The 272252-nt window shown below is 39.7% G+C and overlaps 3 protein-coding genes across 6 annotated transcripts; all 3 read left to right on the plus strand.

Moving 5' to 3' along the window:
- The first annotated feature begins 30614 nt into the window (after positions 1 to 30614).
- SPATA13 (spermatogenesis associated 13) lies at positions 30615 to 189348 on the plus strand. Of its 4 annotated transcripts, none has more exons than XM_036404148.2 (13): positions 30615 to 30641; positions 144556 to 146352; positions 159349 to 159711; positions 162884 to 163028; positions 171585 to 171721; positions 172301 to 172480; positions 173560 to 173745; positions 175834 to 176013; positions 176646 to 176878; positions 179264 to 179393; positions 179924 to 180296; positions 184068 to 184142; positions 185370 to 189348. In XM_036404148.2, exons 1-13 carry the CDS (start codon positions 30615 to 30617, stop codon positions 185549 to 185551), a joined length of 4008 nt encoding a protein of 1335 aa, XP_036260041.1. In that variant the 3' UTR covers positions 185552 to 189348. The 4 variants fall into 4 exon arrangements, with proteins under 4 accessions (XP_036260041.1, XP_036260042.1, XP_036260043.1 ...); XM_036404150.2 differs by lacking the exon at positions 30615 to 30641 and adding an exon at positions 142732 to 142784; XM_036404149.2 differs by lacking the exon at positions 159349 to 159711.
- A 5318-nt stretch (positions 189349 to 194666) lies between these two features.
- On the plus strand, positions 194667 to 198850 carry LOC118699912 (complement C1q and tumor necrosis factor-related protein 9A-like). Its single transcript, XM_036404146.2, has 3 exons — positions 194667 to 194866; positions 196786 to 196848; positions 197767 to 198850. The coding sequence occupies exons 1-3, from the start codon at positions 194701 to 194703 to the stop codon at positions 198570 to 198572; spliced, it is 1035 nt and encodes a 344-aa protein (XP_036260039.1). The 5' UTR covers positions 194667 to 194700; the 3' UTR covers positions 198573 to 198850.
- A 1358-nt stretch (positions 198851 to 200208) lies between these two features.
- MIPEP (mitochondrial intermediate peptidase) lies at positions 200209 to 266108 on the plus strand. Its single transcript, XM_036404174.2, has 19 exons — positions 200209 to 200400; positions 203348 to 203521; positions 205353 to 205441; positions 206463 to 206549; positions 207520 to 207583; positions 209266 to 209448; positions 212086 to 212242; positions 212686 to 212734; positions 213365 to 213425; positions 214066 to 214118; positions 228121 to 228274; positions 229189 to 229266; positions 230251 to 230455; positions 233234 to 233343; positions 238448 to 238522; positions 244154 to 244273; positions 258081 to 258202; positions 259013 to 259086; positions 265867 to 266108. Exons 1-19 carry the CDS (start codon positions 200224 to 200226, stop codon positions 265959 to 265961), a joined length of 2127 nt encoding a protein of 708 aa, XP_036260067.1. The 5' UTR covers positions 200209 to 200223; the 3' UTR covers positions 265962 to 266108.
- Positions 266109 to 272252: the final 6144 nt, after the last annotated feature.

The following is a 272252-nucleotide window of genomic DNA, read 5'->3' on the forward strand; positions in this document are numbered from 1 at the left end:
CATCCAAGATGGACCAAGCAAAAATCCACCTGATGCATTCCACAGCAGCAGGTAACCATTGTTTACATTTTGTTTGTGAGGCTTCAGCTTCTCAGAAGGGAAAAAAATCCCAAGAACGGATTTTCACAAAAAGATGTCTACGACAATCCTCCAGTTTCTTCTATTCAGCAGATGCAGATATGTATAGAATCTTTTTCTATTCCTTGTCAGCAATTTCCTTTCTGATGTATAGATGCCATCATATAAAATAGAATATATAGCAATCAGTCTATTTCCTGTCTCTCTAGACTGATGTATTTATACTCCCAGACAATGTAAATGACTGCAGGCTCCCTGAAATCATAAGGGCAATGTTGATTTAGAATGTTAGGTCTCCAGACCAAAGCCACATGTGGTCATGCTGCAATCTGCCAAGGTATTGCAAGCTGATGCAATAATTGTGCAGGTGATTTTGATTATACTCTTCTCCTGTAGATAGTGGTGGTGATAATTAACCAGACAACAGTCCCTCTGAGTTACTGATCTATCAAGGGTCATTTCAGTGCTGAGGTGTGCTTAGGTGCTGCATGTTTTCCAGGCAAGACACAAAACTGGTTTTGCATTTATCATAACTGTTCTATGAGGAAGTGTAATGCTAATGAAATCTGGTGTTCTACTTAGATCCCAAACTGGAAAATTGCCACTCTGCCTATTTGAAGGTTTGTTTGCTTTCTGTGCACTGTTCTCCCATCCGGGGTTGAGAACAGGGTATATTCTTCTTCAAAACTTGATAAGTACCTCTAAATTCAGGTTGCATGACTTTGGCAGCACTACCATTTTTATCTGTGCTGGGTAACATGAAGTGAGAGATTGTTTTACTGACATTAATGTTCAGTGGAACTGGAGCAGCCCAGTATAAAAATGAATATTAGTTAACTAGCAGGTGTTAGGTATGAGTAATGAAAGAAATGTGGGAGGCAAACTTTGCCCACTCACTTTGTGTAATACTTGTATCTTTGCAAAGAATGGCCTCTTTGTACAGGCACAAACCTTGCATTCATTTCCTGCTCTGATCTTATCTAGAGAATTTCAGTGACCCTGATATGCCATTAAATTTGGGTACCTATGCACTGAACTAGTCCTTCCGTTTTTATTCATGTCTTGGAATTACTGGCCATCCCATTTTTCTCCTCCACAGACAGATCAACACCCTGTAATATCCTTGGGCTGCTTTTGTGTGTAAGTTGTAACACAAAGCAAATGTGATCTGGTAATAGCAGTCAGAGCTTTTGAAATGGAGCACAGTGTAATGTGATCACACGTGTAGCCAGACATGCACTGCTCTCAGCCTGCAGCAGCCTCTGAGGTTTGCTGTTTTAAAGGTACAAAGACTGTCTGTCTATGGCCTACCTATAATCTATAGCCTAAATACTATCTATCTATAGTCCACCATGCAATGCTTCTAATTTACTCCTGCAATATGGATTTCCCCACAAAGAAGGGCCATGGTTCTCAACTCTTTGGGTAGATGTGCCAAGAAAGAAACAGTCCAGACCATTTTAGTATCAGTGTATGCTGTTCGATACACTATTATCCAGGGGTTTGCATACCTCCAAGAATGGGGACTTCTCTGGGCAACCAATTTTAGTGTTTAGCTACTCTACACTAAAAAAAGAAGGTTTTGCATGTTTAAATGAAATTTCCTGTATTCTCAATCTCTCATCTCTTACAGTAACTTTTTTTTTCTAGGACAAATGTCTTTTCCTTTGACTTAGCTAAAATGAATTTGCCCAATGTTCTAAATATCACTAGGAGCCAGGATAAATGCCTGTTTTCTTGTCCTCAAGAAATCCCTGTTAAATTTGAATACGTGGGAATAATCTGATGTACTGCAGTCAAATTAATTTCTGCCATGATATCTCAGGTTTAGCCATAGAATTGACTCTCTGCTTTCTCTAATTTAGATTAATGCATTAATACATTCTCTCAATTATCATGACATGTTATGTTTAAAAACACATGGTAAGATGTTCTATTTACTTATAATTTTAATATTAGTTCATGTTTCTTTTATTTCCTTGCTAAGTGTTGTAGTTGTTATTATTAATTTCTTTATTTGGCTCCTACATAGATTTAAAGGGGTATTTGCATTCCAATGGGTAAAACTCAAAACTGCTTTTTGGGCATCTTTCTTTCAGACCAGGTTTTTAATGGACTTTACTCTGAAAAACAAAAATAAAATAAACATCCAAACTGAATATTCTCACAGATAATCACAAGAATGGGGGTTTTGGCAAAAAAAAGTGTTTTATAATATGCAGACTTAAAATGCTGCTAAAAATGTCAGAAGAAGAAAACTTCAAAGTACCTCATGGTTTTCACTGACAGAAGTGAAAAACTGCTGGCTTCATTGACAGAAAAGACAAACTTCAAAGTGGATAGTGATCTTCAAAAGCCAGATGCTCCCAATGTACCTGGTCTGCAAATGAAGAGAATTGATATCTTTCCTTGGTTGTGAACCTCTCTCTTTTATAAGCACTAAATTGTCTTAGAAGCAAAAGTAATAAAAGACAAAGCACCAGACATGCCAAAATACCATCAATGTAACTTTTTATTCAGTTAGTTCCAAAAAAAAATTAACAATATTTAAAACAATATTTTTCACCTGTTAGGTGCAAAATATCAACCTGCTCACATGAGCTGTAGTAGCTTCCACTATTAATTAAAATAATTAATGTACCCATCAATACTCCAGGTCATAGGCTCATGTTTCTTAAGCCAAAGAGCAGGGAGTCAGATGCTGCAGCTTCCTCTTAAGAGTCTTTGAGGCTTCTATGTGGATGGTGCCTGACACACACTGCTGCAGTCCCACACATCCATCCACTGCTCTGATCTGCAAGCAGAGCTTCTCTCCCTCATTCAGAGAGATCTTTTGCTATGATCAGCAGTAAGCAGTGAATGCCTCCATTGCTCTGGAAATGTAGTGAGAGATGGAATAGACATGATGCAGGAAATGTGCCCTTTGCAATTTTTATAAGAACACATTTTTGTTGATAAAGAACCACATCACAAGAAAGATGATTGGTTTTAAGGCATGGGCTTCCTCTTGATCCCAGGAGCTGTCTGGATTAGCAAATTCAACAGGGCCTGGAAACTGGCTTGAGCTCTGTGACTTTCCATACCATTTACTTGTCAGCTGTTGGCCCTTTTTCCATATTTTGCTAGCAAACATCTGCTCAGTTTGGCAATATTCAGCTGACCCTAGCGTGGCTGTCATTCCTTCAGGGAAGCTGGTAGGTGTGTGTGTGCTGTAAGCTTCTGCCTACTGTATGTGCCAACTGTTTGTGATAAATCTGTGAGAGGAAAGAAGATGGGATGATTGGTGTGGCCTTGACTGTTTTTTTGTCTCTGATCTGCATTCACTGCTGGAGGAGGAGCAGGAGAAAGTGCAGGGCAGAGAAGCAGCTTCCTCTTGAACCTACAGCAAGATATAATTGCTTTCTATGAAAGCGACAGGAGAGAGGAGAGCTATCTGACCTGAGGGATAGTGTTGGCAAAAACCTATGAGAGTATTAACTGCAGGAAATTATAAGATGATTTTTATCTGCCAGAGCAGTCTGACTCTAGAGGAACTTTCTTCTAGAAGTCATGAGGGCAAAAACCCAAACAAGTTCTAAGACTAAAGTTCATAAAACCATCTCACACTGGCATGGTTTCCTGTGACAATTAAGAACTGGACAAGGTCTCAGCAGTTTCCTTTAAGCCTGTGTTGTGCAAATGCAGAATGAGTCTATGCAGTGATTGCATGATCCCTGTGAGTTTATTAATCTGAACGACTGCTGCCCATGACCTTCTCATTTGTCTTCTCACAAGGCTGCAGTTGGAAGTTGCTGTGTGCTGTTCTCTTCAAGAACATCTTGCAGAGACACACTGTGCCTTCTTTCAGGGAAAGTTTATAGATGTTCTTTCTTTTTGCTTGTTAAGATCACAGTGAGAAATGTTATAAATAGCTTAAACTTGTGAAGCTTGTTCAGAGAGCTTTGATAGCAACTTCTTTGTGGAGCAAGGCTACCAGATGAAAGCTCCCAGATCTTGCTTGTTTGCTGAGGTTGTAAAGTGAGGAGATTTCATGCGAAATGTAAGACTGCTTTAGAAAGGGGTAGTTTTAACACAACATAGATCCAGGGAGTTGTAGATTCCAGCCTCTTAAAAGAATTGATATGTTTCTGTCCCAGAAAGACTAAAAAGAATGTCTGGTGCATAGAGGCAGGTTTGGAAATTGCAGAGAGTAACTCAATTCTGAGTTAGTGCCCATCACAGTGACCTATGCTCCTGGCTTTGTGTAGGTGTGGAAATGCCAGTGGGAGGATAGCAAAGGCTTTTGTGCCCCCCTTAAGAATCAAATAAAAATCTTCCACTTTTGATGCTTTAAAAATTCTTGGCTTGCCCTATGACACTGAGTGCATTGTATGGAAAGGTTTTCTTCAGGAGCACACTCACACTCCACCCACAAATTTTTTCACATTTCAGAAGCTACGGTGCAGATAGATTTATGTAAATAGTGATCATTATTTTGTTTGCATTATATGATAGGGAAGCAGCATGGGAACACTTTTGGAAAAATCAGCTCTTCAAGACTGCTTTAGCATGGATCCTTTCCAAAGGGCACAGTCCTTCAGGAAAGGGCTGCTCCAGTGTGGGTCCCACTGTGGAGCCACAGGTCCTGCCAGGAGCCTCTTGCACCATGGGCTCTCTGTGGGCTGCAGTGTATCTTCATCACCATGGTCCTCCATGGGCTGCAGGGGTACAGCCTGTTGCACCATGGTTTTCTCCACAGCCTGCAGGGGAATCTGCTTTGGTACCTGATGCCCCTCCTCCTTCTTCACTGATCTAAGCATCTACAGGCTTGTTTCTCTCAAGTTTTTCTCACACCCCTCTCTCACAGCTCCTACGCAGCATTTTTTACTTTTTCTTAAATGTATCATCAAAGTGTTGCTAATGGACTCAGCTGTTGCCAGCAATGGGTCCATCTTGGGGCCCGATGCAACTAGTTCTGTCCATCATGCGGACAGCTTTTGATCTTCTCTTATCACAGAAGTCATCCCTGTACCTTCCCTGCTACTAAAACCTTGCCACTTACACCAAATAAAAACTGCCCAGGGATGTATTTCAAATGTACAGAATCTGAACATGATAAAGATTGTTTTCAAAAAAGTGTGACTTTTTGCATTGCTTACAGAAGGACTCTGGACACTAAAATTGTCCAAGGGCTGCCAAGATCAGCACGATTTGCAGGTCCTTTGAGTGTGGTAGGGAGGAAGTGCCATATGGAAGTGTGACTCCCCAGCCTAAACAGTGTTTGAAAGGCACTGTTTGCTGTCCCACACCCTGAGATCTCAGCACAGTGATAGAATCACAGAATATCCTGTGTAGGAAGGGATCCACAAAGATCAATGAAGTCCGGCTCCTGAGCAGCACCATCCCCAAGAGTCACACCATGTGCTTGAGAACAGAGTCCAAATGCTCCTTGAACTCTGTCAGGCTGGTGCTGTGCTCCCTTCCCTGGGGAGCCTGTTCCCGTGGCCAACCACCCTCTGGGTGAAGAACCTTTTCCAGCTATCCAACCTATACCTCCCCTGACTCAGCTTCATGCCATTTCCTAGGGTCCTGTCACCAGAGAGGAGAAATCAGTACCTGCCCCTCTGCTTCCCCTTTTGAGATAGTTGAAGACTGCAATGAAGTCTTCTCCCAGTCTCATCTTTTCCAGGCTAAACAAGCCAAATGACCTCAGCCCCTCTGTGTATGGCTTCCCTTCCAGACCTTTTGCTGTCCTTGCAGGTCTCCTTTGGGTATTCTCTAATAGCTTTTTATCTCTTTACGCTGTGGCACCCAGAACTGCCCCCAGCACTCGAGGTGAGGCCTCCTCAGAGCAGATCAGAGCAGAGCAGAGCAGAGCAGGACAATTCCTCTTTTGCCTGGCTGCCAGTGCTGTGTCTGATGCCCCCTAGGACATGGGTGGCCCTCCTGGCTGCCATGGCACTGCTGACTCTTGTTCAGGTTGCCATTGACCAGGACCCTGATCTCCTCTCCATGGCTGCAATGTAGAGTTGTGATGTGCACCTCTAATATGCTGGACTCTGTTCTTCCTGAGTGAATGCAAGAGGAAATTTGTGAATATTTAAATGAGTGAGTTCCCAGAATGAAACCTGCTACACAGATAAAGGCTGAAGTTTAACTTCCCCATGGCAGGCATTACTGATTATTTGTAAAATGGTGCTCAGTGTGAGCATTCTTCAGTAATAATAGCACTGACAATGAAAAATATACTTTAAAGTCTGTCAGTCTTATAATTCAGTTCACCCTGTGGCAGCAGATTTCCAGTTTGAGCTGTGAACCGGCAAGCTGCTTTGCACAGATCTCTTATGCAGAAAGAGTGGTTTGCAAGTCTGGGGCCATATATATTTAGAAATGAGGGAACAGGTTTTGACAAAATTTGGAATAAATTGGTCATTTTTCATGGGTCTCAGCACAACTTAAATAGTAAGTAGTATTGAAAAAGTACTGCTGGCTGGGGAAATTACATGGAGCTAGCTCTCCTTTGTATGAAAGGGAAACATACAAAACAAGTATGGCTTTTTTTGCCATATATGCATATATTTTGAAACAATGTATTCCACTGAAAACTGCAATTTTGTAAGTGAAGCACAGCTAGAATGAAATCTCCTTTAAAGTAGGCCCTTGGCAGGACAGAAAAAAAATTTCACTTCCTATGTGTTTGCTCGGGATAGATCAACTCCTCAAAAGACTGTTGGCACCATTTCCAATTCAAAAATAATCTCCGATTTCCCATCCCTAAGGGATTAATAGGGATGAAGCCTGGGTCCACATTTCAGTGCATTTCATATCAGCCCTGGCAGTAGAGAGAGGGTGAAAGATCAGGCTTTTAACCTGCCTCTGAGCAGTTCTTGGTGAGTCCCCTTGACTACAGGCATGTGGCAGCTGCCCATTGTGGAACACCCTTCCTGTGTGCCCCACTTCAAGCAGAGGCTGGCATTTGCAGTCTGGGGATGCTGGTGCTTGGAGGGGCACAGCTGTGGGGACAGTGCACTCTGCATCTGTCCTTGTCCTCTCACCATGCTGGCAAGGCCTGGGGTTCCGTAGGGGAATGTCCACAAAACTCTAAAAGGTTTGCTTCAGGCACAAGACAGTGCCTTTTTTTCATTTGTTCCCTTGCTTCGGGTGGTGATTTTTTAACTCTTTGTGGCCGCTCCAGGAACTAACTAACCTTGCAGCCTGGAAATGCTGGGAAAGATAAGATCTTGTGGAAAGGAAAAGAAAAAAAAAGAAGAAGAAGGCAGAGAAATAGGTCCCTGTGTTCATGCAGGGTGAGAGGTTTTGGGGCACAGGTGGGGAGGGAGCCCATGACAAGGTGGTGGGTGGCAGGTGCACAGGGAGGGGCTGCCCTGCCTATGCTCTGTGCTGCAGCACAAAGGCTCTGCCAGGAGCCCACCGGCGGAGTGGGTGGCCATGGAAACCCTTCAGCAGCGCTGCCAGCCTGAAAGCCAGAAACCCAACCCCATCAGTGGAGCCACCAGCGAGTTTCTGGGGTTACCGGGGGGCAGCAGTGGGAGGGAGGGCCCCAAGCCTGCCAGGAGCCCCAGGCTGCCCTCTTGCTGCATGGCTCGATCGGCCTGAGGAAATGCCCCGAAGCAGCCGAGTGATTTTCTGAGTTAACTGAATTTCCTTTGACCTTGGGTTTAAAACGTCCGACTCCTTTCCAGGATGCTAATGAGGAAACACTAAAGGACTAAACACTAAAGGAGGGGGAAGGGCTTCTCTTGGCCGGTGTTACTCTGGCACAGACTGGATGTCCTGCAGTAGATATTAATAGTTAACAGGCAGGTCCCCAAGCACCAAAAGACCCAGGGAAAAGCTGCCATGCTCCTCTGTGAAACTGGGATATTTCTTCTCCTTAAAGAGACTTGTTAAACTGCCTTAGAATAACTCAAGCTTGACAAAGTGGAACTAATTTGCCTTCATTTTCCCAATCTTAAAAAACAACTTTGAAATCAGAAGGATTTTTGAGGCTATGATATTCATTATAAAAAGTAAAGCATAAACCTGGATTTTAAGGTATTAAGTGTTATATAAGAAGTTGTAACTCTGCAGTTTGTGGGATGTTGAAATATCTGCTGGAAAAGCAAAGGATGCAGGCCTCCTCTCTGCCAAGGGTGGAAGTCACCCCTGTTCTCAAGTGGGCAGCAGAATTGTTAAAATAAGAGACTGTCTCTTTTATTAGAGACACTCTTCCAAACTGCTAAGCATGTCCTAGCCTGTTTTGATTTTGAATGACATATTGAGGACTGGATATAAATCCAGATCTCTACCTCTTTAAACACCACTGTTAATATCAGTTCTACTCTCTTTATTCCAGTCTTTTAATATTTTCTTTTTTTTCTTTGAGGACAGCATTTTCAGAAGATAATTATTTTTATTTCCTTGGTTGATGCTATTCTATTTTAGCCCTTTTTTTTCCCAAATGGAGCAGAACTGGTAGTTTCACTCTGCACAATTAGTCTCTGTTTCAGTGATCAAAAATAAATCTTGTCATCATTTTTTATTCCTACATCAGGAAAGGGTATGTCAAATATAGAGAATCAGTTCAGCATTTGGCTAACCAAGACCAGATCCCAACCAAATCAACATTTTCCCACTACTGAAAACATGCTAGAATAACCTTACTTTAATATAATTAAAAGCATCCACCTGCTTTTTAAATAAACTGATATTCTATATTCCTTTCATGAAGCATGCCATTATTACATATTTGTGTTGTAGCTTTTAAAGACCACAGAAAAGACTGAACTTTGTTAGTGCTTCTTGTGCTCAAAGGTACTGCATGGGAAACACTTTGTAGCTGGTTCCTGTTCCTAAGACCTACAGATCTGCGCAGGTAAAGAGGAGAAGATAAAACAGATACAGAGAATTGAAATGAGATGACCCAGCCTCACATGATTCAGTAGATAAGTAATGAAATTCAGATCTCATTATGTGCAGGTCTGTACATTCCTGGTACATTGTACCTATTCCAATTCCTCAATAACAGTATGGCTTCAGTTCAAATCTTTCTCTTTGGCATACTTTGTGTCTGAAGTTACTTGAAAAATACCTGATTGAAGTTTTAAGATGGAAACATCACATTAAGCACTGTCTGGACTGACTTTAACCTTTTCATGCAGGAGCATGGTATCACAGCTGCACATACTATTGTGTGAGGAGTGTTTTCCCTTGGAGAAACATGTCTAATTACATACCATGTCTTCTTTTTCCTATAGGTTTCCTATTAGGTGACCTATAGGTCCTAATTTTACTGCTACAGAAATGAGCAATCTTAAAAATGAGGAATTTCCCCACTGATTTCAAAAGATTTAAAATACTAGACTAAAGGCAAATTATGGAAGAGTTCGTGTGCCCTCAGCATGCACTTGGCAAAAAGGAAAGAAGTCGTAGGCACACAGCATTAGATCCAGTTGTCAGCACTAAATTTGAGGATTTACCTTGGCTTCCACCACCACACAGTGCAGCACTGACCCTTAGGAATTCAGCATTAGTGCAGGGGGGGTAACATCTCTGTAACGTCCCTTACACTGCAAAGGAAGGGACAGAAATCTGTTCAACACTGGCTGAGAAGGGTTACTGAGTTCAGGTGAACTTCCATTCTCATCATGAATGATCAAAGAAGGATCTTCACTATCAGATTTCAGGGGTACAAAGCACTAAGGTGTGTGGACTGGGGTTCAAGTAATCAAAGAGGAAGTCGACTTGGGGTGGGTTTTTTTGCACTCTCTTAAGCCATTAGCACATTCTGTGACTCAAAACCAATTTTCTGATCTGTTGCTGTCTGGAGAGATGCTCTGGCTTTTGGAATGATGAGGTCCTCCTGCCACTTACCTGTTTAATTTAAGTGATTACTATTTTTTAAATGTAATTGTAATGTAGATGTTGATAAACCAAAGAGTAGAAGCTTTTGCAGATTACTGCAAGAAATATCGTGATCTATTAGAATTTACAACATTTGTCAGGCACACAATAAAACAACTCCTTATTGGTTATTAATTCTTGGAAAAAAGAACTGTAATGCCAGAGGTGCTCAAATCCAGAATAAAACCAGAAGTATCTTTTTCAGCTGATTAAAACAGCTTTCTGAGGAGGAATTAAATCCACAAGGAGGTTTGGAAGTGAAAGTTTCCCTCTGAATTAAAGCGTGATAGCGTTCAGGAGTAACAAATACTTAATTAACATGGGGTGGATGCCAGAGGCAGTTATTTTAAAAATAAACCTGAAAGCAATCACAGGAATTCTCTTAAACAAAGCTTTTCTGTTGCCATTTTCTGAGAACATTATCTCATTGGCCTTTTTGGTAGGCTGGCATCACAGGGGCATCATTCTAATTGTCATTTAGTAGAAGCTGTATTTTATTTCATTCTAAATCACTTCCACGAATCTGTCATCACCTAAGCTTGGCATTAAAGAGAATTCAAAATCAAACAAGTTTCTCAAGAAAAAATTGTCCTTTGACAGAACTGGGGCTTCCAATGCATTTTAATTTTTCTGCAGACTGCATGATGTGGAGAAAGGGGCTTCTCTGCATTGAGAGCTGATTTCTTATCAAACAATTTGTACAATAGTTGATGTAAATGTTCTGGGTGAATCTACACATTTAGTAAATGTAGTGATAAATGAATTTGCATTTGCAAATACTGCAGAAGATCGAGAGATGATGATAGAATAATGCCTTTGTAAAAATCAGATTTTCTCATGTAATTGTGGCAAGTACAAGTAGACAAACGGTTCTGGCTCTTCATAGTGGTCATGCTAGAGCAGCTCCTGCCCCTGGTCAGGCCAGGAGCACCTGGAGCCCATTTCCCAGCTGAACTGTTCTAACCATTGGATGGGGTGGCAGGACCACTGCTCAGCTAAAGATGGTTGAGCAGATGCAGCTTTTGGTACTTTTTAAGTAGTGGAAAACCTCCCTGGTTTTTTTCAAACAGCAGGGACTCTTTGACATCTATACTTTTAAGGAAGAGAATGTCAGATCATATCACAAAGCCTGTGTTCAGGAGTACAAATAACTTTATAATCTTACTGTAGTTTTAGAGGCTTCTGCTTTTTTTCTTATCTATTTAAGCCAACTACCTATTAAAGAAGGCGGTTAAAGTGTTGTGTCTATCAGGACAGTAATAATTTTATTGTCTTCTAGGTAGCTGCTTAGTTGTTATTAATTTGATTAACATCCTTTTTATTAAACACATAAGCCATAAATTAAACATATGCCAGTTTAAAATACACTTATAAAATTAATACATTTTATTCAATATAATGCAATGTTTTAATATTACATATTTAGTATATAATTTTTCAAGAAAAAATGCTGCATATTTTTAATGTGATATGCTTATCTCTTGATCTTTAGCATTCTTTTGAAAATAAGCATTAATTAACATTTTCATTGATCTCTGTGTCTGCACAGATGACAGAAGAGATATTCAGCCAGTGGGACCAGAATCTGACCTACAACAATCAGGTCAGTTGCTGTTAGCTTAAGAATTTAATTTTCTTTTTTTCAGTTTTATAACGTTCATATAAGGTAGCTTTGAGCACAGACTCATATATTTAATTTTAATTAACAAGCAAATGTTCACACAGTTTTTGTTATTAATTTTAAATTCTGTAAGCCAGGTGTAAATAGGATTTGTAAATCTGAATGACAGAGTTCTCTGATGAGATATCTATAATCCTTTTACCTTGGAATATATTAACATTGCTTTGATTATAATGTATGAATACACATCATTATGAGACATCTCTGCTTCACTAACAGGCACAATTATTTGGCTTTCTATTCATGTGTATCACGTAATACTGGTAATGGTTTTCAGTCCCTTATTCCTCATTACAACACACTCTTTACTCCATATCTTAATACGTCAATGTTAGTGCAATGTGATCTCTTTATAATGTGAAGTGATTCAAAGGAAATGGAATAAATTTCAAATATATTCACATAAAATCAAGTAATCGTTTCTTAGATTTATGTGGCCACTAGTCATACCAGCCACATCTAAAAATTACTGACTGGTACTGTGTTACTCAATTATTTAGTTATCCATTCTGGACTTAAGGATAGCTGCCTTTGATGTGTCTAATCCATCCATGGGCAGAACTAGAAGATTTTGATCTAGCTCACTTCCAGCAATTTTGATATCCACTAATATTTAGGATCAAGCTTATGGATGCCCCCAACTAACTTAATTACATGCACTGCCCTTTCTGATTCTGGCTACCTTTTGCAACCCTTCCTTATTGTAATTACTTCATATATTTAGGCAAGGTCACATGTTATGTATTATGCCATCTGCAGATGTCCTTCCTTTGAGAATGTAACAGTATCCTTTTCCATCATTCTCATTAATTTCAGAGGGACACCTGCAAGACTCCAACTCTCACGGGGTATGAAGGCAAATGGAGGGAAAAAATATGTCTGCCCCCCCTTCCTCACATAGGCAGAAGTTATAAATATACCTCTCATTTCTTTTCTGAAACCGCTGAGGTGGACCAAGAGCAAGTCTCATACAACAGAAGGCAAAGCTGGTCTGTATTCTGACTTTTCATCTTCATTACTTTACGCTTCTTTTGGAAGGACAGGTGGGTGTTGGTCTGTTACTTCCCTTCCTCTACCTTTGTGGAGCAGCTACCTGTCCTCCTCTAGAACTCTTTGGAGACTTGGCCATGTCAGTTTGTTGCAGCTTCTTGACCCTTTGCAGAGCAATGATACTGAGAAAAGGGGACAGGAGTCACAGGGGGACACAAAATCCAAGAGGATGCCAAGTTCCCCCAAACCAGATGGCAGGCAGTTTGTAACAGTTCTAGGTGGCAGGAGAGGCACCAAGATGTCACTCAGTATGACTGGTGCAGATCCCAGAAAGCCACTTCTGATTATTAGCACAATAACAATGCTGAAAATTGGACTACTTGTTAAGTTTTGTACACTCAGCTAAGAAGGAGGAAGAAAGACTGTGGCACCTTATTTTAGAAATGTAATTACCACTTGCAGGTTCGTCAAGTATTGCATGTTTAGAATTGGAAAATATATGCTTGACAATACTGCATATCTACAGATATATATTTAAGTTCTTCAACGTGAAAATTCTAAATAATGCTTGCAAAAACTTCTTAGCAATTCATTCAAATCGACTCAACAAAGCACAGCTAAGGCTGCAGGATGGGAGTTTGCAAGCAAGATGTTGAGCATTGTGTGTGGCCTTGTACCAATCACTGGGGGATCAATCTCACATGTGACAGGCTGCCAGCCTAAGTAAGAAACATTGATCACTGCCCTCCAAGTGCTTTGGGAGCCAATTTCCTACCCAGCTGGCAGACCACCCATCCAGTCTGTTTCTTGCCAGTTTGCCCAGAAGGAGCTGTGGTAATGAAGTGGTATAATGGGCTGACCTCTCTCTTCCTTCAGTAAAAAGTAAAAAAGTAATGCCAGAGCCTCTGGTAATCATGCTGTGCATGCAGCATGAAGGAAGAAGGGCTGTGTGGGGGTTTCCGTTGGGGCAGTGAGTGCAACTCCTGACAAATGCAGTAGTGTCCGTATAATTTACATATGATTCCTCATATTATGCTGTTCTTATGTTCATTTTTGTGTGACATCTGAGCCATGGAGTTTTCTTTACACAAACATTCACAGAAAGTTAAATTAATCATGCAAATAAGTAGTGTTTCATAAGCCTTTATTCTGAATTTGCACTTAAATGGATGGTTAAATTGGCATCCAATTAAGAAACATAAAAAAAAAACCAAGTGGCTTATGTAATTGCTTGGAAAAATATTGTTCAAATTTTCAGTGTTCAAGATCAATAAAGAAAAAGTTAAAATCACATACATAGAGCAACTTAAAATAATTTCCATATTTGAGAAAATTAATATTATTTGGGTACATTTCATAACATAAGAGGACTACCTAATTTTCTCATCTGTTTTTTTTAAAGACAGGGTATATCATTAAATGCTATATAAAAGAAAAAAACCCCAAGCTTTATTTTTTCTTTTCTTTAGTTGCAAAGGGCTGTGAGTAGTATTCTCTTAATTAATATGCTTATGGTGCAGACCAGTGAGCTTTTAGTCTTTTGCTTAAGAACCTAATTTTACAGCCTTGGAGTTTATCTGACCTTCATTGTATAAGAAATAGTAAGAATGTATACCTTATATTTCCCAAGTGATACAGATTCATTTTCATGAATTCTATGAATTATAAATCCATAAACAGCAAGAAATATATTTCAAATGCATGCTTACAGGCACTCAATTGCTGATGAAGTTGCAATTAGGAATCTGACAGATGAGAGACTAATTCCCCAGAAACAGGATTTCTTCCTTCTTCTTATTATGAACATAGCATATGGAGGAAACAGATATGAATATGCCAGATGAATAAATTAAGAAGTCTAGGATGAAATAGAACAGCTGGAAACGTAACTGGTGATAACGAAAGGCTAATTAGCTCCAATGAGCAATTTTCCACCTGGTTTTCTATTAGCCATATAGAAAGAGGAGCTAGAGAAATTGCATGGTGTGCATTTTCATTCTGAAATTCGATATGACCTGCTGTTCTACCTACATGGTAATTGGAAAATGATTGTCTCTTGTGGATATAAATATTAATGTGACTGATTTGCAAAAATCCTTTAATTTTTTTCTAAGCGCTGACTTGGCTTTGTACATTCATCATCTTACTGGAGATGTGAGTAGTTCTTAATTTAATAGATATTTGAAATGAAGAGTCTACTTCTAAGAGTATTTTTGAATGCTAAAGCTCTTCCTCTGATACTCTTCATCAATTCTGACTAGTCTGGTATAGCCTGCTATAGCACTTCCCAATCAGCAGTTTCAGATTTTTGTCCATAATCCCTGCAGCTTTTGACTATTACTTAAAACATCATATGCAATGAATAATGAGGTGTTTTTTTCCTGAAATAAGTAATTTAAAGAGTACGAAAGGAACATTAGGTGCCCTACATAAAGCTTTTCACCTTATTACACATATCTCTATTTATTACATTAAAAAACAACAACAAAAAGCCACATTGTTTTTTATACATATTTCTTTCCTTCTGTATTTAGGATCCTTTGGTCCTTCAGTTTGTTTGTCATCACATAAGAGATTGAGTTCTGAATTCTCTCTTTTAAAGAGGACTGAGGCTATGAAAGCTTGGGATTAAACATCCTCATATTTCATTCAGAAGTAAAAGTCAGAAGATGGACATAAGGAATGAATGTCATCTTTCCTAAATTTAGCTGCTCAGAAGGGAGCTGCTGTACTTTTAGTGAAAAAAAGGGATTAGTTCCTTTCTTGAGTTTTTTTCTTTTTAGATGCTTCAGATGCCTGTCCTGTTGATAAGGATGGCTAGATGTAATTAGCCATGTAAGTGTGGAAGTTGAGCAAACTAAGTAATACAAATAGAAGATGTGATGGTTCACCTTCTGCCTGTTTTTCTCCATTAACTAGCAGAGGAGTCACTGAGAGTGTGGTCAGTCACTGGAACAGGCTCTCCAGGGAAGTGGGCATGGCACCAATCCTGTCAGAGTACCAGGAGTGTCTGGATGACACCCTTAGTGATATGAGTTTGTTTCAGGCAGTCCTGCAAGGAGCAGGGCATTTGACTTGATGATCTTTATGTGTCCCTTTCAAACTGAGATATTTTATGATTCAAGAATGCTATGACTCTACATGACTAACTTAGGTTTAGGCAGTAACATTTAGAAATTCCAAAGTCAGGTTGGGTGAATCCCACCATACGTTGTCTAGGAAATCAGGGATATCTTTCCATTTTGAGAAGAGTGAGCAGAGACATAAGGCTGAGGTACTTCTTTCCAGTCTTGCATTGGATGCTTACTTTTGGCTTTAATAAAATACTGAAGTTTTACATCTAACTGAAGCAGAGTCTTCAATTTTTACAAAATCAGTATGTTCCTAAACATTGTCTTGCCCCTGGGACGGTAGAAAGTCCATTTGCTGAGAGGCTTAAAATTTACAAAGTGTTTGTCTTTCCTTTGTACAAGTGGTTTCCCTATAACTCATGTCACAGATATTTAATTTTTTTCCTGCATTCTTTTTTTAAAGGAAACTGCCCTTAAGGACCAGTATCTAATGATCTCCTTATGCTAAAATGTCACTTTTATTCCCCTATAGCAACTGTTTGTACTTTGGGATTGTGGATAGGAAAGGGAAAATATTGACATGGGAATTCATGATATTTATATGATCAAAGACACCTCCATATACAAGACAAGTCAAAGGAACAATATAATTTTTATTACTTGCCACAACAAAGGCTTTTAAAAATAATGAACTAGAGTTGTCTTTTTTAAAAGCAGAAAACCCTCCAAGCCCCGGTAATTGTCAAAGGTATGGTATTCTGTTGCTTATTAATGAGACTTCTGTAGAACAAGTTCTTGCCAGGGTTGTTTTAAATCTTGACATTCTGATTAAATTTTAATTTTATTACAGTAATATATGAAAAATTGACTATAACAGTCAAAATATAATTTGTGCAATGCTATCAAATGCAGCAAATGCATTTACTCTAATGCCCATAAGAGATGTTACAAAATTTGGAAAAATAGCAAGTAAACTATTAATAAATATTGCTCTAGTAAGAAGAGATGTGCCAGTAATGATAATAACAATCTCTAAATGTATTTCTGAGAAATGTGGCTATTTAAAAGATTGTTTGACAGAAAATATGGGGTAAAGACCTGTCATCGTTCCGACAGAAAATATGTGTAGTTCATTTTATATAAATCTTTATCAAAAAACATAGAAACCTTGATACCTGAAATAGCTCAAACCCCAAAAACTGTACTTCTTGAGATGCTTCCTGCTGAGGAACCATCTGATTATGGTAAAAAAATTTTGAAAATAACTAAATGCTCTGCAGTTTAGGCATAAAAATAACTGGCCAAGGATATTTTGTTTTCTTTTATCCTCACCTCTTTGCTGATAGGAAGCAGTGTGATCTGAGGAATAAAAGGGAAATGCAAAGTAACACTAAAATTAGCTATCACTTTTACAATGTGGATAAAAAGGTGTCAAGAAATATTCCTTTGTTGATCTTAGGTGTCTCAGAGTAAAACAAAGAAAGAAAGTTCCTGCCAGAGATGTTGTCCTAAATGTTTAAATTTTGTGATGGATTTTATTGATCTGGATTTGTATGTGCTTCTTTCTTTAACTGCCAATCATGAGGCAAAAATGTTGATGAGTTCCTTGCTCACATGATTGATGTGCATGCTGGAGTGGGGGTTTCTGTGGAAAGCCATCATTATTGCTGGGAGATGCTTTCTTTGGCTTCAGACTTTGAGGAGCAAGGAGTCCCTCTACGTACTTCGGTTTGCAAGACCTCATGACAGCTGTCACTGGGGCAGCATAGGAGAAAATTGACGGAGGAATTAACTAATGGAAAGAAAATTTCTAAAAGCACAGCAAAGTTACAACTCTGAGACGTATGGGTTGTATTTTTCTAAAAGTTATAACAGCAGGAAACCTTGGGGGCATGGTGGGGACCAGGGTTCTGCAGGGCAGTAGAGCAGGGCCTGGCAGCTCTTCTGCAGTGCGAGCCAGAGTGCTGAAAACCCCTGAGGGGAATGGACGCATGGCCCCGGGAGTGTGTGGGACGTGGCCTTGGGTCCTGGTGGGGCCTGGCCACTCTCCCATAGCACTGGACACCTCTGAGGGAAACAGACTTGTGGCCCCAGGAATATGGTGGGAAGTGGCCATGGGGGTCCTGGTGAGCCTGACAGCTCTCCCACAGCACCAGATACCTCTGAGGGGAATGGACTTGTGGCCCCAGGAATGTGGCGGGTGGGAAGTGGCCTTGGGGGTCCCACGGGGCCTGTTGGTAACCACAGGTCCCTGTCACCTTAGTGTAATCCCAGCATAAAGGAAGCAATTTGCCACAAAGAGCAGTGGTTTTTGTTCGTGTTTGGTAAGTAGTTTTTATTTTATATCATGTTTCTTTTTTTAAATAATGAATTTTTTAAAGCAGGGTGTTGTTGAAGGTGTACTGTCTGTTGGTTAGGCAAAAAACAAAGGCAGAAGGAGTGCTGGTGATGGGGCTCTCCATTAATTGGGTCTATTGCTTTCAACACTGGAAAAATAGTGCTGTGTAGTGGGAAGAAGGAGAAGGGGAATGCCTGGCACCTCACTGTGCCTCCTGGTGAGGCTGGCACAGGGATGGAGGCCTGGAAATGGTGACTTAGCAGCATGATGGGGCCTGTCTGCAAAGCCCAGGGAACAGGAGGGAAACCATGGTCTTTGGCTGCTTCCTGCAGGGTTGATTTTCATGACTTTAAATCGTTCTGAGTAACATGCTTCAGGAAGAACTTTCTAGCAGCTAGGTGTTCAGATGTATTTTGCACTATGAGAATATGGGTTGTGGGCTAAAATTTCTGTAAAATAATGAGCTATTTTATGAACAATCCCACAGCTGTTATTCTGACTTCTGTTGTTCAGGTAGAATATTTCTTGTTCAAGCAGCAAATGCATCACATATGTTTGAGAATGTATTTATGATGAGTGACAAATTCAAAACCTAGTTCTGATTCAAAAGAAGATCCACACCACATTGGGTACTGAACATTGTGGTTTTCTGCTCTTAAAGTTGTCTGGCATGCAGCAGCATATGTATGTATATACAGTGAAATATGCACAAGAATACATATAATTACTTGTATTCTTAACCAACCAACCTCTGCTCTGTCCATATGGTTGAGACTATAAATGCAAGACAACTTGTGGAAAACGTGTGAATACCATTTATTTCTTAAGCTAAATACAGTTGTGTTTGACTGGTGTATGTTTTGCCATCTCTTGACTCTCTTTGTACTTTTCATGCAAAGAGTGAGAACAGCCAGGCAAGAAGTTGTGTGTTTGAAATACACAGATTTGTATTCTCTCTGTACTCACTATGGTATTTCTGCTTCTGCCTGAATGGGATGCTCAGTTTGAGAGACAGGTGGAGACTAAATGGGATTGAAGAGACTTAGGAGTGTTTAATATATTTCTACAGCTATTTGCCTGGCAAAGATGATGACGTTCAATTGCATGCTAATTTCTTTGCAAAGCCAATAAAAGAGCAGATTTTTTTTTCTTACAGAAACTGACTTAGAAGTATAGCAGTGTAGACTGTTTTTGTGGGTTTTGCTTTTCTTTTCTTTGTTTTTAAACTGATATCACATAAAACCTAAGTTACCGTGACCTTATCCTACTCCACAGTTAAATGCAAGAGTAGAGAATTTTAAGGACAAGAGGTGACGGATTACGCAGGAGGGTGCCAGAACTCCTATTTGAGTGTATGATTTGATGAAGAATAGAGTAAAGCAGAAGATGGGCAGTGGTGAGTAGTATTTTCTGTACTGACAAAAGGAAAAATTTCCTTGGTGAAGTAAAAATGTCCTGAGAGATGACATTAGCTTGTGAATAATATGTACTCTCTGTAACTAAGATTGGTTGAAACATAACTTGTCTTTGACTATAAAGAATTTAGAGAAATGAGAAAAAAAATTAGAAGAAATTGATTTAGAGAAAATGTAAAGAATTGACCACAAATTGGTCATATTTGAAGCTCGAGAAAAAATTTTGACTTCTGTGAAACTGACTGAACAACTTATCTTTACCATAATGGAAACAAAGAATTTCAAATCTGTTTAAGAAAAGAATGTCATTTGCTTCTGGAATCAGTAGAGAGAACAAAAGAAAGCACAATTAAGAGATGAAATTTGTATCTTCTGCAATGATATACAGAACAGAACAAATTAATCTTTGACTGAGGTTAAGAAATGTGATTAGACATAATGTTGTTGAAATTCTGCTGCTTTGCCAAGGACGAGTTTTAGCAAACCTCTGAGGCAATAATAAAAATTACAACGTGCAGCTATTGCAGGCAGGGATTGAGGGTGCTCTTGCACAGATATGGTGTGCATAAATGATAAGCCATAATGTTTCAGAAGTGACAGTAGGTAATGATTTTAATTTACTTTTGTCTCAATTATATTTTGACATTCTACTTAATCAAACTGAGTTTTATTTAACTTCTATCTTCTGACAACTGACCTGCTTTCTTTTCTCTCTCATTCCCACATAAAAACAGATGGGTTAATGCACAGAAGCTCATGGCCAGCAAAGCTAAATTAGCTTTGTCTATTAAATATTTTCAGAGAAAAGCAGATACTGCTTAGTATATCAAAGACAAAGAAATAATATGATTTCTAAATAAGGAATTCAACAATAACTGCAGCCCTCTCATTATAACTGTGCATATGGTCACATATAAATCCACACTCTGTACCCAGCAACTGTGATGTCAATGCCTTGATTCCATTAAGAAAGATGAGAGATGATCAGGGTTGAAAACAAATGAGACAGTTATGGTCTAAAATGCATTGTCTAGCAAATAACCATATGCTTGCTTGTAAGTTCTTCAAGATAAGCATTCTCTTTTTGTTCCTGTACATCTAGCACAATAGGAATCTGTGCCATGACTAAATCTCTAAACACTACTGCAGGAGAAATAATGATAAGCTGTACTGAGGGGGATTATTTGTGTTTTGGAAAAGGCTATCAGTTAATTGTTCATCTAAATGTATTTTTAAAAATTCCCTTCTCTGTTCTTTGTAATTTTTCTAATAATGCCAAGGTAAGTTTGCAAAGGCTTCTTGTGAAACTGCTTGTAAGTGATCACTGAGAATAAGAGTATTTCTTTAAATACACCCAAAATGCAAGCAGTTATTTGAAGCTGGACTGTTTGTATGATTTAGTGCAGTGATGCATTACCATTGTCTACAGGACTGGGACATCTATTATCCAAAAAAATTTCAATATTTGAATAATTGCCTTTATTACTCATGGTTTTGGTGGTTTTTTTTTTGGTTGGTTGTTTTGTTTGGTTTTATTTTTTAATTAATGGTACAAAATATTTGATGTTCAGCTCAATTTAATAATTAGAAAATATAATGACTGATACATTAGCTTTTGTAGCTTTTCAGTCAGTAGACATTTCTCAGCCTGCCCAGCTGAAATCACTTTCAGCTAATTGAAGATTTTCCCACTCCATTTAGCTGTTAAACCCTGGCATATGGCCATATGGATCTTCCTAGTCAAACTGATCCTCAGAGGAAGCAAGCGGTGAAAATAATGTTGAAACAAAAAGAAAATCAGGTTCAAATAAGGTGAAGAAATTAGAAAGCATCAAATTAGAAATGCTGGAACTATCCTCCACTTGTCAGAATAGGAGAGTTTGATGGAAACAAAGAGGGAGCTTTCCCACACTACCTGGCAATGTGCTGGGAAGGAGCACTCCTCTGTGGAAAAGAACAGCACAGCCACATCAGGATAGCTGATTAACCCTTGGATAACCATGTCTCTGTAATTGCCAAACTACAGTTGGTTGTATGATGCTACTCAACAGTAGCTGAAACATTGCTTAGACGGCAATTAAACATGGTACTAATAATAGCCTGGGGTTCCTTTTGAGAGTGGTGGGTTTTTTGTTTTTTGGGTTTTTTGGGGGTTTTTTTGGTGTTTTTTTCCTTTCATTTAGAGAAGTTAGGGAAGTTAAAATCACATAGACATCCCATAGGAAGATCTCATATGTCAAATACATTGTTTCTGGCCAAAGGAAATCTTGTACATCCAGCTTCTTAGCTACCTGGTATTGAATTAGACAAGGCTTCTTGTGAAAAGCAATACCCATTATACATTAGCAGAGTTTTCCTATTAACTAATTAACCAAACTGCTCTATTTTTGGAGGGAGAATGTTGGTACACCTTACTTCAATAGAACTGCAAGATCTGCACTTGAGTTTTGCTTTTGCTGCCTCTTACAGTAACTTTGTTGTGCTGTAGAGAGCTTGTGCCTCATTGTTTTTCCCTGGAAACAGCAGTAATTTCCTCACTAATTTGAAATTAGTTTAGGTCTGGAGTGATGCTTTCAGTCTATCAGATCAGGAAATTTATCCCTCCTTAGGTGGAGAACTCCATGAGAACTTCAATGATTTTAGTGCTTCTTTGTTTCAGTGCTGTTAATTAAAAATAAAACAAAATTAAAAAGGCACAGTAGGAATTGTAAAAATTATTTCAGAGGCAACTGAAACCTGACTTTATCAGTCTTATTCTCATATTTTTTCTACTCTATTTATGTGCCTTATTCAGGGATGACAGAACTGTGCTTTGAGTAGACACAGAGGCTGCAGGAAAGGAGGTTGCTTGCATTAGCGACCCTATTATTGGACTGAATTTCATTAGCCTGTATTGTGGATCCTGAATAGAACTGAATATATTTTCTTGATTTTCTTATCTTGTGGAGAAGATGTGTATCTTGGTGAAATACTCAGCTTTAGTTTACTTCAGATATAAGATTTTAAGACAAATTGCTATAAAGATGTTGAAATACTGTTGGTGACGTACATGTGTCCCATTCATCAACTTCCCATTCAAGAATAAGATTTATTATGCCAGGGCTGGGTTGTTTTGAATGAAATCACACTTTAATTAAATAGTTTCTGCTAGTTCAAAGTAGAGATCCTGAGTGTACCATCTGTTACAATGTCTGTATATTAAAATTATACTCACTAATTACACTGTGCTGGTTGGGTGGGGGATGGCATCAGAACCAAATTAGATTTAATAAACTTAGAAAAAAAAGTACACATTTAACATAAAAAAAGCTTCAGTATAAGAAACTAGAAACTGGTATGAATAATACCAAAATTGTTTTTCCCCTATAAAAGGCTGTTTTTTAGTATTGTCTAAAAGGTATCTTTTCATCAAGCTTGATAATACAAGTCCCCATGGATGACTGACAGTGTGGGATGCCTCCTGGCCTCTGTAGAGATCTGTGGTGAACAATTTAAGAATGAATATTCATAATGTTTTTGTTACCTTCTGGCATATTTTGTTACACTGTCCGTATGAATCCCAAAATTGGGTTAATCATCAGCTGAAAGGGGTTTAATGATCTGAAAATTAATTAAGAGCTCTCTAGTCATGCATGTACTGTATGTTTTCACTGGACTTAATTTACTGATAGAAACAGGCCTATTAGGATAATTACTAGATTCTGTAAGGAAAGCAGTCATAAACAACATTTTCCTGATGCAAAAGACTCATGAAATTATACTGCACAATGTAACTTCACAGCTTAAACTCAGGTAACTGTTTTGCTTGGAGAGAAAGAGAAGCATATGGTATATATTTGTCAGCAGATGTGCCACTGACATGGTGATTTCATCAATAAAAATGTAGGCTGCTAGGAAAACAAGGTAACTCAAAGGGCAGATGGGAATGATAATATCTGAGAGGAAATGGCTTTGAGAATTCAAGTGAAGTTTAAAATTTGAACTAATAGCCTTAAATACATAATAGGAAGAAAAGAAAGAAAAAAAACCTTACAGAAAATTCCCTAGTTTCTGTGGTAAAATACACAGATAAAAGTCTTCAGGGAAAGAAGACTGAGGAGTTTTGTCAGTGATGTTAGTGTGGTAGAAAGGAATCAACCCAGAGGCTGGGCTTGGGCTTCCCTTCCTCTGTGTCAGCAATACACCACAGGAGTCTGCTGTGCCAGAACAAGGTTGCATTTGATCCCTCATTTCTCAGCTTTAAAAGATTATCTCTTCGCTATATTCCTGCTCTTTAAAACAGGAACTCGCACATCCAGAGGGGGTGCATATATTTTTTCCTTTTTTTCTTTTTTTTTTTTTTTTGTTAGTTTATCCCTTAGAGGTGTAGTGAAATTCTATTGACTCTTCTTTGTGGTTTAAGCTTTGATTCTGAAAACATGTGCACAGACCTCCATATGCAGAGTTTATGAAATAAATTATACTGGCAGTATGTTGCTACCTCTTGTTGAACAGCTTTTAAAACATGGGATGCTTATTAATGTCTAAAACCATTGTACTACTGGTAGGGAAATCTAGTATCAGCTCCAAGTCCTATAATTTGGAGCTTTCTGGTTGTTACAGATGTTTTCACCTTGGGCTTTTCTCCTTTTTTTTTTTTCCCCTTCTTAAGTCTTTCCAGTCTGGGCAAATAGGTCCTTTTATTCTTTGGGTGTTTGACTCCCTCTGCCACCTTCACCCAGTTATTTTATTCTGTTCCTGTAAGTCCTTGTTTTCTCATTACTCTATGCTCAAATACAGCTTTTCCCAGTTCATCAATAAAAATAAGTTGTAAGAATACAGGAAAGGGTGTCCTCACTTCTGTACAATCACAAAATCCTATGCTGGGGCCAGACAATCCACCAACCCCGAATTTCATATGTATGTCTCAAAAAAAGAGCTACAAGGGATTCTTAACGAGAGCTCTTGAGAAGACTGTAACATTTTTCATGGTCTCAATTTGAAAAAAAAGAAAAAAAAATAAACTGTTTTGATTAAAACTTCCCACCAAAAATTTCAGCTGAAGACAGGTCTCCTGTGTGGGAGCTCTCTGCCTCAGCAGCTGACCAGCTGGCAAACACTGAAGCGCTGGAAACAGCCTCCCAGGACAGGCAGTATCACAGACATCAATTCTAGCTGCCAGCTTCATTGCTCTTGCCTGTGGTAAAAGTGTTGTTTGTGCCATTGCAGCGGGTGCAGCCAAGTGGAGGAAACTTCTCTAGGGTAAAGGATTTTCACATGAGAGCTCCTCCGGCCTTTGCTACTCGAATTGAAATGTCTCAGAGCAGTGTTAGTCAGAGAACACTTAACTCCAAGCAGTGCTGGGAAGTGTGCAGCCCTCTATGAGCAAAAATAATTTTATGGGTCATTATTTTGTTTTACAAAAGGCTAAGACAAAAAGAGGCATTTCTAGGCTCCTGAGCTAGACAATGTGGAAATCTAATCTCTCTTAACCTGAACTCTCAGAACTATTAATTCGATCCAAACTGTGCCACATAATTATGTTGGCTATTCCCTGTGGTGCTACACTATCTGCAAAAGACACTGATCACGTGAGTGTAGCACTTTGAAGCAATTTTGACCTGTATTGAAAATTGTTGAAGCTTAACTAATTATCTAGCAAAAATTCAAAAGGCGAAAGCTCCTCCTCCAACTCTACATTCCTTTCCTTCATAGTGAAATCATGAGTGCTTGAATCAATGGAAGTTTTGCTACTGGTTTCTGCAAATGTAGAGAATAATTATGAGTTTTTACTGCCTTCTACCTCTTTTCATTTGGCTGGAAAATTATATTTTGCAGTAATTATTTGCTAAGGCAATGAAAACTTCAGTTTCCATTTCCCTTGAGGTGCCATGAGAAGTTCTTCTGTGTAAATATTACATATCTTGGCATTTGTGGGGTTGATGTTGATGTCTTTCCTGAATTTCCAAGCAGGAGGAGAAACTTAAGGGTGGCTTTTTTCTTCTGATTGCAGAGAGGGTGAAAGTCAGGTGCCATTTTCACTCACTGTCTTAGAGTCTAACATTGCCATGTTTTTCTTTCTTACACTTTCATGCATTATATAAAAGTAATTTAGAAATTGCCAAGTGGACAAAAACAATTGCACTGGAGATTTTTCTTGCAAATAAAATTGTGATAATTTTCTTTGAATTCTCCTGGTTGATCATGGGCAGTGACTACACAGTACGCTAACTAGAGACAAATGGAAGAAGATTTTTTCCCCATAAGTTCTTGAAAAACAAATTATTATTTTCATTTGCCTCGAGACAACTCCTTTGGTCTCAACTGTTTATATAGATAGGAAGATTTAAACCTTTGGGGCAGATCATAAACAGTTTAGAGATTGTGTGTTCAGCTGTGTTTTTTACCTTTTGAATCTGTATTGAAGAGTCAGGGAAAAAAGTTGTATTGTTTTAGTGCTGAAGTTTCAAAAACAAGTAACTGAAAGATATTTTATCAGTTTATTACAGAGATAGAAGCAGATTATAAGTAATCTTAATTAAAAGTACCTTTAGAAAAAAAAATTCATTTGTAAATATTTTTAAAGGGGGAAAAAAAGAGGGAAATTCAGAGAAATAATGTTCATTCTTACCTGACTAAAATCTGATTGTCCTTTCCTCAAGGGTTTTAAACACCTAACACAGAGTAATATGTGCTGATAGAAGCTGTTACTCTCTTGTGAAAGAAAACAAAGACACATGCACTAATCATCTCCAAACCATCAAGTTTATACCTGAGCAGTTAAACACATTTTGTTTGCCCCCATGCTGCTCTGCAAGAATTTTCAGTGCCATGAGCCCCACTGAGTGGTGCTAGTTCATGCACACACTTCTGGATTGCATTTATGCACTTAATTTTTGTATAATCCACAGGTGTTGCCCTGAAGGGAGGTTTTGTATCACCTACAGCTGCTATATTGCATACCACAGAGGTGTGCTCCAGCACTAGAGTTTTCCCATCCAGTCTCTAGCATCCTGGCTAATTTGAAATGCAAAACTGGCATGCAATAATGGGCTTAAGATACACTAATTTACAATTGGTTGAACAAAATTCATTTAGATTAATACATACCTTATTCAAAGCTTTTGGTTTCTAAAAATTTTATACAAAAACTATTTTGGCACATTTTCTGCTCAATGTCATGCTTCACACAGGCACAGGGATGAGAGAGGAGTGTTGAGCTCCTCTCAAGAGCCAGCACACCACTGGCACACAGGGTCAGGATGATAGGGGTGGGAGCAGGGAGCCAGCTGCCTGCTGACCCCCCTCCTTTTTAGCTGGGAGCTGCATCCTCCTTACCCTGACCTCAGGAAGGGACTGACAGATCTCCAGGCTGGGAGGCTTGGGGAAAAGGCAGCACATTCCTCATCCTTCTCCAGGGAGGAGCTGGGCATGCCGTGTCATAGGGCATTCAGGAAAACTGCTTGTCTTTTAAAAGCTGGATCTAGCTATATGTTAGCTTGGAAAATATGCCTAGTGCTGCAAAGCACTTGGTGATTTATTTAACACATTATTGGTGGGGGACTGCCTGCTCAGCTTGTTACATAAGTGTTCTCTTGCATGCAGAGCCCATTGGGGTCAATCAAGGTCATGGGAGCAGTTTGATGTGAGTGGATGTGACTGGAGTTCATTTGTTGCTGCCTCCTCTTGCCCACTCCGGAACGTGGCAAAGCAGATCATGCTTGCAAAAGAAAAATCCATTGCAGGAATGGGAGCATGCAGCATTACCTAGACACACAACACCTGTTGTTAATGAAGAAGCCCATAGGGCATAATGTGGAGTGTTACAATCACTTGCCTCTAGTAATTTTGATTTTATAAAAAAGAATGTACTAAGAAGGGCGGTGGTGCTCTTTCCACAGCCCATGCACCTTGTGCACCACAGATAAATACAAGCTGGTACATTTTAAATGGCATCCTTTAAACTTGTTAGCACTTTTCTATCTCCCTTCTTGTGACTAAAGAACTTTTCATATCAGAAAAGCTCACAAGAGTGTTAAATTCAACTTTTTTAAAGTCTAATAAAGCAAGTGCATGCTTGCTTGGTTCTAGTGCCTGTCAGATCAGCTTCAGAATTACTGTGGAAATAGATTAGTACTGCTACAGTAACTCTAATTCTTTCAGCTCATTGGCAGGTTATAAGGTATGCTGTGCATAAAAAAAAATACCTCCTTTCTGCAATAAGAGATCTGAACCCAAGATCATTAGATAATATTATGTACAGGATGACATCCCATCTTACTGTTAGCCAACACTCCCTTGGAAGATGACTATACCTTGCAACAGAGCTTCCCATCAGCTCTCTTCCCAGTCCTGGATGTATGGATCTTCTGTCCCAGGACATGATGATATACCTTATCCAGAGTGCCAAATTAAGATTGTATAAATTAAATGAAACAAGAAATAAGCAGCAGAATTAATTCACATAGCTAAGTGATAAAAAAGCGCCAGAAATCTTCAGTGAAATGTATGGAAATATATATATAAGAAAAGACAGTTTGAGCTCTCAAACTTAAGTCAGGTGTGAAAAATTCCAGGGGAACTAAAATGCACAACTTCAGTGTATAGTAAAACTCATGAACTCAGTAAAAAAACTAATTTGTTTTGTTTCCTCCATTCAGTATCCTCTTTTAAGAGCTCACTGTTCTGTAAGCAGTAATTACTGATTTCTGTTCCCACAGAGCATAAAATATTATCACTGTGTTTCTGCTAAAGTTCTCTTCAGTTCCCTTGCTGCCAACTGTAGCAATTCAACTACACTAAAGTCAGTGTAATGATTCATGGTCTTGGTTTTGCTTGGAGATTTAGAACTGACAAAAGGCTTATGTGCTTGAGAGTTCCTAAGGTTTTTTCAGCTTTGGCGATCAGTTGCATTTACACACAGTCCTGTTTATATCCTTGGAACATTGCAAACTACAAGACGATTGCATTACAAATACAAAGCAACATTGGTTCAAAAAAATGGTGTATGCCAACTGAAATTACTGAGACCACACTTTTGCTCAGAGTCTTGTTTCAGTAGCTTTATTATTTCTTAAACACCAGAAAGTAGCTTGTATGTAGACCTGATGTGGCAGCTGGGAGGTTGCAGTGCAGAGATCGCCAAGTTTGGCTTGTGGTGAATTGGCCTGAATTATTCAAACTCATGAGTGGCTTGATAGAAACCAACCATTGCTTTCTCTCTTCCTCCTTCTGCCCTCCCTTGACTTTGCTGGTTCCATTGTTTATTGGTGTCTCAATCCAGTCTGCCTGTGACTGGTACAGATAAGCTGGGTTGCCGGGTTACAGGCAGGGAGCCATAGGGAGTGAAGAACAGCTCTGCTATTGTCCCTTTACTAGAAATTAACTATAGTGACGCAAAAGAATAAAAGCTGTTCATCAGTTTTAATGTTCAGTGATCTATGTGATAGCTTTAACCTAAAGAAGATTCAGCAATTACAGTGAAATCATTATTTCTGATTGAGATCTTCTGTATTTATAATTCTAAACCTTATGTAAGGTTTGTCTAGTCCTTAATGGTAATGTGGTGTTAATGTCAAAATTATTAAAACTGCAAAAATAAACTGGCAGACTAGCTAAGATCCTATACTGTGAGTGAGACTTTCCCTGAATTGCAGAAGCTGTATTTAAATGTGTCAGATGATTTTCATGCCTTCTTCATTAAAGCTCCAAGGCATATTCAATATTCTTAGGTTATTTTCTTAATTTTCACTATGTGGGATAAAAATCAATGTTAATTAGCATAGTGCTGAGTTAAAGCCTGGAGATAAAAATCCTGCTGTGGTTCTTTAGTTAGCACAAGTGTAAAGCTGAGAGGTGCTGTTCATAACTCAGGCTTTATTGGTCTGATGGCAACATCTGTACCCAGTGCATGGAATGGGACAAGGCTCTCTGTCTGCAGGGCAGCTAGTGAGACTCAGCTTCCATTCCTGCAACTAAGCTCTCCAGCCCCCCTCCCAAGCCTGGACATCTTCATCCACAGTGCTTATCAGGCATTATTCCTCTGCTGTCTCCACTTGGTGTGCTGAAAGTAGGAGCTGGCTTTGACCAAAGTCAGGCCCCTTCACTTGCTGGGGCTGTGCATGCCAGTGCAGTTTCTAAGGTGTTTTAATCAGAGAGTTAAAACATAAGCTTCTTGCAAAGGAGAGGAGGAAGAAGAAAGCAATAAAAGTAAATATTTTAGATGATTTTCAGAATGGGGAAAATGCTATCCTGTTAATGCATTCATCTAGTCTAATAATAAATGCCAGCATTTTAATTTATTATCAGATATAGCGAAGCAAATGTCAGAGTAGTGAACATCTGCACACTATCAAATGTTTTTCACTCAGACATAGTTAAATTCTTGATGGCTTTTTGAGTTGGAAGTAAGAGAATAGGTAATGTTATTGTTTTGCAAAACACCACTTAAATGGGCCTTTTTAAATTTTTCATTAATTTTCCAAAAAAACACCCAAAATCCCCAAGTCATCCAGCATAAATGGACAGTTTAAAATAGTATACTTATTGACCTAAACTTGCACAATGAAGATATCATTATTATAAATAGCCTAGAAAATATGTCTTTATTTGTTGAGAACCTGACATAAAACAAATTGTATCTTAGATACAAACTAGAACACAATTGCTGAAACTCCAGGTGTGTGACATTTGTCTAATCCATGATGAAAATGGCAGTAACTGATCTCAGCAATATTGTTTTACCCATTGTGTGCTGGCTCCAGCATTCTAATATGGGACCTATTCAGGCACTCATGCTTACAGATTGTATCTCATTGATTTTCAAGCCTCCTATTCTTCAGGAGAACATTCTTAAAATGTGACATAATCTCTCTGGATAAATAATAAGTAATCTGATTTTTTGGGTCTTCTAAAGCAATCCTTGACAAAGAGAAAAATCAGTCACTAGCAGCAGATGGGATGATATGTCTAATATATCCCTGCTTTCTCTTTTTTTCTGCGATTAAGTTGTATGTAGACCTCTTGAATATACAGTTTTCCATATAAAAAGCTGCTATTAAGGCCATGAAGAGATTTTCAGGGATTAGCAAGTACTGCCTGCAACTTTCTGCATTATTTAATACACTCTCCCTATTGCAGTACATTGACTAGTTTCTTTTGTGTCTTTCCAGAGTTTCTCCATGAAAGCCTTCAGTACTCCCAGCTTGGTAAGAAGAATCATTTTTTTCCCATGATACTTAGCCTGTTGATTTTAACAGAAACACACTTTTACTGAGCTTGCAGATATGCAGAATGTGTCTCAAGAGCAATGAATTTGCTCAGTCTTGGCATCTTCATTCTTAAGAGCCTTTTCAAAATGTAAATTAGAGACCAAGCCTAAAGAATCAGAAATTTTAGAGCACATGCTAATTGCAGAAATCTGAGATGGTTGCTCTGAATGGTAGGTTGTCAGTCAGGCTTGCATTAATGTGAGCTCTGAGGATTTGTATTGCTAGCTTAGAGTAACTCAAGAGGAAGCACAAATCTTTTCTCTCACAGGGATGGTAGAACGAACTCCCAACTCTATCTACTTCCCCCTGAAGCTCTTTTAATTATTGTGATCTTGTTAGCATAATTCAACAACTTTAAAAATTAATTTGATGCAGATCAGTTAGAAACTGAAACAGTGTTTCTCACACTGCAAAATTACAGCATTACACAGAGATCTAAATTACTGGGAAGCTACTGGGTAATCCAAGGCTTTTGAGGCTTTTTCAGATTACAGGATTTTTGAATCAATAAATTCTCATATAAACAAATTGACAACCTAACCAATACCTCAAAATCCTGCAGCTAGTGTTTGCTTTTTAAGCTGTAGGGTTATAACTAAATATATTTCTATGGAGGTGCGGGGGATGTTTCCTGAGCAAGTAATAACTTTTCAGTTAAAGAACATTTATATTTTAGATAGATTAAATATGTTCAGAGTGTTGCATTTGAAACAGTAATTTTTTGGAGTTCACTTGAAGGGAAACTGTAGTCTGATAGAAGAGTAAATGAATTGAGAGAAGTGGTGCTGTATTCAATGCCTCCAACAGGCATGGAAATCACTCAGCAGAGGTCTTTGTATTTCTGTCCTACAGTGAGGTACAAGAAACCCAGGATGTCATGTCTTTACAGCAACAGGAGTGTCTGAAGGATTCTTTGTCTGTCCTGCAGGTGGAAGCAGGATGTGATGCTGCAGGGCTGGCTTTTGCTTAGGCAGTTCAGCATTCTCACAGACCAGTTCACATGCCAAACTCACAGCCTTGCTTGCAAGTTTTCAAGGCTGACTTGTTGGTCTTGAATATATTGCTTTATTATCATGACAAGGACGTTTCAAGAACTGTGTATTGACATAAGGAAAAACAGGGTATTCTTACCAGCTGATGGCAGAGTGGAGAGTTGTAGTGCAGCTGGTTTGCCTTTGCAAAGAAATAGAGGTGTGAAAATTTCTGGGAAAGTTACAATAGTAGGCAACAGCAGGAGAAATTCCAGGCCTGATTCAGAGCAGGCTACAGACTGCCAAAATGCTCTCAACATCCTTACCATGCTCTTTGAAGAATTACAAAACCAAGAACAAGATAGATCAGTCTGATTTAAATCATACAGGGAATGGCTTAAGCAGGTTTGGGAATTCTGCTCTCTGTCTCTGTAGGATTATAATAAACCTTTCTATCAAGTTTCTTTCTTAAACTTGTCTCTTGTAATGAAGACAAAGAACACAGTGGTTGGTAGAACAATACAGACATCATATGTCTGTAATGATGACTTAAACAAGCTCTGGGAAACAACAGTACAAAACATCTACTGGTGGAGGGAAGAAGGGCATGTCTCTCACATCCAGCAGATGTACTAAATAGTTTCACTGTCTTGTACCAGGAATGTCTTCACAGACTTAGGTTCTGTGACAGGAATTCTTTCACCAGCTCAGTGACTTTCTTTGTGTAAGACTGCAGAGTAAGGTTTTCCAAAACTAATTTGGCCCAACTGTAAGCCATATGAGTTTTGTCTTTATTGTATCTTGCCGTGCCTGAAACTTCTAAGTACCAGCATGTGATTTTACTTCATCACAGCAGTGGTACATGTGAGATTTTGTGCCCTGGAGTGAGAGCTGGGAAAGGTACTGATGTATGTGGAATTATGCAGTACAGGAGAGAGATCTAGAGATATCTGCTATGCACAGTGCACAGGTGGTGAGAACAAAGGTAACAGCAGCAGAGACTATCAGAGGATCTTTAATGTTGAGAGTGTGTTTATGTTTGTGCCTTGTGAGACTGCCACCGCCAGCTGAGCTGCACAGTGGGGATGAAAATAGCACATGTATCCACGTTTGGTGCAGCTGTGTTTACGACATCATCTTTAAGTCAAACCCTGTCTTCTTGTTTCTAGTAAGAGTAGTTATGCAACCACTGCAGGAATGGCAAGAGGCACAAGACAGGAAATGTTTCTGATGAGGATAAAAAGTGAATTGAGCTGGCAGAGAGTTTTTCTGGCTTATAAGAAAAGTGAAGATGAGATCCTTCCAGCATCATGCTGATGCTGAAAAATGTGTGCAGGAAAGAAAAATGAGAAGTTGGAAGAAACAGACAGAAAAACAGGGAGAAGGATGAGACACAAAGCAAATTAGCTGGGGGTGTAAATGAGGCCTGGAGAGATGGCTCAGTGTACATTAACAAAGAACAGCATGGGAAAGGTGAAGCAGGATGGAAGAAATTTGGGTCAGACTGGGCTGAGAAAAGAGTGGGAAATTAGAAATAAGATTTAACATGGTTTGCATGTTGCTCTGTTGATCCAAATATCTGGGCAGTGAACTCTTTGACAACAGTCACTATCTTATTACACAGCAATAAATGCTATCCCACCTAGACATTTCCTATCTGTTGCTAACACAGAGGACACTGTGCACACCTTTGACCAAAAGCCACAGCAGTTCTTGCAGATAATCACCTCAATTCTCCATTTCCAGGTATTGATTATCAGGTAAGGACAGTAAAGTTGAAACTATAATGACTGGATTTTCATTCCCAGTCTTTGTAGTTTTATGGGGTAGTTTAGGCTACTCCAGGCACTTCAGCATTTCCAGCAAAGGGGTTCTAGACTAGGGATGGGCAATAATTTTCTACCAGAATCTTTTATACTTGCATCCCTATCTCAGAATTTGTAGTAGTTTGGGGACTGATGCTACCACTCAGGTTCTTTTATTCAGCCTGTAAGTAGCAAAGACAACTTTCTTTTCCTGATCAAATCATTCCCAGGGACATCTGGAAAACCATGAGACAGATTTCTTGTCTATAAATATTTAGGCAGAGCATCATTTACCTGATGACATATGTGTGTTGTATATTTTTAGTGGTACATTTTTATCCATGTACTAACTATGCACCTGAACTCTAATATGTTTTCTGGTCTGTTGCCCTTATCATACTTACACTTTAATGGATGAGATAAGCCACACTACAGGTATCTTGTGTAAACTTCTGGTAGTTCTTTGATGGCCTGCAGACATCTTGATCATTAGTCCATTACTTATCTGCTTATCAATTAACAATCCCAAGCCATTCAGTTGAACAGTTTTGGCAATTCTATATACAAGCTTCTTGTGCCTAGTGCCTACTTTAACACTTTTGTAATAAACAATTGTATACCCCAGACTTAGTCCTTGAGCTGGAACAAACCATAGTCATATCCCAGAGGCCAGTGCCTGATAGTACTTAATACATTTTAAATGTTATCAGGTCTTAGGAAATAACATAATTTTTTTTGTTTATTTCTATTTAAAGGAGTTTAGAATTCGTAATGTTTTTTTGACTGAAAAATTTTTCCAGAGACCCTTTTCTACCACTGACAGTGGAAAAAGTGACAGAACAAGCAGGATAAAAACCTTTTCCAAAGTTATAGAAATAACTTGTTCAAATAAGAGTTAACATTTCTGTTGATTTTAGTTCTGCTGATATGACATAAATGTGCTTTGACGTATTAATTCTCCATAGGGTCCCAGTCATCTTTCTAACATATATACTGTCATTTACTTAATTCAGCTGCTAGTGGCATTATTAACCTTCTAAGAACATGACACCAGATGTCTGGTTTCAGAACAGAGCTGTTTTGACACACAGGTTCCCTCTTGCACATGCTGTGCAGGGAAGGAATAACGCCTTGCAGGCAAAGAACTCAGCTGAGCGGTGGAAGGTGTCTGGATTCCCCTCTATAGCTGCTACAAACTTCCTCTATGGCCACAGGCAAGTCAGTCTGTCAAAAAACACAAGTCTACACCTCACCAAATCCTTTTTTCCCACTGGGTCTCTCTCCCTTCAGCAATATGACAGCATGGCTCATGGACCTACTTTTGGAAATACATGAACAGGAGACTTTCTGCTCAGTCTGTTGAAGCTCATGGCCTTGAGTTAAACATCATAGCATGACAGCAGAAAGGCATTGTACAAGAAAGAATCCTAACCTCTAAAAAAGTTTCAGAAAGAAGTGGGAGGGAAACACAAAGTTGCAAAATGGCTTATTTTAGCTCCTCTACCAGGTCAGCAGTAGGGAGAGGAACAAAATCGTAGTCTGTGATGTGTGTTGTTACTGAGCTCACTTTAACAGCTTCCCAGTTAACATATGGCTTGTTTCCTCTCATTTGAATTGTCATACATGTTTGTTTTTTATATAGATAACTGGTTTTGTATGATCTTCTTAAACAGAATTTTACTTTTTGCCCCTGCACTCTGGTGTGCATTTGGTGAACAAACAAGTAAACTCAGTATAGGAGAAAAGTGCTGTGGTGGATTTAAATGGGAAATCAGACTTCATAAATATAGCATGGCACTGGAGTCAATGACTGCATGAAAAAGAATGATTTGATTAGTTAAACATACTTTTCCAAAAGTTACTTGATATTTTCCTGTCTTACCAGAAGCTCTTTAAGGACCAAAGTGGTTAAATAACTGATTAAGGAATCAAAGAGTTATGAATAAATGGTCAGTTTTCATGATAGAGAGGTAAGTATAATCTGGATTTATTACCTGATGGATCAGACAATAATTATGTCATTGACACCAATTAAACATCTTTCAATGACAAATTAAAAGGAGTAGGGTGTCCCAGTGGGGGCAACAAAACCCAGCGGTCTCAGGCTTGGCCACCGCTCTTGGAATAGTTTGGAATAATCAGGAGAGGGCAAATAACCTCTCACCTTACTGAAGAAATGGCCTACTGAATGTCCCTTTAGCTCCAGACCTCTGTGTCATTAGATGTGCATTAAGATAGAGAAGTGTCTCTACGAGAAAAATGTGTTCAACTTTAGGCTGGAAATGAATAAACAGAGTGAGGGAGTGACAGTAATGTATGGAGTTACGAATGTCATGTGGAGGTGGAATAGACAAACATGATTTAGTGTCCAATGAAATTACCAGGTATGCAGACAAGAAAATATTCAAGGCTGAGTACTTTATTATACAGTCCCACAGTTCAATTACAGCACTTGTTACTACACAGACACTATAGCACCCACAAATGTCAATGGCTTTATGAAATAGACAAAGTCAGAAGGTCCATCCAACATTGCCAATTTGGCTTTGGAATGTGTGAAAAAACTATGGTAAACTTGCCCACATCTTTACTTTTTCCAAAGTGTCCAGCAAAGGCCATCCTAAAAATCTAAAGGCTGGCTAGGCAGATCTTTTTGAACTCTAGTGTCTGTTTCTGTATTCTTACAGTTACTGCAGACTCGGGCCTTTGGTATTCTGGTCGGTTTTAGTTTTATGTGTTTATTCACTGAAAGCTGCTGGAGACAGAGATTTCTCTTGCTCTGTGCATGTACAGTCTCTAATGGAGACGGATGGGTCCCTAATTGTTCCCCGGGGCTTCATGTGCTACTTTCATACACATTATAATTAAAAGTTAGGCAAGAACCAATTGAAAATGTGCACAGTAAACAGAGAATCTAGTTTGACATGCTCATCCCTCAGCTAAAGCTCTGCAGTTATTTACATGGAATCCTGACACACTTTTTCCTTCCTCTAACGCTTCTACTTTCACAAGACTCTCACTTAGAGCTGCACAGTTCTGTGTCCACAAAGTACATCCTAACTAGCACAAGGCACTCTGCCTGCAAGATTTTTTCTTCAAAACCTCCCTCTCATGTCTTCCAGTGTCCCAAAGATACAATGTGCCATGGAGGAAGGGAGAAGATAAGTCCTAGCACAGAACCATTCCCTGGCTCTCCCAGAGATGGCTTCTCTGTCTTTTTCTTTCTAGTGCCCCTGTCCAGGAACATTCCTGCTGATAGTATAATGTGAAGCGCCTTTGTACTGAATAACAGCTCATGCTGAAACATTCAGAAGAGTTTGAATCACTTGGTAGTAGAGCATCAGCAGCCAACTCCAAACCAATTTTCCCCCAGCATTCTGAGTAGGCTCTAGACCAAATATCAAGCTAAAAAATAATCCCTTTTTAATGTGCGAGATTAGGTTTCCTTTGGTAACTCAGTGATGGTACCAATCAGGCCGTTTTCTAAAATACACACTGACATCAATGAGGGCTGTTGACTACAAAGATATATGGATAAGAAAGATTGATTTTATTGCTTAGAATCTGATTTTTGGGTTTTCTCTTTGCCATTAGTACTGTTTTTACTATGTATTTGAGCAAAAATAGATTGGTTTCACTTTAGTTTATACTGTATTGGCTTTGAATAAAATCTGGATTGTAAATATTTTATATTTACAATCATACATATGAAATTGTATTAGAAAGGTATGTGTTGTGGTTTTAAAGTTCATTTAGACACCTGTCTTATTATTTTTATAAAATCTTGGATTTTGCCAAGTATCAAATTTAGTGAAAGAATGGGCAGATGGTAACTCAGTTATATTTTTGAATAACATTGGTTTAACTTGAAGCTCTGCATGATGCTTCACTTAAGCAGACTCAAAGGCAACAGAGGTCTACCTGAGTGGAGTTATCCAGAGTACCACGCTGGAGGTAGGATGTGAAAGGTCTTCTTTGACAGCAGCCATGAATGTCTCACCAGATAAGTCTTAAAAGGACCATCAGATAGGAAATACAGTGTAGCACCCTGCCAGTGAATTTTGTTAATTAAGAACAATGCATTGTTTAGACCCAAGGCTGGGAGTGCTGCTTTTATCTCCCAAGACAATGTCTTGTTTGTACAGCTGGGGAATGACGCCATGTTACAAAGACTGCCTAGCACAGAACGCATTCCTTGCAAATGCTCTCTGGCTGTTACACTTTAAGAGGTGAGCTTAGAAGAAGATAGTATTTATCTTAACACTGGACATTCTGAAGGGGAAAAGAAAACAATGAAAAGCTCTTGAGCATCTCAAAGTCTGTTGATCAGAGACTTTTCAATGCATTTTTCCCTCTTGAAGATGGTGTCCTTGAGCCTGACCACATGCATATTCCTCTTGCTCAAGCAGGGTTTGGATCAAATCCCTGTCTTTAAAGTTGATCATTGATTCAAAATTAGAATGACTGGCTCCAAGATGTGCCTTCATTAAGGACTTCTCTTAAACTTGCTGAGCCAGTAGCCCAGAATTGTGACTTCTGCCACTTTGCATTCAATCACCTTTCTTTGTGTTTCCTTGGTTACCATATGGAAGAAAATTTGCAGCAATATTGTGGTGGAATGGGAGAAAAGGAGGATTTCCTAGAAACCTTGTCTCCTTTACAACAGTTATGAAGAATATACTTGGCATGACATATTTCTTGAATCATAAATTCAATGTCTGTTTTACTCCTGGCATAACTTCTAGCTGTTGCTGGTACATATGATTTACTCAATGAACGGTGCATTGATCCTGCATTACTGTGAGCTGACTGTAATGGAGCATTTTCTTTCACACCACCAGAAGGAGCTATTGAATTTTAAAAGCCTTTCCCTCAAAGCAGGAACTCCTAGCACAGCAGAGCAACCAATAGAATAATAGAGCAGATACACTGTCTTCCTTGGAAGTCAAGCCAAAGAGCAGATTCTCACTTAGGATCTGCATCTTTTTCTGATTCACTGTGTTATAGAATCAAAACTGATTTTACAGGGTTTAAGATCCAAAGAGATGGGAAATCTATTGAGGCAGGTTTACCCATACATTTTTCCACAGAGAGTGTAGAACCTATCATTTTCCATTAGGTCACAGCTCCAAAACGTTAGGCTAACAGACCTGTGAAATACTTGAGAGCTAATGGCAATGTCCATAAGGATAAATGAAACCTGAAGTTTATCTTATCCATACTGACTGGCAATCAAAATGCATTGGCTATGTGTTGAGTGTTTTCTGAGGTGATATGAAGATGTGCAATTATTTACTGTGTCTCATGATGAGATTGATAAAGTGAGGCATGACATTTATAGCCTACCTTCTATGAGTTTGCTCTTTATATTTGACAAAAAATTCCATACATTAACAGAAAAAGTATTATTTTGCTTTGGCCTGTCTTCCATTTATACCTTTTTTGTCTGACAGCAGCCTGAAAATCTGTGATGATTGTTTGAAGGTGTTGCATTCTGTGTGTGTGAGTAGCTTTGAATGAGTGTTTAAAATAATGTTTAATTAATTCCTAATTAATAAAATACCATTTGTCACGAAGTTTCAATTTGGAATGTGCTATACAATTTGCCAAGTCAGTGTTTCCAGCATATTAAAAGAGTACTTGTTTTGAACATGTGTATTATGCATGTCTTTGGATTGACACACAGTGAAAATGTGTCTGAGGAATAACTTTTTCTAAATACCTTCAGGCAGTTGTTCAGGCTGATTGATCTCAGCACGGGCTTTTCTTTATGTTGACTTTCTTACTTTATAATGCAGTTGTTCTCATGACACTCTGCTAGTACTCAGGCATAAGTTTGGGCATATAAGCACAATAAATCAAGTATTGCTCTGGGAAGCTTATAGTACAAATGGTTACTAGATATGAAAAATATATAATAAAGTAACAGGAGAGCAAGGAGCAGGGAGGAACTGAAGGATAGTGGTGTGAAAAGGAAGAAAAGGTATATTGACTGGGCATATATATTTTGGAAGTCTCATATTTTGGGCTTGCTCTTTGTTTTTTATACCATGATAATGTCCAGTGGCCCTTTTCAGGAGTGATGATCTTGGGCTAGATATTTTGCTGTGCTGAGGTGGAAATTGAAGGTGGTTCCTGTCTGAGATTTAATCTGTGTGATTGAGATCTAGGAAAAGATGGTTGGAAAACGATTACAAAAATAGGTACTATAGGCAATGAGTTACATGTCAAAAACTCTTTATAAATTTATAAATACTTTTACTTTTTCTTTGTAACAGTAGCTCACAAAGATTTCTTCTTCCAAAAACCAGATCAACATGCCCTGTGTTCTTTTTCTTGGGAAGTGGGAACTACTTAGATGTGGCTATGCATCTGTAATGACCTTATACCCTGACTATTGACAATTTTCTGGAGTTATGGGGCTGTTGCTTTTATTAAAATCGGAAACAGCCACCAATCTGTGCTCAGCAGCACAGTGGGCACTAAGACCATATCAGCCAAAAAACCACATATCATTGTGCTATGGATTTTCATCCCCAGAGCTCTGTCATTGTAGCACAAACTACCAGAGGACCTGTCTCAACCTGAGCCTGATTTTCTGCAACAATCACATAGGAATAACAGCATCATTAGCACACAGAAAACAGTTTCCAGTCTTGGAAACTCAATCTTTTCTCACAAAGAAAACTTTCTCCATTAGATTGTCCATAAACATACACTTTAAAGAAAGAAAAATAGCTTTTACTGAATTAGAAAGTTAGAAATAAGATACTTCATGTTATTTTGCCTCTCCTACATCAGCTGGTGCTTGAATAGTCCTAAAAGAACCTAAAGGCACAAGTAAATGAAAGCAGACAGTAGGAAGTCAGTTGCGGAAAGAAACATCTTTCACTGTGCATGAGTCTCTTTAGAAACACACAAATATGTTACTATCAGTATATATTTACAGGGACATCATTTTTATTTTATCCAAATGAAAATAACAAATCTCCCTTATGGCCTAATCACAGGAAACAGATAACTTCTGTCTGTTCAGTTAAACCTGCCTGAGTGACAGCATATATTGTTCTGTCCTTAAAAAAGGTGCATCAGATCTGTAGGCCCCTATGAAATTCTATTTTCCTGTTGTATTGAGGTTGAGGATATTTGGACACTGGGTGTTTGGTTTGTTGAACTTCTTGGAAAAGATCCTGGTACTGGGAGTTGAACTATGGGGTTCCTTTGTTAGGATTTCTAATAATGGTTTTGTGCTGTGGCTTTTGTCCCCTGTAAACTCTGTGGGCTTAATTTTTGCCAGTGCAGGCACTAATGTACAGGAATCCAGCCATATGCTGTCATCTGCAGGTTTGGAGCATTCCTTGCCTCTTGCATGATGCTTGGCTTTTTCTGGCCACAGGACTTAGATTATTGGAATAAATGAATATTTACCCAGTCAGATTGTCAATACACTTATGACTCCCCTTGGTGAGTCTAATCTGTCCAATGTCAGTGCAACTTTTGGATGAGTAGGTATTTGTTGGCAAGAAGAAAGGGTTTGAAGTCTGGCCTCTTTCCAATATTGCAAAATGGTTACTCACAGCACAGTTACTGACTAGTAGAAGGAAGCACATTCAGGACATTTTGATGGCCTCCTCATTCAGGAGTGAACATCTGTCCAGAGCCACAGACCAGACTCACAGAGCAAGCAGGAGAAAGTCAATGCATCTTTGAACTTGGTCAAAACACTCAGTAGCAGTTTTCAATATTAATCTCCGGTTGCATCAGCATTCTGAAATGTCAGTACATACACTCCCTCCTTCCAGTAACGCTGAGAAAAAGGTAGTTTCAGACAGTTGATCACACCTCTGTTTCTCTATTGGCAAGGGAGAAAATTAGGTGACTAATGAACTAGAGACCTATTTTTGAAAAGATGAATGTAAATAGGAGACAAGTTACCCAAACTAAGTCTCTTCTTTACATGTTGATGCTATGATGTGATGGTGTCAGTGAGAGATGACTGCATCTGCTGTGCCCATGGGGATAGTGTTTCCCTTGTTTAGCATCTCCCATATCCTGTAGCACAGTCTGTGCATGCAGTCAAACACTATTAATTGTGGATATCATGCATATTTTCTCTTTTTCCTTTCTTCTTTTGAATTTTCCTTTCCATGAGGGTAAATGTGTCTCAGTAAAAGATGTGGAAAAAGTACTCTGAAGCAGGCTGAGGATCCTAAGGTCATACCTTTTCTGTCCTGTCCTGTCCCGTCCCTTTCACCCTATTGCCCTAGTCTTCAGATTAGACCATCTGTGAATCTTGTTATCCAGCACTGTGCAGAACAGAGTGTTTGACTGATCCCTGGCACAGCCAGTGTGTTGCCTTGGTGGTTGTGTGGGATGAAAAAAGCACAATACATGCCTTTTCTGTCTGAGACTTGTTTATCTGCGCAACATCCAGGCTGCTCTGGGAGAGCTATCCTCTTGGTGATTGCTGACAATCAAAAACAAATCAAATCAAGGCAAAGTTAGAGAAATTCTCCTATACAAAGAGCTACTCTAAAACAAAGCTGCATTTTTGTGGTGCGTTGTCCTGGCTCTGTGTGAGTCCTGTAAAGAGACAAAGGCAAGCAGGAAGGAAATCTCAGCTGCTTAGTAAATGCCCTAATTTAATTTATTTTCTGCTCCCTTCCCCCACTCAAACTGTTCTGCTAACCTGTTAGTCCCAACTCAGACAAGTAAGACCTGCTAATCTGATTAGTCCTGACACAGAGGAGCAGGGCTGCTGGGAAAAGCTGGACCCTTACAGCTGTTTCAGGCTTCAGCTCCGATCATAACGTTATGGGGTAGCTGAATGTATAGTGCAGTGTGACAGAAGCCTGCAGCATGCACACAAGTGAGCAGTGTGACCGTCACTGAAGATTTCTGCCCTGGGTCTGAGGCCACTGGAATATAAACCATGTTTCGTGTCACCTTCAATGTAGTGACAGAGAAAGTAACCTTCACCTTGGCAGCCTGCCCCTCCGCCACATGGAAGGTAAGCTCAGATATGCATAAAGTAAAAAGGTCGATGGCACCACAAAATGTGCTTCTAAACATTTTTCCTAACCTTAGGCCATGTTTGAGATGTTTTAAGGGGAACAATAATGTTTTAAGGGAATTGCACTGCAATGCAACATATGCACAACTGGTTGGAATTAGACTACATGGGTCTGGTTCTAGAGAACAGCTTACTTGTTGCATTTTAAAGTTGTTCTCATTTGGCTTTTACAATAGCCAAATTCATAGTCATTCTCCTTATTCTGGTCTGGAAATGCTACTTATTTATATTAACAGCAAATCTAGAGAGATATATAAACATAGCCTACTCATTTCTGTAAGGAAGGGACACTGTTTTAAGAGAGCTTTCAAGTTTTCTGTATAATTTAGGGGTTCTAAGCATTTGTGAAATGTATACCATGATATGATAAATTAGAGCACAATGCACCTCTATAATAAGGGACTAAAAGAAAATATGTATGATAATGCATTGGGTTGAGGTTGTGATAGAATTTGGCAGAAGTCAGAAATGCTTTGCACATTGGCTCCTTCTCCCATCCATCAATTCAGTTCACATCTTCACCTCCTTGAGACACAGATTCCCACCTTGTCTTGAAGACAGTGGTATGGTTGGGTTGAGATGGGAACAGGTTCGTTGCCTTTCCTTTCTCTTCTGGGAGTGTATACTTTCACTGTAATGCAGCTGAGAGAACAGGTAATATCTTCTGAAGGGTTGCTTTAAAAGCTTCCTTCTATAATTTGTTACTTACAGAGCAGTTACTGTAAGAACCTCATCTCTGTTATTAAGCCTTTCAGATGTGAGACAATTATGAATATCTAGTTACAGTGCCAGAGTAATTCCTCTTGCTCTAGCTGTCCATGATTCATTATGTGGTGTAAGTAGTTTCATATATCTTTACTGTATAATTTTCTCAGTCTTGGACCTGTCTTTTCTCTTGACTTGTGAGGTAGACACTGCCCAGAAGCTGTTATTAGAAGGTCTTAATGGGGCTGGTACAGTGTGGCCCCGGCCAGACCTGTGCTATATGCAGCACCATGCACTAAATAAAAACCTGTCAACCAGGGCAAAGTGTGTTTGGAGTAAAATTCATGTGAAATGAATTTAACCAGGTGCTTTCTCTCTGGGGGAGGGTTTATGGTAATATTGCTTCAGTTTTCCTGTTTATTAGTAAAACTTCGTTTCCCAAATGTGTATTTATTAGCTAGCAATGAAAAGATCATTTCAACACAACATAAAATGGCTTTACATATGCTTGCTAATTGTGCGTTAAAGATTTTTCTGCCTTTATATCAGGACTTAGAACTCTCTGCCTTTAGATTGCAGGGCACTTCAAAGAAGGAATTAAAATGGAAAAGGATCCTGGATCTTACCTGGCTCATGGACTCTTGGAACAGCAAATAGGGGTGCAAATATAACCCAGCTGTGTGTTGCATTTCAGTGATCATTTATGTTAGACATGAGTACATTGTAGTAAATGCCTCTGGAAGAAACTGGCAAGTACTGAAAAGTGCACCCTAGCATGCCTTTTCTTTTCTCCAGCTCTACTCTTATTTAGATAAATTAAATTATTTGATATATGCAGACATAAGTAAGTGCTTAAAATTAAAAGCTAAAAAAACCCTGTAGTACAGTATAACTTTGTAAAATGTAGTACATTTATTGATGAACTAAATAAAAAACAGGTAAGAAAGTAGGCATAATTATATGAACAAAACAAGATGGGATGCCAGGCCAGCAGAAGAGATGGCTTTGCAGTAGAGCTTACATAATGCAAAGTTAATTTAGAGAAAGCTTTGTGGAAGGAGTAAGTGTGTTTTATTGGCCAGCTATTACAGATGGAAAATATCTGACATGGTTTCAGATGCACAAGCCTTCTATTTTGACAGTAGGAGGCTAATGAAAGACTGTTCCCCCACAACCTCACTTTGCTTATGTCCTTGTGTCAGCCAGAAGAGCACTGGTATTGCAAGTTGATTTAAATCCTTTAAAGCTGAAAGAGGTCGCATCTCTACTGGAGGAGGGAGGACAGGGATGTCTCCTTTCAGATTGCTAAGTCTTTGTCTTCAAGAGTAAGTGCCCCAGTCTGCAGATAACGCCGACACCTTCTGCTTTTCCATACAGCACAGCATGACCAGCAGATGAGTCTTGCATGGTGTGGTGGATCAAGGATGCTGGGGCAACTCTGTAGCACATTTCTTGGGGGTGGGAGGAGCAGAGCAAGTTCTGTCCCAAATTATTACCTTTCTACCATATGCTATGCAGTGGTAGTGTTAGTTTCCCTTAGAAATTAATTTCTGATTAGAAGTATTGGTGAAAAGTATTTCACCCTATTAAAATTATCTGGAAAATATTAATTCAATGATATTTTAATGAAAAAAGCCACAGTATTCCTGCTCCAGATATTTCAATCTTTGAAGCATAAACCCCACTGCTTTTGCAATACATTATTTTGAAAACCCAGTTTAATTAGAAGTGGGGAAGGGTATGGACATGGGACAACTAGAGGGAAGTGACAGCTGAAAAGGGCTCAAGTTGTCAAGCAAAAAAGGCTCAGATTTGAACGTGGCTGTTCACACAGGCACCAGTGCCTGAAGGCCAAAGCAAGAAGAATCACTACTATAAACTTGGAGCATCTTTATTATAAAGCCTGAAGGAGGGGAGTGGGCTGCTTTTTCTCACCTCTCTGGGTCACTCTGCCTCTACTCATTTCCCTGCTCCTTAAAGAACAGGCTGCTGGTACTTCTCGATCTGTTGACAGGTGTGTAGCGGGCCAGCAGAGCAAAGGGCTGAGTAATCTGAGATGTGCGTGGGTTACAAAAATCAGGCTGCAGCCGCTATCAGCTTGGCCAGAATCCCTCTTCAAAAGGCTTTTCAGGTTTTGCTCACTTGAATTACTGTTGCATTTTCAATCAGTTGCTGCTAATGTTTGGGGAGTCTTGTGTTGTGCCTCTTTGTATCCTATATCTGGCTTTAAGAGCAGATAACAAGATCATGCAGCTATTGATATACCTACAAACTCCTACCACTCATTTCCTAACCTGTGAACAGACAACATGCTGCTTAGATAAATGCAATTCACTGGGTACCAGCAGATTTAGTTACAGAATGTATTTGCTCATGGAGGCTTAGCTATGCTTGAATCCTATTGATTTTCTCTTACTGTTGGTGTTTTGGCTTTGTTGAATCCTGTCTGAACTGTATGGGAGAAAGCAGCAAAAACTGCTGGTTTGTGGCTTTCTATTCAAGGCCAGGAAGTTCCCTTGATGGGGATCAACCTAACTGGGGGCTTTCGTGCCAAATGATGCTGCACTTTATCTCCCTGACATGGACAGATAAATGAGCTGGGGGCGGCTTTGCAGTCAGTTGGAGCCTGACCCGAATGCGCATTGTTGCCAACTTTGGAAAGCTGCACAATGGCCCTGTCTCCCGGGCAGTTACAGCCGTTGGGGCAGGGACCTGTCGCCTGGTAGGCTGTTAGGAAATAATGATGTTAACCCCTCCCTAAGGATGTGGGAACAGTGTTCAAATCTTGCGAAGTGGGTAATATCTGTGATAAGGAAAGCAGAAAAATTGGGGCCTTAGCGCTCATTTTCTTTCTGCAGCAAGTTGAACACAGTGCGTCAACATGAAAAGGACTGGTGGGGAGGTGGGGTGGGAGGCGTGGGAAGTACGCAGCAGCACTCAGCTTTTCTGGCTCAGATTAACCTCCCCTGTTGCTGCTTTGGAAACCTCAGTCAGACTTGCATAGAGCTACAGTTGTCTGCTCTCTTCAGCAAGAGCAAGAGCACATTACTGAACCATCTCTTACTACTTTGTTGTCATAGTTCCTAAATACACCCCCAGCATCGAAAACCACCACAGTAAATACAGTACAAACAGAAACAGGCTGATCTATGGATTTAGTGCATGAAAACAAAGGACCAGACCGTGAGCAGAAAGGACATAAAGTGGTGTCAAATATCATCCTCATGTGATGGCACTTGAAAGAGCAGTGCAACATGCATGAATGCGGCACGTACTGTAATGGATTATTTGGTGTTGAATTCACTGTAAGGTCTTGCATTGGTCCAGGGAGCTGGTTTGCTCCCCACATCCCCTTAAAGCTGTGGAGGCAGTGGAGATGAGGAGGCTCAGAACTCTGGGGGAAAATTTCATCTTGTTCTTTACTTGGGCCTTGTTTTGAGCTTGTAGAACAGTACATTTCTCCTCGAACAGTAACCACAGTTTCTAACTGTTAAACATAGAGCTGCTAAACAGTTCCAAATCTAACTTCCTTGAAAAAAAATTAAGAAACTTGTATTGCTCTCAGTTTTAATTTTAAACGTTTTTTGTTTTTTACTTTGATTTTAAAGAGTATTCCATTATATACTATTTTTTGCCTATACTGTTTTCAATTGTACCACCAGATACCTGCATATCAGCTTCTATGAACTTTGTTCAAGGTTCACAAGCATGTGTGACGTGTCTCTTTATTTTCCCTGATCGTGAGTGCAGACTCACATTTTGTATAGTTGTTACTTCTGGATGCACCTCAAAGGAGTTTAATGAAGTCCCTTCCCTCTATACAATGTTCAGAGTCCTGTAACAATTTATGGCCCCAAATACTTGTCTCAGTAATGCTGAACACCACTTCACAGTAACACAACCGCCTCTGGGATTATGATGACTAATTTGGGAGCTACTGCTATAGAAGCAAGTACTTTTTGAAGTGATGACTTACTAATATTTCCAGTAACAGTCTCAGAGCTTTATTTCCTTGAGCCATGATGAGAGATTGAGATTTTCTTCCTGTCATTATATTTCTGGGAATTCTATAGCTCCACGTCTCCTCAAAGTTCTTTCTAGCACAGATTTGCACAGCTTTAGAGAGCTTTCTCCCGCTCTCTCTATTTTTCATTATGTATAGCACATCCTCCTTTGCTAGCTTTTGTTCCTCAACAAAAATATCAGTATTATTTTAACCCCCTACCAAACCCTTGCATGAATGGATCAGCAGGTTCTTGTTAAGGGTTCAAGTAATGCATAAAATCAAGTCTGTGATGCTCCTTTGGTCCCCAACTCTAATTCACCAGCAGATGGTAGCAAACATCGCCTTCCTTGCGAGCTCCGCCTGGGCATCAGTGAATGAGGAAGGGCCGGGGTGCCTCATCGGAGTAATTTGTTTCCAGCTAGAAGAAATAAGCTGTAAACAAAGTAGTTGTGCAACTCGGAACAAGGAGGATAACCACGGAAACCATGGAAATATTGCTGCATTCGGGACAGAAGAACTAAGTAGAGGTCAGAACAAACTCACTGCAGTGACTTGCACTGAATGGCATGAGAAGCATTTTAGTGTCACTGTTATTCTCGTAGTGACAAAAAGGAACCATTATTTGCAATGTAGCAAATGAGCAACATTCAGGGAGTCACGATAAAATTGAAACTGCTCTGGGTCAGCTCTGCCCGTGTATGTTGACCCTTTGTACTGAAGACATGGAAAGTTCAGGAAGGCAACTGCCTTACTAAAGGCAGTTTCTAGCCATTTATTTGGTTTTATTCTGAGATATACCACTCTGGTCCTTTTATATTTGGTATTGGCTGCTAATTACCACTTACTCTTTTCTGTACACTTCTCTTTCAAATGGCTTGTTATGGCAGCAACATCTCAGCTTCTTTTTCCCAGCAATGGCTAAAATGACAACAATGGAAATGAGACATAGAATGGAGAGAGGGACAGGATAAAGCACAAAGTGCTAAACTGTGGTGTAATTCCCATATGGAAATGTCTCTTCACTTATAAGACAGTACAGTATAGATCTGGGCAAACTATTTGTGGCAAATCATTGGATATTTTTTGCCTATACTGTTTTCAATTGTACCACCTCTACTTTCAACTATCTAAATAAAGATTTGAAATTCTTTGACTTCTTCATTCAAACACTGTTTAATTCCATAAGCAGTTTTTGGGAAGCATTTCCTTTGTTCTCATTTCTTCATCAATAAGTGTTTGATGACGAAAATCTAAGAGTTGCCTGACTGCATACTGAAATTGATTTATATGTTTATTTACTGGAAATAAAAAAAAAACAGTTAAATATAATTTAAAATAAGATAATGGCTTTTTATGGGTATAAAAATTATTCCTTCTCCAGTGCTTACCATATCTTGCGCCAGAAAACTTTTATTGGTTAAACTTTTAGAATAGAAAGAGAAAGGAAGGACATCAGTTACCGTGTTGTGCTGCTCCTTTCACAGGATGACTCGATCTGGAAAGATCACTGAACACAAATGGGACTGGCTATACCTCTGTCAGTGCTTATGCCCCATACCTGAGGATTTCAGCTGAAGCTGTCAGGATTCTCCTTTGGCCTTAAATCCTCCTATTTTCTTGCAACAATCAGAAATACCTGAATACTTCTGTGCCTTTGGCTGGTATAACTGGCCTGAGTCCTTTTATCTCCATTGGCAGGAGTCAGTGGTGTAATACTGTGTTGAACTGCATGTGCAGGGTACAAAGTCCTCCCAGTGTGACAACACTTGTCTCCCAGAGCTGTGCTATTGACAGAGGTGATGATCAATCAGTTCAGGGACAACCCAAATTTTTGCTTTGGAGTTTTTTGCCCATATCCCTTGCAAGGAGATTTGCCGGGAATGGCCTGGACATTAGTCGACTCACAACCTAATTTGACAGAGACAGAACTGGAAGAGGGCACGTTACAGTATTTGAATGTCATGGTTTGGCAGTATGGTAAATCTGCCTTCAGGGACCCTCATGTTTCATCAGAAATGCCATGGCCATCTGAAGCCAAGCTTTGATTTAACATAAACTCACTGCTCATTCAAATTTGTTCAAAACCACTGATGGATCTATTTTGTACTATCAGGTTTTATGCCCAATCAGGTACAATCTGTCTGTACATTTCTATTCTTATGCTTAGATCAAGGAACATCTGCTTCCCACAGCCATCATAAAGCCTCCATAGGAGGATGAAACCATTACAGAGCTTAAACTCTCTCCTGTGTAGTGCATTTAATCTGTCTGAACTGCAGACACCTTCTCAACTCTGGTCAAATCCATTTTATACTGTTGGTGGTGCTTAGATACACCATCATGGAACCACAGCCTAAATGCAGCCATACAGAAAGCTGGTGTCAAAACTGTGAAGTCACATCTCTGCTTGACCACGTTTGCGTAGCCAATCCACATAAAGTTGGATGTGACCTTTTAAAAATATTACACTCAAAATGTCTGTATTTGCCAGTTATCATCAGTGCTACCTTTAGTCATCCTTTACTGGCCTGATGACATATTAGGAAAGGAGATCTTGTAAGATGAATCTGGATAAGAAAAAGGAGGGAAAGAACAAATGTGAACTGAAATTTGTCACTGGAGAGGATGACTAGAAACCCACTAAACTGCGAGTGGGAATTTCAAGGTTCTTGTTGAACACGAAGAAGAGTTGCTAAGAGCTCTATGGAGACTGGAAAATATGATGGTGCAGCACCAAAACAAAGAGGCATGTGTATGGGGGAAGTTTGGGATTTATCTTGTAGAAGTTTGGATTCTGATCAAAAAGAATAAACTTTATGTGAAATACTGATTTGATGACAATACATTATGAAATTATAGTGTAGCTATGTGTTTTGCCCATGGGATTCCCTTTCTGTTCCAGTGCAGATGTTTAGGTCTTGGTAGTCATAGTACTGCTGGGGTGTTATAACTCACTTAGCCACTTTGTGTCTTATTTAACAGTATGAGAAGGTCTTCTTGCTATTACTGTTACAAAATGAGCAGTTGCAAACTTATTGCAGCATGTAGAAATCTTCTTCCACAATGGTAATTCATTCCTCTTTATATAGTATCCATTGTCTTAGCACAATTAAAATCATCCTAAGTGCTTTACAAAATATAAAAAGACATGGTCCTGGCCTAAAGTGCTTTCTGCTTTAGTTCAGACATGACAGAAGACATGTGAGAAATGAGTGAGATGGTGCAGGGATGAGTGAGAGCCAGAGTTCCTCTAAAGAGAGCACTCTGGTGTGATGTTTATATAATCCAAACATTAAATTGTGTCCATCCCCCCTCTCCTTTTTGAAGTTTGCATAACTTTTTTCAGAAGCAATTGTTGTTTGACATTAACTGGCACTGCAAGAGTTCTGACTGATGACAGCTTCATTTTTTACTTTTGATAAGAGCTCTTATGAGTCGCATTACAACTTGGGGCATTAAAGAAATATGTATCAATTTATCTTAATATGTCATACTGTAAATCAGAGTGATTTACCTGCTGCTTTAGAAGAACTTCAGCAACCCCTGCAGCAGGGACAGGCACTTCAAGTGCTTGGGGATGGGCAGTTGAGAAAACACATATTGCATACATCATTTAGCTCCCAATATGGCCATAAAATGCAGTAGAGATATTTCCTGAGCTGTACTCTGTTCAAGTTTCTTATAAGGCCATCAAATTCTAATCAGACTAGTAAAAACCCCAGTGGTCTTTGCAAAACTGGTCTCAACAGCAGGGAATGTTTAGTGGTGTCTTACTGCTGCATTGACAATAACAGCTCTTCTCATAAAAAGTATTTCCTGGCAACACCTCCTCTCTGAGAACCAGACAGAAAACTGTAGCTTGAAAATCTTTATTTACAGCTGGGGAAAAGTAGTCCTTTGCCTTAGTGAGCTTCTGGCAGTTACTGAGGTTCTGCAGCGCAATATTCATCTGCTTCCCAAGGAAACTGGCCAGATTATCCGTGTGATTGTGGATCATACTGTGCTGGTTCCACTGCTGTTACTGATCCTGAGGGTTAGGAAATGCAGGATACTGCATGGATTTCCTCATTCCCAAGACAGGAATGTGTCCTTCCTACTGGCCATGAGGTCTCTCTGTGATCAGAGAGGAAGGGTGGAACTTCCTTAGACAGGCACTTTGGGTTCAGGGACAGAGGTGACAGACAGGCACATCTAACTCTCTTGGAAGAACTGTGCCATTTGCTTCCTTTAAGCATCCCTCCCTCTGTCATCTTTGACCAGGCAGACTTAGACCAGTCTATTGATTTAGATGTGATCAAATCAACATCCTAACACCTAGCACTTTCCAAGGGAGGGTTTCAGAGGGTTGTATTGATGGTGGCAGTGGGTATTCACTTAAAGTTAATGAAGAGAGATTTACATTGTACAGTAATCAGCAAGCAGCTCTGTAAGGGTGTTAGATTGGATCACCCTGGTGGTCACTACATCTCCTTTGGCTCTGGTTTCCAGCACCCAAGGTGAATGATGAGACAAACCAATGCAGGGGTCCAACATATTTATCAAAATGCTCTCAAAGTCCCATTGTTTAATTCCATATGGAATTTAATTAATTAGAGGATCTGAACATTATCCAGCAGCACACTGGCCTCCACTGGCCAGCCTCAGGCTTGTCTTGTGACAGCTTTGCAGGCTCTGTCTCTCACAACCAGGTGGTGGAAGGGAATTGCAGGCAGTGCTGCACCTATGCACAAATGAAGTGGAATTTTTTAGCAAACATTCTCCACTATAAACTCATTCTGCTTGTTTTCCTTATTTCCCAGTCTAAAGTTGGGACATTTCACCTCTCTGTCATTATCTGTTGTCTCATTTCCAGGTTGAACTAAACTAAGGAGAGCTATACACCTTCCACTAGTGCTGTCAGCCCTGTAGCAGGGAGGGGTGCTGCTGGTCCTGCTCACATGACACATCTTTCAGTAAAATGGTTCTGGGAAGAAAAGCTATGCTTGAAAGAGGGAATTCAAGTGAGCAGAAAGTTTTCCATTTAAAATTGGCAAATTGCTTGTTAAAATGAATGAAACAGTGAACTGTGCATAACTCAGGGTGTAGAGTATGTGATGTGACAGACTTCTTGTGACCTCTTTTCTGTCTTGCTGCCCTTTGGGCAATAATATCACCAAGCTCTGCAAGAACACTGTAACTCCAGGTAAGCTCAAAGATAAGCTGAGAGGCTTTCACCATTTAAACCTCTTTAGAGTCCTAATGCATTAACAGGAGATTTACATAGTGCAAAAGTTACATAAACTGTCCTTTACAGAAAAGTTCTCTTTCATTTGAGTGCCAAAATTTTACTTCTCTCTGAAAGCAAAGGCATTGCATTGGCATTTAACACTATGGCTTCTGCTTCCCTCTCCCAGGGCTCTGAAGCTGTGTTTTGGAAGATTGATAACGTGTCTGTGTGTAGTCTGCAAGTTTGGCTTTGTTAAAGAGTATTAAGGTATATAGAGTTTGATACTTTCTTTGGTTCAACATTAAACCAAGCATTTCTTCACTATTTAAAGCTGCCATTTTGACCTTTATCACTGTATTAGAAAGCAGCAGCTAGCTCAGCTGTTTGCAGGAGTTGTTTGCCTTCTACGAACTCAGATTATCTGTTCCAGTAACACTCTATTATTGTACACCATAATAACCATTAACTAGTAACTCTTCAACACAATGAATCTCTGTATTCTGAAGAAACTAGAGCACTCAGTGGGTGCAGTGCCCATTACTCAAAAGGATTTTGGACCAGGGTTTGTCCCTCAATTACAGAAAATATTAACCATATGGAAACTAATAACACAGAATTCTCTTTAGTTACCAAGTGCTTGAAATATCCACTAATTTTTCATAAGAAATAAAAGGTCTTGGCAATTTTCTCTCAGCGTTTTTCAAGAAAGTGGGTAAGTGGGCACTAATTACAGGCTTTAATGGCTGAAGAGTCTCGTTAAAGAAGATCCATGAGGACCAACTGTCTGAGTTAGGAGACACAGTATTTTCACTTCTGTAAGAAGGCTACGAAGGTCTGTGTTTAGCCTTCTCTTACTAGACAGAGTCCTTGGTGTTTTTAAACTATGGGCCTGGCATGCTCTGCAGGTGGCCCAAAACCCCTGGTCCCTCCATCATCTTCATAGGGAGGCAGTGGATGCCACCTAATCATATTTTACCAGTGAAAGCAATGTGATAGTTCAAGGCCTGGAGGGGCAAGGACTTGTGTACATTAGAGTCTTATCTCAACAAATATTCACTAGGCATACAGAGAATGGACCTTGATGCAAGAGTGGGAAAGATTCCCAGATTCCAGGTTAGTTATTGTCAAATATCAGATTTATAAAGCAGAATGACATTTCTACCTGTAAGAAATTCATTTGTGCAGAAACTGAAGGACTGTCTGTCTCAAATGATGGATAATCTGAGCTACTGTGTTTCTGGACCTAAAAATGTTACTAATGAACATTAGTCATGAGGGTGACTAATGTTCTTTTTTGTGCCAATGTTTAGCCAGTCTGAAAAGATGTAGATTCAGTAAATGATCTACAGACTTTGAGACTCTGCCCAGTTCTACATCCAAAGCTCACCAGCAAGAGGGAATCCTTTATCCCACTCTCAAGTAAGGAAATAATGGAGCGAAAGCATTAAAGTAATAAGACAAAAGCCTGGCTCTACCCAGGATACAGAAAAGTATTCAGCTGATTTTGAAATCTGGTCTCCTCCTCTCAGTTGCATTGCATACACTGCAAGATAACTCTTGCCTTAAATGGAGGAGACCATTTATAACATCCATAATTTAGAAAAATTCAGACATAAAGCATCATGTATAGTTCAGTAACATGACCTGAATCACTTGGAATTTCAGCTGTAAAACTTAGAATCCAAGACTGAAGACTGAACTATTCTGATGAATTTATTTTCCCCAATTAGAGATCTCATAGCTTGTGTTGTGGGCAGTTCAGATTGTTCCACTCATTATGCTTTGTAGTTTTGTCAGCAGAACAATTTACTGCAGCCTGTCCATGTGTAGTGAATCTATAATGAATTATGGAAATTTGCTGTGAAAGCCTGATCTTTTCCAAAGTTTGTTTCATGGTTTCCCAGTACTGCTGTTCTCATACACTTCAATGGTCTAGGCAGAAAGAAGAAAGAAGTAGTTTCAAATATTGTTAAAGAAGTTCACCTAAAATCTATCTAGACACATGAAAACTCATCCTTACAAAGGTATTATTTCCTTCTGCCTAAAGCAATGCAAATATTACACTAAAAGAAAACTTTGGAGAACATAACAGGCTACTCATTATGTTTTCACCAAGGCAATTAGAGTTCTTGCAAACATAAAAAGTGTTTAAAGTTGTCTGCTGGTCCGATATACACTGCACAGCATGTGGTCACCATTAATGTGGCCTCCAAAAAGCTCAGAAGTGTGGTTATGTTTTCTCATATATCCTGAGAGATGGTTTTTATCTCAACAGTTGTATTAGTGAGATGCATTGGCAAGGTATTGTAAATTGAAAGATTAATTCTGAAGCAGATAATTAACTGGGAAGGGAATCCTCTGACATTAGCTTATATGGCCTCTGATGGGCACAGGGTAGAATATCTCAACTGGTGAAAGGATACTGTGCTCTGGACATTTGTGATTTGATATAAAGCCTTATAAATCAAGAGAGAAGCTTTCCAAACTTTGGATCACTCTCTGATATCTGATTCAATAACAAGTCAAGCTGGATCCATTTCCTAAACAAAACCACTGGTATAGACAGATAACAAAGGAGCTTCTGTATTTTTTTAGGCAAGCAAAAAGGGAGAAGATTTATTTCAGAAGCCTTGAGATAATGTCTAATGTTCAAAGAATCAGAATGGGTATGCAGATACATCATCTTAATATTATTATGACCACAGTATGTTAAAATTTTTATGACAGTATTCCTTGATTTACTGACAGCATGGTCAAACAAGAAGCACAGATCCATCCTCTTAAGTTACGTAGTGACTGCAATGCAATTTAAAATCCTTTGCTCTGAAGCTGATTTTAGCATATATGTTTACAAGACTTCTTAAGGGATTAGAAATTTATCTCTTGGCCATTCTCTTCTTCCAGATAAAGGGATGGTCTTCAGATTTAGGATGCCCAGGTTGGACCATTTGTGCTTCTAAATCTGTCATGGGACATTTAGAAATCTGTGAAATCAGACCTTAATAAAGAAGCAGAAGTTACAGAGCTAGTAATGGGACAGGAGATGTAGAAATCTACAGTGCCATCTGCACTGAAGACCTTTGCTTTTCATAATGTAGCTGTGTCAGTGCAAACCCTTGAGGTTAATGAACCATTCCCTGGTGCTGTTGTTAATCTACAAGAGCAGTTTGCAGCATTGGAAAGTCCTGTTTTGCTACTAGGTAAAATCCATGTATATGAGAGGTTTGCTAGCACCACAAGTAGGCAAGAATCATGCTGTTTTGGTACAGGGGGCTGGGTCATTTCCTATCCTAAAACTTCCTGGTTTTAAAACACATTTTGTGTTTTAAACTTACAACAATTGCCCGTTGAATAACAAAGAAGAAAGCAAAAGGGAACTCACCTAGTCTACTTACAGCATTACTTGATTTGAAGGCTAAACAAGCTATTGCTTGAATGTTGCAATATTGCAATGAAATAAACCTATCAAATTGGGCAAGATTTGTATGCTTGTGCAGGGAGAGGAACAGATTCACTACTGCACTCACCTCTTGCTTCAGAGTTGCAGACTGAATTGTGATGAACCACAGCAGAAACAGTATCGGGGGCAAAAACGTGGGCAAAAATGCTGACCTTTATAGCATTTGGTGCATTCTGCCAAATCTATGCATAGGGGTGTTTTAATATTTACTTATCATGGTAGTGTTTTATGTTCACAAAATATGTTCATAATGGAGCTGTATTCTGTTAGATGTTATCTATGTAGAAGTGAAGAGTTTCTGCCCTAAAGGATTTGTAAACCAAGAATTCTAGTTCAGTTTAAATAGAAGTTATTTAGTAAGCAAAGCCTTTGGAAGTCTGTTTCCTGCTTATATTTTGTAGTGATTTCTATATTTTCATATATGCTGGGAAAGAAGTTTCCTGAGCTCAAACAAACTACTGACCAGCTTGTCTGATAGCTGCTCAATATATTTATTTCCCAGTGACCAAGGTTAATTTCACCTGGGGCTGGAAGTTCAGGAGCTTGGCAGGCTGGTGCTTGTGCTCCTGTTAGCAGAGCTCCTCTAGATCACAAAGGGAACTCTTGTGGAAGCCAGACAGCATCATCATGTTTCACCCCTGCTATCCAAGCCAGCAGCAAATTCATTTCGTTTAGAGCCAAGAAAGATTTTGCCTATGGTGGGGAGCGGGAAATTGTTCTGTGAGTAATTTTAAATGGTCTTAGTGTCAGGGATTTTTTTTTCTTTTAAATCCCACAGTCTTGGTTTTTAGGAAATTCTTTTTGCTATTTTATGTAGTTTTTCCTTTACTGAGCCCTATCATTATGTCTATACAAAAACTACCTGAATGTGAAATCCTAAAGCACTTTTTTATGCAGTTTATTTTCAAAATACTTGAAAAAATAGATTTTTGAACAGATTTTATTATTGACCCCTGAAACTATTAAAATCAGTACCAACTGCTCATGAGTTGGTCCTCATCTTTGTAAAGACTATACTGCTAGGGTTTTTGTTTTTTCTTCTATGATCTTTAGAACTAGCTGACACCTAAATTATTTAATTGCAGCATAGATTGTGTAGAAAAGTGTGGAAAACATTAGCAATGATCAAGGGACAACTTACTCGACTTTCAGTAAGAAGACATTTTGCTACCAGATGTGTTCATACTCTTTGCAAATGTACTTTGAGGATTTACTGAATATTACTTGCTTTGTAATTATGTTTTATGAACTCCTGAATAAGAGATTTCCTTTAACAAGACTTAGGGCCCATTACAGTAGAGGTACAGCTCTATGAATTTACAACATGCAAGTTTTCCACCAAACTGGGGATGGCTCAGCTCCTGTCACAGAAATACAATTTGGCATACAAGGCTAAGCCAACTCTGCTTTCGTCTGTCTTTAATGCAGTGGAATTGTGATATGTTGGATCAGTATTGGTGAACTGGAACTATCACTGTACGGTGGGTGATTTGAACTCATTGGGTTGGGAGTTGCTGCAGCCCATGGTGCAGCAGAATCCTTAAACATGTGACAATGCTGTGTCTTTGGAATATTTCCCCTCAGGAAATGTTTGGATGCTTTTTGTGAACAGGTGCTCTGCAGGAGTTTTGTTTCCAGTGTTACACCAAAGAATAAACACATATTTTCTTTTTCAGGTACTTTGTTGCTTCTGCATTTGTTCTTTAATAAGGCTAGAAAGGGCAGAGGAGACTGAAAACTAAACAGACATAGTATATAAACCTTTCTCTTTTGCCACACCGTAAAAATACCGGTTTCAAATCAAGTTACAAATGGTCCTTTAAGACAGATTAATTCAAACCTCCTCTCTCAACCCTATTAAACTGTCATCTTCCCTGGAGTGGGGATGGGCACTAATCAAACGCACAGATCACAATGACCCTGGTCATTGCGTGGGAGTTGAAAACCCATCTGATGAAGGGCTTGTGAATGACCTTTCGCTTTGTACCGGGCTGCATCGCACTCTCCAGTCAAATACCCATTTAATCCTTAATCTAGTGCAGGTGAAGTTGTTTACTCGCCCCGCGCTGCGCGTGGGAGCCCGGAATTCCCGGCAAGAGGGAGCTGTGCCCCGGGCGAGTCCCCGCGGCTGCAGGGAGCGGGAGCATCGCTGGAGGGCGAGAGGGGGAAGCGCTCCGCGCCGGCACGGCCGGGCCGCTCCCCTGCTTTTCCTGCTGCCCGCGGCCCCGATCAGACCTGTGTGCCTGCCTTATGTGAGAAACCTCGGCTTGCTTCACAACCTCTGAAGCAGGTCTTATCTTGGGTTTTTTTATGTCTTTCTGACATTAACAGTATGAATTCTTCATGAAGTTCTTCTCTTGTTTAGCTTCTCAAAGAAGAGTCAATGAGTCACATTGAGTCACTGAAGCATTGCTGGAATTATGCTTCTTAGACATTAGAAAATGTCAGAACAATAACAACATTTCCCCTAGTGTTTTTGGAAGAACATAAAATATGAAGCCCATTAGTTTAAATAATTCTGGTATTGGGTAATTGTACTGGTGACAGGTTTTACTTTTTCCTTGATGCCACATGTTGCAAAGCTAAGTTGAAACAGTAGGAAGACAGAAAGAAAAAAGTAGCATGGTATCCTGTGAACACCAGCGGTATCATTATCTTCTCTTTGTTTTCAGAAATAACCTAGTGAAAGGCTCTTTCAAAAGCTAAATGTCTTTGTTGAATCCTTTCTCTGAATCTATTTACCAGCTCAAAAGACTTCAGCCTAAGAATCAACACAAAACCCTGAAGAACAAGGACAAATGGGACAAATTTCTGCCTGTGCTATAATGTAGAACAATTTTTAATTTGTGCATTGCCAGGAGATGAGGTTTTTGTGTTTATAAAGGCCAGGATTTTGGTACTCTCTGAAGTCCTGAAGATCTGTTTCTGATCCCTTCATTTAGAACATATTAAGAAGTGATAAATCTGTATAATTTGCTTTAGAAGTAGTAGTACATTTTAAAAGCATTCTGAAATTATTTAGCTTATCAGTAAATCAACTGAATGACATTTCTACTTCTCTTTGCAATTTTTTCCCTGCAATTAAAGGACTTTATTTATTTTATGTGACTCCCCTTCAGAGTTTGTACTTCAGTTGCTTTTAGACAACCTCTTAAAGGCAACAGTAGTCTGAGCCTTACATTTTCCATCAAACTTCTGACTACATTTGAAAAAACTAACTTCTACTAATGCTGACAGTAGGATCCATGTGTATTTTTCAGTTGAGTATGCTACCAGTCCCTGTAGAGGTGATGTTTCAAATTCAAAGCCAGAGTAACTACACTGTCTGCATTATTTGTTCTTCTTTCACCCTAATCCAGAGCGATGGTGAACAGATGCAGCATGTTTCTTTTGATCAATGATTTCCTGTCCTCAAAGGACCTTGTGAAATTGCCTCTCCTTCCCATTTCCAGATGGTCATTCAGAGGTTCAGTTGAATTAGGTTTTGAAAACATTAAATGTTGTCTCATTCCGTTCCCTGTGATTATATTTTTATTACTTTTATCAAAAAGGCTTGCTGCACACTCCCTGATCTGAACACAGACAGTTTTTGTCTGGGACTTGGATGGCACCACATCCAAGTTGTCCATGAAATCTACCTGATACATTTGCAGACAAATTAGTCATGAAACGTCTAGAATTTATAAGAGTATTTTTTGCTCAGGGCAACTTTATCTTACTATATCTCAGGGTTTTCAATCCTTCCTGTCACAAACTAGTGGATACCTGTGTGCTGAAGCTTTGGTGTTATTAGCAGTAGATATAAGACATACATTTTGGTGGTCCAATGGTTTTGTTTTGCACGTTGACTTGGAGAAAATGCTGGCAGCAATACTTAAAAAATTTTTCACTTGTAAGAACTTCACCAGCTATCAGTTTTCTATTTCTTGTCCACACAGTTTCCATAGAAAGTTTGAGATGTGGATCACAAGAATTGGCTTTGACAGGCCTCCTATTAATGTTTTTCAAATGTGGAAAACTACAGAGGTCTCTATTTCTCAAAATATTTCCATGGATCATGTTCTGATTAAAAATGTATGTATCCTATTATGTGCATGAGCTGTCTCGCCTGAGATGTGAAACTTGTGACCTACTTTTAAAACAGCCCTAGTGCAGTTTCCCAAGTTCTGCTGGACTCTCTTTCTCAGTATCTGCACCAATTTCCTGCCCTATGCTGGAGTCTGCTTTGGACGTGACCTGCTGCCCACAGTAACTCTTGCTGTCATCCATCTTTATGTTGGCAAACTTCCACTTTATGCCAACATTCCTGCAAGAACAACTGAAGAATGACACTGAATCATAGTCACCATAATTCTTCCTCTTTTAAAGAGATTATTTTGATAACCTGGAGCTCTGGACTTCATGAAGCATCTGGATGGCTGGACCCTTGCTCCTCAGCCTTTGGTATCTGGATGATTTCATGAATCTGATGCAGAGTTGAGCTCATTTATCTTATTCTTCCTTGTGTTCAGGGTTTGAATTGCTCTGTGCTACTTTTCACTCCCATTAAAATCTCTCAGTTATTTTCTCATCTGCTGCCACAATATCAGAGGGAATTAATATTTGATCAGAGTAAACTGATAAATCTGATATAAACTATCAGAGTAGTTCTGGACACAGTGTGGTGCTGGCTTCTCCTGCCCTTGTTATATAGCAATGTGTACTAAAAGGGTGGAGTCTGCTTGCCTACCTGCCTGCCTCAATACTCAAGGGACTGGATAGGTACTTCTGTAGATGGAAATGGACCATATCAGCAGTGCAGAAGAGTGGGAATGGGACAAGGAAAAGCCTGGGGAGAGGTTTAATGGAATACAGGGAGACTGGGGAGAAAGGAGCTGTGAAGAGCTTGGAAGGGTCCAAGGATTAGTAAGCAGAGAGCTAGAGGTGTTATGTGAGAATATAATTGAAGAGAGAGAAGGATGAGGAGGAAATCTGAAATGGTGAGAGTTTTTTGGTGAAAAAAGGTGGCCAGAAGTAGGTACAAATTGCTACAAGAAGTGAGGGAAAGGAACTTCACTAAAAGATGGTGAAGTACAGGGAACAATGTAGTACATTGAGAAGGATCTTTTCTGTTTGTGTCCTCTCCCTGGACAGGAGATGGTACTGGAGGCCCTGTTACCTCAGCCAGCTAGAGGAAGAAGAATGCCTTTCTGTGAATGTGTAGACTTTAATCTTGGTTAAGAGATCTTTCTGTGGGGAAGTGGGGGACCTTTCTTTTTAAAAGCTTACTGTAAAAACCTGGTGTGATATGATGATTTTATGTTGATCAGAAATTGGCAGCCACAGTCTGGTTTATTTCATAGTGCTTGTAACTTCTTGATGTGCATCTACAGAAGAAAGACATTTTCTGCCTCTGTACCCTTTATGAGTTTATTTTAAATTAAATTCACTAGGCTCTCCAAAGATCATTTAAGAGATCCTGCCATGCTTAATGTGGCCCCAGGTACATTATCACATTAGTTACAATCTCTTGATTAGACTTTGCCTTCAGTTCAACTACAAGCTCCATGGAGAAAAATTCTTGTAACTGACTGTATATTGATACTGAGAATACATTTTGTCAGTTTTTTGATAAAAGTTCTATGTGTACCTTAAAATTTGCTATCCCAAATTTAGTAGAATAATAACAAAACACAATTAACTTAGTTGATCACATCCACTCCAACACAAAATTATAATGTTCTTGTAGATAATTATTTCAAGTAAAAGTTCTGTCAATGAAATTTAGAGGAGATAATAATTTGTCTTCTCATTATTAGTGCAGGCCTCATCACATTTGTGTTATTTAATATTTTAGCCACAGTAAAGAATTTTTTGAATGTCCTGCTAGAAAAGAATTAATGTATTTGTGTAATAAGATGAAAATGGAATGCTTGGAAATATTAATTTTTCTCACATATGCTTATAAATTATACACGTATGGAAAAAATAAGGAAATCTATTATGTCCAGCAGCCATGCCATAAAATGATTTCCATCCCATCACCTGGAAAAAATACTTTCAGTTTAACACTTTTTTTTTTGAAAGTTTTCATTTTTCTGTTCAGAAAATTGGTTATTTGCAATATGGCAATTAAATCCAGGTTGAATGCAGCTCAACATACATAGTCGAGATGTATGTAAACTTCACATTTTAAATTCAGGGTTCATATTTTTTTCAGTAAATGGAATTTTATACTAGACTTTTAAAAATTCTCACATCAAATGGTTTAAGTTGGTTTGCTGGGTTTATTTTGCTTTTAGTAGCTTAAGCTCAGAGAATTTCAGAAGAATTTACCAATAAGGATGCATTTGTTAATGTGGGAAAATAGTATTATTCTGCTTAATAGAGAAGAAACACCTGCACAGAGTAGTTCAGTTTTGAATTTTATGTGCAAAAATATTTGTATGTGTGTGAATCTGTAGCTCTTTCTAGATGCACCAAATAAGTGTTAATGTTATCTCTAGGCTAGAAGCTGTTAATTAGCTCTGCTATGCCACTAAGTTCCAGCTCTGTGTCTGATGAGTGAAAAGGATATTAAAGCACTAACCTAAGATATTGAAGTAGTAAAATCCATTTGTGAAAATCATCATTGTGACACATACTTTTATTCCAAAATAACAGAAGCAAAATAGTTCTGTGTAGTGTAGCAGCACAAATGTGCTGTTCCTTCACTTGGGTAGCCAGTTATCTCCCGCCACTGCAGCTCTGATTCTGCTGGATTTCCACAGCTCCTTATCACAGTAGCCCTCCAAGCATGCTGCAGAGCTCCAGATCTCTGCACATGGGGACAACCCTGTGAATGGGCCAGCAAAAGGAAACTTAAGGAATGCTTGGTAAATTGATTCAAGAAAGCCAACATTTCTCGGAGAAAGATTTCAGATCGATATTCAGGTCTGGTCTGTGGTAAGCAGTGTCCATATATTTGCTTGAGCTGGAGAATGAGAAAACATGTTTTGTGCATTGCTTAAGTTCTTGTTTTATTGTTTTCACAAAGATTATGCATAGTCAGAACCTTAGAAGCTGATCAGAAATGTTTCTTGTGTAAAGGTACACACCATTTTATCAAATCTATGTTACCTAATAGTCCTATAAATTGTCTGAGATATTATATAGATGTCCTAGGCTACAGAGGAACTGATTTTGGCATTTCCTAGAAATCAGATAGAGGAATTTTATTGTTGCTGGGGGTCACTAGAGAGTGTGTGCTCCACACAAGAAGGTGTTTCCTTGCAGGTAGTGGAGGAACAGAAGTTTTACCAGTATTGCACACAGCAAACCCTCTGGTTCATCCAACTGATCCCATCCTTACCTTGCTGCTGACAGCATTGCTTCCTTCTGGGCCCCTAGTTTTGGAAGAATGGGGGACAGGGCTTTTTGCCTGCTGTTGTTTGAACAAAACCTAATAAACCAGGCCCTGCCTCTCCAAGGCGAGACTTAGCAAAGAGTCTCTGCCTGTGGCACAAAGTTTACTAATTAAAGACTTTGCCCAAGTAGCCAAGCTGACAGACAAGGTATTAGTAAAGTGCTGCTGTGTTGAGCAATTCAGACTAAGTGACCAAATTTCCCCCAGGAGGTGCAGAACAGGTTTGTGAGGACACACTGTATCTGACCACACAGCAGCAGTGCCAGAGCAGTATTCATTACTGGAAAGAAAAAGATGATGCATTTTTCCAGCACAGCACATGGATGGATGGGACCATGGCCTTTCACCCTGACATTCTCAGCAAAAGTTGCACTTTATGTAAGTGACTCACAGGACATGCCAGCTTCGGTAGTTAGGAAACGTGTCTGTGCCCTCTGGCTTCATTAGAAACCAATAAGCAGAACAGTAAACGGACTATGAGTTTTTGGCATTTTGGGTAAGGTTGCTTTTAAAATGTTCTTCTGTAATTGAAAGGAGGACATGACTCACTTAGCAGAGTTACATTATAAATGCTGGCTTGAAAGTGCCCCATAATAGCGCTTTTCATTGCAGGCTCTCTGCTTGCAGGGCTGGGAAGAGTACACCCTGCCACTCAGACCTGTTGTCCTTTTTTCCCTTGTTAAAGCAATGCTTTGATGCTGGCATGCAGACAGCTGCAAACTTAGTAGGGCTAAACACCAGTTTCCTCTGATCAGATTCTTTGCCAGGGTCTTTGCATATTAGCTCTCAAAACACCCACAGGAAAGATCTCAGGAACAAACAGAAGCTGTAAGTTACAGTCGCCTGTAATTAGTAACAGTGTTATTGTCACTTCAGAGCACAGCAATTAATTTGTCAAGGATGGAGAGAAGTCTTTTGTTCAGTAATTTTATTAAATGCAATTTAAAGATATAAAAAAATCTATAAGATCAAAGTGAAGCTGTTTATCAGACTCCTTTGTTGGCCAATTTCTGACCCAGTACAGTTTTAGTTCCTGTTTATGTTCTGTGATGCTGTAGACTGCAAACTCCTCCATGTGGTTTTCCACGTGGAGGAGTGAGACTCATATCCACTTTGCCCTACTAATACATTCAAGGCTTGGATTTAGAGAGCTGAGCACTTCAAATAGCCCCTAAATGACACTCAGTGGTCTTTACATTTGCAGTTGCATTTTCCTGCTCTGAAAACCTCTCCTTTCAAATTATCTTTGAATTGTCAGATGACTTCACTGAATTTGTCTCATTAGGTAAATGGTTCTGAAAATTACCTTCAGTGACATGACTAGAGATTGTGCCAGAAAGCAATGGGTAAACCAACCACAAAGAAGGATCAATTTTACCTTGCATTTGAGGTGAAGATTGCTAAGATCTGGAATTGAAACATGCGCTATTTACTGAAAATCCATGGTTATACTAGAGGTATATATACACTATATACCACAAAGAACAAAGCCAAGTCAGTTTTCCTTATCTAAGGTAAATCCAATACAATTAACAAACTTAATTTGCATGTTTCATTTAAATAGCCAGTTACTGACTAGAAGCAACAAATTATTTCAGAAAAAGCACACAAGTAAATGTATGTAATGTAACTGCAGAACCTAATGAGGTAAACAAAAAAGCACTAATCATAAATGATTAGCAATATGTCAACATTATGAATTAATTTTTAATAGGCAAAGTTTCCTGAGCAAAATTTCTTACATAAGATTTGTATTCCCAAAGCATGATAATTTGTAACCAGATGCTCAGTGTTATTGATGATGATATGAATAACTAGTAAGCCCTTTGGGAGAGTATGGGAATAATACATTAAAGAAAAAGGAGTGATTTACAGTGTGCATGAAAAAGAAATTTTAGATTATTTCTCTTCTACTCTGCTCTTAAGAGGTTTTCTACTCAGCTCAGCACGGGGTTTTGTCAAAGGTTCAGCTATCACCAAACTGGCATAACCATTCCCATTGTGATTCAACACTGAAAGGAAAGAATTAATGTAATTTCTGATCTTCTGTGCTCTGTGTTCAGAACAGTTTTAATGATAACCACAGAGCACTGATGCATGGAATGTTGTAGCAGTAAGAAAATTAGGAAAATATTTGGGATGCAAATATTTTTAAAAGTGTATCTCATCTTGTTCTACCTACCTTGGAGGTAGATATTATGGATATGTTTGGTTCAATTTGAACAAAAATTCCAGCAAGGGCTTGAAAATTTCAATACCAGAGACCACACTAGTGAATTTTTTGCTTGAAAAACCATGTTATTTTAAAGAAGATATTATAGATGTATTGATGTCTTTCATTGTCTGTTTGGCTGCAGAATCAAATTCTCTCTGTGAGTTCTGATCAAAAATCAAAGCTGGTTTGGGTTGAAAGGGACCTTAGAGATCATCTAGTTCCAAACTCCCTGCATGGGCAGGGACATCATCCACTAAATCAGGTCTACAGGTCTTCAAGGCATTTTGCAAGATAGCTTGAACAACTGTAGAGTATGGAACCTGGGTGAGAGCTGTACAAATACAGGATGCTTGAGGAAGTGCCTGAAGGGACCATTGTGAGAGGGTTTGAATTAACCTAGAACTTGAAGGGTTATCTTCTCTTCGGTTCCTTTTCTGTTTGCTTGATCCAATTTTAAATAAAGTCTTTTTAATTTTTATATTAGTCTCTTTCTCTTATAACATGTAAGTAAGTGCTACAATGAATTCCATGGCCTCTGTAGTATATTAAAAACTTAAATAAAATTATTTAGGTTTTTAATATACTACAGAGGCCATGGAATTCATTGACAAACTGGGATTATGTAAAGATATCATCTTTAGTGATTGCCTACATGAAACTGATTAAAAATCCAAGAATCCCCAAATGTGGTTTTGTATCCTGAATAAAACCCTGAAATGAGAACACAATAAGCAATTTTGAATTTAGGCAAAAAACCATATTATATCTGGGATATGTACAGTTTTGTTAGCTCTTTCATTTACTGAATTATCTGTTTGTACTGTTGTATTTTGGTATTGTGGGTATGAACCTTCACAAAATGTCTACAGCCCAATGTCTTTTTATATTACAAAAATTTCCACATTAGTTTAATTGTCCATTCGCTATCATTAAGATGAAACAACATACTCCTCTCTCTCTCCCCTAAATATATATGTTCAAGGAGTGAGTTGCAAATTATGAGACACAAAATATACAAAATATTAAGGGGAGAAGCACTCTATAATGAAGAAGGTGTTAAAAAGTGTATAATTAATTCATACAATGTTGTTGAAAACTCAGGTCTCCAGCATTAGATTCTTTTTTGCCCTTGGTTTTCTAGTGATGTTTTATTGCAAGGATTGGAATACAGCCTGGTGGAAATCAAAACCTGAATTTATTTAAGATTTCAATGAAAATTCTATTGGTACAGTTGAATGAGAACATGGCCTGAAATGCTTTTTGAAACGAAATACTGGATAAAATGTCTCTTCCTCCTCTGAAGAAAGATTGCTCAATTAGGTTATGTGTTGAGTAATACCAAGTGTGTTGAGAAGCTCAGAAAAGAGTCATTGATTCCAGCTGAGATTAATTCCGAGCTTCTGGCTTGCTTTGAGTGGTGATCTCAAAGTGAAACTCAAAGGTCTCATACCATTGTGAAGCCAAAACTCAAAGGTCTCATACCACTGTGAAGCCAAAGCATGAAATCTGTTTATTCAGACCTAGAAGAACTGAAACTGCTGCTTCTTGTACAGCTGTTTCACCCATCTTTCTGGTTTAGTGCCTTTGCTCATCGATAAACAAAAATGGAAACTGAATCTCCTTGGGCACTGTCTGTTTTCTCAACTGTCCCCTATAATGTCTCTCTACTGGTTTCCTTAGTTTCCTTAGGTTTTGACCAAGCACCATGAGCAGAGATCAGTCAGGGAACAGGACAATGTGTGGGGCACGGTACTGGGTCACTTGGGAGCTGGCCTGTTGTTGCGTGACCAGGGACAGCATGCTGCCCCCGGCACCGTTCCCACCGGGAACTGGGGCTGCTAAGTAGACTGATGAAAGTCACTCCAGTTTGTCCTCAACCAGGTTGAGGATTTTGACATCTAGTGTGTCACCTGCCAGAAGAATACCTGTTTTGCTGGCAACTGGTGAAAGGGAAACACAGGCCCTCGAAACCCATTTCTTGGTAAGCAAAGGGAAAGCTGGTTATGATTGATTTTATTTTCAAGGGTAGTCAGCTAGGCACTCTCACACTGCTGTTTTGGACATTAAGAAGCTCCATAGTGTTCTGCTGTTTCATTTAGTCTTGCTATTAACAAGTTTTATTGTGCACTCCTGCTCAGTCCGTGTTTATAGGAGGCAGAAACTCTGCCTCGTGAACTTGTCCTTAAAGCCCTCCAGAAGGCAGTGTGAGCAGGGAGCACTGAAACCAGAGGTTTCTGCATCACAGAGACTGACTGTAGCTAAGTACATATCAGCTCTTGTCTTGCTGGATCTTTTTTGGGAAGTGGGAATCAGTCATAAAAATGCTGCAGCTTTGGACAGGAATCAATAAAACAACAAACATTGTGCTGGAGGCACTGAGCGTGATGTAACAAACATGTTTGTTGGGGAAATCTTCTGTTTCACATCTAGAAGAGCTATATATGAGGCAGCAAACTCTCTGTAGATTGAAAAATAATTTTATGATGAAGGAACTGCATGAAAGTCAAGTGAATGGCAACTTGTCCTCATTAATGCACTTGCAGTACTTGGAATAACAGTAATGATTATTAGTCTAGACCTGGCAAAATGCCAGCTTACCTGCCTGCTTTTTTTGTTTGGGGAAGTTATTAAATATATTGCTAAAAATTGTTCTCTAATGCTACTGCAAGTATGTCTCGTTTCACTCAAGAAAATGTTGCATTTCACTGAGTCAGTAGTACTCTAATACATGTATTTTTTCACAGTTTTCATCTAAATACTGCACATAGCCCATTATAAAGTTAAACTGATATGAAAAATGTGAGGTTGATCCATTTCCAAAGAGATACTGATGTTTTTGAGGTTGGACCCCAAAATAGCTAAGAAATCTGCAACATTTTAAAGTAGGAAAATTGATCACATTAAGCTATCATAAAAATGCCAAAACTCATCACTGAATGGTAACAATTTGCTAACTAGTATTCACATGATAAGAAAATTCTTTCCTTTCCAATTGATTCCTCTAATGATGAAGAACAAATGAAGCAGAAACACGTATCACCAGCAAAATTAGACTCCCTGTGGGAATGCTTAGGTGGTCATAACTTCCCATGGCATCACATTTCTAGCAGAAAAGGTCAGAACAGCAAGGCATCTTTGAGATGACATGTTGAATTGAGCTGTAAAAACATTTTGTTGTTGCTTAGGCATGAACTCTGTTCCATAATCAGAGATAAATTGTCTCAAGTCTTGGCAGCAAGGAGGGATTAGGGCTCCAGAATGAGCTGTAGCAACCCTGTGCCCAGGAGATCTCTCAGTGCTGGCTGGGCAGGGGGCCTGGCTTAGGCCACCTTCTTACTGCAGAGTAGCCCTGCATGTGTCATGGCAAGGCAATGCTCTTCCACAGCCTTGTGCGTTCATGTCGTGTAGCATCCACCACTCTTTGCTCACCTGCCAAATTTAGGACAGTTTTCCTGGCACACAGGAAAATGTGAACTGTAAAAGAAGATCGTGAGAAATAACCCCAAACTCCCAAACACCCATTAAGCCTTTAAAAAAACAAAACAAAATCCTTTGAAATTGTCTGCAAAGATTCTGTGGACACTGGCATTATTTGCACACATTTGATTTTGCTTTTGGCCCAGATGAAAAGTAAACACCTGAGTTTGTAGTGATTTTTAATTTTTTTAAAATATTTTTTGGTGAATGAAAACATTTCTGGAATTTCTTAATATCAGTCAAACTATCCATGCAACCCCTTTTACTGTGATTGCGGGTTTGTACAGGTATTTTTACCATGCACAAAGATATTTTGCAAGCAGGATATACATTGCTAATGAGTTTTAACTAATTATTTATTGGCCAATCAATCATCAGTGTAGTGGAGAAGTTAGCCTCTGTTGCACTTTGGAACTGTCTCTTGCTCAGTTGCCATCTGCAAGTGCTCTGCTTTCTTTCCTTAGGGTTTTGTGTTGGTTCACTATTTTTTCTCTCACATGCTTCAGTTGTTTACTCTTACCAATTATTATTCAATATTTACATCTCCCTCTGTGTTTTCACCTTGGGTTTTTTGGGTTTTGTTTTTAAGCTTTAGCTCATGTACTTTGTAAAACCTTAACAACTATTTTACCAATAAAATTAAACTGAGGTCATACAGCCTGGCTCCCAAGCCATACTTCTGATAATAGATGGCTGAACCCTGGGGCCACAGGTTTCAGCTGCAGCAAGATTTGTGGGTTTTGCAGAGCTGCCTGCACAGCAATAGTTGATGATTAATTTTTTAGTCTTCTCTATGATTTCATGCTTTTCCTGAACAAGATGCCTATTGGGACCTCTCTATTTTTTGGTCTGGTTAGATCTGTAGCACAGAGTTATCCTTTGAGTCTGGTATGCTCATGCTCAGCAGTAGTTACACACTTCCAGAATGAAGATGTTCTAAAGCTTTTAGCTTTACAATGAGCCATATAAAAAAACTACCATAAAGAAAGAAGAGTGTTGTTTGTTCTGCTGAAGATGATCATCCTCAGTCAGAGTTGGCTTTAACCAGGACAGGACCCAGCTTGAGGGAAGGTATAGAGAAGACATAGATATTCTTTTCTTAGAGATACACAATGAACGGACAAGATGCCATGGCAGAAAGCTGTAGCAAGGAAATTTAACCTAGATATGCAGGAAAAAAATGTGTACACTGTTGAAAGAGAGAGATAATTAAAGTATTGTTGTAGGTTACGAAGAGAGACTAGAATTTTCCTTCTCAAAGCTTTTCATGTGACTGTACAAGACCTCAAGGAAACCAGTTGAGTATGGAGTTAGTTCAGCTTTGAGTAAGAAGCTGGAAGAGAGCTCTCCATAGTTCCCTTCCAAGTTAAATTCTTCCTATGATTCTGTGCTGATACATTACATACCTTACCTCAGAGTCTTTTCCTTTTTTTGTCCCTGATGAGCTGTTTAACAGGAACTTGAAAGATAGCACATAATTCATAATTCTTCACCAAATTGAGAAGGGCAAATAATCCAAAATAAAACTAGTCCTTCTGACTGTCAGATTTCAAAGTGGTGGACTGATTCCAGCTTTTGAATCCTGCAGTCTTATTCAAGCAACTCACATATCTGTGCATATTCAAATTCTCACAAATTAATACTGGGAATCTAGAACTTGATTATCTAATTAAAGTTTTGTTTCACTCTGATAAATTGCCTTATTTTTAAAAGCCATCTGTGCTACAGAAACACAGATGCTAAATGACCAAAACCCCCTCTTTTTTGTCCTAACTTTGATTTAAATCTTTAAACTTCAAAATGCCTTCCTCAACCAGTACTTGACCACCCCAACCCTACCACTTCCTTTGTAAAGCTGGGCATGAGATGATTCTCAGTAGATGATTTGAAAAATGTTCTCCATGCACATGTTCACTGATGTGTTTTGCTATACCCATGTAGGTTAAATTTCTTTTTTTCAGTCTACTAAACAGACATTTTGTGGTACAGATTTGACTTGACAAGCCCATTTGACTGACAGGACATGTCTCAATCTGGAGTGAGGCAAGAGCACTGGGATTCCAGGAAAGACACTAACTTCTGTGGAGGGCCACTGGATGTACACAAACACCATGTTCCTGCCTGGCTTTTCACTGCCTTTAGAGAGACTGATATTCTTCTCTGATCCTTTTCTAATTGCTGCCTAAGCTATTGTTAATATTCATGTGTTGGCATTCCAAAGAGAGCATAATAATAACAACAACATTATTTTTTCCTATTGTATGTGACCAACTTGAATATAAGAATTATTACATTTTAATATAATCTTGATATTGTCACTGATATCAAGCTTATAGTCTTCATCACTTGTCACATCATCCTGCATTCTATTCTAATACTTAGCCTAATTTTTAGGTGTGATTTTAGTGGGTGTTTTGAGAAGGAACCACTCTGTCACCTGGATACAAGGGTGACACGTTCCTGTAGATGATGTGTTTTGTACCAGTTACCAAGAATGTGTTGCTCTAAAATTTTTGTGCTGTTCTGATAATTGCACATTAATTCCCCGGAAGTCCGTGCTTTACATGTGACAATAAAATTTTAGCTGTTACAATGATTTCTATTTGATGTTCTAAAGCCCAGGGAAAATAAACATTAATTTAACTGGACTTTGTATTATATTCTGTGGAAGGGATCTCACCTAAATATCTAAAATGAATTAGACACTGAAATGAATTAACATAAGCTGATTTTCTGGGTTCTCCTTCCCATCAATATGAGGAGAAATGCATCTCCAGAAGCAGATTCAGACTCCTGAATCTATATCTGTGGGAAGAATTCATCACACTTGCTGAACATATTCTCCTTATGTAAAACAAACTGTACATTTTCTTATCTGAACAAGATCTACATTATCCTTTAATTTAAGCATCTGTTTTTGTTTTAATCTTTAACAGTGTCACCTCAGAGAGAGAGAGATGAGTTTGCACCACTATAAACCAATGATTAAAACTTTCTTCAAAATCTGATTTATTAATCTGTGATGGTGCATGCCCCAACAGACTGCCTGCTGAATCCCTTCTCTTCACTGAATGGCAGATCCAGCCCAACATTAAGTATCAGCATACTTTACCTACTGATGAAAGGTAAAGGTTCTTTAAAAGATCTTCTATAAGTTTAAATCAGTGTTAGGATATTTTCCATCCTTTTTGTAAATTTTCTAGGGGCACACATATTGAACTCTGGTGTCTAGCTTCACTTCCTTCCTGAAAGTCCCTCATACATTTTTGTTCAAGGTGGGCTGGTGTCTGTCCCCAGGAAGCAGTTCCTGTCTGCATGAACCTCCTCTTTACTGTGTACTGAAGGCTCTGGATGTGCACAGTGATCCCAGGTGTGCAAGGCCTCCCCAGCATCAGCCTGTGCTGAAGTCTTGTCCACAAGACTGTCTGGACCCAGCTCTGGCACCACTGCAATGCTGCTGTGGTTGTGCATAGAGATATGAAAAGTGCAATTCTTCCGGCAATTCTTCACTTCCCTTGTGCATTAAAGGCTCATTCATGAGCCCTGCAGTTTGCACCAGGGTCTAGGAGTACACTGTGTGGGAAAGAGCCACCAAGGCCACACAGGGACACAAACAAACAGAATCCAGAACCCTGAGACAGTAACACTAAACTCAGAATCCAAGAAAGTCATCAGCAGAAAGCAAAACTCAGAGGAAGGAATTCATTATGAACAGCAGAAGAGCCCGTGGGTTGCTGATATGTTATCTTTGCCAGCCAACCTGGCTCACCAGCATGCTGAGTCTGTCTAAAAGGCTGCTGATATGCTCAGCTTGCCTTGTGCCCACAATCAGTCCCTCCAAAAGCCTTCTCAGACAGCGTGAGAAAAGCGTGACCTGACTCATGCAGAGCAGGGCTACTCCCTGGAAACTTGAATGCTCCAAAATCTTACTCTAGCTGGGAGCCCTGCTATTGTCTGGGAGCTGAGGGGTGCCAGGACGGCCCGGAGCAATCTAGTGAGGAGTTAATTAAAAGAAAACAAGTTACAGTTTCATCTCATTTGCTGAAGAAGGTGGTTGACTCTTTGTTGCACTGGGCTGCCAATGATTTGCTGTGCTGGGATGAAAGCCCATCCTCTTCAATCATTCCCCAGCAGAGCAAAATTACCAGTGTCAGGAAAACTCATTTGGTGGCATTAATCAGAATGGATTAAAAAGGAACGATTTCTGAGCTGCCCTGCAAGAATAGCTGTGGGACATCAAAGAGGGCCTGTGATCCACAAAACCAGAAGACTGTGTCTTCTGCTTTAAAATATTGTAGTGAGCCAAACATTTATTGGAATGACATGCTAACTGCATTGTGTATAAAAGCACTTCAGTGTTTGATAACTTGTGTCCTATCTCCTCCGTTGTAATATTATAATTAGATAAGTAATTATTTGGTGTATTCAGGTGCTTCTGTTAGAAGAGTTTAATGATCCATTAAAAATCTTAGACTGCTTCTTGATTTTAAGTAATGCTGGGTAATGGCAACCACAGAGGCTATTCAATCCATTAGGAATAAATGCATTGCTATATATATTATAGCTGCATGCAGTTACTTTAAACATGAATGTTTCCCTGGCTACTTTGAAAAGTATGTTTCCTCTTCTAAGAAAAGAAAAACCAGATTATGTGTAGAATTGTGGTATTTTATGATCCAATAATTTTCTTACCTTAAAAATCTGTTTCAGATTTTTTTATTTGAATTTGCTACATAGCAATGTATTTGACAAGAGTAAAAACATTTTCTTCCAAATCCAGAAAATCTGAATTGTCTATAGAACTTGGAGAAAGTACAAAATATCTCACACTGGTTTTTTGCTTGAAGAAAAAGAATGCATGTACAAGCTACATATATAGTAGACATATGTGACATGATTTTCAGATGCAAAGTGAGACAAATATGTGTCTTTTCAGATTCTTTTCTACTTTATGTAACATCTCATGTCTACTACAGTCATGTATATGTCATTGCTGAGTGGAAACCACTAGTTTGTACTTGAGAGACCAACAGAAACCCTAGATCCTCAGCATCTCACTGTGGTCATTACCATATTGTCATTAAAACAGTCTCTTGTAGAAGTTCTTAGGGCTTAGTAGTATGCAGGTGTGTGAAAAGATCAGCTTGATGCTCAGTACTAATCAAAGAACCAACCAACCAACTAAGTAAACCCCCCCAAATAAAATGTTAATAATTGCTAGGAAAGGAGAAAAGAACAAATATTGTGATGCCATTGTATTAAAAAAATTCCATGCCTCCCATGTCAAACCATGACAGCTGTGTAGAAGTCTGCTCTTCCCAGCTCAAAACTACACAATGCCATTGGAAATGATCCAGAGGCAAGTCACAAGAATGTTCAAAATTATGCAGTGGTTTCCATGCAAGGAGCAAATAAATTAGGATTCTTCAGTCCACAAAAAACCCCAAGCAAATGAAGGGAAGATACAAGAGAAATCTATAAACTAATAAATGCTAGGCTTTACTAGCAATTAATGTGATAAATTAATCTAATATGATAGGTTTAGAATAAAGGGGGTGATTTGTCACCCAACATGAGTTTAACCTGTGTAGTAGTTCTGTCATAGGATGTTCCAGTGTGGTGGTTTGACAGGAAATGTGTTTTTTGGGATGCTGTGTTTTTGGCCAATGGATATTCAGACTTTAATATTGGCATTTAACCTGACCATTGAGACATGGACACGCCTCTGAGAACACGGAGTTAAAAGCAGAGCTCTCCCCTGGGAGGGTTCTCTTGGGTTTCCGGCGGGAAAGAGTTCGGGTCTCTCCCCCGGCCCAGCTGCTGGCTGGGCAGGGGGAGGGGAAAACCATGTGGCCGAGAGAGGTAGGCCTGAGCCCCGGGGTGGAAGGGTGGAAGAGAGAGAAAGAGAGAGACACCGGGAGCCACCGGGCAGCCCCCCCTGAGAGACACAGAGAGTGAGAGAAAGAGAGCCGCTGCCTGGGACTGTAACCTTGAGACTTGATAAACATGGGCCTGCGCCGGCAGCACGGCTGGGACGGAGAAGAGGGGGGGGTTCAGCCGGCCGCTTGTAAGAGCTTTTAACCCCTTTTTAGAGAATGAGAACTTTACAGATCATTGACCTTTTCTAGAAGATAGAGTGGAAGATGAGGAAAGAAATGGGCCAGTGTGAGAGAAGTCTGGGCAAGTGAGAGATAGTAGAAGAATAGAGAAGAATCCTAGTGGGAAGAGATGATAGAGTGGCTTTTGCTGGACTCTTTTTGTATAGCCATGGACAGAACCATGTTCCTTGTGATACAGAGACTGCATTCTAGGGGGAGGCAATGGCCTCAGAACCAAGAGGGTTCAGTGTTGATGCCCCTCGGCCCCAGGGGGTGAAAATATGGGGGGGACAGGTGTCCCAAAGGAGAGATTGTGGAGACAGGTGTCCCAAAAGAGAGACTGTGCCTTTTTTGGAACAGAACAGAGCATCCTTAAAAAAGACAACCCTAGAAGCAGTTCTGGTCCATGTTCAGTGGTGAGAGCACTGGACATGGAAAGGAAGAAGTCACGACGGCAGATGTACTCCGGGCAGTGCCACGAGTGACACAGAAACACACGAGGCTTCAGCTGTGTTTCCAGGAGAAGCCCATGGCACAAGAAAGACTCCTCTCCTCTTGATGAACTGAAGATTGATTGTCTAAAAAGTGGTGCTGGACCGAGAGTTGGTGATTTGAAGAACCAAATGTATGGTGTTGGAAATTTGGTGGGGGGAGGAGGAAATGCATTTGTGAGGTTTTCATTTTCCCTGTGTGTGTTCCTTTTTATCTGTAGTTGTAGAGTAGTTAATAAAGTTCTGGTTCTTTTTCCCTAAGTAAGAGCCTGCTTTGCTTATTCCTGGTCACATCTCACAGCAGAAACCAGAGAGAAAGTATCTTCATGGAAGCACTGGCATTGTGCCAGTGTCAAACCATGACATCCAGATATTTCAAGTTTCAAAAAAAAAAAATCAAAAAATTCAAGAGAAATCTATGAAGAACTGTTACATATGAAACACTGCTTCTGTCTGATGAAGACCCTGAAGGCTGGGAAGTATTCTGATGAATTTCTACCATGTGTTTGCTGGAGTTTTTGCAAATTTTGCTAGACATTCACTTTTGGCTAGAGCCAGTTGTTGAACTAAATAAAACATCTTCTTGTCCCAGTACAGCAATTCTTCCCTAATCTGAATTAACTTGCAGTCTAAAAGCACTGAAGCCTCAGTGTGGAGCACACATGGGGAAGGAGGGAATGGGACAGCACAGTTAGGTGGGCATGGCATGAGGCTTGAAGTGCTGTCCCAGGGAATGCTGTTGGGAAGGTTGGAGCATCATTAGGTCTTCTGGCAAAATTATATTCATGTAAAAGGCAGATTTTCACCAGGAGAATGAGATACTTATGCCAGTATGGCTAAGACTGTGTAAGGTCTTCTTTCATTTATATGAATTGCAGAAACTGACACAGCTTTTGATTACTGAATTACTATTTTAATTTTTCTAATAAATAATGTCCACTTTAGAATTCATTGGAAAAGCTGCTTACTTGTTTTGCCGTGACTCCTTCAACTGCAGCATTGCATAAAAAGACAGAATTTGACTCACATATTCTGATTTGGGAGCAAGTGTGAAATCTATGTGGCACTCAAGAAACACAGGAGACAAGTGTTCAGTCTTTTACTCCAGAGGTACTACCTGCAGTGTCAGAGCAGCAGCTCTGTGATGATGCCTCACAAGGTTCAGGACAACACTGGAAAGATGTTTGTGAACTCAATAAGATTTCATGGTTTGTTTGCTTTTATTGTCTCCACCCATGTAGGATCTGGACATAGTGTGAAGGAATATATCATGTGGGAGGCAAGGAAAAGGATTGTAAACAACCCTACACAGGGTGATTAAAAAGTTGTTTTCCTTTGAAGCAGGCCTGAACTTCCAGCTATACAAGCTTTGGAGACCAATTCAAGCACCAGCTTTCAAGAATGCCAAACTACACATCTCTACTACTGGTTGTTGCATTTAGGGATAGTCTCTATGTAGCCCTTCGGAGTCCCTGAAGACTTTCATTCACATTGGAACATTTTAATACATCAGAAGTGGTAACTTATGGCATGATTTTTTCACATTAACTCACCCCAATCTGCACCCTTCCCTGTGAGTAGGGAATGTGAGCAAGGTGGCTGGCAGACATTGACCCTGAGATTTTTATTCAAACTGATCTAACTTCAGTGATAGAAGATTCACACCTTCATGTGAAGCAATGGACAATTTCCTATCAACTGGGCTGTGCTGCATCACTAAACCTAAAAAATATTTCCATAGTGCCAAACAGGGTGGATGAATCAGACCATTTCTGGAATTGTTTCTCTGGAAAAGTGTTCAGTACTTAGAGATTCCCTTGCCTGTGGTATCCCATGTGCATTTGTTATCCCTTTCAAATAATTGAAAATCAGCCTGCAATATCAAGATGAACAATTGTCCTCTGTAACTGACACTTTTCAAACCGTATCTTTTTTCTGCATCTTTGCATCAGAATACAGAATCAGTGATCCAATGTCTGCTTGTAGGAATGGCAGGAATAAAACAGTAGAGGTGCTCCCAGCTTCATCTGAACCAGATTCTATATCTAATCAGGTCCTATTTAGTTGCAAGTTATCACTTGATTACTGAAACCCATTTTACTGTGATGCAGCAGCTCATTTTATACAGAAAAATAATTGCTTCAGTTTCCAGGGCATTCAGTCTGATCCTGCCTTTGAACATTCATGAATAGTTCAAGGAAAAAAAAAACCACTCTGTTTTTGTGGGATTGGAGTCTCCATTTTATCCTAAAAAAAAAAAAAGCCATTTAAATGGATATATTTTATTTCCCCTGCTCTGAGTCTGAATCATCCAAGGAAGGGATGAGTCAGTGAGCCAAAATGATTTTGAAGAGAAAGCTACCTTTTGAAAGGGATGACTTGTAACTCTCCCCACAGAGGTGTATGGAAGGGAGGAATAGCATACACTGACTGGGCAGTGCTAACCCCAAAATGCACATTTACATTGCAGTGGCTGCTGTGACTATAACTTGTGTAAGTGGCTCTAACTCCAAAAAAGAGTGACCTCCGTTGCTGCTGTTTGGGCTGCTGTGCTAGCAAAGTGCTCAGCAGGAAGCTGCTCTCTGGCAGCTTAGGGTGGGCTTTGTAGCCACTCCTGAACTCTGAAACAGCACCAGTTACCTATGGGTAAGAGGATCCAAGGAACTCTGCCTTAGGTGTGTTCCTGCCAGCCCCGGTGAAACAGGGCAGAGCTCTGTACCGAGCCTGTCTGAAAGGCCTTTGCTCCAACAATGCTGGGCCAGGAGGCACTGAGTGCTGAGCAGACAAACGCCCTTTGGAGTTAATGCTTTTTTGATGCTGTTGCATGCTGTGGGAACTGCATTCCTTCTCTATGTTTCATTTTTTGATCCCAGAGGAACCTGGGGGATTGTCCATTAAATAGGAAGTTCTCTCACTTCAAGATAATTCTAAGTATAGCAGGCATACACAAAATTTTAGAAGGGACCATTCACCAAAGCCTGAAACATAGTTCTGAGTGTGGAAGGATGTGCAAGAGTCTCTGGAGGTCTCTGGGTCAAGGAAAGACTGGTTTATTTCTCTACTCTGCTGCAATGTTTGTGCATGAGCTGTGGAAATAATTTGGGCTGGAATTTGTGAAAGCACTTGGCTCCCTAAGGACACAGATTTAAGACTGCCATCCATGCAGTCTGGAAGAAAAAAGAAATTGGTAGAAAGAAATTGGCACAGGCAGCTGTGTTGGTGAGAATGGGGAAAAGAGGCTGTAAGAGGCCACAGAAGAGCTCTGCTAGCTTCTGTCTCGCTCACATGTGTGTGTGCTGTATGTTCACCATTTGTGAAGATTCACCTGGATTACCACTCTTCTTCTAGCACAGAGGAGCCCCAGGGAGAAAGATAGCATGGATACTTTCCAGAACAGTCTCCCAGATGTCCAAAAAGTTTCACAGCTGAGAGCCTGCCAGAAAGTTCAGTGCTTGTTGAAATGTCTGCCATCCTGCTACAACCTAAGGTTTGCAGGAGCCTTTAATGCTTACATGTAAATAAACATATATACATTACATATATATGTATATAAAAATATATAAACCTTCATTATTTCAGAGGACTGCCCTCAATGTCTATGATACAGATTTTTCAGCATTTTTAGAAATACACAAAATAGTATTGCAGTATCTGCCAACCTGTGCCTGGGAAGCTGATTGAACAAGCATGTTCCAATTAGTGTTTATGAAAACTGAGGACTTAACTGGGATGTTTTCTATGGACAAGTACAGCAAAAACATACTAAGGTCTATTACCAGTGCTGAAAGGATGAAGTGCGACTCAACAAAGGAGCTTGGTCAATGCATGAATTGGTAAATAAATGATTGGTGTAGCTGTGGTGCCTTTTAATAAATAAACCACTTGAGTAGAAGAAAAATTACTCTGAAACACAACCACAGCACTTTCAGGAACACTGAATGCCTCCTTCAGAAGTGATTTATCAGCTTCTTGATTTTGGTATTTATCCTCATAAAAGAACAGTAAACACTTTGGACTCTTTTGGAAAAATCCAAAAAGATGTTTCTGTATTTGCCATATGCTAGCCCAGGCTTTTGCTGCATGTCTCTTACACCAGTTCCAACAAGCTGAGGTACTGAAGAGGGCATTTCTTGTTTACTTCCCTGGAAACAGAAACAGTGTTTAAAAAAGCTCTGGCACTTGAGTACATGGCTCCTAATTTTAACCCACAAACAAACCACTCCATAACTGCTTGGATGACAAACTGTGAGGAAATGCAACATGTGACAGCCTGGTTCATCTGCCTCAACAAGTGTTTTGTCCAGTTTTCTAAAAATGATGGCTCCAACGACAGGGAATGGGCATAAGAGCTTCCCACAATTCTTGGGATCCAGACAAGCAGAGCTGAGGAGCTCTGTGAGTTCACTTGCCTGGTGAGTGAATTGTGATGTCTCCTCCAGCCTCGCTCAATGTCAGGGCTTTGGACTAGACTGGTCTGCCACTAAGCAACCTGGATTCTTTGCACCAGAGCTCCTGTCTGGGATTTGAAAATCTTCCTGTCTGGGGCTTTAAATGAAGCAAATATGAAGCTTTTCAGGTTTTTTGCACAATGCATTTTTCATGAGAAAAATCTTAATAATATTCCTCTGCTATTGTGGGAAGGATTTCAGGCTTCGACCAGAATGTGGCTGAAGGGAGAAGCAGCAGGGGCTCCTTTACACAGGGGCAGGACACACTGATGCAGAGCAAAGGGAGAGGGATCCTGTGCTGCTGTAGCTCCTCTGGTTGGAAAATGAACAAAATTGAGACAGTGTGTGATTCTGCATGCACAGGTACACATCCATCCCTCTCTAGGCTAGAAAGCATCCCATTTCTTGCTTTAGGGGATTCAAAGTCCTACTTTAAAAGGACAAGAAAGTATAATTTAATGCAGAGATCCTCACTTTCTCTGTAACCTGAATTTTTAAGGAGAGATTTCAAAGGGGCACACTCACATTTCTCATTTCTGTTGTCAAATGAAATGTAAAAATGACAGCAGGATGTGTAAATTTTTTACTTAAATTATTCCTGTGATAGAAAGGATCAACCCTCATAGTCTAAAAATTATAGTACAGGAACCTTTGGCATGCATTAATAATAAAAAATTAAGACTGCTTCAAATACTTGAAAGAGACATTTGCAGAGCCAATCTTAGAAAAAGACAAAGGTTGTGTGATTTATCTGACCGCCTAAAGATAATGCTATTTGCACAAGTATCTGTATTGAACAAATCCAGAAAAAATATTTATGAGAAAAAAATTTCACAAATGTTTTCCTCTTACTGTTGAATTTTCTGTGGATTTGTTGTATTTGTTCTCAATTTAAAATTTATTTACTTGGAGATTTCTAAAGATAACCTTTCTTCTTATTCTTTGTTGCTCAGAAGAATTCAGTGCATCAGTGGCTCCCAGACTCTTCTGAGTGAGCCTCCCACCCACAGTCTCATCTTCTTCCCTGCCCCCTCCATTCCCAGCAGCTCTGGAAGTCTGGGAGATGAAAGAAGGGGGAGGTTTGTACCATAAACCATCTGGCAGCAGTTGTTTTTGCTGTCTTGTGTCACTCTGTGCCCCTTTGCTATTACCTGAAAGGAGTCTGCCAGCAGCGCTGGGGCCTCTGTGCTCCCCAGCCTCGGGTGCAGGGGGAGGCAGTGCATGGCTCCGGCTCCCTCCCTCGCCCTTCCTGAGCCCAGCTTTCACCCGGTGCTCCGTGCTGAGGATCCAGGGTGCCTGTGTATGGGGGGACCAAGGGAATAAGGGCTACATTCTGGTTTAGAGTGGTCTTGCTGCTGCTGTAAGAGCACTGTTAACATGCCAGAGCTGAAACGTGGGGAGAACACAGCACAAGAATGATTTTTGCCACTCAGGTTTATTTTATTCTTTTCCTGAGTTTCTGATCATAACTCTTAAAATCTGGTTTCCTATAAAGCACAGTCTGAAATATGTTCTCTGCATAAATCTATTTATCAATATAATTATTTGCACTAATTCCATGGCTGCATATGTACCTTGACATTTGAATTTATTTTGGTTTTGACTGGTAGGGATGTAATTTCTTCTTTTTGAAAGTTAGGCACTCATTTTAAAATTAGTGTAGTGCTTCCTTGCTTCTTGCCTTTGCCTGGCGATTCTCCTTGGCTTATAAAGTTTTATGGTTTGGGGATTGTCTCTAGCCTTCTGTCTGCTTATGAATACCACTGAGCTGAATCTGAATAGAAAATTCTAAGGGCAACTATAGCACAAGTATTAGAGTAGCAGTCACAGCAATTGCTACAAGAGCTGTAGAAAAAGAACATAACAAGAAAACACAGTTCTAGCCTGTTTATGTGTAAGTAAAAATTGCTGTGTAGCTTTTTGCAGGGTTTGTGCAAGCTGAACTCAGGTATTACATTTCAACTAGATTATGGAGTGAATCAGTTAATAGATGGGGATGGTACTTAGACTGTATTAATGAATTATGCTGTTTGGTGGTTATATAGGAAAGGATTACCAACCTCATGAATTTTATCCAGTGTGATTGATTGCCTGACTGTTTAATGTGAAGTCCCTGATTAGTCAGCCTCCCAGATGGTTTTTCTCTCCACTTACATTTCTATTAAGATATCCTTTATCTATTTATTTTTATATGATTTTTCCACTTATATTTTCTTCAGCAAAGAATTCTTTCCTCCTCCCAACCCCTTTTAATTAATTCCAAAGTTTAAATGACAAATAAAAAAGTGCTAGATTTGAAAACTCTGGTAAGCTGCAAGAGGACTGACAAAACCAAAGTGCACAATGTCTTCCCCACACTGTGAGGCACTGGAAGATAAATGCAAATAATCTACCATCTGTTTATGAGATGCACATAGGTAATAATTCTAAAAACTTTTATGGCATGATATGAGTTTATTCGCCTGGGTAATTCCAGTAAAGTAAATGGAAATATATACAGCAGTAAAGTACCTCAGAGTAAACTTACACACAGGCTGTGTCAAGCAGGGAAAAGTCATGGGCTTACACACAGGGTCCCAGTTGTGCCAGCCTGTCAGGATGTTCCCCTGTGTGGGTCAGGGGCAGACAAGCCAGCACTTGCTGTGCACCCAGGCAGTATGCATAAAGCACTTGTGGGAAGGTAGGAAAGCATAATGGCATGGATGTGGTCAAAGCATGCCACTTGACTTCATGGCAAGAGACCAAACTCTGCCACTTTGCTGTACTCAAAAAATGTATCCTTAGGGGCCACTGCTGTATAAAATATAAATATATCCTTAGGGGCCACTGCAAAACCCACGAGATCCATGAAGTTCTGTGTTCACAGGTAGGTTAGGTGTCTGTGTCAGTTTTCATAACTCTGCCTGTCCTGAGTAGTTGAAATTATGCTCTACTTAGGTACATTTTTCAAATGTGATTTTGTTTTTTTCTGAGCTTTCTGGAGCTTTTTGAAACTGTCCTGCCCTTTGTCCTCATTCCTTCCTGCACATGGGCTTTATGATTCCCAAAAGCCCCAGCTAGTTCCCTGAGTGTGGCTTCCCCTGTTGATTTTCCAGCTCCAATATAGAGAGAAATCAGGCAACTTGGACAGTGTAAAAATTTCAGATATATTTTGTGATGCAAGGTAGTTGGGCTGTGGGGTTTAGTTTACCAGTGATGATTCTGACCCACTTCTCAGGACGAGAATGGAAAAAACTGTTCTCTTTGCTGAAACTACTAATGAACTAATGTCTTTTTACAGAGAATGGACCTTTTCTTGTTCTGTTCCACTTTCCTAAAAATATCATATCGAGTCATAATCATTAATGCTTTTCAATAAATACAGAAAAATATAATTAAATGTTCTTATTACAGGAATAGGTATACTTGTAGAGCCACAGGTCTTATTAATTACCTTCCTGTAAAATGTTAATTCTGTACCAGTGTCACATGCTGAAAAAATACCATTAAGATTAGGGGGTTTATATAAAGTAAATGCAAAATAAACCTGTAAGAAAGACATTTGCAGAAGTAGAGCCTAGAATTGCTCATCTGAATTAGCAAAGAAGAAATTAGATTATTGGGAGCAGTGAAAGACCTGGCTCAATATTTTAGCATCTCAGTTGCTTAGTGTTTGAAAAACATTTATCTTCAATGCCAGTTATGTTTGTTGCCATACAGTCTCAAAAACCAAACTGATACATGCTTTGGATTGAACCTGTAGCCCCAGAGGAAGCAGGGTTATTTCCAGGTACTTTGGAAGATCTCTAATAGCTGGTCTGGCTGCATAAAATCAGGAAGAGTCTGAACATTTTTTAATTACTTCTCTGCAGAAAGAGTGAGCCATCAGCCTTGTTTTAATCCTCTTCCTGGGTGAATGAGCTTATTGCTCTGTTAAATGGCCAACACAGGGAGAAATATTGTGAGCAGGTCATATATTCTCTCACAGCTATCGATGTGATGAGCTGGAAAACAAGCTCTGACACTAAGAAAGATGTTGTTCTGAAGAGATTTGGAATCCCAGCCCAATCCTAAGGTCTAAGGCAGTTTCTAATGATGTTGGTTGCTTTTATTATTTAGTACTTTCATACTGTTCATCATTATTGTATTTTACTTATTCCTTTTCTAAGAGTAATATCAGATCACTTGGATAAAGTGATGAAGAAGATTTGTTTGTAATGCAGAGGGTTCATAGTAGCCTGTCACTTTACCATGGTACATTTCTACCCGTGCATGTAAAAATAGACACCAAAAGACTATAAATTAAAACTATAGAGAAAATTTTTGAAGGAGCTAGAAAAACTTCATATCTCAGTGTTGTTTCCCTTTGGTATCAACAGGCAGGCATACAGGAGTCTTCTTAGTAAAAAGGTTATGGAACTATGGCTGCGTGAATATTTAAGAAGGGAATTAAAATAAGAGAGAAATGGATACTACAATTGACAAGATATTTCTAGGAACTGGTAATCTTCCTCTGTATTACAGAGGAAGAGATGCCAATTTTGCATAGTGTATCATAAGATAAAAATAACAATCATTTTAAATAAATTATTTGGTACTAAGAAGAATGTCTTAACTATAATTTTGTTCTATTTTATAAAATTTTCAGTGCTCCCTACAGAAAAGATAGAATTTGCATATCTCTTAGTCAGTCTTTGACATGACTGACATATTTCATATATGTTTTCTTTTTCTTTCATTCTTTCCCCTGATAATCAGTCAGTGGTGGCAAAAACACTGTCATTGCTATTCTTTTAATGGAATTGTCACACATAATACAATAGAGGAACTTTAACTTGTTTCAGGAAATTCTATATTGTTTGAAAGCTCAGAACTTTGGTTTCATCTATTTTTTTTATTTGTAGAAGACAGCTCTTTAATACCCAGAGTGTTAACACACATCCAGTTCACAAAGCATGAATTTACCAATACATATCATACATATCCCATGCAAGTTTTCTTTCACAGTTCAGACAGTCCTAAAGAACCAAACACATAAATTTCAGACTGAAGAACAGTGTTAAATTACTCTATATTTAAACCAGAATGTAAAAGTTCTTTTATAATGTACTTAAAACAACATAGTGAAATTAGAGGAACATTTTCAAGAACAACATATGTTAATGTCTACCCCATGAAAACACAGTTCCAGATTACCAAATTTGAATGACACCCAATTTACAAGATCTTAGTCCATCAAAGGTCATCAATCACTCTCCCAAAGGCAGCCTTGCCTGAGGAGGTTCAAAAGTTTTCAGAAGAAACATTAATTAGTGATGGGATTGGATTCCTCATCAAGGCACTATTTTTCTTCACTTAATTGCTAATGGACACATATAAATCCCATTTGAACCCGCTGAATCTTTGAAATACTGTGGGAAATAGTTTGGAGCATCAAGATCACAAGATGACCCAGTGTTACCAATTCCTGGCTGACACAGTGTAACAAACAAATTGATTTTTTTGTTATGCTCCCCCTAAAGAAAACGAAACTTATATCCTGAAGGTCCACCTTCCTTACTTTCCAGAGCATTACTGAAGATTATTTGCTGTGGGCCTTGTGGGTCTTGCTGCCTTACACAACAGGAGGGGCAAGCACAGTGGATGGGCAGGATCCCTGGAGGAAAGCTGGCACAAGAGGACCCCACTGTGAAGCAGCTCCTCAGTCTGTCTCAAAACTAAACCTAGACAGTCAAGGATCATTCATAATAGAACTACAAAATTTCTTCCCTTTTCCATGACAAAGTTTGACTCTTCATACAATTGATATGTTAGAATTGCACTCCTCATGAGTTTGAGGAGCAGGAGAAAACCTGTGTATAAGTTTCCCACGGGGATACCTGGATTGTAAAGGAATGCTAAGCAGTGCTGCAGATAAAATAATGTATTTAATTTTGACTCAAGAGTTGGAAAAATATGCCCTCCATCACTACAAAAAGAACTCAAAATTTGGTAAGGTATCTTCTATCCATCTTGGACTGTTTCCTTATTAAATGTTGCAGATATTACAAATGGTCCACTGGCAATTTAATTACTGATGTATACTAAGGCAGGTCAGGAAACACATTATTCATAAAGACAATTGCTAAAAAGGTACATGGTCCACTTCAGCTTTTTCACTATTGCTGAGGCTGTTGAGGATATGCTGGGAAACTAGTATCTTAGCAGTGCAGAAAAAGGTAGAGAAACTCACAGGTTTTGTTTCCCAGGCTATGAAAAATGGATAAAATTTCTATTTGCCCAAGTAAAATTGATAAACTCTGAGCACCTTTACCTGCACAATTGCTTTTGGCAGGAACTCTGGAAAGTTTTAATGGAAAAGGACTAGCATAGCTGCAGGATCAAGAGATGAATGTCTACATGCTCTTTCTGCAGATAATTGAAAACATGTGCCCAAAATGATAGACATATATTGAGCATTGTTATTATAGCTTGCTTAAGTAGAAAAGTAAAATAATGTCCATTTACATACATTGCCTGTACATTGTAGGGAAATAAACTTCACATTTTGTGTTCCTGCCTCTTTCAAGTTAATCTTCCACAAATGTGAGATAGTAACTTTCACCAGGAAGTGAACTCAGATGTAATCTTAGGATATAGTTAATATTTTTTTACTGAGTAAATTTCCATGGAAAAAAAGATATGGGAAATACTAAAAAATATGAGGAAAAAAAGATTCTGGAAAGCAAAATATTTGAAATAAAATTAGTTTTAATGTAGTTAGCTAATTTAATCTGTATAAATGACTCACAAAATCAGCAGGGTTTCTTCAATTTAGAAAAAGGGATGAAAGGCCATTCGGGGACTTGCAGGTGATGATCCTTTCTCACATGTTATTATACTTGTAAGCAACTTCCTCATACTTACAGCTGGGGCACTAAAATATGATTATGGTACAGGTGAGAGTATCTTTCTGCATGTTATAGCAACAGTGCAGGAAAATACAAGTATCTCACTTCTACTCAAAAAATGCCAGACTATCAAACTCTGGGAGCATTGTTTTGAGCCTTGCTTTTCACTCATGTATGATGAGTGCTTCATCAAGCAGCAAGCTATGGCTTAATCATTAATCATGTGCATTTTAATAATCCTAATTTTAAAAATTTGCATATCTGGATAGTAATCAACAATAGAAAAACATTGGGAGTGTAAATGGTGCTTTAATATGTGTTGCAGAAGAATATTCAGCGATTGAGATGTGCTTCTTTATGCAGTCATGTTTGGAGGGTTGAGACAAACCCTATGAGGCTGCCTTTTGCTAAAAGACACTCTGGTGGAGTATTTTGCTCTCAAAGCCCAGAACTTCTGGTTTTTTTCTAAGTGCTTTTATGCCATTAAAGTTCTTGACCTTGACAGTTCTTGAGTGAACATAATCCAAGACACACTACACTTTCTGACAGCCTCTTTTAACAGGCATTCCAATGCATTTTTCATACTTCATCTTTCATGCAGCCTTAATCATCTTCTCTTGAAAGAGAAATGATACTGCTCACCTACGGCATTTCTAAGTTTACAGTTCTTTGTTTAAGTTCTCACTTTTTTAGACTGACAGTCAATTTCTAAGGAGATAATTGGGTTCTAGTTATGTAAGCTTTGTGTTACTTTTTAGGAGGTTTGATTGGGGTTTTTGGGGAATTTGGCAGTTACACAACTTTTTAATATTTTTAGGAGCTTTGGTTTTACTTTTTTGGGAATTTTTTAGGCTATCTGCCAGTTCTGCTTTGTAGTTAAAATTATACAGTAGTGTTACAAAAAGTACCCTAATGATGTGTTTGAAAACTACACGGTGTCAGTCAGTTCTGTTTGCAAACTAAGTCAACATAAGATTCCATAAGGAATCAGCCTCCAAAGTGATATCATAAAGATTTACCTGGTGTCAGCTGAGCTTTAGTTTATTGTTGTATTGGATGAGGCAGTACTCAGATGTGCAGCATTTGTGCACCACACTGTTCTCACACCACCACTCCCATAAAGGAATTTAAATGTACAGATTCTATACATAGCGCTGACTCTTTGGGGTTTGGGCAGTTGTCAAGAGAACTTTGAGCTACCAAAACCTGTCACTGTCAGATGAAAGAAATTGGCTATTCCTGCCTCTGGCTGCTCATTTCTGCTCCAGGGCTGTCCAACCACTGAGCTAGCACAAGTTTCTTTGGCCTTACATTGGAGTGGACTGATGAAACATTCCAGGTAAAATTATACTGTCCAAAAAGCTATTTGGGAACAGCTTTGGTGAACTGGGTGAATTAAATTGAACAATCTTATTTGACTCAGCCTATTAAGTGCAGTAGATAAAATGATTTCTACAGGAGCTCTTGCAACTCCAGTAATTGAATATTGATATTAAAAAAGCACAGCCACTGGTCCCTCTTCCAGCTCTGTGCAGCAGGGTCATAATGGGTGGGGAGGGGGACATGGGGAACCATCTCCTGACTACATACCCTGCAAACGCTGTTCATGGACACAGAGACATTCATAGGTATCTGCTGATACCTGCAGATGGTACCAGTGTGCTCCATGAACAAGTGCTTGCCACACTGGTTAAACAAGGGTAACTTCCCTCACATTTATTCAAGTGCAATTAAGCTGCACAGGAGGAAGAAGGAGCCAGGCTTTGGCTTTCTTCCCTTCCAGCATAAGCACTGGGAGTCCTGCAGTGATCCTCAGAGGTGTGGTGAGCCTGCTGCCTTCCACCCTGCAGGGGCACAGGTGGTGATGTGCCAGCGGGGCTGGTTCTGGCAGGGCAGGGACGGGACTTGTTTCACGCACACACACGTCTCTTACGGTGGCCTAACGTATTCCTCCAGGGGCTTTGCCAAGACTAGTTTCTTCCTATAGACCTCTGGTTCAGGGAATAGGCAATAAGTATAATTAAAACTGCTTCTACTTATTTCCTGAGAACTGAGCCTCTCTAGCTTCCAGCTGTGTTCCCCACTAGAAGATGTGCCAGCTGAAATTGCAAATGTCTTCCCTACAGCTGAAAAGGTAGAAGAAATCATTGTGTCTCAGTATTGTCTTTCTGCTCCTCTGTCTTTCTGCTCCTTAGGAACCTGAGAACTTTTCAGGGCCGCCAGACCTCTAAGGTAAGCCTTATGGTATCCCAGCACAGCATCAGTATAAACTGAATTCCTCAGAGTTTTGTTTGGGTGTGCATGAGTTTGTCCTGTAAACCTGCCTGCTCCCTTACTCTTTTGAGGAAAGCTTGCACTGGCTTTGGGTGAAGTGCTCTCCTGCTTGGTAATGGGCTGGACCCATGTCCCAGACAACTCTTGCAGGGCACCATCCTATGGATAACCATGGCTCTGTGGTGTGGGACAGGACAATAGCCCTTCCCATCACAACCACATGAGGAGGCATGAGGACCCAGCTCGGAGCCCTCAGTGTCCCTTTCTTCCTTCATAGCTGTGTGTCCTGGCAAAGCTAGGCTTTGACAGGTCTACCACATCCACTGAGTTCAGAGGGAGTGTCTTGCTTCATGCTCAATATGATTTCTTCCCAGCATGTTTGTAACTTGCTGCTGCTGTGAATTTCAGAAACCTTACTTTACTCCCCTGGAAAAAATAATAAAAACAATCAGTCTCTATTAACATACAGCAATTCAACATCCTTTTATGAGCTCACTGTAGGAGTTTAATTAATTAAGGATGATTCTGCATTCTTCCCAAGGAAGATTGGCTTTTTTGTTTTCTTTGTCATAAATAGTCTCATATGTTGGAACATTTTGGAAAATGCCAAGGAAATATGCTTCCCTCCCACTTTGAGAATATTCTCCCTCAGCATTTTTGTGTCTTGTTTTTATTATCTTGGCCTCCAGTAAAAATCTTAAGATAGGCATGATTTTCAAGGAGAAGGCTTCTGTACAAACAGCCTTCAGTGCATGTTAGCAGATTTAACAAAAGATTAAAGATAAGATTAATAGGAAATATGAAAATAAAAAGCTAAATCAATGCTGCCAATATTTTCAGGTCCAAATTTTTGGACCTTCCTTACAATAAAAGTATATCTGCTGAAGTGGTGCACCCTTCAGTTTTAAAAATTATTTCAATATAAAATTAAATATTCTATTCAGTATAAAACATTACTGCTTATAAGATTCAATTCTAAAAAGAGGAAGTGACAATGGGAATCGTGTCACAGCTGAGATCAGCTCTATAGGAGTAAGAGCAGGACAATAGTCTCTGGTGACAGGAGAGAAAGAACAGGATTATGTAAGAAGAATCCAGATTCCAAGACTGCAGATTTGGGCCCTCTGGTCCTGTTGGCACTGTAGCAGAGCAGTAGCAAGGACTGTGGTGAGGTTCTTCCCAGAGCCCAAACAGCCTTTTCAGATCCATCCTGACGAGGAAAGCCTCTACTCTTCCTGCTCAGTGTAGCAGAGAGAAACTCTCCAGCCAAACCCAGTGAAGCTGCAGAGCCCTGCTGGGGGGCATTTTTCATCTACCTGCCTTGTTTGTAACATGTCTAACTCTTGCAGTGCCTGGTTAATCTAGCATTTGAGGGTAAGTGCTAGGCAGTGAAGTGCACAGTACCAGTGCTTTTCAAGAAAAGTAGGAAAAAGAAGGACTGCTAAAAACTGGAAGCACAATTTCTATTTCTTTAACAGTCACAACTTCATCCATATTTGTGGGTGTACAAAAATCAGAGAAATAAGAAGCACCATGTACTAGTATAACAAGCCCACCTCCTGCCCACTGTGTCTCTGCCTGTTCTCCCAGCAGAGAATGCTGCTTGGAGGAATGCAAGGTTGGCACAGAAGGGTCTTGGAGGAATGCAAGAAAGATCTACTGTGTGCAAGGAGCATGCCTCAGGAGCACGGCAGTGTGTCTCAGCAAGGCAAACGAGCACACCCTGAGCACCGTGCTGGCAGCAGGGCTTTACCAGCACCCATGTGAGCACATTTTCAGATGGCTTGGACATGTCTGAGCAGCTCTATAGGCAGTGCAACTGCACTGTTACCAGTGCTAAGCTGAGGCATGTAGTTCCTTAGTTTTACAGGCCTGAAATTTCCTTCTGATAGGAAATCCTGTTACCAAAGCATGTCTCTGAGACCTGGGGCAGAAAGAAAGCCAGCTTGAAGGAGCATGTCTTGGCAGTCCATAGCTACAGTGCTTACCTCGGGATGGGTTTTGGGGTTTCCTCCTCTACCCTCAAGATTATTTGTGATTTTGTACTTCAAGCATCCAAAGTAAGTCATAGCCCATCTCAGGTGAGAGAGCCAAGCTTCTGGCATCAGGCAATTAGACACCCTCAGGCCTGCTCCCCTCACATCCCACAGCTTCTTAGATTCTGGAACAGCAGCCCAGCTGCATTAGGAGGATCTTCCTACCTCTGTCTTCTGCAGCCTGTGGTAATGAGGATTGTACAGGAGATAAAAGATATGAATGTGTGTTCTACTTGGCCAAGGGATGCAATTAGCTGTCTTAAACAATTAAGGTGAGAATGGTTTCAGGAGACAGGTTACCTGGTCTAATAGATGAGTATCATTGAGAGGCAGAAGATCACTTACTTCCATTACTGACTTTATGCCAAACCCACCAGTTATTGGGCAGATTGTAGACCCATAAACTCATTAATCCATGAAATTGAGATGAGATGAGATGAGATGAGATGAGATGAGATGAGATGAGATGAGATGAGATGAGACACCCCAAATAACTTCTTGCTGTATAAATTAATTAAATTGTCTGGCAGACAAGTCTGAGAAATTGAAGGGGTAGAAAGGACCACTTTAATCTGGAAAGTGGGTGAGACCTTTCCTTTCAACAACAGCAGGCCAATGTATTAGGCTTACAGCTAAATCCCACATTTCCATTTCTGGCGAATCCAGCAGCCACAGATGGGCCACCCTTGGCATCTGGAAAACTTTTAGGTTGAACAGGAAGCTGAGTGTGGAAATGCTAAAGAAGATGCAGAAACTCCTTTTTTTTTTCGCCTTACAAACTTAAATTTTGCTTACATCCCATTTTAGACATCAAAATGGGCTTTATTTTGCATTTGCCTAGTTTCAGCTTTGAGACATTGATTCTTATGCTTCTGCTGCCAAATTAAAGGCTCCCCTAGTTCTTGTGCAACTCCTTTCTGATAAACTAAATAATTTGATCCCTTTAAGTCACTTACTGCAGGGCATTTTCTCCAATGCTTTTGAGGCTTCTTTTTTGTGGCTTTTCCAATTCAGTATAATTTTCATCCTAAGTCTTCTCAGAACATTTGTAAATTATTTTGTTGTTCATTAAAAATGCAACAAAACCCCAGTGCACCCCTGGAGCAACTTGTTACTCTGTGATTGACAAGGCACTAATCTGAATCCAGAATGTTTTCCTATTAAACATATACAAAGTCTTTTTGTTCCCATACTTCAGTACATATGAGCAAACCAGAAGCAAAATAACAGTCTGAAAACATCTTTGCTTCACAGGGAAGATCTGACACCAGAAGACACAACTGCATATGCAGTTCAAATGCATTGTGATTTTTCAGGTGTTGCCTGGAAGCTGTTTTTAAATGTATTTTTGGGAGACACTTTTGAGTATGGCAAATTTGTACAGTTAGTCATAATGATACATATGCCCATAGAATTAAAGCTGTGTGGAAATTAGCATTTTCTATTTTTTTGCTTGTTCTTGGTAAAACCAAAGTATTTTTCACAGTCTTTTTTATTTAAAATGAAAAATGACATCATCAAGACATCATATAGATATCTGTTCAATCTAGTGATGCATGTATTTACATGCAAATGTCTGCATTTGGATAAAAACTGAAAGCATAGCACCAAACCTTACAACACAGACAAGATCTCATTTATGAAAGATGCTGACAGTGTCCTGGAATTCCAGGTGCAAAACCCCTAAAGCTAAATTGTTGGTTCTCACCCTTATGCATTTAGGAAATGCACAGGTGCTTTTACTCTATTCTTCACTACTTCCTGGTATTTTCTTCCACTAAAGCTCTTACACAAAGTGGTCAAATGTTTCAGTCTCTCAGTCTTTCTCACTATCTAAACAATGCTGATATTTTTATCATGCCCTCTTGGTCTTCTGTGTTTCAAGATGATACACTGGGGCTTCCCGAAGTCTTGAGATATATTGCTATTAGTAGAGCTGGACGTGACTATTCAGCTGCAACAGAAATTTCCCTACCCCTGGGTGGGTGGGAGAGGCTTTGGGAGAGTATGGCTTCTGCAAAAATCCCCTCCAGGAGATTGGACTTGCAGGTGACTTGCTGACTGTGAGTGTGTATCTTCAATGAAAGGGAACTTCACTGGTTCTGCTTATGCTTCCCGGCCTGCCAGCAGCACTTCTGTTCTTGTTCTGCTGAGCTTTAACTCGCTGGAAGCGTGACTTACATTGTGTACATGTAATCTATGGAACTTCCTTGCTGATAAATGCCAGAGATAAGGAAGTGCCTTCTCTGCAGTCTGCACATGATGTGCTGCAGCACTGCCTGCTATGGCACTTCCCTAATGCCACCACAACATGGTTTCATAATAACAGATTGTTTCTTGTGTATTTTCCTGAAATCAGATAAAAGCCACACATGTCCATATCCATGTCAGACCCTGCTTTGTTGTCTCCATGTTAAATCATAGCTATGGTTTTGCCAGGTGAGGAGAACACATACTGGAATCTCTAACTCAGTTGGGTTTGGTGTGCTGTGAGACCTGATTTGGGTTTGTACCTCTTAGTGTCCCACTAAATCAAGGAACTTTTAAACTGGCAGTGTTTCTGTGCTGAAAATCCAAACCAGACACTTTTAGAGTTACTGACTGGTATAAATTATGCTAGGCTGATCTCAGCACCTGATTCTGTGTTCATATAGGTCTTGCCTAGACATAGCCATATTTCATTTGCCCACACACCTGACTACACACAGTGTGACCTTTATTTACATTATTTATGGCTAGCCCCACAAATGATAAATTCTGGCTCTATCTCAGATATTCATCTGAGCAGTGAGCATCTAAAAACCAGCCCTGCAAGACAGCCAGCCATCTGGAACAAGAAAAATTCATTTCCAAGATGTAGAGACAAAGCAACCTCCATACATCCTTTCTGGAGTGCTGGCTCACAGCCAACAATAACTTTTCTATGTAATGTATTGTGAAATGTTTGTGGTTCTGTAGTGGTGTTTCCTTTTATTATTTTTCTCCTGGTTAGCTATCTCCTTGGTTGATGAGGATTTAGCCCACCTTTGTAGAACACGAATGATATGCAGTAAAAGGCTTATTTTGGTTGCTTATCCACTACTGTTTGTCTTTTTAAAAAGTGATTCCACTAGTGATCAATATTGTCTAATTCACTGTCTGAAACAAATATACAGAGTTGAGTGATTAAAATAGTAAATTAATCTATTGTTCAGAGCTATCTGAAGAAGTAGAACTACATCTAAGATTAATTTTATTCAGTATTTCTCTTAGTACATTTGCTTTTCTTTTTTCTGTAGAGACTTGAAATACTAGCACCAAATTGTCTGAAGCATTTATCTCTTGCCAATAAAACTATTGGTTCAGACCTAGTAAAACATGTTCAAGCTTTTCCAACACAAGCACTATGTACTTTATGAAGTCTAAATTAGGTTCTTTATTAAATCAGCACTGGTTATATAACCACTGTACAGTTTCATTAAATATGGATTATTATCAAGAACATTCTTTTTGGAGAATTTGCAGGCTCCTTTCCAAGGCGAGCAGACTAACTGGAAGGAAGGAAATAACTGTTGATTTTTCATATTTAAATGCAGTGCATTTCTGCTTGGGTCATGTTTCATTTGAATCTGTCTTCTGAGGATGTTGAGGAGGTACTCTGAGATAAGTTCATCTGAATATCCCCTAGATGGATTTCTGAGCAATTCTTTAGAAGACTGGAATTCTCTGATACATCTGATTATTTTATAGCTCTTGCTGTGCTTAAGGTTCTGGGTAACATTTGTACAGTCTGGTCTTGGGCATGTTCCTTGCAGTCCCAAAGCCTGATGACCTTCAAGGCCACACACAAACCCTGCGCACAAAGCCAGTAACTGTTTCTAGGAAACAATGAAGCAACCTTTTTTTTTACTCCAAATTACTCACCAAATTTTTGCAGCTGACAATTCACACTGGATTTTAGGTTTTTTCTTTAAATTTGATTTTCTACGGCTAGATCCCTTGTGCCATTTTCCTGAGACAGCTGCTGCTGTTTTTAAGATGTTAGGAACATCAAAGTATCTCTCCCATCCTATTCTCCACTATCTTTCTTCCCTCTTCTTACTGTGGAGCCAGGAAGTGCTCATCTCACTCCAGTACTTGGGGACTGTATGAATTTGCCTACTAGAAGACTATGTAGACTAATCTTGAAAATGTAGATAATGGAGGTGATGTAAAGCTGGAATCCGTGGAAAAAACTGTGCTATTTCCTCCTCCCTTAACTCAAACTAATTCAGCATTTAGTGGTTTTTGTAGAAATTAAATTTTCAAAATTGATTTATTTAAAATGTTTGCCATAAAATACTATCAGCAAATAATTTCTGGAAGTAAACAATATCATACTTTGGTATCAAACTTTCTGACACTGCATTTCAAGGCATGAATTCAGTAAAAAACTGGTCCTTGAATATTTATGGTGCATAAGACACTAATGGTGTCTATAAAAAGATGTTTATAGAGGGTGAAGGCATACTGGATTCTTTGGTGTATAAGCTGTGCATTACTGAGATGTTTTGCTTTTGCTAATAAGAGAAAATTCCCAGGTGATAGGAAATGCCATTTTGGTTAGGACTTTCACTTCTTCCAAGGTCCAGCATTACAGCAATAACCAATTTTTCATATTGACCTTCCTGCCTTTAAAAGTCATCTTCTGCACAACAGTGTGGTGACAGGAGTATTGCCATAGGCTGTTTGAATGATTCCCAGTTGACTTGGTTTTGTAGGCATCATAAATCTAAGTATGTCCCAACAAGGATGGGAGAGAACAAGGATAACAAGGGTTTACATCATTATGACATCACAATGTCACCAAAGTGCTCACCAACCTCAGCTCGAAGTACATATGGGGAAAGGGAGAGGGAAGACATCTAAGGGAAAAAAGGAGCTGCAACCTGTATTATAACAGCTCACAGAGTTGCCAAAGGCAAAAAATCGTTCTATTTAACGTCTCAGAAATATTGGATTCAGTAGTTGTTCTCTATATAAACCTTCTGTTCATAAGTAAATGAGTTTTTATGGATATAGTAATGATCAAGTAGAAGCACTTAGTCTCAATACACTCCAGGTGCCATTTCACAGCAAACAGGTAAAACTATTTCTATTGTGTTGTATTAAACCTGTAACCCTCAAGGAATGGCAGCAGCAAGGTATCAGTTCCAGGAATATATAAGATTTTATCCATACAAGGAATTTTGTGGTTTTAGCACATACCAGCATGTCTGTGGTGTTTTTCAGAATGTGCAAAAGCTTTTGTTTTAGTATAAGTAATTTACACTCCTTATGTTTAATGATGATATAGACCAATCTTCTCCAGGAATTGAGTTTGCAAGAGATGTAATTTAGAATTGGATGGAGAATTGCAAGGAAACAGAAGAGCTAATAATTATTCCTAGAAAAGACTTTTTACATGACTTTGGTGATATAAGGACCTTTAGGCTGCTCTAATGTCAGTGAAAGGCAGTCTGGAAGCTGGAATAAGCTATGGTGCAAAAAATTCTTCCTGTTAATGACAGCTAAAGCCCCGTGTGTTTTCAATTGCACAAATGCCAGGACTTCCATGAGATATGACTACCACATTGTGTAAGAAGAATATAGTTTGAAATGAAAGAACAAATGAAAACTTCAGAGAAGAGGGAACATGTCAAAGAGCAAGAAGTGGAGGGGTCAGTGCATGGAGAACAAAGTGAGAGATTTCTCATATGTGGGAAGAAAAGAGAGGACACTGGCCTTCTCATCTGTGCATTTGCACTGTAACCCTGACTTTCCCACGTTTGATCCTTTCTCCCTGTGCAAATTTGAATCTGTGGCAAGGTTATTAACAAACACGTCTCTTATTCAGTCATTCAGAACTTTTCTGTCATGTAGCATTACAGTGACACAAAATCGGCATAAAAAGAAGGAATCAAAGCAAAGGATGACCAATTCCATTACAAACTTCTTTGACTATATGAAGAACAGGATGCAGCTCAAACCCCCACAACTCATTCTAGGCTGGAGGTCACTTGAGCAGCATACAAGATTTTTAGTTTCCACCCAACTGAGGTTGTTTTCCTATGGGTACAAAAGGAAGCCCAAGAATCTGAAATTTTCTGGAAGTGAAAAGCTCTTATTGAATGAGAAACTACACTCTATCCAAAGGGATAATCTCCAAAAATTCTGTATGTAGGTGGGTGAACATTTCCACCCATCTCTCCAAAACATATGAACAAATGTCTGAGGTTTAAGAGTTTGAATCTCAAACAGATATTTGAAACTCCATTGTTGTTTGAGACTCCATTGATGTTTATGACTCCCACTTCAAGTACTCATAATTTGCTCTGTGTTAGGACAAGGGGGCTTTCACAAGTGTCATGATGAAATAATAATTTAACATTTTATCCAGTGTGTCACTGGATGCAGATTTCTAACACTTAAACTAAGGCCTTGCAAAGCCTTAGAACTGGTATATTTGTCTTTTGGTCTATAGTTCCTCTCTGACTGCTCACCATAAATTTTGTGAAGGGTGGAAGGGCTGTATTCAAGCCTATGATATCATTGTGTGTTCTTTGCTGGGTACACTGTGATATGTGCAGTTTGCTGACCTGGGATAGGGCTTATTTGGCAGAATGATTGCTCTTGTAGTCTGATGAATCTCTGATGTGCTTTCAGTTTCTGCAGCGCTAGATTACTTTGGAGATATTGTTGCTCAGAACTGAGCATCTGATCTTGCAAAGCAGAGGTATATCTCCTAGGAGATGCTGAGGCAAAACATATTTTTGTGGCAGTCAAAGGCACATTTTGCATTTTTGCAAAGTATTTTTGTAATAAAATTACTATAGTAATAACATACTAGTTATTCTAGTTCTCTTGATTTTCTGAATTTTTTTATTACTACAGACCTCCTGAGACAAGAGAAGGCTTGGTATAAAGCAGTTTGTAGCTATTTTGTCTTGGGGAATCTCAGTATTTTCCACAGAGCAGAGCAAAATCTACTTTAGGGAATATACGCCTGTTGAGAGTAGCATGGGTATCATTTCATCTTAATTACATGTAACCTGCAGTAAGTACAGACTTTTTCTTAAGAGTCTAACCAAATCCCACTTTTCTTTAGCTCTATTTCCTACAGCTTGGGTGGTTTTGGTTTTTTTTTTTTTTTGTTTGTTTGTTTTTTGTGGGGTTTTTTGGTTGGTTTTGTTGTTGTTGTTGTTGTTGTTGTTTTTGGGTGGTGGGGTTTTTTTGTTTTTTTTTGGGGGGGGTTGTTTTGTTTTATGTAGTCATACATAGAAGTTGTTTCCATTGGAAAGTTATTTTTCTTTCCAGGTGGGAAAGGGAGCTGAGCTGACTTTCCCTACATCTCCCCAGTTGCTTGTCTCCTCTGGCAGCTGAAAGGCAGCAGAGCTCACAGAGGGGACAGTCAGGAAGCTCATTGCAGTAATTGCTTTGGAATTGTATTGGTTTGGTGTAATATGAGATGCTCCCACAGCTGGCCTTTCCAAATTCTTTAGAAGTAGATCCTTGCTCCTCAGGGATCTGTAAACCACAGAGGAAAACCACTGCTTAACTAATCGGATTATCAGCTAGCTCACTTGCATGTAATACATATCTAAACACTGCTTAATTTGGGATATTAATTACAGCCTGCACTGAAAGAATATGCATAAGTCTTTAATTACATGGAAAGATCTTCAAATTGGTGGCTGGAACTCTCATTTCAAGGGTTTAAGAAGCTGATAATTGCTTGTGATAACCATTTTACACTGTAAACAGGTTTTGGCAATATATTGGCAAAGTACTGACTAATCTGAGTTATGTTGCCAAATGCCACCCAGATGGAACCCAAAACAGCCTGCAAACTTGTAAATACAATATTTCCTCATAAAGCTTCAACATTGTCCCGTTTGTTGTCTTACATATCTGACTGACTATGACTGAGCTCAGGCTAACAGGTTTTTTTCATTCTTAGCCGTCTTTATTATAACTTCTTGTTGTGCAATGTAAAATGTGAATCCCTTTATGCTCTGGGCTGAACCAATGAGGAGCTGTGCACAGCAAGTTTGTTCATGGAATTAGTAGAGTATCTGTAATATATACAATGAAATTTATCTCTCAGTTGCTGGTTAAAAAATACCAAACTGTATTGCTTCCAGACTTGTGAATGTTCTCATTTCAATAGCATATTGGATGAATTCAGTACTAATTAGTGAAACTAATAAAAAATTAATTATGAATCTGGTAATCAGTAAAAGATTCAAACCTCCTGTCATAGTCTACAAGTGTAAGAAAAATTGCAATATTCACAGAATATAAACCTAGCTATTTTGTCTGCCTGCAGTTGTCCAACCTTCACCAAATTAATACAATCATCAAATTAGTCCTTCTAGAATATTTATAAATATTTCATTGTTTACTGTTGTACTTCCCTGTACTTCTCCAGGATGCAACAAACTTCTCTCAGCTGAGGAAAATCCAACAGTAAATATCACACAAATGACATGAAGATTTCTGTCTGATACCTAATATCTAGACAATGTGAAAGTCATAGCAAAAAGAAGTAAATAATATCCAATGTAAGCTACATGCATAATTTTCTGACATAAAAACCTTCCTAAATACAAAAATACAATTTAGTAAATCTAATTAGTACAAATACATTTCTTGACATATCAGCCCAGCAACTATATACAGAAACTCTTCTCTCAGTTCTGCTCTGGCCCAGCCCCTCTGTTTTGAATTCAGTAATAAACTAACAAATCTGCTGTGTCTATTCTTGCTATAGGTGGGATTTTCAGGGCTACTTAGTTTTACCTTCCATTGAAGGTAATGGCAGTATTTCTCTTCTAATCGATTTAAATAAACCCAGGCCAGCATGGATTATCCTCAGAAATCTGACTGTGCTTGTTATTTGAAGAAGCCACACTTAACAATGAGAACTAGAAAGAACCCTATATAGACTAAGTTGTTATTGCTTCCCTCTGTAATTTTTACTTTGACACTTGGCAGTAAAGAAATGCAAGCACTGCTAGAGCTGTAAAATAGTCCTAACTGGCTGTTTGACACCTGGCAGTGATAAACTCATAGAGTAATCTCTCTAATGGCTTCTTCAAAGCAGTGAGCTCCTGTGATTCTCAGGTAGCCTTGCTTGAAGCCAGGGGTGGCACACTCAGCAGAGGAGGTGGAATGGTAAGGGCCTCTAACAATGATCATAGACATTTTTCAGCTAATTCAAAATCTACAAAGAATTGATGTTGTCTCTGAGGCAAGCAACAACTGGTTTCAGTCTTGTCATAAATACAGTACCTTTTCAAAAAGCAGGAGACCTTAAATTGACTGGCCTACAAGTTCTACATTTACCTCTAAAGCTTTTATCAGTAATGCATGGTCATTTTAAAGTAGTTGACTTCACATTGTAAACCACTCTCTACTGGTATAGTTTGTACTTGCTGCCAGAAGGGAAAAAAAGAGGCCCCAGCTGAACTACAGCTTTGAAAAAGAAGCAATGCAAATTAGCCTGTGTTGCAGTCTCACAATTAAATGGTTCCTGGTATCTGGTGTGGCTTCTGAGCACTTAATGTGAAGGCATCTGTCCTACGCTGTCTGCATAACATGGATACTCCCACAACCTCTGGAACTCCTCATTGAGAGTCTTCTGGGAAGCTTTCCTCCTGTAGGGACTGTATGAACAGGAGTATTTCTAAATAATCAGGAAAGCTAGAAATGACCTCTGGAACATGTGGAGGTCCATAATCCAGCCTCCTGCTTGAAGCACCTCCCATGAAAGCAGGTTATTCAGCGCCTTGTCCTGTCAGCTTCTGAAATCTTCAAACATGGAGGTTCTGCCACCTCTGTGCAACCCAAATCCTCATAAAAAACCCTTTATTCTCTATATTGAGTCAGAATTTCTTCTGTTACACATTATATCAATTTCTTTTGCTTCTGCTGTGCATATTTGAGAATAATCTGGCTCTGTCTTCTCTTCAGTCTCCCATAGGTAGTTAAGACAGTACTAATTATCCTTTGTAGCTGTACCACACAAAATAGAAAGGGAACCTCTTCAGAACTTCTCCCCAGTTCTGACATTGTGTAGAAAAGACTGAAGACTTCAGAAACCTTGAGAAAAGGAAGAAAAAGTGGGGAACCTGGCTCTGGGATTCTTTTCCGTTACAAATTTTGCATGGAAAAATCATTGAGTAATAATGTATCAGTGGTACTGTGAGCAGAGGCTTGGAAGCTGTAGAGTCATTAAGATGTGCAGTCAGACTTCTTCCTTTTGCTCTCTCTCTTTTCCTTTTGCTCTCTCATGAATCTTTCCATCACTGCATCTTTCTGCAATGGCCCTGCTAGGGGGAGAGAGGTAGCTAACCACCATAAGGACTCGTGGGTTGAAGTGTTTGCAAAAGAGCTTTGAAAAAAAGGAAGTCTAGTTAATTTTTACAGACTGCTGTGTAATAAAAGTGTGTTATTAAGCATGTTGGTCATTAGACTGATGAAACAGTAAATTTGAAGGATTCTTCTGCTCTAGGCATACAAACTGAGGATGGCAGACAGCCCTGCTTAGCCTCATGGGTTTAGAAAACCAAAGGCAGCTAGATGTCTGCTAGACATCATAAAAAATAATTTATTTCTAGAAATGTCTTTTTCTCCCAAGTGACAGGGAATATCAGATGCTACTGAAATGAAGCTCATGCCATGAGCAAGGGGGGCATTACTAGAAGGTGCAGATCACCATGAATTTGCAGCAAAAAAACACCCATGTTGCCTTTCTTAGGGGAAATGAAACAGCTAGAGAGGTAAGTGAAGAAGGAATAACATGGAGGGGGCCCGTACAGAGGAGAGAGCAGCTCTAGGAGATGTAATGAGAAGGAGGCTATGATGGTGTGAAGAGAGAGGAGAGGCAGAAGGGGACTCACTGGTCTATGAAAGATGTACCGAGCTCCCTGGCTGTCCAGACATTTCTGCTTTGAGATCTTTGACAGCTGTCCCTCCTGTCTGAAGACAAATCTTCCCAGCAGGCTGTGAGCATATCTGGAGGGCATAACCCCAGCTTCCAGTGTCCCCCAGTGGGCCCCTCTCCCTGCAGATTTCTTGGCTGTGTGGGGGCACCTTTGCCTGTGTCCATTTCTTTTCCTTTCTGTCTCCACAAGCTGCTACATTATGCACCTGTTTAGCACCTGTGACTCCATCAGATATCTGGTATCAGGTTTTTTCCATCCACTGTGTTTTGAGAACAGCCTGCCTTCTGTGTGAAAAGGACAGGAGGTGTCTCTAGTTTTAGATGTTGCTCCCCACATTTGGGTGCTGTAGTGCGGGCAGCAGGAGGAATTTCTCCCCTTACGACTATTGTATCTCCAGCCAGCTAGACTTCAGACAGGGATATCTGGTTTGCCCAGAGATATCATTAAATGACTCCTTGTTTAATGCACACATGACTTAAGGTGATAGGATGGTTTGCTTCAAGATACAAAAATAACAATTGCTTTGAGCTGCCTGTAGGCACACACCTTTCCCAAACTACCATTTAAATCTTACCCAAGGAGGGAATTTAAAAACACCTGTCAGTGCGCTGCATTTTAAATTAATGCCTGTGAAACAAACACTTGGTGCACAGAGCTCAGTACTTAACCCCTGATACAGACTCAATGACTCAGTAAGCCAGAAAACTGTTCTGAAGGCACAAGGAAAGAAGCTGATGGTCGATCCTAAATAAATGTAGTGACAGGCAAGATTTAGGCTAGTAAAAGTCTGTGCCACAGGTGTAAATGGGTAGTGTAAGTCTGTGCTACTGTCCAGTCTTCCATCTCTGCAGAAGGTGCAGAACTGAGCTTCACCAGGGCTGCAGTAGCCCCTAGTTAGCCCTGGAGAGCATCATAGGTGCTTTAGAGCTGGTCCTCTGAGTTCTTCAAATATCCCAGTGGTAAATCTCACACAGCTGTGTGTCATGCAGAGTCCATATCATTTGGATTCCTAGAATCCCAAAGAAAGATCTCAGCTGCCTATTCTGTACTGTCGAATGCCAAGGGGAACTCTCCAGGAAAAGTGCAAGTGCACAAAGTCAGCCTGGAGAAATCAAACTTCATGAACTAAATATATATATTGTCTTGAAAAAACCAACTTTTCCTACAGACAAATGTGCACTTAATATGTTGGTTGTTTTTAGAATAGCTCATTTGACAGTGCTGGATTTAATGATTTTTTCTTCTCCAAGCTTTTGACAGTTCACTGTAAGCTTTGAATTCTACCCCATAACCATAAGACGTCTCAATAAAAGTCAGGTAATTTCAGAAATAAAGATTCACTGAAGGGACAGAGAAGATTCACTCAAGAGACAGAGTTTAGCAGCAAAGATAGTGGTCCTTCAGAGACCCTCACATCAGGACATTTATCTCTTTCTCCTTCACTTCTGCACCATGGGTTTGTGTTTTTCACAGAGGGCCAGATTGCACTTGCTTTTTGCACTGGTGTACAGGGAGGTTTCCCTTCCACACCTATATAATCCCATTTCTGGTCAAGTAGGCATCCTTTGGAGTAGCAGTCCCAGTCTCTTGGCATGTTTTTCCTCAAACAGTTTGCATAATGCATTTTACCATCACATTTTTTCTATTGTGCCTCTTATAGTGGCCTTACAGGACTATAAACCACCTCAGAGGATTTGCTGAATATAATGTGCTAACTGTGAGGCTCACATAATTGTCTCTGGTTTCTCACTGCTGAATCCGTGCATCTGTAGCTCCACTGCAGCCTTTCCTATCCTCTGCTCCTGTATGCAGGATGCAGATGATCTGTGGTCCAGCAACCTGCTCCCTCTTGGGTAAGAGGCAGCGAGCAGCAGAGAAGCTGCTGAGCTCTGCCACACTTTGGGGTCTGCCCCTGAGCCAGGTGCCATGGTCAATGGGCTGCAACTTGAAGTCAAGCCACAGGCTCCAGGGTGCTCTGTGACCAGCCTCCCATGCTCCCATCTTCACAGCTTTAGCAGGGAGCTAATATTGCTGTGTTCTGAATTTCTTAGGCCATAATTATTTTTTTTCCACTCACTTGAGAAACATGGAAAGACAAACCGCATTGAGGCTCTTGAGGCTCAGCAAGAGTAAGATACAAGTTTTACATTTTGTTTTCACTTGTATTATAGTAATTATGTAGTCCATGTCACACTGCAGTCTCAGAGGCAGTTCAGAAGACCTGAACTGCAGAGCTGTCTGTATTTGAAATATTCCTGGATGTGTAATAGACTATATCTCCTGAAACAAAATGCCAATCATATTGCTACCCATGCCTGCTACAAAAAGGCAAGCTTTTTGCAGGATGCTAATGTCTCATCCTGCACAGCTTGTTCTGAGGAGGGTTGGGGCACAGGAGCGCAAAGCTCTCATTATTGTCTATTACCTAATGCTAAGCATGCAAGGGGGGAATCTGCTCCTCTGTAATCAAGACCAGATGACAAGCTGTCTGACCTGCAGATGTCTGAACAGTTTGCTCTCATTCCACAACATACCTTGCAGGCAGTTGTAATGATTTCCCCAGAAGTCTGCTGCTGCACTGTGTATAATAAGGTAACTTCACTCAATTTGGAATTAGACATTTAGAATATCATCCTTCCTGAGCAGAGGCAAGAAGATCTTTGTTACTTTTGATATCTGAGCCACTATATCTAACCAAAATATCTTTAATTGATTACTTAATTTAAGTCATCTTCAATTCAGAGTAAGAAAGCCAGCTCTCTGTATGTTAGATTTCTACAATCCCTGTAGGACTTTGATGTTGTGTTTTTCTGTAGCCACATTCCCTCTGGAAATGTGGGATGTAATAAAAACTATTTTAAGGAGAAGGAGAAGAAGAAGGTATATTTATGTTTCCTCATATATCTTCACATCTTACAGATGCTGCAGTTCCATACTGAAGCAGTGTCTGAGAGCCACCGTGGTTTTGGAGTGTCACAAATAGCTCTGGTGCATTATCATTAGGTGTCAGTATTAAGTTGGATCATGATTTGCCAGTAGATGTGAGGAATGCAAGTATGGAAGTATTTTTGACTCTTGGCTATTAGGAAGAGGACGTGTGTGGTTTATATCTATTCTGGCCCTGGAAGGGCTGTTCCTCATATGAATATTTTCTGCCTGGTTTGCTCAGCTGGGGCTCTTGGTCCCCTCTGGCAGCTCCCAGTTCACTTCTGGGACAGCTTGTTCTGCCTGAGATTTTGCAGGTGTTCCCCAAAATTTGTGGCTCCAGGGGCTGAGAATAAGACAGACTGTATTACAGAGAGTGCCTTCACCCTTTCCTCAGAATTTCCTACATCAGTGGGAGTAATAAGACTGTAAAATCTAAAACAATCCACAAAGAACTGGATAATTAAAATAACCCAGTGTTATGGGACTGGCTGGCTCAAGCCACAGCAGTCTGAGCAACAACCCTTTTTATACCTTCACCTGGCTCCAGGGCAAAGGAAAATACAAGGGAATGTCTTTCAGTCTTTCCCTTTAATCTTTTTCCAATTGTTGCTGGATTTTGCATGGGTTTCTTGGAGTGTTTGCTCAAGGTGACACAAGATGAGTGTCACATCCCTGGGGTGTAGGTGTGCAGTGTGCAATGGCCGGTTGCCCTTCAGCAGAGGAGGTGGAAATGTGAGTAGTGGGTCACTGCAGAAAGATGTCCACAGGCCAATGACCATATCAGCATGTCCTCTCAGTGTCACTGGGCTTAGAAGGGGCCTTTCCAAGCCTGGCTGCCACTTTGAGGCAGCAGGGGTATATTTGAGCTGCCACTGCTGGCATTATCTTTGCTTTCTAAGATAAAGAATTTGATTTTGTGGCACAGTCAAGTCTGATACTTCTCACAAGTGCTACATTCAATCATTATTTATTGCTATTGCTTATTATTTGTGAAAAGCTGGCTTTGTGCCCAGCATTTTGATGAATTCTGACTCCTGTCGTTATTGATTCTATAAGAAATATGATGAAATGGAAAGCAAGTTTTTTGTTAGTGAGGATTAAAAGATGCTGTGAAGCAAAGATGAAAGGACTGTTGTCACTCACATTTCCATCTAAAACATGAACTGTTTGTATTTATAATGGGATACCAAAGAACCATGCCATTAGTAACTATTAGGCAGGAAGATGCTATAGTGGCACATTTGCTTCAGCTTTGTTAACTTCTTTTGGATGAGAAAATAATGTGTAAATTTCCAGTGAAGCAGTAAATAACTATCTACACTTATTTTACTAATGCTAAAGTTAGTTTCTGCTAGCTCCAGACTCTGGAGAAGGCTGCAAGGCAACTGTGGATTTTGATTCTGATCTCCCAGGTGATTTCCAGCTCAAAGCCCTCTCCTGAATCAGTCATGGTCTTTCAGCATGTCACCATCTAGATGCAGGTTTTTCACCTTTAATGTCTTAGAGCATAATTAGGCAGGCCTGGATTTATCAGAAATGCCAAAAAGTTGTTAATTCTTATTCAGCCTTCCCTCTGCCCTCTTCTGACTGCCATCCCAGTCAGGACTGAGGGCACAAGTGACACCCAGGCAGGAATGGATGTGATCCAAGAGTTCATGAGGAAGCCCAAAACCTTCCCTCATGTCCAAGGCAGTTTTGAGCAGCTCTTCTACCTCCAGAACCAGAGTACAAAACCAGAGACCCAAAGACAAGTGAGATGTTTCTCCTGACCCTATGGCCAGAGTGGCTCAGTGTGCTGTGGTTTGGAGTTCTGCTAAATTGCAAAGGAAAACTGGGATTCAGCTAATGGAGTCCCTGTTATGTCCAGGTCTCAAATGTGCTTCATCCCCTTCATAGCATCTACAGATTCAGGGCTGCATCTGACACTTCCTATTGACCTGGCTGCTTTTCCTTTGTCTTCTGTAGATTTTTAGGTTCTGCCTCATTACACATTAAAAGACCTATATCCTCCTTTCACTGACCCAGGCTTGACCTCATTTGTCCAGGGGCCCTCTCCCAGCATTTGGGGGATGGAAACCTGCATTTGGGAATTGCTGTCTCCCTGTGGCTGAGGGTGGCACTGGTGTTTGTGCCTGCATGAGGCAAGCCTTGTTTTTCTTCCCTATTACTTTCTCTCCAGCTTAGTTGACTGTGTGCTCCTGAAGACTTTGCGGATGCTTTTTGCATAGACGTGACTATATGTATGCATAAGAGAGGGAAAGAGGGCAAACACAGCTGTCCTCTGAGCCCCAAACACTCCCAGCTCACTGTGCAAATGGTGCCTGCAGCACTGATGGAGGCAGGGGGGAGAAGTGTGACTTCTGCTCCCAGCAAGTGTCCCTCCATCCACCTGCAACACTGCAGAGGGAACACACTAAGGAAAACATGAAGCAGGTTAGGATAGGTAGTAGGAACAAAGTTTCAGTGCTCTTTTCCTGTTATTTCCTAGGGAACTAACTGCTGCTGAAGTTCAGTTTCCAGAAATGTAGCTGCGATTGCAAAAGTGTATTCCAATGTACATCACTGTGTTTCTGTCTTTTGTTGGTATACATAACCAGAACCGAAACACACATCTGTGCACTGATGTAAAATAGTGGGAGTCTTATATGAAATTATTTACAAAAGGAAATTACTCCATGACTGTCCTTTCTTTGAGCTGTTTTCTGCTTTGACCAACTACACTGCCCTGTGAGTAAGGGTAGGTGAGGAAAAAGCACATTTCAAGAATGGGTTAGTCTGTGCCTGAAGAATAGTTTGCATGGGTCTGAAAGGTAGGTGTTGTCAGAAGTCCTTCATCCCACAGAAAAGCCTAAAGCTCCAGTACAGCTCAGAGGACTGGAGTTTGTACAAACAGGAAGGATGCTGGCTGGCAAACTCTGCATCTTATTTTCTAGGTATAAGCAATGCCGTGTTTTCTGAAATCAGCAAATATTAGCAAGAAATTCGGGCTATTTGTGTCCAAAGTAATAAAATATTATTTTGAAATGGGCCACTTGGCCTAGTTCAAAAGAGGCAGAAGTATTTTTATTTTTAAAATAAATTATTTTTATTGTAGTAGTTAAATTAGAACCCATGGAGTTTCAGAGGGTGATAATTTGAACTATCCTTTTTAAAGCATCAGAGGAATCTTAAGCATATTTAATGTTTGCTATATATAACAGATCTGTGTGATTTTATCTGAGTCATCCCCCTCCTACTTGGATAGCTATTTGTTTACTTAAAACTAAAACACAAGTCTCTGGGGGAGCCATTGCCATAATCACACTTTGGGTGGTTTGATTAGTGCAGTCACTCCTCTGAGGCATCTGAACAGTGTAAATTCTTGTCCCCACTGGTAAACACCCCAGGGTGTGCCAAGAAAGCCAAAGTAAATGGCACTAAGTTGAGAGTTTTAAAAAATTTTCTTTCAAAAAAAAGATGATGTTGTCCCTCTGACAGTAACATACTTCTCTATAAAACCAGGGTTTTCTGTGTAGCTTCCTGTGACTTTATAAAAAGTACATGCTGAGCTCTTTGCCCTTCTACAAATAGAGAAAATCATGTTTGTAGGAGGCTGAAGTCTTGTGTCAAGTGACATTTGGTTGTAGCACCAGTGTGATTATAATCCAACAGCCACTGTATTTGACTCACTGACAGCTAAACTTGTGGCCCAATGCGACGACTGTAGGAGCCATGACTGCTACTTAGCAAAACAGGGTGCGAATGCCGCTGGGGCCCTTGCAGCTCAGAGAACTATTCCAGCAAAAGTCTGGAGTGAGCTTTGTGAAGGCTAGGCTGAGCCGTGTTTTTTGTGAGCAGGGATTAGCAGGCATTGTCAGCCACTCACAGAGGGGCAGAAGATAAAACCCTGATGGGATATGCTCCACAGATCACAGTGGCTTTGCTGACCTTAAGGAGTTACAGAGGGTGAATTTCCAGAGGACCAGAAGGACAGCAACCTTGTCTTCACACTGGTGATGTTACCAAACTTTGCAGGGATCAACCCCTCTACTAAACTTTTATGATCTGTAAGAGGTTCTGCTTAACTTTCCTTAATAGACCAACATTTCTACAGCACTTGTCAACAAAGTAATTAAGTACCTCCACATAGGAGTAAATGTCTCTAAATAACACAGTCCATTTAATTTGATTTTGGACTTGCTGAATACACTCACACAGTGGGATGTCAGTACAGGTGCAAATGGTAAATACAACACGCACAGTGTGTCACCCATGTCAAAGTAAACATATTTCTGTTCTGAACAAGGAACCACTTTGTTCCCCATACCTGCTCCTGCCCTGAAATGCCAGCAGATGAGTTGTGGCCCTATTCTGGGCTATTTGGTCACAGATGTTGTCTTGCCTTGCCAGTCTCCAGGAGCAGACTGGTTGGGAAGCCAACTTCTCACCTCCAACTAAAAGCTGGGGCTGGAAAAGAAAACATGGCTATAACTCAATAATAGCCATCAGTGAACAAGGTTATGTTCAGAATAATACTGTCCTGGCAACCAAAGAAAAAAAACAACAACCCAAAAACCAAAGAAACACCCAAAACCACAAAAAACCAAAATTTCTCCTGACTTTCTTGGCATCCTGGCAGTGTAATGGCTGTATTGGATGGTGGCTGTACCCTGCTGATGTACTGAAGTCTTCCTGCAGTCCTGAGGTTCAAAGATTTCTCTGGGTAGTTCTAAACAACTCTTCTCCTTTGGTCCCAATAGGCTTGCAACCATCTGGGCTGCAGATCAGCTGTGCAAAAAGCTCTGTGTTTCTTGCCCTGGTGAACAGATAAGAGTAAAGGTCGACAAATTCAGATGAAGCAAGAAATAGTGAATTCCAAGGACTCTCCACTCTGTGCCATAGCTTCAGCTGCCAGACATTTAAACTCACAGGCTATGAGCAAGAGATGGCATGTAAAATATGACAGGTGGCCAAGTTTATTTAATATGTTGGCTTTTCCACTGCTCTTAGCACTGTTATCAGAACACTTAATTTAGTTACATGGAGCAACATGGAAAAACACTGGCAAACATAAAAGAAAAAGCTGCTTCCAGGTAGCTTCCAAATTAACTATTAGTCCCTTTGCATTGCTGGAAATCTAATAAGGCACTGATTACATATAGGAGTAATGAGTTTTAAAATATGTTCAGCTTCAGCTTTTACATACATATTGCTCAAAAAGCCTTGGGGCAGGAAATATGAAGTCATCTTGTCAGGATATCAGCACAGATACTACGAGGTCTTTTGAGCTGGCTCCTCAAAGGCTTTCTGTATATTCCCACATGGCAGCTGGGAAAGGGCCAGCTCTGTGCTTGGGAGTAATTTTCCTCATTCTTTTGGGATGGGACCTCTGTAGCAAGAATATGAGTTAATTAGCCCTCCAGAATGAGATAGTCCAGCTAACTGGAGATTCTGAGTAAGTCAGGTCATGTGGCAAGACCTGGGGAGCATGACAGTAGCCACCAGCTGAGGTCCAGCAGGTTCTGAGAGGGTTTGCTGTCCTGACTAGTATTCCCAGGAGCCTGAGTAGCCAGGCTTATCCATGCCAAAGAGTGAGATTTGCTTTGTGGAAGAGAAGACTTATTTAAAGGGACTTAAATGGACAAATTAGATATGCTTCCCACAGCCACACACCACCCTTTCCTCCTGTGGTTGCTTGAACACTCAGTGCAGCATGACTAGAAAGTGCTGTAGCTGCCTAGAGCATGAAGGTGGATGATGGTCAGCTCCTTGTTCTCATGTTGGCTTGAAGCTGTATATAACCAGACTAGGAGCCTGGGAGCACCTCAGACTACAGCATCCTCTGCAGACACAGGCACAGCATGATTTGCTACTTTCACTGGAACTCTGGCTTTTAGAACCTTCGTGCCCTGCCCTGCCTTCTGGCTATTGATTAGGTTGATTTCGGGCAAGAGTGAAATCCACCTTCTTCATCCATTCTTCCTCTCATGTCTCTTCACCGTGCATCTTTGCTGCTTGCCTTGTTGCCAGCTCTGGCACTGCTCCAATGACAGAATAAGAATAAGCCAATTCAATTCACAAGAATGGCAGAGAATTAAGTCAGGACAAGTAAATAGGGAGAGGGAGGAATGTGGAAATGGGGATGAAGGGAAAGGGAAATTGGTGAGGAGGACAGTAAAGGCCTTCTTTCCATGGCAGCCAGATTTTAACTTCATTCAATGGTCAGAGGTTACTGATGGAGTTGGTATCACAGCTTGGGCTACACGCAGATACATTACCATTTAAAAAACAATATTCCAATATTGATTGATTGGTGCTGTGTCACAAGAAGGCTGTGCTTGGGAAAGCATACAGCTTCCAAGTCCTGCCTGTCTGAGCACTTCTCAGCCAGAAGATTCATGGCTAGAAGAGGAAATCCAAAACTGTCAGTCAAGGCAGGATGCAGGTCTTTCAACTTGTTGTGTCAGCTGAGCAAGAGATTTGAACACTAATGTTGGGAGACCTTTGAAAGGATTTTCGTTTTTAGAAGGCAAACTACCTCTTCAAAATGTCATGCCTTTCTGTAAGCAGACATTTAAAAAGTAATTTGAAATCACTCCCACAAGTGTTCAGCCCTGTTTGAAACATGACCAGCTACAACAACCTGCACAGCACAAAAGCCAGCAGAGAGGAGGCAGAATGTCACCCTATAAGTATCTGCTACAAAATATAATACAAAAAGAAGTGACATTCCCCAAATCCTTCTGAAGAAAAGCGAGGGGTGACTGCACCAGCCTGCTATGGTATGCTGGCACTCAGGCTGGTATTTGACACTCCCTGAATTTCCTTCCTCCTCTACGCAGTTGTATTTCATTAGCAGGCAAGTGCCAGCGGGAAGAGGAAGCTGATGTCAGCATCTGTACCTGGGCTGGAGTGGAGCTGGTGTAGGCTTGCAAGCAAAGAAGTCAAGAATCACCAAGGTAACTTGGTAAATCAGAAGGCAGGAGCTCAAATGAATGTAACAAGGCCCGATGAAAAGAGAGTAACTAATCTTCCACTGGTTTTCCCGATTTTTCTCCTACTGTCCTCTGGCAGTGCATCGAGGTACAAGTATTGCATCATCTGAATGGATGCCTTGGTGATTCAAAGCTCCCAGGTCCCTGAAGGGCAAAGGAGCTGCACAGCAGCTTTAAACAAATTAACACTTTCCTGGGACTTGTGCCTGTCAATGTCAAGAAAGAGCTTTTCCTTGAGAGGAGATGAAAGATCCCCAGCATTGTGCAAACCACCCATCTATCCTCACCACAGCTTGTAAAGTATGTGCTGGGACAGATCTCAGGCTCAGCTAGGAAATAGCAATAACAGCTATTGTTCAGGGGAGGCTGCAGCTGACCCATGTTAAGATGTTAGTGTACACTGAGCCCTTCTTTCCCTTCTTTCCCATCACAATGCACTCCAGCCCAAGCATGGTCTGGGTTCCTGACTGCATGTTCTGAATGCTCCATCACCTGTATGAGCTGGTTCATTTCACAGGCTATAAAAAACAGGGAAAATAAAAAAAGCGTTTTCTGTCAGTTAAGTAAGCTGAACTGGTTCATCCAATTGTTCAGAGGAACAGTGGCGTTGGCATGAGGAGGGGGCAAAGACAACTGTCCAGGAGCAAGAGAGGAGACTCTGCCCTGTTTCAATGGTAATAAAGCATTAAGGCATGCACCTGGTGAAACCTTACCCTCTGATGCAATGATATAATTGCTCATTTCGTCATTCCCTGGCACACTTCTGTGAAAATGATCTGTACTAGCTCAGGGATTTTCACAGGAGATTTTTTGTTTTCCAGATCATTTTGAGACTGAGGGGATACAAAAGGTGCCACCCTGTTGGCAGGTCTGAGGAGGCTGTTCTCTTCATGGAAGTGTGAGAGGGATAAAGAAATAACCTCTTAACCCTGTTAATCTGTGGCCTGGACAACATCTCTAGCTGTGTCCCAAGGGTACAGTCAGGCAGTATATCTGAACTGGGCTTAAAGATAACTGCTGCCAAAAAGTTCCAGGCAGCCTCTCCCCTTTCCACTTGTGTGCACTCTTACTATTTCCCTTGGAGCACCACTGATGCTCATCTTGAATCTGTGGTGAGCTGGTGAAGGAGTGAATACAGGGCAAAACAATCCCACAGGAAGAAAATGAGGATTTTTCTACTCATTGAGAGGGATAGATCAGGTATTGGTAAAGTCAGACCAACTCCAGCTCCAGCATAAAGAGGACAGCTGTTTCATCACCAGCTGCTGCTGTGAGTGGCACAGCATCATCATCAAGAACTGTAGGCAGCAAATACATAGCACTTGCACCCCCATTTGAATACAGGATGCTTACCTCATCAGCCATGGTCTATTTGCTGTAGCTGATATATCCACAACTGTTGTATTTAGGGACCACAATCAATAAAGATCAAAAATAAGAAATGCTAAGATACTTTCCAGAACACCATACTGAACAGAGGTATGTGCACAAAGTTTAGAAAGCTTGAGCAAGTGAAACAGCCACAAAATGAGCTCAGTTCATTGGCCTGCTTTGGGTAAGGGGCATCCCTTCAAAAACCAGGAATTTCAGCTTTAGCTTTTTAGAGTGGACCACAAACCTTGTTTGTTTCCTTCATGCTTTTATTCTGGGTTTTGCCTTTTCAGTTTGCCTCAGTATTTTGTGGCTTTTTGTGAGCTGTGTCTGCTGGACTGAGTAGGACCCCAAGGAAATAATTCTGTGAAACTCTATTTATGGCCGGAGCACCTAGGAGGTCAATCCTAAAATGGGAAAGAGTTCTCAGCCCCAGCTCTGACAATCTGCTAATCCCTCCAGACACTGTTGAAAGGATATTTGAGACTTCCATTGCTGGACATAAATCAGTATCACATTCTATAGCAGAGTTCAAGAATGCCTATAGAAAGTTTATGATTTGCACTAAGGGCTTTGTGGGTTCCTGTGCTTTCCTTGTACTGTTTTGTTACCTATGGCTAAGGCAGTACCCAAAACTCTCACCCCACCGTGCATCCCCCAGCAAATAGGTCTTAGGCACCCATTGCAATGTAAATAGATGCCGAATACGTGACCAGAATAATTAAGCTTTAAAATTCTAGCTGAAAATCCATTGTCACACAAAACGGACCATACAGATAAGAAGGAGGTAATGAGAACAGCCTTTTACTGTCTGCACTTAACCATAAATGCTGGCCAGAATTCAGGAAGGATTAGGTGTTTCTACAGGAACCAGAGCATTTGCAAACATAGCACTAAGCAGCTGCTAATGGCTCTGGGCCAGAGCCCATTTCTTGGGTTCATTCACTCCTTTCCTTTCTGGAACACCGTTACTAAAGGCCGTAGGAGTTTTCTGCCATCTCATCAGTGCAGAGGTTCATCTTCAATAGCAGGTCTAGTAAGTGTGCTTGTGCAACCTTCTGTTATCTTATGAAATCCTGTGGATGATGTTGTCAAATTAATACAATTCTTAGTTATCTATGTGCGGTAAGACAATCTAATTATTATATCATTTTTAAGTAAAAAGTGCAAGCAGGTTATTTTCACATTTTGGTTAAAAGTTTTCAGAAAAACAAAGCTAAACAGACTTAGCACAAACGATATTGAAAAATAATATAGAACATATGCAACTTCACGTCCAACCCTTACTCCCAACTGATAGCTTATTTCGTGGATCTGGGCTCAATTTACAAAAAGAAGAGTGACTTTAGTACTTACAATTTTGCTAACATTGGAATATTTGTTTGGTATGCACAATGTACAGAAATAAATCAGTTTAACTTCTCGTATATTTTATCGTTTTTTGTTAGATGATGATACATTATTCGAAGTTGAGTTTTTGGGTTGGTGAAAACTCTGATTTCCTATAGCCAGAGGTTTACAATCTGTAGGACAAGGAAGGAGTGTTATCCCATTTGACTGGGAGAGGTCAGGCACAAACAAGCTTAGATGGAAATTTAAAAATACAAATAACCTAGAGAAACTGGGGGCTGCTGTTCTGCTGCCCCACTGCACTGCCTACCCATCTGCCTGGACTGCATCCAGCAGTTGCACAACTGTAGCCAGGTCAGCTTAACAAGCTGATGAAATAGAAAATGATGGCTTTTGGGTCCATTGGTTTTCAACTGGATCAGCCCACTGAACGGCTGCCTCAGTTGCCCCAGCACATTTGCAGTGCAAAGCAAACACAAACTGGTGGCAAGGGATGCACGGAAAAGATGAGGGTGACTCTCACCTTGAGCCTTGCTGCTCAGGTGCAGTGTCAGACTGAGCTCAACAGCAAGTCCAAAGAAGATCTGGCCAGAAGTGTAGCTCCTTCCCACCACCTTGGAGCCACCAGAGGTACAAACACTTTCAATAGTTCCATGGGTTTCATGAATGGAGCCAGAGTACAGGGTTAGTGGTCCACCCTTTTAGACCTGATTTGAAATGTATTAAAAACTGAACTAAACCTTATCTACTGAAAATATTTTGTTGTCATATGCACACATACAGCAGACCCAGAGCTTTACAACAGAGCTTTACAAACTTCATAATACCTACCAGTTTCTTAAAACATATACAACATTTAAAATAGCACCTATATAGTTGTATGGGGTCAATATATGAGCTGGTGATAATTTGAGAAATATGTACTGGTGCTGGGACTATATTTCAGACTCTATCCTTAAAAAAATGTAATGAAACGTCATCAAAGGGTGTGACTTCCAAAGCTATGAATGCACATTAAAGCTTCTCCTTTCTTTCCTCTTTTCTTTTCTCATTTAAATGACAGCTCTGGAAATGATTCTCAGTTATTGCCCGTAAAAAGATGTGGATTAAGAATTTACCTGATTTTTTTGTTTCGTTTTGTTTATGTTTAGTTTGTGTTGTTTTGTTTTTGGAGGGGAGGGGAGAAGAAGATGAGCATGATGTGAAGAAAATGAAGTTGCCTGGGTATTGAGGGGAAGGTTATGATCAATTGTAATGAATTTCAAGGCTGGAGGAAAATGCTAGATCTCTCACTCTATGTGCTCTGCTGCTTCCGAGCTTAAGCATACATTTAACCCGGATCAGAGAGAAAGTCGTCTGTAGTAAATAACACACAATTAGACCCTGAAAGAAATTTGTAAATCAAGTAGTTTTTAAGGCAACATTGAGTTAAAACACCGAAACGTTGCTTGTAAGACTCTTTTCAACTCGAAATACCAAGGTTCGGGTTTTGTTATTTTACTCCCCACCCCCATCCTTTTGCAACTGGGGTCAAAAAAGCCCTGCAGGGTAGCATGGTTTGCACAAGCCTGCCAGGCTGCTCCCTAAATTACCAGTAAAAGGGCTGGAAATCTGCATGCAGGTCTGTGTAGGGTGGCAGCAGTTTGGATGAGGGGTTGCATTAAAACCCATTAAACCCCACGTGATCCCTGCAGCACAATTCTCTTTTATCTTTCTTCTCTCCACTGCCCGGAGACTAAAGAGCTCATCTCCATAGGGCTCATCTCCATAGAATTGGGAAAGCAAGGTCTTCCAGAGGCTTCACTTGTTTCTGACCCTTTGCTCTTTCTCACAGTATCTGCTGTAGTTTTACAAATTTAGTTGGGAACTTTTAAAATATTTTAATCATCTTTGAAGAAATCAGATAAATATATATGAATAAGTTAGGGGGAAAATACAAAACATTTTGTGACCTCCTGAAAAGTTCCTAAAATTTTGCTTCACTTGGGTATTAGAAATGGGCTGTTTATCTGAATAATGATTTTTTTCCCCCTTTTACTTGGTGTTACATTTCCTTCAAAGACTCGTGGAAGTCCTTAATGTTATCTGCTGTAATGAAGCAACCCCTTGGTCTGGGTGGGAAATCTAGAGTATAAACGTCCAGTCTCTTTATTTCTTCCTCGGACAAATAAAACCACACAAACCAGCACGTTGCACGGGATAAATCTTTTACATAATGAATTGTTTTATGCAGAGGGCTTCTGAAGGGGGCAAAAACTTAAATGTGGTTACTATGTCAACAAACGACGGGATTCAGTAATTTTTCTCAAGGACTTATGTCTACAGAAGACTGGGGGAGAATTTATGGAGCGTGTTGTGCTGACACCCTCCCAGCTGTTCCTGCCCCCGAGCGGAGCAGGCAGGGGAACGGCTCCGGGGGCGGCGGCGCCTTCGGGACCCCCGGGCGCTTGGAGGGCTGGGAATCCTCACGGAGGGAAAGCCGGCTGCTCGCAAGCAGGGGCGGTTCGGGGAGAACGAGAGCGCCCCTGCTTTTCTTCCCGCTGAGCGGAGATCCTTACGTGATTTTTGGGAAAGCTTTGTGCATGCAAGCGTCTGCTGCGCTTTCTGAGGAGTCGGCAGAACGGTAAGGCAGGTATTTTCTTTCACGAGTTTCCTTTCGTGCTCTTTCCCTGCTCCCTTGTCAAGTTACGAGCGTCCACCAGGCATCCCGCTCCTCCGAGCGTGACCGCCGCTGCCGTGTCCCGGGAATGGCTCTGGGAACACCCAGGGGGGAGCGGGGCTCTGCGGGCTGCCAGGCGCGCCCCTCGGAGCTGCCGTGTCCCGGGAATGGCTCTGGGAACACCCGGGAGGGAGCGGGGCTCTGCGGGCTGCCAGGCGCGCCCCTCGGAGCTGCCGTGTCCCGGGAATGGCCCTGGGAACACCCAGGGGGGAGCAGGGCTCTGCGGGCTGCCAGGCGCGCCCCTCGGAGCCGAGCCTCGGCCCAGCCGTGGGGCTGTGCGGCTCTGGGGTCCCCTGGGACTGCGGCCCGAGCAGAAGTCTGAAACCTAGTCCACGCTCGAGTGATGCTATCCCCAGTTTGGGGTTATTTGGGGGTCGTGAGCACTTGTGTTTTTTGTTATTGCATGCATCAGGTCTTGTATGTCCGTGTGCTCATTCCTGTTCATGTCTGATCTCTCAATATTAGAAATTAGTTAGGATGCCTGAGAATAGTATAAGCTGCTGAGGGGATTCAAGTGTTGTCTGGGACATGAGGAGATGTGCTGGAATCTGCACATGTGTAGCTGGAGTTGTTTTGTGCAGATGCTCTACATCCTTCTCCTGTAGAGCTGCCCATGGCTCATACCTCCTTTTCCAGCACAGATCTCTGGCAATTCCCCCACCTTATCCTTATGTATCACAGCTAGTCTCATTTGGATAGTTAGCTCATGGGATTTTGAAATTCATCACACAAGCACATTTTTTACTGTGAAAGTGAAGCCAGTGTGTAGCATTTTCTGCTTTCTTTACACCCACAACCTCAGAGTCTTAAAAAGCTTCTGCCTCCTCAACTCTCTGAAACAGAAAATAGGGCCTCATGTATCAGACCAAAGAATAACCATCTCAGTGCTCCTGTAGGAAAAGAACAGCTGTGTGGAAAGATCAATAAACATCACCAGTTGCTTCAAAAGTCGTAAAATGGAAAGACTCCACAAAATAAAACGTGTGGCAGGAGACCCTGGCTCCAGACACTGCAGGAGAACTCCTGGGAAATGCAGTAATTAGTGGGAAGTCTCAGACTTGTTTTCTTTTAGTGGTTCCATGCATAAAAATATTTGGTTTAGAAGATGAAATCACAGTGGCAGGAAGAAATACCTGTGTGAAATGAAACTTGTTTATGCTTAATGCACTGGAGAAATGGTTAATGAATGGTTTATGTCAGTGAAAATAAAACACTCACAATGTTGCCAAGGCCACAGACCTCAGGTGAGCTGTGTATATGCTGGCTGGTCCTGTGAGCTGAAAGTGTCCAGGGTTGCTTTGGTTTTTTTCACTCTTTAAACAAACAAACAAACAAAAAAAGTGATAACCTGTTCCAGTGATATTTTCTTTTTTCTACCTGCCTTTTCACATTACTGTAGCTCTTTGTTATTCTAGCTCTTCACTCCTTTGCTTAATCGGCACATTTCCATAAGTTTTCCTTCATTGCCAAGAGAGAAGAATCATTTGGTTAGGCCCAGCTTCACGTGATGGCTCTTTCTTGCCTCTCCAGGTCACCACTTGGAGGCCCCTCTGTCATTTTCGCAGATCTCTCCTCCCCACCCCTTGCTCTCCTCAGCCACTCAGGATGTGATGGTCCTTCCTCATTGCTTTCACATCTCCTCCAGCCCGGTCCACTCCTGCTCTTCTGCCTGGATCCTGCTGCTGCTTTCATGCTCACATTGGCCAGCCTGTGCCACCTCCTTCCAGCTCTGTCACCACCTGGGGGACTGTTGTTTTCCCTGAGAGAACCCTGTCACAACTACTTTCCTAAAGAATGCCACAGGTTCCACAATAATGCCTTGTAAAGGAGAAAGAGCTGCCTGGGATTCTAGATTTGCTGCCAGGCATGGTGTGCAGAATTCATGCAGAACTCTGAGTCTATTTACTCCATGCAAGTGGCTGTAGAAGTACTCAGTGATTCCCCTGCCTGTATAGAGCTTAACAGAAGGGTTGCTTTTCTTCCCTTCCCCTTCACATTTCCTCTTGAAGATTTTTGACAGCTGTGTGCCCCTGAGCTTGGGCCTTGAGGTGTGATTGAGAGACAAATTAGGTTTTCTAAATGGTTTTAAAGCTAAATCCTAAAATTAGAATAATTTGTGTTGTGTAGGGGGTTGAATACATGTGAAAACTTAACAGTAGAATAATGGCAGTAACTTAAAGCTCTTCAACTCACATTGTAGGGATTTGCAAGGGGATTGGAAGGAGTGGGTTCATTCTCCCCAGATACAGTGCTTGCTCCATGCTGTGTGCCAGGGCAAACAGTCCCCAACAGTTTCCTGCCCCTAAATCATCACAGAGAAGCCTGCAGTCCAGCAAAGGTGGACACCAGTGTGTTATGTCACTATAACAGTATTAGTAGTAGAGTGAGCCTGGCTGACTTTACTGTAATGGTCAGTGGTGTGCTTTGGGCCTCACTTCTGCAACCTTTTGCTCTTATGGGATCTCATCCAAAGCTCTCTGAATTCCCATTCACCTTAGCGGGCTTCCACTCTGCCTCACTGCAGCTGATATCATAGATAAGAGCTCCAGGACTGAGTTCTTTGATTCTGCCTGAAATTCGTTATAAAGTTCTTCTAAGATAAACCCTGAGTATCCCTTCATCCAGATAGCCAATAAGGATATTAAACAGGGCAGGCCCCAATAGTGAGCTCTTGGAAACACCACTGTTGGCCATCTGCCAGATGGATGTACATTCATCACCACACTCTGGCCTCAGAGCCTTTACCCAGTAAACAGTGCACCTGTCCATGCCATGAGCAGCCAGTTTCTCCAGGAGAATGACGTGGTAGACATAAAATCGTGTGGTGTGGACACACTGTGTGGTGTGGACACTTGTCATGCTCTGAAGTAAATTCATTGTTGGAGATACAGGAATCCCCAGAAGCTCTAGGAGAGCCAGGTGTTTCTGCCTATGGACAGGGATTTTGTCTCATGGACACGATGGGCTATGCCCCACATCCCGTTTGCAGGATGTGCACATGCATGGCAGCAGCATGCCTGAGGGTCTCATTGGCTCACTGTAGCCTCTGGTAGGCTCAGTCATGGGTTATGTAGAAATCCTTGGCAAGTGGTCTAATTCCTCCTTTTCTAATAAGACTGCATTTTTGGATGGAAGAAGGTACTGTTTGAGCAGGTAAGGCTCATAAGGGAATGTAAAACCAAGTTAGTTTTTCCGTGCCCTCTTCTTTCATGCCCTTAGGTTAAACAAATTGATGGGCATAATTCCTGAAGACATAGAGCACCAAATATGCACTTTTCAGTGAAATGAGATTTCTTTGTCGACATTATAAGTCCTTTCCAAAGGCTTTTTCATTTTTGTTGATTAGTACAATCAGCAAGCAAATCTCGAATGAATAACAATCAAATATGCCAAAGTTGTGAGTGGCTAATTGGTACTTGTTGCCTTTCTTCCAATTTGCAATGGCATTCCTGATAGTGGCATAACATGTTATCTGTTCTCAGAGGGGCTATAAATCTTCCCAGAGAATTACATATTAAATTACAAGTTTTTGTTTTTCCTCTCACTGAACACCAACATGTTGTCCCATGAGGTTTGAAAAGAACATCGTCTATTTACTGTATCTGTTTCAGTCCCTGTTTCTCCTGCAGTTTTTGTCTTCTAAATATAACTGTCCTTTAGATTCCAACACACAAGGAACAGAGTGGTTTGCCAGTCCTTGATGCCACTTTCTCTGCATATTCTGTTTTCAGAGTCCTAGAAGTGCGTAAGCAGAACTCATTTCCAAGAATTTATGAAGCTGGTCTGATAAACTAAGGCTGTTACTCAGAAAAAAGTTGGTGCCTCTTAATGAGTTGCATGAGTGCTTTTCGTATGCAATACTTAAAGGGGAAGGGATAAAGGGAAATTATTTATGATAAATTGAACCCTTTAATGTGACTGTAGCAGAAATATTTGTGGTTTGTGATGCTTGAAAAATTATTATTATGAGCAAATGAAGATGCAGTATTCTTGTCTATTCCAAGTGTAAAAGACATAAGTGTTTATGGGAAAATCTAAGAGCTGGACACCATAATGCTTTTCCTGCCTGCTGTGATATAGCAGACTGCCATACCTGTATGTGTTCCAGCTGAGGGGAAAAGGTCAAGGGCTGCGAGAAGGACTTGAATAAGGCCATGGAGGGTTTTAATTAGAGGATTTTAACAAGCTTCCCAACCAGATGAGAACTACATCTGTGGCTGAGCTCCTGCAGCAGTACAGAGCAGCAGCAGCAGCAGCAATGCTCATGTGCTTCGTGAAGCGTGGACAGCTTTTGAATGGCAGTTGTGTAATGAATTGATTTAGTAGGGGGCAGGCTCAAGACTCTTTTCTGCACCTGTCAAAAGCAAACCCATCTTCAAGGAAATCAGTGGCTATTTTGTACTGCTGGGACAGCAGACAGATCATTTGCTCATGGAGAGACCTTTAGTTTTATGAGCCAATATATTCAAAGACTAGCCAAGACAATGTAAATCCCCACCATGTAAAACTAGCAACTCAAATTGCACAGCCTAACCATTGCAATGTTATTTTAAGGCTTTCTGGTCTGTTTTAGACTTAAGCAAATTATCTGGCACAGCTGACCAATTAGTAAAGTGAAACAAAAAGAAAAATCACACAAGTTGGAATCTGGTGATGAAGAGATTTTATTTCTAGTTGTGACAGGTTTACCACTCTATTTAGAGATTTAGTGGCTGGCACCACTTATTAAAAGAAAATAATTTTTTTTCCTGTATGAAATTGTTCTTCCCTAGCATATTGTAGAATTGTGAAATGCTGAGACAAGCATGTAGTCAGGGAGTCAACCTGGGCCATGTTGTGGTCTTATACTGTATTAATCTAAGAATGCTCTGATGGATTACTGTATTCACACAAGGACAAACATGCACATATGATCTTCATGACAAAACACTGGTACCAGATGTGGTAGGCAGGTAATGAGAACATGAAAGGTATTATGTTATATTGGTTGTAAGTCTTCCCTTTGACCTTCCTGGAAGGGTTTAAATAGCTCCTGCGTGTTAAACCCTATGTGCGTGAGGAGAGGTGTGACTTTGGATCTCAGGGCTTTGAGTGCCCATTTGAGCAGCTCTGTGCTGGGTGAGGCAGAGACTGGAAGAGCTTTACAGCTGTATTTGTATGCTTTGCCTATGAATTTTGGGGGAAAAAGCAAGCCAAATTGATTCTTTGGGCCATCAGCTGAACCATACTGACCTTCTGTAAAAGAATCCATGAGGAAAAAAACCTAAATACTTTTTGCTTTCCCCCTAAAAACAAAAATGATGCAGAATTCATTATTCCTCTATAAAACCAGGTTTATTCCTCTATAAAAACATGTTACTCTGCAATAGCTGTGTTTTCTGTCACTGATTCCTGGTCTGTAGCTCCATACAAAACAGACCTGTTAAACTTAAGACAGGAAGAAGGAGTCATTGTTGATCAGGGAACGACAGCCCTGCATCCCTGTAGAGGCAAAGGCCTGTTTAATTACAGGCTCAGTGAGTGATCTCTTTGGGCCTCGGTGTTTGCCCTGACTGCCACATTCATAAAGACCACCACATCACTTTTTCCTCTTCCTGATTCTTCCCTGATTGATCCCAGAAATTGCTTAACCTTCTTCTTTTCACTGTGTACAGCTACCACTCCTCTTTACTGTTGTCAATTTCTTTATGGTACATGATTCCTCTTCTCATGGAACAGAGCTCCCCACATCTCAGCTGATCCTGCCTTCAGATTTGACTGTAAAATCTTGTGAAGTTCAGATTCAGACTAAAGAGTCTGTTAATTTCCCAGGCAAACTTCCTCCTTTACAAATACAAGCATAACATTTTCTGTTCTGTAGTCACATGGTTATCAGTCTGTATTTAACCGTCCCTGCTAATGCACATGAAATGTCTTATTTTGGTTAGTGTTCTGTTCTGGGAGAGAGACAGTTCTTTATATTATTTGGTCTTTTGAGAATTTGATTTTGCTGTTGTTTCAAAGTATTAACATTGTATGTAGGTATGCAGTTCTGGAGAAGTTGTTTCACTTGTATTAGCTGGATAATTTTAAACAGAAGGAAAATTGTTTATGGGTCTGAAACCTCCAATTCATATTAGTCAAATACAATGGTGATCCATTAGGAACACAAAACATGGCTTACTTTTGCTACTCGAAGTCTCATTACTTGATGCCATGACAACAGATTTTAATACACATTATTGTGATAAGAAGAGATACTTGTCACACAGTTTTAATCAAGCTCCAAGTGCAGTGCAAATTTAAGCAGCCATCTGTTGAACAGACAGAGCCTCCTAAATCTCTATGTACTTATACTGTTGGCACAGAGTGCCCAGTTAACAAAGAAAGCACCTATATCATTAAGGTGAATTATATGTCTGAGGTATTACATCATTTAATATTCCACTGTCTCTTTCCCTTCTTTGTCTTCCTGGAGGCAAAATGGAAGAGAAGAAGAATGTTATGCCTCTTGCTAATGAAAAGCACCAATTTTTTTTTCAAAATCCATCTTTGTTCTAAGATCTCTGTTCAGGACACTTAATCCTTGAAACAGTCAATTATCTCAGCACTGCTCTCACCACATGTTCCATAGCAACCTTTGATTTTGAATTTGACTAAATTTTGAGCATGCTTTATGAGAATATTTTGAGTCTTAAGTAGGTTGATCATAAGTGGATACAGCAGTAATGAAGATCTTGTTTTGATTAGTTCTTTGATCTAACAGTTCCATTGAGCCTGAGGTTCAGCAGGAGAGCTGAGGGGTACTCAGCACACAAGAACTGCAGAGAAAGGCTGGTACCTACTGTGTCAGCAGGTCGTTTATCCTGGCTCCAACCAGGAGCAAATTCAATCCCTGCTAATAAGCACAACTTCCTCCAAGCTGTGTGCTGGCTCGTGCACGAAGAGGTGAGAGATTAACATTTGGACAGTATCACTTATGTCTGAGATGTTTGTCTCTGTGTCACATCTGCCCTCTCTACCTGACTCAGCTGGGAAGTGCCTGACCTGCAGTTACAGTGCAGTCTGTGGGACTATTGCTTGGCTTCAAGGCAAGGCTCATTGATCTCACTTGATGTTTTTGTTACACAATCAGAACGCCATATTTGGCATTTCTGTATTTTTTTCATGTTTTTATTTTGTGTTATGGAAATGCTTTGTGGTCTCTGAAAACACACTGGATTTGGTTAATTTTGTTACACAAATTCGAGAGCAGTTTAACCATGATGTAACCTGGCTTTCCAACACAGGGCTTACCTAACATATGCTCCTGGCTACCAGCACTGCTATTGGGAAGCCAACTTCCCACTGCACAGGTAGCATCCAGTAAGAGTTAATAGGTGTGGAAGAACCAACTCTCTGATTTAAAGCCAGCTCATGTCTTTCATTCACCCAAACCATCCTATTGGACTCACCCATTGAACTCCAGATAAAAGTAACTTTGACTTTAACTACTAGGGCCTATCAGCTGCACCCTATTTGCTTTAATATGTAATTGATCATTTATCTTGGTTACATTTATAATTTGTTTTCTGATTAAATTAAGGAGTAGAGATTTTCACAAATTAATTATCCGTGTGATTTCTATTTTATTTGTAATCTATGGCTCTAGATTAAATTTGCCAGCACTGCTTACGTATTCTGAAGGTGTTCTCTTTCATATGGCTTCCGTTTCCTGGGATGAGAAAATAAAGGAGGCTTTCATGCACGTGTGGCAATAGAAAGTAAGAGTCTGTTGTAATGTTCAAAGTTCAGATGTTCAGCAACTCACCCAGGTACCCTCTTGAGGCAGCAGCGCAGAAGCTGCTCAGCTTAGCCCACATTTTGTCAGTTGTTTTCTTCTTTCTAAGGAAGAAAACTTCTCTACAAAAGCTTCTGGATTCATTTTTACCATGCTTAACATTGCTATGATGAGAAGCGCACTTCCTTATTCTCTTGTATTTTCAACTAGGTCCTAAATATGGTAATTTCATGTTTTACTTCCATATGGAAGAACTGCAGCTAAGAGTTTCAAATAAAGCCAGGATCTGTCCCTGCATTAATACAATTGCAGAGACTGAATTACAACCATAATGCTTTTTCCAAGAAACAGATAATGCTGCCTCTGGGCAAAATGTGTGAGTAAAATCCTTCAGTCAGTTAACAGACTAAATAAACTGTATTTAAATAATAATGATAATGATAATAATAAGAAGGAGGAGGAAAAAGAGGAGGAAGTTATGCTAGGTTGCACCAACTAAAAATAATCAATGCAAGATTTAAAAAGGAAAATCCTGTACAGAAACCTTGTTTAAAAATAAGTTTCTGAATGATACCATCAGTTTGAGATTTGGGCTACTAAGGGGAAGAGTTTGGCTGTTTATGTTACTACAAAATTAATGTTTGAAAGCTGGCTTTTATAGATTACTGGGTTTCTGCAAAGTTCTGTCGTGGAACTTGGAATTCACTCAGAGCCAAAACAGTTTTCTTTTGTTTTTGTCACTTGTCCTTGCTTATGACAAGGGTCAGCATTTTTAAGTACAATGATTTGGAACTGTTTGAAGTAAGTTATTGCCTTGTTCCAGTGTGTTAATCAGGACCTTGTAATTAAAAGTAACCTCCCAACAATGAACTTGGCACAGTGCATGGTTTGTTGCTGTGTTGTTTAAACATTTGTATGTTGCTGATGGAACAGCTTAGTGATCCAGGAAGAAAATAGCCAAGTTTGCTAAATACCTCACTGTCATACACTCGTGGAACACACTGGAGAAAAGGTTAACATGGAATTTATATTTCCTGGTGCACTGGCTGCTGAGAGAGAACAAGTGAATTTTGGGGAACTGGTGGCATTCATCAGTAGGGCTTTGACTTTCCATCTTGTAAGAAAACGGACTTAAATATGTTACTTAAAAACCTGAATGACAGCATTCAATACAAGAAGCATGTAGAGAAGCAAGAAAATAAAAGATTGAGAACATCATGCTTCTAAGGAATTAATTATTTGTTTATCATTTATGTATTACAGTCACTGAGATTTTAAAAAAACAGGAATCCCCTCCTAATGGTACAAGAAGCAAGTATGACCACCATTTAAATATTTAGGCAATAGTCCAAAAACCTTGCATGTTTGCCTATATGTTTTCTTGCCAGCTGTGCTCTCTTTTCTCATTTTCTCCTGGCAATCCATCCTTCCTGTTTGTTCAATACCCATATTTGGGAGGCTGGAGGCACCCAGCTCTCGGCAATCTGGCACAACTAGGTTTTCAAATAGACATGGCTTCATCTGGGCAGGAGATGAAAATCAAACCAAAGGAATATATTTCACTTGGAGTACGAGTTAGCTGTGGGAAATAATTATGGGAAATTCAGTGAAATATGAGGATATAGAATCCAAAGAATTAATGCAAACAGAGAGGAAGCAGAAAAATTTGTGGAAAACTGCCCCAAGAGGATTGGAAAAAAGTGTACTCTGAATGCAGCCTGTGATTTAGGAAGACTCTAAATTGTAGACTCCCAGAAAATGGGAGAGTAAAATAAAGGGAAATTTTTCTGTGTTCATCTTTTTTCTTGTTCCTCCTTAAGCCACCTGGATAGTTAGATCGCCTTTTGTCCAATTTAATTGGACAGCAGGTCCTTCCTAACAATTTTCTCTTGAGAACAAGATTCATAACTATGGCTAAAGATTTTGTCCTGGATATTTCTCTATTTATTTCCAGTGTACTTTTTAATTTTAGTTTTAAATATTGACATGTTATCTGCTATGTTTCACAATAGATATATTTATTGTATTTTATTCTATTAGCTGCATTTTATCTGCAGTGTAAGGAACTATCTCATTTATCCTGTTAATACTGCATTTGTACATAATGTACTTGTTGAAGGTTTTACAATCTTCCCTATGAAGCAGGGTCTCATGATTGAAGAACATACATTAGCAGGTTTTGCTTTTATGGATGTAATCTACTGTGTCTTTTCTGCATGAGAGCATGAAAAAGAGAATAAGGAAGAGAAAAATTGTAAGAACCTTTTCATCCTGTTGCAAAGAAATCAAACTTTTAGGGTGGAGGAAAGTGGTGTTTTTTGTACACTGACACTAGCAGTGTCAAAACAGTCACTCCCAAGTCCTAAAAAGAAAATTCCTGTGCTGAGAAGTCAATTAGTACATCATTTTACCTTGGCAGCAGCAAGGGAATGCAGAGGCATGGGCTGAGGAATTAATCTTCTGAGAGGCTTTAAAATATTGTTAAAAATAAACCAGGATCACTTAAAACATCTTGGTGGTTGTTAATCTGCTCCCCTCTACATCTAATGTCCAGGCCTAATTGCCTTGTATGACCTGGTGATGAATTGGTCTTATGAATAGTGCTGTGCCTGGATTACTTTGCAGTTGCTAACCTAAATATTTGCAGGGGGAATTGCCCTTCTTTCAGAGCCTGCTTTGTATTGTATTGTGTGGGGCTGTTAAGACTGAGAAGTCTTAATGTAATTGATACAGCAACATACAGACATGCTTACTTTTGTCTTCTTTTCTTTTTTTTTTTTTTTCCCAATTTATTTTATTGCTGTTTTGCTGTGTTCTGATCATAGTAGAAGATTCAGCATGAACTGTTGGTAGGTGAACTGTGTATTCCATGTTTCCATATTTTTCAACTGAGATTTGGAATAGCAAAAGGTAGTGGAAGAAAGGCCTGAAAGACAACTCTTGTACTTGTGGAGCGTATACAGCATGGGAAAGATATATTGTTTTGTTGACATGTCCAAACTCAGGTCACCAGTATGAAAATTATACTGTGTGTTTAGTGTCCAAGCCTTCTTAAGACTTCTTAGCTTTGGTTGAGACTGCTGGCAGTGGTTGCAAAATGCAACAGTAATTTCCAGAGAGGAAACAGTCCTCTGAAAATGATTTCCAACCAGGAGCAATCAAAGACAGAAATTCTGCAGCTGCATGAATATTACTAGATGTTAAACCACCTCATGATGGAAATCCTGGTTGTCAGGGGCAACTTAAACCATTCCCATATTCACCAGAAAGACAACACTGCAGGGCACAAGCAATCCGGGAGGTTTCTGGGATGCATTGAGGATAACTTCCTAACCCTGGCAACTGAGGGGCCAATGAGAAACAGCACTCTGCTGGACCTCCCTGAGCTTACAAACAAGGATACATGGCTGAGCATGTGAAGGCTGGGAGCAGCTTTGGCTGCAGTGACCCATAGTGATGGAGTACAAGATTCTTAGAGGAGGAAACAGGACAAATAGCAGGATCACAGCCATGGGATCGAGACAGCAGGCTTTGGCCTCTTCAGGAATATCCTTGGAAGATTTCTATGGTATAATATCTTGGAGTCAAGATAGGTAGTCAAGATTCTTGACTGGCAAGAATCACCTCTGGAATGCTCCGGTCCTACAATCAGGAAATCAAGCAAGGATGGCAGGAAGCCTGCATGGGTGAACAAGGAACTCCTGATAACTTAAACATAAAATGGAAGAATACAAGAGTGTAGTGGGTTTACATGGCAGGGTTTGGTCTGTGGGGGTTATAAGGTGGCCTTTATGAATAGGAATGAAGAGCTGGGAAAGTATAGGTTAATCTGGAGCTCAGCTGAGTCCCCAGGAAGGAGGTGGATCAAATCTTCATGGAAGCCATTTCCAAACGTATGAAGGACAAGAAAGTGGTTTGGAGTAGTCAACGTGGATTTGCAAAAGGGAAATCATGCCTGGTCAAGCTGATAGCCTCCCAAAACCAAAATGACCAGCTCCAAGGACAAGGGGAGAGCACGGTCTTAGCAAAACTTTTGACACTGTTTCTGATAACATGCTTCCAGGCAAGCTGAAGAAGCCTGGACTAGGCAAGTGGATAGTCAGGGGATGTAAAACTGGGTGAACCACTGGGTTCTAAGATGTGTGATCAATGGCATGAAGTCCATCTGGAAGCCGGGCACTAGTGCTGTGTCTCAGACACCTGTGCTGTGGCCAGTACTGGTCAACATTCTTGATGGGACTGCACCCTCAGCACGTTTGCAGGGGATATAAAACTAGGAGTAGTACCTGTTACACCAACTAGAGCATCTGACATATGATGAGAGGCTGAGACAGCTGGGATCATTCATACTGGGGAAGAGGATGCTGAAGGGATCTTATTAATGTGCATAAATACCTGATGGGACTGAAACAGTAAAGAGGATAATGAGAACAGAGCCAGACTCTTCTCACTGGTGTCCAGTAAAAGGGCAAGAGACAATCTGCACAAACTGAAATATAGGAAATTTCTGAAATTGCTGAAATACTGGAACAGGCTGCCCACACATGTTCTGGAATTTCCATCCTTATAGACTTCAAAATATTATTTAAAACTTGACAGGACACAGCTCTGCTTGCCTGCTCTAGCTGACTCTGCTTTGAGCAGGGGAGCTAGATCAGGTGATCTCCACAGATGTCTTCGAACCTCCACCCTTCAGTGAGGGGGGCTGGAGTGGATGGTATCCAGAGGTGTCTTCCAACCTCAACTCAGCCTGCTATTCTGTGAGTTACAGATTGACTGGAGATCAATTTGTGCAATGTAGTATTATTTGCATTTCAGTTTCTCCTAAAATATCAAACAACAAAGATATATTTAGTATTTTCTTCATTTTCTCCCCTCCCAGCACCATAATCAAAATCAATATTTACATGTCAACACTCTAGATGTGCACCCTGATGGGTGACCTGAGACCAAGAAAATTGCTTTGACTTAGCTTTTTTAATAATCTTTACTTACAGATTTATAGAAGCAGGGGAAAGTCCCCTCAACTTTTGTGGACCTTGTGTCTGACTCAGAAAGCTTAATGTTGTAAAAGCCCAGTCTTGCATGAGAAGAGCATGGCTCTGAGGAGTTTGCTTCCTCCTTTTTAGTGAAGGCCTTGAGCATAAGCCAGACATTGTGGAGTTATAGTTCTGTCTTTATCCTCTTTATCCATACAGTTAACTTTCTTGGTACTGGGATCCCAGCAGAGAATTCAGCTAAAATGAATTTAACTAGAAATAGAGAATTCCATAATGTATGAGTTTCAGATTATTGCATGAGACATAATATGAAGCCTTGTACTTCATTATAAATTATTAATTAGGTTTTGAAAATTATATTGGATATGTAAACCTATTATTAAGGAAATCTGCTGGCATTTCCAATTTTAAGAAATTAATATGGTATTGCCATTAAAAATTCTCATTTTGATTATTTGTGGAATAACTATGAGAACTGCAAGACAGAAATTAATTTCTCTTTGAATTAATGTTCTCTTGCATTCACAATTGCAGTTATTCTTCACCTCTTTCTAACTCAGAAAAATATGCAATTGAAAGTCGATTATATCTTCTATGGAGAAAAAGGGAAGATTGAATCACATTCCAGCAGATTTTCTGTAACACAGAACTGTGTCTTCTATACAGGGATCTACAGGAGAGAGCTGTACACGTCCTTCTGACTGGACAGCCGGGGGGGGCTCCATATTTCTGTACGTGGTGCCAGGCTCTCGGGATTCACGTGGGTCTCTGGGAAAGTGGAGCTGCACCCCCACTGAATGCCAGGCAGGAAAAGCAGGGAGGCGCGTGTCCCTGGCGCATTTCTGGCAGGCATCTATCTGCTGTTCCACACTGTTCTGCCACTGGGATAGCTCCGCTCCCCACCAGCAGTGTCTGCTGCACACCCCATTGCCTTCCTGTGCCACTTCGCAGCCCTTGGAGACATAATTGTACCTTTGAGTTCTGCCTCTTTCATCTGCTTCAGTATCACCAGGTATGATTTTGGCATTTGGCTCTGCTGCTGACACCTGCCAGTACTAGAGCTGCGTGATAAAGTTTTGAGGTTCCTTGTTATTTTCACTTTCACAGATATGTATTCACTGCGTACCATTCTGGGTCATCCACTTTGTCCTTGCTGTCAGGTGCAGCTTGCTCAGGGTAGATTCCAGCTGATAATAACCAGATCACAGTCTGCACCATATTTAACTGGAAGGCTTTGGTTGCAACTTCAGATTATTTCTGCCTTGTCTACTTAATTTTACTTTCATCAGCACACTCCCAAACCTTACCTTTTTATTGGAAAATATATAGGAATGCTGCATACAAGACTCTTCAAGACAAGATTTTAATGAAATGGTCCTGTAAATATTCTTCCTTCTGTGTTACAGTTATTCCAAGTGCATGTTTAACTTGCTGATTTCACACACTGCTGTGCAGCCGTTTGTTATACATTAACTTAAGGCTCAATCCCACAAGGTACTGACTGTGGATCATGCTGAGTCCCTTTTCCTCCCAGAGGCATTTAAAGGCTTACAGGGGGCTCAACAAACTGAGCCCAGAATCCAGGCAACAACAGGCTCTTTCAAAAAACCAAGCAGGTTTTCTGGAACAAGGTTTGTACTAGAACTGGACAATATTTTGTGCAATGGATTTTCATATATGCAGATTAAATATTATCCAGAAGAGCCGACATTGTAGTTAGTAGCTGCTGGAAGGCATAACCATTTAGGTGTATATGGCGGTAATTAATTTTGTTTTATAATTATGGTTTTATTAGTTTTTTCCAGTTAAGTGCAAAACCATGACTGAGACTAATATCAAAATATCTAAAGTTTTGTGTGTTGGCTGCAGTGTGGTTTGTCTCCCTGTTAATGTGTATATGGTTTTCAGAGTTGCAGATAATCTGTGCAGTTTATCTAGCAAAGCCATTTGCATTATTCTGTGGAGCTCACACACTACGCAACTGACTGCTTGCACTCTGTGACTTCAAGGAGATCCCACTGGCAGTGTCATTGGGGGGCAAATTCCCTGGCATTACTCCAGCTTCCTGGACCCCACCTTCTTTGGGCAGAAGCCCATGCAGCCATAGAGCTGAGCCATTGGTGGCTGTGTGTACTGGTGTGTCATCACTGATGGCACTGGGCTGGAGCGCTGTCCTCCACTGTCACTCAGAAATTTTGAAAGGCAGACTTTGCCAAAGGCTACTAAGATGGTCTGTTGTGTACATTTTGGGAAGCCAGGAGAAATATGGAGTGACTATATGTATCTTAATGTGATCATACTACAGTGTAGCCTGTGCAAATTACAGTATTAAGTATTATCTTTGTACAAAACTTTTTTCAGGAGAAGACGGCACAGTTGGTCTGTGTTGTATTTGGCATTGAAAAAGTGTTGTAACATACTGTTTCTAAAAAGCTGTTCTCACTGTTTTGTATGCAGATAAAAAAAATAATCTCCCATTGTTTGCAAGGAAAAAGACAGGACCTGAAAGCTTTAAGTAATGTGGTTTAATTCCATCTACAAACAAGGCAAATTACTTCCAAAATGGCAGCTCCTGCCTTTCCTGCTAGGCAGGGAAGGAGATACTCTTTGATTTCACCTGCAAAGAGAAATTCAGAAATACAAATAAAACCTGAATTTTGCTTTTAGGCTTATACTTAAGGCTGACCAAAGCCCAAGGCACAGTTCTGCTCTAAGAACTGTTGGAGCAGTCTCACTTTAATTCAAATACACCTGTGCGTTAATAAACATATCTTTTTAAAATAAACAATCACGCTGTTGGCCTTTGCCCTTACTCCCCCAGTTTAACTATTAGGTGCACACACATTTATTGTAGATTATCTCTTGAGATCAGTGTGATTTTAAGCATGCAACAACAGAGAATCACCTACTTAAACCATTTGCAAGATCACAGCTCTAGCCATGCACTCTAACTGAACTTGCGGTATGAAATCAGCTAGTAAACTGAGGATTAAGCAACTTGCTGACTGCCAGTTTTCTTGGAGTAGTGACTGTCAAGTTGGCTGTTGTGCTTTTCTAGGGAAATAAGCAAAAAACCCAAACAAAACTGAGCTTTTAGGAGTCTTTGGTAAATTAGAGAGGTTTCTCTGTAACTTTAAGCATAATTAGCTAAGCTAACAACTTAAAAGTTAAGAGTTGTTTACTCATTAAGGGACGTCAGGAAATAGGTAGAAGTTTATGAGAACAAAAGTGGGTTGCTGATGCCAGTGAAGTATTTTCCAAAGCTCTCAGCATAGGATGAAAGCATCACATGATTCCGTGTAAGAATACTGCAGCAAAAAGTAGTCACAAATACTCAATAGCCTCCCTGGGAAAACAGTTCCTGGTTTAAGTGAAATGAGCCTGGACTTGGTCGTATGCTAATTGCTTTTCATTACTATGTGTTAGCAAAGCTGTTTAATACTTGCTATAAAGCCTGGATTTCACTCTCTCTCATTTAATACCAGGTTAAATCTGAACTAATAAGCTCTCAAAAGCTTAGAGGTTCCAGTAAAATGAGATTTGGCTAAAAATTGCTTGCTGGTTTCTACTAGTAACAGTCCTGTAGCATTCGTGCTCCAGGCAATGAGAGGAGCAAGACTCAGAAGAGAGAAAAGAGAATATGCTTCATTGGGATGCTGAATGATTTAGTAGAAGTCATGGTGTCTTACTGTAAACCTTAGGAAGGGGTCCCTAGCCTTTGGAACAGTGAAAGATGTAGCAGTCAATTTTGAATAATTTCCAAGTTTTTATTTGTATGATGTACTTTGATTAAGTGTTGGAAAATCAAGCCATAGAATACTGTGCATGGAACAGCATGATTGTTATTTCAGTGTTTCTCAGGCAGCAGTATCTGTAACTCTGAGGGCTGAACACTGAGCAAGAGCTGCTTATGAGCTGAACAACAGCAGGATTTCTCACAAACAAAGAATCTTTTGGCCTGGTACAGTGAAGTATAAAGATGATACTTCAGCCTGCTGATGCTGTTACAAAGGTGCATCTCTGGCTCCTTGGTTAAAACAATTATTCTGGAATGTACTGTCTGTGGCTCTTTAGGACTTTCAGAGTTAAAACTTTCATGTAAGTCTTGTAGCTGCTAGGAAAATTACCAGATGCTGACAGGGGGTGTCAGCAGTGCCTCAGCTGAACATATGCTGCATATGGTTTGGCTGCAGGCACAGACAGGGAGGCCCTGTTCCCTGCTGCTGCAGAGGCTGGTGAAAACAGGCTTTAAACCAACTGATTCCAGCACAATACTAAATATTAGCCTCTATGCAGTGTTCATCCTACCAATGAGACTAAGTAAACTACTCAAGTATAGATTGGCCTGCCAAGATTTTTGCTGCATCAAAAAAAGAGTTAGGCAACATCTTTACTGAGTTATTTTACAAATGGTTGTTTTGAGGTACACAGTAATCCTGATTGCTGTGCATTGTGATTATATTTGTACTTTTTTGTGGTGAGGCTGGAATTGAAACTGAATCAGAGATTGAATACAAAGCAGTTTAAAATGTCTATTTACCGTAATGATTGATCATAATCTCTGACACAACAATGCATCATAAAAAATTATATTAACTGTTTTCTGGAGAAAGTATTTCCCCTGCTTTTCCAGAGAACACAGTGAAATATACTTACTGTTTGTGATGTTGCCCCAGAATTCAGAGATTATTTGTGTCTCCTGTATGAACCTGCTACAGGCACCCACCCAGCACCACCACTCACATACCCACCTCCCACCCACACATTCTGGCACCTGTGGCAGAAACACAGCACATGGGGAATTGCTGAGGGCAACTGCATGTTTCCCCAGCCCCTTCCAATACACAGCACTCTTGAGAAGATCCTGAGAAAAATTTCAAGTCTGGACCCATTTCAGGAGTCCTGTTGCTTGTGGAAAGCATTTCCACCCTCATTCCCGCACTTCCCCCCCTGCCCTTGGATGCTTACTTCCACCTCCTGCCCAGCAACAGCTCGGGTGCAGCCAGGGGAGCTGCTTCAGCTCACAGCCTGGCAGGAAAAAGCAGAAGGCATGTCCAGCATCTCTCCCTTTAGGTGGTAGCTTGCTCTTAGATTGGCAGGAAGCACCTATTCTACCTTCATCCTTAGAGACCAAGTAGATCAAAGGAGATTATGTGAACAGGATCAGGTGATCTGTGGGGAGCAACAGCATCTCTGGGTCAGTGTGTGGTAACAAGACAAAAAGGCAGCCACTCCTTTCCTGGCATAGAAATGAAGTTTGCTAAATTATGTAATGAAAGGCAAGAGGTGGGAAGAGATCAGGCTCAGGTATTCAGTATTGCTTAGATAAAAGACAGACCCTAGGACAGGAATTTGTGCAAACTGACTCCCTTTCGTACTGGAACTGGAAACATGGCTCATATTTCCAGCTTAGTAGTTTAATTATGTACCCCAGAATGTTGAGGGTATGGCTGGTAAGGTTTTCCTCAATTGATTTTCTGAACCTGAAGCATAAGGTCTTTTTAAAAATGACAGTGTCACTGACAGGAACCAAAGCAAAGACAGCTCACCAACATAAATTAACTTTTTCAGTAAGCCTATGTGTAATCTTTCAGGTTCAGGGCTATCCTGTGCTCTTACAAGACATAAATTATTAGCCAAATCTGCAAACTCCAGTTTAGAAGATTAATGGACCATCATCAAAATAGTCAGTTGAATCTTGAAACAGCCACTTGAATCTGAACTCCTTTCAAAAAATGGAATTTCGAGTTTGTCCTCTGCACGGGTAGATAATGGATTATTTTCCCTATGTGTACACTTTTTATAGCTATCATCATTGTAAGCATCAAAGTGCCAGAGGAGCATTGATGGATTGGTCCTTGCAGACCCATAGGTTATAAGCACTACTCCTATCATCACATATTTTACACATATGGCACTTAAGCTGAGAAAAGTATGCTGAACTGCCAAGGTCGGAGAGAAACAAAATCCAGAATCTGTCCTCTCCAGCCCCAGGGAAGATGTCATAAAGATATCTCTCCTGCCTGAAATGGGTGTTTCCTTTTTCTCAGATAATTTACCATTACTTTTGGTGGTAGAAGAATACAGAGTTGTTTTACTACTAGTTATAGGAATAGGGGTGTCTGAGCCAATGGCCATAAAACTTGGTGCACTGCTTCCAGTTCCCCCACTTCAGGCAGTTATGTAATTTGGTAGCATAGATATACATAACTAACTCCATCTCAGGCTACTAAAGCTAGAATTTCTTCCTTGCTGTTCTAATAGGAAGGAAGTTGCACGACTACAGAGTTCTGGTTTTAAAATAATCTGATTTCCTATCAAAATGTGACTAACTTGTGCAGCTGCCACATCTTACAGAGGCAGTCAATATGTGTTATTTGTATTGATTCCTAGAAACAATTGAAATATTACAAAAAACATAAGACTGAAAGAGATTTCTTTGAGTATACCGCAGATAAAAAGTTCTAATTTAATATGTACGGGTCTCTTTAAAACAACTTTAAGTAAGCTAGTCCAAAACTTACACATTTTTGTCTGATTCTCTGTCCAGACAAATTTTCAAGTGAGTGGCATTGTGTGTTTTCTGAATCTTTAAAATTAGGTAACTTCTTTTCTGGACAAAATGAACAGACAGTTTGCTTAATGTGATCATCCATGCTTTAAAAATATTCTTGAGTTTAGTACTAATAATGAAGAAAATTAGTTACTACAACAGCAGAAAAACTGAATGATGACTATTAGATGTAGGTTTGTAATTGCTTTGAAGTTTTCTGGCAGGCTAAATTCAGAGAACAAATGTTATTGAAAAGACCAACCACATAAATGTTGTTGTAGCCCTTGTCACCTGCTTTGCTCAGATTATTCTTTCCTTGCTTTTCAGATCCAAGCAAGTAAATTCAACAAAAAGTAGAAATTGACAAACTAAAGGTAGAATTAGCAAGATGATTTTTTTTGTCTGAAAGAAAAACATGGTGGAGATAGTAATTAAACCATCTAGCACAAGAAATACAGCCATGAATGCTAATTTTTCTTCAGACTGTAACAAAGATAGCAAGTCTGTAATTTTGGAGAGAGACTAAATAAAGAAAAGTATTGGTACTAATTGAGAAATAAATCCCAAGCAACTGTGTAGTTCTTGAAGGCCATGAATCAATACTACCTAGGAACCTCCTAACAACAGGATGCTCCAATCATTTCCACCAAGTGCAACCTGTTTGTTTTTTTCTTAATCTTACTGAAATATTCACTGTTCTGCTCTCATGAGCTTATCAAAAGCTGTAATTGTAATTCAGGGTTTTTTGCTCTGGCCAGCACAAAGGTACCTAAGGTCTGCAGCCACACTGTAACCAGGTGGGAATTTCTGTAATGTCACACTGGCTAATTATTCTGTTGACCTGTTATTTTGTTATAATAAGCATGAGAAGCAAGATGATCTTATGTATCTTTGCACAATTTCTACTACTGAGCCATCATTCCTAACACAGTCCACTACCTGCTTCACTTTTCTAGTATCTGATGGACACTGTGCCTCTGCAGCACTGTTGTATCTGTCCTCCTTTCAGCGCTGCTCAATGATTTAAGTGAGCACTGAGTGCTGCTTGTGATTCCTCCCTGAGCCCAGGGAGAAGCATCATCCTTCCAAAATCAAATAAACCCACATACGGCACGGCCCCTTGCTATGGCTCACACACAAAAATTCTCCTCGCTTTCACTCCAGCCTCTGGAGTGAAATCACTCATTAACCCACTGCAGGTGGTCCTCAGCCCACAAACTCCTCAAGACCCTTTCTCTGTGTATTTATTTTTCCATCTTTTTTTCCCCCTCCTTGTTGCATAACAAAGTGCCTTCATATCCTCAGGTAATTTTGGAAGAACAGTTTTGAATAGGGAAGAGAGGATGGCAGGGTAATTAAGTGGGTGGGGAAGAAGGTTGATAAAGAGCTGCTAATAGTCACTTTTACATGCTATTATTTTGAGCAAGGAAAATAAATACAGAATGGCTGCAGAGCCATCAGATTCTGCAGTGAGTGTGACATAGGAAAGGATGGCAGCTAGAGCAGACCAGGAAGAGAAAGCAAAAGGCTGCAGAGTGGACGACTCCCAAGTATGAAATCTTGCCCGTTCTTCCCAACTAGTCCATATCACTTTAATGTACATCCATCTAACAGAAAATCTAACATTTTTCAAGAAGAAAATGAAAAATATATAGTGAAGGGGGGGGGGGGGGGAAGAAAAGAAAGAAATTCTTGACTAATCTCTTTTCCTTCCTATTTCTGTCAACTTTTCATCTCCACAGTCCTTTCTCTTCCTACTTCTTATACTTTGTGAGACACAAAATAAAGGTGCAATTCAGCCTTCCTAATTGGTAACTGGAAGTCTTCTTTATGTTAAAACACAATAATCTGTTTATTGGAAACTGCTCTTCTGTAGTACCAGCCATCTCTCCATGTCATGCTGTCTGAATAATGCCTCTTGAGGATGGGGAAGAAGAATAGCATCGCAGTCAGACCCCGTGGGGTTATAAATAGCATTCTAGCAGCCTGAAAGGCTGAAGCCATCATTAAGTTGCATGCAGCTGTAGTGGTGGGTGAGTAAGAGCAACTCAGAGATGGGATAATGGTAACCTGGTACACAAGGGTCATTTTTCATTGATGGCGTCACTCCAGTGGGTTATTGTGCTCTCTCTAAATTAGGTCCCTGTGTTTAAGAGAGCTGAGCAAGCTCAGCCTTGCAAAGCACATTTAAAAGAAGATTAGAGGGGAAAACAGTTTGTTGTGTATTGTGATTTATACCAAACTGTGATAAACTTTTCTCACTTGGGTCAGTAATTGCTTTTATCAGCAGCGAAGTAAATGCAAGCAGGAGCGCCTTTAGGAAGCTGCACACCAGCCTCATGCATGTGGGCAATGGGGACTTTCACTGGCCAAATCAGAAAGTTGATGCAGCAGTTTAGCTCAGGCTGTCCTTTCAGTGTTTTTCTTAGCAATGTGATTAATTTTGTCACCTTGGACGTTTTCAGTGCCAAGACGACAAAGGTCTTGGCTTTGGAAAATCTGTTTCCATTTATTAGTATTAATTTGCTTGCAGAGATACAAAAATGGAAAAATCCTACCCTAATTTCACATCGTTTATATATTAAAAAAAAACCAGATGAAAATAATTAGCTGCCTATATTAGTTTGAGCTTACATACACAAACATACTACTATTCACTCATTTCTAACTAAAAAAAATTGAGATCTTGTTCCTACTCCCAGTGAAGTTGTTGGGGGAGTTGCCTTTAACTTCAATAGATATATGACTCAGCTCAATTCCCCCTGTGGGACCTGTCAGTATGTAAAGATTCCTTGGGGGTTAATTGCTTGCAGAAGAGACTTGCCTGGGATCTAAAAGGAAGGTGCAAATTGCACAACTGGAGCCTTAGTTATGTACTGCAGCCTGGAAAAGACACTGTCATTTAAAGCAAGGGGATCTATTTTTCCAGCAATTCTGCATCTTAATAATTACATTTGGTCATTCATTAATTTAGCGTATATCTTAGAGAGTCACTTCCTTTGCCATCTTGCCCAGTAGCTGTGGAAGTAGGACAAGTGCTTTTATGTTTTACTGAAGTTATTCCTTTTGGCTTTTTTTCTTTGTACTCTATTTCAAGAGTCCTTTGTAAAAAAAATAAATTACTACTTTGAAGCAGACTTTTAGAAAGTATTTATAAAAGAAACATGAAAGAAATAACTGTTGCAGGAGTGGAAGAGAGGATTTCTAAACTAAGTAGATAGAAGCATTCTTATTCAGACTTTTCAGATTTATGTATGTGACTTCATGATATAAATGTGCCCTTTGCTATTCTGAAAAATCTAAGAGATGTATCACTACCAATTAAAAGCTGGGAGAGGTTGTTCCTTCATCTTTAAAACTCTATATTCATTCTCCCATGTCACATTTTTTGTAATCCTTTCCCACCTGTATTACACTTGGAATAATCCTTCTCACTCCTTGTCACATGTGCCTTAAACCTCTTTTAAAGAACAGACTTAGAGCTTCTAAAACAAGCATTTCATTTTTGTTGCGCTAAGTGTGATGTCAAATCACTATTAGAAATCTCACGCATGTACCAATCTGGGATTTCTTCTGGAAGTTCCTTCCTTCATAAATTGCTGTACTTGGTCAACCATAACATGTACTGCTGGCACTGCCTCTCTGCTCACTGCAGCTTTTGTTGTTCATCTGGAGGCAAAACATTAGTCTGTAAATAACAGAGTATATAGCTCAGTCTTCCAGAAATACCCATGCAAGTGTTACGGATTTGTTTGCATTAGCAAGGATTCTCAATGGCAAGTGGTAATAGTACTCTCATTTTGCTTTTTTAGGATTGTAGAAAAACCTTAATATAGGAAGGACTAATCTCCTGAAACTTTGGTTTGTAACTTTGAGGAAATACTATGGCTTGTATGAAACTGAAAGGGTTTAAGTTTATAGCTGGAAAAGGGGTTTGCCTTTTTTCTCATGGCAGTTCAGTTGATAAATTCTGTTTGGCATCAGTTTACTAGACCTTGGTGTGATGACACTTGAACACTATATACAATTTATCAGCCTTCAAAAAAAAAAAATCAGATTAAGAAAAGATTTTGTTAATTATTGGTCTCCAGTACACGAAGTTAATCCTGTTCTCAGACACACTCTTTAGTGCACTGCATCCAAGTTTCTCTGAATAGTATGCACATGTGGAAGGGCTGACTGAATCAGTGAACCTGCAAGATTTAGAAGAGGGTTTTACTGCACTACCAGCAGAAAAGCTATGATGAACAAGTCTGGAAGATTAAAACTATTTACTTTCAGAAACTTGACAAATGTCTAATTGACTAGATACAGTTATAGCTGAAACTGCAAGTTTCTAAGTATTTTCTTCCTTAAATGTAGTGACATTTAAAAAATACAACATGCAATATAAATTCTTATTATCTAAAGTGAGTTTTAGTGTGGCTTTCTAAGGAAATTAAGTTTTTGTGAGCACTTTGTTAATCTGCCAATACCTTCTTTGATAATTTCTAGCTCTTCAAGCCTGTTTAATCTGTTGATGAACTTCAACTACATTTAAAAGATGGTTTCAGATCTCAATTATCAGTTATTTTTTAAGTTTCCAAAACATTGATGGCTGGATAAAGGAAAGACCCAAATTAGTGGCTCAATTCAGCTCAACAGTTTTTTGTGCTTTGTCTTTTTGTCCAGCTGGTCGATTGAGGACACCTGAGGAACTGAAGGTTCCTTTCTCTGAGAAAGCAGAGGTTGTGGATTAAAATGTATACTCCGAAGGAGTGTGATGCATATACCTTGGATATCTCTGGAAAGAAACTTAAAGGAACATAGGAACACAAACCCATTGAAACTTGGGGTTGAATAACGCTATTAGAAGTTTTTAAGTGACCAGCACAAATCCTTACAGATATCAGGGAGGCTCTGCATTTATTTCTTCTTTGCTTCCCATGCCCAGCACTGTAAAGCAACCACCTTGCCCCCTCATTTGAGTCATTATTCCAAACTCACTCCTTCCATGGGATGTACCAGAAAGCTGTGGCTGCAAGAGCAGGGCTGGTGGCAGGCTGTGCCTGCTGCTGCTGACTGCTGGAGACTTCTGTGGTCACTCCTAGTTATTTGCTACCTCATTTGACCTGCATCCCTTAAGCCCATTTGTTTGCCTCACCCCCTAACTACACCTTGCCTTTGAGAGTGTGTCTGTACTGCTCTCCAGAGAATTAATCACACTGCATGTGCAGTCACACCAGTCTCGGAGGAGAGGCACTGGGCCTGATGGCCTTTGCTAGTTCTTTAGGGCATCTGCTCTGCCATCCAGTCTGTCTTGCCCCAATTTCTCTGGTATCTTACCTGAGCTTCAATAAAACTGTTGAAATTATATTTACAGTTCCAGTCCAAGTGTAGAAATATTTTTTTGAACAATAAACTTTCTGAGCAAGGGCTACCAGTTTGTACATGCCTTTGCCAGGAGTCACGACACAGGGCTTTTAGACACTGTCTTACAAATTTTTCCTTGTAGTATACGAACTCTGTTCAGATTGTGCATAAAACGTTGCTTCTGCTGTTAAGTTTGACGAATAGCAGCAAGCCAAAAAGTTGTCCAGGTTTTGGACAGAATTCGAGCCTGGGAACCAAGGGTGAGTTTGATCAATGAGCCGTGCAAACTGCACTCGTGAGCGGGGCATACGGACCTAGGGACGGAGAGGCGGGGCGGGGCACCATCCAGGAAATTTTTAAGCTCTTAAACGTGACCATCGCTGCGCGGCCGTTTGTTCCTCCGCCGGTGGGAAGGCAGGCAGGCTCCTTGCAGCGAGCGGCAGCGCCGGAGCCCCGGCGGGAGGCAGCGGGGCGGGCGGAGCGGACCCTGCCGGGCGCGGGGGCGGCTGGAGCAGCCCCGCCCCGCCGGGCGCCGCTGCCATAGCGATGCGGGAGCGGGCAGCGGCCGGGACGCGCGGCGGCGGCGGCGGGGAGCCCCGGCTCTCCCCAGGTAAGGGCGCTGCTTCGGGGCTGCTGTTGCGGGCTCCACGCTACGAGCTGGGTTTTTAATCTCATCTCGTTGTGTTTGTTCTCCCGTCTTCCCCCCCCTCCCCCCCACCCGCGCCCCTTCTGCCCGCTCAGGTGCAGTTTCTCCCAGAGCCGCTTTCTCTGGGAACTTCTCTGCCGAGAGCAGCGTCTTGTGCTCGTTTATCGTTCGGTGTTTTCTTTCCGCGTGGAAAGAGCGGTACCAGGGCTCAAGGGCCAGCCGAGGGTTGGGTGGCCGGCGGGCTTTTGTCCGGCCCGGGTGCCGCGGCGGCGGGGCTCGGCCCGGCTCTGCCCTGCCCTGCTGCCCGGCAGGCTCCGCCGCGACCCCGTCACTAGCGGGGATTAAAACTGCGGCGGGGGATGTTCCAGGCGTCTTGCTGAAGCGCGAGTAAATCCTTTTATCCGCAGAGGAGCAGAGCCTCGCAAAACTTTGAAAGTGCGCGCAGGAGGAGGGAGCAGCCCGAAAGGCAGCGGGCAGGGCTCCGCAGCTGCCGCGTTTCACGTGGAGGTGGGCACTGGCTGTGCGGGTCCCGCCGGGCGCTCGGCGGTGTCCCCGCGATGGAACCCCCGGCTGGCTCCTGCACCTCCTGCCGCTGCGCCTCCGCCTCGCCCAAGCCCCCGTCCCCGCTGCTCTCCCAGCCCCCGCGGCCCTTGCGATGGGAAAGAGACAAAGAAGGGTCCGGGGTCTGCCGCCTTCCCCAAAGCACAGCTACGTTCTTTCCTTGTTTCGGGTGAGGGGGAAATTCCCCCTGCCGCCCCCATGACCCCGCCGACAGTGGCAAGTTTTCGAAGATCCCACTGTCCCTTGCTGAAAGAACCGTGTATAAGCTTTGTTTTTAAGGTGGATCCAGCTTCAGACTGGGCATCCCAGTGGTTTTCGGGGCATTGTTTATCACGGTGGGGAAAACGTCTGCCTGGCTAAGACCCCTGGCTGGGGCAGGAGACACATGGCTGGTGGTCCCCCCCACAGCTTTCCCAGGTACTAGAGTGTGATCTGGTCTGCTGGATCTCCCAGGCTCAGCTGAGGAGGAGATCCTGTACAGCATGTCCCAAACGCTCTAGTCACTTTCAGGTTTAAGTTCTCATTTTGTTGTCACCATAGCATAGGGTGGCTTCTGGATGTATTGCTTTTAATTCTTGTTTTCTTTTGTAGGGAAAAAGACTTTGCTGTGCACTTGATGTAATTTCTTAGAATTTTATGTGCCAGGGGACAGACAAGTCAGTCAAGTGTCACACAGCCTTCCAACAGAAGCAAGTCTAGGAAAAATTATGTCTGTTTTCCTCTTCCTTGCCTCCTGTTTGAGAGTTAGGTGTCCCTTGATGAACGTGTTTTAGATGAAAACCTCTCATGTGTCTTGGGGCTCAGTGCTGAGCACATGAGAAGGAAGACTGGATTGGTGTTACTGGGAGTTTCTTTCTCCTATGTGCATATGAGGATTGTATTTACTATTGTAAGGTAGCTGTGCTAGTCATAATGAATTTATTAGCTGATTAGCATTAGAGAAACAAGTACATATTGAAATTATTCTGGTCTCTTAAATTGCTGACAAATGCAATTATACTTTGAGGGAGTGACAAATGCCTTCTCTGCACCCCTGCAACACACCTTTGTTCACCATAGAGAACTCCTTCATTTTGTTTGTGTCTTTATTTCCTACAATGTAGCTGAAACTTCTTTTAGTAGGGGACTTTGTAAGAAAACTTTTTAATGTTGGCTTTTTGTTTTCTTGATGCAGGCAGCACCACCTGAGGAGCTCAGCTCACCCAGTCGATGTGAAGGCAAGGCAAACCAAGATGCAGCAGATGATGGGGAGGCAGCAAGGTCAGCTGGTGGGGACTGCAGTGTTGCTTTGAGCTACCCCAGCCTCCACCTCCATGCCTACAGCATCGAGAGCATGACAACATTTCCGAATGTCTGTGGAAATGGCACCACCGTTACTTGTATAGTTATGGATAATAAAGAACCCCAAAACCAGACTACCTGTGCCAGTGATAATGGGAGACACAGCACCGACAACAATGTTGAGGAGGAATTTCAAGAGGACAAGCTCAGCCCTTCCAAAATCATGCGCTTTTTCACCACCCCTCGGAAACGGGCTAATTCCAGCTCTGACAGGCCTCGTTCTCTGGTTTTGATGGGCAACTCATCCACGTGGAATGCCTTTTCTTCTATCAGAAAGATGGGATCTTTCAAGAAGCTGAAATCTTCAGTTCAGCAAGGAACTCAAACAAGGGAATGCTCAGACGTTGTAAATGACAACAGCATAGGCAAACATGGTTCAAATGGAGCAGTGGTTCAAGTTCAGACTAACAGGTATTCCTATTCGGGGCCTCTACATGATTTCCAGAATGCAGTGGATGGTTTGGCTTCTGACTGCTCTGATGTGGAGGAGAGTGATGAGTCCTTCCTGAGGAACACTCATCGCTCACGTAGCATCAGGCGGGCTTACGGAGCTGGCCGCATCAACTTGTTAGACACAGATAAAATTCAGAGTCGCCACAACTGTGTTAGGCCAACGTCACCTGTCATTGCAGAGCCAAAGATCTGTGAAATTCTGGTGAAAGACTCCGAAAACAACAGGATCATTTATTGGAGAAGCAAAAGTTCTGATAATTTGAACTTTCTGAAGAAAAGCTCATTCAAACGGAAGTCCACCTCAAACCTTGCTGATCTGAAGGTTGCAAATGAAAAACAGATACCAGCAAGGACTGCGAGTGTTCCTTCTGCTGACTCCGACAAAAGTGATGGAAACCCTGAGAGGCGATCCAAGCGATGGAAGAGCCCTATCAGAGCAAAGGATTTTGATCGAGTTTTGAAACTCGTCAGTAACGTTACAGATGTTGCAAGGAAGAAGGATGGCCCCAAGAACGTGGCTCCTTCTCCCAGTGAGCTGTCCCAGAGAACAAGGTCAAACAGCAGGCTGCACGATGACTACTCCCGCAGGGTTTCCAGCAGCACGGACCATGACAGGAAGAGATGCACCTCCTCAGTATCCAGTCCAGACTCTTCCTTGCCAGGAACACCTTGCCTGCAAAGCCCTGTGATTGCTCAGGATAAAAAGGCTGAAATGAATGTAGCTGTCATGGAGGATAAAAGCCCCAGGACGTCATCAGGTATCCCAGACTCTGATAGCTTTTCACCTACTCTGGATGACATTAGTCCATTTCCCAATGAAGTCTTTTATTCGGACTCAGATGAACCAAAAGCTACTCAGCAGTGTACAGATGAAGCTGAAAACCTTCATGTTCCAGTCAGGCCAACTACTCCAAAGCCTCAAAGTCCAACTGCAGGGAAGGTCAAATGCAGTATGAATTTCCAGTGTCCAAACCATCACAGCACGTTGTCACTGAGCTCATCGGAGAGCGAGGAAAGAGTTGAGGTACCGGGGCTGAAGCTGGGCAGGAATCCTGTTTGCTTCCAGGATTCAGTGAAAACTGTGTATTATGATGATGGAAATGAAGACAGTGGCATAAGCAGCCACTCTCAGCTGAGCCTCAATTTAGCCTCTGGTACTGAAGAAAAAAAGGAAGAGGTAAGAAAGAAAGAAAAATCCTTCAAAAGTGATGTATATTCCCTGTTGGGTTTTGTCTTTATTAATGCAAAACAATGCAAAGTAATGGCTGCTGCAGCTTGTTATTGCTAAAATATGCTGACAGCAATTATTTCCTTTAAATATTCTCTTTGGATGCTAATGTACAATTATTTTTTCTTTGCACATTAATATCAAAGGAAGTTTTGGCAGCAAAGGTATTCATGTATGTTTTCAAGGGCAGTTCATTGCACCCTGACGATACACCACCTTGTCATGTGGCCTTGTCAGACTTTACCAGCCTGAGCAGGGTCTGACTGTGTTTTCTTCACAACTGAAAGGTCTTTTTAATTTTAAAGCGTCCGTGTATTCTGAAGTAGTGTTGACTTACTGTAAAACCCTTCGCCTGTGGAAACCTTGCAGAACATGGTAATATTTGTAGAGCAGTGGGGTGTGAAAGACGCAGTACAGAGGTTTAAGCATTCATTTGTATCCAATGTTTTCCCTGTGCAGTGATGACCATACTGAGGGTAAACTGCTTGCTTATTCCTTTGCTTGCCAACTGCAGACGGCAGTACTTTAGACACTGGGCTGAGTCTTTTGCTACTGTTGTTTTGGTGAAGACACGGTTGTTCTCACTGCACCTTATGAGTGATTTCATACTCTCAGTGAATGGATAAATGGATATATTGCAGCACCTCTGAGGTAAATTCACATGATAACACTGTGCCCCCACCTAAAATATGGTGTGAGTTGGCACCAGAGAAGTTGCAATGATTTGGTAGCCTTGGTGAAGAGCTGTCAGACATACCCTGCATCTGTCTGAAGCAGTGAGGCTTAGCTCAGCCTCAGCTCACTGTGGCAAATATCCATCTGGATCTGTATAAATATGCAAGTCATTCACAGAATGAAGCTGACATATCTTTTAAGCCACCTCAGTTTGACTATAGTATCTTAGACCTTAGGTATGAGATAGGCAATGCAATGCTGCAGCTGCACAAGCTTCAGCCTTTCATGCTGTGAGGTTTTAAAATGTCTGTGAAGCTGTCCTACTTTTAAAGGCTTGGCACAGTTTTTGCAGACTAACTGTAAGTGGTTACAGAGCTTATCAGTATTGTCCTTCTGCTGGAGAAAAGTAATTATGTTTACTGTTGTGTTTGCAGCAATGGTAAGATTGAAAAAATAAACTCAGTGTGTATAAATGTCTGGGCTCAGAGTTTATTCCTCTTCTGGAACCACAGAATTACTCTAGCCATCCATATTTTCCAAAACTCTCACTTATATGCAAGGAGAAGCTTTCACACTGCCAGAAGAGGCAAGAGTCCTAGTGTGGGTAGATGCCAGTTGTATTTCTCAGGAGTAAAATGGGAGGTGGAATTAATGCTACTCATCTACCATCTAGTGGTGAGCTGCCATCATGACCCAGAAGAAATTAATCTCGTCCTTCCCCTTAGTTCCCAACAAACCAGTACAGTTTTTACATGAATGTGTGTACTTTGGGTGGATAAAAGTTACTGCAGTTTTTAGTTTTAACACCACATTCTGTTATTATCTAACATGTAATTTAAGCTTTCTCTTTATATTATAACATTTTTTAGGGTAATTGTGAGTGTCCTTTAGTGCTTGCTTCAGTTGTCTAAAATACAGAGTGTGCACTGGTGGCAGCTCTGGGTTTGTGTAATGGGCAGGCAGGACAGGATCCATGGAATGGATCCCAGCAAAAGATGGAGGAAGTGGTGGCCAGGGAACAGGCTCCTTGGCTGTAAGACCTCACTCTGCTGTGAGCACTGCCTGGAGCCCCTGTGCTTCATAAAAAAAGCTGTGGCATAGCTGCATCCAGGCAGACCTCTCTTCTAATGGAAAAAGTCAAAATTTTTGGAGGTGGTAGGTGTGGGTTGGAAGCAGGAGCTTCCAATAGGGGATCACTGGGCTCTCTTGAAACTTCAGAATCCTCTGTGCAGGAGAGGGTCTGCTTTTATCTTGCTATACAAGGGGTATAAAGTCTGTTATTTCTTTTTTCCATGCCTGTTTCTCATCTCATACACAGCCTAAAGCTGTGGCACTCAGAGTGACTGCAAAACAGGTAGAGTGGTATGGTTTCTTCCTACCATTTCTTTGGAGGATTCAATTTCCTGCTTTACAGCATGCTTCCCTCAGCATGGAGCTAGCTTGGCACCAAAGATACTTATGCCAGGTTATTTTTTAATTGGAATTTATTCAGCCTGTAGGCACTTTTATGAATGCCACATACTCACACAGTGAGGTCACTGGGGTTTGAACTTTTGACTACAATTCATTTTTACCTTACACCTCAGCATTGCAGAACTGTACCTGCCCAGCAAGTTGTTCTGTGATGGCTGAGTGCTTAGTTCACTCTCAACAATAATTTGAGAAGTAGTGTGGAGCCATGAACATCACACATTTTCAAAATTTTGTCTGAATCTTAAATACACTGTGTTGATGGACAACTCTGCACTGTTTCCATGTTTCATGTATCTGCCTTTCTGTCCAGATTTCATGTATAAGCCAGTATGTATTCCAGTACAGCCACTAAAGCTTTAAGACTTACTTTGATATAAAGCTTAGGAGGTCCTAACCAGTCAGGCTTAAATAAGTTCTCTTTTCGGGACTAGCTGCTGTAGCTGGAAGCAAGTATAGTTTATTTCCTTACTCACTCATCTGACAGATTAGTCAGCAAATGAAATCTGTGGAATTTGGACCATCTCTATATTTTCCCAAATATGGAAACTAAATATTTCTACCTTATGTTTCCCCACTACTGTAAAGCTGATTTTGCAGTATTCCTGCAAGGACATCTATTTGTTCATCAGAATTGATATTTTGCGTTGGTTTTTTTTCCTTACGTGATTGAGTCTTGAGTTCCTGTCACTTCACTTTGTTGGTTTCACTAAAATGCAAGATTTGATCGAAGCAGGGGAGATTTCTTGGTTTTTGGTCCTGACAGAGGTTGTTTCCCAGGGAAGAGCTAATTAAGTGCAGTGTGGATCCGTGCCTCAGCACTTCTGAAGCTACAGAGGTGTGAGTCACCAAAGCTCACCTGTGACATCCCATGCTTTGCCACTGTCTGCTTCATGCTACTGTCATTTATATTCAATATGTTGCTTTTAAATAGCATGAAGAGATTATTAAGTACAAGCTTGTACTTGTTTGGAGTGTTTCACATAGTCTTTGCTTTCATGAAGGAAGAGCCCCATGTCACTGGAATAATGAAAACTTAGTCTGTTTCAGACTGGCATGTGTCAGCCACTAATGCTGCCTGAACAAAACACTGTTCTGAATTTGTTACAAAAAAGTAAGAATCAAGTTATTTGACATTTCACCTAGTCTTTCACAAACTCTTAGATCATCTGGTATTTAGGTTGCCTTGCTGGCATCTGGCTTCACAGTACACCAGACTTTTTATTACTTGAGTACCTTATCTGCATGACCATAGGTGCATGATAAATTACAGTGAAGAGGTAACTCTGCTGTAATTACGATTGAGTCACAGTTTATTTGCAGACAATATTTTACATGTTCTAAGACCTGTCTGTCAACTCATTTATGTTCATGCCATATAAAAGTCACTGGTCCCAGCTAGTCCAAATTATAAAGTGCCCAGTGCTCAGTTGTTGGCAGAGTTGAGCTGGTTTGTCCTGGACAGGGCTCTGAATATTGAGCACACAGGGTTTAACTTGGAGGACAGCTTGTAAAGATGAAGAGGAAGAAGACCTTTAGGGGTGGGATACAGAGGACTCAGATATGTCCTCACTGTTTGTCCTCACTATTTCTAGCTTCAAAATGTGTCCTCCTCGTGAAGGACCAAAGGGCAGTAGCTGGATGTCGTCGTGTTCAGTGCCTGCAAGGAGCAAGCAGTAGCCAGGATCTGAGGGTGATCATCTGTAGTACATGCCTCAAGTTCCTGAGTGCTGTGGGGTTGGGTATGAGCACACCTGCTGGGAGCTAGCTGCTTTCAGCTCTCTGAACTCTTCTTTGTGGATTTATTCACCTCTGGTTCATCTACATGCAATTTAGAGTGTAGCTTAGTCAACCTAACGTGTATTACTGCAAAAATGATAAACTGTGAGGGATAATTAGGTGAAGTAGTGGGGGAGATTTCTTAAACTGGGTTTACTCCTAAGGGGCTCGTAATGTGGAGTGAGGGCTCACCACTCCAGTGGCACTCTGGTCTCGCTGACTATAGCGCCTCGGGACAGAGCAGCAGAACCCTGACACAGGGTCTGAACAGCTTCTTACAGAAAACAGAGGTTTCAGTTAGACCAAACAACACTGGATTTGCACTAAACTCTGAGCTGCTCTGCACAAGTCAGGGTGCATTCACACAATGTCCCCACAGTCACTCAGTGAGTGACTTCCAGATGCATTTGCCCAGAGCTAGACTAGAAACCACTGCTCATTGCTAAAAACCTAGATTGCAGAATCCATTGCTGCAATAATGCAGCAGGGAGTCCTCAAATGACAGGAATATCTTCCTATAGCAGCAAAAACTCTTTCAACTCCCAGCAGCAGAGCTGTCATCCCTTGGGTGCAGCCCATAATCATTTGTTGCTGTATCCGCTACTAGGAGAAGAAAAACAAAGCAGTCGTGACAATAATCTGAATTCTGGATTGGCTTGAATTTTAGACCAAGTAACTCCGCAGTTCATAATAAAATTAGCCATTTCTGAAAACTGTAGGATAATATAGGAGTTGCTGTCACCCTCTCAGAAATGGTTTGGATGGTGACAGGGAGAGCTCAGGTAGACTTCACTGCAGTTAGCCTGGGGCAAGCTGCACCCTTTTTTTATTGCATTTGTGCACCTCTGCCTTTCCAGAGCGTCCCATATTTGACTCTGCTGTAGCTGTCCAGTGGCACCTCAGTAATACCCAGGTGTTGCTCACCCTGGGATCAGGAGTAATAAATAGTGCCCCAGAAAGTAGAACAGCACTGTTCCCATGTGATTTGGTTTCTTACATAAACGCAGTGTTGAGTTGTTGGCACTGAGAATCCATCTCAATGCTAGGTGGGTGAGATTTCCAAAGTGAGCAGAGGCAGCTGCAGAATCTCCCCTGAGCCACCTGCATTGTCCCTTTCTGATGTCTGGAGGCTGCCATGTTGCTGGTGCCAGGATGCTGTGGCAGGCTGGGAGACCAGCTGAGTGTTGGGGGAAAGCCCAGCAGCCTTGCCCCCACCCCATTCTCTGGGAAGTAATAGTTGGCAGAGCTGCTGAAGGCAGCTCCACCCGTCCCAGGCTGGGGTTTTTGTCTGCTGCTGGGACTTGGGAGGGCAGGATTTGGGCTTGGGCAGGGACAATGAAGCTTTGCTCTGAAAGGGTGGAGAGAGTGAGGAACCAGAGGACCACATTTTGGGGAGACTGAAAAGAGGCAGAGGCTTCTGGCTTTTTAAGTTTTGCTTTGTTAACATGAAGTTCCACTTCCAACCTGTGGTTGTCATGTGGCTTTTGAGATCAGCCAGTGGGTATTACAATGATAGCCTGAAAGAAGAAAAAAAGTCCTTTATTTTGCCCACATGAAGGGCATTTTCCCAAATAACAGGAAATTTATATATTTTTTTTAGACCTGTTACTTGTTCGGGGGGGTTCTGAGTCAATTCAGAAAATACGTAGGGATTTATTTAGGATTTATTAACATCTATACATCTAAAAGAAGCAGAGAATATGAATACCCCTTCACTATACACTACAAGTTTGCAGTTCCGGTTCAGATACTGAAGGAAAGAACGGGCAGGATAAGAGCATCATCCACCATCCTCAAGTACTGAGTCACCAAAAACCTAGAGGAAACAGTTTTCTGGTTTTAGCACATTTGCATTTTTATATGAGTGATAAGACTATTTCTGCAAAGGAAGTACATTTCCCTGCAAACTCCTCCCCTCTGCCATTCGGAAATATGTTAGCTGATTTGGATTTGGAAATGAATTAGAGGAGAGGATGAAGGAAATCCTGGAGGCTGAGGAACAGATCTGAGAATCATGAGATCCGCTTGTCATTTCCAGTCCTGCCCTATGCTTCTACACAACTTAAGTGCTTTGTATCTGTTCCTTATCTGTGAAATGTGGATATTATCAAGGTGAACTCGCTAATCTTGGTGAAGCATATTGCTGAGAGGGAAAGCTTTATCCTTTATCATTGATTGCGATAAGCAGGCTTTCAAGGATCAGGTTAAATGAAGCAAACCTGCATTAAAAGGCCTTAGAAAATAGATGGCTAAATTTTCTTTGTATCTATATAGCCTGACCACTTAATGTGGTTTTATAGGTGTATTTGTTAGTTAGAATACCAGAATTGCTTTGGTGTTCACAGATCCCAAGCAGAAAATTCTATATTTTTTTCTCAATTTTTAAAACGTCTAAAATTAGTGTTGCACCACAGCAGTTTGTGTTGCTAATGGGGGTTACTTTTACTATGTCACAGGGCACAGTGATTTTTCTTTACTAAAATGCATAGTATTTCCTGCATCTATTCTGTGAGCTTATACTGGTGTAGTGCAGTGGTATTCCTTTAGGGAGTTCCCCTCAGAAGCAGCGCTTTGCAAAATTTTCAGCTGTGGCTCCATACAATTTTTTTTGAGGGGAGGAAGGGGAAAAGAAAAGGGAGCTTATCCTCCAAGCAGCTAAAACTTATGTAAATGTTGGCCGTAGTTGTATTGCATTGATTGTTTCTGCTTTGCTTGTGTATATAAGTGTAATTTAAGCGGGCTTTTTTTGTAGTTGTTTCATAGATTGTGTTTTGCTGTCTTGCAGACCACTGGTCGAATTGCCCTTGATATTCTAGAGATAGATAATCCATTCATTTATGTGGGGTCTATTCAAAGGCTAATTAAAAGAAAGATGTTAGTGGCAGAGGAGGCAGAGGGATGTAAAGAAAAAGAATATAGTGCAATTTGCATTTAATTATAAAGGAATAGATGGAAATTTTCTTGAATTGGACTGGTTTAATAATTCTTGTTTGTTTGTGATTGACGATGCAATTACTGAAAGTGTGCTTTCTTCTGCAGTAAAAGCAGTCATTTCCATGGTAGCTATTGCTGTGGTATCACTGTTGGAAATTGTTGCTGTTGGATCAATAGGGGATCACTGGGCTCTCTTGAAACTTCAGAATCTTTTTATAAAACCTAGAAAGAAAGCAATAAATAAATTTCCTCTGGGATACTTTATTTATCCAGAGTTTCATAATCTCTGTGTCTGTCTCAACAGTTTGCAAAAAAAAACCAAAGTATTGATCATGACCCTGAAACATAAAACAAGCTTTTAACCTCATTTAGTATTGGTGATAAATGAACTTCAACTAATGCTCTCCCAACTGCTATTTATCAGCAAGAAAAAGTGCAGCGGTTACTTTTTATCATGTACCTAGGTGGAGACATGTCCAGACTTTTACTCTGTTAGGTCAAGGTGGTGAAATAATTTATAGCTACTAGGTCACAATCCCCTGGCCCTTTTTATATTTGGTGGCTTGTATAAACTGAAAAGCACTTCTAATATTACTGCTGAGTTCCTAAGATTTGGCAGTTACTGTCTTATACAGAAATAATAGCTGTTTAATAGTCACCAATTATAATATGTTATATAGCTGTCATTGCTAGTGAGAGAAATTTGTACATTTTATATAGACCCCTAAATATATGCAGAAATGTATATTCTTGATCAAAATAAAAAGATACCTACATGACCTAGCACAAGTATTCTGATAGTTTCAAGCCTTGTCATTTGCAGAAGAGCACGACTGATTACCCATCAAAACTTTTCACTGAGAAGATGTAGTAATTGTGTTCTCAAACTTCTCAGCCTACTCAGGTTTTCCTTGTTACTTATTCTCAGTCAGAATCATTATTTGTTTAATTTATCACACCTTTCAATAAGTTGCATTTGGAAATTAATGTGCATTTCTGTAAAGACATTATTGGATTTTGATTATCTGTTTTCTCTGGTTTAGAAAAAGGCAGTAGTAGTTAGCAAAATTACATTTCAGCCAGGCAGCTCAAACATACAGAGATAACAGAAGAAGAAGTATTGCAACTTATTGTGTAGCTAAGGAAAACAAACAAACCCTCCCCTCCCAAAAAAAAAAAGAAAAAAAGGAAAAAAAAGAAAAAGAAAAAAGCAGAAGTGTAGTCAGGATGCTCTTTTCCCTGGGGAAGAGGAATGCTGGGGGTCTTTGTCCAAGATGTACCTACTTGTGCCTTCCCAGAAGATTACCAGATAGGGAAAACTTTTCAGGAGAGAAGTGTCCCCTTATACCTTTGTAGTTGTCTGTATGTGCATGTTATGGAACATCATTGCATTGGGAATGTAAAGGTTAAATTTTGAAAATCCAAGTAGGTAACAGTAGGGGTTGAAATGCAGATTAGTGGTCAGGGACTCTCAGCAAAGTACACAGTCATCAAGACCTTTATAAAAAGTGGGGATTTTAATTAGGGAGTTTATCGGCTAAACACATTGACAAAAAAAAAATCACCCAGAGCTTGTTTTTTCTTTGCTATCATGGTGTCAGCCCTCAAAAGTGTCCCAACAGCAGGAGGCTGAACAGCAGCATTTTCTGTTGGGTCAGACTTGTAGTTTGGAGTTTCTCTGCAGCAGAGAATGGGGTCAGGTATGGAGGATGAAGGGTTATTCATGGTTGTTGTAACTGCACCAACAAAAGTCCTGCCATGCAATTTCAGGTACTGGCAATTTCTTTGTCATATCACTGATAAAAGTTGCATCCACCTAAGCAACATTTTATCAGCGCAGTGCAATTCAGATGTTGTGCTTCTTGGGCAGCACTTCCTCTGAAATCAGTTTGAGTGCTGAATTTATCAAAAGTACACAGTGGTCTGAGTAATAGCTGGAGAACCGGGCTCTAAAGACTAAGCTAAGATTTCAGTGATTAAGCACCTGATGCTGATGTTGCTTACCTTGGTTATTAATGAGTACAGGGAATGCCAATAGCAGTCATGTGCCATTAAATGGAACAGGGTTGTACCAGTGCCAAGTTGAGCTGAGTGAGATCATGATCAAGTCCTTGAAGTTATTGTAGCTAGATTGGGAAATCAGTCTGGGCCCAGGCATGGGAGGAGTTTGGTCTGGCTGGGCACAGACTCTGTGGTGTCCTTGTTTACCTAGGAGCAGCCTGGGAGAGCTCCCACTGTAGCCTGCTGGGTGTTGTCAGGGGGTCCTGGGGAGCACAGTGTTAACAGTGCACCTGAATGTGGCACCTGGAGTTGAGCCCAACTAAAAATAGCTGACAAATGAAGTGAGGGGCAGCTATCAAAGACAGCTGCACGCAGCTGGAAAAAACCTCGTGATGAAGCTGCACATTTCTGGAGCAGGAACTATGGACCAAGCAGGGCTGTCCACAGCACTGGGGAACATAGTTGTAGCTCCATCTAAACCCACCTGCAACCCAGCTTGACACCTGGGTCCTGCCTGGCTGGTCACTCAGTAGGCTTGGCTGATGCTCTTGTTTAGAGGCTCAGCTTGATTCCTGGAACATAAAAGATCCTGCAGTGCTGGAGATGTCATGACAGGCTTCCCTTTGTCCCCAGGGGCTGCTTCTGGATGGCCCATGCCTCCCATAGGTCCTGTGTCATACTTGCATGATGCATGGCACGTGGAGATATCTTAGATTCCTTTGGACATTTGAAATGGCCCTGGGTGTTTATGTTCAGGCAACAAAATTTCATTCTAGATTTCTCCTGGCTATGATGACAGCTTTATTATCTAGTTAATGTACAGACAGCTCCATTGCAGAATTGAAATTAAAATGCAGGAATCTGCAGCTAAGAGTGACATATTGAAAGGGATCAATAGCGAATATATGTGTAATCTGTATTGAAGTGGATGTTCATTTTAAATGGTTGTATTTATAGATACAGTGCTGTCAGGAATGAGGAAAGCAGTTGAAATACAATGATTTAACTAGTTTGCTGTTGTAGGAATTTAGTTACCCAGATAAAAAAAATTCATTTGCATCAGCACAAACAAGCTGAGCTGTTTGCATTTGCAGTCTCGGAAGAAACCTAACTGAGGATACAGACTAAAAGGCAAGATTAATTATCTTGATTTCTAGTATTGGTGATCCTGTGCTGTTGCTAGACTAACAGGTATGAATTCTGGAAAATCCAATGTGGTTTAATCTTAGATCTTAATTTGTCAGAAATCTCAAAATGCCTTGAAATTTTTGACCAGCACTTAAAATGCATAAGCCTGTGCATAAGATTTTGATTTTCATCCTATATGAAGTACCATGTGTATCTCTAGGCATCTGTAGATGTTCCCGGTAATAATTGCACAACATCAACATGCTTTCACTTATAAAAGATTCATTAGGAGAAGGTGATTTGAGGTCAGCAGTGGTGCACCAGTATAAAGCCAGTCACAGCTGGAGTACAATTGTTTCCTCAGAATTTTTTCCTTGATGTCAAGAATCACACTTAAGCATAAGTGACTGCAGTACTGGAGCCTAAGAGTTGTGTACTGGATATTTTTATTCCTGCTAGTGAGTGGTCACTTGATAAGGTCCTGCTTGAGCAGGCCACTTAGAGGAATGTGAGATTATCAGTCTGGCTTCCCCTGTTTTTTGCAGTGACAGGATTATGCTTTCTCTTTTAGTATTTTTCAGTGTAGTTTATAGATCTAAGACTAAAAACACACATCCTCTCAGCATTGTTTGTTGTACAGCAGAGATTAATCTGGCTGTCATTTGGATCACTACTTAAGGTGGAGTCTGCAGAATGCAAGCAGTCCTCTGCAAATGTTATTGCTCAAGATAAGGGTGTAAGCAGCAGATTATGAGATGACGTGTGACGTGTCCTTCCTCAGTCTAAAAGTACAGGATCATGGTATGAACTTTGCCTGACTGGTTATGCAGAGAGTGTGCTCACATTTGTAGCTCTTATGGACGAGACTTTGCGAAACAAAACCATAAAATGACTCTCATGAGCTCCTTTCTCAGTCACTGCATATGTGGAGACCCTTTACCTGTGTCTGATTCTGAGGTAAGAACCTTATTTAACCTGTGACTTTGCTGCTCAGTCTTGGAGGGGCTGTGCTTAAGGGACAGCTTTGCTGAAGCTGTGTTAATGCACCAGCCGGGGAGTGACTCTCTGCTTCAATTAAATGTGCTGTTAAAACTGATCCTGAACACAAATCTGTAGAGAACCTGAAGTTCTTCCTTGAATGACAGGTATAGAAACAAATTTTTTTTTAAGTACTCTATTTAGAATAAATTTCATGCTGTAAGTGAAATAATTGAATGTAGAACAATATACTTGGGAATATTTGAAAAGTACCATTTTCATAATTGCAGTAATCATGTTAAAATATTGACTGTTTAGTAACTCTGCTTACTGGCTTAAGTGCTTTCATACCATGGAATTAATCTTAACCTGTCTTTCAAACAAAAAGCAACATCTGCCCACTGTATCATGAGGCTCAAAAAAGAGTCATTAGATTTGTAGTGGCCTGGCTGAAAATGACAGGTGGACAAGAAGGTGACAGAAGATAAATCCTCTGGCACAGACATCATTGCAAAAGGCTGCTTCTGGGCTGTATGTTTGCTTTGGTTATGCAATATCTGGAATGCCTTCGTCTGGTCTGGAACAGATGAACAAAATATAGTTAGAGAGAGACAAAATTATGCTTTTCTTTTTTGGAATACTTACTAGCTTTCTCTCTTTTTTGCCATTTTTATGAAGGAGCTGGAAAAAGCCAAGAAACACCAAGAAATCAGAAATGTGAGGGAAAAGTTAAGATAAATTTTTGTGTGCAGATTTTTTTTCTGAAAAATTGCAAGGGTTTTGCTAGAAAAAATTACAACAGTGTTGCTTCAAATGTATTGAAGTGGTTAAAAATGTTCCCTCTACCAAGTATTTTAGCTGAGGTTATTTTATTTCCAAACTTGTAATACCACTGCGGTTGTGATACTTGCAGGCATTAACCTCTGTGAGGCAGGTGTGCTGTTAAATAGGAAAAACGTGCTCATTTTCCAAGCTTCTATCTAAGCCCATCATTTTTTCCCTGTGTTTGTGCTATAATATATCTCTGATATGATCTGCATGTCTTGAAAGTCCCAGAACATATGGGAAGTGAGCTTCTCCCTTCCAAACTGGACAAGCTCGCTCACCTAATTCACTCCTGGCTGCAGAATCTCTAGATCTGACCAAGTGGCATTGGGGGAGTGAGTCCTAGGAGGGAGTGTGACTGCCCAGTCTGGCATCAGATTACAGTTACATGGATCTGCAAGTGGTCAAAATGCAGCCTTGCTGTTTGTTTTCATCACTGAACAGAGGTGGAACAGAGAAGTATCATAGGATGGGTTGGCTTGGAAGGGAACTTAAAGATCATCCAGTTCAAGCTCACCAGCCATGGAGAGGGACACCTTTCACTAGACCAGGTTGCCCAGAGCCCCATCCAGCCTGGCCTTGGACAATACCAGGGTTGAAGCATGCACAGCTTCCCTGGGCACCCTGTTCCGGTGCCTCACCACCTGGTGGTCAAGAATGTCTTCATAATATGTAATCTAAACCCACCTTCTTTCAGTTTAAAATTGTTGCCCTTTGTCCTGTTGCTACAAGCCTTAGTAAAAAGTCCAAAAGCACAGCTGAGTTATTTTTAATGGTGTTACCTGTAATGTCCAACTTGTGCGTAGAAAAAAGTCCTGTGAGCACAGAGCTATCTTTCTAAGATACTATTCCATGAGTTCAGTGTCTGTGATAGGACCTGCCTGTACTGCTGAGGTAATAGGTCAGTTTGTAGTGTTATTAGTCTGGTTTGCCAAAGAGGTACTGATTGTTGGGTGCTTACCTTAGTCAGCACAAGCATCATGATGTCTCTGCTTTGCAAAGTTATCTCTTCCTGAATTGTCAATTGCATTTATTTCATTTATGGTAACTCCTTCTGTTTTAGACATGTTAAGCTGATCTGACATACGACAAACTCACAAATTATTAACTGTCAGAAAATTCTGTGGCTTATTTGACTTGTTCACATTTAAAAAGGTTGTTTCTGATGACCACTGGAAGAGGTCCACATCCCAGGAGGAAGAAAAGGCAGACTCACAAAAGGTCACACCGAGGAAATGGGGCTCTGGAAAAAGATCCCGGCCCAGACCTCTCTCAGACTATGGCCAAATGTCGATCCGAAGTTTCTCTATACCAGAAGATGCAGTTGCAGTGGAGTCTCAGAACACAGACTGCACAGATGGAGAGAATCAGCTGGGACTGGCATCCCTTGGGTCTGGGATCCAAAGCAATACTGTAGGCTACCACAGAGGGAGGAAAAGAAGACCCATCTCCGTAATAGGTGGGGTCAATTTCTATGGAGACGATCAAGTAGAAGAGAGAGAAAATCTGCTGACACAAGTAAGATAAACAGATGTGCTCTGCAAACTGCAAAAGACCCTTTCACTTCCTTGTCTCTATCTTCAGCCTAGAAAATAGAATGGATGCTTCCTTCTCTTCCTTCCCTTTTGTCAAGCTGACATCGTGTACTTAGAATACTGCTTTCCTGGTCACTAATTACTTTGTCTTCTTGCTAAAAATACAGCATGGAACAAACCTGATACTGACTTTGGGATGATCTTTTCTGTATTGTAAATTAATCTGATTTCTTTCTTGGCATGGTCATTATGTCTTATGTTGGTCTATACGGGCTTATTTGTGTGTAAAACAGATGTGTGTTTAGCCTCCATATAGAGGGCCTGAGGAACAGAATAGTACAATCAAACAGAATGATAACACATTATTTATTGGTCATTTCAAATTATCCAAAAGCAAGCCTGTTCAAAAACTGTGGCTTTATAAGTGATGTTGAAAATCTTGGTTTTGGCATAGTAAAGATACTTAAAACTAATGAAGACAGGGCTTGAGAAAATTGGTAATAAATTGAGAAATTAATGAAATTAAGAATTTAAGAAAACTGACCATATGAATACAATGTCTGTCCATGTACTACTAAATTGATCAGATGAAACAAAGGTAGGAAACGTATTGGCAAGCAGTGTATACTTGAACAGTACCTATATTTGCCATCTCTGTTGGCTTAAGTAAAAGAGTGAGAAATCAAAAACTTCTGAAAGGTAAAAATTGCTCCTTTCTCCCTGGAGGTAGTGCTGAGCAAGTACAATGTGTGGAGGAACTTACTGTTGTGTTGGTGGTCGTGACCCCATCTTGCATTTGGTTGCAGAGCTTCAGCTTTTGTAAGACTGCACTCATCAGGTATTTTCTGCTTTCCCTGGAAGCTGGAGGACTTCTGCCTAAAACAATTGTCAAGCTGATAAAGCAACAGAAAAAAGAATTAGTATTTGCATCCTCAAAAAATTTGATTCTGGTGGTTATTAATGAAATTTGAGTCCTGTTAGTCTTTCTCAAGCCACTTCATCTCCTGCTGGGAAGTTTACTGATAGTAAAGTGCTGAAACAATGTCAGGCTTTTCAGTTTCCTGTGAAAAACATTTTGTAACATGAACACTGTTATTGTGTATTAGATACTTTTTCTTTATAAGTCCTTGATGAAAAAATGCATCTTAATGCAAAACTCCAGCTGAAGCCAGTGAACCTTTTACCCAGGCAAAGGCCTGTGTTTCAAATCATATGTAATTAAGATATTTTAAAATTAATTCTATTTCTTAATTTGGAAGGTTAAAAAAAAGAGGAAAATTATTATTGTAAATTCTATACCATCTTACTCAAGAATAATAGATGGATTTCAAGAGATAGTAAGTATGGGCAACTTGCTGTACTGTGTAAGAGATTAAATACTCTCCAGGCCCTTCATTTAGTGCTGAGACCAGAGTGATCTCTTTTGAAACCTTGTTCACATCAGTTTAATAGTGAAGGAACATGCATCAAGGCAGCTTTTTGAGTTGACTCTTTCCATGCTCCAGTGCTGCCATAACAGCTTGGCTGGGGTTAAGTTAGCACATTGCTGGATCACTGTGGTCAAGACCAAAATGATGAAGCATTCCTAATGTTATTAAACCAAATTATGGCCTTCCCAGGCCAGTTTCCCAGGGCTGCCACACATCCATGTCTGTCCAGGGAAAGGATTTGGACTGAAGCCTTATAAGAAAATTTTAGTTGCCCAGAAATTAATAGCTTTTTTTACTTACTCAGCCAGTTATTTGCATACAGTAGTTGCCATGACTTTTATTAGCTATTTGATACAACGAATCAGACTTTTTGTGGTGAAGGATCCTGGTATACTGATAAGGCAGTTAGGAAATAAAGTTTAAAGATGAGGTTGTAGATGAATCATAATCCATACACATTGAGGTTTCTGGCAGTCATAACAAAAAGTAAACTTTTAGCTGGAATGTGAAAAAGTTCTCAACAAGCAGGCATATATGCGCTAGAAGTATTTTATGTGGGGCTGTCAAAGACTGCTCTTCACACTGGTGATTTTTTTTTAAAGCTTTGAAAACCCATGGGAATATTTGAAAAGTACAAAGCTAATTCCTCTTCACTGTATTTTGTTCTGGTCTGACAGCTTAGGTGTGAGAAAACATTTTCAAACAATACTGTCATGGGTTTCATAACAGAGTGTCAAGAGATAGTTCATTAAAAACCATCCCAGATGTTTCAGATTACCTGATAGAAGAACAGTAACAACTGAACAATAAGAGAAGATCTCAAGCTGAGTTTCTCTGAAGTTCATGTGCTGAAGCCTGGTTGTTTAATGTTGAATGCTTATGCAAGGTCATTCAGCCTGGCTAATGTGGCACTGTTCAGGGACAACATAAAATCAGACTCAGTTTGCAAATAAAACAGGGGTAGGTTTTCCAATCATAATTTAAGAAATGAATGATTTATCCAAAGAAAATGGCTTTGAGATAATGTTAATAATAAACTTAGTATTACCTCTTTCTTACGAGGCTCCTGGGAACTCAAAACAGAGCATCATTTAGACAATTATTATTGTCTTGTTTATTTTACTGACAAGCAATAGACTTTACTGCTGAAAGCAGAAATCCACCACCTCTGCAGAAAACCTGTTCTAGTGTTTTACCATCCTCATCCTAGAAAACCTTTTCATTCATCTAAATTGGTCTTCCTTCACCTGAAAGCTATTCCCCCTTGTCCTATCACTACATGCCAGTTGTAAAAAGTCCCCCTCCAGCTTTCTTGTAGACCTCCTAGGGTCCTGAAAAGCCATAGTGAGGTTTCCTGGAGCCTTGTCTTCTCTAGGCTGAACAACCCCAGCTCTCTCAGCCCAGTCTTCATAGGAGAGGTGCTCCCGCCTTCTGATTGTCTTCAAAAAAGCATATTACAAGATGAAAATTACAGAGCATGTCTGACCACAACAGAAGGCTAAGTAGTTTTCAATGTAACAAAGAACTGTAATGTAATAAAACTTGTTCTGTGATGCTGGTGGACATGGTATGCAGTGTTTAAGCAATGTCCCTTCAACATAGGAGATTTTACTGCCTGTGTAATTGCCTGGACTATCTGCAGAAACTTTACTTCATACCTGAGCTTTGCTCAGTTGGACATGCCTGTAGCTCAACTAATACTGGATTTTCCTGTTTCCTCGGTAGCCTGTGGCACGGCCACCCGTTCCAGCACACAAGGTGCCCCCGTACAAGGCTGTTTCAGCCAGGTTCCGGCCACTCACCTTCTCACAAAGTACCCCCATCGGTCTGGACCGCGTGGGACGGAGGCGGCAGATGAGAACATCTAATGGTAAGATGAGTATTTTTAACTGTGTAGATCAGAAAGCCACACTCCAGGCTAAGGAAGAATTAGAATATAATGTGGAGGACAAAAGAGTGCAAACCAACTCAGTGACAAAGTAATATCCAGCTAAGTTGCTTTGTTTTGTGAGTTTCTTACTAGTAGCTGCTGTTCTCATGTAAAACTTTTTTTTCACATCTACTCTTTGACATTACTATGGTTTATTGTTCTGCACCACTTACATGCCTGTATTCTCCACTCTCTTAGTCATATACTTGCCTAAAGTCAATAGATTATGAAGGAAGTACGTTCTAATATGCTTGAGTTCACACCTGAACCCTAGCCACACTCATGTATTTTTAATTTTTTGTTTGTCATGCATTCAGCTTTACTTAGATAGGTAAGCCTTAAATAAGTAAGTGGCTTGCTGATGAGTGTAGTCCAACCTCTGGTCCAACCCTCTGGTACATGAGGGACAGGTCTTGGTAAAAATTGCCTTTTTTGGAAGCACTGTGCTTTCAGGCTCGCTGATATGTCCTGTGTAATTTTGCTGTAATTGTTTACTCTTAGCATGGAATGCTATCTGGAGTTAACAGAAATAGTCTCTTAACTAGTCTAGATATAGTGGAACATTTCTTCATAGGTGGGTCCAGAACAACCTGGGTTAACACCATTTGTTTTCCTTCTGGCAAGATTTGTAAATAAAAGCAAAATTCTCACTTTGTATCTTTCACTGTTAATAGTGAACAAAACACTGTTGGGAACCTTCACCCTGGACCTTCTTGATCAAGGCTTCCCATGACTGAAGTAGGAACCTTAACAAATAGCATTTTCAATGTTTATTAAAATTATGTGTATGTTTACAAGTCAGTACTTGGCTTCTGTGGTTCTTAGCTAAGATTTAGCTGCAGTGATGTTCAAATTCTACCAAAAATGCTTTAGCTACAAATTAGTTTACATAAGAATGTGTTAAAACTGAATTCTCCTGTTTTAAATAGAACATGACAGTTTTTTTCAGGAGGTGCTCTTCAAGAAGCAGGCTTGAGAATTTCTAACTATGGCAGTAAGAGGGACGTACCAATAAGATGAGCTCAGCTGGTTGGAACATGGTGTTGATAATGCCTAGACTGTGGGTTTGATCCCCTTATGGGCCATTCACTTAAGGGTCGCACTTGATGATCCAACTCAGAATGATTCTGAGATACATTGTTGTGCTGGTTTAGACAGCTGGTTTAGAGAACTAAACTCCAAATAAGCCACTCCCTTTCCCCCTGCCTCTTTCAGTAATGGAGGGACAATAAGGAGAAATTACAAGATAACAATTTACTAAAATTGCAATGACAACAGCAGCATCAGTAGCAAAAAGTATGCAAAAAGAAGGTGCCCTACCCACAAAAAATGGCATTTACCACTGAAAAAAACTCCAGATCTTCCTGAAGACAGTGCTTGCTGTGGTCTCCACACAAAGTCAGGATAATTACTGTTCCTGCATATGAGGCATGTGGTATTTGGGACACAAGGGCAATATGTCAAAGAGAGCTTCTGCTACTTAATGTTCTCCCTCACCCCAGTTGGCAAACAGCGGGAGGAGTAGGGCAAGCAAACCCCTTGGAAGTGCGATCATCGCGTTGTGCCACAGCGCTGCTTCAGACCGCTCCGCTTTGCTGGTTCCTTTCTGCAAAGCTGCCTCTGGCACTGATGCTGCTCCAGTTGGGCTCTTCTGGAGCTTGGGCTCTGTGTAGCTCAGCTGGGCTCGGCTCTGTGCCACTGCCTCTCTCTGCTGCTTTTTGTTCCCTTGGAGTGGCGCCTCAGACCCATCATTGCTGTCCTTCAACACCGTGTCTTAAAGCTGTGACCTGAATGGATAGGAAGGGAGAGGGGCTGGATCCACTTGGCTGATCCCAATACCTTCTTCCTGGAGAGATCCAGCAAGATGGCAAACTCTGGTTTCCAGTGTGCGGCTGCTTCTGCCAAAACCATGCCCCCAGCGATGATGTGGGCGATACGGAATAAACAGCGCTAAGAGCTCCACCCCCTCTTCTCTCTAACCAGGGCAATTATATATATACTCCATTTGTATTTTCCTTGAATTTATATTGTAGTAAAATATTGGGAACTAATTTAAAACCTATGTCTGGTGTTCTGCTGTATGCTTCTTAGTACACTTAATGATCCAGATCAGGCACTGAGGTAAATTAGACATCAAATGCTGTGACTCTTGCTGAGATTCTGTGGTGTTTCAGTCCCTGATTCCAGAAGGACCACTCACAGAATAACAGGTCTTCCATAATGTAGTTTGTGAAAAAAGAGGCTCTTTTATTGTCACACAGCAGGAATTATTTTTTCTATTTTTAGTTTTCCTTTCCAGTTGATGTTTGTAAATGACATGAAATAGTATTAGTTACCTAGACAACTGCCTGAGAGCAGTATCTCTCCAGGTATTTAGATTTTGAATAACTGTTCTCCTAAACTTAAGCATCAGGATGACAAATACACAAACTAAGATTGCTGCCACTTTTCAGGACAATGAAGCCAAAGCAACCTTGATTATGTTAGATATGACTTTTATGAGACCTTACAATAAACATAGAAGTGGAGTAGGAAAAGTCTCTGAAATCAAAACTCTGAAGGCAAGTGTGGAATATCATGGACTTCACAGTTTGAAAGCAGTTGCAAAAAATCTGTTTGGTAGCTCCAGAAGAAAATGCTAAAGTGACTAGTGTCACAAATTCTGATCTCTTTTCTTTTTTCTCTTAAATCACAAGGCACTTCCTTGTCTTTGAACATGTGAGAGTTTTTTGTTTGCTCATGCACAGTGAAATTTGATAGCACAAAAGCCCTTTATAGAAAGTAATTCTAAACTCAAGCACTGAAAACCAGTGGTATCTTATTTTAGTTACTTGCTAAAGCCTAATACATTACTTGCTTTCTTCTTATAGCAATGGTAGATAAAAGTGGAGATGTAAATTTTAGAAAAATAGATGTTACAAGACAGTAAATCATCATCTGTAGGAAAGAGAGTACGAATCAGACAACACACAAGAGACTGCCCTTGAGACTTACATTGCTACTCTTATGCTTGAAGGGTTACAGGTTTTAAATTACATTAAACAGGTTGTCTATTTGTCACTACAAAGTAATTTTTATAAGCATCTGAAAAAAATAACCCCTTTTTTTTTTGTATATTTTTGGGTGGGACTGGAATTTGGCCTGTGTGGAGCACAGCTTGGGAATGACTCAGGAGAATGGTTGATTTTCTTAAAGAGAGAGCTGATGAGTGGAATCAGATGTTCAGTGTCTGCACGAATGATGTGGGAAGGGAGGTATAAAATGAAATGGTAATTCTTGCTGGTGTGCTGAATTATTCACAGTAGTAAAAGTGAGACATGAGGCACTGCTCTGGCTTCAGGTGTTGGTAAGGCCAAGGTAACGCATGTGGAGGAGGAAAAGAGCCTGATGTGCTTACAGAAGGATGGACTTTGAGCTGGATATTGCCATTCAGGAAAAGATCTTGCAATCTTAACAGACATTTACAGAGTCAATGCAGTGCATAGTAACAGTCAAAACAGTAAATAAAAGGGCAGGAGTTTGTAGGAAATGAATAGAGAACAAAACAGAAGGCCCAATTGTGCCACTGGTGTGTGTGGGGGCCATCTCCCCTTCCTTTCCATCCCAAAAGGCATTTTTTACAGGGGACCATATAGAGAAAAGCAGAAGGACAAGAAAATCGACTCAGTGTGTGTCTCTGGGAGGAGTGATTAATGTGGCTTGGGCTCTGGAACATGGAAAAAAGGACAATAGGAGAAAAAAGTCTGTTTGGCGCAGGAAAAATGAACAGATAATAGTTATTGTTTTCAATAATTTAAAAACTAAAGGGCACCAAATGAAATCACCAGAGGGCAAGCTCAAAATAAAAGATAGTTTTCGCAGTCTGTAAAATTAAACTATAAAAGTAATTGCTACACATTGTATTTCACATCCCAACAGTTAAAAAAAATCAGAAAGTGGTTTGAAAAATCCAGTTCATTAAACACAAAGATATAATTTCTGCCCCAGGAGGGATCTGACTGATCTGGGAGATAACTGGAATTTAGAAAAGTACATCAGAAAAATGCCATCACACGCCTCATCTATTTTTATGTTCCTCCCTGGCTGCTGTCAGAAAAGTGGTTGGGGGTCACCTGTGGTCTGGCTCAGGATGGAGGGTTCTATGATACCAGGGTGTTTCTAGAACTGAATTTTCTTGAAGTGGATAAACTAGCTTTTAGTATTTTAGTAAGTGCTACCCACAGCCTTTTCAGAGTGCCCTGCACAGTGGCTAAGCCAGCTCAGCATGCATTTGGACAAGGTCACTGTGGTCTGCCACTACAAAGGACAGCCTGTGCCTCCTCCTGTCCCTGGCTGATCTACAAGGAAATAAAGCCACCACCACCTCACCCCAAATGAGCACTTTTGTGGTGGTTCAGTTTGCCAGATGTGCCCATGTAGAGGAGGGAGGGCAGGCCCCCCTCCATCCGAGCAGCATCCCACGGTGGCATTAGGTTAATCATTGGGCAAAAGCACACAGCCTGTTCCTTTCTGCAAAAATCAGACCAAAAGAGTTTTGAGTTGTTTTTCAGAGGTTGTTTTTTTAAAGTGTCTTGTAAAAGAGCTGTGTGGGGTTTGATCTGGTTTTCCTTTGTCAGTTGAACTGTTTTTCCCCGATGGGAAGGGGTTTGACATGGCAAAGATCTTGTGATCTGGCTGATTAAAAGTGTGAAATTTTCACTTGCAAGTCCCGGGATCATCAGCACTTCAGTGTCACCACTGTCAGTTTTGTTTGCCAGCTTGCTTTTTTTTAATGGTTTATGCCAAGAAAAATGCTGTGTGTGAAGATCTTATGTAGTAGCTTGTTTTTATTGGGCTATCCAACTAGAGTCCTTGCAGCAAGAAATAATAGGGAAGTTTGAGAGATTCAGAAGATGATTTCTGTCAGTCTCCTGTGGAGTGCAGCACAAATAGTATTTTTGCAGAAAGACAGCATTAATATTTCAGGGTGATGTTTGGCCTTTCCTTCTATGTCTGAGGCAGCAGTGGGGAAAACCATGTGATTTTAGTGGGTGTTGAGAAGTTGTTGTATGCAGAAATGCCTCCAGGGTTTTCTGAACACATCCCTGGAGGAGGCAATCTGCAGTTACAGGACAGGCTCAGCTGAGCAACAGTTTTCAGCTAAAGAAGAAGCCAATAAGTTTTTGGGGCTTTCCAAACTGTAGGCGTAGCACTGTGTACAGACATAGGTTGCAGCAGGCTTTGCACTCTCTGGACGGGAACAGCTCCTGCCTTTGCTTCCAGTGCATGGCCTGATCCAGCTTCAGTGAGGGAGGACACAGATGTGGGGTGAATGCTGGCCCATGGTGAATGAATAAGGCTGTGCTCTGGCTGGGTCAGACCCAGATGGATGGTTTGAGTTCTTTTCTGCTTCATTCCCTATTTCATAGAGCTGCTGAATTAAGTTCGTAGTTTCAGTGAGAAAATGTCTCCCTCCTCTCTGTTTTCCTGGGAGCAGTCTGCTGCAGCCTTAACACTTGTGTTGCTTGTGCCCTAAAAAATGATAGAGCATTTGCCTATGAAGCAAGAGAAATTGTGCAAAAAATACCTTAATTGTTTACTTCTTCTGGAATTTTAACTGGTATAGTATGACAAAGATAGACCGATACTCTGAACAGTGTTGTAATACAAGGAACTCCCAATTCCTATCCAAATAGTCTCTCCCTCTGGATTGCAGTCATTTGAATATAGATTGAAATCGCGTTTCGCTGCTTTAATGAAAAACAAATGCACTCCCTGGCTCGCTGTGTTCGGATGTTCAGGCTCTGTGGGAGCGGTCTGGGCGGCTGCAGGCGCAGCGCGGCCAGGGTCAGGCAGCCGGGTTTTTGTTTCTTTTCTGGAGCTTCCTCCCTAAGGGCACCCCATGATGTCAGAGAGCCGGGAGCTCGCGGCAGCCAGGCTGAGCGGCTGAGTGCGCTGCTGGCAGTTCCCAGCCGGGCTCGGCCTCGGAGGCACTGCCGGGAGCTGAAGGCAGCTGACAGCCTGTTCCTCTAAGCTGTGCGCAGCTCAGAGCCTCTTGTGATCCTTCAGCAGCCCTGTAGGACTGAGCAGCATCACCTGTTAGAGGTCTGACGGCAGCATGGTAGCCAGGGGGGCAATGGCACGATTTTGGAGTCTGGAGAGCCTTCAGATGGGTACGTGTGAGTAGAACATGCTCGCTCTTGCTTTTTTCATGGTGTTTTTTGATCTAACTGGTAAACAGTGGCAGTCGGGGGGCCTGATTCTGATGACACTTACTCTGTGTCATCCATGGGAACTGCAGTACTGGTGAAAAGCTGCTAGAGGATCAGTGTCAATTCCAGGCTGTCTTAAGTTTTTTGCATCCCATTGGTGCAACTGGGAAAGCACACCCATCCCTCTGTATTTCTGTCTGTATACAATAGAGGAAAAGATGCAAAATTCAAGATTTCACTTGATTCTACCCAACAAAGTCAATGTAAGCTTGTTGATTTGGTACAGAGGAACAGACAGCTTTCTGTCCCAAAATTGTAGTTCTTTTTTGTCTGGAGTCAAACGAATTAGGTTATTTTAATGTGCCATTATTCCTGGAACAATCCCACCGGCAGTATGGATAGTGCAGTGGAAATGTAGAAAGGATCGCTGGGATAAATTTTTTGGATGTTGCTTTATAAGATAAAAATTGATTTAATGAAATATTTATTTGCAGATCTTTTAATAAAGCATTTTCGGTAAATTTCGCAAGATGTGTTTGAAAGTTCATCAGTGCTCAGATTAATGAGTTTGTAGGGGAGAAAAAGTCTTGATTTTTCTAAATAGGGGCTCTGCATCTTCTTGCTTAAGCAGATGATACTGTTAATGTGAATGTCTATTTAAAATGTTAGGGAGTAGAACAGAATAGCCATGTTCTGTTGTATCACGACTATGCCATATTTTCCCATTTTTATGGAAAAAAAAAATTGCAAGTTTTTAATTGAATCTGTGTGGTGATCTGCTTTGATCTCTCTGGCAAATTAATGCTCAGATGAGTGAAGATGCTGGTGATGGTATGTGTGCCCTGAGGAGGGGGTTGCAATATTTCTCCCGATAAGGAAGTAGCAGATGGCAGCAGGTTGCCTAGTGGTAGTAGGTGCATGGAGTAAAGCCAGGAGTTGTCTCCTTGCAGCTCTTACCCATCCAGAGCTCAGCAGACAGGCAGTACCCAGGTCTGAAGCAGAGTAGAGAAGAGGCCAGTGTCAGGATCCTGCTGCTTAGCCTTGCTGCTTGTTGGAATTGGCAGGTTCAATAATTCTGCTTAAATGTCCCTTCCCAGGCACTCAGAAGTAAGAGCTGCTCTGTTGACTGCGTGGCAACCTACCTGGGAGATGCTAACCTTTAGCAAAGAAGTTCAGGGCTAGCAACCTAATCTGAATTTGACCTTTTGAGCATTATATGATCTTCAGACTCTAGTTCACAGCTTGGCCTTGCCATAAGAATAAATCTTTAGGAATAAATTAGCAAGGACCAGACAGTGCACTCAAGTATGGGGCCACTGGTCATGAATGCTTCTTGATCCTGGGTGCTTTGAACATTACAGGCAGCTTTCAGAGGCAAACCAACTTGGACAGGGTCCAGCACTGAGCAGTGTGGGTGTCAGTCCGTCAGTCAGTCAGTCAGTCAGTCAGTCAGACTTGTTCCTGAGGTCAGCCCCCAGTTCTCTTTCTCTGCCAGGGGTGATCACCAAAAGAATCTGTCACCAGTGCTGTACCCCAGAGGGGTTTTATAGTTTTATACAGTAACAGTGTTTCTTATGTGGCTGTGTAATAAGATGAAACCCATTTTAGTCCTGACCTCTCTTTCCATACAAAGCTGCCTCCTTGGTCAGAAAATGCACAATTGTCAAACCAAGAAACTGTTGTGATTTGGAAAAATTGGAACAGGTTTTTTGTAGGGCCATTCCACTGTGCCCAGTCTGGGCTCCATGTCCCCTTGAGCCTTGCTGCTGGCAGAGCCTTCCCAGTTTGTGGGAGAGGTTGCAGCAGCCAGCACAGAGCTGGGGCTGCACACAGGCTGCCTACCCCTCCCATAGGTGGGTGGGCACAGAACCATTGGGTCCTTGTGTCCCTGCAGGGGATGTGACGGTGTGAGGGCACCCAGCCTGAGGGTGACAGTGTCCCCACTGACTGCTGGGGACTGGTAGGGCCCTCACATCTGCTGCCTGGGAAATGGCATCGGGGCTTTCCTTCTGATACTGGCCATTTAAGGTTTCCTCTGAGAACAAATAAGTAAGGAATTGTTGTAGTTCTGGGGTTTTTGTGTGCAAAAGTTTTACCAGCTGCTAAATGTGAAATTCTAAAAATGAGTAAAACTTATTTAATGACGAAAAGGTGGTTTTCCTGAGAGCTCTGCTACCCTCCACTCCTGCTGTTACTGTTTTATTTGTGACAACAAAGGCAATTTCTCAGCAATTCCTCTTGCATTGTTGTCTTTCTTTGAATCATAAAAATGATGAAGCAAACAGCTGTTGCACTTTTGTTTTAGTTGCTGCAGATGTTGGAACTGAATCTTCAGCCTTAGTGGATGACAATGGCAGTGAGGAAGATTACAGCTATGAGGAGCTCTGCCAAGCTGCTCCCAGGTACCTGCAGCCCGGAGGGGAACAGCTAGCAATTAATGAGGTAATGTCCGGGGCTTTGCATTGCTGGAATGATGACACAGGGAGGGCAGGGACAGGGGTGGGGGGTGTGGAGGGATATTTTCCATAGTCTGAGATTTCATAGTCATAAAAAATTCAATGGCAGTAGCTAGTTTTTTAGGAGTAGAACAGAATAGTTCTGTTTGCTCAGTGGTAAATACCTTTTTGTGGGTAAAACTTTGTTTTGTACGCTCTTTTACTAGCATTATTATGATTATTGCGGTTTTTCAGTAAATTGTGATTCCTTCTATAACTTCTCCTAGTGTTTCCAGGAAGGGAGTGGGGGAAAGGGGACAGTTTGAGTGGGTTTGATTTTCCCTCTGGGTTTTAAACCATCACAGACTGTAACTGTTACCCTATATAATCCTGCTTTGGAGCAGGATTCTAATTGTTTTCACTAATGAGAATATGCATAGATTTCTGAAAATCTGAAATTTTAGTTTTATCCTGTAACAGGAGTAATAGTAGGCAATCTAGTGACCTATATTGATATCTTTGTAGTTTATAAACACTACAGAGTTTATCTTTCATCCTTTGCAATCTCATTTTCTCCCTATCTTAGCTGATAAGCGATGGCACCGTCGTCTATGCAGAGGCTCTCTGGGACCATGTCACTATGGATGATCAAGAGCTGGGCTTCAAAGCTGGAGATGTCATTAGAGTTCTAGAAGCTTCCAACAAAGACTGGTGGTGGGGAAGAAATGAGGACAAGGAGGCCTGGTTTCCAGCTAGTTTTGTCAGGGTGAGTAACTCTTTTGCTTCTTGCTTTTGCACCATTGCAAGATTCCTAGCAGAGTGCAACAGTTGTCATGGCATTACATTTCATACCTGATCCTCATCATGTTTATAGCTGAACTTCAGTGGCATAGCCCCTAAGGAGTTCACAAGGAAAAAGGCAGTAGAGAATCACACCCTAAGATCCCTTAGCTTCCCTGACAACTTTTACTCTGTCTTCTTCATTTGGTCCCTTTGTAACCAAAGGAGTTTCTCAAACAGAGATTACAAGAGCAGAAAGCTCAACCAAAAAGTCATCAGTGTGTACAGAAAGGACACAACAGTTCTCATAAGGGCAGGGGAGAGCTATGCTGCAGGGATTTCTTGGTAAAATAGGGTTTAATTTATTATCAAGGGCTTAATTTATTATCAAGGACATTGTGTAGAAATCTGGTTCACAGTCTGAACTCCACAGTCAGAACTCACCCAGATTAATACCAGTGTAACTCTCAGATGGTAAAAAATTGAAATATATTTCAGAAAATAATTTGAACTGCCTTTTGAGAACCTGTAGTGAAACTTGGACTGCACTGCATGAAGTACTACATACACAGAGTGCAGCAGGTGGTTGCTCCCTTTCCCTTTCCTAGATCTCTAGGCAACCTGGGCAATCAGACAGAAGTCAGAAAAGGAGGTCCTGCTGTCTACACCATACAGATGGGGCACAGGGGAACTATTTGAAAGTGGTTGAGTGTCTGTTTTTGTAATTTTTACCCCGTGCTAACTTGGCCAAACACATTAACTATTGGGTATGGGTAAGGGTCAGAAATAAACTTAACTCTGAAAACAACATGGACAGCACAATGGTCTCTCTCAAATACTGTGAGTAGAAGTCATGTATTTAACCAGACATAAATCCCAACCCTTTATTTGAATATGCAGTGAGTACAATGAGATAAATCCTGTTGTGAAGCCCCCTCTATAAGATACGAATGAGAACATGTCTGTATCCACTCTTCTCTTAGGTATAAGAAGTTTATAACAGTTTTACCACACATTGTAAAACTTTCTGCTTCACTCTAATTGCTTTGTTTGTTCTGGCTGCAGCTGCGAGTTAATCAGGAAGAAGTGCCAGAAAACTGTAGTAATATCCAGGATGAAGAACAAGATTCAGATATTAGCAAGCATCGCCAGAAAATAGCTGAAAACAGGGATCAGATGAGAACCAACGTTATACAGGAAATTATGAAAACAGAACGAGTCTATATCAAGCATCTCAAGGACATCTGTGAGGTACATGCTTTAACCTGAGGATATTCTGCTGACCAAGTGAGAACAAATCATTCCATATCAGTTGAGAACCACAGTGGTGTCTTATTTCAAAATACTCCCAATTGCACTTCTGACGCTGTCAGTCCAATTCTTCATTTCCTCTTACAACTTTGCTTTCTGATGACTGCCATGAGCCATTGCTTCCTTTCTTTTAAAAAAACTTCCATTTTTGACAGCAAAAGAGTGCCTCTCTGACTGCTATTTCTATTTCTATAATAAATGAGAGAAGGAAGTCCAGTTTATTTAGAGCTTTTTGCCACTGTATAGAGAACTTTGGGTAACTGTAGTAAAATAATTTGCAGTTCAGTGACAAAACTTCTTGGAAGTAACTTGGAAAGAGTATTTGCTAAATGGTTGTTTTCTCAATTGAGGAGATTTTTACTGGATGCCTAGGAGTTATGAAGAAATCTAAGTGTGTTTTAGATCTCCCTTGCTTGTTTGAACCATAAAATGGGGGTGGTTTTCTGCTTTTTTTCTCAGTATTTGTTGGAGGCTCACACTTGGGCAAGAAACTTCTTAATACTTTTCACTGAAGTTTGCCTCTTCTGACATGAGTTATGATGCATTTGACCTGTATTTGACTTGTCTTTGAGGTTTGCATCTGGAATGTGCAAAGCAACCTACAAAAATGTTCTTTGTAGCCTTAGTTTGCTAGGTCTGTCCTTGTATTTGTCATGCTGTCATCCTTTAGTCCACCACTTACCATTAGATTATTTAATTCACAGCAAAGTAGACAAGGCAGGAGTAGGTTTTTATTTGTTGGTTTTTTTTTTCTTTTTTATTTTTTTCATTTTTAGATCAGGCCTTTTTCTTTAAGAGAGAAAAAAGGGAGAGAAAGGACAAAAATTGGTTACCAGCTGGCTAATTTTAAAACATTAAATGTAAATTTTGTTATTTATATTCATTATTTACTGAAGCTAGTAATATTGATTGTGTGCATGAAAGACCAGGGAAGAATTTGTACACTCTGCTATGCTGCTGCCATGGCTAGCTGAGTTCTAGGACATGACTCTCATATTTTACTGACCTGTTAAGACTTAGGCACATATTAATTAATTAATTTTCTCTAATACGTATATCCTACACCTGGTTTTTAATATCTGGCAAGCCTCTGAGTTTAGTACAAGAGAGCAAGCACACATTTTCCAAGAAGAGAAGCAATGGGCCACGCTTAACATGTGGGGTAGAGATAGTCTGCTGTCCTCAGAGTCAATCTGTAGGGTAGTGCACGTAGCACATAAGGCTGAAAATACACTCAAGTAAGACTAAGCCAGAAAAGCTACACAGATAGTAACCCAAATTTGCAAGCTCAGCCCTTGTATGAATCACTAAAGCTGGTTGTAGCCAGGATCATGAAGCTAAAGTATACCCATAAAACATGTCTTACATTCAAGAAGTATCTGCAGTCCACATTACAGGAGCCACACAGGAATTAGCTTTCCCTGTTGGTGCAATAGGAAATGTGGTAGCTGGCTTGCAGCGTAGCCACTGCACAGCTCTCAGAGCAGATGGCTGTGGAGGAGACAGGAATATTCCTAACAGTGCCAGCAACAGTCAGTGTTACTTCCTGGTAAACCTCACCAGAGCAACTGCAAGGCTATTTCAGCTGTCTGCTCCCAAAGCTGTTTGCGGTTGGCCTGCCTGCCAGCAGCCAAATGGAGGAGCCTGGCAGATAGCCCCTATCCCATCAGTTAACCTTTGCACTCCCTGAGCCCTGGTGCTGTAACTGCTGTGAGACTGTGAGCACAGCAGCTCTTCCTGGGGGTTCAGTCCCTGCAGTGCATTCTCAACAGGGAGATGCAGGTGGGCTTTACACTTGGGAGGTTCCCTGGTTCACTTGGGGTACCCTGAGACAGGGGCTGGATGCCAGGAATCCACATGTGAACATCTCAGATGCAAATGTGAACTTCTACTTCTGTGTGTGTGTGTGTCTAGAAAATCACTTCCTTGCCTGGAGACCATGGGGGTCTTGGCAGCTCAAATGATTTTGTTCAGGGTAGGACCTGTCTCACATCCTTGGACTAAGGAGTGTTTTTTATTTCATTTCAGGGTTACATTCGGCAGTGTCGCAAACATACAGGAATGTTCACCGCAGCTCAGCTAAGCACCATTTTTGGAAATATTGAAGATATTTACAAGTTCCAAAGGAAGTTTCTAAAGGATCTTGAGAAACAGCACAACAAAGAAGAACCTCATCTAAGTGAAATAGGGTCATGTTTTCTTCAACATGTAGGTTGAAAAAGTTGATTTTATTTATGAAATTACCAAAATATGATAATAAAAAGCCAAGTTACCATATTAGGAGGGGATTTTACTAACAAGCGCTTCTTAAATAATAAATTGGCAGCATTTTAGAAGGTAAACTAACTTGGAATTAATTGTACATTTGTTTTAGATTTCTCATCATCTTTAGCATGTTATTTTGTAAACAGTTTTAAGTTTCTTTGTTGAAACTCTAATGATCACAGATGGGCTGGATTGTTTGCAGTGATCTCATATTCAGCAAGCAGAAACTTCATACAGACATTAAGAAAGGTAGGTAATGGGGAGATAGGCTGTGAGTTCTTGATAGAGACTTACTAAGCCTATAGCTATCTTCCCCAAAGAAAAATACTTCTTAAAGTGAGTTTGATTATCCTGACTCAAGAAGAGACCTTTATTTCTGTGTTCTGACAAAGAAGGGTACATGGTTTTGACAGCTACAAAGTAGATTTCTGCATACGTTCAAGGCTGATCAGCCTGGAAGCAATATAGAAAATGGATTACCTGATCTAATTATATATAACAGATATTACAAAAATTGCTTTTCTCCTTTATAGACAAATACTTTAGTAAAGTTGCACCTTTTTTTTTTTTAACAGCAAGAAGGCTTTGCTATTTATTCAGAGTATTGTAACAACCATCCCAGTGCCTGCATTGAACTCTCCAGACTGATGAAGCAGGGCAAATACCGCCACTTCTTCGAGGCCTGTCGCTTGCTTCAGCAGATGATTGACATTGCCATTGATGGTTTTCTTCTCACACCTGTTCAGAAAATCTGCAAATACCCTCTGCAGCTTGCAGAATTGCTCAAATACACCACTCAGGAGCACAGGTGAGAGAATGAATATAACAAATTTTGTAATAGTAGTAACACCTTATTACTCAGGTTTTCTGGGTGACACAACACTGAAGGTTTTGAGATCAGGAACAAAACTGCCATGGACCATGATAAACAGGGCTTCTTGGAACCATCACAGTCAGTCACCAAAACAGTATCTGAAAGTGCAGCACAGGGGACTGAGAGGAGGCATGACATAATGAGGAATAAGTCAAAGAGGGAGAAGAAGATGGTGTATAAACAGGATGCACGGAGGAATGTGTTATTCAGAGTGAAAAAAAAAAGGCCAGAAATAAAGGAGAAAGAAATCCGAAGAGGGGAAGACTCATAAAAGTTGTGGATGTAAGAAAAAGTGAAGAGTGCCTTAGAAAATAACCACAACCTGAATAAGTTTGGAGGTAATTTGTTTTAGAAACTTAGTAGTTATAAACATTACCTTAGTTTGCAGTAAAGTCCAGATACTAGATTTTCAGCTGGCATAAATAAAAATTGAAGTTGCAGATAGCCTTTCTGCTCTACCCCTGCACTGATTCAATCTTTGACTAAAATTAAGATTTTATCTGTAAGTGTCTTTTTATCTTATATAATTGCAAGAAAGTATTCCACTGTGACCCCTGTGCTCAAAGTCCAAATGAAGCCTGAGGCAAAGTTTCCTTGGCCAAAGTCAGTACTTTAACCTTGAGAAAACTCCCCTTGGAGACCACTTGGATTTTTGCCAGAGGGAAAATACGAGGTCTGTGAAGCACTGACATTTAGATGTGAAATGCCTCTATTCAGTTCTGTGACTACCTGGGAAGTGCTGCAGTAAGAATTACTAACTAGAGTTTCTCTTTCACTGCTACTAATTATAGTAAAGTTATTCTGTGAGCTATTAAACCTGCAGATTAAGTGACAGCAAGGTCTCACCACCTTCTTCCCGCAGTACCTATTTTCCTCTTGTGTGACACAGCACCCAGAGATGCCTTCAAGCACAGAGAGGTGCCCACTGTGCAGAGATGCTCACAAACAGGCAGATCTACACCCACATGGAGCCTTAGGAAAGCTCCAGCCAGCTGGGGGTTTGGGTAGCATTTTGTTTTCATAAAAAAAGTGAAGTTCCAATATGCACAACCTGCTGTGAAGGCCACAAGTTGTGTAGCAAGTGTGGAATAAATACCAACAAAGAAAAAAGGAACTGAGATAAGGAAGGGCAAGTGTAGCAGTATGGATATCATGTGGTCACCCTGTGGGACATTTCCCTGGCGTTAGTAGGATCCTGTTATTGTTAATCTCACTTTCTGTATTCAGTGTGGCAGAATAGAGTACCCACAGATGTAAATAAAGAGGGGAGAGAATGCACACATTCAGAAGGGAAGCGCATCCATCAGCAGCAGCCAATGAAAACTGGAACTGAGACAGAAGCAGATAAAAAGAACAGCAAGGCTAACACCTTGGCAGGATTTATTTCTGGTTCGTGCTGTTTTCTGCCTCTGGCTCCCTTTTCTGCAAGAGGCATTCTGATAAAAGAGGAAAAGCAGCTGCTCTGCTGGGATTCCTTTAGCAAGAGATATGTCTCTTCCCTTCTCTCTCTTCTGAGAGACTCCATTTGACAAAGGTGAAGGAGAGATGGATGCTATTCAGAGGAAAAAAAAAAGGCTACCTGCAAACTTGGGGAAATTCATACGCATGTTGAGAGCTCAGGAAAGAAGGAGGAGAGCAGAGCATTGCAAGAAGGACAGGAGGATTGGCCTGAGTTAATTGCATTAGTCCTGAAGCAGAAAGAGGCAGGTGACCATCATGGCTTTCACACATTTGTCCCGTAGAAACACGATGCTTTCTTCATATTGTCTCCTTTAATTCCTCTCTCTGGGGCCCTTGTTCTTCGCTTCCTCTCACGCTCTGTGGGATTGATTTTGCTTTTTTTTCCTGTCCACCTAGCATTCCCCATTTGTGTTCATTGACCCAGTCATTGGGAACAAGAAGGAGAAAATACAATTGTTAAACATGTTCAAAAGACTGCCCTTCCCAAAAAGTCCCACTAAAATCTTGCTAAAAGACACAGTCCTTAGGTGAAATACAGCCATCACTGAGCTCAGTGGGAGTTCTACCATTGTTTTCAGTAGAGACAGCGTTGCAGTTCATTAATCGATCACTTCTGCCTCCTTGCACCAATCTAGTTATTTGCTCCTAGACAAGACCAGCAGTACAGCAGCACTGAATTGTACAGGCTGCTGTGGGGTTTGGGATAGCAGGAATCAGGTTCCTCTTTTTTAAGTACCTGACTAGATGGATAAGGGGATAATGTGGGCTAATACCGCAGGCACTGTGGTTGCATTATTTCCATGGTTTGTGATTATTCCATTGTATAAGTGATCCTTGAAATGTGCTTACATTTCCCAGTGATTACAGCAACATAAAAGCTGCATATGAGGCCATGAAGAACGTGGCATGCCTGATCAACGAGCGAAAACGGAGACTAGAAAGCATAGACAAGATTGCCCGTTGGCAAGTCTCTATTGTAGACTGGGAGGTGAGTGTCAGCCTGTGCCTTTCCTGGGCAAAGGTACTGTGTACAGTACCTCATGTCCCCTGCAGGAGTCTTTCTGCGTAGGTGCTTGTTTATGGTGTCTACTTTTCAAGTGGTCATTGCTCAGTTAAAAGTCCAGTTGCTTCATTTACAATGTTTCTGTTACTGATTAACCTTGTTTATAGTTCAGGAAGAGCAGTATGTAACATGGACACTTACCTTTGAGATGAGGTGACAAAATGGAGCTTTTAAAAATGTTGAATCTCATTTGGAAGTCTGGTAGTTCTGTCAGAACGGGAACCTGTTTCACTGACTTAAATGTTTCCCTCTGTTTATGCAGGACCACATTGATTGAATTTACCTTTATGATATTATTTACATTGTATGACATTTTCAAATCTAATAATAAAAATACAAGAAAAGTGAGTGAACTTAAGATTTGATTATATAGTGAGACTGGTTAGACACACACTGAGATCTTAAAATATTTACTTACTACATATCTCTATATCTCTATATACCTGTCTTCCTAGGGACCAGATGTGTTAGCCAGAAGCTCAGAACTGATCCACTCAGGAGAACTGACCAAAATATCAAAACAAGGCAAAAGCCAGCAGAGGACTTTCTTCCTTTTTGACCATCAGCTTGTGTTCTGTAAGAAGGACTTGCTGAGAAGGGACATTTTGTATTACAAGGATCGTATTGACATGGATGAGACAGAAATTGTGGACACCGAAGATGGCAGAGACAAAGATTTTAACATCAATGTCAAGAATGCTTTTAAGATAATAAACAGAACAACAGAGGAGGTTCATTTGTTCTGTGCAAAAAAACAGGAGGATAAAAAGAGATGGATGGAGGCGTGTGAAAATGAAAGGAGAAGAGTTCGAGAAGACAAGGAAATGGGTGAGTGAAACAATTTCTAAACAGTGGTTAAAACAAACTTGCTTTTGCAGTTCTTTGTTTTGTACAGATGTGCACTCTGTCTTCTTGAGCTGGTGTCCATTTCTTGCCTGACCTGATGTTTAGCTGTGTAAGTGAAGCCTATTCAGGTGTGCTTGACCTGTCACTGTGGGCCAAAGGTCCAGGGCAGATAGCGTCATCCATATGATTCTGGTGCTTGGTGGAGCAGAATGAGAGATGAGATATGACAAGATGCAAGTCACAAAAACCAATCAATAATAAAATTCCATCTAAAATCCTAGCACTTTTGTATGAACGATTGGTCAAAAATATCTGTCCATAAAGGAAGCTTTTTTACAAAGCCAAGCAGCAATAATTGTAGATTTATACTGTCTGTGTGATATAGTGGCACCTCCTGTGTCCAGGAGGCCCATGCAGTTGTATGGTGTCATTAACTACAGACCCACCAATAGCACCACTGGGCAGTGAGTGGCACTGGCACATTTCTCTGACACTGGCCAGAGAAATGAAGCCAGACCTTGAGTGAGCAGGAAAAAAGGTAGTAAATCCTAGGACCAGTTTTAGACCTGCAGCCTATGGGACACTCCAAGGACAGTGTGTCTTCTGTGTCAATGTATAGTTAGGATTGCTTTTTTGGTTTTGCATCGTTTCATGCGTCCTTTAAGATCAGTGACAAAAGCTCCAGCAAAATTTAATTGGCAAAACATATACAAAGAAAGCAGCAACAGTAATTTTAAAAAAAGAAAACTCTTTTTAGTGTTTCTAAAAAGTCATGTTAGTGCATCTGTGAATGTTGGCTGCATGAGAGCTTCTCCTTTTCAGTAAAATTCTTGAGGCTAAGGCTTTGGATTGACATCAGGTTAACACTGGAAGTGCAGTGAAGTGGATGATACAACTCAGAAATTATTAAAACTTAAACAAGATGCCAAACCTTATATTCCATGATCATGTAAAACACGTGGTCAGAATATTAGGAAGACAGGAATAACTTTTACATTACAAATGTAACCCTTTTGATCCTAGTTGCTTTCTCTTGTTTGATACTGTTGTAAGTATGACAAAAATAAGGCCTCTTCCATATGTATTTTAGATAGTCCATAAGCAGAAGAAAATATTAAAAGTTTGCCAGTTGATTCACAATTTAAAATCAGTTTTAACCCTTCCACATTGCACCAACTGTTGCAATTAATCCCAGTCATCTTGAATCTAGAGTAAACAATGAAGGAGCCACAGCTAAACTTCCCTCAGACTTTGGAAACTTGACCCTTCTCCAGTGCTGAATGTCACAGTGTGACATTACAGTCAGTGTTGGTGGGCACAATGCTGATGGCTTTCGTGCCTTGCTCTACGTGGAGCTTGCTCTGTCATCTTGTGCTCATGGGGCTATGAGGTAGCTGCCTTCCCTAATTCACCTAAACAGAACTCTAAAACAGTGGGTATTGCAAAAGGGTGCAGGTGATCAGAGGGTAATAGAGCAATGCTGAGGATCTGATCATAATTGTCCACACAGTCCCTCTTACAACAAAGTTACAGAACAACTCTACTCCAGTATACAATGAGAACCATAATTCAGTGACATGGAAGGATGCTACTGAGTAAAACACAGCTCCTGCAGTTTTGTGAGCAAGACTGAGGTAAAGAAGATAAAAACTGAACAAGTGAATGCTTCCATTTCCATCCTTTCTAAGATGAAACATTCTTGAGCTCTGCACTTCTTCCTGGGTGGTTACTTTATGGAGCACTGGGAGAGTATGTTGAGTAAGTTAGATGCTGTCTGTCAGGAAGCTCCTGAGGCTCTGCCCTGGGCAACCACAGGTCTGTCTTGGTGTTACCATTCCTCCTAAGTGACACTGCTGCAGAAATCCCCAAGCGTGAGGAAACTGCAAAGGTGTAGTAGCTACAGCCCTAAACTATTTATTCTGCTGGGACCTCATGAAAATCAACATATGATATTTAGAAGAGTGACCATCCAACAGTGGTGGTGGCACTGGCAGTGAGATTTGTCATAAAAGCACTAACCCTTGTTTTGGGGCTGGGTTACAAATTCCCATGGTTGTTGAGTGCGAGAACTGCACAAGGAGGGTCCATTGCGCTTGATGCTCTTCAGGCACAGTGCAAGAGTGGGGGAAAAAAGCCCTGTTAAAAGAGAAACTGTATGTTTGATAATGGCACATGCAGTCTTCTCTGCCTGTGTAACATCCAGCTTTCTGTAAAGTTGCTTTTCAAGTGTTGCAACTCACTATTCCAACATTCCTGTTTTGGGCCAGGTATGATGAACCAGAGGAAAGATAGTTGAGTTGTAATAGCTAATGTCCATCTGGTCTTGTGAGCCACAGTGGCTTGGATCTTTTCTCCATTAACCAGAAGACTGTTTCTTTTCTAAAATTCTTTCTTTTTTTGGCATAATTAAACATTTCCTTCAGCCAAAACCAATGGAAAAATGCCACTATTCTCAACCTCAGGTTTAAATTTGTCTTGTTGATTTTGTAAGCTATCTTGCTGGACTAAACATAAAGCCTCTAATCTGACCATTCAGAGAACCAATAATACTCTTTCAGTTCAGAACTGCAAATGGCATTTTACTTCTATTTTCAAAGACACTTTGGTGTGAGTCATTGTCTCCCAAACCATATCTAGCTTTTCTTAGCTTTTATGAATATACGAGAGAAAAGACCACAGCCAGAAAATCCTTCTCCAAACCACTAATAGTAACCCTAAGAAAGTGGTCTGATCTCTCTTGATGAAATTGCTTTCATTTTTAAAAATCTGTTTCCTTCTTTCTATAAAGGAAAAAAAAACCCAAAACCCTGCAGGATAAAATAAACTACTGCTACCCAAAAATTATGGATGTTTTAAGTTAATAGGCTGATTTGTAATAACTTGTTCATAAGTTCAGGATAAAAAAGGGAGTTTTAAAAGTATAGAGAAGTGAGGAAAGATGCAAAATGGAACTGAAGCAGACACTTCATTCAGCCTCTGTGCTCTTTCTGTGCACATGTGTGAAATGAGTGCAGCCTTATGCACAGCATGAAATGTGCACCCTGTTGTCACCTTGTGCAAATGTGACATTTGCATGTATCTCAACTGTGTTGTGCACAGGGGGAGGAAACTGGAGTGCCTCTACCTGGGCTCCAGACAGCACAGTCTCTGGTGCCACCTTCTAGCAGATGTCTGTCATCTCTGTACCCCAGCTCAGCCATACACCTGTCACATGATAGTAAAAAGCATAGGGCTAGCCATGTGCTTTATGTGAGTTACACAAGTATGTATGAGAAACCCGAGTGAGGGATCCAGCTCCAGAATGATGCAGCCAAAACCACATCACAGCCTGCTTCAGCGTCTGCCAGATTTTGCGATACTTTCCTCTGAGTGAAGGGAAAGATACCAAAATTTGTACTAGCAGTGACTCCAATCTGTTACCCACGTTAGCTCAGAGTGAGTGAAAAACAAAAGGATTCTGCAATTGTGATCTATTACTTGATGACTTATAGATTTCAAAAATTTTATTTTACACCCTTTTTAAAAAAAAAATCTCTTGTTATCTGGATTTATCTGTCATTATCCTAGTGGAAAACCCTCTTTAAATTCATATAACAATATAAAACATACTTCTAAAAACTTCAGGTGTATTGCTACTAAGATTTACTAAAAATTGCTTAAGATACAGTTTACTTATTTGTTTTAATTTAATGCAATCAAGTATTAGATACAGTAATTATGTACTAGTGCCCTAATTTACACTTTGATGTGTAGGTATGGAAATCTCAGAAAACCAGAAGAAACAAGCCATGCAGAATGCCCGTAAGTCAAGGCAAGGAAAAATTAAAGGTGGGTGTTGAGAATTGCATTACCTTCTTACTGTGTTCCATTGATCTTTTCATTAGGAAATAGCACAGTCTGGCTGTGGCTGAGTTCTTCAATCTTTTAAAAACATTTTTTTTGGCTTACATGGAGTCAAATAATTGCCATCAACCTGTATTTTAATATTAAATTCCAATATCTCTCTAAACTGTCTACTAAATCAGCTCCCTGAGCTTCTTCAAACAGACAATTCAGTATTCTGCATGTTAGAGAAGAAACTCAAGAGGTAAGGCAAAGTGTTTATTTTTAAGGTGATGAATTGGATGCACAGGTTAAATTATAAATTAGTGCTACAATTCCTTCCTTTGCTTTTACTCAAAGAGCTTGTTCTTCTTTACCAATTCTGTGTCTTGTTTAAAATGTCCTAAAGTTCTTCTTGCAAGCCACATTGTTATATTATTTACAATAACAGTCAAAATGGCTTCTTCTGGCATCCCTCTAGAAGGAAGGATGGACCAGAAGCTTATTTGCCAGGAAATGGCTTTTTTATTCATTTCCTCTCTCAGAAAATAATCACAACAGAAACAAATCACAATGGAGTTTGTCCTTTTCCATCTTAAAGTCAAACTCAGCTAAATCTCTAGTGTGCTGAGAGAAAAGTGGAATAAGATTTAAGCCTGAGTTTAGGAGTGAAGGAGTTGATGTTAGAGTGTCTTCTGTTCACTGGGATTAATGTTCTTAAAGCCTTTTCTCTTAATCAATCAATAGGTATCCCTGGAACCTGTCTGGATTTTCAGGGCAGTGGCTAAAGTTTGTAATTAGGAGATTCTGTTCAGAATCCACAAAGCTCAAAGTCTTAAGAACATTAACCCAGAAAAATATATTTCAAATGGAAGAAACAAAAGTCTTGTCAGTAGCAGTATTTTACCCAGCCTTACTCTGAGAGTGGACTGAAGTACCAGTATCTTCTGTTTGAAGTCATTCCTTTGAAATACAAGGATTTATTTGTGCAAACAGTATAGTCCAGCTGCGTGAAACTGCTGCTTGTTTTTGGTTATTCTGTTATATTATTTTTACTGGCACTGTTGTCTTATTAAGCCAAATCAATGCATCAATTAAAAAGTCAAACATCAGAAAACGTGACCTTCAGTAGTTGTGCCATTCAAGATCATGGCAAAATTCATCTTGTCCCCTGGCTCTGTGCTTAAATTTCCATGGCTGATTCAGGTGCTTTCTCCAACTGTTCTTCTGCAGGTGTGAGCTATAATGGGTGTCCTCTGCCTCCTCTACACCAAACCCTTCATCCCCTTCACCAGCGACACATCACCGTGCCTACCAGCGTCCCGCAGCAGCAGGTCTTTGCCCTGGCAGAACCCAAGCGGAAGCCATCCCTCTTCTGGCATACCTTCAACAAACTCACTCCCTTTAAAAAGTGAGAGGCCAAAGGACCTGGAAGGGCATCAGCACAGAGGGAGACTCACTCCAGAGAAGGACCTTGGAGACATGGTCAAGCTTACTTGAGCTCAGTGAATCTCCCATTTCAGAGGCAGAACCTTGGGTTCCCTTGAGACAGGAATGCAGCCTTTGTCTTGGATAAGAAGTTTGTCAGGGCTGCTCTGAAGTCCATGTTGCCAAGTGTCAGCATTGCTGATGAAGAGCAGTCTCTCTTCTGACAAAGACAACTTGCTGTTACTCAGAAACAGCAGTATTTGATCTCTGTTTCTTAGTTATGTTGAAGTAGTGATGGAATTGTGCAGGTCATTGTAACATTTCATTTTTCTTAACCTTATATTGATGGCCAAATTTTGGATAGGGAGGAATTTTTCTATAGGGATGTATCAGCAAGGAATCTTAGGAGAATTTTCTCCTTCCTTCTGGAGCACTGAGCACAGACCACCCATTAAAATCAGGTGGAGCTATCCCATGTGATTAACCAGCTGGTGCAGAATTTAGTGGACCCTAATCCTTCCTGTCTTTTTTTTATTACATTGCCAAATGGCAGGAGAACATCCCGCAAGGCCTTACCATATTCCAGATTGGAACAGGGAAATTTTATTCTGTCCTATAGAAACAGGAACAGAGTATGAAATGGACTGTAAAGATATGTGCATTTATTGCACACAGGTGGAAACAAGAGGAGCCCAGGGCATCTCAGATTGATTCATTTCAGTCAGAGCAGATGCATGCATGTATGCTCTTCAGTGTAGAGCTTTCACATCGCTTTTTCACTCATTTCTTCACCTGGGAGACTCTTCTTTGTATTTCCAATATGTTTATTTCTCTGTGTAAAAAATACATTTTTATTTTCTCATGGAGATAATGTGAATGTACAAAATCAGAGTCGAGACAGTACATGGTGACTGCTGGCTATGTTACATAGATCTCATGATTTTTATTCATATAGCTGGACTTAGAAAATGAATAAATTGTAATGTAAATATATTGAAGCGGTCTGGATCCATGCTTCTTGTACACATTCAATTGACAATGGGTTTTGACCAGTAACTTCTTCAAAAAGAAAGAGAAATCCTTACTAGAAGGGACAGAGAAATCATGTGGACCAGAGATGGATTTTTGTCTTGGTGTCATCAGTCCCCATTGGAAGAGGAAGAACCTGACTTGATTAAGGTCAGTTCTGACCAGCATATGCAATCCATGATTTGCATTGCTTCAATTCCTCTGTGGCATGAAATGGATCTTGGAGAATAACTTTTAAAAAGCCACCTGGAAGAGGATCTGATATTTGTAGCACTGATAGTTTCTGCTTGCTCTCATCAAGGATGACAAGACTGCTGGGAATATGAAGGAAGTAAAGACTCAATATGATTCAGAACTGATTTGCTATGAATGTCTTTACAATACTTTGTCCTATGCTGCTGATTAGGGGCATTACCTGATGATTAGGGTAGATCCAAGGGTATTCTTTGACAGTGGGCACAATCAGCTTTGTCATGGATCTGTAATATATGAAATACAAACAAGGGGCTAAATGCCAGGCATTTTAACAACAATGTAAAAAAGCCTTATTTTAAAGATGTATTTGTTCCTACTGCTATTGTTACCTCCATATTTTTATTTACCATCAGTGTTGTGAAGCCCACTATTAACTAGGTTTTGTGATTTCATAACTTTGTGGCCACTTTTGCAAAGCCCAGGTTTGTGGTTTTGATTTTAAATTACATCTTTTTGACAACTTTACATTTCAAATGCCTTGTGTATATAGCTCAGCAATAAGGCAAAGTCTGGTATGCTCAGCCAAATTGTGCCCTGCATAGTAAATTTCATTGCTTGTGCTTTCCCATAGCAATGGGAGATGATGTAAACTAGTTAAGAACTGGAAGTGCACACTGACATTTGCAGTGATCCAGCTGAAAGAAAATGCACAGGGAAGTCAGTGAAAAAAGCTGCTTGTATATTTCTCTTGATGTTTATGCCAGCCATTGCTGCTCAGATTTTTAAAAATAGATAATTCTAAATGCTCAGTTTAAACACAAGGAGCAGACTTCCAAATGCAGGCATGGATGCACACCCTTCCCCTCAAATGAGTAAGCCTTTTGCATTTCTTACATACCCATTTTTGTGGGTACTTGCCACGTTCAGGCCTGTAAACCAATGAGATGCACGAACGGTGCAAGTGAAGATGATGTTTTTCATAATCACATTTTGAAAGACTTGTTCTAAGTGCAAAAAAAAGGCTGAAGTTGGATTGCAGTGCTCACCCAGAAACTTTGCTCGCTGGACCTGAAGACATTATGATATCCACACTTATATGTGTCTTTGCTGAAACCTACTTCCTTCCAGCACTCAGTTCTCTGGGGTGCTGGAAAAAAAAGGTTTGGGGATCTTTCTTCTGACATGTCAGTGCCCATGAAGGCTCTTCCCATGTATTAGTGCTGGTGCCTTAGCCCTAAAAATGAACAGAAATGTTTGCGTATGGTTTTGCATGCAGTAGGTTTTTTCTCAAGAAGTGAATTTCAAAGAGATAAAAAGAAAATATTTCATGGTGCAGATTACTCAGGACAGTTTTACATATGGTACCCTTCATGTAGACATAGTTGTTTTGTAAGGCTCTCTCTGTCTTTCTTTGCAATATGACCTTGCAACAGATTGAAAATCAAATATAGTAAGACAGGCCAAATTTATACTATACCATAGTCTTTTAAACAAATTATAGTGAAATGAAAACACGTATTATTCAACAATTAAGACAAATATTTACTTGGGAATTAGCCTCACTTCAGAGTCTATGGGAAGGAGTTGCAACTAAAATGTACAAGTTTGAATTGTAGCAACTCTTGCCCTGATTCTCCTTCTGGTGACAAAACTTATATATAGATCATCAGAAAGCTGTGTTAGCAACATCTGTTCTTTTCCACTTGCATGCTTTAAGTTACTATAAAAAATTCTAGGGCAACAACTAAGAACATTTGTGCCTCATTTTGATAAAGCCCAGCCAGAGCCTTCCTGATGGCCTGCTGAGCAGATAACCTCAGACATTTTGCATGAGATGCAGTAAAATATAATTGTCCTCAAATGTGTTCCCACTGAGTTAGGAAATGCCAAACCATAATTGCATCCAACTCAGAGCATGTGATGTATAAAATAATAAGATTGTTTTACAAGTGGTTCTTGCCATGCTAAATTTCACATTGAATTTTAGTGGTCAGCGTAAGAACTGAGTTCAAAGACAGACTTCTCAAATGTTCCACATTTTAGTTGTCTTTTGGAAATAATTATATCACAATTTTGGAGCCAAAGGTCTTTAGTCATAACTAACACAGTACCTTTCTCTGACTGCCTTTCTGCTTTCTTTTCTATATGTGTGGCATTTGTATGTAGCAGATGCCTTCTAAATGATCTCTAATTTAAAACTCTTTGTTGTAAATACTAGGGATAACTTGCATATATATTTTATTTTGGTAAGTGTTTTGTAACATTATACCTTCCATACATTGCTTTGTGCACCTCACCCTGTGTGTGTGCTATTACACGTTGTAAATGAAGTGTCCTGGCTGCAGAGCAGAGGAATTGGCTGTTGACAGCTGAAGTACAATGTATAGGACAGCAGTAGCTTGATGTGCATTTCTTCTGGAGTAACTGCATTGCAAGGTTTATTTACTCTTTGAATGTTGTTTGTCAAATGAATCTATTTTCTGAAAATAAGTACAAACTTACATTCCTATTATTTTTCTCTTACTGTACATGGTTGAATTAAATAATATACAAAGCTGAATTCCTCATCTGTGTCTTATAAAACTTTATGTGCAGTTTTAAAATTGTTGTGGTTTTTTTTTATTGTCTACAAATTTTCCTTCATGATGCAAAAATGTATCAACTGTCATATTTCTTCTAGTATTTTAAAGAAAAAAGTCACACCATGCTCTCTTGTTTTCCCTGTAACAGCTTCAGTACTTCCCAGCACAAGTTCATTTTAACAATGCCTAAGCCTGGTTCTGGTATTGAACTCTTCATTGTTCAGGCAAAGCCCGTACTTGTTGCTGTCTCAGCCTGTGATTACTGTGCTTTACCTTGTCCTGGCAGAGGGTTCACACAGTACCCCTTGCAATGCATGCAGGTGCAGCTTCTGCTAACAGAGGATGGTGACTTAAGTATTGCAGGGCAGGTAAGGAAGATTTAATTTTATTTTCTTTGGAATGAAAGCAAACCCATTTAAAGGGCTTCACCCAAAAGGCATGTTCTGCACATGTGTGAACAGACTTACCTGTCTGCTTGATAGAGCAATGGGCAACACAGCTGGGGATTTGACTTCTCTGGTTCAGGGAGATTTTGTGTCTTATTATTCTGATAGGGCAGAGGGCCACATCTGAAAGGTGTGCTTGTGTTCTTCCTGCTCCAGGCTGTGTCAAAAATTGTGTTTTGCTGAGACACACCAGCTTTAACAAAATAACATACTTTGCTGAAATCTTTTCATCAGAAATGTTTTGATGAGTTCAACTGCTGGCACAATAGTTGGTTTGCTAATTCTTTACCCCTCTTTCCAACATCTGGACTCTTACATTTCTTGGTTCATCTCACAGCTGAGAGTTTCTGCCTCCCAAGGTTGCTGCTGTGGTGGTATGTGTGCTGAGTGCCCCAGCATTAAATTGAAAGGCACAGTTTGAGCACTTAGTGAGATAGATTGGATGACATAAAAACATACCCTAAGCAAACATTGGAGTAGGATGTAGCAATCAATAGGCTTTCTAAGGACCCTGGTTCAACTGGCCAGGGTGAGCTCATTTGTGCCTTTTATTTCATGCTTGGGCAGTCAGGCTAAATCCTCTAAATTGTTCTGTACTTTCAGCTTTTAAGTTTCTTGAGAGCTGATCTATCAGATGGAGCTTTTAGTTTGCACAGAAATAGCACTGCTTGTCTTAGATTTTTTTTGTTGTTTAGGTTTTTTCCAAAGGCTGCATAATCATCTGTGCTTGGTAACAGAGACAAGGACTCAGGCTTTTTCATGTTCCAGAATCAAAGGAGAAATGAAAAACTCAGCAGTGAAAAACACCACACCACATAGTTTGTAAGGAAGGGACACAAATACTCCTTATACAAATAAATGTGTTTCTAAATGCTTTACAAAATCTAGTTACTCTATCTAGAGGATATGTAATTGTGAGAATATGATAAAGCTGTATAAACTGTTAGCACACTTTTTTGTTAATCTTAAGTCTCTGTTTAGTTCACTGCAATCAGAACTTGTCTAGTGCTTGGAGCTGAGAACTCACCTACTGCCACTATTAGGTATTTAGGCTCTGATTTCAAAAAACAGACGTGTGTGTGTGGGTGTGGGTGTGGGTGTGTGTGTGTGTGTTTACACCTGCACCTCCTTTGTAGACTCCATGGGGCATCCCCAAATGTCTGCTGGCGCCTACAGCAGGTTGCACAAGTGACCCACATCCATCACACCTTCCCTCTGTTTACATTAGATCATTGTCTGTTTACAACACATCATTACATCCTACATTTCTGTTGTGCATCTTGGGGGGGATTGGGGAGTGTGTATGTGTGATTGACACCTGGACAACATTTATTTGAGTCATTTTAATGTTTTAAGCATTCAGAGTGGGACACCTGCATTGGCAGCCAAACCACTCTGTGGACAAGCAGAGATTGGAAAGTGTCCATCTGCATCACTGGAGTCAGTGAAGTTCAGAAGGGGAGATGTGAGAGGAAGGAGTACCACTGCTCTTCAAGGGCTGAGTTTCTCTCCAAGCACAAGGTAATGTACGATTTATCCACTGTTTCTCCCAGGGATTTTTTTTCAGGAAAGGTGAAACTGCATAAGAGGAAAGGAGGAGCCCCAGGTGCACCATGGCCTCTTCCTATAAGCACACCCCAGACTTTAGAGATACTGACTTACTGAAGAAGTGTCTAGAAACTGCTCTGCTAATAAGGTCAGGTATATCTAATTAATCATCATGGTCGTTGCTGTCATATTCATCTCCTAACAAAGGTAATTAGCACAGCAGTCAATCTAAAATCCTCTGCATCTCCTGCCTTTCAATGTTTTTTAAGAGCAAATTATGAACTCTTGCTCCTGTGTAATTATTTTCAAATAATTATTCTGTAATGAGACAAGGCACTAAAGAAGCAGCTGAAGGAAACATTTGTTTTTAAGGCGATTTCTATAGCAGTTTTCTTGGTTGTCTGCTAAAAATGCATCAAACCAGACTAACTGCAGAGTCCATCAAGGTATAGGTAATTAATGAATGATGTTATTCCTAACTGGCAGGATGGGCTATTTTTTAATGACTCAAAATTTTAAGTGAGAAAGGAGGCTGAGGCTAAGCAGGCTTAGAAAATTTCAGATGGTGGTTAATGGGTAAAGAGAAAAGGATGGTTCATTGTGGCTCTCGTTTCTTCTTCTCAATTAGCACAGCAGCAAGATTAATTTGGCCACAGAAGTTCATTCAAGTAGAGCAGCAAATTGCTGCCCATGGTCCCTCCTTTTCCCCAGAGCGCGGTGGACACGATGCCCCAGGTTCAAGCCAGGGCAACTCAACTCTTGCAATATTTTGGCGTCGCCACAGGGTGGTGGTGAAGATCTTACAGAAAACTTCGTTTCTCTGCTGTGCTGAGAGAACGTTCTTTGATGTGTGCAGAGCACACGTGTCACATCTTAGCAGTGTGGTGACACCCTCAGACACTGTTTGCAGTCACTTGAACCAACAAGGGTGAATTAAGGCCACTTCCTCTAACACATTAACTCATGTTACTTTTGGTTTTATCCTTCACTGTTGATGATCTGCATTTATGGAGTTGATGATAAGCTCAGTTGACTTCCATTAGTCCTTAGACAACAGCAGTTCCAGTAGTTTCAAAAAGACACAGTTAAGAATTGAGTTATGGCTTTTTTCAAGTGAGTTACCACTAATACAAAATTTAGTAGTCCAATAGCTTTGACTGTTTCTTGAATAGCTAGATAGGGAGCCTGCTTATTACACATGAAAAACTTTGTAATTCTATTTATTCTATTTTTAATTTAATCTTGTTACTTCTTTTCCATAATAATCTAATAATTGTAATGCCACATTCTTAGAATTTTTTGGTTTAATTTCTATAGTCTATGTCCCTAAATCCATTGTAAATTACCTGATTCAGAAATTACCTCCATTATATATTTTAGCAGCATAATAATGGTGTGAGACATGCCTTCCATGCCACAAATCATCCAAGCTGTCAGAGGCTAACATTTGAGTGATATATTTGTACAAAGGAACAGGAAATCAAAGCCTTATTAATCCATTTTAACAACTTCCTTTTATGTAACAGTGGTAAAAGCCGAAGTACAGAGCACTTCAGCTTAATATTGGAATAAATAGAAAGATTCCACTTTAAACCTCTGTTTTAATTATTGAACAGCTCTCAAAATTAAATCACTGACCTTTGAGAATTTAGTGACCAAACAAGTGCTTGTCCTCAAGGCACATATCGGAGTGTGCTTTCCTTTACATGAAGTTTCTACACTCAGTTTAAAGATGCCCAAGAACACTGCAAGTACCAAGTGAACAAGGTAAGAACAAAGGTCCTATATATATGATGATGATGTCAGGTTGTAGAGAGGAGCGTATGTATGGGGACCAACCACACTGTCTAATCTTTAGGCAGGAAACGCTTCCCTAGACAACTGGGAATGGGGTTCTCTGTAAGTGGACAAGAACTGTCAGACTTCTCCATGGGATGCAACCTAACAGTGTCATACAGAGCCCTTCTTCCTTTTGAACTCTTATGGAGTCCTTTGACTAAGGCAGCAAATATTTATATACCTCAGAAAAAGCAAATGTTTTATCTGTTTTCACCTTTCTTTAGTGCCAACCAGCAGCAGCAGACAAAGTGGGATTTTTCTGGTTGGTGATCAAACATCTCTGAGTAAATCCATTGGCAAAGACACCATAAATAATTTCTAATAATGGTTTGAAAATGGGGAACTTCTCTAAACACAGAATAAAAAGATTAAGGAGCATGTCCCAAAGCTAAAGTCTTACTCTATAAATTAGATTAAGGGTGTAATTATTCTTATTGTGGACATACTGGTGTATCTCTACATGGTACTTGTGTGCACTGTTTCATGAGACTGAGAAATTGTAGTGAAGGAATTAAAGAGAAGAAATATTTTTTTAGTTAATGCTAGTTAATATTGCAAAAGAAATACTGATCTTACTCCTCATTAATAAAAGAACTAATTCCAAAGTCGATTGTGTAACATTTACTCATACTAAGAATCACTTTTACCTGTTTAAGTATTAACCTATATAGCTGAAGCTTCTGTCCATTAACATTTCTGGATATTAATTCCAAATAAAACAGGTATTCATTTTGTTGCTATTTGCTTTTTATTCCTCAGTCTAATCTCTTCCCAACAATTGCTCTTACACTCAATTAAACCAGTTGTGTCCAGGATTAAGCCTTAATGTATTTCAATGGGCCTATATTAAAAAGCATTATATAGGAGAGGCTCTCAAGAGAAAAGATAAATATAAGATGGACTTTTAGTAGCAAAGTTACATGAATTGGGAGCACCCAGCTAAAGACTTGTTTTTGCCAAAAAACTCTCTTGATCTCTCACACCTTTGCCCTCATCTCACTCTGCTCCAGCTCTAACCCCTCATCTGAGGTCATTCACTTATTAACCTAGTAGGGGACTAATTTGAGTGAATAATAATAATAAAAAAAATTAAAATTTTAAAAGTGATTGCTTTTGCTGAATGAGGGGTTGAATTGCCTTAGCTCACCTCCCATGAGACTATATCTTGGAAGATGAAAGGTACAACCATGCAGTCACAAGTAGGTGCAGGGAGAAATGTGGATGGAGAATTGTGTAAAGCTAATATTTTAAATGTAGAATGATGCCAGGACTGATATGTCCATTAAATAATTATTTAAAATAGCACTCAGTAGTCTCCAGGACTGTAATTAATGCTATAGAGAGATTTATAAATAAAACAAAAGAACAGACATGGTGAAACCCCATTTCCTTATTTTTGTCCCTGCACCACCCTGTATTTGTTTCTAAGGTAGGCATAGGCAGATGTACTTTTTCTTCTTAAATATTTCAGCCAAAGTCACATAACGAATCTAAAGAATGAAAAGCTGGATTCTACTGCTGGCAATTGTAGTCAGCACAGCAGAAACACAGATCCAGGATGTCTGCACCCAAGGGTATCCTGGCATCCCTGGCAATCCTGGGCATAATGGCATACCTGGTCGGGATGGACGTGACGGGTCAAAAGGAGACAAGGGAGATACAGGTACTGTGTTCAGAATGAATGATTTAGTATATCAAATGCAAGGTCATTCACTCCCAAATTTGTCTGTAGTTGCTCTGCATGAATGGGATTATTCTGCCTAGCCTTCAGAAAACATTTAAGACATTTGTCATTTACCTGTTTGAAAAAGGAAATATAAAAAAAGGCTTAATGAAAGCAAGACAGCAAATACTATGGAGATGTCAGGCTCATGGGATAAAAAACAAAGGAAAAAAGGCTTTACTTTCTATCATGGGAATATTTTCAAGTGTATTTGAAAATTTTAAAGCCTGCAAACCTATTCATACTCCTGTAAGATAGAAATTATATTTCTGCAAAGAGCTTCAAGCTCACTAAACAAAAAAGCAATGACTGATACCTTGTTTGGTGTAGTAGGAAGTATGCAGTGATAAGACGACTTCTCTTTCTTATCTAAATTATACATTGGTAGGACTCGATTCTGAGTGTGCCTACTTGCTGTAACTCAAGAGTCACTAGAGTAAGTTCAGAAATGGAGACCATTGAGCAACAATATAGGATTTATTTCTACTCTAGCAGGCTATAATAGAGATTTGTGTGAGATATCAAAGCCAGTGATAATCCTAAAGCTAATCACCCCCATAATACCTTAAGTCTTAGGTTAATGATGGCCCATGTATCCATGCTGGAATGTCAAGGCCAGGGTCGCACAAGGTGATAAATCTGCAGGCATGTGGACATATAACACTTCATCACCTTTTAAAATATAGAAAGAAACAAAGATTTCCATTAGCATCTTAACAGGCACATACATTTAACTGCCCTCTTTTTCTGTATGCAAGGTTCCAGAAAGGTCTGAAAACCAGAAAACCTAAAGCTTTCATATTTTCATTTATTTTATAAAGGCCCTTCCTGCACTCCAGTGAGTTATCATGATATCATTAGATTCTGATAAACTCTCCAACATTTTTCCTAAATGTTCCTGTACTGTACTGTTCTTTGTTTGAACAAAGTGCGGTGAATGCACCATTTTTACACTCTATTTAGATACATCTTTGTGGTTTAATACATGAGAATTAATTTTGTTCCTTACCAAGTCAATGAAATTTCAGCAGATGCTGGGATGCACCCAATGCGCAGGAAACTGCTAAAGAACTGTTCTCTGGTCCATATGACTGGAGAGCTACTCTTGGAATATGATTACAACCAAACTGCCAACTCTGTTTTTCTTCTGTTCCTGCACTCAGGATGCATTCAGTTATTTGATCATGGACCTCTTGGGCATCTGTACTACCTCTGCACTACAAAAATCACTTCTATAATTGCTCTCTGTAGAGCAGTGGAAAGTCCATATCATGCTAGGTACAGGGATCAAGAGTGTGAATGCCTTCCTCAGCTTTACAGGCAATATTATTCCACTGTAATGATCCAGTGTCATCAGTTAAACTCCTGCATGTCTCTTCTTGAGGTGGGAGTTCACCATTCTTAGAATCACAGAATCATTACAGCTGGAAAAAGTCTCTAAGATGATCTAGTCCAACCATTAAACCAGCACTGCCAGGCCCACCACAAAACCACATTCTTGTCTAACTGCAAGGCTTCCTGCCCCAGCAATGCTTCTTGCTAAATTTCCATGGATGGAGGAAACAAGAGAAGAAGCTTTCACACTGGTGATCCTCGCCAGGTTATAACAACTGTACATGTGTCAATAACTCACCTCTTTATGCCAAGGATTTCTTCTGCTCCCCAAAAGCACCATCCTCAAGCAGAGTTTCTCTCTGTAAGATAAAACTCCCAGCAGTGGCAGACACTAAAAGTCAAGAATAAGGTATGCTTTACATTACTGTTTGGCCAGGATTACAGAGGAAAGATTAAAGAAGGACTCTTCCCAAATTTTCTGGTAATTTGTTTAATGAATATCTGTGGTTTTATTTCTGTACTAGGTGAACCAGGAATTCCTGGAAGTCCAGGAAAAGATGGTGTCAATGGAGAGAAAGGTGAACGAGGTCAGAGAAGTGCTTCAATTTAATATTTGTCTATGAACTTCTGCCCTTGTGTTTGTGAACTCATCATACATCTCATCTATTTTAAATTCTCTAATTTCTAAATTGAGAACAAAAAACTGTACAAACAGCATTATTCCCTACATGAGAAGCCAATGGCTGTTGAGCAGAATTGACCAGCTTCTTTTCTTGACGGATTGTGCATAGCTCTTTATAGTGTCTTTTGTCTATCACCTGCTAAAGTGCCTTTCACATCATGAGATCTTCACTTTCAAAACCTTATGCAGCAATCAGAGCAGTTTTGAAGGCTTGGATCTTCTGATCAATGATGGATGAAGGATAAATAAAGCATAGGGTGGCAAGTAACCAGGACAAAACACCTTTAGTTGTGCTGCAGTAGCAACCTATGTAACCCAGGAGAAGTAGAAATTATATGTAGAAATTATAGAAACATGTGACAGTTCAAGTCAAGTTCAGGGTGTTGTAAAAAAAACCCCTTCCTCTTCCTCTGATTAAATTGTGAGCCCTCTCACCCATTCTGTACGCCAAAGGCTGTAAAAAAGTGTGGACAGATGTTGCTTTTGCATGACATTATGTGAGCTGTCAGTGTTATCATCAGCCCATAGATAACCTTCCTTTCTTTGAGTTTATTCTTGCTGCTGCCAGCCAGAGCACCTGTTTTCTAACAAAATAGCAGGCTCTTCAGGTATTATGGTTATCCTGTACTTAAATGTATGAGAGAAACTGTGTACAGTGAGCACAGTGGAGTATGCACAGTGGAGATGCATACCTACACATGTGTCTCCTCATGATGAACCTCAATTTGTGCCTTCCAATGGAAGATCACAAGAAAGTTGTGGAGTTGTTTTGTTTTGGTTTTATTATTATTTGGTTTTGGTTTTGGTTTTTTTCCCCCTTTAGGAACCAATGGGACTGTTGAAGAGAAGGGGAACAAAGGAGATAAAGGAGAAAGAGGACCACCTGGGAAACTGGGACCAAAAGGATTTATAGGATCAGTGGGTTACAAAGGTCAGAAGGGAGAGCTGGGACTGCAAGGACAAAAGGGGTTAAAAGGAGACATTGGACCCATAGGTCCAAAAGGGACAAAGGGTGAAATTGGCCATCCTGGAAGAGTTGGTTTCCCAGGGCCGATTGGCCCGATTGGTAATCCAGGTCCTAAAGGTAATACTGGAGGCATAGGGCCACAGGGTAATCCGGGAGTTCAGGGGGAAAGAGGCTTGAAAGGAGACCGAGGAGACAAGGGGGAGGTAGGTGCCCCGGGAGTCCTGCCAAGGAGTGCTTTCAGTGTCGGCCTTACAGCCAACACCAAGTTTCCCCCTCCAAATCGCCCGATCAAGTTTGACAAGGTGCTGTATAACAGTCTGAATGACTTCAGCTTGGCTACTGGCAAGTTCACCTGCAAGCACCCCGGCGTTTACTATTTCACCTACCACATCACTGTCTACTCGAGGAACGTGCGAGTAGCTCTCGTGAAGAACGGCATCAAGATGCTGCACACGGTGGACAGGTACCAGAGCGGAGAGGACCAGGCCTCGGGAGCCGCCATCCTCGAGCTGCAGGGAGGAGATGAGGTGTGGCTGCAGGCCCACCAAGGAGAGGCTTTCAATGGGCTCTATGCAGATGGTGATGATGATACCACCTTCTCTGGGTTCCTCCTGTTCAGCACCGCTGACCCACTGGAGCCACTGCTGCTGCACACCCTGTAGCTCCGCGTTATCCTAAATGCTGCGTGTCTGTGCCCTTCAGCCCTCCCTGCGAAAGCTGTTACCTGCTGGGAAATTTCTGCTGGATTCAACAGAAAACGCTTGGTTTCAGGAGCAGCTTCTGCACAGAGAGGACAAGTCTTCAGAATCTACAGTGCTGGGCTTAACAACATTAGTGGTTTGGTGACTTACTGTACGTGTTCATAAGAGGTGTGTACCCCAGTTCTGAAGAACAAATTTTAAAGCAAAGTGTGATGAAATAAAAGACAAAAGTTCCGGAATTATGTCGTGTGGGATATCTTGTATAAGCAAGAAGCAACAGTTCCAAGCCAGTTTTATATCTTTCAATGTGGCATGTGTAGATGGACTTGAAACTTGGTTAGTTTCCATCCAACCACTTTAAAATAATTTTTAAAATTGAAATTAGTGTAGTTTGATACCTCTGCAGAAGCTGCTTGCTGTGCGGTGCAAGCAAGTTTCATTGTTTCATTTACAGCTTTTAAATATGGTTATTTTCTCTCTGTGTAGTCACAGGTCTGAAATTGAACAAAATGGAGTGATAGGAGGAAGGGCCATGTGGATTCTCTGATGTGGGCAGATTTTCAAGGCCAGTGCAAAAATAGAGCATAAATCTGCTGTACTTCAGAATTAGTTGGTGCAAAACAAATTCTCCCAGATTTAAGATAATATTTAATCAATACTGAAGCAGCCATGCCAGAGAACTGATCAAGAGTTATTTCCTGTGCCATGAACCAGGAAATAAAATATACATTAAAATTCTGTCATTTTCCCCCCAATTTTTTTCTTCTTCTTCCCCCCTCCCCCCACTCCTTTTCTTCTAAAACTCAAAAAAATAAAAAAAAATTAAAAAGGGAAGTCTCATTCACTTCTCTTAGAAGAGAATAAAGTAGAGATGCCAATGGAGATGGGTCAGTATCATGAAACGCAGTATTAGGAGCTTAAGGCCTGGCATCCCATCACCACCTCAGGGTACCAGGGGAATGTGGGCACGCTCCCACAGTAGTTGAACCCGAGTGTGGATCACAGAGCCCAAACGGAAAGGGCACGGTGGGTTAATCGAGGAGGAACAGCTGCACTTCTCAAATGACAGCGAGGGAGATACAAGTGCACTCAGGCGGAGGAAAGGGCTTTGTGAAGTTTTCAGCAAGACGAAATTTCCTCCCATGAGCCACACGCGGCAAGTTTGTATCACAGAAACACGTAGACCGAAAAACCATTTTAAAAGGGCCTTCCTTAGGTTTTACTGGAGAACGTGTAGGACAGGTATCAGCCGGCAGAGGCCCCGGTGCGGCCGGGTCGGGCGCTGGTGACCCGGGAAGCGGGGCAGGCCGGGGGAGCGCTCAGAGCCCGGAGCAGAGGTGCTCGGCGGGAAGCAGGGCAGGTGCAGGGAACGCTCCGAGCCCGAAGCACAGACGCCCGGCGGGCTGAGGGCCCGGGGGAGCCCGGAGCTCCGCCTCGCTCCGCCTCGCTCCGCCTCGCTCCGCCTCGCTCCGCCTCGCTCCGCCTCGCTCCGCCTCCTGCTACCGCTCCTCCCCTCGGCGCGGACGCGCGGAGGTCGCGGCCGAGCGGGGCGTGCGGAGGCCGCGGCCGTGCCAGGCCCGCTCCGCTCCCCCGCGCTGTGCTCCGCTCCGCCATGCTGGGCGGCTGCCGGCGGGCGCTGCCCGCGGCGCTGGGCCGGGCGCTGCGGGGCCGGGCGGCGGGGCAGGGCGGCCGTGCCGTCAGCACCAGCTGGTGCCCCGTGGGCAGCGCCTTCGATGTGAAGCAGCAGCAGCAGCAGCCGCTGCGCGGCGGTGCGGCGGGCAGGGACACGGTGAGCGGCGGGAGGGGAGGGCCGGGCCTGCTGCGGCAGGAGCCCTGGTCGCTGGCAGCCTCGTGCTTTGCTCTGCTTGTCTCAACTGTTTTAAGGGAATTTTTGAGGGTAGTTTTTCTCTTATGTGTAATATTTTTTATAAGCGTTTATATTGGTTTTAGCAAACCCAAACGTTGTTGGTTTTGGACACAGAAGCGTTTGACAGTGACGGCCTTGTGCGTGGGAACGCTTTTTCAGTGGTGCCCATACGTCCATAAAGTGAGGCTGCCCCTTCCATTCCCCGTTCCTGCCCTTCCGGCCCTCCCCTGGCTGTGCCGTCGTTCACGTGTCAGTGCCGTGCCCCTGCGCTCGGACAGTGCTTCGGGAGCAGACGCGCTGCTCACGTCCTCTTGCCTGGGCTTATTCTTGATGTCTTGCCTGTGGCGAGAAAAGGATTTCTTTGCTAATTTGGTGACAGTTGAGTTTTCTGATGCGTATCTTTTTAGGGTCAGGAACGTTTGTTAATGTGTCTTCTTACCCGGAGAGGGTAAGGTACCGCAGTGCATACAGAAGAGGTGCAGCTGTAAAATCCAGCTGTTTGCCTGCTGACTCAGCTGTTCCTGCCATGGTGCCCAGCCTGGTGGAGCTGTTGAACTTTGGGTTTTAGGAAGGACAAATCTGACCTCTATTTATAATCTGGCACTTGCTTGGGAAATCTTTCTTCAGGTTCTCATGCCTCTGCAAGCACACTGGTGGAAGTCTTGCTTCAGGAAATAATCCACTTAAATATTATCCATTTGGCTGGTCTAGGGAATGTGCTCCAGGTGATTCACTTGGCCCACGGTTCTTTTGGAATAGAGGTGCGTATTTCAGACTCAAAAAGAGGCTGTGCCAGGTAGGATGTAAATGCTGAGACCAAGTGAAGACAAAAACGTTTCAGCCACGCAGCCAATGACATTAAAGAACAGAGAGAACTACACCAGGCTTCATTTTTTTGTAATTTTAATTTTTTTATGTCAAACTTGATATCATATGTAATAGGAGTTCTACAGTTAATTTATCTCTAAGAGAAGGTATAACCTGGTCACAGAGCACTACATGTGCTGGATGAGCTTGCTTGGGGGGGTGGGTGATGATGTCAGGAAGACCTGGAGCTCCCAGGGATATTGCAGGACACTGCATCCTCTGGCTGAGGATCTGAGTGATAGGGCAGTCTTGAGTGTCTTACACAGCAAACATTATTCAAGAGTCCTGTGACACAAGTATATTTATGTTTTGTGCACATGTGTAAAAATATAAAAATACCTTTTTCAATGTTCACTTTAGTCCAGTTTCTGTTCCTGAATAATACATTAAAACATGGGAAGTGTGAGGAAAGGTTTTCTTTCATTAGCAAATAAAGAAGGTGCTTCTAGCAACAGTGACAGAAAGAAAATAGGAAAAAGCAACCCAAAATGTTCCAGATGTGTACTTGAAGGGTTCAAGAATATATACTTGTACAGACAAGCTGTCAATTTGTAGCTTTTTGATTTATTGGATAAATATTAGCAAGCTGCAAGCCTGCAACAATACAAAGAGTTTGCAGAAAGTGGATTATAAACTGACTGGACTGCAGATTTGAAAATCCAGATTGTGGCTTTTAGATACTGAAGTTGAATTTGGAAGCGGTAGATTTTCTGTGAAATCACATACCTTTCACTGTTTGTGCTGTAGTCAGGAGGTGAGGAGATGCTCATGTTGTAGTTATGCAGTTGCAAAGGGATGTATTGCTTGAAGAGATATTGCTTTAATTTAAATGAAATTAAGGAATTACTAGGATAAGATTTTTCACCCAGGGGGTGGTTGGGCACTGGAACAGGCTCCCCAGGGAAGTGGTCACAGCACTAAGCCTAACAGAGTTCAAGAAGTGTTTGGACAGTGCTCTCAGGCACATGGTGTGACTCTTGGGGAGGGTGCTGTGCAGGGTCAGGAATTTGAATTCAGTGGTCCTTGTGGGTCCTTTCTTCATGTGGAATAAAACTCAAAGCTTTTTCAAACAGTGTTAAAATGATAATACAAAGGCAAATCTTTAACTGAAAGCCTTCAAGGTGCACAACAGGGTGATATGTACACATGATACTGTAGTTCTACATTTTTATAAGGTCAGTTGATTAGTATACCTATCAAATATTGTCCAATTAGAAGAGCAGCTGGGTTAGATAATTTCCCCCTGGGTTCAGCCTCATTGGAGCTCCCCCAATCTTCTAACTCTGCATGTTATTATGTCTGTGGTACGTGGTGCAAAATAAAGTGTCCTTGCTAAACTAACAGGCATGACTAAACAGAATTTCCAGAATGCATCAATAGGAGTTTGTTAGCTGTGAGAAAGAGAGCTGGGAAATTACTAGAAGTTATAACTATGTATTAACAGTCTACAAAGCTACAAATACATAAAGAATACATAAAACCCAGAAGTCTTTAGCCATCACTTCCAACTTGGGGATTCTGTGATTCTTTGAAATCTTTTTCTTGTTGTAGGTCTGCACTGTGGAACTTCTCTTTCTGTTAGCATTAGTAGTTTTGTTTGATTAGTGGTAGAACCTAAGTCTCTTCCACAAATGCAGAACATAGGTGCCATCTGCATTTACCTTGCACAAGTAAGTGTGTTTACCTTGCCCTGTGGGACAGGGCCCGGCTTGATAGGAACTTCGGGAATAAAACTGTTCATTCCACAAACATTTTCACTTGTTGATTATTTCTTTGAGGTCTGCTTCCACTATTGGGGGCTCATTTAGTGAGCCTGAGAAAACTGTTCTGTTGCCTGCAATCTCTTGATATCTGGTGCTGCTGTCCAGTGAAGTGTTACAGTGTGCTAGCTGGGGTCATTCGGGTAAAATTCTGTGGTGATAATTCAGTCTTGAAACAAAGGAAAGGTGCAGAAATCAAGGAGGGCAATAGTGATGTGTTTTCCCTGTGTTTTGCACTGCAGGGTCTGTTTGGTGTTCCAGAACTGAGCTGTCCAGAAGGATTTCAAGAAGCACAGGACAAAGCATTGCAAGAATCAGAACAGCTTGTCCAGAAGGCATGTTCAACACCACCTGGGCCAGAGACTGTAATGATCTTTGATCAGCTTTCAGATAGCCTGTGCAGAGTAGCAGACTTGGTATGTTATTTTTTTTTATTATTTTTACATAAATTCTTTTAAACTGGCTAAGCTTACACTATGTTCCATTTTATGATTTTCTACACTGCAGTAATAGCAGTGTAGAAATAGCACATCAGCTCCGTGAAGTTTTGTGTTAAGACAGAAAATTAAATTGATTGAAAGTGAATTACAAAGGCTTTTACCAAATGATAGTGAAGTACAAATCCTGTCAAACTGTCCAATTATTTTTAAGACAGATGCAAAAATAATATAGAAGCTGCAACAAGAAAAACAACAGTGAACTCATGCTTCTGCTGCAATATTAACACATAAGCTCTCTAGCATCACTTATATTGTGGAAAAGAGGGTTTTGATTTGAGAGCTAAAGTTGGTGTGACAATGCACATGTTTTAAGTTATGACCGTTTATAGGTGAAGGTCTATAAAGAACTTCCAGAGCAAAGGCAGCAGTATCACTTTTTTATTAACACAAGAAAAAGGCAGCAGTTTCTTAGATTGTAGTTTTTGTGGTCCACAGATTTAGAGTACTTGCTCTGATATTCTGCATCACAAAACTTTATTAGAGCATTTCATATTGCTCTATGGAAGTTTGCCCAAAGTATATCTTTTATCAAAGCATCATTCTTTGGTTGGAGGAAGCAGAACCAACCTTCACACTGAAATTGGTTCTTAGTGAATAAGTCACTGAGTTTTTTCAGGTCACTTGGGTTTTCACATTTGAATGTCTCAGTATGTTTTCAGTTCTCCAGTCTTGTTTCTTATTCTTTTGTAGATTTAAGACATCTTTTGTGCCAAGCACTTTTTCCTTCTGAAAGTACTTACAAGCTCTGTCAAGTCATTAGTTCTTATGTTTTGTATAGATTATGCCTAATTCTGCTTATTCAATCAATATTTAAATAAAGCTTTAATGTCAGAATTCAGTGGCCGTAGTTTTGTGTAAGTTTGCTGAGCTAAAATTATCTCCTTTATACTATATTCAGGCTTTTTATGTTCACAGCTACACAGCTTGCAGAACTGTCTGGAAGTTATTTGGTCATGGTCACCTGTTGTTAGAAATTTTGATACCTGTCATTCAGCACCTTTTCTGTCAGTATTATACAGGATTTTAAAAAGGAATTCTAAGAAATAAAAATTTAAAGTGTGTAACATTCCTAAGACTGCTTTTTCAATGGAAAGGCAATGTTTTACACTATCAGCTTGTTGCATGTACTTTCTGTAAAATCACGCTTAATATCTTCAATATAGTCCTAGACTTTAAATATATTCCTAATATTTTAAGTCTATCATTTCAGCGCTAAAACCACCCTGACTTTGTGTCAGCAGTCATGGAAGCCCCTAGCTCCCCAGCCCCTTTTAGCATCCTTCTAGCCTTATGAACCCCTGAAGAATTTGGAGATTTATAAAAAATCAGTATTTCTTTGCAGCCATTTCTTCCTATTAGGAAATGTGCACATTTAGTGGTGGGCTTTCATCTTAACTAGAAAATTTAGTTTTGAAAATAATTTTTAATAACATTCAAGTATCTTGGAGTAGGTCTATGTAATAAGGACTCTTAAGATACACACTGCTTAAAATGTCTTAAGAAGGGTGTGAATTAATAACGTTTATTGGAAGGGCACAAGGCACTGTGTGGTTTAATAATTGTCAGCAAAGTTTTCCGGTCAGATTTATATTTTAGACAAAAAAGGCAAATTCTACAGAATGATTGCATAGAACTGTAGAAATCAATGTTAATATAAATGGAACTGCTTGAATGTAATTTATTTATAAACCAGAAGGTTGTTTTATTTGTCTTTTTGCCTCACTGTTTTCTTCTTCTACTGTGTCAGGCTGATTTTGTAAAAGTTGCCCACCCTGACTTTGCATTCAGAGAGGCTGCTGAAGAAGCTTGCAGGAACATTGGTACTGTGGTAGAGAAGTATGTTTTCTTCTTTTTTTCTATTTTTTTTTTTCTGTTTCCATATGAAGCTTTAAAAATTACTGTATGATCATCTATGAAAACAGCAATCAACTAAAAATATTTGTGCATGGGAGCAAAGTGTCAGTCTTCTGTTACAGATATTACAGATATTTAAGGGTTTAGTTTTGTTACAGTATCTTATGAAAGGCTTTTCTATTTTAGTTGCAGTTTATGACTCCATGTCCCTGAAGCCCATCAAAGGCTCAAGTGGCATTTTTCTAGGACTTGTGACAATTCTCTAGTGTTTGTAAAGTTTATGGACAAAATGCTTGCAAGTGGATTTCTCAGGACTTTGATTAAGCATACTATATATAACAATATGACTTTAATATCTGAAACCATTTCAGACATAAAATTTGTAGAAAGAAGAAATTGCTCACATATTATCTTGGGAGGCTCATAAACTGTTGTGTGCATGTGTTTCATTGCCCACTGTATCCCACCTGGGAGTGCAGGATAACATGCCAGCAAATCTGATGGACTCAGTGTTATCTGCATGGGGACAGTGCTTGGTGTGTGGAAGTGTTCTGGGGATAGTAAGCTCTTAGTCTAGCCCAGTGGCAGTAAGCAGCACATTTAACTGATGGCAAACTTGAGCACAGGTTTTCCTTTAATGTAGTCCTTTCAAAGAAAGGATTAGAAAACCATTCTCCCACCCTTATGCTCTCACCATGATTATCTTTGTTCATAAAAAAATAAGCAGTCAGTGTTAGACTTGCTCATATTGCCACAAAGTACCATCCAAAAGTATTTTTCTGTCAGATGCACAATGCCTGTTTCCATGCTGGTTTGTCCACTTATGCTCTGTTTAGAAATTTTCTACTTTTTAACTGTGACTGTGAACCAGAAAGCATTTTAAAATACAGTCCTTGGCTTTTAATGTTGTTTCACTAAATACTGCCTTTGAATAAGTAATACCAAGAAACTGAAATATTAGTCTGTTGTTAGTGCATGATTCTTTTACCCTGTATCTTTTCAGATTAAATACAGATGTTGAACTCTGTCAGAGTCTGAGACGTCTGCTAGCTGATGAAACTGTATTGAGTTCCTTAGATCCAGAAACCAGGTACTTATTAATGCTTATAGATCTTCATAGATTTTAAATAGAACTTTGCAGATTTAGTTTCTTAGATGCTATATCTTGTTCCTTATTGTACTTATATTTTGTGTTTTCTTAAATTAATAAATGCAACTTTTGGAAAACAAACCACTTTTCCATTATTCATTTACTAGTCTCTACCAAACTACCTGCACACGAGTTAGGAAGTTTGTAGTTGTGTAATCTTGGAGAATGTGACTGTAGAGCACAAGATATATTTATGCTGAATAACTGAGATCTTGCAAGAACAAAATAAAAGAAAACTTAATATTTTCTTCAATAATATTATTTTGATTAAAATTATATACTATACATATATACTATAGGTGTCTAGTATCAATGTGCTTAGGAATAAAATTAGGAACAGACTATATAACTTGATTTCACTTTATAGAAATTTATATTTTTCAAAATTAGATTAGCAGTATAGTTATTGAAAGCTTACTTTATGGTTGCTGTAATAGGTTTGATTAGCTGCTTATGCAGTTACAGTTTTGAATTATTTATTCACTGACATGGTTAGACAAGCTTAATGAGTAAGTTATTTCCTTCTTCTTTCTTTCACCACAATCAAGGATGTTAGATTTGGAAAGATGTTTTTCTGATATTAAAATAAATGAAGTGTGAAAGGAAATTAAAATGGTAATTTGCACAAATTGTTTGAACATCTAGATTAAGGTACTGGAATTATTTTGAAGGATATTTTCAAAGCAGATGACTAAACTAAGAACAAAGGACAAATTGTTTCTCACTGAGTGAATTATTAAGGACCTAAAATGTAGGAAATCTTTGTCCGTAATAAAAACGTTCATATAACTGTGGTGTTAATCTCTGTGAAAGACATGAAACATAAATAACTACTAAAGGCAAGATCTGTTAAAAAATGCTGCTTAGTATTAAATGAGGCTGTTTTAACAGGGATTTACTGTATTTTTAGGCGAGTGGCAGAACTTTTTATGTTTGATTTTGAGATCAGTGGCATTCATTTGGATGAAGAAAAGGTAATTTCTGGCTACAATGTATGAACAGAAATTTGTCTGTCTACAAAAGACCAGATAATGAAACATGTGGGACATGAAATCACGTGCTTCTGGGTCAGTTTGTCCTATGTGGAATTTTGTTGCCTTAGAAGTGATTAACTTTGACGATTTTAAATCACTTCTGAAGGTAGTTTTTAGATAGTTGGTTGTTCTTCCTAGTTTGGTCCTCATCATTCCTTTCTGTCCTGAGGAGTTATAAGCAAGTCCTGAGATCCTATTTTCTTTCTTTGGTGTCTGCATCAGATATTTAAAATAGCTACTCAGCTATCAGAACAAGATATTTACAGAGGGGGAAAAGCAGCACTCCATGCACCTTGATGACCTTGAGGTTAATCAAGTGGAGTGTGTTAGAAGGGTTCAGGTGTGTGTCCAGGCACTCCTGGGGTGCTCACATAACCAGAAGGTGTAAATCTTGTTCAAAATTGAGTATCTGGGCATGGTCTGATTACCTGTCTTGGAGCTTTTATATACTTTTGCAGTAGTTAGTGATGGATTTTTCAAACCCAGCAGCTTACACCATGCTTTGTGGTATGGATGATCTGTCTGTTCAGAGTTCATGTCACTGTATGAAGTTAATTCCTTGTTTATTTGAGTCATGCCCTCCAAAAAGATCCGTACAAAAGCTCTTCTACCAGACTGATGCTAAAGAGTTATTCTGAAGATAATGGTTTTGATGGTGTTTTGTGACCTAGAAAATGGTTCTAGAATATATTTTTACAATTACATTGTCCAAAGAACAACCCTGAAACTTCAGCTCTGGAGTTTGTCTGATTTGGCCATTGGTTCTATGATGCTTCATCTCCTTTCAGTTACAATTTCACTTATTTTTGCATGTTTTCTCTTCCTTCCCTGCCTATCTCACTTTTCTTGCTGCTCAGTGGTTTTTTTCATTTCTCATTTAAGATTTTAGTAATCCTTCCCTGTTTTAAGTTGAGGTTTACTTCTGCTACAAAGACTTCCTGCTTTTTAAAATAAAACTTGAAGATATATTTTCAAGAGAAAGAGTGGGAATGGGAGGACAGAGATCATGTTATGTCATTCTTTGGACTGTACAAGATATGTTGTATCTGTACCCTCAGCCTTTGTTTTTTTGAGCTATGAGCCCACAGACAATACAGTCCACAGTGTACTAATGTGAGCAAGTTCACTGAAGCACATCTTGCATGATTAGTGTGTGAAATGCTGTGATGATGATAAAACTCTAATCACAAACTTCTAAGAGAAGGATTGAAATACTGTAAATAGTTTACAGTCTCCAGAAAACAGCACAATACAAACAGGAAAAAGAGAATTTTATTCTATATCTGTTTTAGGGTATCTCTCTTAAAAATGCTTCTTTTTTTAGTCAAAGTTTTACATAGCAATCAGTTACAAGTTAGCAAAGCTTGTGTAATTTCTACTTGAACTCCACTATATATTTTCGTACTGCAGAAACGTGGGCCTTTTCTTTGAAATTTCAATGCTTTATGAGCATCTGGTCTTGTTGACTTGCCCTGCATTATGACTTTATTGATTCTGTAGGTATAATCTTAAGTGTTGTACTTTCTGCTTAATTTTTGAAAGAGTCCTTTAAGGTTTAAAAACTTTGAGTTCTGCTTGTACTCTGTCTGAAGATATTGTTTTGTACTTTATTTTTCTTACAGCGTAAAAAGGCAGTCGAGCTCAATGTCAGAATATTGGATTTATGTAACGAATTTCTGATAGGAACTCACATTCCCAACAAGATTGACAAACATGTGTTGCCAGAGCACATTCGGTACAATTTTACAGCTGAAGGCAATTACCTACGAATTGCTGGTCTGCATGCTGATTGTCCTGATGATCTGGTTTGTATTCCCTGACTTTACTTTGGCATCCTTTATACCAGAAGTGCATATCAGTTATTTGACTTGTTAGTGAGTCAAATCTATGTGGTTGGTGATTATGCTGTAATTACTAACAGGGAACAACTTTGATAGAATGTAATAATCAATGGCATATTTGATAGTGGCAGGTATGAAGTAATGGCTGTGCAGATCCTGAATGGCTGTAGGAAGAAGAGGGGCAGAATACAGACTGGATTTTAGGCAAGCACACTTCAGTTTATTCAGAGGTGGGATCCCATGAATTGCAGTTCTGAAGGGCAGAGGAGCTCAAGAAAGCAGGTAGTTCTCTAATGGCAGCATCCTCCAAGTGTGTGAGAGTAGTGAGATACTCAGTGCATCCTGATCCTTAGAAAGCCAAGCAGATGTATCAGGAACCAGGCTTGACAAGCAAACAACTCTTAACAAAGCTTCATCTCCAAAAGATACCATACATGGAGTGGAAGGTACAAGATCCAGAGGAGAAATGTAGAAACATTGCCTGTATGTGTAGGTATGATGTTGGGAAAGTCAAGGCTCAACTGCAGTTGTGACTTGGAAGGGACATCGAAAGCAATGAAAGCAGTTACTGTTGCATTGGTACTAAAAGCCTGAGCAAGGAAAACGTAGGCTAGGTGCTGAGTAAGGTGGGTGACAGTGGCAGCAGACAGATAAGGCTGAGATGCTCATCACTTGCTTTTGCCTCAGTGTGCATCAGTGACTTTAGTCCAAGGCAGGAGATTGCAGTCTGGATTGGTGGACAGTCAAATAGGTAAAAAGACCAATTTCAGGATCAGAGAGTTGGTTGACATGCACCCTACAGGAAGACTCATAATGGAAGAATTCTTGCAGGAGTCTATCCTGGGTCCCCTGTTTAACACCTTTATCAGTTACATAGAGGAAGTGACAGAAGGCTTTGCCTACCAGATGTGCAGGGGAGAGCAAATAGGGAGGAGCAATCAATACACTTGAAGGTGAAGGCTGACATTCAGAGTGGCCTAAAAGCTGGGATAATGGTTCAGTGGCCTAAGAGCTGGGATAATGGTTCAGTCTTACATAATTCAAAAAGGACAAGAGCAAAATCATACACCTGGAAATGGAGAACTCCTGGTTATAGGTCAGGCTGGGACTGCCTGGCTGGGTCTGATCTGTGGCAAAGGCCCACAGTACTGGTGAGCAGCAAGCTGAGCATGAGCCAGCAGTGACCCTGGCAGCAAAGAGCCAACAGCACCTGGGCTTCCCTTAGAAACTGAGGGGTGAGATTGTAGCCCCACTCTTCAGGAGTGTCTTCAGCAGAGGCCACCAAGATGGGCAGTAACTGGAGTGCTTCCACTGTGAGGAAGGGCAGAGGGATTTGGGCTTGTTCACCCTGCAGCAGGGGTGGTTTGGGGGGACCCTGCCAGCACCCTCTCCTTCCTACCTACAAAGGAGGTCATGGAGAAAATAGAGCCAGGCTCTTCAGCATGGTGCATGACAGGAGAACAAGTGTCAGAAGGCAAAAGTTGAGAAATGCCAGTTGGAGAAGTTTTTCCTGCTGATGATACCCAAGCAGTGAAATAGTGAGGTCATGCTGTCTATCCCATATGTGCAGGGTTTCAGGACCAAACTGGAAAAAGCTTTGTGTGACTTGGTCTTAGCTCATAGCTGCCTCTGTTTTGTGCAGGAGGTTGGATTGGAGACCTCATGAAGTCCCATCCAACCTCGATTATCCTGAAAAAAAACTTACTTTAGTTATTGATAATGTTGTTTTTCTGAAAAAGAATTAATTTTGAGTTATAAATTTAAAATTAGTTTAGACTCATTGAAATATGGCCGTGGCATAGACTTTTAGTTACAACTAGACTTTTAGTTACAATTCTAGGATCAGGAGCATATTGAAACATTTCAGGGTTCTTTCTTCACTTATGCTATGTGGAGTGAGGCTTAGTTCAGATGAAGGCAAGTATAAGTTGTTGCTGGATTTCTTGAGCTTATTCCATATGTAGAAATAAAATTATTGGTGATTGGCTTGTGAAACATAAAAGCATTTTATTAAATTTTGAGTCTTCAGCTAATTTCTTTTTTCAGAGTTATGAAAAGACCCAAACTAAAGACCCAAACTAAAAATATGAGAAAAGGAAAAAGTTTGTAGGCAGACGGGCAGATTAATCGTTTTCTACTACAAAAGAAATAAGGCTTTTCTCTTCCTCTGTTTTCTCTCCTCTGACCCTGTCTCTTTTTCTTGTCAGATTCTACCATTAGCAAACCTAACTGATATGCAGAGAACAACTTGGGTTTATTTTCAGAAGTTTTAATGAGTTAAAGCAGCCCACAGAGTGGTCTGAAAAGCACAGATGTTGGCAGAAAGAGGGAGGTGATGAGAGACTCTTGACAGGAGTAGAGAACAGGACCCTTTTTGGCAGTCTTGATCTATTAGGTTGTCTCATTGCATTTCCTCATTCCACTTCTAATGGGTAAGAGCTGTAATTGTCAGGCAGTTGTAATTAGTATTGTTAAAAGACTTTAGGCCTTTTCCCACCAATATCAGTGGAATACAGCTGTTATGCCAATCTTCAGTTGCATCACTTGTTTCTCTTAAAAATCACTCTGTAGCAATGTGACTTTTTTTTTTCCTTGTATTAGGTGCGGGAAGCTGCTTACAAGATTTTTCTGCATTCAAACACTCAGCAGCTGGCTCGATTGGAGGAGCTGCTTGCGAGCAGGAACAGCCTGGCTCAGCTGGTTGGCTATGACACCTTTGCCCACAGGGCTCTTCAGGGAACAATGGCCAAAAATCCAGGTAGGAAGGCATGTATGGAAGGACATGTTGAGAAGTCAAACATGTAACATGAGACCAAAGGTTGTTCGTTTCTTTAGCTAAGTTTGCACATAATTCTTCCAGCGAAGTGTTCTATTGCAGTTACATTTTGCTGTATGCCATACTCAGTGGTCACTGTAAATAACAGTACTCACTGAGGAGGATCTGGTGTTTTAGTTCAGAATTGATGCTCACTTCTTAGATTATGAAGGTGTCATTATCTCAGCACATAACAAAGTAAATGGAGTACTAGATTCTCTTAAAATAATGTCAGTGGAGTAGTTTGTTAAAAAAAATCTAATGGAATTTTTATTTGGAATAGTAAATGTAAATTTAACATCCTTTAAATTAAACATCCATCTCATGTAAATTTAACATCCTTTGGGACGGGAAGAATAATTTTAATATTTTTTCCTTCCTTCTAGAAACAGTAAGACAATTTCTGGAGAAGCTTTCTGAGCAGTTGTCTAAAAGGTATGCCTTTTTCGCTACGTTTTTTTTAGCCATACTCTTTATTTCAAGAATAGAGAGACTTGTGCAATAATAAGTTAGTCAGTGCTGCTTATTATGTGCTTTGATTAAATAAAGACCAAGACTTCCCCAGAATTTTGAGAGAAAGAAAAAGCTGTGTGCTTAGAATAGATTCTGTGTCTGTGATCAGAGAACACCCAGGACTGAATGCAAGAAGTGCAGTTAACAGCAAACAGGAAGACCAAGCTGAAGTGTGGAACACCTATCCTTGTCTTCTTGCCATATGCACAACTCCATACATTTTGCACCTATAAACAAATTTCCATCTTTGTCCCTCTTGCCACCCTGAGCTCCACACAGCACAAAACATGGGGGGTATTGTAAGAATAAAAATGCTTTTGAGCTGTACAACCACAGGAAGAGGGACTGAATTTGAAAGTGCCTGAATGGCAGAAGCAGAATGAAAAGGTTTTTCTACTGTTGTATGTGGACCTGCCATTTTATCTAGTCATTTTATATAGTACTGTAAATCTCTGATGATGGACATTTTATTAGGGTGCAATATCATCATGTACTGTATTTCACTGCTCAAAAATCTTTCATTAATGTTTTCATCATAAAAATATTTTTCAGAACTCAAAAAGACTTTGAAATGATGACAAAGATGAAGATGAAGCTCAATCCCCACAATTCAGTAAGCTACATTTCCATATGTGATTGTCTGTTTTGTTTCTTTAAAAAAAAATAGTATAAGGTAATCATGTTCTACAATTACTTCTACTTCAGTGTATAAGATGTAATAGAATTAGAAACATTCTCTCTACTGGCTTCAAATGCTTTCTGACCACTTAGTTGCTGTATTAAAACTAAATACTGAGTATTTGCTGTTGGTTTATACAAAGTGATAGTGAGATAACCAAAACATAAAGCTGTGAAAGGAACTACCACTTTGCTTTGAATTAATCGACTCATTTGATAAATAAAGGTTCTGCTTTAGGTTAGATTCAAGCCCAGTTTGTATACTACATTGAATGTATCTTAATGCTGTACATATCTAGATTTATCTTTTTATTTGAACTGAGTATATTTCTTGAAATCTGGTATGAAGTCCTATCATATAGTTGAATAAGAAGACCAATCTTCAAGAAGTGTTAAAAAAGTTTTCAGGTTATGATATATGATGCTATTTTTGAATTGAGCCCTAACTGTTTCAGATTACTTTTCAAAATTCTATGACTTACTGAAACTGCAAAAATACTCAAGTGAAACAAAACTTTTACTTTGGGTTCACTTTTTGTCTGTTATTGTAATTATAAGCTGGAATTCTCTTTCAGATGCTGATGCCATGGGATCACCCCTATTACAGTGGAGTCCTTCGTGCTGAGAGGTAAGCTCCTTATGTTCCTGATTGTAATGTAAATGAGTGTCCTTGCAATAAAGACAAAGAAAGTTCTCAACGTAAACAGGATTTCTTTCTTTGAAGATGTACCTCAAGATGAAAAAATAAATATTATCTGGTGGGAGGGTTGTTTGCAATATTTTTTAGTTACTGCTCGAATGCCTGTACAAGTTTTTGGCTCCTGTGTTGTTTTGCAAGGAAATATTGGCCCTCTTTGAAGATCAAAGAGAACGAAGCAGTTCTAGAACTGATAGAAAATCCTTATTCTTGTTTTGCTTTTAGTTCTTAGCTGGGCTGTACTAATGTTTAAAAATAAATTTTGAACCCTGAATACAATTCAACTTTGTATTTTAACTTCATTGTGCTTCTTACTGAATGTGTAACTTCATCCTCTTTTGCAGACTTGAAATAGGAACTTCTTCCATAAATCTTTACTGTTTATGGATAGAATTCATTCTTATCTCTCTTGCAAAGACTGGGAAATAAATCCTTTACACAGACCTAAATAGTGCAGGCCTTTGCACATAATGAGATGTCAGCTCTGAAAGATGTAAGCCCTGCATGTTGTCTTTATTAGATCAGCAGCAATGACCTTTGAGGTTTCTGTTGGAAAAGATAATTGAAAGATGTGATGCTCTCACAAGGGGGTTTAGAAAAAAATTCTTCCTTCACTGCAGATTTACAGTTTTTTGGTTTTTAAACAAACATAGACTAGATGTATCTGATTAAAATAGTAGTTTGCTCTGGATCAGAAAGCTGTGGTAGTATAGACAGCATGAATGGATTGCTAGAAGCTGGCCTGGTTGTTTTCAGAATTGGTGTGTAAGGCTTAGAGCATTAGGTGTAGAAGGCACTGTGTTTTTTACTTGTCCTGGAAGAGTGTCTTCTGGTGCTGATTGTCCTTAGTCTTACTGTCCTTCTTAGATCTCCTCATGAAGCTAACAATCTCATGGTTGAGTTGCTGATGATCACAAGTAGATAATTTTGCTCTTTTTGGCATTAGAAAGAAAAATATTTCCTTTCCTTGGAGGGCTTTGTAAGAGACCCAATTAAGTTACTTTAAGAATTGCATGGTGTCTTTGTGAAGGAAGAGCTGCAGGTAAAACAGACCTAGACATTGGCAGTGTATCTTTGCTATTTTTTTGTATTCAGGCACCAAGTCTGAAAGTTGGATCAGTGTGAAGAGTCTCTTGAATCTGTGTAGGGCCTCCCTGGTTACAATCCAGGATTGGGGCCCAATGTTTTTCTCCCTCCAGCTTGGGTAGGACTATTTGTTTCTGGCAGATATACAAGCATCTACAAGACAAGGGGAAAAAAGTAGTTTTCCTTTCCATTGTGTGCAGAGCTGCTTTGCTTTAACACAAGGGTGTAGATCTTTCATGGGCCTGTTTTCTGGATAGTTGCCTTTTTGGAAAAAGTGTTTGATCTAACTGCCTGAACAAGGCTTTACATTTATTCTGCTCATATTGTGGGTGGTTAACAGGGTACTGGACACTGGGTATTCGGCTCTGAAAAGTGAAAACTGCTCCCCTGCACAGTCTCAAAGACTGTGCTCTATGAGTGAAACTAGGCAGGAGTCAGAGTATTCATACAACAGCCAGAGGATGGGAATATACCTTGTCATGTCTCTGCCCTAAATGCCCTGTTACCCAGATGGGAATCTCCTATTCTTTATCTTCTATTTGTACTTTCCTTGTTTGACCACATCCCTTCTTGAATGCCCTGTGGATACTATGGTATGTTCAGATCAGCACTTTTGTAACTGGAAGATAAGAACTGTATCTGTCACACAAGCCTTGATGCTTGGCTGGAGTTTGACTTTTGGCTATTTGTTGTTACTCTTTTTTTAACTGACCCAGTTATCTCACAGTATTAAATTATGCATCGAAGGAAAAGTGATGTTATTTTCCTAGGTTGGTTGGTTTTTTCCATAGGAAAATTATGGAATGCTTTTAAAAATATATATTTTTCTTTTTTTTTATTTATAAGCTCAATAAATAATTTTTTTTACTTCTGTCCTATTATATTTTGCATTTTTTCATCTTGGAATCACAAAATATATTTTAAAACAAGATGCACTTAACTGTCATGCATTTCTCCTGTTCTTTGTTTAGTCTGTTAGATTTTTTTTTTTTTTTTTTGTTCTCTAAGGGTTTCTCTCTTTTGGAAGAAATTTACTTTTAGCTTTAGGTCTTTAACAAGAATGCCATGGTTGTATTTGTAGTAGTGCTGTGCACATAGCATGGCTTATGTATTTGTCTCTCATGTTTTGTGACTCAGTAGTAGTTTGCATGGTAGGTTTTTGTATTAGGAAATTCTCTTTTCTTCTGCTTAGTAAAACATTTTTGTTGATAGGGAAGCAAATGTATGCTTTTGGGTATTCCCTTTGGACTACTGTTGTCACCATGGCTCCAGCTGAAGTACAGACTTATCATTTTCTAGGTATTGTCAGGTACATGAGATACAGATTATCTTTACAAATGTAGGGATAAAGAAAGAGACTATGAGGATTCGGTTCTTAATTAAGTAACTCAGCACTAGGGGGTGCAAGAAATATTCTATGGGACCGTGTGTCTGCTTGAAAATGTTGGCCTATTCAGCCGTTCCTCTTTAGTCCTCCAGATTTTGACCAGCTACATCTCAAATGACACTAAAACTCGTGACATGTTTTTAATGTGTCTATTTTATATTTGCAGCATGTTGTGTATTTTAAATTTATGTATATATATTGTCTTGTAAATATACATTTAGTCTTTACTGTAGCAGTATTAAAGTAACAAATCCTTCACCCGATTTCTAATAACTAGTTCTAAGAAGTAGATGTTTACTTCTGTAGGATGCAGAATGCCCTCATGCGTTTGGACTGTAGAGTTCTGATGCCATTTGCTGTCGCATCGGGTTGGTTTTTGTCACTTTCCTCGGCGTTACCGCTCCTTGCAGCTGTTCTGTCCCTTGAACAGCAGGAGGCGCTCCAGACTCAAGCTGCAAGTTGCGGTTGTTCTGTCTAAACCCGGCCGCAACAATTTTCTTTCTGTCAGCTTTCACCAAGTCTTTTCCCTGGAAACTTGATCCTACTTCAAAAGTGTAAGCCTCCTGTTGATGGGAACAGGATATGTTCCTTTTTTTTTTTTTCCCCAGCCTATGTTAAGTAGCGTCTCTGGCTACACTTAAGACAGTGTAATGTTTTTGTAGCTATAGTTTAAGGGACAGGGTAAATACATGTCGGTATAAATGTACTTTTAAGAGAAACAGGAGACAAAAGTCTGAAATTCATGGTAGTAGTGTCTTAAAAGAAGATAGAGTAATTAGGAGAACCTCAAGAATTTTGGCAGGCTAAGGGTAATAAACCAGTGAATGCTAGGACATGCTTCGGAATCTAACAAGTAAGAAGCTGTCTAATATGTATATTATAAAAATAATAATGTTGCATTTTAGTGCAGACAAGTACCCAAGTATTAATGAAATTGCATTACTTCTCAGTAAGTGCAGCTATAATTCTCAAGGCCCTGATCTTGCAAAGATGTGGTAGTCCTGCTGACTTCTTCCAGGTCAGAGAAAAAAACACAACAGAAAATCACCACAAAATGCTGTGAGAGACTTTTTGAGATCAGCCATTTGCCTTGAAGGTAGGATTGGCTGCGCTTAGTCACTTCTGACAGAGGTGCAGAAGTGTTCTTGAGAACCATCAGCAGTGAGCTTTGTGTATTTGGTATTCACTTCTGTTTCCTTAACCTGTGGTTCTTGCCAGGCTGAGTTGACTTCACTGGCTGTAATTCACTGTTAGGATTTTTGCCAAAATGTCCCAGGTCTTATTCCACTTGAAGCTGTGATGTGCTTGCAGAGTACTTACAGATCAATGCAAAAATAAGTTTGTTTCCTGAGGTGTAGGAAAGAGAAGCCACCATGACAGCTGCAGGCATTTTGGATCCGGGGCTGCCAGAGATTAGGAATAAATCACTTCCTTTCTTGTTGGGACTATACATGGTTTACTGGCTTCAGGGGAGGGTGGGCACCATTTCTGGGTTTTTTCAGAGGGTTACCAAGTACCAAGATGTGAAACATCCAGTCACTTTTTCATAAGTTCTTAAAAGCTGCAATTAATATTGAGGTTTGCAAGTTACTAGTAAAGAAACTTGTTCATGGCTGCTTTTTGTAAAATTACTTTTAGTTTTATGAAAGACTGTTCTCTCTTGGGAATGCCATGTGGAAGTATAGCCCAGACTTTTTGCAGAACATGTGAGAAAACTGTCACTCTGTTCAGTTTGAAAGCTGAAGCGGAAATGTAATGCAAAATATAACTAGGAAATCTTTCAACCAAAGTGCTCAGAGAGGAGGAGAACTTTGTGTAACAAACTATTTGTAAGAAAGGTAAGGCATGCCTTCTGTTAAATCAACTAATGGAGGTATAGAAAGTCTACTTTAACTCACCAGTGACTAAAGCTGGTGGATTAAGCTTTTTGGAGGAAAATCTGAAAGTTACTGAAAAGCATTGCTGTAAAGCAGAATTCAACTTTCAAGAATTATTTCTTTATTCAAAACATTGTGGAAGAACAAAGAAATTGTTGATTTGAAAACTAAATCAAATCTAAAAGTTGGGTATAGTGTTGATACCAATATTCTAAAGTACCCCTTGACCTCCTCCAAAATATTCTAGGAAGTACAATTAACAGAAAGAAAAAAGGAATGTGAAATACAGGTGCTGCTTTATAGTTGATGAGAGTACAAAGGCATTCTATTATTATTATTGTTATTATTTTTAAGAAATCCAGAGTCTTCTATAAGTCATGGTTCAGAGACTCCCTTTAGGTAAAGAATTAAGTTTCATAGTCTGGCATGTAATGAAAATTGGAAGGGGTTTTCCTTGTCTTGATCTCTTCAAGTTAACCTGAGGGGTTCATCTTACTTTTATCTTTGCTAACAAGATCTTTTCAAGTTTCTTTGAAAGTTTGACAGGATCTGTTTTATTAGAGATAGTTAACTTTGTCGTCTATATTTTTGTGGATGTCAACAGGATAATAATTTTTCTCACAAAAACCCCCAAAGAGGTCAGGATATATCAGGGACTATATATAATAGCCACCAATAAAAATTTTTGCCTGGCAGCTAATTTGCAATTGTTGAGTCTGAATGCTTGTGTTCTGAAGAACAGTGATCCTGATTCAAATATCCCTAATGTTCAATTTTATAAAAAGCATTCTTAATAGAATAGATGAAAGTCATGTTGCACAAAACAGTCTTAGCCTCATTCCATAGACACAGCTTAAATGAAAGTGATTTTAGGAGTCTGCATTTTATTTCGACTCAGTGAAGTCACAGAAGCTTAGAAATAATTATTTATAATCACATACTACATCTTTGTTTCTCACGGGGGCACAGCCTTTTTGTTTGAAGCCGGCTGTTCTTGAAGAATAACCAAACCTCATTGTGTCAGTTAACTTCTTTTTATAATCGTTTTTTTAATTGGTTTGGCTACTTTGCTTCTCTTAAAAATACTGCTGGGCTGCAAACTGTGAAAGTAAAGTGTCTGGATTTCTTAAATGTAGTTTATCCTTTAATAAGAAGTAGGAATTTACATTAAAGAAACTACAGCTTTCTTTGATATTTCTACTTTTTTTAGGCGGCTACTGAGATTTCTCTTTGTAAAGTTACTTAGCTTACATTCTGACATAGAGTATATTAGAATTTTCATTCTTTCTTGGGCTTTGTTATAAGCACAAATGCTTTGGCATTTGAAATCAGATGTTCAGAGTGAATTAAGTTACTGGAATATGCAAAATGAATGCAGAGCAAACCTATTATGTTCAAGTTGGTGTCTCAGTCTTTTACAGTTTTCGACATGTAAGCATGAGAGTTATGCAATTCTACAGGAGAAACAATTAATTTAAGGTTCATTATTACAATAAAAGGGACATCTTTGAGTCTTGATTTTTATCTTAAGTCAAAGCAGCTTAACTGAAAGTTTGGCACAGAGGAAAATGTTCTTTTCCATTGTAGAGGAGTTAATGTATATATTTGTTGATGCTGTTACTGATTTATGCAGGGTGAATGTGTGTTGCTGTCCCCCTTTTTTTTTTTACATAAATGCTATATTTCCTACATCAAAACTAAAAGCAACCTTTTAAAAATAAATAATTAGTATCTAGGCATGTACAAAATCCTTGATTTCAGGAAGTCTTTTAGATTAATCATTGTGTTTTCTAATGGGTGTGTGTATGTCTGTAACGGATAGAAGTTTTGATATTTCCTTTTCCTGTTCTTCCAGAATTACATTCAGATCCTTTAAGTTTCACATAATGGTTTAAGAAAAATTTATGTGCTCAAGTTCAAGGGTAGTTGGGAAAATCTTTTTGTAGCAGAGTAAATTGCAAATATCAAAAATCAATCCATACCTGTGTTTTTTTTAGTGGGGATATACTAGAGGAAATGTTACATGGTAAGAAATCTTTTTGACTGGAGTATATAGTTCTCTGCAAAGTTAACACCATCTGAGATCCATCTCTTTTGCCTGCATTTTAAAAGGCAAATTCCCATAGAAAGTACTGTGTTCTTTATCCTTTTGGGATTCAACTATACAACATGCAGTCCAGTCAGGGAAGCCTAAGTTCCAGCAAGAAGCAAGAGCTCATAGCTGAGCTCTAGACTTGTGCTAGTTACCTCTAACTGGTACCTTATGAAGCTTGAAAGTGTCAGAATATTTGTGTCCGCCCTTCTCTGGTGACATGGGCATCCTAAGGCCCAGAACTCACATTTTAAGCAAAAGGGTAGCCAGACAGGGTGTTTGATTCTTGCCCTGGCTTGCTTAGCTGCCCTGAATCCTTTTTCTTCCTTAGGAAATACTGTAACCGTGTTTCCATGTGTTTGCCAGCTTTGGAGACAGCAGTACAATCAATGTCTTTCTGGTGATCTTACTCTGCCATGTGCAGAAGAGTCTGTCTGCTCTTCTGGGGCTGCAAATTACAGCAAACAAGAAAACCTGTCTTCCAGGTCTCCTTTGTAGTAGTTATTGTCACTAAATGCTGTCTGTCTCCAGAACATTAACCTTTCTTCCTAGTAGCAGTAACCCTTAGCAGAAGTTTTACTGGTAGCAGAGTGCCTCTTACTGTAGTTCAGTGTGGGTCATGATAATTTCCTTTCTGATTTCTTTTCCCAAAAATACTTGAGTGCACTTCCTGTTGGAGATAAAATCATAACTTGTCTGAATAAATGTGGAGGCTGCTTGCCAAAGAGTGTGCTCATAATAAAGCAGCTGCTTCTTGCAGTTTTATTTCAGTTTTTTACTATTTGTTTTAAATAGAAGTCACAAAGCTGTACAACTGTTCAAGCTTACAGTTAGATAACAGCTTGAAAATTGTGCATAAAGTGAGTCTTAGATTGGATGCTGCTTTAACATGTAGTATAATAAAAAATTATATGCACAGTAGGGTCATCAACATTTATTAACATGTAGTTTATGAAGATAGCTTTACTCTGGCTAGTGAGCATCTCAAGGGCAGGCTAAGCTAAAGCACTTTGGAAGTTCTTCTCCTTTTCATGTAGAGTGAGTCAGTATCAGCTAATTCATTGACTGAAGTTGTGCTTTCATTCTGTTGATTGAAAAGTAATGTATGATGGAATCCAGAATCACAAAATTGTTAGGGTTGAAAGAGACCTCTGGAGATAATCTAGTCCAACCTCTTGCCAAGGCAGGAATGCCTTGGTTTTGGTAGGGTTTTGTTGGGAAGCTTTAGTCTGCATTTACAAATACACTTGGTTTCATGTTTGAAAGAATAGGGATCAAAGAAGCACCAAGTGGGATAGAAGATGGGGAACTTTGAGTTTTCCTTTTAGCTTCAGGAGAAATTAATTTTACAGTCTTGGATCAGTCCTCAAAAAGGCTCTCCATCCTACACACACAAATTCTGTCTTTGTTACTGGGAAATTTAAAATGCTAAAGGAATGTATTGAGAGAAGTCTTCATCTTAAAGTTTTATGTGGTCTTTTACAAAATTTAGCCCAGGTCAGAGTGTGTTTTGGAGATACAATCTGAGACCCTTTAACAGCATGAGAATTTTCTTTGAAAGGCCTGAGGGAAGAGAGGTTTCGATTGCTGTCACAGTCACAGTCCCCATTGCTGCCCAAAGTTGAGCTACCATGTTTTTAGATTGGTGTGAATTTGAATGCCAAAATACTGTGCCTGGGAAATGTGTTCTTGCAGTCCCACTAAGAGATGAAGCTGTCAGTAACTGAGATTGGGTAATCATTTGCTAGCTAAGAGATGCTTTTTTCTTGTCATCTGGAAACCATGAAGTTGCTAATGACTGCTACCATTTGAGTGTCTGAAATCAACCAAGAATCTTCAACAGGGAGCATCTACTTTGTAAACTCTTCCAAATACTTTTCTACCTACATCCATATGCCAGATTTAAGTTTTAGAGATCTAGTAGAGATTGCAGCATTTCCTGTTCTGTTCATTGAGTATTTTTATTTTTGGGGAAGGTTCAAATCTTTTCAATTTTCCCCTTTTCCCCATTGTCTTCTAATCTTACCTAGTGTTACACCTTTTATGTTTCAGTGAGTAGCATTAAATCTTGAAGGTGGGGGCTCAGAAAAGAGTCAGTCATGTGCTTGCTCTTGCTGCTGAAAGGCAAGATCATCTATCAGTAATAATTCCAGGAGCTGAGGTTTTGGTTATAGAACATCAGTTTCAGATAGCTGAGATTTCAGCTAATTGCTGTTCCTAAGTAAGCCCAAAGAAAAAGTTTTCCTGGAATCAGTGCAAGTTTGGAGTTAGGTCTTCTTCACTTAGAGTTGGTTGTACTTAATTTGTGAAAATAGAGTTCATGTATGAGGTAGGACCAAATTCAAAACTTGGGAATTAGGTCTGTGTTTTGGTGTCTGGAATGATTACTGCTTAGTGGGTATAAACTGGTATTTAGACAAAGATTTTTGAAGATGTATTACACACTTTTTGGAGGAGTAGCTTTTTTTTTCCACTACCCAGTACTCATTTTGAAGTATTATTGGTTATTATAATCTGATTGGGATAATTGCACTGTATTATGGGTTTTAACTCCTTTCTGCATAACTCCTAGGACATTGCATTGGCTAGCAAACAGTGGATGCCAGATAACTCAAGGTATAATAATCTCTGCTGACTGCTGCCAGGTGTGTCCAGAAGTAAGTTGAATATTGAATCTGTGGCATAAGACACTAGTGGTATTTGAGGGTTTTTCAATATCTTCAGCTTTGATTTGTTTTGCCCACTGGTGTAATAGGCAAGGCAGAAATGGACAATTGAGATCAGAAGTAGAAACATTTTTGTTTTGGCATTCTGTATAAAAAAATGTTAAAAAATGTTGTTTTTCAAAACTTTTTTCAATTTTCCATTGGCAAGAAGAACATTAACACACATCTTTCATTAAATGTGGGAGAGGTTTGATCCTGGCAATGTTCTAGCAGAAGGGACTGACATTAACTTTGTGTAGTTTCTATTAAAGTGTTTGTTTAGTCAGGACCTCATTGTACTCAAAATGTCAAGATTGTGACATCTTCAAACATTAGCCAGAGTAGGGGGCTAGTTCCTCTGGGGAGTCTGCCTTAAGGCATTATAGTCTGTTGCTGCTATTTTTCTGAAGGGGTGGATAAGTATCATGCTTTTTTCAAAGGACAAAACTATTCCAGACTGACTTCCTGCCACCACCCCACCCCCTCTCCCCACTTTGGACAGTGACAGTATATTACAAAGTATTTATCAGAAGGCCTTCTTCACATACTTTTCATCCTGGGATGGGGTCATGGGGACATTGTGCATATTCAAGGAGTGCTGAGCATGAGAAGTAGGCATTGATCTTCTCCCTGCAATATATTAGTGTCAGCTGTTCTATCCATGAAGAAGTATCATTGCTTTGTCTCACTAGTACATATCTTTGTATTTGACTGAAATGAAATCAAACTTTGTTTCACAGGTTGTTTTGTTCCACCCCTCCAGCAAACACATTGATCCAGTATTTCAACTGAATGTGATAATCCTTTATGATTAGTATGAAACATTGTCTTCCTCTGATAAAGCTGGAATCTATCTCATGCTGCAGCTGTGTGCTCTTAGTCCTAGGTTCCATATGACATCTTCACACAGTAGTTGGAGTTGGAAATTTTCTGTGGAGGTCATGTGGTCCAGCCCCCTGCTAAAGCAGGGTCTCCTAGAGCTGAGGGTCCACGATCATGTCCAGGCAGCTTTTTCAGTATCTCCAAGTTGCAAGACTTTGTAGCCTCTAAGGATAACCTGTGCCAGTGCTTGCTAATCCTCACTGGGAAAAAAATGTTTGCTGATGTTAAGATGCAACATCCTGTGTTCCTTTCTGTGCCCATTGCCTCTGGTCCTGTCACTGGGCAGCACTAAAAAGAGCCTGGCTCTCTCCTCTTTGCACCCTTCCTTCAGGAATTTATACTCCTTATTAAGATCCCTCTGAGCCTTCTCTTTCCCAGGCACAACAGTGTGGCTGTGCCTCTCTTCCTGATGAGTTGAGCACAGGGCACAGCACTTCAACACTGGACACAGTGCTGAGTAGAGCAGAAAGGTCACCTCCCCCAGCCTGCTGGCCATGCTCTTCCTAATGCACCCAAGGTGCTGGTCACCTTCTTTGTGGCAGGGGTCCCTCACTAGCTCATGCTTAACTTGGTATCCACCAGGACCCCCTGGTCGCTGTCTGCAAAACTCCTTTCTTGCTGGGTCTGGGTGTCCCCCAGCACATACTGGTGCCTGGAGTTGTTCTCCCCAGGTGCAGTGGAGAAGTTCTTGAACTTCTTGAAGTTCCTATCAGCTCATTTATCCTGTAAGCCTGTAAAGGTCCCAGTGGATGGAAACAAGACCCTCTGACATATCGGCCACTGCTCCCAGTTTGGATGACAGTTCTGCCAGTGGCTGGACACGACAGGACTGGACCCAGTACTGACCCCTGGAGCACACTGCTGGTTCTTGGCCTCCAAGCAGCCTTTGTGGCACTGAACACCCTTTGGACCCTGCCATTCAGCCAGTTTTCTGTCTGCTCATCCAGCCCATACATTGACAGCTTCTCTGTGAGGATCTTATGGGAGACAGTGTCAAAGGGCTCACTGAAGTCCAAGGAGGTGATGTGCACTGCTCTCCCCTTTTCTGCCAGGCCAGTTATTTCAGCATATAAGGTTATCAAGTCTTTTTAAGCATGACTTGTCTTTGCTGAATCTATACTGACTGCTCCTGGTGACTTTCTTGTCTTTCATGTACTTGGAAACGGTTTCCAGGGTTAACTGGTCCATCAAAAGAAAAATTCTGCTCTTAAAAAATTTTGAGCAGTCTCTACACATCTTTTGATTTTTCTTATTTCTTGTGTAAAAGTTATCTAATTTCATCAAATGTTTTCAAGGGGCTGTTCTTTAATTTCTTATTATTTTCATGTTCTCTTATCCTGTAGCTGAACTCACTGTTGGGAGCAACACGTTTTAGTTTCCTGCAGCTGTGAAAATCTGATGTTTTGTTATGAATGTGAGCTGTTGGTAGTGTTAAATTTTGATTTACTGAAGTCTGTGTTTGTAGTACTATATCATATGTTTCTTTCCTGAAATACCTTGTACGCTTGTCTCTCTTCTCCCACTGGGCAGGGAGGAAATAGCACAGGAATCCTGGATGATACTGGATGTCTGGGGGGGAGGAGGGTGTGCAGGCTTTGCAAATAAGCATAGATTTGGCAGGACTAATTGAAATGCACTCAGCAAAAAAGCCCTGCAAAGAGCCCTTGTGCAATGAAGCCTCTTGAGCTTGTCTGTGGTGTGTATTGAGACAGTACTTTTGTAGCCAGATATTAGTTAAAGAAGCAATTCTTTGAATTACAGCTTACTATTCATAGTGGCATGTAGGATGATAGTACAAGATTTTAAAGTGATCTGACAAAAACCAGTTCTAAACTATTATGGAGGTTGTTATGATTTGCTGCCAAAGATGGAGCGTTTTAACTGGTCTTGTAGTCTGTACGCAGGGAGAGCTTCAGAGCAGAATCGGGAGGTCTGAAGCACTTAGTGGTGTGTTTCAGTTTTAATGGTAACAGTCTGGCAAGAAGGCAATCACTGGGTGATTCTATAAAAGTATGGAGACATCTGAGATTTACCTGCTAAAGCTTTCCAAAAAGGGCCACTGTTGAAAGCATTCAATTCTTAGGAATTACTGTGTTAAAAATTCTTAGAATATTCAACACATACCCTGTAATTCTTTATGTCACAGTGGAAGGGACAGTTCTCTGTGTCAGTCAATGTCCTTTGTACTCCAAATTTCTGTGGTTTATATGAAAATTAACTAATCTCTTCTGCTTTCTTTTAGAGACTCGCTTTCAGTCTTTCTATTGAACTTGATCTAAAGTGATTTATATCATGCTTATTCCTTGGGTGTAATGACTTTTTGAGTAAGAGGGAAAACATGTACATGGAAGCATGCAGTGTGTGAATTTGTGTGAAATTCTTGAAAAACTGTGTTTGTATGGTAGAAGCAAAATCTGCTTTATTTTCTGTGTTCCAGTATATTTTAAAATAGAATGGAATACACGACTTTAACTTCTTGCATTTGTGATGTGAAAATAAGCAAAATCTTGTACCTCACTATATCATGGCTTAGACGAGTAACCCCAACCTGCTGTGCCTCACAGCTCAGTGATGCCCATCAGTGAATCAGAGCTGCAGTTGTAAGCAGCACTTCAGCAAATGAAGGATCCCCAGTGGGTTTCTTTTTCAGGTCTTCTCTGTGGGAGTGGGAAGGAAGGGAGGGTAGGTGTGTGGGTAGGGACTATCTGGTTCTTTCACAGCTGGTCTGTAACTAAGCCTTTTGATCCCAGGCCTTAAAACAGCATGGTTCTCATATTTGGAGTCCAGCTATTGTAGTCTAGCTGATGCATGTTTAAATTTCAGTGACTGTGATTGTCTAGAGTTAAACAGTCTTTACTCTCAGACCCTAGAAAATAGCATAAAATAACGCTTGGGCTTTGTATGTGAAATGAGACAAGAGTATTTTTTGCCATTTGGGGTGCACACACACAGCTACAAGCAGATTCCAGTTCTGATTTTGCTATTGCCTCAAAAGGGTTGTGTGGTGCTGATCAGCTGCTTAAAGGTGTAATTTTGCAAAGCTTTTATTTGCTTGATACTGTTTGTATCAAGTAGTGTGTTTACTTTTTAGGGTCAGAGTCTCAGGGAGTGTAAACCCCTCTACAACAGACTGCATACATCTCTGAACTCCTTTTTGAATTTTTTTATTCATTCTGTTTATGTGTATGCATGCAGATGTATGATGTCTTCCTCCCTATGAGTGTCTTCTGTACTACATCTTGAACCTAGTTGGTTGAGGTTAGGCTCAGGAAACTGTGTTGGCCATGTTTGAAATCCATGTCACATACTGAAATTTCCAGGTGGCTTGCAGCTGTAAGATATTTTTTACATGGTTCAAGAGAGTCCCCAGAGCTTGAGGTGTGATTTTTGTGTGGGAGGTGATTGTGTCTACTTGGTGTCTCTGTTGCTGCAGTGAAAGGCAAGACGGCAGAGTCAGCAGTGCTTACCAGTTGGTTTCCTGCCCTAGCTGGGGATTTGGCTTACACCACAGCCAAAGCCAGCTTGTTTTTCTGATCAGTCACACGATGCAGCCTTGGCATGGGAAAGGCACTTAAGTGCCAGTGGCCTCTTGAGTATCAAAAGCCACTGCTTGGCCACCCATTATGTTGCCATGGTCTGTTTGGGCTGCATGTTCACCACATTTCTCAAAATCATAGTCAACATCTGTTGAATTTGGTATCCAGATTTGAAATAATAATTGAGGTACTGCAAAGCACTGTGCCTGTAACTTGGTTTCATTATTTGAAAAATAAAGCCAAACATGCTCGCTGAGGGTCTTTGGGCTGAGCTGGTGTATTTTGTGACATCCTGTGGCTTGAAGGTGAGTACTGTAGTTTATGTAGCTCTGCTGACTGACTGGTTTGGGATTCTTGTATTCCCTTAGGTACAACATTGATCCTGGCTTGTATTGTCCATTTTTCTCTCTTGGGGCCTGCATGGAAGGTTTGAACTCTTTGTTCAGTCAGCTCCTAGGGATCTCTCTCTATGCTGAACAGACAAAGAGAGGAGAGATTTGGTCTGAAGATGTTCGAAAGTTGGTAAGTATTCTTGTTCCCAGCATCTGAAATCAAAGGGAAGATAATCAAGATAGTGTGTACCTGTGAGCTATGAATCAAACTTTAAAAAAAATTACTTGGATACCTATCAAAAACACAAAGTAGTTGTCTAATTTGAGTTGAAGTTAGACCTCAAGAGCTTTATCATCTCTTTAAGTGCCTTTTGGATGTTTGGTATTTTATGGCCTTTTAATAGCTCTGTGTCAACAATGCCTGAATCAGAAACATTTTCTGTTTGGAGATTTTTGTTGCACCTTTCTGAATGGGCCCTGTTAGTTTTAGTTTCAGTTGGTAGATGACCTTAGATGACTAGAATGCTGGAGGTGTGTGTCCTAGCTGTCATGTGTCTTTGCCTCATTTTTTTTTTTTACTCTTTAAGTCATCTTTACTTTGAGAGTGATTTTTATTTTTCTGCCCTCTTTTTAGGGGAGGGTAGAAATCAAAACTTGGGCAGTAACTTACTCATCAAGTTCCCAAGTTCCTCTGTTGTCTTCCTACATTTATTCATTGTCAGATCTTCTCCACTCCAGCAAGAGATGCTGTTCTTTATATACTGTGGGTCAATTTATAATTACTCCTTACTCTTTCTGTTTTTATTTCTGTGGTAAATCAGCTTCTGTTTGTCAATTGTGGGCTTTTTTAACACAGAAAGTACTTTTAATACTAATCTGTGACTAGTTTTCAGTGAAATGCAGAAATGTCCGTAGTTTGAGATACAAGATGTGAATTTTGTCCATATATTTATTTTCAATTAAAATAAAGAAAATATTTTATATTAATTATTCCCAGTTTGTTTGTTATTTCTTCATTATAAGTCTTGGGATTTGAATATTATGTCTTCAGTTTGCACATTATCAGTGCTTTCACTATGGAAATTATACCCTTTTTTTTTTCAGGCTGTTGTTCACGAAACTGAAGGTTTGCTAGGGTACATCTATTGTGACTTCTTCCAGCGACCTGATAAACCACATCAGGTAACATTTATAATCTGACTTCAGCTTGGGTTTTATATAAGTAATGACTGTAGCACTAGTGCTATTTACATTCAATATAAATTTAGTAAAACTTTCCTCATGTTAAAATAAATTTAAACAGGGATTGTCTGTAACTTCATGTGTGGGTTTAGATAAAATATTTTTTAGAGCAAGCTTTCATTTAAAAACAAAACCCAGTAGGCTGAGCTCAGACTCTGTGGCACAAAATAACAGGTGCTACAAAATGTTTAGAGAACTCTGTTTAGAGAAATGGTAGAGATTTAAACACTTGTTTTCTGGCCTACTGTTTACCAGTAGAAACAATCTGACATTTATACTTTCGAATCTTTACACTCAACTAATTTTATTCTAAATTCTCTTTAAAACTGTAGATGGTTCTAACTGTTGTGGCTCAGTCACTACCTAGTGCCAGTATATTTGCAATAGGATGCAGAACAGTAGACACTTCACTCAGCAGAAGCATCTGCAAATTGCCACCTTTAGTGAGGTGATGAGTGGACAAACTTTAAATCTACATTAGTTAAATATATAACTCTTTTGCTAGTAATTCACAAGATACTAATAGTGCTGTGTGGTATATTTTATAAAGAAGTTACTGCTGAAGGTTGAGGAGAGAATTTAATCTGTACATTATGGATTTGACACATCAGTAAATTTCTTGTCACTAGTGATACCTGTTAGAAAGTTTGAACGGTTTGGATAATTGTAAAACATAAAGAAATAATTTTATTTTCTAGAAGCAACACAGCCTTTCCTTTATGGAACAAAGTAATTTCTTTATGAATTTGAGGTATATGGTAAGGATGGAGAACAGTGTTGTTGTTCAGTAGCAGCACTGAATTCTACTTGTGTAGCTGAGTATATGTTCTGATTTGATTTAACAGTTTAGTTTAATTTAATCATTGTTTTAATATCACTGATACAATGACATTGGCTGTCCATGTTTGTTTTTGCCTTGAAAAGGACTGTCACTTTACAGTTCGAGGAGGCAGGCTAAAGGAAAATGGAGAGTACCAGCTACCTGTAGTTGTTCTTATGCTGAGCCTTCCCAATTCAGCAAGGGGTGCACCAACATTACTAAGTCCTGGCATGATGGAGAATCTGTTCCATGAAATGGGTCATGCTATGCATTCTATGCTGGGGAGAACTCGGTACCAACATGTCACTGGTAAGAAAGTTACAGTCGTGATTTTTTTTGTTTTAGTGAAATGTTTAATTTCCAGAAGAAAGGTGTAGATTAAAAAAAATTAAAAATAGAACAGAACAAAAGAATAAAAAGAGTATGAACCAAAAATGGTTGTCATGTTAATAGTTCTATACCCTTGATGATTTGAGAATACAGTATCGAATCTGCAGATAGTATGTAAAAGTCAACCAAACAACATTGTGAATATTCTTGTTCTAATAAGAATTAGGTGTTTGTATCTCTTTTTTATGTACTGTTGATCTTTATTCTGTTGTGGTATCCACTCTTTCAAGTTTGTCTTATGTGGAGTTCATAATCATTGGAATAGTTGGAGGTTGGGAAATAGGTTGTACCTACTGTAAAACCACATTGAATCCTGGGTTGGAAATGACTTAGGAAAATGAATGAAGGAAAATCAGTGAATTAGGTCTTCCAAAGAGTAGTAAGGGTATTGGCTGGCAGGTCTCTGGCTTCTATAACCTTCTGCAGTTGTAGCAAACAGGTCAAGCACCCATGCTGGCTAAGGCTGCTTGGCATGCTACTATTTTTACCTGTGGACAGCTTGGTATATTCTTTTCTATAATAGTGTGCTGGAAATCTCAAGTGCAGTAGACATTTACTTATTAAAAAATAAAAACCAAACTACAAAACAGGTGAGATTGTGAATCCCTTGTCTGAAGAATTAGTTTTTTAATATCCTTTACCATTTTTATACTAATGATACAAAGGGGTGTTAATGTTATTTATCAAAAGATAGCTTTGCACTCAGTGGCAAAATAGTCTTTTTTTAAGTTGTCCATTAATTAAAGTTGACTGAACTGTTGTATGTCACTACTAGACATTGTTAAAATAGATGAACACTGCATAATTCCTTGAGTATAAGCTCTGTATAGTCTTTGGGACAGCTAAGGGCTCTCCCCCACTCCTTCCACTCATATAGCCTTGCTCATCTTGAGCTACAGGAGTACTTACATGCCCAAAATAGCCACTTCAGTGTGAGTTCTCCTCTTGTGCTGAATCATGTGTTTCTGCATGTCAGACTCTTGAAGGGGCAGGAAGTGGCTAATTGTGAGGCTCAGATTTTCCAGGAGTCCCTGTGTATGGTTTCTGTGTTGCCTTAGCTCCAGGCAGTCCTGCATCCCAGAGGATTTCACTCCAGATCTAGCATTGCAAAAGCAGCATTGGAGGTTGGAGGTCAGTGCTGTTGTTTCTGCAGAGAATCCTTTTTTAATGGATTTGGAATGTGTAAAAATCAAAGGGCTTGTCGCAGGGATGTCTGTTAGGGGCTGTCTGCTCTCATGGAACACGAGGGTGGTAAAGTATGGAAACAATATGACTACAGGCTATTGTGAGCACAAAAAAATTGACATTCTAGTTGAGATGAGCTGAGTAATTTGACATCTTTCCTGCTCTCTCTTGCCTTACTTTTATTTGATTCAGAACTGCACAGTGCAGATCATGCATTTTCAGAGTATAAGGAGAATTTTTGCTACCAAATGGATTTTTCAGTAGTGGTGCACAAACAGAATCACAGTTTTATGTGTCAGTGCAGAAGTGCATATAGCTAATGTGTCTGTGAAAAGGTCCAGTGTGATTTGAAATTACATCAGAGCTGTATCTAACAGCAGTGGGTATTAGAATGGTAAAGGTACTGGTGAAAATTCATGCAGTGTTTGGGCATGTTCATTTTGTGTGTCTAGTCTGAAGGTGAATTCAAACTGCAGCAGGTACAGAGAACTAGAATGGATAGTTTCTTAGACTTTATCTTGCCTTTGGATAATGATGCTCAGAGAGAATATAGTTTCTCTCTATTTAGTAGGTAAAAACCAGTGTGATAAATGCTATTTGTAATAAAGAGCAGTATCTGTCTGAATCACTGAGTGTAAACAGGTTATAAGTTAAGATTAACAATTAGAGAAAGGTTTGTAGAAGTCAAAGGAGTGATTTTAAAAACCAGTCTTCAAATAATAGTAAAAGCAGACTGGGATTTAAGACTGATTCTGAATGTTGACGTTGTTTCTGGCAGACTGGGATAGAGGTGGTGACCCAGTGGGTCCACTATGAAAGCAACAGCTTTTCCATTGCTAACTTTAATACAGAAATTAGAAATTCAGCTTTGATTTGGCAATGTGTTACACTTTTTAGTCACTTCCATTGGGTAAGATGCTGATAAAGATTAGAGTAAATAAGGTTTTTGGGAAAGGGCTTTTTTGAAAATAGTAACAGCTGAGATATTACCTCATTGCACTTACATAGAACACGTCTTCAATCTGCAAGAGTGTTCTTTGAGTGAATGACTCGGTGTCATAAAGCGAGGTTAATGTAAAGCATAAGAAAGCTCAGCAAACAGATGGAAGCTAAAACTTGTAACTGTGAATGGGATTAAGGCAGAGTTTTATTTACATTGTAGTTTAATTTAGGTTTAGGACACTTAAATAGATTTGGTGTTTCGTGTAGGGCCAGTTTGGCTACAGTCTGGTTTAGTTTAAAAAGGGTGTGATCCAGAGCTTTATAAGGTGTCTCACCCAGCTGTTCAAATATTTTGTTTTACTTTGTGATTTATAGTAAAATGTGTAGGATTATAATGAAGCTTTTCTGGCAGTATGTACAATAATGGAAATAAAATATTGACTTAATAAATGAAAGAACATTAAAGTTCACCAAAAGTCCAAATTGAAAGTTGCAAAACCTTTTGGGAAGAGTTAACTATTTGTTAGTGAAAATAGCAGATGCTAATGTGTACAATTATTCTACCTCTAGGAACCAGATGTGCTACTGATTTTGCTGAAGTTCCCTCAATTCTGATGGAGTACTTTGCAAATGACTATCGAGTGGTTAACCAGTTTGCAAGGCATTATAAAACAGGACAGGTAGGGAAAAAAATGTAAAATTTTGAAAATAGGAAAAAATGTATGTAGGAAAAGAATAATCTTTACATGTGTTATTAATTAATAATGTTTAAAGTAGAAATAAACAATGGATAAAGTTATTTTAATATTACAATTTCCGTTATTCAGAAAAAAATTTAATATTGTCATTGCAAAAAAGATAAATGTAAATCTGTATAAGAATACTAGGTTCTTATATCCTAGATTCCAATTACATATTTAAAACTTTCAGCCTTTTTTTTTCTACAAGGTATAGTAGGTGAACAACTTCTGTGTGAATCAAGTTGTTTGGAATGATTTAATATAATTACAGGTAAGTTACGACAAAAATAGCATTTGTCATTGAACTTTCTAAAGTCTGTCTTAAAATAAAGCTCAGATAACCAATCATGGATATAAATGGAAATTATCTGCAGTGTTTCAAAATTTCCATTTTTAGCACAGTGTAGGGCAGTGAGTGAAATATTTTGTGATGAAAAATATACTGCTCTATTTAGGATTGTATTAGGGCTAGTTAGATTCTGTTAGTCATGAATTTCTGCATTAAAACTGATGATGCCATTCTTACATGAAGTTCTTCTTTATCAGTCTGTTACAAGGATCTGCTTTCTGTGGGGTATTTGGAAAGCAGTGCTCTTTGGAGCAAGGTGACTTTTGGTGGTCACTTTAAGACATGGTAATAGAGAATGATTTATATTTATACAGACATTTCAAAAATTCCTCCTAAGTTGTGTAGTGTTATACTTCATTGGAGCTTCTTATCCAGTACTAAGCATTTAGTGCATTTCAGTATTATGGAAGTAGAAATGTGTTTACCTCCATGAACAGTTAGGAAAATATGCTATCTAACTTCTGTTTTAATAGATACTGTCTGAGAAATTTGCTCTGTAATTTTTCTTTTTTTCTTTTTCTTTTTTTTTTTTTTTCTTTTCAAGAGAGCAATTGTTTCTGCAGAATTGATTGCACTAAGAAAGGTCTCTTTGACACCTGGGAATTAAACTCAGTTCAGGAGTGTTGATCATTTATCTACTTGAATGTACATACAGAAATAGGACTTTGTAATGTTCTCTTGTTCTCTATAAGTTCATGAAGTGTTTAAACAGAATGGAGTTAATCTGATTGCATGAGAGTTCAGAGAATGAGCTTCACTAAAACATCTGAAAGAGATTTGTAGAACATTATTTATGGCTTTGTATTTTCAAAATGACTTGACAAATCTAAACCATGTTTAGTTTCAGTGCAAAAGCTAAGAACCAGACATTGTGTCCCATTTGGCATTTCCATAAACTACTTCTGTTTATTGGTGGTGAAATCTTCCCTTTTCAGACAGCAGTTGAGAGAGGTTTGATGTAAAAGCCCAGTCTTGAAGAGAGCAAGAATGGATTATGCTGGATGATGAGAAGAAGAGCCTGAAACTGCTCTGTGGCTCTTGAGAGTGTTAGATTCCTTCAACTTTCAATCCTTTCAATTGCTTTTTTAAAATTTTAGAATGCATTTTTTAAGCCATTATCCAACATACATAAATCTGCTTTTGCTTATATTGGTTCATCTAAGCTGACTTTAGGTATCTGATATCGAATTTCTATGTTTGTCATTTAAATACAAATAGATTGAAGCAATATTTTCTGTTGTGTGCATGTTATGAAGTAGTTCGACTTGAAAATCCCATCTCTCTTACATTTTCAACTTCAACTTCTTCAACAAAGATCTTTTTGGGGCTTAATTTCTCTGCTTGTTCCCTAATTAATTCTTTTGTGGTGCAAAGAGGAAATTCAATTTTTTTTGTTTGTTTCTCCAGTTTTTGATTTATTTGAAAGAAAATGAGCTCACTTTATCCCCTTTTCAAGGGGAAGTAAGGAAAATGGACAAAAAAGGTAGCATGTGAAAATTGTGAAACCATTTAATCAATGTGTTGTTCTCTATGAGAACATACATTAATTTTCTTCTTATGAATTAAGAGACTGAGCTTTTCTATGCTAGAAGGCTGCTAGAAAACTGTGTTCTGCACCAGCTACACCACACAGCTCTGCTGGATGTTTGCAGAAGGTGGACTTGCTACTGACCCAGTTTATGTTGGAGGCAATGCAGATAATTTTACACAGCGTCCTTCTTTTGGCATTGCTGCATCTGCACTCTAGTTTTTGCATGGAAACTTCAGGTGGTGTGGTTTCTAATATTCCTACTGAACATAATTGCATCAGAAAAACTTGCTAGTGTCATCTCATCTTATATTAGCCATTGCTATAAAAGTCAGTTGTAAAAGGACTCATCTTTGAGGATCTGCACTTATAATCAGTGCTTATGATTGTGGGAAGAGGAAGAGAAAGAGGTGTTTTGATTATTAAAACATCTGAACTGTTGAAAATTGTATTTTAGTAGCATTGCAGAAAAAGAAATTGATGGGCAGATGTTCGAAGATGAGAGCTCATTTAGATGTAGATCATGAGGTTCTGGTCCAAAATATCTTGAAGTTTATAGAAAGCTTGTTCCTGCTTTCTGTCTCTTTTGAAAGGTTGTGCTGTTGACTGTTGAGGAGTGACAAAGCTTGCAAGCTCTCCTGTCAAAAGGAGCAGGTCTTTTGAACTTAGTTGAAAAAGCTGGCCAGAACAAATCTATTTGTTTCAAGAAAATAGCAGGCCTAGTTTTCCTTTCATCCAAAAGATGACTCAAACCAAAAAACCCTAGAGATAAAATGAATAAATAGAGAGGACTGTAATAATTAGTTACTAAAGTTGGATTAATCAGCTAAGCTCATGAAGTCAAGCCATACCAAAATGAGGACATTACAACACTTAAGCAGACAGTCTGGGGCATGGGTGCCATTCTGTATCATTGTGATTTTGTTTAATTTCATTTGTGAAGTGCAGAGATACATGGTACGTCTGAGCTAAATAATTTTAAGCTTTTGTGTCTTTAGAGGCTCTCTTGAACAATGGCCAGTGTTTCAGCTGTTCAAATTTGAGCTGAGTTCATTTTTCACAGAGATGGAATTACAAAGACAGTATTGTATTAGCATGATTGAAAGAATAAGCCCACAGATAGTACAGTTACAATGTGTTGCAATTACTACACAACAGTAAGGAGTTAAGCATGCTTTGGGACACAGGGAATTCTTTTCTTTTAGCCACCATGAAAACTGAAAAATTCATTCCAAGATCTGAAGTTACTTAATGGAGAAGGATAGAAGAGTGGACTCAAAGTAAAGCATGTAGTGTTTAAATTTTAAAAATTGACTGGTTGTTCAATGGCATAGTTTTAGGCATAGCTCTGTAAAGTCTTTCTTTTAGAAAGAAGATGACAGTCTCATTCTGGTGTTATCAGAGAGTTCATCTTTCAGGAGAAGTGAAGTAAGAATGCTGATACCTTTTTTTAAATTCATTCAGCTGCTTATTAAGCAACTGCGTGAGATTGTAATGGAGCAAGGAGGAATAGTTTCTACTGCCTGAAACAGTACATGCTCCAGTTCAAGACCTGAATGTATCTGTGTGCATGACATTCACAGAAACATACTTTGGAGTGGAATTGTGATCTTTGAAAAACCCTCTGGAGTCAAGTTCTCCTTCCCTGAAATGTTAAGATCTCAAAGGTGTTTTGGGAAAAATAAGTGACTTCTTTATCAACTTAAATTCTTTCAATTTAATCTAATTTTGGCAGTGTTTTTCTGGTGCCAAATTCTACTTGGCTTGTGAATTGTGATCACAACACAATCTTTGAGCCAGGTTAGTAACATAGATAGATTTAAGAAAGACATAAATATTTTTTTCTCCTTTGCCTTTTTGTCAGCAGGTGGTTATAAGAGTGACCTGTACTTTCTTCTTGATTTTACTTTTACTTTCTTCTTGATTATTTTGATTTTCTGCCTTATTAAATTGTCTGGCTCTATACCATGCTTGACCTAGCTAACTTTTGACTTGGAGAAGAGGTTGGAAGCCTTAGCAAGTACTGCATAAAGCAGCTGCACAAGCAGAGAATTTTTCTTACCAGCTTCAACTTTGAGATTCTAGAGTCAATTGATAAAATTTCTTCACTTAGGTGTGCCTTCTCTAGAGCTGGGTTTTATTCTGTGAACATTGCTTGTCTGGAATTCATATAATTTGCAGAGGATCTAAACATATGGCTCTGCCATATCTGTAGACTTTCTTGGATTATTTCTTGAATGCTTCAACACACTATAAAAGCATAGGTGTGATTTTAGAGTCAAGCTTACTACCTGTATGTTATGGAGATGCTACATATTAAACATAACTCTATACATGTTGTACAACTTTCAGTACCTTTTTAATTTTTTAGCAAAAATGCAGTTACTTTAACTATATTCCATTTGTTTGGTTAAGGAAGCTGCTAGGGAAAAAAAAAGAAAATGTTTGTTAGGAAAAACATCTCTTGAAAAACTTCAGCAAGTGGTGGAAGAAGGGTAAGGTCAAGCATTCATAGACAGATGTTCTTAAAAATGTGGCCTTAAAAAGTCTTTGGATGTTTTTGCAGACATCTGGATGGAAAGTCAAAAGGTTTTTTTATAATTACTTGAAAAGTGTTTCTGACTTTTCAGTATATGGTGGCATGGATAATTTTATTGCCATAGATGTGGAATAAATTTAACTTCATTAAAAATTTCAAAGGGTAGATATTTACTGTTTAGTACAACTAAATATTTTTATGTGGGTTAGGGCAGAAGGTCTGATGCTGTCTCAGTTGAAGTTATGAAAACCCAGAATTATTAAGCTCAGTATTATGAGTTGTATGATGTGGGAGGGCTTTAACTGCCCCAGTCTGTTCTTTATGTCTAAAAATAGTAATGAGATCTTTTACAGGCATATAAAGGAATATGGAATTAGTTTATAGAAAAACAAACAGCTTTTGCTTAGTGATTTCTCTGTTGCTATGTGAATTAATGCTGATATCTTAATTGGCCATTTAATCCTTTATTCGGCAAATATTTCCTTCCTTAATGCAAAGCACTTCAAATGTGTTTTAGTACCATAAGGGTTTTTTTTGTATCTTCAGCCTCTTTTAGTAATTAGCTATTTAAACACAATTTATGAATAAACAATAAGTCTAAATGTGACCTGTTTGGTTTTTTTTCAAGCCACTACCAAAAAACATGGTGTCAAGACTATGTGAATCCAAAAAGGTGTGTGCTGCAGCTGATATGCAGCTCCAGGTATGTGTTTTGCCTTCTAGTTTCAACTCTCTATTCAGCACTTACAAAATGTATTTTTGTTTATATAATTTGACCAAATTTTTTATTTTAATGTAGATGTGTTATCTAGGTATATGAAAATTAATTAAAATTAATTAATTCTTATATTAATTTTACGTTTGTTTTTCTGAACATATTCTGTGTTGTCTGCTTAAACCTAAATGCTTCTATCTATAGGAAAATACTGTGAAAACCACAGCTTTTGAAAATGGTTGGATTATCAGAATTCCCAAATGTAGTTTAAGATTGAATTCTTGAGTTGATGGAATCATTCAAGGAGAACTTGAAGTAGAGGAAGTATTGTGTACCTTGGATCATTAAAATATAGTAGGAGTGGGAGATACAGGCTACCACAGTTAAATCAAACCAGCACATCTATTTACTAGAATGTGATTTGAGTTCCTTGTCTTCTGCAGCTCCAGATGAAAGTGGCCACTTGTCACATCAAAATGGCTGGCTGAGCTGTAAGAATGTAAAACTTCTCTCTCATAGTGTTAGGAAAAGTAACTAAATTCATAAACCTTCGTTTTCTGTGGGTAGGTGTGATTGATCAGTAATTTCTATACACAACCAGTGATGCTGTTCTTCAAAGGAAATAAAGGAAATCAGATTTCTATCTAAAATGGTATTTGGCCTTTTTCAGTACTGCAGTAGCAGTTCTCAGATGTATACAGTAGCATTAGCATCCAGCCAAGTTTTTTTTTTACAGTAAGCATTTGGCTGTGCTTAGTGTGCTACAAGGTTTTGCTGTTTGATTCTGTTTTCTTTGTTGGTTTTCTTTAAGCACAAAGCATATAGTTTTTCCTTCTACAATTAACCTGGTGTTTAGATGAGATAACTCTGCTAGTACCTTAGTGAAGGTTAGCTGCTGAGATGGGAAAGAAACAAATTTACAGATCTTTGGTATGTCTTCCTTTGAGAAGTGGCCAAATGATCACAACCCTGTCTACAAACAAGAGTTGGGCTGGTTAATTGAAGTTGATCTGAAAGAGAAACTTCACTATTTGCAGTTTTCTCTGTGCAGTTACATAGAAGATTTTAAACTAACAGAAGCCTCGAGTGTGGACCTGTAAGTGTATACATGTCATTTACACTAGTCAAAGCCAGACTGAACACTGTTTTCAGTGTATACATGTATTTTTCCTTGGTTAAATGTAATGGGCTTTTGAATTGGACTTTTGAATTGTGCTGTCAGTGCAGTGCTGGCTGTCAGCAGCCAATGTTGGCTGGACAGGTGCTACCTGTGCCTATACCTCTGTGACATGAAAATATAACTGCACTCTCCCTACAGGTTTGATTTTAAAATGCACACTGCTGGCTTTGAAAGATTCTCATAGACATATCTGATTATCCAGAAAGACTGTGGGCCAGAATATAAATAATTAATACAGGAGGTTTTTATTGGGGAAAAAAATCCAGATTGAAATAAAATTTTTACTGTGAATGCTTAATTGTGGACTTTTACTCCTGGGGGGCACAACACATGTAGAGATTAGTAACCACCAAAGTGTTGATGAGGTCCTTTGACCTGCACCCTTTCTTTTCTGATGTCTCTGTCCATAACAGCTATGTATCAGTCTGACAGATTTCTTTCAACTTTTTATATGTATTTGCTATGATTTTGTCAAGGTTTGAGACCAAGCTGGCATTGTGGAGGCTAAATGGGCTCAGATATCGAGCAATATAAGTCACAAATATATTCACAAGTGATGTGGCCTCCCTGTTCTGTGGTGCAGGAGAGAGTATTCCAAAAGGAGAAGTCATTGCATCAGTTGCTTGTGGTGGGGCTGTGCAATGTCCCTGCTGTTGTTGGCCCTCAGCTGTTCCCTGGGCCTCTTTAGAGTCTGTTTTGGAGTCATTCCACAGCCTGTGGCTCAAGAACACCCACTTCTGGTGGGCTCAAGTTCCCGTGGGTGCCTAATGATTGACTGCTGCTGGCAGTGATGCAGTGATTTAGCAGGCCGCTTGCCATCAAATTTTTCTTGTGTAAATTAAGTTAAACTAGTTTCAACACATGCCAAATGACCACAATGCCATACTGAATAATATTATTCATTTCCTACTTTCAGCACTATGTTTTTGGAGATGCCAGGTGTAAAACTTGCAGAAGTGTGCACTCATTTCAAAGAGACAAATTGGCAGAACTATTCTGTTGAATAATTCAAAAATATCCCAGAGAAGTTGACTACATGGCAAATACAAAGCTAATACATTCAATTTTAGAAGTGCATATTGTAAGTCATGCAAATTAAAAAGTATAATAATTAATTGAAGCAAAATATATTTTAATTTCCAGATGCTAAAAGATATACATGCTGCTAGCTGTATACCTGAAAATACTGTGAATGATGATTCTAATACTGTTCCTTCAGATTTTGCAAAGACTATATTCTGTATTGATGGCTAGATGCTATGTTAGCTATATTTGACCTTTAGAAGTAGAAAAAATGCTGACAAATATTCCAGCAGTGTGGAATACACCTGGAAGTTCTTCCTCTATGGTCTGTTCAGAAAATAAGTCTATTGGCACATGAAAGTAAGAAATATTGCTGCTTTTTCATAACTATAATACCTCTGAATTTTCTTTTAGGTGGTGTAATCAGTTACTCAGAAGGAAAGATAGGAGAGTCCGTACATCTTCTCCTAAGGCTTTTGCCAGGCAGATTGAATCCCTGAGTCTTTCAGTCAGTAGTAACTTCACTGGAAAGTGCCTAAGTGTGTGCATATTAATGCTATTAAGCAGACGAGGAGCTAGAAAGAACTGGAATCAAGTGAAACTAATAAATACCAATATAAGTGCAAAACAGAGAGACAGCATGAAGATTAATGAGTATTTGATGGCATTTTTATATTTTTACATCTTTTCAGAAATGTGTTTTACTGAGATTAGAAATCATCTTCTGTCTACTGCTTGATATTAAGTATTAGCTTGCTCCTCAGCAGTATCATCTAAAATCCTGTGGTCCTGGGATGTGTTTCCCTTTCCCATTTCAAAGGCCTCTGTAAACACACAGAACTGTGGTTTGTAGATGGAAATGCATTGTGGGTATAAAGTTCATCCAAGTTTATTTTCAGGGATGGTTTTTTTAACTGTGCTGTCCAGGTGGCCTGGCTCACAGCTTTCTTCCCACACTGTACATGTGCCAGGATCAAGGGAGAACTTATAGCTGACTTCAGTGACTCATTTCCCTGTCACCACATTGTTCTTTAGGCAGAACATTTCACTGGCCTTTCTTTGACATTTCCCCACTTCCTAGCTGTGAGTTGAGCTTTTGCTCCTTGACCACAAACTATTTCACTGTAAATTTTACTTTAGAGAAGGTCCCCTGCAGTGCAGATGCAGTTCCCCCATCTTGTGAAGAACACTGAAGAGCAACTGCAGACTGGTCCAGACAAAGATGGGAGATAGAAAAAAGAGGATCAAGGCTGTGCTGAAGCTTGAAGCTAAAGTCCATTGTCAGATGCTGAAGTTCCTCATGTTTGATTTGGATTTTGTAGAGAGGAGAGGGGAAGTTAGTGTGAAATGACTGCTGCAGAGTTAAAGAGGTCTAAGGTGACAGGAGAAAGTGACCTTTTTAGGACTATTACATGAGGTAATTTTCAGGTCTATTCATGGTACTTACTGCGGGTCATACTCTTAGTCACCCTTGCTGTCGTAAACCTGTAGCTTTTGTTAAACTGTGTAAAAAAAAAAAAAAGAATGGGATTCTAGTGACTGGGAATGCAAAGCCATTGTAAAGTCTCTTTCTCTTCTTAGATAAATAAGAGTGAAGTATTTTTGCAGTCTAGTGTAGATTTCTCTGTATATTTTTGCTCTGAACAGATGCTTTCTGGCTACTCTGCGTTAGTAGATGGACAATGTTGAGTGCTTACATGTCTTGTTCAGTGTTGCTGCCTGGGACATAAAACTTGCAGTGTCATTAATGGGTGATTTTGTGAGTTGAGTCTTACTGACCTCTCTTCTTTTCCTTAGCCATGGCTAATGAGGAGCAAGCAGGAAATCTAGGAGTAGCTCCTGCAAGTCACAGTTTATTCACCCTCCTGCTTATAACACTCAGTTTTTCTTGGAAAAAAACCCCAACGTCTTGTTATTTGCCAAGAGAGACTGTCAAAGGGTTTATCAGAATTCTGTATGTTAGAAGACAGCTTATTCAAACAGAAGGATTGTACTCCTCCAGAAACAGTCACATTTTTGATGAAACTACATGTTGTATCCAGAACAAATAAAAATATTCTGAATTCTGATAAATTATTAAAGAGTTCAGAATTATTTGTACTAACATTTCATAATAAAGAATCTCTTCTGAGGTTCAAGGAGTTGTGTTAATTAGGCAACAGAAAACATCCAAACAACTTTTTTTTTTCCTAAAATTTCATGGTTATAGTTCCTGGAGCAGTGTGTTTATGTCATTGGGGGTGGTATTGCCCCTTATAGGAGTGTGACTGGGCCTGAATCTCTAGCCAAATTATTTGCTTAATTCCTTGCAAAAAAGCTTTTTGAGGCTCCTTACTGTCAACTTTCCTATGAAGTGTGCTGACTAGGGGATGACCTGACCTCTTCCCTTGAGCATCTGGATCCATCAAACTACTTAAAAATATCTTATGTTGTAAAGCAGTGGGTGTCCTCTGTCTTCCTTGCACTTCCACAAAATACAAAATCTCCATATGAAAAAAAGGCTGCAATAATTTCTTCTGTCCATGCCTCTTTCATGTTTGTTCTTACCATTCCAGATACTCTGCCTTGCTGTCTTTGCTGGGAAAGTCTTTTTAATGGTGCTGCTTTCCCACTCTCTGAACACCTCAGTTATCTGGTCATGCACCTGCATTCTGCTGTAGTTCACATGCTTAAAAATTGCTTATGGATCAGCTCTTACTTCTGGCACAGTACCCTCCTGGTGCAGTGTGCTTTCAGCTAAGCTTACACTTCAGCAATTTATTGCTCTGATGGTGAGAGCTAAAATAAAGGAAAGAGTGGCCTTGGTACTACACTGTTGCAGGGCTCTGGCAGAAACTCAGTAGTGTTTACAGCTCTGTGTAGTGGGCATGGTGCTTTTAGGTCAAAGGGTGGACTTGATAATCTTGGAGGCCTTTTCCAACCTCATTGATTCTGTAATATTCTTAACATAATTCTTATGTTCGCTGCCTAAGCAATAAGTTGCCCCTGCAGGGGTGAGGTGTTCTCATGGCTGCATGTACATGTCTTGAAATAGCTTATTTTGCAGTGTCCACTTAAATAACTTCAAAATAGGAATTTAAAAATACTTTTCTTGAAAAGAGGAATTGCTGGAGGGCCTTAGGGACAGATCTTAATTTATTTAAAAGGTGCAGACAGTTTAGTACTCCCAGTGTGATAAATGACATAAACATGGATTTATGAAAGGTCATGATGGTGGTGGTTGATGGACTCCAAAAATCTGTTTCCCTCCTTGTATAACATTACCATGTTATGCTAATTATAGAAGATTTCCAAACCATATATATTTAAACTATTCCCTCTCCCTAGTCCATCTCTCATGTTCTTTTCTTTGTGTCTTTTTTGGTTTTCATATGCCAATAACATGTGTCAAAGACAAATGTGTTTTCTCTCTTCAGGTTTTTTATGCTGTCTTGGACCAAATCTACCATGGTAAACACCCTCTAAAAAAGTCAACCACAGAAATTTTAAAGGAAACACAGGAGAAAGTTTATGGATTGCCATATGTACCCAATACAGTGAGTAGCAACAGAATAACTATAAACTGCATCTTTTCTTTGATAGCATAATAATGCCCCTTCCTCTCCATGACCCTTGCCCTGCACACTCATGTGTTTACTGCTGTATTGTTATATTGAAAGAGTTTTCTTTCTTTCACTCACTTTATCCAGAGAGTAGGGATGTTTTCGTATAAATGTAGTCTTTTAATGATGAACTTCATTATCTTGCCTTTATTTTCTTAGTAAAGAAGGCACTGGAAACAATATATTGGAAAGAGGGTTTATTTGAGCTTTTCAAAGGCTGCTTATAAAAGGCAGCAAAACACTGTGCTGCAATTGGTGTGTGTATGCTGTCTGTCAGCATGAGACAAAGTGTGAAGCAGGAAACGGAAGTGTTCTTCTCACTCTATTCCTGTGACCTTTGTCATGTCATTTATGCTTTCATGTGTGATCTGAAAGTGAAGAAGTCTGGAGTTCTACTGAGCTATCTAATTTTGATCTTCATCACGACATGCATTTGTTCTGTACATCATGTGACAGCCAAAGATGTAGTTTGTATACGGCAGTCACGGGATTTCCTGGTCTGTGTGAAGCTGAATTCCTGCCTGGAGCCTGGCCCCACCAGTCGCTGTTTGACACTGTGGTCAGAATACCCAAATGCTTTTGCTGCTTCACAGGAAATGTACTTTCCTCCTTAGCAAAATGTCTTTACTTCTCTGAGAATGGTGTTGGGAGATCTGTTCCCTCATCATAACTGTGCTGCCCCTGCTCACACCTCCAAAAGAGTGTAACATCTTGTCGTGAGGCTATGATCATTTTGAAGTGGGACAGCAGGTTTTGGCCTGGAACTTAATCCCAGCAAAATATACTGTGAACTTCTGAATAATCAGAAAGTCTATGTTTATATTTATTGAATGTAAAATTAGTGTCAAGAACTGTAACACAGTTTAAATTTTCAGTAAAATATTGTGAAACAATGCATTAGAATAACATTAGTTCTCTGTAGAATATTTAATGTCTGTAGTTTGTCTTGCTGTCCTTTGCTGTTCCTCCTTCCAAACTTGAGACACATTCACATGTTTAATTTGTAGTCCAGATAAAAAAAAATAAAAGCCTTGAAGTAAGGGTTGGGGTCTTTAAGTGAAAAGTATATTTCTTCCTTTCATTTGATTTCAGAGCTAGACATTGAAATACAGTAGAGTAGGGACCAGGTGGTTTTTTTTGTCCGATATTTGGCTAGGCACTTAGAGAGCTGGCAGAGAAAACAAAGTGTTTTGATTATTTGAATTTATCTGTTCTCTATACCTTTAGATTGCATTATGTATTGTTAAGTCAGGCTTCTATGTCTTAAGCTAGTGGTGTTGGATAAGTGAATTTCTTCCTTAGTAAGGATCTTCACTGCATTAATGTGATTTTTCTGTAGCAGCATTGTCAAGCATCCATTATTATTTCTTCCTGATGAACCATAATTCTCTTTTACTGCTCTTGACAGGCATTTAAACGCAGTATATATCCTCTTAATGTACTTGGTTGGGCTTCAGTCTTATTGTACAAACTTATTTTCTGGAGTAGAGCCACAGCATGTGTCTTCTGTCATTCTCAGGCACAGCTCAGATAATAGGACAATTTGCACGTGTCTTTTTGTTACAGTGCTTTCAAAATGAGGCATACAGACTACACCTAGTGAGTAAAAGCTACTGCTGCACCTATGGGCTGTACTTGTTTAAGGTAAACCTAAGCATCACGTGTTACATGCTAACAGTAGGAGGGATAGTGCAAAAGAAGCCCTGTTGAGAGATAGCAGAAAATAAGTCCTCTTGAGGTCTGTATTTGCCATTCAAACAGATTTTGCAGGCACTGGGGCAGCAGGCATTGCACAAAGCCGTGTTTGCATTGGCTGCTTTGATGCAGACGGCCACGGGAGCTGGTGCCACATGCAAGGCAGAAAGGAAGTCAGATGGAAGCATGGAGAAACAGCACCCCACTAGACTTTGTTTGTCTGAATAATGCAAATCTCAATTTCTGGCTGGCCACTGCTTATCTGTTCAAAAGTATACAGAGTTTACTGCTGGCTCCTGGAGGATGAAATTCCACTGGGATTTCATTGCTCTGTTACTGAATGTAGAAGCTGATGATTGCCAGGCAGGGGGCAAGGAAATGTATCTGCCTGTTTTTGTAGAGTCCGGCAGTTTTTGTTGCCAGAGGAGATTAGTGTTCCTGAGTTTAGAAAGCGAATAGCAATTTTGCTATTCACTGGATTCTTGAGTCCTTGTGATCCCTTTAAAAAGCAGCCAGTCTTCTTTTTGATTCTTGTAGGTAAGCAAGATAAACAAAATAGTAATGACCATATGTTTTCCAGCCATTCCTTCCTGAATGTACATTGTGTCAAAATCTGTGCACTGTGGGGAATTCAGTACTCTGCTTTTGCTCCAAACTTTTGTTCAAATCATAGCTTATTTCTGATCTCTTGTGAAGTCAGTTTTCATTAATTATGGCCTGCCTTGCAGTTGATGATACTGTCTGCTTTTAGAGTGTCTCCCTTGGTCTCTTCTACATTTGTCCCCAGGATGCCCAGAGAGGCTTTTGAAAATGTATCGGGTGACCCTTTGATCAATCTGAGACATGATCAAAGTTTCTCCCCATAATCTGTTGCTTAGTCCCCTCATGTCCCCCAGGTTCAGACTTGAAAAGTACTCTCCTTTGAGACAGTTATCAAAACTTAATGATATGCCACTGCTAGTCCTTCGCCAAGCATAATAATTCCTATCTCCTACTGGGGGCTTGGTTCAATATTGTAACAGAAAATGACACACAGTGTAAACAGACTCTGCAATGATAGTGGAGTTTGCAGCCTCCTGCAGTTACAGGAAGAGCTCTCAATAATGAAGTAGTAGTACAATAAACACCACCTGCCCAGATCATCATACCTGTATTTTCTTTGTGAAGTAGTTTGAGTTATTAATTCTTATTTTCAGAAAATTATGGACTCAATATATTAATTGTCTGTCCATTGTAGTAACCTTTCCTAATCTGGAATTTTGGTGGGAGATGGTTTGACTGTGACTGTGAGGAAAAATGATTTTGAAGAGTGAGGCACAAGGAATCTGGATTCCTTTTTAGATGACTGCCAAATAGTCCCTTTTGCATTTTTCAAATTACATGGTCTTCTGGTAGGCTTTTTTTTCCAGAAACAGCTGAATTTCTTGTGTGGTACTTGAATACAAAGTGAGATGATGGAATTTAACCACACACATCATTATAATTACTTTTGATAGGAGGCAACATGTTGGTATGCAGGGTGCCTTTGATATTTTTTGGAACACTGAATAATTTGCTATATGCCTTTTTGTTTTAACATATTGAAAATACAGATTACTTCAGAAGAACCTTTACTGGTACCTTAAAGTGTGCATCAGGTTACAGGTTTAATTATGGCTATATAGTTTTGTCCAGAGTGTAAGTTTCTTTGGCAGCATGGCCTATGGTTGCTAGTGTTTGGAAAGACCAAAACACCTGTGAGACCAAAAAATGTTAGCCAGCCAAGTTTGCCAAGAGAAGACAAGGCAGGTATTGTGAGAGATACCCTAGAGCAAAGATGTGTATGAAAATGGTGTATCACCAGTGTGGTTGCTAGTCTGTCTTCTTCCTGCAGCTGGGAGGACTCTGCCCAGACAGGGATCCTGACCTTGGAAGGCTCCACCTAGGTCCTTGTCTTGACTTGCTATGGTTGTGTGTCTGTCTTGTTCCTGACAAAGGAAATCAATGGATGAGATGCAACCTAACATTTGGAGTGCTTGCTCAGGGAGGCTGTCAGGCACTACGGGGAGATGTGGCTTGCCATGGGAGCTGAAAACACAAGTTTTTCATTAACAGGGAACATGCAGAGGCATGGGTGTTTGGTCAGCTGAGGAGGAGTTGATGTCAATAGGCAGAACTGGCTTCTCTACAGGGAGAAAATACTTTTTGCATCACACATGGTTGCTGTGAGCCAAAGCCTCCTGTTTTGTTGTTGTTGAAGAAAATCTGTGTGCAAGAGAGTGTAGTTTTAACAGGCTTATTCCTCAGCCTACTGAGGGCTGGCTGGCAATTTGAGTGAGGTATCTTGTTACAGAATTTGCCATCTGTGTTCTTGTGGCATTTGTTGTCTTAGGATTTCTTGTTAGGTTTTTGGAGTGACTACTAAAGTGCAGTTATATATAACTCTGTTTTTGTATAAAATTTCATGTGAATATCAGTAATGCATATAAAAAGAATAAATAGTCAGACTGAGCAAGCAATGAGGCAGCTGGCTTAAAGTAAATAAGAGATAACCTTTAACCTCTGATGGTAAAAGTGGTTTTGAATTCTGAAAACTTAACTCAAATGGTGAACATAAATCTTAAAATTATTGGTAAGGAAGGCTAAGTAGTGGCCACGTATTAAATTTTAAACTGCAATTTCACTTCATATTTATTCTGTCTAGAACCTTCCAAAATTCATTTTAGATTTATTAGGCTAAACTATGATGTAACCTTAGAACCTAAGGAAAACTGAAAGACAGTTAAAGAAAACGTCAAAAACCAGTTACAAGGTAGAATGGGTGCTATTGGCAAAGAGCTTTTAAAACAACAATTCTGGGTGGCAGATGAGAGAGTAAAATTTATGGTGCTAATCAATAAGATGCTAAAAAGAACTCAATGGGAGAAAAAGCCTGTATATCTGACTGTCTGAGAAAGGGAGGTTATTAGAAAAGTAAAAGCCATATAAAAGTGTGAAAAACGGAATACAGGATAAGTTCTAACAAACCAGAAGTAAAACTGTGGAAGTTTCAAGCAGCTTAGAAACCAAACCCAGCAATAATAATTAAAGACAATGTATCAAAAAGAGGAAGGCTGCCAGATATTTGCTGGAACTGGAACATAGCTAAGTATGATTATTCAAAGGACATTATGTAGTTATCCAAGAGACTGAACCAAGGATACAAACCATCCTGATGCAAAAAAGATTGGGCGGTAAAGAACCAAGCCCTTTAAAACTTTATTAAGATAATAAAAAGTAGAAATCATTGTATGACTAGACATAATTAATAAAAGAATGCAAGAATTCAGAACAATAAAGGCTAGAAATACTGAGTTGAGATTTGCAAGTAGAGAAGGTAATAGAATTCCATAATTACTCAAGAAACAAGAGAGGGGGAGAAAGAGCAACAGTAAATGTCAGAGAAAGCAGTGATATTCTCTTCTGCCTCAACATTTTTTGAACAATAAGTGAATTTTGATTAGGTAAGTAATACATGCAGTTTTTGAGATGGATTAAAACAGTAGTGAGATTAGAGAATAAAATAAAATAACTAGATTAGATGTAGTCAGATTTTCAGAATATTTAAGCTTGTCAGAACAGTCAGTGACTTGGAGGAATTATCACTCACAAACTCATGAAAAAGTAGTAGTGTTATGATAACTGCTCTTATGAAGGGAGAAGAATTTGGGAACTGTAGACTAATTGTTCAGATTTTGTCACTCAACAGGTAATGGCAGCAATTATTAAGCAGCTCATAAGTACCTTGAGAACAGTCAAGTGAGCAAAATAACTCCAGTTTTGTTAAGAACTGCCTCAGATGGGAAAATCCACTTTCTTCCTAAGACATTGATTGATCTTGGTAACAGGATGTAAGTAATTGATAGCATAACTCTATGCTTAACAAGCTTTCTAACACTTGCAAAACATAATTGTACTACCAAACTGTAGATTTGTTGCTGAGTCAACACACAGAAAACATGCTGACAAAGCAGGTGGAAGCTTAGTTTCATACAGGGACGTTTTAAGTGGACATCACCAGGAATCTGTCCAGATTGGAAACAGGAACTACAAGGAAAGTTAAGGAAATCCAGTATTGGGCTAGCAAAGAGAAATTTATATGGGCACACATGAATGGTATTGAAAATCTTTATGAAAAAAATATTTGGAATTGAGGCTGTGATTATTTGTTTCTTATCAATGAGAAAATAGTAGGAGAGGAAAAATTATGTAATTTATAGCAAGTGTGACTATGGGTAGTATCTAATCTTTTAAAGTATTGTTTTCCCTCATTTGTTGAAGAGGGAAGCAGACACCCAGTATGTCTCACCTCTCTTGTAGGCAGTTTTAGAGAAACCACTGTTGTAGATCACAGAGACATAAGTTTCGTAGTAAAGCCAGAGAGCCTTCATAGAGGATGGCTTTTCCACTTCTCCCTCTGCAGTTACTTGAAAGGTACTGATGTTGCTCATATTGCACTTTTTTGAGTTTTGAAGAGGGATGAAGTCATATGTTATTACTCAACCCCTTGAAGTTTGTGTAACCCCTTCAAGGTAATTTTTTACCTTGCCATGTTGGAAACTAAAGTTGTTTATACAGAGTGCAAGTCCCTGGATTAGTTTTCATATGAGCCTTTTTAAAAGTATACTGTAAAATCGAGTTGAAGAGTCTGGGTCTGAGGAAAAGATTAATAAAGGAGTGCACAGTGAACTCTGGGGAAGTGATAGTTCTATAAATAATTAATAGCTAAAAGCCATTTCAAGAAGTGCCCTGCTGAGGTCAGTATTAAAGTAGATGCTGGGACTTTCAAAAGCTCTTAAAGTCACCTTTCAAGGTTTGTTTAGGTTTCTGTCTTTGTGGAGTTGAGTTCATTTTATGATAAAGAAAATGCTGATAGCAAATACTCTGAAGATTTGGTTTTCAGTGGTTATATGACACTATTCACTGGGCAACTATCTACAGCAGTAGAGTGTTTACAGATATCATAAGATATGAAGCACTTTTAAGGAAATTCTTTTTCCAAGTGTTAGCCCTATGAAACTCAAACATACTTTAGTGATAGCATTTGCCATATTTACCATGTGGGAGACCATTTTAAGAAGCAGTGCAAGAAGCAGTTGCATATGTCTCCTGTTAAAATTCTGAATATATTTAGATGTATTGTACATATATAAGAAAGCACAGATAGCTTCATCTAGTTTGATATAGTTCTCTTTTCATGGCTCCCATGTTCTTTTTCCCCCCTGAGATTGCATTACTGGAGCTATATTTGACAGTGTTATATACAGCTGAATACCTCATTGCCATAAACACAGCCTAGAGAGTCTGAAATGAAATTCTCTTCAAGTGCTGTGGGGGACTATCTTTTCTATGAAAAGTCAAACTAGAAAAGAACAAGACAAAGGAACTATTAGCACCCTTATTTCACAGGAGGTGGCTGAGATGAGATGATTATAATTTCTTTAAATTCACACTGCACTTGTAGCAGATTAAGGATTAGAGTTGTGATCCCTTAAATCCATTTCTGAAATGACTCTTAAGATAGTAAATAAACAGTAAACAGGTAGTGATTTCATCTTCCAGTGTTGGTTCAGGTACTTTACTTGATTAAGTTATACTTGCAAATATATTTTGCAGTTACCATGTTGCTTAAGGTATTTCTTGGTTTTGTAAGGGCTTATTTTAAGCAGTGTTTGTGATGTTTATTTTAAAATAATAGGTCAATACTTAAAATTAGGTTTAATTGGAAAAGTATTGTAAAAAATTTGGGCTTCAGTGCAAGTCTGTATGCAAAGGAAACGGTGACTTGATTCTGTTTATCTCAGGCTTATGAATTTAAAGCTTAGGCAATAATAGAAATTACTAATTATAATTGAAGAGGGGGTTATTGCATGTGTATGTATATCTGTATAGAATTGCCTGGTATGACATGAAAGATTTGTTTGAAAATCGTATGTTTGCAAATTTCTTATGTTTTGCTTCAAAGACTAGCTGTAATTTTTACAAGTAACACTGTCTCTTAACTTGTCCAAATAAGATCAGTTAAAGGACACAATAAAGAATCAATTTTCATATCTCGGTGTCTTTTAAAGATTTGAAGCAATGCATATCATACATACAGATTTTTGATGTCAGTATTCTTTATTATGACCCCCATCTCCTTCCCTCAGTCCATTTCTGGAGAGGAGAAAAGAGGGTATAGAGTAAATAGTTCTAAATGATTTTGCTATAAGCAGCTCAAATTCATGAATAGTTTATAAGTAAAGATGAAATATTTTTCTTTAAGCAATTCAAAGACCATTTGGTACATATCTAGAATCACCTAAGTGGTTAATTGAATGTTAAATTCCTTTCCTCTTCCTTAGTGTAAACAACTGCAAAAATATTTACATTTCCTGCCTTGCTAGATTTATTTATCATTTTATAATAAAAACATGGAAGTGTTATAAATTGAAGTCTTAATCTCTTGCTTGACTCACTTTCTGAAATGTCAGCAGTGTCTCTGGTTTGGTTTACTTTGTGTTCTCTCCATTCCTAACACAGAAATGCAGAGCACTGGAAAACTGAAGAGTATTGATATTAGGCGAGTTAGAGATGCAGCACGAGATGAGGTTTCTTGAAATTAGTTTTCTGTTATTCTAAGCAAGATTAGAAACTTCAGGAAAGAAAGTGGTTCTTTATTGCATTTAATTATTATTGTGAAACTACAGAAGAATGATTATGTAATTCTTTAAAACTTAGAGGGGTTGAGGTCAAAAATCCAGAATGTAAGTTGACCATGCAAGCTGCTGCTTACCTATGCAGAGAGTTGTTTCTACAGTCAGGGAGTGCTACAGCTTTTCTCCAAAGGTGGCACAAACAGTTTCCAAACTCTGCACTCTGATACTCATCAACCATTTCAAAACACTGGCCAAAGTGTGCTTGTCTGCATGGCAGAGCAGCATTGTCCTGGATTTCTGCTGGTACTGTTAAAGCTCGGCCTCAGCAGAGGGAAATACCCTGTGCTGATTCCCATGCTAACTGTCCTTCTCTCCTGGCTCCAAGGAACCAGAGCCTGCAGCTTCCCCTTGACCTCCCAGAGTTATCCACCCCTGCTGATAGCTAAATTCAAGGGCATTAGGAGCAACAGTGTCACCTGAGTGCCAGACACAAGGGGTTTCTCCACCCAGTAGCCCCTGAAGGAGATAAGTTGGCTGCTCCTTTGTTGGGTTTCCTGCCAGAATAAAATTTTAATTAAGAAGGGGGAGGGTACCAGATATCATCTCCATCAAATACTGTTCTTCATGGAAACAATTCAACAACTTTCTCATTGATGTAATTACTGTAGCACACTTTTTGTAATTAGAAGTCTTAAATGACACGAGTACTTCCCTTAATTTAGTATTGAGTCTTTTCAGGTTCTCACTTGTGTTTTTTGTCTTAAGATGCAAAGCAAAATGGACATAAATGTACTTTAAAGTACCTAAAGCAGAAACTGTTGGAAGAATGTTTTGAAAAGTCCAAGCAATGGTCAAGAATTTCTGTAGGATTTCTTTTCAGAAGGTGTAGCAGGATTTTGTAGAACTGATTTATGATGAAATTAGTGGAACCCTCCAGAACCATGTTTAGCCACTCAAGCAAAAGCTAGCTTAGTATATATTAAGAAGCCTACAGATTTTCTTTCAATTTTGTCTTTTTACCAACACATATAAATTTTTGTATCAGATTATTTTTGTGACAATATTAACAGTTCTAAATTTAAAATTCAAATAATTGAATCCTAAAGTAATGTAACCTTTAAAATAGTTTGGTTTAACTGATCATACCGTATTGTTAAATGAAGAGGCTTAACTTTTGAAGATGGAAGGTGTAGTAAATTATTCAGATTTCTCCTAAAGCAGTAATCCTATCCTCTCAAAAGATAACAGGATAAATATTTCTGTCCTCTACTACAAGGGAGGCCTATGTGACTAGTTTGGGCAAGACACATATAGTTTAGGTGGCTAGAGTAAAATGAACTGAATCTTACCCTAAGAATGTATTTGCAAAGACTTTAAAAAAACTCCTGATAAGGAGTGAGAATACAAAGTATCAGTAAGGTATTTTTGTATTCACATGATGGGGTGGAAAGCCATTGCACATGGAATTTTGGAAATGCTTCAGACATGGTTATAAGAAAAGATTGATAATGTTGGTGGAAAAAAGTCTGTTTAATAGCAGCAGCAGATCAGTCACACACCTTTATTGCACTCTGTTGTGCTGAATAAAAAGCAGGCATGAACATGACCTGTGGATGGCATATTATCATAACCCATGGGCTATGCTGTAAAATGCACTGTTTTATAAACTCCTGGAATGGGTTCATGGAACTTTTTGAAGTAAGCAATTACCCAGAGTCTTCATTAACTTTCTAGCTGCTTACCAAAAATATAACATTTAATAAGGAGACTGCCCTAGTTCTGCATGTCTAGCCTTTACCCTGTCCAAAAGGGAATTTGATATGTCTTTTTTTTAATGAAGAAATATCTCCTTGTTGGAAATAACACAAGAAATCAAGTCATCTTATAGCTGAATTTATTACCATGGAGAAATGGAGTTTTATGCTACAAGATCAATCATTTAGTTTTAAATATTTTTGATAATCTTTTAAATGTCTCTCTTTTTTGTGAGAAATATTTTTAAATGTTATTTATGATAATCACCCCAGTAATGGGGGGTGTCTTTTTATTCATCATAGAACTTTTTAATGGAGCAGTAGCCTACATATTCTTGTGGTCTTTGAACATGTTATTGCCTAGGTCATAATCTCTCCTCTGTATGAAGTAGGAGGAGAGGAAGAAGTTTTTTTATGTGGGCAGGTAGCTTCTTGTGAATTAGGGTAGAGGATGGGGTTTTAATGTTTAAATATATTTTTATAGGTAGCTAAATCCAGTCTTGAAAAGTTAATTGTTAGGAAAGAATAGAATCAGAAAATGTACTTGAATAATGTAATGGTTTCTGGGTAATATTGAAGATTGGGAGTTCCTGATCAGGAACTTAGTGTGAGGACTTGGACAAAAGTAGTGACAGGAAATGATGACATGCTAGAGTTATTCATGCTCTAGAGTGGGGAAAATCTGTACTGATTAAAAAAAAATTAAATACAGGCTTCACATTTCAGTAGGGAATAGCACTGTTATTGGTTTTCCTTTACTGCTGTTTGCAGTGGGAAAACAATCTTAGTTTCAGTTTGACTCATCCTCCATTTCTGTTTCTTGTTTTAGATATTGTTCTGTTCTGAAATAAATTTTTGAAATTTCCACTTCATCATACTTGTAAGCCTCCCCAGATGCAGAGAGGGAGATGAGCAGTGTCATTCCTTGGTCTTTCTGTAGTTTCCTTTTCTCTTATGAAAGGAAACAATGTGACATTTGTTAGTAAAACCTAGCAAAGACAAGGTGAAACAAAATTGAGCAGAGTGTACTGAGGCCATTTAGGTGCAGACTTCGAAATCAAGCTTTTGGTCTTGGACAGATTGCTGAGAAGTTGTTCTTTTCTCCTTGCTTAATTGTGATACAGAGTTTCAACAAACTCAATAAATTGAGTAGTTGATCAACCTTGAAGTGCAGATGAGCTGGTTTAGGTGCAGACCATTAAATGCCAAGAGCATTTGAGGAAACTGTATAATCTGAGGTTTCAAGTGAGACATATTGTCTTAGTTACAGCTTATATGATTATCAAAGTAATTCCTTTCTGATGGGAGAGGTAGAAATATCCTTCAGTATGCCAAACACCTGGAAATTATTTTGTTTGTAGCCTAAAAACCATTTCTGAGTATGTGAAACCAATTTGTCAGTAAAGTTTTCCACATTCCAGAGAGAGAGAGAGTAGAAACTTCCAATCATAACTTTTAAAATTCATTATAAAAGAAACTGACATGTTTTCCTGCTCAGTCTTCTAAAAATGTAGTCTCTCTGCTCTGTTTCAAAATGTGCTTTTAGTGTAATGATTATGGTTGTAATTAAGGGACTAGTTAGAAAAACTCTAGCTATAAAGTATAAACATATACCAAACCAAATACCTTTCAAAGGCAACCAAAATACCTTTCAAAGCAAAGTGGAGACTCTGTGTCTGAGCTGGATGTTGTAAGACACTTGCATTACAGTGAGATACAGTACAGTGCTTTACCTTAAAGAGAAAAAAAGTCAATTTTAAAGAATTTGTACCAAGCATCAAGACCCATAGGAAAATTCCAGGCTGGAGGTCTTTTTTCATCTCATTTAACCTTGCTACTCCTACTTTAGTTGTGTAGGTCACCAGTACAGGATCAATTGCTCACCCATGGCAAATTCCATTTGTTTTGGACACCTGTCTTAGGGTGGAGGTAACCATCTTGTAAAAAGTAGCTTTTGAATGGCTGAGCTACAGCTGACTTTGAGAACTTTATTTGTAGCTGTTGCTCAGAGAAGGTCACGTAGCTAGCAACTTGTTTCTCATCAGCTGTTGGAAGTAATTTAGATTATGAAGCACTGTTTTTTCTCTTTTCTTTTAAGGAAAAAAGACTAAATCAAAGCCAAATACTTTTTTCCACCCTTTCAGTTGGTCATTTTTTTTAGAAGAGACATACATCTTTTTGGGTAATAGAGAGTAAGATAATCATCAGGAATTTCTTGAATAAAGAAGCATAGTTTATTTCAGCTGTAAAAAAGAAGGAATTTGTTAATTACAGTGTGCTAAAGAATCACAAAGACAAATAGTTTTGGAAAATTACATCTGTCCTTTCACTTTTTTGTTTGGCTTCATCAGAATTTCAGCCATTGACTGTAGATAAGAACAAGTATCTGAGAACCCATGGACTTAAATTTAAAATATCTGTTATGCTACATTATTGTTTATCTTTTAGTTCCTCTTTGAAACTCTGTTTTTTATAGTACCTGCAAAAATCGTGACAACAGACATATCACAAGAATGTTAAGAGTTTTGACTTTGGATAGGAAGGCAAATAAGATAGGGCACTTGTTTTCTCTTTGGAGTTTCCTCAGAACCAAAGGGCAGAGGAAGTTTCATACTCCTTCCTTTCTACCTTTCTACAGTCATCCATTCTCATTTCAATCTGTTGGGAAACAGCATTTCAGTTTGGACCTACTTGCTTAACACATCACACTGGAGAGGTGATGAAATCTTCATCCCTGGAGACTTTAGACAGGGCCCTGAGAAATCTCTCCAAAGCTGGCTTTGCTTTGAGTGAGGGTTGGGCCAGATGACTTTTGGAGGTCTGTCACAATTTAAATTATTCTGTTGCAGTCAGGGAAGTAAAAAGAAAAAATATTTTGATTTCTGTGAAGATAAGGCTGATAGTTCTGATTTTCTTTGCTAAGAAAACATAAGGAAACAGTCAACACTAAAAAGCATTAAAAAAAAAGTCTATCATCACTTGAATGAGTCACTATGTGAAGTAACAATCCATAAATGAATAGCAATATAATTGTGGATTATAATCTGCTGTATATACACACATAAAAATGTGCAGACAAGTCTGTGAATTACGGCATTGCATGTGGATGGAATTTGTGTACTTCTAAGATGACTGCCACATGGAAAGCTGTATTTTTAATAGCACTAAACCCAAATCACTATTACCATTTTGTTTCTGACAAAGGTTATAAATTGAACTTTTCTGAATGTGATACTGCACATACCCACATGGAAAATTATAACATACTGTGTTACTTGTAACAAGGTAATTGTGGGCTTTGTTCAAGACCAGTAGAACTACACAGCTATCATCAAATATGAGTAATTTATTTTACTGCTTTATTTTCTCCCCTTCTGATCCTGTTTATATATAGTTTCAATCCTGATGATCAGCCTATTGGATGCACGCCATTTAGATTGAAAAATGCTTCTTCTGATAAAGTATTGTTCATTCTGGGATTTATTTCTGGGGGCTTTTTGTTCTTTCTTTTTTTTTTTTTTCTTTTTTGTTTGTCATTAATAGGATCAGATTTCTTCCATCATACATAAGGAAATGTTGAACAGCATAAAGAATTTAAAAGATAACATGGGGTTTGGGTTCTTTTTCGTTTTACAGGCCTGGCAGCTGCGATTCAGTCACCTCGTGGGCTACGGTGCCAAATACTACTCCTACCTCATGTCCAGGGCTGTTGCCTCTATGGTGTGGAAACAGTGCTTTGCTCAAAACCCATTTGACAGGTAAAAACACAGAAACGTTAAATAGAATGAAATGCTAGTTGCTTCTGGAAAACATGAAACAAATTAGGCGGTGGGCTTTTTTTGACGCAAATTAGTTTTTAGTATTTTCTTGATTTTAAGATGCTACAAAGCAGGAAATAACCACAGAAATATATATATATATACACACACACAAATATACGTGTGTGTGTGTGTATATATATATACACTTTGGGACATGTTCATTGGTGCAAAAAAATTGTGCCAATGTTTTTAAATACAGGTGTGTCTGTTGGGAGACACTGAAATCCTTATTTAGATGTAATTAGAGAGCTTGAAATTCATAGATGCCTAATAACTTGTAATTTTCTATTGAAATCAAAGCAACTGTGGGTATTAAACAAGCTTCATGTCACCAACATCAAAGCTCAGTAGAGCTTTCCTACTCATTTTGCTTTGTGAAATTAAAAAAGCAAATTGTGAGGTCACAAATTGTAAGCATTCTTATACCTTTGCTGAATGTTGAGGACATAGTAACAGAGCAATTTTTCCCTTTGGCACAGTGAAGCCTGAAATGCTCTTCACAAATTAACTTCTACAGGCACCAACACACACACTGCTATGAATAAAATTTTTCTAGTTCAGTTCCTCATAATGGGATTTTAAATGTAATTTGAATTTGAGGAGCTAATGTGGCACCAGCCATTGTTTCAGGGTAGAAAATTTCATTTGGTCTCTGTCTGTGAGGTCTGTAGAGAACCTAGAAGCAAACCTGAGTGAAGGCTAGAGAGGTTGTGTTTGCAGATGGCTCTAACAGCTGTGTTTCTCCAGGGCAATGGGGGAGCGCTATCGTAGGGAGATGCTGGCACACGGCGGTGGAAAGGAGCCCATGCTGATGGTGCAAGGTAGGAAATCAGTTATAACTCTCTTATTCCCTTGCAAAAGGAAGGAACTTCAACTTAACTGCATTTCCCAACTTGGTCTTTTTACTTAAATTATGATGTTCACTGGATTTATGAAAGAAAAATTTAAGTGGACTGGCCACCACCTTTGCATCATGGTCAGTCGAACTCCTTGTGGTATGTGGAGTACACACAGATAGCTGAGCTGAAGTGTTGGAAAGGTTTGTGTTACGAGGTTATCTAAAGAATTCAGAATAAACTTGAAGGAAGATAGATTACATTATTTCTTGGAAACAATAAAGTAGTAACTTTTCTGTACATGGAATTCATAAAATCTCTGGTTATTTTGTATAGGAGAAGTTGAACTTGTTTTGGCCGCATCATTTCAGTGTCATCAAAATATCTTTGGCTGTATCAGTACGAGTGCACATTTTCATGAAATGCAGCTCTGACAACTGTAATAAAGAAACACAATTCATTATTCATCTCACTACAAGATTTGCCTCTTGAATCTGGAAAATAACTTCTAAAAATCATTCATACCCATAGCAAAAATACTCTGTGTGTTCATACCTTAAAAAATAGTGCCAGGAGAATGAAACAAGTTTGAGAAACTGCTGACTTTATCTCAAATCTCTGAAATCAGGGTAAAGACTTTCCTGTGTAATGTTGCAGAATTCAAACCAAACATTACTTTTGCTGTTCCTAAGGTGAGCACTTGCTAAGTCCTGGCACATCTCTCAACTTTCTCTGAAATTCTTAGTATTAAGAATGAGTATGAATTCACTGGCCTCTGTAAACTCCATTTTAGCAGACTGGAACTTCTGGGACTTTTTTCTACAGATAAGGAAGACAGTGGTAACATGTCTATATTTCATCATGAGATTGGCACAGTTTCATGACTGGAACATTTCAGTTCTTTGACCCATCTGTTTATATTTGAGGCCATGACCTCTGCTCTCCTTAGACTCATCATATATTAAGCAACTATATATTCTTTAGGTTGTCTACGTATGTTTCTGATCTACAGGGTTACTTTTAATTCAATATGACTTCTCTTTACTGTTCTTGAAGAGTTTGTATTTGTAACTTTGAAAAACTATGGCCCAGATAGTTTTTCCCTGTGGATTAGAATTTGCAAGACAGGAATTTGCATCTTTACAAGCATATCCAATTTTTACATTGAAAGTCATATGGTAGAGAAAGAAAAAAATGTTTTTAAATACCAGATATGCTTATGATCTCTTTCTGGGATATATTCTTTATTTTACTGAACATGGAATTTTCCTGGAATGTCCTGGAAATTATGTTGAAGTTGCTGGCAGTGTGCTTCTGTGAATCAAGTACTATTTGAATGAAGTTTCAAAATTCATCTGTGGATGGTCTTACAGAAAATCTATGGAAGTAAAACTGGCTTTCCCCCTTGCATGTGATAGGATCCTATGGGAGATAGTGTCAAAGGGCTCACTGAGGTCCAAAGGAGGTGACGTGCACTGCTCTCCTCTTTTCTGCCAGACCAGTTATTTCATCATATCAAGTTATTTAAGCATGACTTGCCTTTGGTGAATCCATGGTGACTATTCCTGATTTTTTTGCTGTTTGTGAGTCTGAAAACAGTTTCCAGGATTAGTTGGTCCAGACCCTTCCTAGGGATTGAGGTGAGACTGACCAGCCTCAGTTCCTTAGGTTCTACTGCTTGCTCTTCCTGAAGATAGACATGACTTTTGCTTTTTTCCAGTCTTATAGTACCTCTCCTGTTTTAATAGATTACTGAGAGTTGCCTGGCAATGCCATCTGCCAGCTCCCTTAGCACTCAGGGTGCATCCTGCCCGGGCCTGTGGGCTTGTTTATGCCCAGTTTTCTTAAGTGTGCCATGATCTGATCCTCTTCCATCAAAGATACACCTTCCTTGCTTCAGATTATCTCCCTGGCCACTTTTGTATTCTGAATTTCACTTTTACACTCTTATTCAGAAATCCTAACTGATACTCAAGATGGTAAAAATAACAAGTGCTTATCAGCAGATTCTTTGTGCCTATCATGATGTTCATTTGTAGACAGTAAAATTAGTTAAGTAAAAAACTTAACAAATGTGCTTGAGTGACTTCCTGAAGAATGAAATCAGAGTGACTCAGGTGTTCTGACAAGACAATAATTTGGTTGCTGATTTGGAATTATTGGAATTCTAAATCGTAGAACACATCTGATGAAAAAAGTTATATTTGTACTTGATTGGTCTGTATTTCTTACAAAAAAAGAGAATTTATGGAGAAAAGTAGGAACAATTCAATTTGTTTAGGTTCAATGAGATTCTGATTTCTCCTGCTGCTTTTTTTTTCATTATTGATATTCCATACTACTTGGTTTCCATCGGTTGCAAAACTGTGCTCCCATAGCAAACAACAAAACATAACTGATTAAAGACAGATTCCACTTTAAAGCTTGTTGATTTTACTCCTCTTCAGAGAAACAGTCCAGAGTCTGTGCTCACTAGTACCCTATTTCAAAAAGTTGTTTAGGTTGTTATTTCAGGTGGTTTTTATATGGGCTTGCACATGTCTGACTTTCGGATGCACATCTGCAGCCTCACCCTTGAAGTGTTTCCATACTTCATTGGGAAGTTAGCCATGTTCATTGGCTGTTTAATAGCAGGTTACTTCACGAGCACATTTCATTTATGCAGCTTCTTTGTTATGATTTTCTTCTCAGAAGCTATCTATTGTTTTTCTTTTGTGTTTGGATATGACCCTAGCTTTTCATCTTTCTCCAACATGATTCCATAGATCTACTGATTAGGAAAGATAAAGGATCTGACCTGTGGAGTTGCTGACAAGGTTCCTGTTTGAACTAGTCTTTAATTAGGAAACACAATATACTTTGTTGTTGTTGTTGTTTGCATTTGATTCTCTCGGTATTTGTTTCCTTTTAAAAAGCCAGAATCATAGAGGTTTTTTGAGAACTTTTTATACATTTTCTGAAGAGATCCTTTTTATCTTACTCCCCTGATAGTCACTGAAATACAGAAATAGTCACAAATACGGATATCAGGAGCAATTGAAAATGGGTAGACAATGTTTTGTCCGATAGGCTTATTTTCTTTTAATTTTTCCTTAGAGAAAAAATACGTTTTAAGAAGAACTTGATTCCTCTGTGATTTTGTGTTGATTACATGGCTCTTGCAGATTTTCTCCTTCCTAGGATTACATGGCATTAGGGATTCCAAATTCCTTTGAAGTTATATAACCCAGGTATCCCTTCCAGGTCCAGTTGTTTGCTGGTTGCAGGTCTGAACAAGATTCAGGTGTGCACCATTCCTCCCTCTCTCCCTTGGCACTCTCTGGCTGGAAAGAAACCCAGGTGCATAGGCAGAAAGTGAATTGCAGTGTGAACACTACTGGGTTGGCTGTTTTGGGAACTAAGCTCATGGAACATATCCTGGAGTGCACTTCTCCTGCAGCCTTGGTGCAGCCACGTTGTCCTTGGGGCTTTTGAAGAAGTCCTTGTGCGAAATGTGTGTGAGGTTGCGCTCCTGCTTTGTTGATGCCGTATTACATTGCAGACAGTCATACTCAGCTCTGAGCCTACATGGTAACCGAACCAACTGACTGTGTAAACAAACACCCATTTGCTCCAATGTTGTTTGAAAATTTGCCTTTCCATGCCTCACACTGTACTTCATGGAGTAATTATAATTTGAAGAGGCTGCAAAAATCTTCAAATAATGATTGTATGTCTCTTTGACAGTGTAAGAAATATGCATAAATCCTAGAAGGTTATGTGAATGGCAACATATGTTAGCTCAAACTACATGGACCCAGAATAATTAGTGTTCCAGGGGGGCAGAGGCCAAATTTTGCCACAGGCTTTATTCTTCTCTCAATTTTCAGTGATTGTAGGTTATAGCTAACCATCTCTCAAAAGGGTGTGGTTAACCACAGTGCTGTAATGTGAAAGAAACTTCAAAGCGGTGAAGATAAGCTATGCAGTTGCCTTAGGCTTGGGAGAGACTGAGCTGAAATAGGAGTTGGGCTGAACGTATTAAAATACACTCCTAAATTTGAAAACTGCAACCATCAGACCTTGTGGACATCTTACTAAATCATTTAGACTGAAGTGCTGAGTACTTACAATATATCAAGGCTGATCTTGCTTTGATATATTTTAATGGGGTTTGAAGAGAGACATGAATACTCTTTAGCACATTGGTGTAGAGTAAGAGGTTAAAACACAGAAAATACCATCATTGCCTGTTTCTTTTGGAACTGTCTTGCTCTAAAATCTGTAGTTATTTATTTAATGAGAGCATGATCATTTCACTACAGTAGGAGCTCTTTAGCAATGACCTCGGTTACTCTCCGTCCCTTCTTTGCAAAAATGAAGTCTGTTGGGGTCTGCTTTTGATGTCAGTGTTGGGAAAATAGGAGTGCAACAAACCACTAATGCAAGAAATCTGAAATCTGTTTTTTGTTATCAAAAGCTGGAACTACTGGATCGGAGGTCAGTTGGACATCACCATTGCCAGAATGATTTTGGAATCTCCTACATATTTAAAGCAAACTTGGTTTTAATAAATAAATACAATTTGTAACAAGTTTTGAGTGATATTTGGTAAGACTGTATTCAGCTGCCCTAAAATATATCCAAGTATACTGTAATTAATTATATTTCTTTTATTAATTTTGTAATATCGAGGGTTGGAATGTTTTTGTTATGATTTGCCATTTTTATGTAAGAGGGGAAATTAAATCTCCTTGAAGATAATCCCAGCTTCAGTTTCTTCTCTTCTGCCTATCATTTATACTGTTGGCTCTTGGTTTTTTCCAATGTATTGATAATTGGCAGAGTAGTTGATAGTGTGTCAAAGAATTGGCTGAACATCATCCAGACTGGCTGTGATTTATAAAGCCAGTAATGGCAGGAGAGTTTTGTGTAATGGGGCTTGAGGAGTGGTGGTTACGTCTATTATGGTCATATTTATATAACATCTCTGCAGTATTTTATAGTCATCTCTCAATCATGGTATCTGGTGATAAAGGGGTGATTGTACATGTTCCAGTGGGCTGCCATCCCTGTCACCTTCTTAAGGCACTCTCCTCCTCTGTGAAAACTGCAGGAAAATATGAGTCTAACTGGAATTTTTCCAAGGCTGCTAGGGAGCAAATATGCATATTCCCCAGCCAGGAACCCGAGAGAGGGAGTCTGCAAGAGGCCACGGCTCTCTGGGGAGCTCAGATCAGTAGCTGGCTATCTGCACACATCTGTTTCTCAGCCCAGCACATAGCAAGCCATTTTTCATTGTGAACTACAGATAATTCCACTGTGATTTTTCTAACATTGGAGTAGATGACAAGTTTACTAAGTACTTGGAAATATTAATTCTGTTCTCTTTCATTTTGAAAATAGCTTGATGCAAACTTCATTTAACAGCATTTCAGTCAACCTATATATAGTGTGAGATTTGTTTTCCTTTTAGTGCTTGCTGTTAATCTACTGGGCTATGGCAGTTTGTGTTGACACTTGTAACATGTTTTTAAATCAGATTGAAATGGAATTCTGTAAGGTCTTAGCAAGAAAATTCTTTTTGGTTGCTCACACCAATTTACTTTGAGCTGATCTGTTTCCTGATGGGTTTTGAATCTTTGTGTTATAGTAAAAGATTATAGTCTTTTAGCAGCATGCAATTATAATTTCCACCAAAAGCAAATATTGTTGAGGATGTGAAGGAATATAAATTTATGTTCAGTAGGTACACCGATCAGGGTAGAACAAGGTTATATTTACATTGGCAGCAGATGCCAGAAAGATAACTTCAAAGAAATACAAAGATTAAATTTTACATTTTTTGGCAGTTGTACTGTTGTTTTTTGGTGGTTTGGTTTTTTTTGTTTTGTTTTGTTTTTGTTTGGTTGGTTTTTTTTTGGTTGGGTGTTTTTTTTTTCTGGTACAAGTTATGCAGTAAATTTTTGTGTGTAATCTTGAAAATATTAATAACAGTGAAAAGACCAACTGTAGGTGATGTTAAATACAAAGAAACATCTGAAAGTAATTTAAAGGGTATATTCTCATGCCATCTAAAAATTGGGATTCTGGAGGGGAAGGGGTGAAATTTTTAGTTTCTCTGTGTATAGAATTACTTGACGAAGTACTTGGGCATGATTCTAATTCATGATGCTAATTTTCTTGTCTGTTATGGTGTAGCCAAGTGTTACAGCTAACAGATATAGTAATTTAAATTCTTGAAAAAAGGTAAGTCCTAGTACTGTAAAAAAGCAAAACTAAAACTGCAGTATATTAAAAATGCTTTTGTTTATGTTTTGTGCCTTGTCAAAATTTTCAGATATAGCTGTATTTTAAATGCTAAATTAAATGGTTCTAAGGTGTGTGTAATGCTTTGAGAAAATACATTATTTTCTGGCTTGGTCAGAACTGAGACTTAAATACCTGCTCAATCACTATTTTATTTCAGTCATTTAGGAATGACTGAGTCTACAGTAACATTGCTTTAAAACAGATATAATTCCCTGCTTAAACAAGGTCTTAATGACAAAAATCAGTTAAAAGCCTTGAAATCTGTCAATTCTGTGCAAATGTGTAACAGGTATCTTGAAGAAATTAAATAATCCCTCTACACTATAATTGCACTTTCTTCTTGACAAAGAAATCTGATAGCTGTTTCTGCTGTATAGCGACATTAAAAGTTTGTTAGCAGTAAGTGCTACCACTGACGAAGCTGTCAAGGTCGCAGCATCCTGATGAAGAGTGTCTTGTCTTGTTTTTTTGTAGGTATGCTGCAGAAATCCCCTTCAGTTGAAGATTTTGTGGATGCCCTTGTTTCAGACTTAGACCATGACTTTGAAACATTTATCATGGACTCATAACAACAGAACTGAATTCTTTTATGGAAGATTGCGTACGTCTTCATAATTGTGGATAAAATATTGTTGTGACTGGTTTTGCTTTTTGGTGAACACTTTCAGAGTTTGACTGTTCATGTTGGTGGAACAGTAATAAATACTTTCATTGGATCACTTGGTTTCATTTATGAAGATGACTGTTTTCCATTGCATAGGAGTTTAAACATGGAATTTGGGAGAACAAATCCTCTAGCATGGTCTGTTAGAAAATTTGATCTTGTTGGAAGAGAGTAAATGGGAATTGAATTCATGTTCAGGGTGACTGGAGGGGCTTGAAAGGTCTTTTGGTGCACACATTGATTCACTATTAGGGTTTACCTCTTGATGTTATGGCCCAGAACTGCTCACACAGGTCATTCTCACATGCTCATGGATTTTCTTTAACTTTGTTTAACCATATTTTTTGTAGGAGTTCTGCATTGGGAAAAACAAACTGTGTTTGAAACAAAGGGAAAATTGGAAAGAAAGAAACTAGGAGCTGTATTTGAGATAAGGAAGAGAAGGATGGGAGAAGTAAATCTGTGGTCCTACTGGTCTGTAATGGAAAATTTTAGGTGAGGAGGAAAGAGGTATGTTGCAACACATAAGAGAGACAAAGGAGTAAAATAAGTACCTTACAGATCATCTGGTCCCTGCATGTTTGTTCACATGGAGTTTCCTTTTAATGATGAGTAGACGAGTTTGGGGAATGGTTTAAAGTACAAGAGGGTGGGTTTTGGGGGGAAACAAAATAATTCGGAACAAAAATGTTTTTCCAGGACAGGCTGGAGCAGTTTAGTACGGTTGCATATTGTATAGTGGATGATGAACAAAGGGAATGTTATCAGTGGGTTTTTCTTTTTCCATCTAAGAAAATTATGAAATGGTATTTGAGGATGTTTTGGGGGAAAATAAAACCCCAAACAAAAAACAAACAAAAAAAAAACCCAAAAAACCCAAAAAATCACAAGTCAAAAAAAAAACCAAACCACTAAAAAACCACAAAAAAAACCCGGGTGATTTTTGCTGTAGGAATGGCCTTGTTTAGAGGTCCTCTGTAGGTTGTTATAAAACCTATTTTAAGTGTCCTGCTCAGTGGAATTGCAGTGAAAGAAGCAAGACAGGAAGAAACCAAAGCTGAGAGGTGAGAGCAAATAACGTAGAGAAGAAAGTAAAGGTAAAAGATCCCAGCCAGAAAAAGTGGGTGTTTGGGAAGGCATAAATAAGAGTGAGAGCTATTTGGATGATTTGCCCTCTTTTTAGCAGAATCTGTGCAAAAGGGTATTTGATATTTTACCCAGTTTTTTCACTGCCTGTTTTTGCAAGGTAGAAGTTGCCTTGTGTGAGTAGCACTGTCATTCTGATAGGGCTGGGTTTAGACATTCTCAGATGCATTGGTTAAGCCATAGTGGGTGCATTTTCAGATTTGTACCACAACTAGGCTTATTTCTTGTACCACTGACTCACCCCACTGTGGGTCTGCAGTTGGTTCCTGAGAGGAAAGAATGAATGGTTTTGCTTAGCAAGCTAGGTGGGCATTTTGCTGTAAGTGAAGTCATTAAAAAACCCACAAAGTGTCAGTTTAGGTGTGAGTAGAACCACATTGTGAAGATGGGAAGGCCTGTAAAGTATACAATAGCTGATGAATGTAAATTTAACAGCCCATAGTGGGGTATTTAATGGAAGTGTATTTCAAAGGGAATTCAAGGGTGTTGCTAAGGGAGCCTCTTATTGTTTGTTGCCTGGGTTTTGTACTGGAACAAACTAGCGATTATGTTTATCTGGAGCTGGCACACGTTGAAAGATTCATTGTGACAAAAAGAACTGAGCAAACGGAAATCCTCGTGCTGACACGGCTCTGGAAGCGCTGCGGTAAAGAAAATAAAGCATCATAATTGGCGGAATAAGCAGAGCATTTACAATTAAGAGATTGCTCCTACATTTTAATTTGAAAGAAAATTCAAATTTAGTGTATTTTTAGTGTACAGATACCTCTTCAAACTATATGTAGTAGTCACATTGCTTTATGCTCATGGCTGCTATTACTTCAGTAATTCACCATCTCATTTGATTCTTCTGCAAACAACAGTCTTTTCAAGGTTTTATCAAAGTGGCATCAAACAATATCTTCTTAATATGAAATCAGATGTCAACAAAGAAAGGAAGAAAATCTTGCCTTTAGCCTGAGCATGCTGGATTGCAGCTTATTGCTCAGATTTATGACTTGTGAGGTATCTGACAAAGACAAGAGCTGGTAGAAAAATAAATACATCTCAGAATGACAGCTTCAGGTTCTTTTATGAAGAAACTCTGTTGAGTCCATTGATTTTTTTTTAATGAAATAACCTTTGAGGATTGAACAGTAGACATGATTAAGCCTCTAGAGAACATATTATATACCACCACAACGAGGTTAACTACAGAAGGAGAAATATTATTCTAAATTTTTTCTCTTTTTTTGATAGTTTCTAAAAATGCTTCCAGCTGTTCAAATGTCTTTTTCCCTTTTTTTTTTTTTTTGCTTTTCAAGAGACTTTTATGTTCCAGCAAATAATGTGTACTCTCAGTAACATGAGACCTCTCTTGTGACCAGCAATGTAACTCTTCATAAATGTAAAAACCACTGTAATCCTTTTCCAGCATTCCATGCTTTCCCACTGGGGCTGCTGAACCAGCTATCCAAAAGTTTGGTTTATTATACTGTAACTCAGCATCATGCTTTTAATCTGAAATTTTACAATGTTTTGGATTTTGGCTGCTATGGAAAATAAGTAGTGAACATCTTCAGAAGAAATTATACCCTTATGCAATCCTGAAATAATAACACATAATTATAACACATCAGAAAAGCACAGGTGGATTACATTTGAAAGTCTGAGGTGTGAACTTTGCTGCTTTCATTTTTTTAAATGTTTGATGTGATTATTTTTCTGATTCACTTAACATAGACTGAAATATTGTGTAATAATTACTATCAGGTGACATAAATACAGCTGGTGCTGGATGGAAGTTCTCTAAACCTCAAAGAAGATAACAGGAGGAAAAGGCAGCAGTTAAGAAGGCAGGGAAGAGAAGGGAAGAATTTAATATAGATTAGAAACCAGGCATGGGAATGGGTTGATACAGAAGCAAAAAAACCTCTGAGTTAAAAGCTTGGGCAGAGAAAAAGAGGACTTTCTTTGCACAGCAGTAAGTCTGAAATGGAAATTACAGCACTGCCAGTAACAGAAAAGGCAGAGGTGTTCAAAAATCTTTCTGCTTTGTGTTCAGTGGAATGCCAGATGGAAGAATTCATATCATATGCTGATAAAAGCTCTTCTGCAGATGTTAAATAGCTGCTTGTACAGCGAGTCAGAATCTAAATCATTGTGCAAAAATAAAAAATGAATTTATATCAAAGTAAGAGACTTTACTATTATAGATGACACTAAGATGGAAATGTAGAGAGGAGATTATTGTAGCAGCAATATTGATGGATTAGAAAATATGCATCTTAGTCTATCAGAAGATTGATGTAATGATGATGCAGAAGCATAAATTTGAAAGATTGAGCATTGATCTGAAAACAAGTGTTTAACAAGAGCTGGTAGCTGAAATTAGACAAAGTTGCACCTGATTTCTAGTTTATATGTTGACAGCAGGGACAACATATGAGAAGAGCTGGGGTTGACTGATCAGCACCAGAAATGTACATCAGAACTGGACTGTTTTCTGAAAAACCTGTCCAAATTCAGATTAATTCAGAGAAGCCTTGTAGCCTCAGTTACACCAGGGAAGAGCCACCTTTTGTGGTCCAACAAGCTGTGGGTGAGGAGAGTGTCTTTAGATGGAGGTTTTTTACAAGGGTAGCAAGTCTGTGCTTGCTGGATAACTGTCCTGCTGGCAGCTTCTCCTTGTCTTCTGTGGAGAGCTGGAAAAGCAGTGCCAGCCAAAGGACTTCCTCTGCTTGCTGTGAAGTGAGAGGCACTGTGTGTCTGCTATTTCAGATTGCTTCTGGGCAAAGTATTGGAGATTTTGTGTTCCCAGAGCCAGGGATTTATTTGTGTGCTCTTGGGAACAAGTTCAAATTGGCTCTTTGCCCCAGCAGGTTCGCAGTGTACCAAAAGGGGAGTATTACATTAAAGTTAGAAAGAATTTAAGAGTTAAGGAAATTGAGAATTGAAGATGCATGGTAGCAGAAGGCAAGCACACAGATTTCCCTGGGAAAAGGACCGTGGGAGAGCAGCTAGTGTGCTCCGGGAGGAGAGGGAAGGAGATAAAAGATAAGGAAGTATAAATCAGCACCAGTAGGGCTGTCTGTCGGCCCTTCTGATCTTCCCCGGGCTAAGATTTGTTTATTTTCAAGTCCGCTGCGGCTGCTCCTCAACAGCTGGCATGTGGAGCTGCACGGGTGTAGGAAATCATTACAACTTCTTGTTTGGAGGAAGTATCCAAAAAATCTCTTGGAGACAAACTGCTTAAACCAGAAGCAAAGTGGCGATACAGATCTGACAGGATGACTGGTTGGTGCTCTGCTGCTGTGTAGATTTAAAAGCACACTGGGAAGGGAGCGGGATGCCTCTTGCCAGCAGTTGCCAAAGAGCCAGTAGCTTCTAAGGGAGTTTGTAAGTGGCTAAAACTTGCCATTCTGGCTGCATTCACTCTTTATGAGAAGAAACAGACATCTTCAAAATGGAATATATCCTACCAGTCTAAGGATGGGGTTGAACCAGTTCTTTTATGTGCCTTTTCTTGCTCCAGTAACTAGAGAGAGAGCACAGATGGCTGGAATATAAGTGTCAGGAACTCTGGTTTCTGTCCAGAACACCTCAAAGTACTGGACTTTTTTTAATGTTACAATTTTTCAATTTTCAAATGCCATCATTGTTTGCTTTTGCTGTCTGTCATACATGACTGAGTTCATGCATCATTGACAGCATCACGTAGTACAATACTAAAATGGACATAGAAGGTGCTCTTAATGAATCTTCAGGACATCTTGGGTTCTATGAAGTGCCTTTTGGATGTTGTCCCTCTGACTCCTTATGACCCTTTCACTTCACTCCTTAGGCAGCTCTAAGTGCACCCATCTCCACCTGCTCTTACAGCCGCACTAGGACATGACCTAGAGGGTGGGAGGAGATGAGGGATGCTTTGGGCTGTGACTGACCTGGGGGGTTGTGATCATGTCAGAGGAAAAGCAAAATGGCACCATGGCAGGTTCTTCCCACCCCGTCCACAGCTGCTGCTGGTGCCCATTCAGCCTGGGGTTTGTATTGTGCTCTAACAGCATTTCTCATCCACCTCCCCATGCTGTGGGAAAGCTGGGCCTTGGGGAAATGCCCTGAATATGACCCACTAAGAAGCTGAAGCATTGCCAAGCTGGGCCAATTTGGGGTGGATAAGCCCCTTCAGGTTACAGGCCACAGGACAGCAGCTCTCAATACACTGCAGGCAGCTGCTCCTCATGAATAATTTATCAGGTAGGTGTTTGAAGGTGTTTGGCTGATGTTTGCAGCAGCCCTTAACCTCATCAAGCTCCTCTGGCATACTCACAGCAGATTAGCAGGGCAGTTGTTAAAAATAGTCTGTTTATTAATGGTGCTCTTCAGAAGTAGCCACAAGGCTCAATCATAGCCTACATTCAGTATTTAAAATACATATGAAATAAAAAACATGTATAAGATCAGAAGGGCTTGCTGGTTTCACTTAGTGCACTCTCCTACCAGCCCCACTTACCTTCCTCACAAAGATGGAATCCAGTTAACTCACCTTGCATCTCCCTGCACAGAGACAAATCGTCTTCCAATATTTCTTTCTGTAGCTCAAATGAAGTTATTAAAGACTTGTGTTATTTATGTTGAGTGTTTTCCCCCAAGGTAATTTGACAGCATCCCAGCTCCTGGGTTGCTGATCTGCAGTATCTGCTGTGGGCAGCCAGGGGCTGTGTGGAGGTGGCTGAGCGACAGCCTGGAAGCAGAGGCTCTCTTTGGCTTTGGGCAGCTGAGAGGGCTGCAGCCCACAAGTGCCTGCATTTCTTCACATGGGTGTTGGAAATGAAAAAGGCATTAAAATTGCCTTGGATGCCTTGGCTTACAATGCCTCTGACATACAGATGTACTCAGTTGTCTGCAATTCACTTCCAAGGAGAATACAGTTGTAACAAAATCATTTTATAAGAGAGCCCTGGGGGAACACAAGTGATAGAGCAGCTTTTATAACATACTAAAACTTCTATAAAACTAATTATATATGTTATCAAAATGATTCATGCTAGCCAGAGTAAATCTTACTCAT

This window comes from Molothrus ater, chromosome 2, assembly GCF_012460135.2.
Source record: "Molothrus ater isolate BHLD 08-10-18 breed brown headed cowbird chromosome 2, BPBGC_Mater_1.1, whole genome shotgun sequence".
NCBI classification, from domain to species: domain Eukaryota; kingdom Metazoa; phylum Chordata; class Aves; order Passeriformes; family Icteridae; genus Molothrus; species Molothrus ater.

Excerpts from the sequence above, each read along its gene's own strand:
- SPATA13 (XM_036404148.2), top strand. The coding sequence starts at position 30,615 with ATGAAAGCCTTCAGTACTCCCAGCTTG. Across the intron at positions 171,722-172,300 it reads AACAGCTAGCAATTAATGAG|CTGATAAGCGATGGCACCGT; the intron begins GTAATGTCCGGG and ends TCCCTATCTTAG. Across the intron at positions 173,746-175,833 it reads ATCTCAAGGACATCTGTGAG|GGTTACATTCGGCAGTGTCG; the intron begins GTACATGCTTTA and ends ATTTCATTTCAG.
- LOC118699912 (XM_036404146.2), top strand. The coding sequence starts at position 194,701 with ATGAAAAGCTGGATTCTACTGCTGGCAATTGTAGTCAGCACAGCAGAA. Across the intron at positions 194,867-196,785 it reads AGGAGACAAGGGAGATACAG|GTGAACCAGGAATTCCTGGA; the intron begins GTACTGTGTTCA and ends TTTCTGTACTAG. Across the intron at positions 196,849-197,766 it reads TGGAGAGAAAGGTGAACGAG|GAACCAATGGGACTGTTGAA; the intron begins GTCAGAGAAGTG and ends TTCCCCCTTTAG.
- MIPEP (XM_036404174.2), top strand. The coding sequence starts at position 200,224 with ATGCTGGGCGGCTGCCGGCGGGCGCTGCCCGCGGCGCTGGGCCGGGCG. Across the intron at positions 212,243-212,685 it reads AACAATGGCCAAAAATCCAG|AAACAGTAAGACAATTTCTG; the intron begins GTAGGAAGGCAT and ends CCTTCCTTCTAG. Across the intron at positions 213,426-214,065 it reads AGCTCAATCCCCACAATTCA|ATGCTGATGCCATGGGATCA; the intron begins GTAAGCTACATT and ends ATTCTCTTTCAG.